The sequence below is a fragment of the Oncorhynchus masou genome, chromosome 32 (genome assembly GCF_036934945.1).
Source record: "Oncorhynchus masou masou isolate Uvic2021 chromosome 32, UVic_Omas_1.1, whole genome shotgun sequence".
Taxonomy (NCBI): Eukaryota; Metazoa; Chordata; class Actinopteri; order Salmoniformes; family Salmonidae; genus Oncorhynchus; species Oncorhynchus masou.
In genome coordinates, this window is record NC_088243.1 from 40,917,859 (window position 1) to 41,179,323 (window position 261,465).

The 261,465-nt window shown below is 42.5% G+C and overlaps 4 protein-coding genes and 2 pseudogenes across 6 annotated transcripts in view; 4 read left to right on the top strand and 2 right to left on the bottom strand.

Moving 5' to 3' along the window:
• Positions 1–7,913, top strand: part of tonsl (tonsoku-like, DNA repair protein) — a 26,702-nt gene extending 18,789 nt beyond the window's left edge. Inside the window, exons 24-28 of the mRNA XM_064954151.1 lie at positions 1,419–1,590; positions 1,856–2,031; positions 7,007–7,080; positions 7,230–7,363; positions 7,453–7,913. Coding sequence (XP_064810223.1) covers positions 1,419–1,590; positions 1,856–2,031; positions 7,007–7,080; positions 7,230–7,363; positions 7,453–7,652 — 756 coding nt within the window. The 3' untranslated portion in view covers positions 7,653–7,913. The remainder of the gene's footprint in view (positions 1–1,418; positions 1,591–1,855; positions 2,032–7,006; positions 7,081–7,229; positions 7,364–7,452) is intronic.
• A 35,145-nt stretch (positions 7,914–43,058) lies between these two features.
• On the top strand, positions 43,059–46,070 carry LOC135526993 (antimicrobial peptide NK-lysin-like). The gene is made up of 5 exons (XM_064955665.1): positions 43,059–44,739; positions 44,909–44,988; positions 45,231–45,314; positions 45,439–45,596; positions 45,778–46,070. Exons 1-5 carry the CDS (start codon positions 44,691–44,693, stop codon positions 45,806–45,808), a joined length of 402 nt encoding a protein of 133 aa, XP_064811737.1. The 5' UTR covers positions 43,059–44,690; the 3' UTR covers positions 45,809–46,070.
• An 8,460-nt stretch (positions 46,071–54,530) lies between these two features.
• LOC135526074 (SH3 and cysteine-rich domain-containing protein-like) lies at positions 54,531–143,082 on the bottom strand (annotated as a pseudogene).
• Positions 142,750–198,769, top strand: LOC135526073 (nuclear receptor coactivator 7-like). Of its 3 annotated transcripts, none has more exons than XM_064954153.1 (16): positions 142,750–142,804; positions 184,268–184,484; positions 185,099–185,283; positions 186,052–186,131; positions 188,872–188,982; positions 190,850–191,029; positions 191,461–191,592; positions 191,703–191,887; positions 192,262–192,668; positions 192,874–193,030; positions 193,265–193,433; positions 193,684–193,800; positions 194,828–194,980; positions 196,554–196,649; positions 197,313–197,386; positions 197,561–198,769. In XM_064954153.1, exons 2-16 carry the CDS (start codon positions 184,420–184,422, stop codon positions 197,694–197,696), a joined length of 2,247 nt encoding a protein of 748 aa, XP_064810225.1. In that variant the 5' UTR covers positions 142,750–142,804; positions 184,268–184,419; the 3' UTR covers positions 197,697–198,769. The 3 variants fall into 3 exon arrangements, with proteins under 3 accessions (XP_064810225.1, XP_064810224.1, XP_064810226.1); XM_064954152.1 differs by lacking the exon at positions 142,750–142,804 and adding an exon at positions 183,077–183,163; XM_064954154.1 differs by lacking the exon at positions 142,750–142,804 and adding an exon at positions 183,077–183,163 and having other exon boundaries at positions 186,052–186,119.
• On the bottom strand, positions 167,928–176,689 carry LOC135527206 (mitochondrial fission regulator 1-like; annotated as a pseudogene).
• An 18,843-nt stretch (positions 198,770–217,612) lies between the features above and the next one.
• Positions 217,613–235,577, top strand: LOC135526075 (zinc finger protein Rlf-like). The gene is made up of 8 exons (XM_064954155.1): positions 217,613–217,833; positions 226,899–227,053; positions 227,298–227,379; positions 227,602–227,737; positions 227,874–228,076; positions 228,335–228,471; positions 228,662–228,803; positions 228,952–235,577. Exons 1-8 carry the CDS (start codon positions 217,654–217,656, stop codon positions 233,560–233,562), a joined length of 5,646 nt encoding a protein of 1,881 aa, XP_064810227.1. The 5' UTR covers positions 217,613–217,653; the 3' UTR covers positions 233,563–235,577.
• Positions 235,578–261,465: the final 25,888 nt, after the last annotated feature.

The window sequence follows — 261,465 nt, forward strand, 5'->3', positions numbered from 1 at the left end:
ACCCCACCGCCACCATGGGGCACTCTGTTCACAACGTTGACATCAGCAAACCGCTCGCCCACACGACATCATACACACTGTCTGCCATCTGCTCGATACAGTTGAAATCGGGATTCATCCGTGAAGAGCACACTTCTTCCTCGTGCCAGTGACCATTGAAGGTGAGCATTTGCCCACTGAAGTCGGTCACGACACGGAACTGCAGTCATGTCCTGGTGGGGACAATGACCCCGCAGATGAGCTTCCCTGAGGCGGTTGCTGACAGTTTGTGCAGACATTCTTCGGTTGTGCAAACCCACAGTTTCATCAGCTGTCTAGGTTGGCTGATCTCAGACGATCCTGGTTTGGTAAGAAGCCGGATGTGAAGGTCCTGGCCTAGCGTGTCCACACGTGGTCTGCGTTTGTGAGGCCGGATGAATGGACTGCCAAATTCTCTAAAACAAAGTTTGATGCAGCTTATGGTAGAGAAATTAACATTAAATTCTCTGGCAATAGCTCTGGTGGACATTCTTGCAGTCAACATGCAAATTGCACGCTCCCTCAACATTGTGTTGACAAAACAGCACATTTTAGTGGCCTTTTATTTTCCCCAGCACAAGGTGCACCTGTGTAATGATCGTGCTGTTTAATCTGCTTCTTTATATGCCACCTGTCTAGTGGATGGATTATCTTGGAAATTGAGAAATGCTCACTAACAGGGATGTGAACACATTTGTGCACTAAATAGAGAAAAGCTTTTTGTGAATATGGAGAATGTCTGGGATCTTTTATTTTAGCTCATGAAACATGGGACCAACACTTTGTTGTTGCGTTTATATTTTTGTTCAATATAAATAGGATTGATTTTGTATTTACTTAGTGTAATTTGTAAGAATAGTTTCTTATTTTCTAGTGAAATACTCTCAGCTGGAAAGCAAGTGAAGCTATGAATGTTAGACGGCCTTTTTTGTTATCCTTGAATGTTTTAGCATCCCAGAATGTTGTTTCAGAAACATATGCACCCCTATGGGACTGACGTATAATACTCACCTGTAAGACTCTCGCTGTCCTGTGCCCTTTTATATGGATGTGTAAGGGTACAGAATCCTGGGCCCCATCTTCAGTGATGGTTTACAGTACACCAGTCTGTGTCATTTTATATTGTTCTATTCTGCACAGAGGTCATGTTATTTAAGAATAGTATATGACTGACCAAACGTTTGAATCAATAATGTAGTATGCATGTGTTCACTATTGTTGCTCACCTATAGGTTCAGCAATGTGTAGATTATTCATATCTAAACTATAAGAACAGGACGACTATGTAAAGGATGGCGTAGTGCGGCTACATCAAGTCCGCCTTGCTACATATGGATGGATGTGTTGATGGCGAGCTAAACAAAATGGTCGTCTCTTCCCTCCCATCTCTCTCTCTCTAGTGTCTGGAGGAATTGGACCTGAGTGTGAACCCGCTGGGTGATGGTCTGTCCCAGGCCCTGTCCTGCCTGCTGTCAGCATGCCCCCTACTGGCCAGCCTCTCCCTGCAGGCCTGCAACCTCACAGCCCGCTGCCTACAGCAACACCGTCTCCTACTGGCCAGAGCCCTGGCAGGTAAACAGGCTCATTAATATACCCTTTTCACACTGATATTCTAAATATTAGCATTAGCCCCTCCAGAGTCCCGGGACCACCCATAGATAAAATGTATTCATGCATGACTGTAAGTCGCTTTGGATACATTGTATTTTATTATTATTATTATTAAATATAATGTATATAAATGGTGAAGGAGACAACTCCAAATGGACACATTGCTATCTGTTTGAGGTAGTTTGAAATGTTCCAGAAGAATCAGTATCATCTCATCATCCTACAGGTACAGGGCACCTGAAGTCTGTGAATCTATCCCATAATGCTCTGGGCTCTACAGGCTTTGAGCTGGTCCTGAAGACTCTGCCTCTCCACTGTCTCACACACCTCCATCTGTCTGCCATCCGCTGTGGACCCACTGACCAACCTGCTTTAGAACACCTGACGTCAGTCCTGTCCCAGGTACACAGCACATGCAAACACACATATGCGCACACACACACACACAAATTCAAAAACCGCATCATTAGAATACTTGACATTAATTAAGCATTGTTTGGCGAAAGAACTGCACAAACTATCATATTCTCTAAGTAGCCTTAAGTGGGTGTAAATTTGTTTGTGAATGTACACGAAAAGAAACTGCTGTGCAATTAAAAGACATAAATCGGTAAATGATAAAAATGCTATTATTGGATATTGGCCAAACAATTGGTTAGTTTCTGGTAACTCTTGTTTCTCTGTAACCAGTAAACCCATACAGGTTACTGCCAAAATAGTGGAAACACTTGAGTAAATGATGGATTTAAAGTGTATATATAATGCAGGTGATTCCACACAGGTGTGGTACCTGAGTTAATTAGTATAAAAATGCCCAGCACTACCGTGTCCCATCTTGGCCTGGATGAGGGCAAGGTTCTTGGCAGTCTGGCGAAGCACACTTCCAAGCAAGGGCTTTGGGATGGAGATGCAATATGGCAGTATTGCCAAAATATCTCATCAGCCACCTGGTGGAAGGGACTTTGTGGATCTGAGGCTCTTTCCCCTGTTGCCTCGATCATCTTACAAATCCCACCACCAGCAGCCACCTCAAAGTGCAAATGGTCCTTGTTTGGACCAATACAAGGGTTGAAAAATTGGTGGCCATTCGGGCAAATTTGAGGCTTTTTGAGCCTGACAACGAGCCATCCGCAACAAGGTTGGAAAGTGACAGTGAAGATGAGGCCTCAGAGTCTGTTCAAGAGGTGGACATTGAGGAGGTCCAGGGAGAATACATGGAAACCTGGGAGGAAGGTAACCAAAGCTTTAGTTTCTAGACTTATCGTTTTACAGATGTATGTTGAAAATGTTTTTGGGAGATGCGATGGATCATTCAATAGTCCCTTTCTTTTGTTGTTCAGTGAAATCATCTCATGTGAAGAGTGAACTCATTTAATTAAAGTTAAATTTGTAACAACATTTTTATTTCTATTGGAAGGATTTAATCGTTTGCAATTATGTCTACTTATGATAAAATAAAAGGTTTCTGTCTCCATATGATATGGTAAATATATCCAATGCAAAAAAACATCTACATTTAAATGGTATTAATATTAATTTGCATATATTCCCATTAATTCCCATGTATTCCTGTTAATTCCCACAGAAACTTTCCACCTCTGAATGTTCCCCATAATGTGCAACCCTATACAGGATTATGAGATCTTATACATTTTCTTCTATGAGATCTCATCAGCTAACATCACTTTTTGTGGATTTTGTAAAAAGCTAACATCTGTGCTAACATGTAAAAAAAATAAAACCCTTCTAGTCGCATGCCTTTGACGTCTAGCTAACAGACTTAGATTTCTTATTAGACGGACCCAAAGTCTCCTCGGGACAACATCGTTTGAGAAACGATAAAATGAGCACCTTCCTGCTGAAGAGCTTTGGTTTGCAGCCTGGAGCAAAACAATATACCATCCTTGTATTTTTGTTTGAGCTGGTAAGCAGAAAGCTAACTAAACCAACTAGCTTTTTGGCGTAATGTAGCATAGACTAGTTTGCGTGGTCGCTGTAGTGATGTGAAAATGTTGCGACTAATGTTGTAGTTCCATTTCTCTGACGGTTAGTGACTCGTTAGCAACTTACTTATTTTGAGCACATAAAGGCTCTCCTAGAACAAAGCGTATAAGATATCCTTAGCCTGTGTTGACCTCAGACCTTATTTTTGGCATATCTCCCTTATACCCCATTTATTTTCCCCATTCACTTCCCCTTTAGGAATTTCCCCTTTAGGTAGAAAATGCAAACTAACTTTTGCTTTTTTTAGGACGACAAGCTGGCGAGTTCTATAGAACACTTATGGAAGATTCTGGAGTGGAGCCTGACATTTTTTTTTTTCGTTTCAAACATGAAACACTTAATGATGGTATTTCTCATGGAAGAAGGGTGTCGCATCCCTCTAATATACTTCCAGGCTCTTGTAGAATCTATGCCACGGTGCATTGAGGCTGTTCTGGCCGGCTCGTAGTGGCCCAACTCCCTTTGTTGGTGTTTCCTTTATTTTGGCAGTTACCTGTACCACAGGTCTGAGGCAGGCGCAGCTGAAAGCGTGTGGAAATAACATTTCACAGGTTGAAAAGGAAGCATGTCATTCACACTTATCTGCTGCACAACGTTGCCGTTTGCTATTCAAGCCAAGAGACGTGCTGATATGTTAAGGAAGACACAATGGTTGTATCTTAAAGTGTATATAGCATTTTACTTAAAGGGGAGTTATGGCAAGATTGTCTTCAATAGAGGAACAAATGTGGTGATGGTTCCCCTGTAAGTAGGATTCATGTCGACTAATGTTTAAAGCTGGAGGCCAAGCTGAGAACTCAACATTGATATATTGGGTGACATAGTACTAAACTGCCTGGTACTAAGCAGACCTGGGTTCAAATACTATTTTACATTTCTCAATTACTTTCACATACTGTACATTTTGAAGTAAGTATTCAGATATTGTTTATTTGAAAAGACAAATAGTTGAATATTTAAGCAATAAGGCCCAAGGAGGTGTGGTATATGGCCAATATACCACGGCTAAGGGCTGTTAGTGCCTGGACACAGACCTTAGCCGTGGCATATTGGCCATATATTGCATTTGGAAAGTATTCAGACCCCTTGACTTTTCCCACATTTTGTTACAGCCTTATTCTAAAATAGATTAAATGGAAATTCCTCAACAATCTACATGAAATAACCCATAATGACGAAGCAATAACATATTTTTAGACATTTGCACATTTATTAAAAAGAACACATTTATTCAGACCCTTTGCTTTGAGACTTGAAATTGAGGTCAGGTGCATCCTGTTTAAATTGATCATCCTTGAGATGTTTCTACAACTTGATTGGAGTCCACCTGTGGTAAATTCAATTGATTGGACACGGTTTGGAAATGCACACACTTGTCTATATAAAGTCCCACAGTTGACTGTATGTCAGAGCAAAAACCAGGAAGGAATTGTCCGTAGAGTTCAGAGACTGGATTTATGTCGAGGCACAGATCTGTGGAAGGGTGCCAAAACATTTCTACAGCATTCAAGGTCCCCAAGAACACAGTGGCCTCCATCATTCTTAAATGGAAGAAGCCACTCCTCAGTAAAAGGCGCGCGCCAGCAAACTTTGAGTTAGCCCAAAGCCACCTAAAGGACTCTCAGACCATGAGAAACCAGATGCTCTGGTTGGATGAAACCAGATTGAACTCTTTGGCCTGAATGCCAAGCATCACGTCTGGAGAAAACCTGGCACCATCCCTACAGTGAAGCATGGTGGTGTTGGTGGATTCTTTTCAGCGGTAGGGACTGGGAGACTAGTCAGGATAGAAGGAAAGATGAACGGAGCAAATTATAGAGATCCTTGATGAAAACCTGCTCCAGAGTGCGCAGGACCTCAGACTGTGGTGAAGGTTCACCTTCCAACAGGACAACGACCCTAAGCATACGGCCAAGACCACGCTGGAGTGGCTTCGGGACAAGTCTCTGAATGTCCTTGAGTGGCCCAGCCAGTACCCAGACTTGAACCCGATCAAACATTTCTGGAGAGACCTGAAAATAGCTGTGCAGAGACGCTACCCTTCCAACCTGACAGAGCTTGAGAGGATCTGCAGAGAAGAATGGGAGAACTTCCCAAATACAGGTTTGGCAAGCTCGTAGTGTCATACCCAAGAAGACTCGAGGCTGTAATCCCTGATTTTTAATTAATGTGCAAAAATTCTAAAAACCTGTATTTGCTTTGTCATAGGGTATTGGGTGTAGATTGATGAGGGGAAATAAACAATTTAATCAATTTTAGAATATGGCTGTAACGTAACAAAATGTGGAAAAAGGCAAGGGGTCTGAATACTTTCCGAATGTACTGTATATCACTTCCCCCTGAGGTGTGTTATTGCTATTATAAAAGTAAATGACAGTTTTGTCTTACCTGTGGTATACCACGTCTGTCAGCCAATCAGCATTCAGGGCTCGAACCACCCAGTTTATAATGAGCCCCGCATGTCTGATAGCTGTGGAATATGAGACCGTATACTACGGGTATGACAAAACATTTATTTTTACTGCTCTAATTCCATTGGTAAACCGTTTATAATGGAAATAAGGCACCTCTGGGGTTTGTGATATATGGCCAATATACCACTGCTAATGATTGGGTCCAAGCGTTGGGCCTTCCTCTGACAGCATTGCCGTGGTATATTGTCCATATACCACACCCCCTCAGGCCTTTTATTACTTAATAAATAATAAAAATTCAATGGCTGTGAAGTTCATTCTTACATGTTCTATTTTTGAGCTGCTTTTGAAGGCAAAAGTTGAATTGAAGACATTGGCCTTGTTTAATTCGATTTTCATAATAGCAAGCCCAGGATGATGGTTTGGTCACAAGGCAACTACTGCAGCTATCTAGCCAGTAAACTTGCTAGCTACTTCAGTGGATGTTGTCACATTTTCTACTGGCAAATTAATACATTTCTTGTGGCAAATATGTTAAATTATAGCCATGGTATGTATAAAAGGGATAATCAACTCAGGGCTCTATGCGTCCTCTGAAAAATAATGCAACTCCGCTAACCTTCCACGTCATGCATTATTTTCCAGAAAACACGTTTTTGGGAATCCACTTGAAGTATTGGCATGTATTTGAAAAAATAATTCACTGACTCAAATACACTCCCATCCATTTAACCAATAGAAGTAGTTGATTCGGGACACATTTATTTGAAAATTCTCACACATAAAATACATGTTCAAATAAATGATCAAATACACACCCAAGTCTGGTACTAAGACGTACTACTAATACATTGTTATAATTGCCTGGTCAAGGGCACACCATGCGATCAGGGATTTGATTGGTCCCTTGCTGAGTCACGTAGGACATGGTTCTGATTGGTTCTTTGTGTGTTCCACAGGATGACTGCTCCCTGACCCATCTAAGCCTGGGGGGAAATGGACTAACGGACAACAGCGTGGCCACCCTCGCCAGGTGTGTGTGCATTTTGTGTTTTCTCTCTATTCATGTCACCCTTGTCTTTTAGTTGAGCTGCCTGTGCCTTTTCCAAGTGTCCGCCCTGTACAGTACCTCTGGTTTATGTGACTGTCCAGTATTGAGATCCGTATGTTCTGTGTGTCCAGATGTCTGCATGTCTGTCCCTCCGTGGTGTCTGTGGACCTGTCAGGGAACCCGGCGGTGACCTCAGCAGGACTCTACAGCCTCCTCTCCGCCCTCCGTGACGCCCAGAGACCTTTGACCCATCTCAACCTCCAAGGTACATTAGGCCTATAGTAGTCTATTGGTTCTCAGATTGTATCTGTCTCTCTCTATGTCCCTCTAATTTGTTCCATCTCTCTTTCTCAGGTTGTCAGGTAGCCGGCCCCTGGGACAGCTGTAGTTTGGACGGCCTGTCAGAACAGGTCCAGGACTTGCGGCTGTGCTCCCAGAGGCTCAACAAACTGGACCGCGAGGTCCTGCAGCAGACCTGGGGCCAGAGGACTCCCGTGGGCCACTTCCTCTCCAGAGATGCCAAGTGCCTGCTCACTGTTGCCCCCTCACTGTGAGGACGCCTCCTTGAGTTCTCACACCGTTAAAGACTAGTGTCACTTGGATTCCAATACATACACTTGAGATGATTTACACCCTTTGGTTGTCGTATTTGTGGCATATTTTGGTGACACAGGCTGCAGAAGGATCTCAGAATGAATGATCTTTTATGCATAATGTAGATATAATTTTCTGTGTTTGTGGGTGCGTTTATATATGTCTATGTATTTGTATGTATTCAATGGAAAACAAAAAAAATAAAGTGAACATGATTGTCATTATTTTTGGGCTGTTTATTTCCATGGTGCTTTTTTCCATGCAACCTCAAAAATTAGCTGATTTTACGGTCAAACTGTTAAATTATTAAATCCCTCGCTTCTGTCTCCTAGTCTCTTTCCTCAGCCGCTGTCTCCGACACAAATCTCAGGGTGGAGCATCATGAGTCTTGCAAACGGGGCTGTTCCCCGCCTACTTGTGAGCTTCTGAAGACACAGTTGCACACTGTGGTTTCCTACCTTGTTAGTTAACCCACTGACGGGTCTTCTCACTGTTGAATAGTTCCACAGAGGATGGTGTTGGGTGGGCTTCAAGCAGAGGTAGGAGGAGCTATAGGAGGTCCGGGCCATTGTAATGTCTAGAATGGAATTAATGGAATGGTATCAAACATGGAAACTACATGTCCTCCTATAGCTCCTCTCACCAGCCTCCACTGGCTTCAAGAACATGTGGGAGAAGTGCCTACTCACACCACACATCTCAGTGTTCCACATTATGACTCAGCGATTGGGCCAAGGTGATTATGGTTAGAACAAATTTCTTTACTAGTTATTGTCATTTCCAATTTATAAAAAAAATCTGTAAATAGTTTCTGATGGTGCTACTGCCACCTTAACTGTTTAAGTAGACCCAAACAGAAGCCATGGATTACAGGCAACATCCGCACGGAGCTAAAGGGTAGAGCTGGCGCTTTCAAGGAGCGGGACTATAACTCGGAAGCCTATAAGAAATCCCCCTTCTGACAAACCATCAAACAGGCAAGCGTCAATACAGGACTAAGATTGAGTCATACTCCATCGGCTCTGACGCTCGTTGGATGTAGCAGGGCTTGCAAGCAATTAGACTACAAAGGGAAGCACAGCCACGAGCTGCCCAGTGACACAAACTTACCAGATGAGCTAAATTACTTCTATGCAAGTAACACTGAATGAGAGCACCAGCCGTTCCGGACGACTGATCACGCTCTCCGTAGCCGATATGAGTAAGACCTTTAAACAGGTCAACAGTCACAAGGCCAGAGAGATTACCAGGACGTGTACTCCGAGCATGCGCTGACCAACTGGCAAGTGTCTTCACTGACATTTCAACCTCTCCCTGACTGAGTCTGTAATACCAACATGTTTTAAGCAGACCACCATAGTCCCTGTGTCCAAGAGATGATTGTGGACAAAAGGAAAAGGAGGACAAAGCACGCCCCCATTCTCATCGTCGGGGCTGTTAGTGGAACAGGTTGAGAGCTTCAAGTTCCTTGGTGTCCACATCACCAATAAACTATCATGGTCCAAACACACTAAGACAATTGTGAAGATGGCACGACAAAGCCTATTCCCCCTCAGGAGACTGAAAAGATTTGGCATGGGTCCTCAGATCCTCAAAAGGTTCTACAGCTGCACCATCGAGAGCATCCTGACTGGTTGCATCACTGCCTGGTATGGAAACTGCTCTGCCTCCGACCGCAAGGCACTACAGAGGGTAGTGTGTACATCCCAGTACATCACAGGGCTAAGCTTCCTGCCATCCAGGACCTCTATACCAGGAGGTCAGAGGAAGGCCCTAAAAATGGTCAAAGACTTCAGCCACCCTATTCATAGACTGTTCTCTCTGCTACTGAATGGCAAGCAGTACTGGAGCGCCAAGTCGAGGCCCAAGATGCTTCATAACAGCTTCTACCCCCAAGCTACAAGACTCCTGAACAGCTAAACAAATGGCTACCCAGACCCCTCTTTTACACTGCTGCTACTCCGTTTATAATCTATGCATAGTCACTTTAACTCTACCTACATGTACATATTACCTCAATTACCTTAACACATTGACTCTCTACCGGTACCCCCTGGATATAGCCTCGCTTGTTATTTTACTGCTGCTTTTAAATGATTTGTTACTTTTATTTTCTATTTAAAACGTTTTCTTAACACTTCTTTTTATTTATTTTTCTTAACTTCTTATAGCATTGTTGTTAAGGGCCTGTAAGTAAGCATTTCACTGTAAGGTCTACCTACACCTGTTGTATTCAGAGCATGTGACAAATAAAATTGATTTGATGTGTAAACTGTTGCTAACTACAGTATTTTGGTTTAGGACAGTGTTGCAAATGTGCAGCAAGTGCATATTTGTGGTCATGTTCTCTTCCCACAGCTGCTGTGCTAACCTTTAAGTGTAAGGCAAGCCAGAGTTAGACATGTCAGATATGAGAAAACTCTGGTTATGGTGCAAATTCACGAAGTATGACTGACAACCAGGTACGTTTCACAATTAACAATACTTTATTTGGGAAAGGTAGGAAGTGTCTCTTAAAAACAAGGGTGTTCTGGGACAAATTCCCCTCTCTCATTTTACAGTTCTGGTGACTGGTGTTACATGGTCCTTTTTTTTAACCAGCTCATGTTTAATAAAAACAGGCAAAAGCACCACTGGAGATAAATCTCACCCGTTTAACTGTGCCTCTGTTGCCTCCCTGGTAGCAGTCTGTCTCTGTCTGCCTGTCACTGTCTTTCTGTCTGTGATTCTCCTTGTGTGCCTCTGTTGTCACTCTGTCTGTCACTGTCACTCCTAAGTGTTAATTGCTATTACATACATGCATAGAGCCAACATATTAACTGTCATTACATCTGTGTGTCTCTCTTCTCCTATATCTACTGTACTCACTTCTGAGCTGTCTCTGCTAAAACTAGTATCCTTTCCCACTGCACTGGTGCCAGAAGAACAGGGGACCACACTGCATGTGCTGGGCCCAGCAACTTCCTACTTATGAATGAATGAACACATTTATTAGATATAGAATAAATATTACTGAATAAATGCCTAATAGATGACCGTTGGCTTATATAATACCTTATAACAGCCAAACTACATATTTCAGATTAGTGCATTTCAGATGTTTCCCCCTGCCCACTTTAGATAAGTGTTTAAGTATTAGGCTACATATGATTCAATACAATAAAACAGAGTGAGAGAAGGAGAGGGAGAGACTGTAGCCAATTGCTACATTAAGGAATTGGCAGTTTCTCTCCCCCTCTCTCTGTTTTCTTCTATTGAATTAAATTTACAACATTCTGTGTTTGTCAAAGAACAATGCCGGGACTAGTTCATGTGAATGCAGATAGATTTCCAGCGTTGTGCTTCATTTGACAGTGTGATAGGCGGGACTTTCCAGCCTCCAGAGTCACTTCTTTTCGACAGCTAATAGCCTCACTTGCTGGGTTGAAGAGACTGAGACTCAGAAGCAAACACACATTGATAAAACAATTAAAATAAGAACAATTCTTATTTACAATGACGGCCTACCCCAGCCAAACCTTAACCCGGACGACGCTAGACCAATTGTGCGCCGCCCTATGGGACTCTCAATCACGGCCTGTTGTGATACAGCCCAGGATCTGTAGTGATGCCTCTAGCACTGATGCAGTGCCTTAGACCGCTGCGCCACTCGGGAGCCCTGAGTGACAAGAGTGTGTAAAGCTGTCATCAAGGCAAAGGGTGGCTACTTTGAAGAATCTCAAATATAAATACATTATGATTTGTTTAACAATTTTTTACTACATGATTCCATAAGTTTCATTTCATAGTTTTGATGTATTCACTATTATTCTACATTGTAGAAAATAGTAAAAATAAAGAAAAACCCTTGAATGAGTAGGTGTTCAAACTTTTGACTGGTACTGTATATATTTAATTCAATTTCATTTTAATTTTTACTTCATCTTTACAATCATTTTTATGATCTTTTGATTGAAACTCTTCAGTTTTTGTTGGAAAGAGAATGGTTAATACTGAAGAGAAAAAAATATCCAATCAGGATTTTCTTTGGTGGTCTCTGGGTAGAAAAATCGAGCTAACTCAGTCAAAAGTGGGACAGAAGGCCCAGATAGCCTAGTTAGGTCATGCTCAGTTCGTACTTTCTCAGGGACTTTGATGAGAAGACCTTTTCAGTTGATATACTGTTGAGAGATTTATCTGAACACATTTGTTCATCGGGGAGGAGGATGTTGTAACTTTAATGGGTTACAGAGTTAATGTTTACAGTTAATTCATTGAGCTGTAGCTTAAGATATTTTATTTTACAGTTATTTACATATGTAAGAGTAATTGTATTAGAATTCATGTGATGGAGATTGAGAGAACTATGTACATATTTATGTTGTATTGGTTACTATTGGATTACGCTATTGACTGCAAGTACCAGAATGCCTTGCAAAAAGAAGGAATAAAAAACGACAACACGCCAGTTATGTACAAGTGACAAGATTATCCTGGCTTTCGCTAGCTACTTTCTTTTACTGTTTTGTAGAATCTAAAGTGGTAAAATGTAATGTGAACAAGTATTATTACTAAAAAGAAGCTTTCATCTCACAACCGAAGTCCCGAGTCATTACTTTGAAGGTAGTTATTCTATAGTTATCAACTTCAAGGTGGATGTTGTTGCTAATAACGAGGTAAAGACAGTTTCAAGTTGGATATTCGACGGATATTCGCGCTTTCAATCCACTTGAGCCACAGACACCAAATAATGGTCATGCTGTTGGAAGAATTGCGCACCAATTTGCACAGGTCTTATTTTCACGATTTGGACATTCATTCAATTTCCAACGCTAATAATCGTGGAAATGTGAGCAGCATTTTGTATTCTTAGTTGAATTAGTTAGGGAGCGTAAACAAAGTACAAACCTTTTTTTACATTAGAATTTCAATAGCGCCTTGGTCATGTGACCTACTTCAAATAAGGTTCAGAATGTCCACTGACTACCCTTCTATATTACACACCCTTTAGGTTGTCAATTTTCATCTCACAAGATTTTACATTAATTTTCCAAAATTTAAAATTGCAATAGCTCCTTGGTCATGTGACTTAATGACTTCAAACAAGGTTCAGAATGTCCACTGACTACCCTCCTATATTGCACACCCTACAGTTTGTCCATTTTCATCTCACATGGTTTTACATAAAAATATTTATATGTATCATTTCAATAGCTCCTTGGTCATGTGACCTAAGGACTTCTAACAAGGTTCAGAATGTCCACTCTGTGGGCCTACACATTGCACATCCTTTAGTTTGTCCATTTTCATCTCACAAGATTTTACATTAATATTTCAAAATGTAGAATTTCAATAGCTCCTTGGTCATGTGACCTACTGACCTCAAACAAGGTTCAGAATGTCCACTGACTATACCTTCATATTGCACATTCTGATGTTTGTCTACTTTCATCTCATGCTATTAGACTTAAATCTGCAAGCTTTGCAGGCCTTCATTTTACATGGGTGTAAAAAAATATTTTTTGAAGTTAACCTCTTACATCTATGGGGGCGCTATTTCATTATTTGATAAAAAAAACGTGCCCGTTTTAAGAGCAATATTTTGTCACAAAAAGATGCTCGACTATGCATGTAATTGACAGCTTTGGAAAGAGAACACTCTGACGTTTCCAAAACTGCAAAGATATTGTCTGTGAGTGCCCCAGAACTGATGCTACAGGCAAAACCAAGATGAAACTTCAAACAGGAAATGAGCAGGATTTTTGAGGCTCTGTTTTTCATTGTCTCCTTATATGGCTGTGAATGCGCAAGGATTGAGCCTGCCCGATCTATCGTTTCCCCAAGGTGTCTGCAGCATTGTGACGTATTTGTAGGCATATCATTGGAAGATTGACCATAAGAGACTACATTTGCCAGGTGTCCGCCCGGTGTCCTCCGTCGAAATTGGTGCGTCATCTTCAACTGCACGTCTTTTTCCAAGCGATTCAGAGGAGGAAGTAGACATCCACGAACGATATATCAATGAAGAGATATGTGAAAAACACCTTGAGGATTGATTCTAAACAGCGTTTGCCGTGTTTCAGTCGATATTATGGAGTTAATTTGGAAAACAGTTCGCCGTTTTGATGACTGAATTTTCGTTTTTTTTGGTACCCAAACGTGATGTACAAAACGGAGCGATTTCTCCTACACAAAGAATCTTTCAGGAAAAACTGAACATTTGCTATGTAACTGAGAGTCTCCTCATTGAAAACATCCGAAGTTCTTCAAAGGTAAATGATTTTATTTGAATCCTTTTCTGGTTTTTGTGCAAATGTTGCCCGCTAAATGCTACGCTAGCTATCAATACTCTTACACAAATGCTTGTTTTGCTATGGTTCAAAAGCATATTTTGAAAATCTGAGATGACAGTGTTGTTAAGAAAAGGCTAAGCTTGAGAGCTAGCACATTCATTTCATTTGCGATTTTCATAAATAGTTAACGTAACGTTATGCTAATGAGCTTGAGGCTATAACTGGATACAGGTTTTTTTCATAGCCAAACGTGAACAAAACGGAGCGATTTGTCCTAAATAATATTTTTTGAAAAACTGAACATTTGCTATCTAACTGAGAGTCTCCTCATTGAAAACATCTGAAGTTCTTCAAAGCTAAATGATTTTATTTGAATGATTTTCTTGTTTTTGTGAAAATGTTGCTGGCTGAATTCTAGGCTTATAGCTATGCTAGCTATCAATACTCTTACACAAATGCTTGTTTAGCTATGGTTGAAAAGCATATTTTGAAAATCTGAGATGACAGTGTTGTTAACAAAAGTCTAAGCTTGAGAGCAAATATATTTATTTCATTACATTTGCGATTTTCATGAATAGTTAACGTTGCGTTATGCTAATGAGCTTGAGGCTATAAATAGGATCCCGGATCCGGGATTGCTCGACGCAAGAAGTTAACAAATGTTCCATACTCGCAATAACTATCTTTCACATGGACACTGTAAAGATCCTCAAATGGTTGTATGTAGTATGGATCAAGGACAAGAGAGGTGTTCGAACAGAGGTGCTTAAAGGAAGGCACACAGGTAGGCCTCATGAAAAACAATGTTTCATATGCGCTTTTTAATCACAGTAATAGGCAGTGGTTTGTCAGTCAGAGTGAGCTTGATAATGTGAAAGAATCTTTTTCATAGCATCACTTTCATATACTGTACATTAAGACAAATCCATCTACGTTGAGTATTAGAACGCAGTTTACATAACCTGATAATGATTTGATATTATTTCAGTGCATTCAAAACAAGCCACCTGCAGACAACTTACAAAATGCAATAATGCATTTGAGGGTTAATTTGTCTGATGAAAATAGTTATTTGATGCATGGCCTACTATTTCTAACTGGAAAAATAAATTCCTGTCTTTTCTGAGTAAAATCCTTTTTCCAAAATTGATTTAGGCACATTTTCGTGAAGAGGTATGAGGGTTGTGATATGGGTCATTTAATAGTAAAATCATTTAAGGGATCAATTCATTCCTATATTGCTTCCCCAGTATCTGCATGAACCATCAGGCCAAGTGTTTTTGGTTGACCCTGCTGGACAGAAAGAGAAGTAGGAATCGGAACACGCTGCATTCAAATTCAGGTCTTAGTTATTCCATTGTACTGGATCTAATACATATTAGCATTTTACATACATTCATAAGTGTAATAAGTTTTTATGACATACTGTGAAAAACTCTCTTGGCTGCTGGCTCTGTCACTTTCAGACATGCGCAGAGCAGACTGAAAGGGGAAGGGTAGCTCTTGACTTGAACCACAGGGGTTCTCTGTATAGAGAGAGTAATCCAAAAGGCACCGACACACCCCTTGACTTTCAATTGGCACCGTTGACCTGTATGTATTCTCTCCTGATTGGCTCTGTGGTGCACAGTCTGGCAGTCTGACAAAAGTGCCAGAGGTATGAGGAGAGACATCCTCCTTTGTATTTATGTGAAAAAATATTTCCTAACTCTTTGGATCCTATTCTTGGACAGTTAGAAGACCCAATGCATCAATGCAAAAAAATAATTATTACTAATTACTGTCCATGAGTAACCTCAACCTTGTGGGTCTGTGTGTGTTTGGGCCAATAAAGTGCAAACTCAATTCTACCAGTGACGAGTCTCTCATGCCCCTATGAACGGGGACACAGGACAATAGTTTTTAATCTAAACCAGACCTTTTTTACTGGAGTGCTCAAACACCTAATTGGGGCTCTTTTCTTGACACACAGTAACAGTTTACCAAATAAGAAGTCAAAAAGATCAAACAGTAGATTGTTGTAAGGGTGTATTACGTCCTGTGCTGGCCCCATTGTCATATCCATTCTGGATTCTGAGTGGTAAAATCATAGCTGAAAAGTGCCTCTGTGTGTGTATACATTTTCCCCCAAGACAGAACTGCCAAAGGGGGTGGAGTTGCAATCTACTGCAGAGTTCTGTCATGCTATCTAGGTCTGTGCCCAAACAGTTTGAGCTTCTACTTTTAAAAATCCACCTTTCTAGAAATAAGTCTCTCACTGTTGCCGCTTGTTACAGTTTGTACTGTTAGGTGACCTAAACTGGGATATGCTTAACACCCCGGCCATCCTACAATCTAAGCTAGATGCCCTCAATCTCACCCAAATTATCATGGAACCTACCAGGTACAACCCCAAATCCGTAAATTTGAGCACCCTCATAGATGTCATCCTGACCAACCTGTCCTCTAAATACACCTCTGCTGTTTTCAAAATACAAAAAAAATACACCTCTGCTGTCTTCCAGGATCTCATTGATCACTGCCTCATTGCCTGCGTCCGTAATGGGTCCCCGGTCAAACGACCACCCCTCATCATCATCAAACGGTCCCTAAAACACTTCAGCGAGCAGGCCCCTATAACCGACCTGTCCCAGGTATCCTGGAAAGATATTGACCTCATTCTGTCAGTAGAGGATGCCTGCTTATTCTTTAAAATTGCTTTCCTCACCATCTTAAATAAGCATGCCCCATTCAAAAAAATGTAGAACAAGGAACAGATATAGCCCTTGGTTCACTCCAGACCTGACTGCCCTTGACCAGCACAAAAACATCCTGTGGCATACTGCATTAGCATCGAATAGCCCCCGCTATTCGATGCTAGGGATGTTAGGAACTTATCATCAGACTCAACAGCCTTTGTTTCTCAAATGACTGCCTCGCCTGGTTCACCAACTACTTCTCAGGTAGAGTTCAGTATGTAAAATCGGAGGGCCTGTTGTCCGGACCTCTGGCAGACTCTATGGGGGTGCCACAGGGTTCAATTCTCGGGTCGACTCTTTTCTCTGTATACATAAATGATGTTGCTCTTGTGGCTGGTGATTCTCTGATCCACTTCTATGCAGACAACACCATTCTGTATACTTCTGGCCCTACTTTGGACACTGTGTTAACTAACCATACAATTATCCTTCTGTGGCCTCCAACTGCTCTAAAAATGCAAGTAAAACTAAATGCATGCTCTTCAACTGAACGCTGCCCACACCTGCCTGCCCGCCTAGCATCACTACTCTGGACGGTTCTGACTTAGAATATGTGGACAATTACAAATACCTAGGTGTCTGGTTAGACTGTAAACTCTCCTTCCAGACTCATATTAAAGCATTTCCAATTCAAAATTAAATCTAGAATTGGCTTCCTGTTTTGCAACAAAGCATCCTTCACTCATGTTGCCAAACATACCCTCGTAAAACTGATTATCCTACCGATCCTTGACTTCGGCGATGCCATTTACAAAATAGCCTCCAACATTCTACTCAGCAAATTGGACGCAGTCTATCACAGTGCCATCTGTTTCGTCACCAACGCCATATATACCACCCACCACTGCAACCTGTATGCTCTCGTTGGCTGGCCCTCGCTTCATATTTGTCGCCAAACCCACTGGCTCCAGGTCATCTATAAGTCTTTGCTAAGTAAAGCCCCGCCTTATCTCAGCTCAGTGGTCACCATAGCAGCACCCACCCGTAGCACTCGCTCCAGCAGGTATAATTCTCTGGTCACCCCCAAAACCAATTCCTCATTTGGCCTTACAGTTCCGTGCTGCAAATTACTGGAACGAAATGCAAAAATCACTTGCCTTACCTCCCTAATCTTACTTCATTTGCAAACACTGTATATAGACTTTTCTATTGTGTTATTGACTGTGCGTTTGTTTATTCCATGTGTAACTCTGTTTTGTTGTTTGTGGACACACTGCTTTGCTTTATTTTGGTCAGGTCGCAGTTGTAAATGAGAACTTGTTCTCAACTTGCTTACCTGGTTGAATAAAGGTGAAATAAAACATTTTAAAAATACTGTATGTGGGAATGTCTTATGTCCGTCCTACATGTAGTGTTGGTACATGGAATATTCCTCAACTGCATATATCATAAATTGCTATTGCAAATAGAAGTATTATGTTCAACAACTGACATTTTCAGATATTATTTTGACAAACACACTTTGGTGCTTACAATTCATTCTCTATTGTCATAGACTTGATGGGCACTGTCATCTGTGATCTTTGTGAGGACTTTCTTTAGGCACGTACTGATGAAACTGTCACTTAATATTTTTTTCTTAAAGTCCACAAACGCTCTACATTTATTCACTCTGTGATAGGATTGGATCCTATATGCTACTTTTATTATTGTCCTGTAAATGGTTCAGTGCCTATAATTTAGGCTGTGTGTGTAGAATGGGGCATAAAGGAAATTACCTCTGCTACTAAATTACTACTAGATTATAGTGATCAGGAAAACAGCATACACATTTGGCTTGTGTTTTCATTTGCCTATAACTAATCAGAATTCCGTTATTGTTACATAAAAAAGAGAGAACTTCAAAATGAGATCCTGCCATGGAAAAGACGACGGACATGAAGTGGAAAGGAGAGGAAATAACTCACACCATGCAGCAGGACACCTTCAGCTGTGTGGTTTTTGTAATGCAGGTTTGATAGTTATATTTTCAATAATGATTGGTGAGCTGTTATGTGACAAGTAGATCCCAAAAATTTTTTGGGTGTAGATGGCCAAGGAAGTTGCACAGAACTTCCCCAACATCCCCTCCCAAATTGATATGGAACCTTCAAAAACACATGCAGCAAGTGCGAAAATAAATGGCTGAGGATATACTAAAAATGTCTGGTTTGTAATGACATTTAATTCAAAGTAAATGTAACTTCTTTATTTTTATGTAGTTGTATCGGACAGCCATATGTTCAGTTCATGCCTATGATTTCAGAGTTCAACAAAGCCAACAACTGCTTCATGTGTGACACTGATAAAGAACCTGGATGTGGCCCAAAGACTGCCTGGGTTAGTAACATGTACATCATCTTTTGACAACAGTGACGGCATGTAAGACAATTTATGATATAACACAATGGGAGGCTAATTCGTCATACTACATTGATATTTGGTATTATTTATAACGTGTTACATTTTGTTTTAGATTGAACGTTTTGCATGCCAACGGTGGTTCCATGTGCTGTAACTAGGAATGAAGACAAAATAGTTAAACAGAGCAAACAACACAAACTGGAAGTGCTGTCTTTGTTGTTGAAAATGTAAGCTATACCCCATCCACACTGAAGAGGCTCTGACATGTAGATCAACCAGGGATAAAGAGAAAGTTAACACTGTGAAATGTTTCATACTTATTTTAAGTTGTATGTTGACCCGTTGGAAAAGATTAGAGGTCTACAATTTCTGTTTAATTTGTCAATATTCCATTTTTATTCATTGATTTACTGGCCACCATTACTGTGGTTACATGTTCAGTATATGTATTGACCAACAAACCCACTGCAGCCTACCTCACTAGCTCACTCTCCATCCCTGCTTTGGACAATTAATAGCATGACTCTCGTACTTTGCCCTTTTCCTTTATGGTTGATATTAACGAAGTAAGGAGATATTCTGCACCATGGGTACATTCTGCACCATGTTTGAAGTCAGTAGATCACATGACCAAGGAGCTATTGAAATTTTACATTTTGAAAAATGAATGTAAAATCTTGTGAGATGAAAATGGACAAACTAGCGGGTGTGCAATATAGAAGGGTAGTCGGTGGATATTCTGAACCTTGTTTGAAGTCTTTAGGTCACATGACCAAGGATCTATTGAAAATTTACATTTTGAAAAATTAATGTAAAATCTTATGAGATGAAAATGGACTAACTAAAGGGTGTGCAATATAGAAGGGTAATCAGTGGACATTCTGAACCTTGTTTGAAGTCACTAGGTCACATGACCAATGAGTAATTGAAATTCAAAAATGTAAATAATTCATTTAAAATAGTGCAAGATGTAAATCGACAAAAAAAAGGTGTGTGCAATGTGTGTATGCCATCGGGTTAGCTAGAACCCGTTTTGAAAGTTTTAGGAGTAATGGTTAAAGAGCTATTGAAAGATTTGTCACTATGTTGACGGTCCCTAACTGCTGTTGGTGGACATAAGGAAAACTACAGGCGAATATCCGTCGAATATCCAACCTGAAACTGTCTTTACCTCGGTGTTGCTAATTTGTTTGCGTCACTGTTATGGTCGCTGGTCTTTCAGCAACCACCAGCCTGTCACCTTTGATGTGGCATGGTTGTTGTTGCTATTGGTGATAGTGTGACAGTGTTGTTAGGGTACCATAGGTTGTGTAAACAGTGTTTTTGTTTTGCTAGTCACATTACTTTATGTGTCACATGTTGTGTCCATGCCGGTTCTGTCTTTGTGAATACGGCAACCCCGAGCGCAGCTAGGCCTGTTTGATTCATTCATAATATCATCAAAAAGCATTGCTCTTCCTTCACTAAAACTAGAAAAGTCTGAGTATAGAAAATATAATGTCTGGCGTATTAAGGGATTTTTGAGTTTGATACAGAAGGCATGGGGTCCCAACGATCCGCCAACTTTCCATGTGATCTCCTGCGGAAACAATGAAAAAGTCCTCCAGGAGGACCCCATCATGATGCTGCACCCAGTGATCCACCTGTCTTGGGACATTTGACTCCCAAGGACACATTGAATGGGCAACCGTGCATGTCTACCAACCATTAGAAAGTGTGGAGTGTACCCAGTCCTGCTGTGGACCGTATTATCGTATGCTTGAAGGATAGCTGGTAGCTGTTCTTCCCAATGTGCCTGCACTTCTTCGCTCAGTGTATTTAACAGAGTCAACAGTGTCTGGTTTATCCTCACAAGTATCCCCATACAATTCACACAGCTGTTTGACCACTGTGGACTCAAGTTGTCCCTCGGTTGCTATGAACACGCTTGGGGTAACCAAAGGTTTTGAAGAGGTGTTTCCATAGCTCTCAAGCTGTGTTGTGGTCCGTCTGGTCCTTTGTGGGCCCAGCCCATGTGTACCTCATCCACCATCATCAGTAAGTGGGAACATGCGTCGGCTAGGCGACCCAGGGGGAGGTAAATCAAATGTTATTTGTCACATGCGCCGAATACAACAGGTGTTGTATGACCATGAAATGCTTACTTACAAGCCCTTAAACCAAAGAAATAGAATTAAAGAATTAAAGGCCTCCCGGGTGGCGCAGTGGTCTAGGGCACTGCATCGCAGTGCTAGCTGTGCCACCAGAGACTCTGGGTTCGTGCCCAGGCTCTGTCGCAGCCGACCGGGAGGTCCATGGGGCGAAGCACAATTGGCCTAGCGTCGTCCGGGTTAGGGAGGGTTTGGCCGGTAGGGCTGGGTTTCCCTTTGTAGTCCGTAATATTTTTCAAGCCCTGCCAATCCGACGAGCGTCAGAGCCAATGTAGTAGGATTCAATCTTAGACCTGTATTGATGGTTCGTCTGAGGGCATGGCGGGATTTCTTATAAGCGTCCGGATTAGTGTCCCGCTCCCTGAAAGTGGAAACCCTAGCCTTTAGCTCGGTGCAGATGTGTCCTGTAATCCATGGCTTCTGGTTGGGATATGTACGTGCGGCCACTGTGGGGGCGACGTCGTTGATGCCACTTATTAGCCAGTGACTGAGGTGGTATACTCCTCAATGCCATTGGATGAATCCTGATACATATTCCAGTTTATGCTAGAAAAACAGTCCTGTAGCGTAGCATCCGCGTCATCTGACCACTTCCGTATTGAGTAAGTCACTGGTACTTCCTGGTTTATTTTTTTTCCCTCTGGATGTGACATGCTGGTAGAAGTTAGGTAAAACTGATTTAAGTTTTCCTACATTAAAGTCCCCGGCAACTAGGAGCGCCGCTTCTGGATGAGCATTTTCTTGTTTGCTTATGGCCTTATACAGCTTGTTGAGTGCAGTCTTAGTGCCAGCATCGGTTTGTGGTGTTAAATAGACACAGCTACTAATAATGTAGATAAGAACGCTCTTGGTAGATAGTGTGGTCTACAGCTTATCATGAAGTATTCGATCTCCTTCCTCTGGAAGCCTAGAGAGGACATCAGCATTTATACTGCGGACTTCTGCATGGTACTTGATGTCAAACTGGTAGTTTGCCAACTGTGCCGCTCAGAGCTGCTCGACTGCCCCGAGGTGAGCTTTATGCAGATGGCCAAGCGGATTATTGTCAGTGTAAACAGTGAAAATGGAGGTAAGGTTTAAATTTCTCTGTTACCACTCATTTCAGTCCCAGCAGTTACAGCTTGACGGAGCTGTGGTTTCGATCAGACTCCGGCTGCCGTAAGCGATGACCCTTTCCAGCTCATTCTGCCCTTGAGACAACAGCCCCCAGCCCTCGGAAGCTTGCATCTACTTAGAGCAGGAAGGGGGAGAGAAAAGTCAGCATATACCAAAAGGTTACTTTTCAAGGTATCAAAAGCAGTTTGACACTCTAGAGACCACTGTACTGGGACACTTTTTTTGTGAGCTGAACCTCTGGCTGCCCAATAGCTTATTGAGAGGTACGGCAATCATGGAGAACTTGGGGATCAATCATATATAATACCCCACATAGCCCAGGAATGATTTTACCTGACTCACTGTGGTAGGGGTAACCCGTTCCTTTACTGCTTCGACCTTACCAGGGTCCGGTGTGGCCCCCTGGGTGCCCACCACATGCCCAAGGTAAGTGACCTGCCTCTGGAACAGGTGACACTTCAGGGGTTACATCGTCAAGGTAGATAACCAATGATTCTCCTACCTGGTTCCGCAGACACCTTTGCATCAGGGGCTGGCAGGTAACACAACCCGAACGGCATCCTTTTAAACTCGAACAGCCCAGCGGGGTGGTGAAGGCATTCTACTCCCGGTCTCGGGGTCCACCTCCACTTGCCAGTAGCCAGTGGCGAGGTCAAGAGTGGAGTACCAGGCATCCTTTTTTCAGGTTAAGGAATACTCGATCCTGGGATGTGGGTTACTGAGTTGCGCTTTCTGTAATCAACACAGAAACGCCATGTACCATTCTTCTTCTTGACCAGGACAATAGGTGCAGCCCAAGGGCTAGCACTCTCACGTACTACTCCTCTGTCCAGCATCTGTTTCAAAAGGCTGTGAATTTCCTGGTAGAGTGATGGGGGATTGAACGGAGCCGTTCTCGGCCTGTGGGGATGTGGTAGAGCACTGAATCTGTATGGCCAAAGTCGTCTTCATAGAGTACAAATTAGTGATGCGTGGGTTGAAATATTGTGTGGATGAAGGACGGGTGTGTGATGGGTTGAAAGAAGAGAAAACAATGCATTTAAAATTCAGAAATGTATCAGTCTTGTGCAATTCATTCTATAGGCTTGCACTGAGGATTTTCATTCAGAATTTTTCTCTGTCGTTAGAACTGTACTCCCTCCAAATACACTGAGTGTACAAAACATTAAGAACACATACTCTTTCCATGACATAGACTGACCAAGTGAATCCAGGTGAAAGTTATGATCCCTTATTGATGTCACTTGTTAAATCCACTTCAATCAGTGTAGATGAAGGGGAGGATACAGGTTAAAGAATTATTTTTAAGCCTCAACACAATTGAGACATGGATTCAGAGGGTGAAAGGGCAAGACAAAATATTTCAGTGCCTTTGAATGGGGTATGGTAGTAGGTTTGTGCACCGGTTTGTGTCAAGAACTGCAAAGCTGTTGGGGTTTTCACGCTCAACAGTTTGCCATGTGTATCAGGAATGGTCCACCACCCAAAGGACATCCAGTGCAACTCAATATTAGGAAGGTGTTCCTAATGTTTGGTATCCTCAGTGTGCATGCCAATTACCAGAAGCCTAATCTTTGTTCAATATTTGGTAAAGTGCTAAAAGAGGATGATAGCAATTGTGTGATGATTGTGACAGTCACAAGACATGACTTCAAAATGGCACGTCAAGGGAACTATAGGCTACTTTTTCTGATTTTTTTTGTTGGATTTTATTAGCATCCTCATTAGCTGTTGCAATAGAATCAGCTACTCTTCCTGGGGTCCACAATGGAATAGTAGCCTGAAATTTGGATACTGACTGTAGGTACAGTCGTGGCCAAAAGTTGTGAGAATGACACAAATATACATTTTCACAGAGTCTGCTGCCTCAGTGTCTTTAGATATTTTTGTCAGATGTTACTATGTAATACTGAAGTATAATTACAAGCATTTCATAAAAGTCAAAGGCTTTTATTGACAATTACATGAAGTTGATGCAAAGAGTCAATATTTGCAGTGTTGACACTTGTTTTTCAAGACCTCTGCAATCTGCCCTGGCATGCTGTCAATTAACTTCTGGGCCACATCCTGACTGATGGCAGCCCATTCTTGCATAATCAATGCTTGGAGTTTGTCTGAATTTTGGGGTTTTGTTTGTTCTCCAGGTACATAACCCAATTTAATTATATTACTCAGTCTGCAAACCAGAATTTGTAAGATCCTGGTCGAATGAAATAGACGGAGGCCCAGCTACAATAGATAGATTTATTCACGGGAACGTCCTAAAGTCAGGAATACAAAACAATTCATTTTATCAAATCAAATATATTTATATAGCCCTTCGTACATCAGCTGATATCTCAAAGTACTGTACAGAAACCCAGCCTAAAACCCCAAACAGCAAGCAATGCAGGTGTAGAAGCACGGTGGCTAGGAAAAACTCCCCAGGAAATGCCAAAACCTAGGAAGAAACCTAGAGAGGAACCAGACTATATGGGGTGGCCAGTCCTCTTCTGACTGTGCCGGGTGGAGATTATAACAGAACATGGCCAAGATGTTCAAATGTTCATAAATGACCAGCATGGTCAAATAATAATAATCACAGGCAGAACAGTTGAAACTGGAGCAGCAGCACGGCCAGGTGGACTGGGGACAGCAAGGAGTCATCATGTCAGGTAGTCCTGAGGCATGGTCCTAGGGCTCAGGTCCTCCGAGAGAGAGAAAGAAAGAGAGAATTAGAGAGAGCATACTTAAATTCACACAGGACACCGGATAGGACAGGAGAAGTACTCCAGATATAACAAACTGACCCTAGCCCCCCGACACATAAACTACTGCAGCATAAATAATGGAGGCTGAGACAGGAGGGGTCAGGAGACAATATGGCCCCATCCGATGACACCCCCGGACAGGGCCAAACAGGAAGGATATAACCCCACCCACTTTGCCAAAGCACAGCCCCCACACCACTAGAGGGATATCTTCAACCACCAATTTACCATCCTGAGACAAGGCCAAGTATGGCCCACAAAGATCTCCGCCACGGCACAACCCAAGGGGGGAGGGGGGGGGCCAACCCAGACAAGAAGATCACATCAGTGACTCAACCCACTCAAGTGACACACCCCTCCTAGGGACGGTATGAAAGAGCCCTAGTAAGCCAGTGACTCAGCCCCTGTAATAGGGTTAGAGGCAGAGAATCCCAGTGGAAAGAGGGGAACCGGCCAGGCAGAGACAGCAAGGGCAGTTCGTTGCTCCAGAGCCTTTCCGTTCACCTTCACACTCCTGGGCCAGACTACACTCAATCATATGACCCACTGAAGAGATGAGTCTTCAGTAAAGACTTAAAGGTTGAGACCGAGTTTGCGTCTCTCACATGGGTAGGCAAACCATTCCATAAAAATTGAGCTCTATAGGAGAAAGCCCTGCCTCCAGCTGTTTGCTTAGAAATTCTAGGGACAATTAGGAGGCCTGCGACTTGTACGTGTAGGTATGTACGACAGTACCAAATCAGAGAGATAGGTAGGAGCAAGCCCATGTAATGCTTTGTAGGTTAGCAGTAAAACCTTTATACTGACTTTCATGCCCACACATTCCCACAACCATACGCACACACACACACGTGCATACAAACAGACGCACACACACACACACACATGCATACAAACACATGTTCTGCTACCCAGCCGCCAGAGATTAGTGAACTTGTCCTTGAGACATACTCTCTGTTCTTCTCCCAAATCTCTAGTCAGGTCGGCACCAAGCTCAGACAGTCTGTGTTTATAATACCATAAAGACATATTGTCTTTACCCTACTTCTGACTAGACTACACATTTATTGATTATGATGTTATGCATTCTAATCACTTCCATAGAATTATATGTTTCAGGGCGGAATATTCTAATCATTCAATTAACCTGATAATTTTCACCTGACAATCCACCCTAAATGACTAAATAATACACACTGATACATCAATTGTATACAAGAATAATCCAAACCAATACATTGCTAATCATATCCTGCTATATGTTACTCCATCTATTGCAAGCCCAACGGTTTCTCCCCTCTCTGGGTGGGGAGAACTCCTTCCCTGCTATCAGATTCACAGTGGTCATAAGCCACAGTTCCTTGTCTGCTTTGATTCAAGCATATTTCCATATGTTTTACAGTGACAGGGTGGAATCCTTTTAATTATTTCCTAAACATTTACTACAAAAAATACACATCTATTTTTATTAATATTGTCAATGTCACTCAAAATCAATCTCACAAAACCAATACGTGTATTTTCATCAATGACAGTTATAGGCCTACATTAGGTATCCTAACACTTCCTGTTTAGTTTTTTTTTTTACAATCTTCATTAAAAAACTTAACCCTCAAAAATAGTCTCATCCAACATTGGCTCCTTGTAGTTAAAAGAAACGGAGGCAACTCCTAGGCCTGTAGGCCCGTATTCGTCATCACACAGGCCGGAGCTCGAAATCCGTTCGTACCTCACCATCTGTTGCGTCATTGACCTCTCCAGAGTCCTGATTAGCAAAACTTTCACACAGGGGACCAAACAACACCCACACAGAACCAAAACATTCATACAGGTGAAGGTTTCCCATAACACAGTGATTTTTACATTTTTCCATTTCCCAAACATACTATCAAACCAATTTGTTAGAGCATTATCTACCCAAGAGTTCTCTGCCAATTCGTGAGCTAATATTGTTAAACCAGCCAGGGCCTTGGTCACTGATCCGTCTGGAGCTGTGTTATCGGAGATTAAAATACAACATTCTAGTTTTCAGCCAGTAACATATCCAATACTATCCTATGTAAATTCTGTTGCCAAAAGATCCTGACTGAGCACTCCTTACTCTTCTACCTGGCCCTAGGTCTTTGTGTCGAATAAGGGTGAAGGGCATGCCTAACTGCACCAGTGTACATATACCGGTCCAATTTGTTGGCAGGTTAGGCCACAGCTTCATACCTCCACAAAACCACCAGACATCCTCTCTGGGGCCTTTTTATCTTACTAAAATCCTCGGAACTCCTTGTCTTGTCGGTTGTAACATTCTCTGTCCTATGGCATGTTCTATGTTCTTACTTCCCCTACATCTTACGGATCCTGGATCCGCCCGTGCACGGTTCTCAGCAGTTCCTTGGAATGACAGAGGCAGGTATTGAGATCCGGCTCGAAGGACCAATTGATAAGAGAATTTTGTTCTCCAGGTACGTAGCTCAATTTAATTATATTACTCAGTCTGCAAACCGGAATTTGTAAGATCCTGGTCGAATGAAACAGACGGCGGCCCAGCTACAATAGATAGTCAAAAAGGTTTATTCGCGGGAACGTCCTAAAGTCAGGAATACAAAACAATTCATTTTATACTGACTTCTCACGCCCACACATTCCCACACATTCCCACACACACACACACACACACACACACACACACACACACACATGCATACAAACAGACGTACACACACACACACACACACACATGCATACAAACAGATGCACACACATGTCCTACTACCCAGCTGCCAGAGATTAGTGACCTTGTCCTTGAGACATACTCCCTGTTCTTCTCCCAAATCTCTTTCGTGAGAAGACCGATTTTCGGGATGTGTAGAAAGACGCACCTAGAATACTAAATCGACTCTACTGGGTTATTTAGTATTCTAGGGCAACAAGTAATTACAGAAAAGCAGCATGTCTCTTTAGACAAGTTGACTAACAGTCTACAAACATATAGGAAATTATAAGCAAAAACATCTTAGAAAATGGTGCTATCTAGAACCTAAAAGTGTTCTTTGGCTGTCCCCAAAGGATAACCCTTTGTAGACCACTTTTGGTTACAGGTAGAACCCTTTTGGATTCCATGTAGAACCATTTCCAGAGAGGGTTCTACTTGGAACATAAAAGGGTGACTACCTGGAACCAAAAAGGATTCTACCTGAAACCAAAAAGGGTTCTCCTATGCAGACAGCCGAAGAACCCTTTTGGAACCCTTTTGAGTGCATCTAAAATAAAATGCTCTGACATCTCTGATTGTACACCGCATTTTCTATATTTTGCGGGTTGATTAATGTTAAGATTGGAATTTCTGGTGGAGACAGTGAGGGAAGGTTTTGTTACGTAATGGTCACATTTAATGGTACCCAATTCTGCCTGTCTTCAATATGTGCACCTAATGTGTTCAACCCCTCCTTTTTTATGGTCTAAAGCTAAAGTTGTAGGATTTCTCAGACTATGTTCTCATCCCGGGAGATGATTTGAATTTACTAGTTGACCACTCTATTGATTCTACCCTGACATCTCCGCATGAAGGGCTTCATTGAACATTTTTGATGTCTGGCGTCTGAGGAACCCAACTACCAAGGACTACACCTTCTATTCCTCTCGCCACCATTCATTTTCTCAAATGTATTATATATATATTTTTTAATGGATTACCCATGCAACTATTAGATTCTCTTGTCAGATCATGCGCCTGCCCTGATTTATTTTGAACACCCTTGGACCTTCTGGGTTTAAGAGGTGGCATTTCAATGTTTCTCTCTCACAGAATAACAACTTCTTTAACCAAATTAAGAAAGGCGGTCAAGATTTTTTTGAGGTTCATTCTCAATCAGATGTCAATTTACACTCCTTATGGAAAGTAACAAAGTGTTTCATAAATGGAGCTTGTACATAATTTTCCTCACATCGGAATAGAGAACCTAACAGTAAGTCATCTTCCCTTGAGAATAAAATATCTCACCTTGAATCTTTACAAAAATCCAACTATACAGATGACAGACAGAGGGAACTGTCAAATCTGAATGCAAGTATCTGTCCTCCATGGCAGAATTTCTCCATTTCTCCAACCTGTCAAAACAACTATGAAAATACAGGCTGAGCAGACTTTTGGAATTGAGACTGAGGCAATCAGACCAATTAGCATCCATTGATATAAAAAAAATGAATATGGTGATTTATGTACCTCTCTAATCAATCAAGCCTTCACTTCCTTCTACTCAAAACTGTATTCATTGGAGGCTTCAAAGGATAACAGCAATTCTTTGGAGCTCCCTACAGCAAGGGAACCATGCAATCAAATGACATGCTTCCATCACCTTGGGTGAATTGAAAGATTATTTAGACTCAATTTTAAAATCAAAATGGCCAGGGCTGGATGGCATACCACCCAAATTATTCACTGTATTATGGGATACTGTTGGTTCTGTTCTTCTGGACTCAATTCATTATTGACTTGAGGTTGGAACTTTTCACAGATATCAGAAAACTGCACTTATTTCCCTTCTTTTAAAAAGTGTAAAAGATTCTGTGGAATGTTCCAGCTACAGGGCCTTGTCAAATTTGAATTGTGATTTCAAGCTGTATGCAAAGGTTCTATCAAGAAGATGGGACACTTGTATTTCATCCCTGGTAAATTTAGATGAGGCAGGATTCATAAAGGGCCGTATGGCTTCGGATAATATCCGTTGTTTACTACGTACAGTTTTATTGATGCTGCCCATGATCAGCAGCAGTCTTGTTCAGTCTTTTCTTTGGATGCAGAGAAGGCCTTTGACGGCTTGGAGTGGGACTATTTATGTCCAGCTTTTTTTTGCATTTTGGCTTCGCACCCTCATTTATCCATATGGTTCGTACCCTCTACCGTGGTCCCACTGCATGCATCAAAATAGGAAACCTGGTACGCCTGAGTTGTATTGCATAGGAGTACAAAACAGGGATGCCTATTTGAACTCTCACTTAAACCTCTAGCGCAGGCTGTAAGGGAACATCAGAATACACTGAGTATACAAAACATTAGGAACACCTTCCTAATATTGAGTTGCACCCTCCTCCTTTTACACTCGGGAACAGCCTCAATTCCTCAGGGCATAAACTCTACAAGGTGTCGAAAAGCATTCCATAGGGATGCTGGCCAATGTTGACTCCAATGCTACCCACAGTTGTTTAAAGTTGGCTGGATGTTCTTTGGGTGGTGGACAATTCTTGATACACACCGGAAACTGCTCAGCATGAAAAACCCAGCAGCATTGCAGTTCTTGACACAAACCAATGCTCCTGGCACCGAGTACCACTTAAATCTTCACCCTCTGAATGGCACACATAAAATTCATGTCTCAAAGCTTAAAAATCCTGATTTAATCCATCTAGCAAAAGGTGGCTACTTTGAAGAATCTCAAATATAAAATATATTTTGATTTGTTTAACACTTTTTTTGATTACTACATGATTCCAAATGTGTTATTTCATAGTCTTCACTATTATTCTACAATGTAGAAAATAGTAAAAATAAAGAAAACCCCTTCAATGAGTAAGTGTGTCCAAACTTTTGACTGGTCCTGTATATCGTGGAGACAGCTCTGACACCTCTGAATTTTCCCCCAACATGGCAAATAAATTTAATGGGAAAACACTGGAAAAGTGTAACCACTGTCAGGTTCATAGGCAGAGCTATGGATGTAAGAGACTGACCATCCATACAGTGTGTGTGTGTGCTTATACAGTGGGTTGCGAATGTATTCACCCCTCTTTGCATTTTTCCTATTTGGAATTAAAATATATATATTTTTTGGGGGGGGTTATCATTTGATTTCCACAACATGCCTACCACTTTGAAGATGCAAAATATTTTTTCTTGTAAAACAAACAAGAAATAAGACAACTGAACATTTGAGCGTTCTTAACTATTCACCCCCCCCCAAAGTCAATACTTTGTAGAGCCACCTTTTTGCAGCAACTACAGCTGCAAGTCTCTTGGGGTATAAGCTTGGCACATCAAGCCACTGGGATTTTTGTCCATTCTTCAAGGCAATACTGCTCCAGCTCCTTCAAGTTGGAAGGGTTCCGCTGGTGTACAGCAATCTTTAAGTCATACCACAGATTCTCAGTTGGATTGAGGTCTGGGCTTTGACTAGGCATTCCAAGACATTTAAATGTTTCCCCTTAAACCACTCAAGTGTTGCTTTAGCAGTATGCTTAGCGTCATTTTCCTGCTGGAAGGTGAACCTCAGTCCCAGTCTCAAATCTCTGGAAGACTGAAACAGGTTTCCCTCAAGAATTTAGCACCATCCATCGTTCCTTCAATTCTGACCAGTTTCCCAGTCCCTGCCAATGAAAAACATCCCCACAGCATGATGTTGCCACCACCATGCTTCACTATGATGGTATTCTCGGGGTGATGGGACGTGTTGGGTTTGCGCCAGGCATAGTGTTTTCCTTGATGGTCAAAAAGCTCAATTTTAGTCTCATCTGACCAGAGTACCTTCTTCCATATGTTTGGGTAGTCTACCACATGCCTTTTGGTGAACACCAAACGTGTTTGCTTATTCTTTTCTTTAAGCAATTGTTCTGGCCGCTCTACGTATAGCCCAGCTCTGTGGAGTAAAGTATGTGGCTTAAAGGGGTCCTATGGACAGATACTCCAATCTCCGCCGTAGAGCTTTGCAGCTCCTTCAGGGTTACCTTTGGTCTCTTTGTTGCCTCTGATTAATGCCCTCCTTGCCTGGTCCGTGAGTTTTGGTGGGCGGCCCTCTCTTGGCAGGTTTGTTGTGGTGCCATATTCTTTCCATTTTTTAATTATGGATTTTATGGTGGGATGCTAAAAGTTTCTGATATTTGTTTTATAACCCAACCCTGATCTGTACTTCTCCATAACTTTGTCCCTGACCTGTTTGGAGAGCTCCTTGGTCTTCATAGTGTTGCTTGCTTGGTGGTGCCCCTTGCTTAGTGGGGTTGCAGACTCTGGGGCCTTTCAGAACAGGTGTATATGTACTGAGATCATGTGACAGATCATGTGACACTTAGGTTGCACACAGGTGGACTTTATTTAACTAATTACGTGACTTCTGAAGGTAATTGGTTGCGCCAGATCCTTTTTAGGGGCTTCATAGCAAAGTGGGTGAATACACATGCACCACTTATTTTTTTATATTTTTTTTAACAAGTTATTTTTTTTATTTCACTTCACCAATTTGGACAATTTTGTGTAGGTCCATTACATGAAATCTGTTTGTATTGTGTCTATGTATTTGTATGTATTCAATGAAAAATAAAATTATTTTTGGACTACAGTATGTTTATTGCCGTGGTGCTTTTTTCCATGCAACCTCCCAAAATTTGCTGACTGACTGAAGTAAAGGTCAAACCCAGACATTTGCCTTTCATTCTGCTATGTCTCCCCTAGTCTCTTCCCACAGCCGATATATCTCCGACAACTCTATGGGTGGAATATCATTAAAACTATTTTACTAGGTGTGAGCTTCTAAAGACACACAGTTGCACACTGTGGTTTCCTTCGTTCTCAGGGTGTTTTCACACATGTAGTGGAAGACTGAGAGAAGGTGATACTCGCGACTTGCGACTGGCTGGTGTGGCAGCAGAGTGTGATGACTTAGTAACGATTTATGACATTGTTTGAGTGAAAGAACAATCTGTGGGTTATCACGGGTCAAACACACCTGATCTGTGGCAATCTCGATGAAGAGACATTCTCACGGAAGCCCTCGGGTCACTGACTAAATGAATGATATTCTGTGAGTTCAATTGTCATGTTTGGATTGTTTGAAGAGTTCATGAAGAGCAATGAATGTTGATATGTTTCACTGTACTGTAAGTGCTATGGATGTATTGTTACAGAGAAACTGTGTTATTCTGTACGGCAGATAGTTCAAAGAGGAGCGACACTTATTATACAGTGTTGAGGTGTGTGAATGCGTGTGAAGTTTCATGCCTTTGTTTCAATGTTTAGGTCCATGCAAAGTGATGTTAATTAGATGATAGGAGATATTGGGAGTTGGTGCTCTTGGAAGAAGCAAAGCTGGGTTTAAACTTAGATCATGAAGTCTTTGGTAAAACGATCTCCTGATGTACGTTTGTATATCATCGTAGGGAATTTTTTATGCTGTTAAGACTTATTTTGTATTCGAGAGTTTCAAGTTCCTTGGTGTTCACCAATAAACTATCATGGTCCAAACACACCAAGATAGTTGTGAAGAAGGCACGACAAGATCCTCAAAAAGTTCTATAGCTGCACCATCGAGAGCATTCTGACTAGTTGCATCACCGCCTGGTATGGCAACTACTCGGCATCTGACCGTAAGGCGCTACAGAGGGTAGTGTGTACAGCCCAGGACATGACTGTGGCAAAGCTTCCTGCCATCCAGGAACTATATACCAGGCGGTGTCAGAGGAAGAACCCAAAAATTGTCAATGACTCCAGTCACCAAATGCAGTTAATTATTATTCAGCCTAATCTTTACACATCGACATAATGGAGACCCCTCATCCTCAGTTGATGGGGGATTTCCACCAACCTACATAATGGTTGGATAATTTCCACCAAACTATAAATGGTGACTCATCCAGTTGATGGGGATTTTCTATATTACACTGCATATATAGTTCTGAGCTATAGTTCATATTAGATTTAGATTATTTGTTTCATTGTAATTTTTTTATTTGGTGCAGGGAGATTTTTCCTACTTTGACATAAGAAAGCATTTCATTTTTTTCCGATCTCGAGTATCATCCTATCCGTCTATCAACTGTCAATTTATAGATATGTTTACGAATACAAGTATGGCCATAACAACCGAACTAGGGCTTTTTTCACACATAGTTTTGAGCTATAATTCAAAACAGAGTTCAATTATTTGTCACATTATATATTTTTTTCCATTTGGTCTGGTTGGTTTCACATTGCCCAATGTCAAACAAACAAAAATTCCTAAACAAAGCCACATGTCCATGCTCAAGTTAAATCCATCAATGGTTATCATGAAGCATTACTTGTCTGTCCCAATCTTAATATTACTTTCACTTTGGTCTTCCAACAACATGCAGGAATAGCACACTCTAACTACAACGTGAATAGGCTATATTCAGTAGCCTATATCCCCGGTATAGCCCTGTCTCCCCTAATCTGCATCAGATAGCCCCGTCTCCCCTAATTTGCATCGGATATGCTCATAAATGCGCTGCTGCTCACAGAATGTTTCAGACATATCATGCTATGATGCTGCGTGCATTTCATCAAATGCTCACAGTCAAACAACCAATAATACTGTGCGACTCTGGTTATTTTCCTGCGTTTAGTCTGGACTGTGTTGTCATCTGAAGCGAACTGCCACGGTGCAAATCGGACTGAGACCACCCTTTACTTACTGTGTTCCCCGAGTGCGAATAGAGTGTTTACAACAGTCCAAAAGAACTGGACTAACAGGGTAAATGGACCAGAGTAAAACAAAAAAAGAAGCTCCAAACCAATTTGGTGTGAAAGCCCCCTTAGGGAACCGAATTTGAACCTGGATTCTTACGGCTGGAGGCCTGTCTGCATTCTCATTGTAATGCATGGCCGACAGGAGAAGTCTGTAAGAGAACATGACAGACATGTAGGTGAACATCACAAGTATGTTTAACATTCAATTGATCAAATCAAATTTTATTGGTCACATACATACGGTTAGCAGATGTTATTGTGAGTGTAGCGAAATGCTTGTGCTTCTAGTTCTGACCGTGCAGCAATATCTAACATGTAGTCTAACAGTTCCACAACGACTACCTAATCCACACAAATCTAAGCAAAGGAATGGATTAAGAATATATTCACTACTGTTCAAAAGTTTGGGGTCACTTAGAAATGTCCTTGTTTAAAAAATAAATAAGAAAGGAAATGTATTTGTCCATTTAAAATAACATCAAATTGATCAGAAATACAGTGTAGACATTGTTAATGTAGTAAATGACTATTGTAGCTGGAAATTGCTGATTTTTTTATGGAATACCTACATACCGTAGGCGTACAGAGACCCATTATCAGCAACCATCACTCCTGTGTTCCAATGGCACGTTATGTTAGCTAATCCAAGTATATCATTTTAAAAGGCTAATTGATCATTAGAAAACCCTTTTGCAATTATGTTATCACAGTTGAAAACTGTTGTCCTGATTAAAGAAGCAATACAACTGGCCTTCTTTACTCGTTGAGTATCTGGAGCATCTGTGTTTGATTATAGGCTCAAAATGGCCAGAGACAAAGAACTTTCTTCTGAAACTCATCAGTCTATTCTTGTTCTGAGAAATGAAAGCTAGTCTATGCGAGAAATTGCCAAGATACTGAAGATTTCGTACAACGATGTGTGCTACTCCCTTCACAGAACAGCGCAAACTGGCACTAACCAGAATAGAAAGAGGAGTGGGAGGCCCCAGTGCACAACTGAGCAAGAGGACATGTACATTTGTGTCTAGTTTGAGAAACAGACCCCTCACAAGTCAACTGGCAGCTTCATTAAATAGTACCCGCAAAACACCAGTCTCAATGTCAACAGTGAAGAGGCGACTCTGGGATGCTGGCCTCCTAGGCAGTATATAGTGTGTATATATATATATATATATATATATATTATACTAATACAGTGTATACATATGAGATGAGTAATGCATATATGTAAACATTATTAAAGTGGCATTGATAAAGTGACTAGTGAGCCATTTATTGAAGTGGAGAATGATTTCAAGTCTGTATGTAGGTAGCAAACTCTCTGTGTTAGTGATAGCTGTTTAACAGTCTGATGGCCTTGAGATATAAGCTGTTTTTCAGTCTCTCGGTCCCAGCTTTGATGCACCTGTACTGACCTCGCCTTCTGGATGGTAGCGGGGTGAACAGGCAGTGGCTCGGGTGGTTGTTGTCCTTGATGATCTTTTTAGCCTTCCAAAAAAATGTATTGCTGTGCCAAGGTACTATATCTAAGGGTCTAGATATAGTACTTTGGCACAGCAATACATTTCAACTATAAAATGTATCAGTAAAACACATTTAGTCATAAATGACCATTACACTGTAGTGACCTTGTATCGTACAGTTCACCACCGCAGATAGTGTCATCATCTGGGTGATAACTGAAGTCATCGCTGGAATAGTCCACTCTTGGCGTTTTCCCTGGAATGCGAGTATGCACTGAGGCTTCAGGTATGCATACCAATGTTGCTGTATCGCAAGACACACGCACATTTTCGCATATACTGGGTGGTTGTAAATGCAGAAAGACAACGCAGATTGTGTAGTGTCTCAGTGGTACTACGAGCTGCATATTTTCATAGTATAGGCCTGTATTCTGTTCGAGATCATCAGAATGTCAAACATGTCAGTGACAACAGTAACATGAGGTTAACATTACATCGGAGTAGGTGGGGCAAGGCAAAAGGAATAGCCAAGTCAACTAGTTAGTTAGCTAATTATTCTGGTTGTCGATCTGCTGTTATGAGCACCATTATTGGGATTAAATGTTTCTAGCTATTTAGGCATCATAAACTCACCATTGCTCCTCCATTGCGTTACACTGGGTATGCTTGTGCTGAGAAATCGCAAACCTGCAGTGGGCCGATCTCTCATGCTACAAACCTGTAAATAGATGTAACTATGACCTCTCACTTTAGTTCTGTTCTGATACCATAACATTACACATTTAGTACAGCTAATGTTAGCTAGATAGCTACTTGCATAAGCATTTCAAGAAAATCATTCCCTACTATGGAAACAGGTAGAAAAGTATCTATATCCACAGTAAAACGAGTCCTATATCGCATAACCTGAAAGGCCGCTCAGCAAGGAAGAGGCCACTGCTCCAAAAACCACCATAAAAAGGCCAGTCTACAGTTTGCAACTGCACATGGGGACAAAAATCGTACTTTTTGGTGTCCTCTGGTCTGATGAAACAAAAATAGAACTGTTTGGCCATAATGACCATTGTTATGTTTGGAGGAAAAAGGGGGAGGCTTGCAAGCCGAAGAACACCATCCCAAACATGATGTACGGGGGTGGCAGCATCATGTTGTGGAGGTGCTTTGCTGCAGGAGGGACTGGTGCACTTCACAAAATAGATGGCATCATGAGGAAAGGAAAATTATGTGGATATATTGAAGCAGCATCTCAAGACATCAGTCAGGAAGTTAAAGCTTGGTTGCAAATGGGTCTTCCAAATGGACAATGACCCCAAGCATACTTCCAAAGTTATTGCAAAATGGTTTAAGTTCAACAAAGTCAAGGTATTGGAGTGGCCATCACAAAGCCCTGACCTCAATCCTATAGAACATTTGTGGGAACTGAAAAAGCATGTGCAAGCAAGGAGGACTACAAACCTGACTCTGTTACACCAGCTCTGTCAGGGGGAATGGGCAAAAATTCACCCAATTTATTTTGGGAAGCTTGTGGAAGGCTACCCGAAACGTTTGACCCAAGTTAAACATTTTAAAGGCAATGCTACCAAATACTAATTGAGTGTATGTAAACTTATAACCCACTGTGAATTTGATGAAAGAAATAAAAGCTTAAATAAATCATTCTCTCTACTAATCTCTCTCTAATCATTCTCTTTTACATTCTTAAAATAAAGTGACTGACCTAAGACAGGGAATTTTTATTGGGATTAAATGTCAGGAATTGTGAAAAACTGAGTTAAAATGTATTTGGCTAAGGTGTATGTAAACTTCCGACTTCAACTGTAGCTTTATATAGCAATAGGAAATGGACGTCGAAAGACTGTTTGGCTCAGTAGGCTGCTTTGCAGGTGTTTCTGATATACTGTACAGACAGTGCCTTTCAAAAGTATTCATGTCCCTTGGACAAATTTTATTGTGCTACAAAGTGTCAACAATCTACACAAAATGCTCTAATGTCAAAGTGGAAGAAAGATGATTATTATTATTTTCTGATTAAGCTAGAAATATCAATTTTTTTGTTGCATGGGCTGCGTCTTATTCTACCTCATCCGCCAATGGCGACCTAACTCATTGACCATCTGTTGTTCCATGTGTTATGAACTTGAGTGAAGACCCAAAAGCGGTTTTAACAGAAAACAGAGTTCTTTAATGAAAATACAGGAATGGCATAAATCCTCTTCCAACGTTGTCAGCGGAACAAAAAGAACGTTAGTATAGTGCAGGATGCTCCTGCCAGGCAGACTCCGACAGGACAGGACAAGGTGGAAGCAAACGAGACGACAGCTTGCTTCTGGCATCAAAAAACACAAACAAGAATCAGACACTGAAAGTAGCAGGAACAGAGAAAGAAATAGAGACCTAATCAGAGGGGGAAGAGAGAACAGGTGTGAAAGAGTGAATGAGCTAGTTAGAGCAGATGTAGAACAGCTGAGGAATGAGAGACAGAGAAGGTAACCTAAAAAGACCAGCAGAGAGAGAGAGTGAAGAGAAAGGACAGGAACAGACATAACAAGACATGACAGTACCCCCCACTCACCGAGCGCCTCCTGGCGCACTCGAGGAGGAAACCTGGCGGCAACGGAGGAAATCATCGATCAGCGAACGGTCCAGCACGTCCCGAGAGGGAACCCAACTCCTCTCCTCAGGACCGTACCCCTCCCAATCCACTAGGTACTGATGACCACGGCCCCGAGGGCGCATGTCCAAAATCTTACGAACCCTGTAGATGGGTGCGCCCTCGACAAGGATGGGGGGGGGGGGACGAGCGGGGGCGCGAAGAACGGGCTTAACACAGGAGACGTGGAAGACCGGGTGAACGCGACGAAGATAGCGCGGGAGAAGAAGTCGCACTGCGACAGGATTAATGACCTGGGAAATACGGAACGGACCAATGAACCGCGGAGCCAACTTGCGAGAAGCTGTCTTAAGGGGAAGGTTCTGAGTGGAGAGCCATACTCTCTGACCGCAACAATATCTAGGACTCTTGGTCCTACGCTTATTAGCGGCCCTCACAGTCTGCGCCCTATTACGGCAAAGTGCCGACCTGACCCCCTTCCAGGTGCGCTCGCAACGCTGGACAAAAGCCTGAGCGGAGGGGACGCAGGACTCGGCGAGCTGAGATGAGAACAGCGGAGGCTGGTACCCGAGGCTACACTGAAAAGGGGATAGACCGGTAGCAGACGAGGGAAGCGAGTTGTGGGCGTACTCTGCCCAGGGGAGCTGTTCTGACCAAGACGCAGGGTTACGAAAAGAAAGACTGCGTAAAATGCGACCAACAGTCTGATTGGCCCGTTCGGCTTGACCGTTAGACTGGGGATGAAAGCCGGACGAGAGACTGACGGAAGCCCCAATCAAACGGCAAAACTCCCTCCAAAATTGAGACGTGAACTGCGGGCCTCTGTCGGAAACAACGTCAGACGGAAGGCCATGAATTCGGAAAACATTCTCGATAATGATCTGAGCCGTCTCCTTAGCAGAAGGGAGCTTATCGAGAGGAATGAAATGAGCCGCCTTAGAGAATCTATCGACAACCGTAAGAATAACTGTCTTCCCCGCTGATGAAGGCAGTCCGGTGATAAAATCTAAAGCGATGTGAGACCACGGTCGAGAGGGAATGGGAAGCGGTCTGAGACGGCCGGCAGGAGGAGAGTTCCCAGATTTAGTCTGCGCGCAGACCGAACAAGCGGCGACAAATCGACGCGCGTCACGTTCCCGAGTGGGCCACCAGAAACGCTGGTGAATGGAAGCGAGCGTACCCCGAACGCCGGGGTGGCCGGCTAACTTGGCAGAGTGGGCCCACTGAAGAACGGCCGGACGAGTAGGAACGGGAACGAACAGAAGGTTCCTAGGACAAGCTCGCGGCGACGGAGTGTGAGCGAGTGCTTGCTTTACCTGCCTCTCAATTCCCCAGACAGTCAACCCGACAACACGCCCCTCAGGGAGAATCCCATCGGGGTCGGTGGAGACTTCAGAAGAACTGAAGAGACGAGATAAAGCATCAGGTTTGGTGTTTTTTGAGCCCGGACGATAAGAAATAACAAACTCGAAACGAGCGAAAAACAGAGCCCAACGAGCCTGACGCGCATTAAGTCGTTTGGCTGAACGGATGTACTCAAGGTTCCTATGGTCAGTCCAAACGACAAAAGGAACGGTCGCCCCTCCAACCACTGTCGCCATTCGCCTAGGGCTAAGCGGATGGCGAGCAGTTCGCGATTACCAACATCATAGTTACGTTCTGACGGCGATAAGCGATGAGAGAAAAACGCGCAAGGATGGACCTTGCCGTCAGAGAGAGAGCGCTGAGAAAGAATGGCTCCCACGCCCACCTCTGACGCGTCAACCTCAACAACAAACTGTCTAGAGATGTCAGGTGTAACAAGAATAGGTGCGGATGTAAAACGATTCTTAAGAAGATCAAAAGCTCCCTGGGCGGAAACGGACCACTTAAAGCACGTCTTAACAGAAGTAAGGGCTGTGAGAGGAGCTGCCACCTGACCGAAATTACGGATGAAACGACGGTAGAAATTAGCGAAGCCCAGAAAGCGCTGCAGCTCGACGCGTGACTTAGGAACGGGCCAATCAATGACAGCCTGGACCTTAGCGGGATCCATCTTAATGCCCTCAGTGGAAATAACGGAACCGAGAAAAGGGACAGAGGCGGCATGAAAAGTGCACTTCTCAGCCTTCACATAAAGACAGTTCTCCAAAAGGCGCTGGAGGACGCGTCGCACGTGCTGAACATGAATCGAGAGAGACGGTGAAAAAATCAGGATATCGTCCATGTAAACGAAAACAAAAATGTTCAGCATGTCTCTCAGGACGTCGTTAACTAGTGCCTGAAAGACAGCTGGAGCGTTAACGAGGCCGAAAGGAAGAACCCGGTATTCAAAGTGCCCTAACGGAGTGTTAAACGCCGTCTTCCACTCGTCCCCCTCCCTGATGCGCACGAGATGGTAGGCGTTACGAAGGTCCAATTTGGTGAAAAACCTGGCTCCCTGCAGGATCTCGAAGGCTGAAGACATAAGAGGAAGCGGATAACGATTCTTAACTGTTATGTCATTCAGCCCTCGATAATCCACGCATGGGCGCAGGGACCCGTCCTTCTTCTGAACAAAAAAAAACCCCGCTCCGGCGGGGGAGGAGGAGGAGACTATGGTACCGGCGTCGAGCGAAACCGACAAATAATCCTCGAGAGCCTTACGTTCGGGAGCCGACAGAGAGTATAATCTACCCCGGGGGAGTAGTTCCCGGAAGGAGATCAATACTACAGTCATACGACCGGTGTGGAGGGAGAGAAGTGGCCTTGGAACGACTGAACACCGTGCGCAGATCGTGATACTCCTCCGGCACCCCTGTCAAATCGCCAGGCTCCTCCTGTGAAGAAGAGACAGAGGAAACAGGAGGGATAGCAGACATTAAACAGGTTACATGACAAGAAACATTCCAGGATAGGATAGTATTACTAGACCAATTAATAGAAGGGTTATGGCGCACTAGCCAGGGATGACCCAAAACAACAGGTGTAAAAGGTGAACGAAAAATTAAAAAAGAAATGGTTTCGCTATGATTACCAGAGACAGTGAGGGTTAAAGGCAGCGTCTCACGCTGAATCTTGGGGAGAGAACTACCATCTAAAGCGAACAAGGCCCTGGGCTCCCCTAACTGTCTGAGAGGAATGTCATGTTCCCGAGCCCAGGTCTCGTCCATAAAACAGCCCTCCGCCCCAGAGTCTATCAAGGCACTGCAGGAAGCAGATGACCCGGGCCAGCGGAGATGGACCGGAAAGGTAGTGCGTGATCCAGAAGGAGAGGCCTGAGTAGTTGCGCTCACCAGTAGCCCTCCTCTTACTGATGAGCTCTGGCTTTTACTGGACATGAGGTGACAAAATGACCAGCGGAGCCGCAGTAGAGACAGAGGCGATTGGTGATTCTCCGTTCCCTCTCCTTGGCCGAGATGCGAATACCCCCAGCTGCATAGGCTCAGCATCCGAGCCGGCGGAGGAGGGTGGCAGTGATGCGGCAGGTGGCAGTGATGTGGAGAGGGGAGCAACGGAGAACGTGAGCTCCTTTCCACGAGCTCGGCGACGAAGATCAAACCGTCGCTCTATGCGAATAGCGAGAGCTATTAAGGAGTCCAGACTGGAAGGAACCTCCCGGGAGAGGATCTCATCCTTAACCTCGACGTGGAGACCCTCCAGAAAACGAGCGAGCAAAGCCGGCTCGTTCCAGTCACTAGAGGCAGCGAGAGTGCGAAACTCAATAGAATAATCCGTTATGGATCTATTCCCCTGACATAGGGAAGACAGGGCCCTGGAAGCCTCCTCGCCAAAAACAGAACGGTCAAAAACCCGTATCATCTCCTCCTTAAAGTCCTGATACTGGTTTATACACTCAGCCCTCGCCTCCCAGACTGCCGTGCCCCACTCACGCGCCCGTCCGGTAAGGAGAGAAATGACGTAGGCGATGCGGGCTGCGCTCCTGGAGTAAGTGTTGGGCTGGAGAGAGAACACCACATCACACTGAGTGAGGAATGAGCGGCACTCAGTGGGCTCCCCAGAGTAACACGGCGGGTTGTTGATCCTGGGCTCCGGAGACTCGGAAACCCTGGAAGTGGGCGGTGGATCGAGGTGGAGTTGGTGAACCTGTCTTGTGAGGTCGGAGACTTGGACGGCCAGGGTCACAACGGCATGTTGAGCAGCAGACAATTCCTCCTCGTGTCTGCCTAGCATCGCTCCCTGGATCTCGACGGCGGAGTGAAAAGGGTCCGGAGCCGCTGGGTCCATTCTTGGTCTGATTCTTCTGTTATGAACTTGAGTGAAGACCCAAAAGCGGTTTTAACAGAAAACAGAGTTCTTTAATGAAAATACAGGAATGGCATAAATCCTCTTCCAACGTTGTCAGCGGAACAAAAAGAACGTTAGTATAGTGCAGGATGCTCCTGCCAGGCAGACTCCGACAGGACAGGACAAGGTGGAAGCAAACGAGACGACAGCTTGCTTCTGGCATCAAAAAACACAAACAAGAATCAGACACTGAAAGTAGCAGGAACAGAGAAAGAAATAGAGACCTAATCAGAGGGGGAAGAGAGAACAGGTGTGAAAGAGTGAATGAGCTAGTTAGAGCAGATGTAGAACAGCTGAGGAATGAGAGACAGAGAAGGTAACCTAAAAAGACCAGCAGAGAGAGAGAGTGAAGAGAAAGGACAGGAACAGACATAACAAGACATGACACCATGTCTGAACCTGTTATTCAATGCTTTTCTATGGGCTAATAGCAGTAAGGCCAAATTCAATGTTTCATCAAAAAAACGTTTTTTATACTTAATGGGGAACTAAAATTCAAAATGAAATAACTAAATGATTCTTGGTATGACCATCTTAAAACATTTTCACATATTAGCTTAGTGGAATAGAATAGATTTTAAAGCAGATTTAAGTCAAAACTGTAACTTGGCCATTCAGGAACATTCAATGTCTTCTTGGTTAGCAACACACATTTAGATTTGGCCCTGTGTTGTAGGTTATTGTCTTGCTGAAAGGGAAATTTCTCTCCCAGTGTCTGGTGTAAAGCAGACTGAACCAGGTTTTCCTCTAGGATTTTGCCTGTGCTTAGCTTCATCACATTTATTTATCCTGAAAAGCTCCACCAGTATTTGACAATGTCAAGCCGACCCATACCATGATGCAGCCACCACTATGCTTGAAAATAATGAGCCAGTTTCTCAGTGATGTGTTGTGTTGTGTTGTGTTGGATTTACCCCAAACATAAGGCTTTGCATTTAGGCCAGAAAGTGCATTTCTTTGCCATGTTTTTTTCTTCAGTATTACTTTAGTGCCTTGTTGTATACAATATGCATGTTTTGGAATATTTTTATTCTGTATATTTGTATTCTTCTTTTCACTCTATCAGTTAAGTAATTATTGTGGAGTCACTACTATGTTGTTGACCCATCCTACGTTTCCTCCCATCACAGCCATTTTAAAGTCACCCCTGAGTAGTTTCATTCCTGTCCTGCAGCTTAGTTCAGAAGGACGACTATATCTTTGATGTGTCCGGGTGGTTTAATACATAATCCACAGCATAACTATTAACAGTGAATGTCTGATTTGTTATTGTTACCCATCTACCAATCGCTACCCTTCTTTGTGAGGCTTTTGAAAAGCTCCCTGGTCTTTGTAGTTGTATCTGTGCTTGAAATTCAATACTTGTCTGAGGGACCTTACAGATGTTGAATGTAAGTGGGACAGAGGAAGGGTTAGTCATTCAAAAATCATGTCAACCTCTACTTTTTCACACAGAGTGTGTCAATGTAACTTATGTGATTTGTTAAGCCATTTCTTTTAAATCCTGAACTAATTTAGGCTTGCCTGAACAAAGGGGCTAAACACTTTTGTAACGACTATATTTTAGTTATCACATTTTGAGTAGATTGTTGAAAAAAATAATAACAATGTAATACCATTTTGTAGCACCATAAAATATGAAGAAATCCAAGGGGTATCTGTAATTGACAAATGAAAATGAGATTAAAGGTCGTCGTGGGTGGGGGTTGTACAGGGGGATGTGGGTAGACAGGCCTCGGTGTATAAAGGAGCTTGTCTGAATCATAAGTCACTTTACCAAACCCCACCACAACTTTACTCTTCACATCTCACCACCACAAATCATGAAGACATCTCTGGTCCTCCTTACCCTCAGCCTACTGGCTTGTTCAGGTGAGCTTTCATTTGTTAACTCAAGTAGTAACTGCTGTAAATGGAGCAGATACATTCGATTGGGTCACGGTGTACGATAATCTGTAAAGGGGGGACCTAAAATCCACTCCAAGTTCACCTTTCGTTTCAGTACAATATAATGGAATGTTGTACCATTTTTACTTCACAGTTTGGGACGTCTGTGGACAATGCCAAGAGGTTAACCTTGATGACCAGGAAGTAGTGGAAGCACTGCCAGAAAAGCACATGGTAACAGTATACTATATGGTCAAAATTGTATGAACTAGCAGTAGACATTTCTGCAACGTTCTATTGGAATAACTTGCTACTGTGTAACAGCACTTAACCAAAGACATGAATGCAACCAAGACATTGATGAAACTCTTGTCCAACCTGACTTTCATTCTTACATTACGTATTCAAATGTACTTAAACCATAATACTGAATACATCACACCATGTACATTATTGTCTGTTTATGCTTTCCAAAGGTGCAACAGTTAAAGGGAACATGCTGGATGTGTATGTGGGCACTGAACAAAGTGAAGAAACACATCTCCTCTTCCTCTAGCGAGGTAACTACCCAATAGCATTACAATTCATGTGTGTTCCTTCAAGAAATTTTACTATTTACTATTTACTGAAATATTTCTCCGAAAATTTCAATTTCAACTGGTGTTGATGATTTCTCTTCAATAGGTGCAGATAAAGCAGAAGCTATTGTCTGTTTGCCATAAATTGGGCCTCCTTAAATCTCTGTGTAAAGGCATGGTGAAAAAGCACTTGTGGGTGTTGGTTGAGGAGCTTAGCACCAGCGATGACGTGAGGACCATCTGCATTAACATTAAGGCCTGCAAGTGAGTCGAAGAAACTGCTCTGGGTACTCTTTAGTGACTGTTCAGATGACCTAATAGTATAGAGATTATCACCTGAGCTTGTTAATTGAAACACCATTGAATAGAATGTATTCATTAATACATAATATGGGGTTATGTCTTTTGATCTTCCACTCATGTCATCTTTTTGTGTATCTTTTAGACCAAAATACATTTTGGATCTGAGCTACTGACCAAGCAGCCAGTATCCAGATTCCAAAGTGAGAAGATGGATGTTCAGGTGTCAAGACAATGCTATGCTACCAGCCTCTTGCCTTTTCTCAAATGCGTCACGACACAAGAATGATATGTTATTGGAATGATTATATGTTCTGAAATAATGTTTTTGGAACATTATTATAATAGTGTATAGTCATTCTTAAATTGCAGAACATTTTTTATAATGTAATTTTTTGTTCACTTTTTGCTATTTTAGTATAAAATATTATTCTCTGATTTTTTTATGTTTGTGTGAATTTTTTGGCCAGCAAAAAATAAACTTAATTTAATAGTCCAACTGCTACCCTTCTTTGACACCAACTTCTCTTCACCAACCTTTGGCATCTGAACCCATTTTTACTCATCCGAAGTAAAAAATTCAATGATAACACAATGATAAAACATTTGATGACAATGTCTAAACTCATGTTGACATTTTTATTTAGAATCTCAGCTTTCTGTAAAGAATCTTGATCGCTTAGTAGGAAATTACATCCAGCAAGGGCTGTCGTCTGAAAAATGTATAGAAATATGAATTATTAAGATTGTGATTAAAAGCTATTTTCACACCTTTCAACTTTTTCACAAAGATTTGAGGAAGCAAATTTCACCACAGACTGCCACCAGCTTCTGTTTGATCTCTTCATGTAGAGTATAAACACGTGACATACATTGCATTCGGAAAGTATTCAGACCCCTTCACTTTTTCCACATTTTGTTACGTTACATCCTTATTCTAAAATGGATTCAATTTTTTCCCCCCTCATCAATCTATACACAATACCCGATATTGACAAAGCAAAAACAGTTTATAATTATTTTTTTTTGCAAATGCATTGGAAAAAAAAAGGGAAATATTACATTTCCATAAGTATTCAGACCCTTTACTCAGTACTTTGTTGGCAGCGATTACAGCCTAGAGTCTTCTTGGATATGATGCTACAAGCTTGGCACACCTATATTTTGGGGAGTTTATCCCTTTCTTCTCTGCAGATCCTCTCAAGCTTTGTCAGATCGGATGGGGAGCGTCGCTTCACAGCAATTTTCGGTCCCTCAGAGACGTATCCCAAAGCCGCGTTGTCTTGGCTGTTTGCTTAGAGTCATTGTCCTGTTGGAAGGTTAACCTTTGCCCCAGACTGAGCAGGTTTTCATCAAATATCTTTCTGTACTTTTCTCAGTTCATCTTTCCCTCAATCCTGACTAGTCCTCCAGTCCCTGCCGCTGAAAAACATCCCCACAGCATGATGCTGCTACCACAATGCTTCACTGTAGGGATGGTGCCAGGTTTCCTCCAGACGTGACGCTTATGGCATTCAGGCCAAGGAGTTCAATCTTGGTTTCATCAGACTAGAGAATGTTGTTTCTCATGGTCCGAGAGTCCTTTAGGTGCCTTTTTATTGAGGAGTGGCTTCCGTCTGGTCACTCTATCATAAAGGCCTGATTGGTGGAGTGCTGCAGAAATGATTGTCCTTCTGGAAGGTTCTCCATCTCCACATAGGAACTCTAGAGCTCTGTGAGAGTGACCATCGGGTTCTTGGTCACCTCCCTGACCAAGGCCCTTCTCCCCCGATTGCTCAGTTTGGCCGGGAGGCCAGCTCCAGGAAGAGTCTTGGTGGTTCCAAACTCCAATGCTCTAGACATTTTTTTGCACCCTTCCCCAGGTCAGTGCCTCGACACAATCCTATTTCTGCACTCTACGGACAATTCCTTCGACCTCATGGCTTGGTTTTTGCTCTGACATGCACTGTCAACTGTGGGGCCTTATATAGACAGGTGTGTGCCTTTCCAAATAATGTCCAATCAATTGAAATTTACCACAGGTGGACTCCAAGTTGTAGAAACATCTCAAGGATGATCAATGGAAACACGAAGCACCTGAGCTCAATTTTGAGTCTCATTGCAAAGGGTCTGAATATATCTGAACATAAGGTATGTTTTTTGAATCGGGTCCACCGAAGAGCGGGGCATGCGGCTTTCATCTGGCCGGGAGATGCGCTGGTGCGTTTGGTGAAGCAAGGCCGTGGATAGTTGGGAAATTCGCTTGGGAGAGCACACTGTGAATGGGCTGTGGAGCTGGCCATCTTGGCGGAGAGGAAATGTTGTGAAAGCTGGTTTGGTCTATGATATGAGAAGAATGAGGGATATAAAGAGCCTGAAGATGGCAATGAAAAAACTAAAGAAAAGTCTATAGCATGAGGTTGAGAGATGAACAAAGTAGAGGTTAGTAGTGATGAGATGATTGCTACCGGAGCTCCGACGCAGTTTTTAAAGCACTATTGATCCGACAATGTACCAATGCTTGTTTCAAAGTAACATTATCATGTGATCAATGACATCCAAAGCTTTGCATGATCATGGGCTACACAATGGGCCTTGGGATCTCTTCACGATATTTCTGTGCATTCAAATTGCCATCGATATCCTTAGCTTATGCCTGTCCATACCATAACCCCACCGCCACCATGGGGCACTCTGTTCACAACGTTGACATCAGCAAACTGCTTGCCCACACAACACCATACACATGGTCTGCGGTTGTGAGGCCAGTTAGATGTACTAGCAAATTCTCTAAAACAATGGTGGAAGTGGCTTATGGTAGAGAAATTAACATTCAAATATCTGGCAACAGCTCTGGTGGACATTCTTGCAGTCAGTATGCCAATTGCCCACTCACTTAAAACTTGAGACCAATGTGCCATTGTGTTGTGTGACAAAACTGCACATTTTAGAGTGGACTTTTATTGTTCACAGCACAAGGTGCACCTGTGTAATGATCATGCTGTTTAATCTGCTTCTGTTATATGCCACACCTGTTAGATGGATTATCTTGGCAAAGGAGAAATGCTCATTAACAGTGATGTAAAGACATTTGTGCACAACATTTTAGAGAAATAAGCTTTTTGTGCGTCTCAAATTTCTGGGATCTTTTATTTCAGCTCATGAAACATGGGACCAACACTTTACATGTTTTAGTATATATACATTTTTCCCACAATATCTGTATTCCCAGTATTCTCAGTCATGTGAAATCCATAGACTAGGGCCTAATTCATTTATTTCAATTGAGGGATTTCCTCATATGAACTGTAACTCAGTAAAATCAATGAAATTGTTGCATGTTGCGTTTATATTTTTGTTCAGTATAGCTACTGAACATGTTGCCCTAAATGAGCAAACTTAAAATGTGTAAATATTTGTATGAATATAACAAGATTCATCGACTGAGACATGAACTGACCAATTTCCACAGACATGTGACTAACAGAAATGGAATAATGTGTCCCTGAACAAAGGGGGGTCAAAAAAGTAACAGTCAGTATCTGGCGTGGCCACCAGCTACATTAAGTACTGCGGTGCATCTCCTCCTCATGGACTGCACCAGATTTGCCAGTTCTTGCTGTGAGATGTTACCCCACTCTGCCACCAAGGCACCTGCACCATCCTGGACATTTCTGGGGGGAATGGCCCTAGCCCTCACCCTCCGATCCAACAGGTCCCAGACTTGCTCAAAGGGATTGAGATCCGGGCTCTTCGCTGGCCATGGCAGAACACTGACATTCCTGTATTGCAGAAAATCAAGCACAGAAAGAGAAGTTTGGCTGGTGGCATTGTCATGCTGGAGGATCATGTCAAGATGAGCTTGCAGGAAGGGTAACACATGAAGGAGGAGGATGTCTTCCCTGCAACGCACAGCGTTGAGATTGCCTGCAATGACAACAAACTCTGTCCGATGATGCTGTGACACACCGCCCCAGACCATGACGAACCCTCCACCTCCAAATCGATCCCGCTCCAGAGTACAGGCCTCAGTGTAACGCTCATTCCTTCGACGATAAACGTGAATCCGACCATCACCCCATGTGAGGCAAAACCACGGGCAGTTGTTGTTGCCATCCTGTACCTGTCCCGCAGGTGTGATGTTCAGATGTACCGATCCTGTGCAGGTGTTGTTACATGTGGTCTACCACTGCGAGGACTATCAGCTGTCAGTCCTGTCTCCATGTAGCGCTGTCTTAGGCGTCTCACAGTACGGACATTGCAATTTATTGCCCTGGCCACATCTGCAGACCTCATGCCTCCTTGCAGCATGCTTAAGGCACGTTCACACAGATGAGCAGGGATCCTGGGCATCTTTCTTTTGGTGTTTTTCCAGAGTCAGTAGAAAGGCCTCTTTATTAGGGTCCTAAGTTTTCATAACAGTGACCTTAATTGCCTACTGTCTGCAAGCTGTTAATGTCTTAACGACCGTTCCACAGGTGCATGTTCATTAATTGTTTATGGTTCATTGAACAGGCATGTGTTTAAACCCTTCACAATGAAGATCTGTGAAGTTATTTGGATTTTTACAAATTATCTTTGAAAGACAGGGTCCTGAAAAAGGGACGTTTCTTTTCTTGCTGAGTTTATTTAGTCAACATGTTTGACTTGGGGTAAGTTGATCCAATGGCCACCATACCCTATACAAATTAATTACAAATTATGATTTTATGCACAATACGCATAGTATCTTTGCAATTTGTCATGCATATGAACTCATTTGTATTATTACAGAGCAGACATCATCAAGCCCTGTATATACAAATGTAAAACAAGCAGGGGTTTAGCTCCCTTTGAGGTTCTAAAGAGAGCAGCCAAGGAAGTGAGAGAATGGAAGGAAATAAATCCATTCGAGCAGCAGAAAGGGATGAAAAAATGTACTGAATGACACTGAAGAGCAGGGTTGGGGAGTAACATGTAATCTGATTTAAAAATAAAACCGAACTGTAATCAGTTACATTACCAGAATAAATATTGTAATCAGAATACAGATACTTTTGAAAAACTAGATTACTTCTTGGATTACTTTTAAATGCAATGACACACAACATGATACATTTCTGTTTTCTCAACGACATTCTCAACGGCATTGAACAAATATGCAAGTTTAAGTTTGTTCCATGTGATCGAGTCTAACCACAAGTCACAGATGGCTCCTTTTTGTCTTTTGCACATATCTGTGCGAAAGAGAGGCTATGAAATAGTAGCAGAGGCACACAAGGTCTGATACCTGTCACATGGAGTCGGAGCTTGCGGACCAGTTTAATGGGCTTAGTTGCCTCAAATGCAGAGAACTTGCCTACGAATTGCTACAACAAAACAAAATCCCAGTCCCAGACAACTGGTCAAGAAATGGAAGGGTAAGTGATATTGAACAGATCTATATCTGAATGTTGGCATACATTAAAGATATACAATATACCACACCCCATTCCATGAATTAAACTTTGACCTACCAGCACCATCACCCACTGTCACAGTACACCATCACCCACGTACCCCAAGGCGGCTCAACTTACGCTGCCCCTATATTCAACTTACCCCATGTCAAGAGACCGCTTTTTTTGGACAAGATATGTTTTCAAAACGTATGTTTACATGAATTCTGATTACTACCAGGGATACACAACATCCAGAAATATATGTAGATATCTTTGTTAGAAATAATACCCTATTTCCCTAGACGTAGTGATACTGAATGTAAAAATTGCTGAACATAGTGGATAGAATGGACGAGGGCATTGTAAGACAAACAGGCATCATGTTGAGCTACAGGAGAATTATGATTGTTTGAGGGGCCAGCTGTTGAAGGGTACCAGCCAGGAGGCCAATGGCAGTTTTCACAACGGGCACTGACACACAGCTCATTGGCATGACAACTGGGAGAGTGTGAGTTATTAACGTCAGCCTCATGTTCATTCAACGACTTAAACGACTCTATGGGGAACCTCAGTTAAGCTACAACCTGCAACTCTTAATATAATCCTCAACACACTTTTGAGGCAACTTCCACTACTCATTTCATAGGTCAGTGATTTATTAATAGTTGTATATAAATCCGGGGGATGAATCAAATGATTGTTTTGACAAACTGTGGCACCTGGCATGCTATATACCTGTGAGGAGTCTTTTGTTGATTAAAGTATTTCTGTAACTTCGGTAGAAGGTCGTGTTGAGATGGCATACCTCAAGCATACCTGAAGCAGCCTCTTTTCTTCTTAGTTTCCCCGGCAATCTCACTGAGTATCACTGAGTATCACTGAGTATTACTGAGTATCACTGAGTATCTGGAGTCCAGGCATTCCTAGCTGAGGCGAAGCAATGAAGCGGCCAAGTGGGTTTTGCTGTGTCACAGCTCATTTTTGCTACAGTTTCCCTTTTGTTTTTCTGTCCGTGGCTTCCTTTTTTTGTTTTAAATTTGCCTTCCAAAATGAGCCACGTGACAAACTACTACCACAGCCTGTCTAATATGGCTTCGAGCTAGACAAAACATTTTTTAGCACCTCTTTCTTTCCCACGACACGCATGCACGTGCGCAAGCACACACACACCCACCGACTCACACCCACCCACACCATTGTGCGACAAAGTGTACATTATGTGATATATGTCAAATAAACACCCGTTGGATTCACCAAGCTGGGTAGCACTTTTGTTCATGCTGCAACACTCTAAATGCTAAATGTTGCCAGTGCAATACAGGCTAATGTCAGGCCAACACCAATGTAGGATGTCATGACAAAGACAGGGAACAGTTGAGCAAGACAAGGGCACGTCTTTAGAACGGTCTCTGCCTCCTGCCAAAATAATAATCCAGCAGTCACAGCCACCACACTTCTGAACAGCTGCTTAATGGGGCAACTGAACCTGAGAGCTGCAGTAACACCATCTCCTAATAATGGACCTCATGGTTTATCCTCTGCTGCAGTCAAGGTCGAGGGGACGGAACATGAGCAGAGTGGTTTCCTAACGTGTGCACCGGATTAGAAAGTGGACCAATCACGATAAGGTTCAGTCAGTAAAGAGTTAATACCACTTCACCCTGAAGTAACATTCGTCAGATTGACTGTCACAGTTATTTTTTTTAATTACTACCACACAGCTCGGACACCCATGCATACCCCACAAGACATGCCATCAGAGGTCTCTTCACAGTCCCCAATTCCAAAACAGACTATGTGAGTACAATACAGTACACAGTACTACATAGAGACATGACTACAGTACATGGAACTCTATTTCACATCAAGTAAATAATGCCAGCAGTAAAATTAGATTAAAAAACAGATAAAAACACACCTTATGGGACTGTGAAGCAACATAAACACATGCATTCCAATTCATGGTAACATACACACTGTACACACGTGTACACATGGATTTTGTGTTATAGATATATGGTAGTAGGGTAGAGTCCTGAGGGCACACCCTTAATATGTTGTGAAATTTGTTATGAATGTATTGTAATGTTTTTAAAACGTATAACTGCCTAAAGTTTGCTGTACCCCAGGACGTGTCACAGATTCCCCCGGTACTGCTGCTCATTCTGTTCACCAACTCTGGAGGTCTACCTCACCGGCCTTCTAGGCGTCACTGAACTTGATTCATTATCACCAACCCCAGACTGTCTTGTCTCATTACGCACACCTGGTTCCCATTTCCCCTGATTAGTATGTCTATATATGTGCCCTCTGTTCCCCATTGTCCTTGTTGATTATTGTTCCATGTCTGTTGGTCTTGTGAGTACCTGTGCTCTGTTTTATCGGCTTGTGTGCACTTGTTATTAGAGGGGCCTCGTCCCTTGTATTTATTAGAGGTACACCTCGCTCTTTGTTTGGGTTATAGCCCTGTGTTATATATACATACACACACACACGTCATGTTGTACGCTATTTTGGGTATTTTTGTATTCCTGCGCCTGTCTCCTATTCATTATACGTGACAGGAAGAGTAGCTGCTGCCTTGGAATCAGCTAATGGGGATCCATAATAAATACAAATACATTTTTTTTTGTATTTTAACTAGGTTAGTCAAGAACAATGTCTTATTTACCATGACGGCCTACCCCGGCCAAACCTAGACGATGCTGGGCTAATTGCGTGCTGCCCTATGGGACTTCCAATCACAGCTGGATGTGATAAAGCCTGGATTTGAACCAGGCTTGGCCGCTTCAAGCATTGAGATACAGTGCCTCAGACCACTGCGCCACTCAGGAGCCCTCCAAATACAGTCCCTGGGATGCTGTGATAGACATTATGAATACTTATAGAATCCTGCTGCATTATGTGTGGGAGCCACAATACAGCGGTTTTCATTAGCATACAAATCATAACAGCTTGATGGGGCGAAGATAATTTAAGTGGTCCAGTTGAGCAAATGATGAGGCAATTAGCATAAGCTAATTCACGTGTGGGTGCAAAAATTGGAGCCCTGGCTATCTGTGTGGGACTTATGAATAATTTGTGACAGATGTATAAAGAGGAATGAAAAACTGTATGAGTCAGTGACTTGGTGACCATATTGCTTATTGATGCTATGTATAATCATGAGAACACAATGTTCACTATGCTGTCTGTAGATGGTGCTCTTCTGCATAAAATGTGTGATCAATCTCGATTGCCATATTGCATGTAGTTAACAGTTCCAATGTGTGAGCTAATGAAATATCAATTATTGCATTACCAGAGATTTCAAAGGGAAATAAAGGGATTCCAATTCCCTCATAAGAAACCAGAAGAATATGGGCATTATGTTGATCTTTCCTGGTAATATTCATGCTCTACCTTTTATATACCATTGGATATACTGTCTTGTTTCTCATGTGGAACATCTGTATGGTGCTCGAGAAGGAGATGAGAGGGATAGCAGCCTCTTTGTCGCAGAGAATTTTCACCTCACTGAGTATACCAAACATTAAGAACACCTTTCTAACACTGGTTTGAGTGCCCTGTTTTCGAGGGGAGAAAGCTATCAAGACCGAGGTAAGGTCAATGTGCTTTGTATATTCTGTGAATACTTTCACAAAAGGCTGATAATAAATTGATCAGAAATAGATGTTTGATTCTGTGCATACAATACAGTGGCCTTTGACATCAAATAAAGCCATGTTTCAGTACAGATTAGATTAGTTTAGAGACAGATTCACTAAAATACCTTTCCTTTAACAGTTCATTTATAACAATATTTTAAAACAGAAAACAAATATGCATGTGGATGAACAAGAAATCTTCAAAGAACATCTCAGCGAAGAGAAAGGAATAGCCCCGGACTGTGATATAGATATAGCCATATCTGAGTGACCATTTAGTGCAATTGGAGTAAGCATACTTGAATGTAAATCAAAGCCAAAGGTCATGTAGCTCATGCTCTGAAGATACTGCATCATTTCTATACTCTAGATGTCCTATACTCCAATTAACTTGAGTTCCACTGAAAGGATTGTGATCAAATACCTTGAAATAACAGGTATGCAGATTTGATGACATACATTCAAATACAATGTATCTAACCACTTATGAAAGGTTGCCCACTTACTATAGTAAATTCCCATCCACTCCTCTCTTATCAAATCCATTATCCTTTACAAATAAAAACAAGAAACTATATATCATGACAAGCTACCTGAAGAGAACATTATCATCAGACTTCAACTAGCAAATTAGGTATTCGTTGTTTTCAAATATTCAAAGAATCTCTTTGACAGGTTTTTAGAAAGGTGTTTTCATGAGTCTGAATTTTTTATGCAAAGCTCTGTTTGTCTTTCGATGGGTAAGCAGCTAGACTAGATACATCACTAGCTAGATTTGTGCAAAAGACTACAGCATTTCTTTGAAAGAAAAAGGACTCCTTTGAATAACACTCCCCTCAGAATCGACACATTTCTACTTTGTCCAATTCTTTTTGTTGTTCCTCTCCAGTGACAAAACCATTGAATTCTTTGTGTCAGAGGGTCTGATAAAATAACTCTGTCTCAGGAGAATGAGCTTTTAATTGTGAGCTAGTGCCTATCAAGGCTCAGTGGAGCCATTGTACAAGCATAGAAGAAAAAGGGATTTATGCTGTTTGTAACCTCAACTGCTTTCATCAAAGTAATGTAAATTATTATCTAGGCCTATAGGCAACTATTTGATATAGAACAAGTGTTTGAACATTTGGGCATAGGATAAACAGGTCATTGAAACATACTGCAGCTGATGCAAAAAAGCAAGCATGAATTCAGTAAATTCATGCATGATGTGTCAGCTGTATTCTCCAATGGGAAGTCACACAAAGAACAAACGATGTACGCAGTTCTTTAAATCGAACAAAATCAAAACCAAAAATCCAAATGAAACCAAATTCAGTGATACAAGGAGGGAGAGTGGGGTCATTATGACTAGAAATTCAGGTTATTTGATCCATCTCAACATGTTCCCATTCAGACTTAAAGGAAATGGGGAAGGTTGGCTTTGACTTCTGACAAAGCCATTCCCTTAATGCCAACAGCAACATTTTGGAGTCCTAGCTCAACAGAGGGCTTCCTCCATAGTCTCAGATGGCCATTTTGTAATTACAATCGTCCTCCTTGCGCCAGGGAGGTTGGCAGCTGATCAAAACTACTGTCAGAGCCATCCCTGTACACCAATGGAGTGTGCGACTGTGCCTCTCCTCCCTCCACTCTCTCCTTCTCTTCCTCTCGTCATCTCTCTCCGGCTCTTTCTATTTCTCTCTCTCTCTCTCTCAGATGTTCTCCAGGACATCACAGGGCACGTAGCCTCTCTTCTTTCCACTGGCCACTCGGATGAAGCCGCTGTGTTCATCCTCACCGCTTACACAAATCTGGTGGAACAGAGACGAATACTCTCGTGATTTGGTTGCTATCGTGTACAAGCAAAATACATTTTAACACATTCAATAAACAATGCACATTGACCCTAAGGGGCAAAGTAGCTTTAGGACCACTGTAATAAATATATAATTTCCCCCACCATATAACAATGACACCTGACTGTAATTGGCCTGATAGTCTTCAATACAGCTGCAGCGAGGTAGTGTGAATGGCTATGTGACTAGAGAGAGCAGATGTTGCTACTCATTGGGGATCGAGGCAGAGGTAGGAGGTCACTGACTCATCTTCAAAGTGTTTGGAATGAATGCATCTCCATTTGGCGTTACTAGCCTCAACTCTCCTCTGAATCCCAAAATGCCCCTGCAAAGCATTGTGGGGAAAGGATTTGAGTCAGCAAAGCCATTTGCCATGCCAAAATGGTAATGCCATGGAAACTGCTGAGAGACAGGTGACTCCCAATTGGCCAGCTCAGGTCAATCCTTTGAAGTGAATGTTCTGGGAGTGAATCTGTGGACTGAGTGCTCAGGATTCCATTTGCCTATGAGAATTGGTGGGAGGAGGAACTATGTCCGATGCCCACTTTTAGCTGGGGCTTGATCATGAACTGCAACAATTAAGGGACTAACAATAAACCTTCTTTAACAATGGATAATAACAATCATGTTTGCTTGTGTATCATTTCAAATGGGCATAAGTGGGTCCTTTTTTGTTGCAAAGTAGTTTGCCATATTGTATTTTTATATAACAGTGGGATCACGTACCTGTCCCTCCTTCAGGGTGATCTGGCCTTGCTCCTTGCAGCCGATGAACGTCCGGTGACACCTGAACACTCTGTCCCCGGCCTTCACCTGGTGAGCAAAGGCTGCTGGGAAGAAACCAATCCTGTCCTCGATTATACCCTGGAACCATCATCCAGATTAAATGTTATACACCATGACAGCTACTACTTATACTATCATGGCAGCAGACTTGTGCGGTGTAGTGGTTTAAGTGTAAGTACTAGGTGCACTGTAAAAATAGGACTCAAAACACCATGATTGTGTAATGAAACCATGAAAAGTAGTGCACCTAACCTAAGATCTGGTGTTTGGAGGGGGTAAACCCAATGTAAGTGCTTTGATACATAGAAAGTGTTTTAAAACATATACACTACCGTTGAAAAGTTTGGGGTCACATAGAAATGTCCTTGTTTTTGAAAGAAAAGCAATTTTTTTGCCCATTAAAATAACATCAAATTGATCAGAAATACAGTATAGACATTGTTGTTGTTGTAAATGACTATTGTACTGGAAACAGGCAGATTTTTTATGGAATATGGAACATAGGCCCATTATCAGCAATCATCACTCATGTGTTCTAATGGCACATTGTGTTAGCTAATCCAAGTTGATCATTTTAAAAGGCTAATTGATCATTAGAAAACCCTTTTGCAATTATGCTAGCACAGCTGAAAACTGTTGTCCTGATTAAAGAAGCAATAAAATTGGCCTTCTTTAGACTAGTTGAGTATCTGGGGCATCAGCATTTGTGGGTTGGATTACAGGCTCAAAAGGGCCAGAAACAAAGAACTCTTCTGAAACTCGTCAGTCTATCCTTGTTCTGAGAAATGAAGGCTATTCCATGCAAGAAATTGGCAAGTAACTGAAGATCTCGTACAACGCTGTTTTCTACTCCCTTCACAGAACAGCGCAAACTGGCTCTAACCAGAATAGAAAGAGGAGTGGGAGGCCCCGGTGCACAACTGAGCAATGGCAATGAGCACAAGAGCAGTTGCTCACTGATTTAACGGGTCCAACGCAGCTCCACCTTCGACACCGCCAAAACATCCGCTATGCGGGTGTCTGCCATCGCCGGTTAACGCTTGATCTGATTGAATTTAAGCCTTCATAAAAATCAATGCCAGTCATTTCTATGATTTGTTCATTTCATTTTACCAAAGAAATTCGGAATAAATCCCACTTTAATATGTTGCTCAAAATGTAAGTATATTTTATGAGGATTACCAAAGATATACAAAATTGCGTGATTGAACTAATTTGTAAGTCTGGATTTAATCTCCTTGCTCTTCCTATCTTGCCACATGGCTCTGTTTTTAGAGGATTGTGAGTCATTCCAAATGTTTGGCTTTATGATTCTTATACACAATGTTGTATGCATGTTTGAAGAAAGAAAAGTATACTTCTATATTAGTATTAATCAGCTTGTTGTGCTATGAGGTGTAATTGGTCATGATGAACAGATATTAAAACAGTCAGGAAAAATTACATTCAATGATGAGACGACCCATTCCCACATTTCCAACTTTTAATTGTAGAGACAAATACAGCATCCTGCAATGTCTGCTGTAAAACCTGTAGTTATTGCTGGTGGATTGAGTACTGTGCTCAACAATGCCTACCATAATGTGTTAAACTGGCAAATGATCAGATTCATAAATCAATGTTAAACATAAAAATACTGTAATAATACTGTCATTCTGCATTAGGCAGGATTTGAAACACCATTATAGTGTTTAGAAGCTATAGAGAGAGGGAACGACACCAAAGGAGAAGGCATCTAAATCTGCACTAATTACAACAAACAGTGTTTTTAACTGTTCCTGTCAAGGTGTTGCACGATACTTGATTAAGGGGTGTTACAACACACCATGTAATGTCTCAATACATCTCGGGATGATGTGTTTCAATACTCCAGCAAAGTTAAGGATTCGTCTCCTTCGTGTTGGTGGCAGCTCAGTTGCCACTAGTGTTCTGGTGTTACAAAGCACTTAATTTAAACACTGTGTCTTCCAAAAGTGACACCCTTTCATACGTACCTTCCACCAATCATCATTGGAGTCGTCCGCCAGTACGATTCTGTCTCCGGGTCTAAATTGGAAATAAATTGCTTATTAAAAATCAATGTCACAGGAACAGCCAAATACATACATTGAATGTACAAAACATTAAGGACACCTGCTCTTTCCATGACATAGACTGACCAGGTGAAAGCTATGATCCCTTATTTATGTCACTTCTTAAATCCAATTCGATCAGTGTCGATGAAGGGGAGTAGACAGGTTAAAGAAGGATTTTTAAGCCTTGAGACAATTGAGACATGGATTGTGTGTGTGCCATTCAGGGAGTGGAAGTGCCTTTGAACAGGGTATGGTAGTAGGTGCCAGGAGCACCGGTTTGTGCCAAGAATTGCAACGCTGCTGGGACTTTTCATGCTCAACAGTTTCCCGTGTGTATGAAGAATGGTCCACCACCCAAAGGATATCCAGCCAACTTGATACAACTGTGGGAAGCATTGGAGTTAACATGGGCCAGCATCCCTGTGGAACGCTTTTTACACCTTGTATAGTCCATGCCCTTGTATAGTCCATGCTGTTCTGAGGGCAAAATGTAGGGGGAGGGTGCAACTCAATATTAGGAAGCTATTCCTAATGTTTGGTATACTCAGTGTATAATCTAAAACATATTGCTGTTATGTCAGTATAAATATTGGAGGACAAAGGACTGTTGGATATTCTGGAGTACAGAATATGGTGATTCAGACACATGCTACTGCTGTTCCCTACAGGGTAGCTGAAGTCAGTGAAAACAGCCACTGCTGCCTCCTCAAACTGTTCAATGACACTCTATTATTGTCAGTTGTCAATGGCCATACAAACGATACCTTAGTTTTCACCTATTGTTTTTTCTTCCTTAGGTGTCATCATTGTTATCCATTCAAAGCCTATGTAAAGCCTTGACAAATATTTTTCAACCAATGAGAAACAACAGTCAGTGTAGTTGTTTCCTGCTTGTCATTCATCTCTTGTTAGAGGACTGGTACTGAAAATGCTCTCTGAGTTACTCAGAGAGAATAGAGCTCTGGTGCTCTAAATTAGATCTCATCTGACAATAAGAAAGACAAACATGAAATAATGTTGTTTCAATTACCACTTGTTGCTTCCTGAAGTCATATGCCTCTTTTAAACATGCTGTCTATTGAATTATGACTAGGGTTGCTTTTCATATAAATTGTCCATATATCCTGGTTAAAAGATTCCTGGAATTATGAGGGAATAAGCAGGAAATCCATGAATCCTCCTACCAGGATTTAGGGAAAACATCGGAATTATAGGAATTTTTGCTACCCTAAACAGGACTGTTTAGTTTGAACATGATACAAATTAATTAATTTTAGACGGTTTCCCTATTGAATTCTATCAATCCTTTTTACCCAAACTAATTGAGCCTCTGCAGTATGTTTAATTATGCCATAGAGACAGAAAAGCTCCCAGACACACTTGAACAGGCACTGATCACAGTTTTGTTAAAACCTGGGAAAGATCCTCTGCTTTGTGGGTTGTATAGACCAATATCTCTATTGAACACTTCATATAAGATTCTTGCGAAACTCATAGTTCTTATACTGGATAAGGTTCTTCTGGACTTGGTTGATATGGACCAATCAAGCTTTGTAAGAAACCGCTCATCTCCTGATAATATCAGAAGATTATTTAATGTTATGCATTATGTAGAGAATGACCATGAATCTGTAGTGGCGGCTTCATTAGATGTGGAAAAAGCTTTTGACCGCATAGAATGGAACTACCTGTTTGAAGTTTTCCAGAGGATGAATATTGAACCTAAGTATGTTGGTCTGATTAGAATACTGTACAAATGTCCGGTAGCTCAGATCCTGACTAATGGAAAATTTTTCTCACAGTTCTCTCTATCACGTGGCACAAGACAGAGATGTCCCGCTAGTCCTCTCTTTTTTTATTTGGCTATAGAGCCACAGGCAGAAGCTTTCAGATCTCAACCATCCATCCATGGTGTTCGTATAGGTGGGCGTGAACATCTGGTCTCGCTATATGCCGATGACATTTTGCCTTACCTCCCTAAACCAGAAATTTCACTCCGAGCATTAGTTGACATCCTGAAAGAACATGGGACCTTTTCAGGATATAAAATAAACCTATCGAAGAGTATAATTATACCTTTTAACAGGGCAGCTATGCAGAATCCAATCTTAGACCAGCCGTTTCCTTGGAAACCACAGAAAATGACATAACTTGGATCGCAAATTCCTTCTGAAATTATTAAGACATATCAACTGAACTATACTCCACTTCTCAAAAAGGTTGGGGAAGAATTGGATAGATGGCGGGATTTACCAATTTCTCTTATATGGGGCGGGTCAATTGTGTAAAGATGTGATATTACCAAAATGTTTTTACATTTTTCAAACCTTGCCCTTTCCTAATCCCAAAGCTGTTTTCAAACAACTTAATAGGAAGGTTTCTTCATTTCTGTGGAAAGGGAAACCCCCCAGAGTGAAACTCACAACTTTATGCAAACCATACTCAGAAGGAGGACTTACTCTACCTGACTTCCAGTTGTATTACTGGCCATCTCAGTTAAAGGCTGTGTGGGTATGGCAAGATACAACAACAAGTTCACACTCTTGGAGACAGATAGAGGAGGAGTGACTGGCCCCTGCTACATTGGCATCTATACCTTATATTAGCCCACCTAAAGCTTTGCTAGGTCTCATAAACAACACTTTCATTAAAAACACTTTAAATATATGGATAGAAGTCTGTGAACAAACAGAAGGGCTTAGATCTATATATGAACAAACACCTTTCTATAATAACCCCATCATACCCAAAGTCCTGAGAGATGGTATTAGATTTCTTGGTTCAACAAAGGAATTAAAACATTTGGTAATCTCTATAGAGAAGGTGAACTACTATCCTTTCAACAACTGGCATCTCATTTTCAGTTACCTAATTACTAATTTCTTCAAGTACCTACAGGTTAGGCATTACATTGCCACTCAGCAGGGAGGTAGGATTCAGCTCATGAGTAAACCTAAAACTGATAAACTGTGGCTGGAGAGGAAAGGGGTAAAATGTTTCATTTCCTACATGTACTCTGGTCTTCAAGCTCTGCTGGGGAATGATGAACCTTGGAAAGCTTGCATGAAGTGGCATGATGACCTTGGTCTCATTGTTGAGGATGAGAAATGGGGAAAGCTCATTTTAGATGCTCAGCGTCTTTCATTTAACACAAGGCACAAGTTGATGCAATTCAATATTTTACATAGGGTCTACTTTACACCAGAGATACTGAATAAGATCAATTCTGAATATTCAAAATTTTGCTCGAGGTGTAAAACAGGAGTGGGCACATTTATGTATATGCTTTTTGTCCTGCCCTGAACTAAGCTATTATTGGAAAGACATTATTCAGATCTTATCACAGGTCACTAATATGACGGTACCACTAGATCCTTCACTTATACTTCTTGGAGATGATTCTGTTCTACCAGTTAATATTTGCAGCAAAACCAGATTCATTACATTTGCAGTCATTGCAGCCAATAAATAAATAGCTATTTATATGGAAGAGTGACACTCCGCCAAGCAAGCAGACATGGCTAAAATAACTATCTTCTTATAGTCCATCTGAAAAAAGAACATACAATTAACGCAATAAACCCTTATTACTTTCTTCATGAATGTATTATTATTATTTGTTTTTGTGTTGAATAATTTATTTTGTAGCATGGAATGTGGAGGTAATTCTGTTTATTTTTTTTGTTGATAATCAGTGAAGCTAATACCGGTAGAGTGGAGAGAGGGGGTGTTCCTGTGTTGGGGGGGAGGGTTTTGCACGATGTGCCCCCATGTAGCATGGTGTTTTGTGTAGGTGGAAGGGGCATTATCTGTGTCATATTTTGATGATTGTTAAATTGTAAAAAAAAATAATTTTAAATGCCAATAAATATATTGTACAAAATTATTATTATTATTATTTTTTAAATACAGTTGATTTTGAACAATTAAGTATATAGCCAATCCGAATATGTTTGGAAAACATACTTTTAGTATTCATAATCACCATCATAATCATGTAGCAATAGGCTAATCAAAAAATGCCAAAGAAAGTTATCACAAGCCAGGTGTAAAAAGTTCACAACATGTAATGTAAAAGAGATTGAAATGTTCCCGCTTTTGATGAGGGTGCCTACATTGTGAACTTTTTGTGTCCGTCTGTTGTATTGATTAAGGTCTGTATTAGAATCCTGAGACCTTGATCATGTCTAGTTTGGCTTTCATTGGAAAACATTTAAAACAACACTTGGAGCAGCGGGCAACTGTACAGCAGCTAATTGTGGGCTAGGAGTCATGCTGTTCTGTGGGTATCAATTAGAGGTCGACCGATTATGATTTTTCAACGCCGATACCGATACCGATTATTGGAGGACCAAAAACCCCGGTACCGATTAAACGGACGATTTAAAACACTTTTTTTTAAATTTACAACAATACTGAGAACACTTATTTTAACTTAATATAATACATCAATAAAATCAATTTAGCCTCAAGTAAATAATGAAACATGTTCAATTTGGTTTAAATAATGCAAAAACAAAGTGTTGGAGAAGAAAGTAAAAGTGCAATATGTGCTATGTAAGAAGGCTAACGTTTCAGTTCCTTGCTCAGAACATGAGAACATATGAAAGCTGGTGGTTCCTTTTAACATGAGTCTTCAATATTCCAAGGTAAGAAGTTTTAGGTTGTAGTTATTATAGGAATTATAGGACTATTTCCCTCTATACCATTTGTATTTCATTAACCTTTGACTATTGGATGTTCTTATAGGCACTTTAGTATTGACAGTGTAACAGTATAGCTTCCGTCCCTCTCCTCGCTCCTCCCTGGGCTCGAACCAGCAACACAACGACAACAGCCACCATCGAAGCATCGTTACCCATGCAGAGCAAGGGGAACAACTACTAGAAGGCTCAGAGCGAGTGACGATTGAAACGATATTAGCGTGCGCTAACTAGCTAGCTATTTCACTTCGGTTACACCAGCCTCATCTCGGGAGTTGATAGGTTTGAAGTCATAAACAGCGCAATGCTTGACGCACAACGAAGAGCTGCTGGCAAAACGCAAGAAAGTGCTGTTTGAATTAATGTTTACACGCCTGCTTCTGCCTACCACCGCTCAGTCAGATACTTAGATGCTTGTATGCTCAGTCAGATTATATGCAACGCAGGACATGGTAGATAAACTAGTAATATCATCAACCATGTGTAGTTAACTAGTGATTATGATCGATTGTTTTTTATAAGATAAGTTCAATGCTAGCTAGCAACTTACCTTGGCTTACTGCATTCGTGTAACAGGCTCCTTGTGGAGTGCAAACAGAGAGAGGCAGGTGGTTATAGCGTTGGACTAGTTAACTGTAAGGTTGCAAGATTGGATCCCCCGAGCTGACAAGGTAAAAATGTGTCGTTCTGCTCTTGAACGAGGCAGTTAACCCACCGTTCCTAGGCCGTCATTGAAAATAAGAGTGTGTTCTTAACTGACTTGCCTAGTTAAATAAAGGTAGAAAAACAACATCGGCAAATCGGTGCCCAAAAATACCGATTTCCGATTGTTATGAAAACATTAAATCGGCCCTAATTAATCGGCCATTCTGATTAATCGGTCAACCTTTAGTGTCAATACATTTCAAATTAAGTGTGGGATGATTGAAATCTTTCTAGGGATCTCACATTGGAGCGTCAAAGAGTAGACTATCAGGATTACTGAGGGAATGATGTAGTAAAATGGATACTAGGGCCAAGGGCTGTTGAGAGAGAAACCCTTATTTTGTAACAGCAAATCAAAAAGTACATTAAAAAAAGGTTTACGTTATGGTAGTCTAGACAATTGTCAGTTTACAAAAGGTTAGAAAATCTCAGAGACACAGAGACATTGTCTCAAAACCATCGTATTGTCATCGGGTCAAATTATATCTTCATAATCTTTTTTCAGTTAATGTTTGGTTTACACTTCGTGAAAAAAAAGGGTACAGTTAGGGAACAATATTGTTCCTTGGGGTACAAAAATATAAATACACATAATGTACCTTCAGAGTAATCTCACATCAAAAGTGCCTTTTCCCAAGAACACTAAGGTAACCTGCCTAAATGACTACCAATCCGTAGCACTCACGTCTGTAGCCATGAAGTGCTTTGAAAGGCTGGTCATGGCTCACATCAACACCATCATCCCGGAAACCCTAGACCCACTCCAATTTGCATACTGCTCCAATAGATCCATAGACAACGCAATCTGAATCACACTCCACACTGCCCATTCCTGCCTGGACAAAAGGAACAACTATGTGAGAATGCTGTTCATTGACTACAGCTCAGCGTTCAACATCATAGTGCCCAAGCTCGTCACTAAGCTAGGGGCCCTGGGACAAAACACCTCCCTCTGAAACTGGATCCTGGACTTCCTGACGGGCCACCCCCAGGTGGTAAGGGTAGGCAACAACACATCTGCCACGCTGATCCTCAACACTGGGGCCCCTCAGGGGTGAGTGCTTAGTCCCCTCCTGTACTCCCGGTTCACCCACGACTGCATGGCAAAACACGATTCCAACACCATCATTAAGTTTGCTGACGACACAACAGTGTCTGATCACCGACAACGATGAGACGGCCTATAGGGAGGAGGTCAGAGACCTGGGAGTGTGGTGCGATGACAATGTAAGCAAGACAAAGGAGCTGATCATGGACTACAGGAAAAAGCGGTCTGTACAGACCCCCATTAACATCGACGGGACTGTAGTGGAGCGGGTCGAGAGTTTCAAGTTCCTTGGTGTCCACATCACCAACGAACTATCATAGTCCAAACACACCAAGACAGTAGTGAAGAGGGCACAACAACACCTTTTCCACCTCAAGAGACTGAAAATATTTGGCTGGGGTCCGCAGAACCTCAAAAATTATACAGCTGCACCATCGAGAGTATCCTGACCGGTTGCAGCACCGCCTGGTATGGCAACTGCTTGGCATCTGACCTTAAGGACCTACATAGGGTGATGCATTCAGCACAGTACATCATTAGGACCAAGTTTCCTGACATCCAGGACGTACAGTTGAAGTCAGAAGTTTACATACACTTAGGTTGGAGTCATTAAAACTCATTTCTCAACCACTCCACAAATTTCTTGTTAACAAACTATAGTTTTTGCTTGTCGGTTAGGACATCTACTTTGTGCACGACACAAGTCATTTTTCCAACAATTGTTTACAGACAGATTATTACACTTATAATTCACTGTATCACAATTCCAGTGGGTCAGAAGTTTACATACAGTAAGTTGACTGTGCCTTTAAACAGCTTGGCATATTCCAAAAAATGGTGTCATGGCTTCAGAAGCTTTTGATAGGCTAATTGACATAACTTGAGTCAATTGGAAGTGTACCTGTGGATGTATTTCAAGGCCTACCTTCAAACCCAGTGCCTATTTGCTTGAGATTAAGGGAAAATCAAAAAAATCAGCCAGGACCTCAGAACAAAATGTGTAGATCTCCACAAGTCTTGTTCATTCTTGGGAGCAATTTCAAAATGCCTGACGGTACCACGTTCATCTGTACAAACAATAGTACAATAGTACGCAAGTATTAACACCATTGTAACGGCGTTCTTCGTTTGTTGAATGAGAGTCGGACCGAAATGCAGCGTGGTGGTTACTCATGTCTTTAATGAAAAAAAAATGGAACGATACATGAAATAACTAATAAATACAAAAACAACAAACGGAACGTGAAACCTATTACAGCCTATCTGGTGAACACTACACAGAGACAGGAACAATCACCCACGAAATACACAGTGAAACCCAGGCTACCTAAATATGGTTCCCTATCAGAGACAACAAGAATCACCTGACTCTGATTGAGAACCGCCTCAGGCAGCCAAACCTAAACTAAACACACCCCTAATCAACCACAATCCCAATGCCTACAAAAACCCCAATACGACAACACAATAACATAAACCCATGTCACACCCTGGCCTGACCAACTAATTAACTAAAACATAAAATACTAAGACCAAGGGGCGACAACCATGGGACCACACAGCCATCATACCGCTCAGGAAGGAGACGCGTTCTGTCTCCTAGAGATGAACATACTTTGGTGCGAAAAGTGCAAATCTATCCAAGAACAACAGCAAAGGACCTTGTGAGGATGCTGGAGGAAACAGGTACAAAAGTATCTACAGTGGGGCAAAAAAATATTTAGTCAGCCACCAATTGTGCAAGTTCTCCTACTTAAAAAGATGAGAGAGGCCTGTAATTTTCATCATAGGTACACTTCAACTATGACAGACAAAATGAGAAAAAAAATCCAGAAAATCACATTGTAGGATTTTTAATGAATTTATTTGCAGATTATGGTGGAAAATAAGTAAGTAAAATAAGTCAATAACAAAAGTTTATCTCAATACTTTGTTATATACCCTTTGTTGGCAATGACAGAGGTCAAATGTTTTCTGTAAGTCTTCACAAGGTTTTCACACACTGTTGCTGGTATTTTGGCCCATTCCTCCATGCAGATCTCCTCTAGAGCAGTGATGTTTTGGGGCGGTTGCTGGGCAACACGGACTTTCAACTCCCTCCAAAGATTTTCTATGGGATTGAGTTCTTTGGATGCAACTCAGCATTCTTTGTCCTCCAAACACGACGAGTTGAGTTTTTACCAAAAAGTTATATTTTGGTTTCATCTGACCATATGACATTCTCCCAATCTTCTTCTGGATCATTCAAATGCTCTCTAGCAAACTTCAGATGGGCCTGGACTTGTACTGGCTTAAGCAGGGGGACACGTCTGGCACTGCAGGATTTGAGTCCCTGGCGGCGTAGTGTGTTATTGATGGTAGGCTTTGTTACTTTGGTCCCAGCTCTCTGCAGGTCATTCACTAGGTCCCCCCGTGTGGTTCTGGGATTTTTGCTCACCGTTCTTGTGATCAATTTGACCCCACGGGGTGAGATCTTGCGTGGAGCCCCAGATCGAGGGAGATTATCAGTGGTCTTGTATTTCTTCCATTTCCTAATAATTGCTCCCACCGTTGATTTCTTCAAACCAAGCTGCTTACCTATTGCAGATTCAGTCTTCCCAGCCTGGTGCAGGTCTACAATTTTGTTTCTGGTGTCCTTTGACAGCTCTTTGGTCTTAACCATAGTGGAGATTGGAGTGTGACTGTTTGAGGTTGTGGACAGGTGTATTTTATACTGATAACAAGTTCAAACAGGTGCAATTAATACAGGTAATGAGTGGAGGACAGAGGAGCCTCTTAAAGAAGAAGTTACAGGTCTGTGAGAGCCAGAAATCTTGCTTGTTTGTAGGTGACCAACTTACTTATTTTCCACCATAATTTGCAAATAAATTCATTAAAAATCCTACAATGTGATTTTCTGGATTTTTTTTTCTCATTTTGTGTGTCATAGTTGAAGTGTACCTATGATGAAAATTACAGGCCTCTCTCATCTTTTTAAGTGGGAGAACTTGCACAATTGGTGGCTGACTAAATACGTTTTTGCCCCACTGTATGCATTAAATACACCTTTAGAATGTTGCATTCAGAACAACTGTTCATTAGCTCGAAGGGGGGTCCCTCAAGGCCCAGGGTTTTAAGTGTTAATGCTGAAACTGCCAAGTCTGTTTGTGATATTATAACAACAAAGAAGCTACTGCAAACAACAAACACTGTTTTTTGCACACTTGATTGAACAGAAGAATATGTACTTCAATTTTTTTTACCACACTGCTCACCTCTGTTTGGACGCACCTCACCTCCATTTAGTCAACATAAACAATAACAAATGTGCCTGGGGAGACCAGTGGCGCTGTTTCAACTTTCGCGGATCTCAGCATTACAGTTTTTCTTATTTGCGTACAAGCAATTTTTGGATCTGTGTTAAAATGAATATATAGCAGAATAGCAATGATCAAATGCTTAAATACATTTACAGAACTTCTGATACTTTTCCTGGCTTTGTACCTGACTTGCATATCTTAGACCACCTTTTGCTAAAATTTAAATTCAAATGACACCAGTGAATACAAAATGCACTGTTAAAGGAGCAATCTTCACTTGCTACATCCATTTTGTTTAACTTAGAAATTAATAATATGTACCCACTGATTCTTGCAGAATATAACTTATAAATGTCTCATGAGCTTAGTTCAGCTGTCTAAGCCCATCAGAACCCAAAATATAAGCTTGTTTTACTCCAATGTTTGTAAACAAAGTAAATGTAAACACATAGTTTTAACCATGTTTTGAGGCTATCATTTTGATATCATAGATGGTCAGCTTTTTACTGAAATAGGGGTGGGGAGATTGCTTTGTTTCAACACCTGATTGCTGTTTAAGTGCTTTGTTCACCGAATATTAACATTATTTTCAACAGAGAGAAGAAATGTGTGCAATTGTTCTTACTTTTTCCGGCAATCGGTAAACACTACTGCACAAAATTCTAAATCACCCCATCAATGTCATATCATGTACAATGTAGGGAAATACTGTATGTAGTCAATGGACTGTCTAATTTGTATTAATTTTTACAATATTGCAGACATGCAGGAGATGAAGAGAATGAAGTTGGGTTACTTCTAAATAAGTTTGGGTTACTCCTAAGTCATTGTCTCTTAACATTGTGACCTTTCATTTTAGAGCTTTGCTTTGGTGTGGATTGAGGCCTATACATTCATACCAGTTGTGATCCTCCATTGTATTCACCCTTCCTTATTTCTATTGTGGATTGTGTTCCTGTGTACCAATGGAAAGTCTACAAAACTATGAGCAAACCAGTCTATCTATTGAATACATGGATTTGGATTGTGATTATACCGAAGAATGAATCCTTTACAAATTGTGCTTTTTGCTTCTTCTTAAAAAAAAAAATCTGTAATAATATTTGATGTGTATGAAATAGTTTGGTGAAATATCCATAAAAGGAGTGTAATTGCCCATAATTCTGCACCTTTGGATAGTTGTACTTCCAATTTTGATCATCATGATTTAGTGACCTCCACGAAAATGTATCTACTTGTATTTTTAACAATCTTTTTATTTTGTCTGCTTGGACTCAAGAGATAAGTACGCTTGCGTTAATCTTTTTGATTGATCTTTTTGCAATTTTGACGGTGTAATATTGTTTTGATGGATGTATTTATGTTTTGAGAAGGCAACTACATTTTGAAAACACATGTACTGTTTCGCAGAAGGCCACAGAGTTCTGTGTCAACAACGTTGTTCCAAAAAATGCTTGTACACGATTGAGAAAAAGTACAAGTACAATTCTATACCTTTTATTTCCTGAGAGTGTATGATTAGGAGACGGTTTAATGGTCGTTTAACTGAGCAGGTATAAACGGAAGATCACACACATATCACAGACAATTCAATTATAATGTGTAACAAAAAATACAATGTTTGTACATGTTGTATTAGAGAAGAACTCTGACAAATATCTATTGAGCAGTGATTAGAGCATGCATTCAGTGATGCCTGCCTGCTTATCTAGGTAAACACAGTATATGTTAGTCATTCAAAAGGAGCATAGGTAATTGTTAACACAATGGGATTACAAAGAGAATGCAGAAAAGGTTCAGGCTAAGTCCAGAGTCCCTTTAGAAACCAATCAAACATCCATCCAGTTCTGACAGTGAGCTGCTAGGAGCTTTTGGCCTCTGCAGATAAGAGACTTTTAACTAAGCAATCCCACGAATTAGTCTAACCATTGATTAGTCTGTTTTTTGTTAGTGTGTGTGTGTGTGTGTGTGTGGATCCCACTGACCTCATCTCCAGGTCTTCACTTTCCTGGGGTGTGAATGTGAACAAAGCCACATAGGTGTTGAGCTGCAGTATGTCCTTCTGCAGCAGTCTCCTCTCCTAAAAAACACATACACACACACACACACACACGCACGCACACGCACGCACGCGTGCGCGCACACACACAGAAGCTGTCAGCACAATCCGCCAAACAGGTTGTCTGAGCATAGACATGCAAAAAACGACAACAGATTTTTGATATTCATTCATCGAATCAAAGAGGAAATACATCATTTATTTACTAGGGATTCACAGCGACATGGTCAAATAACTCAAGCATACATTCGTAACTTTTTTTGTAATTTGGCACACAGAGACTTTGGACACATGGTGTAAAAAATAAAACGATCACTATCTATCACTGGTATTTTAGATACTAATGCTCGGTCATAAGTGACTATCCTTTTTTCTCTCTTTCCTTTCTTGTATGCTAAGCTATTTTGGAACACAAATCAGTAAACTATTTATGTTGAAATTGTACATTGTTTATACAGTACCAGTGAAAAGTTTGGACACACCTACTCATTCAAGGGTTTTTCTTTATTTTTACTATTTTCTAAATTGTAGAATAATAGTGAAGACATCAACACTATGAAATAACACACATGGAATCATGTAGTAACCAAAGAAGTGTTCAACAAATGTAAATATATTTGATATTTGAGATTCTTCAAAGTAGCCACCCTTTCCCTTGATGACAGCTTTGCACACTCTTGGCATTCTCGCAACCAGCTTCACCTGGAATGCTTTTCCAACAGTCTTGAATGAGTTCCCACATATGCTGAGCACTAGTTGACTGCTTTTCCTTCCCTCTGTGGTCCAACTTCTCCCTTCTGATCTGAGGGCCTGACTACACCAGACCAGTAGGCAGCACTATAGATGTCATTGGCACCAGTGGCACCATAGGATAGTGGACTTTGTCTCATGGAAATTAATGTTAGATTTCAATTATGCAGATGAACAATGTGAAATATCGTGACTAGTATATCCTGATTAGTATAATCAAATATTGTTGCCATATTATGTGGTCTGAACGTAGTGAAAAGTGGATATTTATACTGTAAAATGAGAATGAGTCCTGTCGCTAGCGCAGTCAACATATTACTGCTATGAGAGTCCATTTGGGAATGCTAATGTTGAGAGTACCAACTGTAAATCAACATAGTAATGTTTTCAATGATTGCACATAAAGTAAGATAGTTCCTACATGATAGAGTGCTTGCTTTGTTATCTAACAAATCTTGTGTCCTTTCTGCCATCCTGTGAACCCCAATCATTGCTGTTCGGAGCTATGCTTCCTTTTGATTATTCCAAGATTATAATGAGCTGTTGTTCCAATCGAAGGAAGGAGAATTGCTCAAGTCGTTCTGCCACCTGCTACTGTAAAATTTCCACAACATTATCATCAACATGAGTGGGAGGAAGCATTCCCTTGTTTAGTTGTTCTGTTTTCATAAGCGCCCAGGAAATTAAAAGACAACAAAAGCGGGGGCGGAGAGGATGTTGTTAGAGAAGAGCTAACCCAATTATTGCAGACACATTTTGTTAATGTAATTGCACACACCCACACCGAAAGGCATTTTCTACTTTTGTCACAATTAGTCGCGAGTTCACAATGACCTAAAATATTCCTGCAACCAGCCAACAAACTTGTTCTCATTGTAGTTCTCATACAGGAGAAAATACTTTGGCTATATGAATTGAGGGAGAATCATAGCAAAGTAGAGACCGCAATGTACTGTACATTTGCTAAACGGTCTTATTCCATTCCAACAGAAATAACAACATCTCAAGGTCCCTCTCCTCCCAGACCGCAGTTATGGTACTGCATAGCTATGATGTGTCGTGTCTTGGGATGACGTGTTCCAAAATGGTCAGCATGCGTCACCCAGGTGGGCAACTGATATTAGTGATGGATGAGCTGAGTTACTCTCTAGCAATGCTCTGTTGGCTCTGGGTTAAAATGCAGTTTTATTTTTATTTATTTTTATTTCACCTTTATTTAACCAGGTAGGCTAGTTGAGAACAAGTTCTCATTTGCAACTGCGACCTGGCCAAGATAAAGCATAGCAGTGTGAACAGACAACACAGAGTTACACATGGAGTAAACAATTAACAAGTCAATAACACAGTAGAAAAAAAAGAGAGTCTATATACATTGTGTGCAAAAGGCATGAGGAGGTGGGCGAATAATAACAATTTTGCAGATTAACACTGGAGTGATAAATGATCAGATGGTCATGTACAGGTAGAGATATTGGTGTGCAAAAGAGCAGAAAAGTAAATAAATAAAAACAGTATGGGGATGAGGTAGGTAAAAATGGGTGGGCTATTTACCGATAGACTATGTACAGCTGCAGCGATCGGTTAGCTGCTCAGGTAGCAGATGTTTGAAGTTGGTGAGGGAGATAAAAGTCTTCAACTTCAGCGATTTTTGCAATTCGTTCCACTCACAGGCAGCAGAGAACTGGAACGAAAGGCGGCCAAATGAGGTGTTGGCTTTCGGGATGATCAGTGAGATACACCTGCTGGAGCGCGTGCTACGGGTGGGTGTTGCCATAGTGACCAGTGAACTGAGATAAGGCGGAGCTTTACCTAGCATGGACTTGTAGATGACCTGGAGCCAGTGGGTCTTGCGACTAATATGTAGCGAGGGCCAGCCGACTAGAGCATACAGGTCGCAGTGGTGGGTGGTATAAGGTGCTTTAGTGACAAAACAGATGGCACTGTGATAAACTGCATCCAGTTTGCTGAGTAGAGTGTTGGAAGCTATTTTGTAGATGACATCGCTGAAGTCGAGGATCGGTAGGATAGTCAGTTTTACTAGGGTAAGTTTGGCGGCGTGAGTGAAGGAGGCTTTGTTGCGGAATAGAAAGCCGACTCTAGATTTGATTTTCGATTGGAGATGTTTGATATGAGTCTGGAAGGAGAGTTTACAGTCTAGCCAGACACCTAGGTACTTATAGATGTCCACATATTCAAGGTCGGAACCATCCAGGGTGGTAATGCTAGTTAGGCGTGCAGGTGCAGGCAGCGAACGGTTGAAAAGCATGCATTTGGTTTTACTAGCGTTTAAGAGCAGTTGGAGGCCACGGAAGGAGTGTTGTATGGCATTGAAGCTCGTTTGGAGGTTAGATAGCACAGTGTCCAAGGACGGGCCGGAAGTATATAGAATGGTGTCATCTGCGTAGAGGTGGATCAGGGAATCGCCTGCAGCAAGAGCAACATCATTGATATATACAGAGAAAAGAGTCGGCCCGAGAATTGAACCCTGTGGCACCCCCATAGAGACTGCCAGAGGACCGGACAGCATGCCCTCCGATTTGACACACTGAACTCTGTCTGCAAAGTAGTTGGTGAACCAGGCACGGCAGTCATCAGAAAAACCGAGGCTACTGAGTCTGCCGATAAGAATATGGTGATTGACAGAGTCGAAAGCCTTGGCAAGGTCGATGAAGACGGCTGCACAGTACTGTCTTTTATCGATGGCGGTTACGATATTGTTTAGTACCTTGAGCGTGGCTGAGGTGCACCCGTGACCGGCTCGGAAACCAGATTGCACAGCGGAGAAGGTACGGTGGGATACGAGATGGTCAGTGACCTGTTTGTTGACTTGGCTTTCGAAGACCTTAGATAGGCAGGGCAGGATGGATATAGGTCTGTAACAGTTTGGGTCCAGGGTGTCTCCCCCTTTGAAGAGGGGGATGACTGCGACTGCTTTCCAATCCTTGGGGATCTCAGATGATATGAAAGAGAGGTTGAACAAGCTGGTAATAGGGGTTGCGACAATGGCGGCGGATAGTTTCAGAAATAGAGGGTCCAGATTGTCAAGCCCAGCTGATTTGTACGGGTCCAGGTTTTGCAGCTCTTTCAGAACATCTGCTGTCTGGATTTGGGTAAAGGAGAACCTGGAGAGGCTTGGGCGAGTAGGTGCGGGGGGGGGGGGGTGGAGCTGTTGGCCGAGGTTGGAGTAGCCAGGCGGAAGGCATGGCCAGCCGTTGAGGAATGCTTGTTGAAGTTTTCGATAATCATGGATTTATCGGTGGTGACCGTGTTACCTAGCCTCAGTGCAGTGGGCAGCTGGGAGGAGGTGCTCTTGTTCTCCATGGACTTCACAGTGTCCCAGAACTTTTTGGAGTTGGAGCTACAGGATGCAAATTTTTGCCTGAAGAAGCTGGCCTTAGCTTTCCTGACTGACTGCGTGTATTGGTTCCCGACTTCCCTGAACAGTTGCATATCGCGGGGACTATTCGATGCTATTGCAGTCCGCCACAGGATGTTTTTGTGCTGGTCGAGGGCAGTCAGGTCTGGAGTGAACCATGGGCTATATCTGTTCTTAGTTCTGCATTTCTTGAACGGAGCATGCTTATCTAAAATGGTGAGGAAGTTACTTTTAAAGAATGACCAGGCATCCTCAACTGACGGGATGAGGTCAATGTCCTTCCAGGATACCCGGGCCAGGTCGATTAGAAAGGCCTGCTCACAGAAGTGTTTTAGGGAGCGTTTGACAGTGATGAGGGGTGGTCGTTTGACTGCGGCTCCGTAGAGGATACATGCAATGAGGCAGTGATCACTGAGATCCTCGTTGAAGACAGCGGAGGTGTATTTGGAGGGCCAGTTGGTCAGGATGACGTCTATGAGCGTGCCCTTGTTTACAGATTTAGGGTTGTACCTGGTGGGTTCCTTGATGATTTGTGTGAGATTGAGGGCATCTAGCTTAGATTGTAGGACTGCCGGGGTGTTAAGCATATCCCAGTTTAGGTCACCTAACAGAACAAACTCTGAAGCTAGATGGGGGGGGGGGCGATCAATTCATAAATGGTGTCCAGGGCACAGCTCGGAGCTGAGGGGGGTCGGTAGCAGGCGGCAACAGTGAGAGACTTATTTCTGGAGAGAGTCATTTTTAAAATTAGTCGTTCGAACTGTTTGGATATGGACCTGGAAAGTATGACATTACTTTGCAGGCTCTCTCTGCAGTAGACTGCAACTCCTCCCCCTTTGGCAGTTCTATCTTGACGGAAAATGTTATAGTTGGGTATGGACATCTCAGATTTTTGGTGGCCTTCCTGAGCCAGGATTCAGACACGGCAAGGACATCAGGGTTAGCAGAGTGTGCTAAATCAGTGAGTAAAACAAACTTAGGGAGGAGGCTTCTGATGTTGACATGCATGAAACCAAGGCTTTTTCGATCACAGAAGTCAACAAATGAGGGTGCCTGGGGACATGCAGGGCCTGGGTTTACCTCCACATCACCCGCGGAACAGAGGAGGAGTAGTATGAGGGTGCGGCTAAAGGCTATCAAAACTGGTCGCCTGGAGCGTTGGGGACCGAGAATAAAAGGAGCAGATTTCTGGGCATGGTAGAATATATTCAGGGCATAATGTGCAGACAGGGGTATGGTGGGGTGCGGGTACAGCGGAGGTAAGCCCAGGCACTGGGTGATGATTAGAGAGGTTGTATCTCTGGACATGCTGGTTGTAATGGGTGAGGTCACCGCATGTGTGGGAGGTGGGACAAAGGAGGTATCAGGGGTATGAAGAGTGGAACTAGGGGCTCCATTGTAAACTAAAACAATGATAACTAACCTGAACAACAGTATACAAGGCATATTGACATTTGAGAGAGACATACAGCGAGGCATACAGTAATCACAGGTGTTGAATTGGGAGAGCTAGCTAAAACAGTAGGTGAGACAACAACAGCTAATCAGCTAGCACAACAACAGCAGGTAAAATGGCGTTGACTAGGCAGGGAGGGTCGGATTAACTACACACAGAGCCTGAGTGCGGCTGGGGCCGACAGATAAAACATAAACAAGCAGAATGGAGTACCGTGATGAATGGACAGTCCAGCATGCATCAGCTATGTAGCTAAGTGATCAGTGTCCAGGGGGCAGCGGTGGATGGGGCAGGGAAGCTAGACTGGCGAGTATTATCCAGGTTTAAAAAAACTGGCTAGCAGTGGCTAACAATGATTAAATAGCTTGTAGCTAGTTAGCTGGTTAGCTTCTCGAGGTTCCTGAATGTGTTCTAAAAATTAAAAATAATAGCGATTCCATATCACATTGGGTGAGGCAGGTTACCGGAAGGTATAATCGATTTAAAAATCGAAAAGCGATTGAAAGTAAATATGGGTCCAGTGAGTGGTTGGGCTGGCTGGGGACGCGGCGATTCAGACCCTTCAGCAGGCCTGTGCTATCAAGCTAACAGTTAGTAGGCCGGGGCTAAACAAGCTAGCAGTTATCGGACCGGGGCTAAACAAGCTAGCAGTTAGCAGGCCGAATTAGCAGATAGCAAGCAGATAGCAAGGGCTAGAAAGTTAGCCTTTGGGGGACGTCGCGATGGGGTGAGTCTGTTTATGCCTCTTCATGCGGTGACATCGATAGACCGGTCGTGGGTCCGGATGTTGTAGCCCAGGAGTATGCTTGGGTGGTAGCACAGGAGCTCTGGCCGGGCTAGCTTCAAGCTAAGTGGATGGAAACGCTAGCCAGGAGTAATCATCCTGGGTTGCAGTTAGCTAGTTAGCTAGTTGTGAAGATCCAGCTGAAAATGTTCCGTTTGCGGTGGGAATCCGGGGATAAAAATAATAGGTCCATTATGCTCTGGTTAGAGTCGCGTTGTTCGAACTGGCGAGAGCTTTCCGAGCTAAAGGTTAGCTGATGATCGCTAGCAATGGTTTGCTGACTGATAGCTGGTAGTTAGCTGGCTAGCTTCAGTTGAGGGGTTCCGGATCCGAAGTAAATATAAATACTTTAGGAAAAAAAAAGCAGATCCACGCTACATTGGGTGAGGCGGGTTGCAGGAGAGTATTTAGATGTTGAGGTTTAGCAAAATGTTTTAAAAGATATGCGAAGAAAAATATGTTAAAAAAACGACATATACAAGGGACACAACACGACAAGACGTCTGACTGCTACGCCATCTTGGCTGCTACGAGAGGCACAGAAACTTTAGGCGATCCATTATGGCAAACCAACAGCTCTCTGGGGGCCTTTCGACTCTGATGGCTAGCGCAAGGTGATAATATATGTACTGTATGTGTCTGTATGGTGGTCATTACATTGGGAAAGTGGAGATCACGGAAGAAAGACCAATAAGAAATAGTAAAGCATTAGAGGTTATATGAGGAGCAGCATATATAAGTCTACAAGCTCACGTTAGTGTGAGGAGTACAAGCCATTTGATTAGTTCTCAATCGTTCAATACATGGGGACATTACATTTCCAGGGAACAGGTGTGTTCAGAATATGGGAAAATAAATAGGCTGCAAATTTGAAAAGGCCAGCCGGTTGTTTGTGGCTCTTATTTCAGATAGGACAGGAGGCACCATGGGGCAATCTGCTCCTGCAGTGTGTGGTTAATTCAAAGTCAGAGCCTGTGTCTCTGTGCCAGGCTTTTATAGACCTGCCTTCAGACAGACAAATGACCTCCACCCAGCTGTGCTAAGCTCAGCCAGATAAGAGTGGAAAATACCACTTTACATGTTTCAGCGAGCTGGCCAGGAGAGATTGCATAGTGTATGTGTGTGCAGCGTGTGTGTTTCAAGTTTTATTTCAAGATTCAAGTTTTATTAGTCATTTGTAGAGGATACACATGGTAAACACCGTCCAATAAAATGCTTACTTGCAGGTAAGAATACGAACATAAGAATATGAACATAAAGTTATAGGAGTATTGTTAGAGGGTAAAGAAAATTATTTTTATTTGGGTTCCAGGCAGGTATTAACCCTGCCTAAAGGAAAATAGTAGGATAGATAGAGAACCACTACCAGATGCACGCATATCAGAAGAGACTGCCTAGAGGGTAGACTGTTTTCCAGATAGCCAGTGGAGAGAAAGGATAAGACACACCATATAAAACACGCCACAGCACGGCAGTAACCCAAAACAATAATACCTCATAAAAGAATAATGCCAACAATTGACTAGAATAAACCCAGTCATAACCCATAGAGAATTTGCAATATTCTGTATTCTGTATTATCAGTAGAGGAGTGAGGGGGGAATTAATGGGTGTGTAGGGGTGTGTTCATAGACAAAAAAGGCCTTAAAATGTCCAAAATCGTCTCGGCCAAATGTTAATAGTACCACACCAAATCAATACAGTTCAAAGAACAATAAACAAACTTGCACGCAACCTCCCTTTAACTAAAATGTCAACCCAAATGTCAAATAAAATAAAATTGTATTTGTCACATGCACCGAATACAACAGTTGTAGACCTTACCGTGAACTGCTTACTTACAAGCCCTTAACCTCTTGAAACTCTAGGGGCGCTATATCATTTTTGGATAAAAAGACGTGCCCGTTTTAAGCGCAATATTTTGTCACAAAAAGATGCTCGACTATGCATATAATTGGTAGCTTTGGAAAGCAAACACTCTGACGTGTCCAGAACTGCAAATATATTCTTTGTGCGTGCCATAGAACGTGAGCTACAGGCAAAACCAAGATGAGACGGCATCCAGGAAATGAGCAGGATTTTTGAGGCTCCGTTTTCCATTGTCTCCTTATATGGCTGTGAATGCGAGAGGAATGAGTCTGCCCTTTCTGTCGTTTCCCCAAGGTGTCTGCAGCATTGTGACGTATTTGTAGGCATATCATTGGAAGATTGACCATAAGAGACCACATTTACCAGGTGTCCGCCCGGTGTCCTGCGCCGAAATTGGTGCGCAAAACTCAGCTGCAAGTATTTTTCCATGGAATTCAGAGAAGAAAGCATGCTTCCACGAACGATATATCAATGAAGAGATATGTGAAAAAACACCTTGAGGATTGATTCCAAACAACGTTTGCCATGTTTCGGTCGATATTATGGAGTTAATTCGGAAAAAGTTTGACGTTGTTGGTGACTGAATTTTCGGTTCGTTTCGGTAGCCAAATGTGATGTACAAAACGGAGCGATTTCTCCTACACAAAGATGCTTTCAGGAAAAACTGGACATTTGCTATGTAACTGAGAGTCTCCTCATTGAAAACATCTGAAGCTCTTCAAAGGTAAATGATTTTATTTATTTGGTTATCTGGTTTTTGTGAAAATGTTGCGTGCTAAATGCTACTCAAAATGCTAAGCTAGCTTAGCATACTCTTACACAAATTAGTGAATTGCTATAGTTCAAAAGCATATTTTGAAAATCTGAGATGACAGTGTTGTTAAGAAAAGGCTAAGCTTGAGAGTACATTATTTTCATTTTATTTGCGATTTTCAGAAATCGTTAACATTGCGTTATGCTAATGAGCCTGAGGCTTTATTCACGATCCCGGATCCGGGATGGGGAGTTTCAAGATTAACCAACAAGCAAAAAAAGTTACACAATGAAATAACAATAATGAGGCTATATACTGCCTCTGCCATTGCTCTAATTCTGTGAAGGGAGGTCTTTACCAGATACAGGACTCCAGACCAAATTCCCTCTGACCAAGGTCCGCAGTTCATCTCAGAATTTACAAAGAGCTCTGTACCTATTTGGGTGTAGTTGCCAAGCTGACCACGGCCTACCTGACCGAGAGGGTACACCTGAAGGGGATGATTGCTTCATTTGTGGGGGATCAGCATCTTCCTGAATTTCGCTTTACACTGAACTCTGCGGTCCAGGAGTCTTCTGGGGTCACTCCCTCCGAACTCCACCTGGGAAGGCCACTAAAGGGTCCGATGGACAGAGTCTTGCAAAGTTCCAACGTTTCACCTGACTGCTCAGCGTTTGATGCAGTCCAACACCACCATACCTTGCTAGCCAGAGCGGTGGCCAGCAGAATCATAGCCAACACAACGACAGCTCAGAAACTATGACAAACATGGACGAGACATGTGTTTCCCAAACCAGTCTTGTGTCTGGATCCGTTCTAATCATCTGTCAAAGGCGCCCAAGCAGTTCACTGCAAAGCTAGCTTCGAGATTGAAAAGGTCCCTACTGTGTGATGCAGCAGTTGGGGTCGGTGAACTACCTGGTCTGTTTGGAAGACACTGGGAAGATGTCAGGATGGTGCATGTTGTTGACCTAAAGCCTTGCTACCCTACGGCAGAAGAGCTGGATCGCAGGCAAAAGCAACATCTGCAAGAACTCTTCTTGGAGGACTCAGATGATGAGAACGTCCCTGATTTTGTGTAGTGGGAACATGAACCTGCCAAAGCCTGAATCCTCTCTGTTTCTGGGGGGAGGAGAGTGTGACAAAATCCTGCACGTCGACTTCACTGTGCGCTGCCACTTTAAGAGTGCATCAGCAGTCAGGAAGGAGAAAGATAGCTCTTCCGGCTCTGTGTGGGAGCTCTCGGTTGGCGTGGCAGTTTGTTACTGTGTGCAACTCTGCAGAAGTCTATTTTGAGCGTGCTTAGTTTGTAAAGTGTTTAAGTCGATCGGCAGTGTTACCGCTCTAGGTCGTAGTTGTAATCTTTCGGGACCGCTCCTGTTATTGATCGCATGGATTAGTAGCAACATTGTTGTAGAACTTTAACATGCAAACCAACAAACCAGACCGACAGACAGCTAAGACCCCCCCTCTCTCTCTTAGTTTAATTTTCTCTCTATCATTCCAGTGCTTTATACTGCAGCAGACTTTCTTTTTTTCAATATGCTCCCTTTGATGTTCAGTGTCGCTGGAGTATTATTGCCATTCCAGATGTATGTGGGTTGACATTCTAGTTAAGGGAGCTTGTGTGCGAGTTGATTGTTTATTGTTGTTTGAACTGTATTGATTTCGTGTGTTACTACTGACATTTTCCCGAGAAGATTTTGGACATTTTAAGGCCTTTGTTTTGTCTGTGAACACACCCCCACACACCCATTCATTCCCCCCTCCTCCTCTGGGAGGTAATACAGAATATTGCAAATACTGGTACCGAGTCAATGTCAATGTATGGGGGTACAGGTTAGTCAAGGTAATTTGTACATGTAGGTAGGGGTAAAGTGACTATGCATAGATAAAAAACAGTAAGTAGCAGCAATGTAAAAACAATTGGGGGGTGTCATTGCAAATAGACCAGGTGGCCGTTTGATTAATTGTGGCTTGGAGGCAGAAGCTGCTAAGGAGCCTTTTGGACCTAGATATGGCGCTCTGGTCCGCTTGCCTTGTGGTAGCAGAGAGAAGAGTCTATGACTTGGGTGACTGGAGTCTTTGACAATTTTTAGGGCCTTCCTCTGACACCGCCTAGCATATAGTTCCTGGATGGCAGGAAGCTTGGCCCCAGTGATGTACTAGGCCATACGCACTACTCTCTGTAGTGCCTTATGGTTGGATGCCGAGCAGTTGCCATACCAGGCGGTGATGCAACCGGTCAGGATGCTCTCGATGGTGCAGCCGTATAACTTTTTGAGGATCTGGGGACCCATAACAAATCTTTGTCTCCTGAGGGGGGAAAGGTATTGTCATGTCCTCTTCACGACTGTCTTGGTGTGTTTGGACCATGATAGTTCGTTGGTGATGTGGACGGAAAGGAACTTGAAACTCTCGACGCGCTCCGCTCCAGCCCCGTCGATGCGAATGGGGGTGTGTTCGGCCCTACTTTTCCTGTAGTCCACGATCGTCTCCTTTGTCTTGCTCACGTCGAGGGAGAGGTTGTTGACCTGGTACCACACTGCCAGGTCTCTGACCTCCCTATAGGCTGTCTCATCGTTGTTGGTAATCAGGCCTACTACAATTGAGTCGTCAGCAAACTTAATGATGGTGTTGGAATCGTGCTTGGCCACGGAATTGTGGGTGATCAGGGAGTACAGGAGGGGACTCAACACACACCTCTGAGGAACCCCCGTGTTGAGTATCAGCGTGGCAGATGAGTTGTTGCCTACCCTTACCACCTTGGGCGGCCCGTCAGGAAGGCCAGGATCCAGATCCTTAGTGATGAGCTTTGTGGACACTATGCTGTTGAACGCTGAACTTTAGTCAATGAACAGCATTCTCATATAGGTCTTCCTTTTGTCCAGGTGGGAAAGGGCAGTGTGAAGTGCGATTGAGATTGCATCACCTGTGGATCTGTTGGGGCGGTATGCAAATTGGAGTGGGTCTAGGGTTTCTGGGATGATGGTGTTGATGTGCGCCATGACCAGCATTTCTAAGCACTACATGGCTACCAATGTGAGTGCTACAGGGCGGTAGTAATTTAGTCAGGTTAACTTCGCTATCTTGAGCACTTTTCTTTCTTTTCTTGAAACATGTAGGTATTACAGACTCGGTTAGGGAGAGGTTGAAAATGGTTGTGAATTTTGACCTTTTTAAAGGTCTTGCTCACATCGGTTATGGAGAGCGTGATCACACAGTCATCCGGAACAGCTGGTGCTCTTATGCACGCTTCAGTGTTACTTGCCTAGAAGCAAGCATAAAAGGCATTTGGCCTTTATCTGGTAGGCTTGCGTCACTGGGCAGCTCGCGGCTGGGCTTTCCTTTGTAGTCCGTATGGATTACCAGGACATGTACTCAGAGCATACACGGACTGATTGGCAAGTTTACTGACATTTTCAACCTTGTGAATTTTGACCTTTTTAAAGGTCTTGCTCACATCGGTTATGGAGAGCGTGATCACACAGTCATCCGGAACAGCTGGTGCTCTTATGCACGCTTCAGTGTTACTTGCCTAGAAGCAAGCATAAAAGGCATTTGGCCTTTATCTGGTAGGCTTGCGTCACTGGGCAGCTCGCGGCTGGGCTTTCCTTTGTAGTCCGTATAGTTTGCAAGCCCTCCCACATCCGACGAGCATTAGAGCCAGTGTAGTAGGATGCAATTTTAGTCCTGTATTGATGCTTTGCCTGTTTGAAGATTCATCTGAGGGCATAGCGGGATTTCTTATAAGCATCCGGATTTCTGTCCCGCTCCTTGAAAGCTGCAGCTCTAGCCTTTAGCTCCTGGGCTCCCAAGTGGCACAGTGGTCTAAGACACTGCATCTTAGTGCAAGAGGTGTCACTGCAATACCTGGTTTGTATCCAGGCTGAATCACATCCTGCCGTGATTTGGAGCCCAATAGGGCGGCGTACAATTGGCCCAGCGTCGTCCTGGTTTGGCCGGGGAAGGCCATCATTGTAAATAAGAATTTGTTCTTAACTGACTTGCCTAGTTAAATAAAGGTTATATAATTTAAAAAAAAATGTGTAATCGATGGCTTCTGGTTGGGATATGTACATACGGTCACTGTGGGGACGACGTTGTCGATGCACTTATTCATGAAGTCGGTGACTGAGGTGGTATACTCTCAATGCCATTGGAAGAATTCCGGAACATTTTTCAGTCTGTGCTAGCAAAACAGTCCTGTAGCGTAGCTTCCACGTCATCTGACCACTTCCGTATTGAGCGAGTCACTGGTACTTCCTGCTTTAGTTTTTGCTTGTAAGCAGGAATCAGGAGGATAAAATTATGGTCAGATTTTCCAAATAGAGGGAGAGCTTTGTACACATCTCTGTGTGTGGAGCAAAGGTGGTCTAGAGTTGTTTTTCCTTTGGTTGCACATGTGACATGCTGGTAGAAATGAGGTAAAACGGATTTAAGTTTGCCTGCAATAAAGTCCCCAGCCACTAGGAGCGCCGCTTTTGAATGAGCACTTTCTTGTTTGTTTATGGCCTTATACAGCTTGTTGAGTGCAGTCTTAGTACCAGCGTCGGTTTGTGGTGGTAAATAGTCGGCTACAAAAATATAGATGAAAACTCCCTTGGTAGATAGTGTGGTCTACAGCTTATCATCAGCTTATCATCTCCCTCAGGCGAGCAATACCTCGAGACTACCTTAATATTAGACACCGCGCTCCCGCTGTTATTGACAAATAGATACACACCCCCAATCCTCGTCTTACCGGACATACATGTTCTGTCATGCCGAATCACGGAAAACCCAGCCAACTGTATATTATCCGTATCATCGTTCAGCCACGACTCTGTGAAACATAAGATATTAAAGGTTTTAATGTCCCAAACGGAGCTCATCCAGTTTATTCTCCAGTGATTGCATGTTGGCTAATAGAACAGATGGTACAGGCGGTTTACCCGACAAATTCTCACAAGCCCCTAGTATTTCCTTCTTTTCTTCATGCGAATGACAGGGATTTGGGCCTTGTCTGGGAGCAACATTATATCCGTTGTATCTGACTCATTAAAGAAAAAATCTTCATCCAGTTCGAGGTGAGTATTCGCTGTTCTGATATCCAGAAGCTCTTTTCAGTCACAAAAGATGGTAGCACCAACATTATGTACAAAATAAGTCACAAACAATGTGGAAAAAACACACAAAATAGCACAATTGGTTAGATGCCCGTGAAACGGCAGCCATCCCCTGCATCTGTCAGGGCAATAATAGTTCAGTGGCACTAAACATCAAAGAGAGCACATTGAAAAAAGGAAAGTCTGCTGCAGTGTAAAACACTGGAACGATAGAGGGAAAATGAGAGTAAAAGAGAGAGGGGGTCTTAGCTGTTGACGTCAGGCTTGCAGTAGCATTGTCTGTCCATCTGATGGTTTGTTGGTTTGTATGCTTCGCAATAATGTTGCTACTAATCCATGCGATCAGTAACAGGAGCGGTCCTGAAGGATTACAACCACGACCTAAAGCAGTAACACCGCCGATCGACTTAAACACTTTACAAACTAAGCACGCTGAAAATAGACTTCTGCAGAGATGCACACACTATCAAACTGCCGCGACAACTGAGAGCTCCCACACAGAGCCGTAAGAGCTATCTTTATTTTCTCATTCCTGACTGCTGATGCGCTTTTAAAGTGTCAGCGCCCGGTAAAGGCTTCGTGCAGGATTTTGCCACAATGTAAATGGCTCAGTAGAATAGAATAAACACTTGCTGTGTTGCAGTGTGTGTGTGTGTGTGTGTGTGTGTGTGTGTGTGTGTGTGTGTGTGTGTGTGTGTGTGTGTGTGTGTGTGTGTGTGTGTGTGTGTGTGTGTGTGCGTGCGTGCGTGCGTGCGTGCATGTGTGTGTGTGAAAAAAAGCTGTGTGTTTGGAGTGCATGTTTAATTGTATATCTTTGTGTTTATCTGATATTTTCCAAAGCTGACATTAAGGATGAACATGTCAAATATTTATAAATAGAGACTGGATAGAAATATTACAAATATGAACATTCTGATACTACAACTTTGTCATTCTACCATCGTTGAAGCCAGAGAGGGTAAAATAAATATGTCTAAGATTTGCCCATAAAATGTTTAATATTATAGTGGGCAATATGGAGTTTACACAGGTTTGCCAACTTTCACTGAGACAAAACTATGAATTCTGTAACATGTCAGCTGCACGCAGAAAATAAATATTGCACAGACCAGAGCTGGGTCAGAGCCTATTCACATCTGTGCATGCCAGTGGCCAAGGCAGGAATACCATTTGTCTGTAAGGGAGATAGGTTTGTCTCCCAACTCCTGGGAAATTCAGAAGAAATGGGAGTCTGGCCAAGAGTCGCACACTGATGGACACACACACAGCAAGAACTGGCTCAGGATCAGTTCTCAGGCTAAAGAGTAGAGTACAGCCCGCCAGCAAGCACAGTACAGACACATTTCTCAGAGGCTTTCAATAGCATACTGTTCTTAGCTCCAGAGCAGTTCGTGCTATACTTAGAATTCTATGATGTTAATGTGTTAGTCCGAAGGAGAAATGGGCACTGGACTAAGGATAGCTGTGGGCAAAAAATCCTGCAGCATGCACAAACAATAGGGGCTGAGAAAAAAATCTGTCACAGGGCTCCATTTTCTATTTCCAGACCAGAAGTTATTATGATTTGTCATGATCATCTCTCGCAGAATTTATTTATACCTGTGTTCAATGTGCCAGCAATGTTTTTCAATGCGTTTGTGCTTGGTCATAAAATAGCGCAGCACCCAAGACAAAAGAGCTGTCGATGAGGCAGGCGTCTCGCGAGAGACGTTATTTGTGACCTCATAAAACAGTATGAAAATCAAAAGAATCCTTATTTCTGTTTGTGTGTTCTACTCTGTTCCACTAGAATAAGACAGACAGGCCGCTTCACACACCCACATGTGCCACACTGTACCATTTCCTCAACCATTTTCTAGTGTTACGTCCATTTTCTCTTTCTACTGGCCCTGGTTAAAGTATCTGGGTGTTAAGTGGCCTCCTGGATGAGTAAAAAGCACAATCAAACAATTTTTTAAAAACTATAGCATTCCAAATATATACAGTGAATTCGGAAAGTATTCAGACCCCTTGACTTTTTCCACATTTTGATACGTTACAGCCTTATTCTAAAATGGATTTAAAAAATATATATCCTCATCAATGTACAGACAATACCCCATTATGACAAAGCGAAAACAGGCTTTTAGAAACTTTTGCAAATTAATGGAAAGTAAAAAACAGAAATACCTTATTTACGTAACCAATTCAGACCCTTTGCTATGAGACTCGAAATTGAGCTCAGGTGCTTCCTGTTTCCATTGATCATCCTTGAGATGTTTCTACAACTTGATTCTACTCCACCTGTGGTAAATGCAATTGATAGAACAGGATTTGGAAAGGCACACACCTGTCTATATAAGATCCCACAGTTGACAGTGCATGACAGAGCAAAAACCAACACATGAGGTCAAAGGAATTGTCCGTAGAGCTCCGAGACTGGATTGTGTCGAGGCACTGATCTGGCTCCATCATTCTTAAACAGAGAAGTTTGGAACCACCAAGACTCTTCCTCGAGCTGGCCGTCCGGGCAAACTGAGCAATCGGGGGAGAGGGGCCTTGGTCACGGAGGTGACCAAGAACCCGATGGTCACTCTGACAGAGCTCCAGAGTTCCTCTGTGGAGATGGGAGAACCTTCCAGAAAGACAACCATCTCTGCAGCATTCCATCAATCAGGCCTTTATGGTAGAGTGGAAAGACGGAAGCCACTCCTCAGTAAAAGGCCCATGACAGCCTGCTTGGAGTTTGCCAAAAGGCACCTAAAGGACTCTCAGACTCTTAAAAAAACAAGATTCTCTGGTCTGATGAAACCAAGATGGAACTCTTTGGCCTGAATACCAAGCGTCACGTCTGCAGGAAACCTGGCACCATCCCTACGGTGAAGCATGGTCATTGCAGCATCATTCTGTAGGGATGTTTTTCAGCGCCAGGACTGGGAGACTAGTCAGGATTGAGGGAAAGATGAACGGAGTGGGCCAACCAGAGCCCAGACTTTAACCCGATCAAACATCTCTGGAGAGACCTGAAAATAGCTGTGCAGTGACATTCCCCATCCAACCTGATAGAGCTTTAGAAGATCTGCAGAGAAGAATGGGAGAAACTCCCCAAATACAGGTGTGCCAAGCTTGTAGCGTCTTATGTAAATATGAAATTTCATTTCTAATTTTTTATACATTTGCAAAAAATTCTAAAAACCTGTTTTTGCTTCGTCACGGGACACCTGTCGACAACACCCGGTGAAATTGGAGGGTGCGCAATTCAAATAAATAATCGTAATATTAAACATTCATGAGCATACAAGTATCTTATATCATTTAAAAGCTTTACATTCTTGTTAATCTAATTGCGTTGTCCGATTTACAATAGGCTTTACAGCGAAAGCAGACCATGCGATCGTCTGAGGCGCCCCACATCAACACATTTTTCAACCAGCACAGGCTACACAAAATACAAACAGCGACTAAATAAATCACTTACTTTTGAAAATCTTCCTCTGTTTGCAATCCCAAGGGTTCCAGCTACACCATGAATGGTTGTTTTGTTAGATAAAATCCTTCTTTATATCCCAAAAGGTCTGTTTAGTTGGTGCCATTGATTTCAGTAATCCACTCGTTCAACATGCAAACAAATGAATCCAAAAAGCTACCACTAAACTTCGTACATACAAGTCAAAGACGTTTCTATTTAATCCTCAGGTACCCCAAAATGTAAATAAACTATAATATTTCAATAGGAAAGTAAAATTTGTAAGCACGTGCCCTCTTCCTCGCGTGCACAAAAACTGATATTGTTCCGGTGGTCTCGTCACAAAAACTCAAAGTTCTTGCTAGTTTTTGAAGAAACAAGCCTGAAATCTTGAATAAAGACTTTTGACATCTAGTGGAATCCATAGGAATTGCAATCTGGGAGCTGGAATTACGTAGGAACAATAGCTTTCCATTATAAGAGCCTGGGACCTCAACAAAAAAAATATTCTTGTTGGTCTTTCTTTGGATTTTCGCCTGCCATATCAATTCTGTTATAATCCCAGACATTATTTTAAGATTTCTAGAAACGTCAATGTGATTTCTATCCAATGCTACCAATTATATGCATATCCTGAATTCTGGGCCTGAGTAACAGGCAGTTTACTTTGGGCACGTCAGTCAGGCAGAAATTCAGGAAAATAGACCCTAGCTCTAATTAAGGGGTATTGTGTACAGACTGATGAGGGGAAAGCATTTTTAATCAATTTTTAGAATAAGTCTGTAAAGTAACAACATGAAGAACAAGTCAAGGGGTCTGAATACTTTCCGAATGCATGGTACTTTGGCAGGAATTAAAGGGAAATTCCGCCAATTTTCAACATCATATTCATCATCTCCAGCATCCTACATACAGTGCTTTGAAAAAGTATTTGCCCCCTTTCCAATTCTCTCTACTTTGGCATATTTATGATACTGAATGTTATCAGATCTTCAACTAAAACTTAATAGTAGATAAAGGGAACCTGAGTGAACAAGTAACACAACAATTGCATACTTATTTCTTTTATTTCATAAACAAAGTTATGCCACACCCACTGCCCCTGTGTGAAAAAGTAATTGCCCCCTTACACTCAATAACTGGTTGTGCCACCTTTAGCTGAAATGACTCCAACCAAATAATTCCTGTAGTTGTTGTTCAGTCTCTCATGTCGCTGTGGAGGAATTTTGGACCACTCTTCCATGCATTACTGCTTTAACTCAGCAACATTTGTGGGTTTTCAAGCATGAACTGCTCATTTCAAGTCCTGCCATCTCAATTGGGATTAGGTCTGGACTTCGACTAGGTCATTCCAAAACTTTACATTTGTAGCTTTTTAGCCATTTCCATGTAGACTTGATGGATGGCCTGACATTCTCCTGTAGAATTCTCTGATACAGAGCAGAATTCATGGTTCATTGTATTAAGGTACGTCGTCCAGGTCCTGAGGCAGCAAAGCATCCCCAAACCATCAGACAACCAGCACCATGCTTGACTGGTTGTATAAGGTTCTAACTGTGGAATAAAGTGTTTGGGTTTTCACCAGGCATAATTGAACCCATACTGTACAAAAAGTTATACTTTTGACTCATCTGTCCATAGAACATTCTTTCAAAAGTCATCCAGGTTCTTTTTGGCAAACTTGAGTCAACTTTTTGGACAAGATGGGTCCCATTGGGTGTTGCATAACTTTGGAATTGGGTGTAGCATAACTTTGTTAATTAAATAAATGAAATAAGCTTCCTTTTTTTGTTATTTGTAAACTCAGATTCCCGTTATCTAATATTAGGTTTTGGTTGAAGCTCTGATAACATACTGTCACGCCCTGACCTTAGTTATCTTTGTTTTCTTTGTTATTTTGGTTAGGTCAGGGTGTGACGAGGGTGGTTTGTGTAGTTTTTATATTGTCTAGGGTTTTTTGTATGTCTAGGGGTTGTTGTATATCTAGGTGGTTATATGTCTATGGTTGCCTGGATTGGTTCCCAATCAGAGGCAGCTGTTTATCGTTGTCTCTGATTGGGGACCATATTTAGGTAGCCATATTCCTTGGGTATTTCATGGGTCATTGTCTATGTGTAGTTGCCTGTCAGCACTCGGTTTATATAGCTTCACGGTCGTTTTGTTAGTTTGTTTAGTGTTCTTCGTTTAATAAAGAAGAATGTATTCATATCACACTGCACCTTGGTATCCTCGTTATGACGAACGTGACACCTTCAGTATCAAAAATGGCCCAAAATAGAGAAAATTAGAAAGGGGGCAAATACTTTTTCACGGCACTGTATGTGAAAATGGCAAGTTTATATCTTTATTATTTGGTGCCCCTGCACATTGACTACCGGTATCCCCTGTATATAGCCTCGCTACTGTTATTTTATTGTTGCTCCTTAATTATTTATTTTTCTTTTTCTTTTATTTACTTATTTTTTACTTCAGTTTATTTAAGTAAATACTTTCTTAACACTTATTTTTCTTTAAACTACATTGTTGTTAAGGGATTTTAAGTAAGCATTTCACTGTAAGGCCTGTTGTATTTGGCGCATGTGACAAATATAATTTGATTTGATGTTAGGCCCTGTTCTGACTATGCCATATGGCTGTGGGCTACACTAGTTTATTTAGCAGACAAAATTTGCTGAATAAAATAGAAAGGATATTTTCTCCAAATGATTTTAGGGAGTGTGCACATGCGGCTATTCTGTGTTGAGCGGTTAACAAAGAAACAGGTATGCTTAGTTTAGAGTTATTTATGTAACTTTGGTTGTAACACAAATGTTGGGCTATATGTTTTGATTTTTTATACATTCTAAGGCTGCATGATGCGACTCTAATGATGATTTGAACAAAGCCGCATGAAAGGTATGAGCTCTGCTTAGTTTTTGCGCAGGCTGTACACACTTCATCAGTATATCATTCACAATTTGACATGCACTCGATAATGCCTTGAATTTCCCGGCTGCATCCCCTTTGTGTGGCTGTAATGCCCCCTAAAAAAATCCATGCCTTTTGCGTCCAGTGGCCGTTGTGCCCTTGAGTTGTGTGCCTCTCACTCACATGGCTCTCAGTCAGGTGATCGGGTCTATCTCAAAGGCTACAAGTGAAGACAGACACATCGGGGACACAACTTTACACGTCCGTATCCAATTCCGAGGCACATATTGAATATATTGGAAGAACTGTCCACATTTACTTTCATCAGCCAACAAGATGAGTAGGCCTAACGAACAGCAAAAGCACTAGCATATGTCAATCTACTATCCCCCATAGTACAAAAGTTGACCTATTCTGTGTGAGAAATAAATATTCAAAACATTGTCCGGGACAGTTGTGGGATGCGATAGATCCCAAATGAATACAACCACTAGCATCAAAAAACATGTTTTAAGCAATGAGCCTAATGCAACAGATGAGAATGTTTAGCTTAAAATGTTGATAAACTATTAGGCTATTTCTTCACATTATAAGCGCAGCAATGCGCACACGGCAGCAGGCTATAAGCGTGAATGTTCCATAAGTTGGAAAACACCATGTTATGGTGAAAATTATCTTTCCCAAATTTGAAACTCACACGCAACTTATGTATGCCAGTTAGGCTATATATCCCTTGTAAAGCGGATGAATGCTTACTTTTAAGAAGGTATTTGCCAACTTTAGTTGTGATCAAAATATATAGGCCTATGGGCTAGGCTACAGGTGTGTGACTATGATTTGAAAAAGTCGCAAAAAAAGCTGGGCATCATTCACAAGTTCATTTTCATACCAGTGAGGTAGACTATACTGTTTTGAAGAGAAGGAATGTGCTTAATGTTAGGAAAGTTGAGAAATAAATATAGTAGGCTATAGAAAGGTAATGGGATCCTCCTCTTTTTAATAGAGGCCATCACTCTGTTTTCTCACGCAATTGCAAAGAATATAGAAATGTTGCACAACATGAGCTCATGGTTCTGTTATGAAGTGTTTGATTTACATTTGCATTGACGTCAGAGTGATTAAAGGGAGTACCAGGCAGTTAGCAAGTTTGGTAGGCTACTAATGACCATCAGCAGCATCAGAACTTGGAGAATCCTAATTACCGTAACTAAACGGTCACCTGGAATTTGAATGCCGTCATGACTCATGACCGCCGGTGTGGCAGTAATACGGTCACCGTAACAGCCCTACCCCACACTCTTGTCATTGTAATGTTGAAAATTGGGTCGGAATTACAGAAAGGGCCCAGGGCAGATTAGTTAAAGTCAAAGCCGATATTGAGGTAATTAACTGCCAATCTGATGTTCAAAAGTTCTTGTCGGTTGTAAGAAATGATAGTGGATACATTTCATGAAAACTAAAAATAAACTACAAAATCACAAAATAGCAAAGTTGCGTCGAAAGCTTGCAAAACGGCAGCCATCCAGTACGGCGCCATCGCCATCTTCATACTATACTGTATATTAAGTGCTTGGGCTTCTTACCGGTGAATCATCAGGTTTCCTCTCAACCACATGGCAATAGGGAATGGGCTCCGTCCCGTTCTCAAGTGATGTGAACACTGGAACACAAAACATTCAATAAATCACCACATATCAATGACAAATACTTAAATTATCAAAGCTATAGAAGACAGAGAAGCTTGGTTGAATCTCTACAGCAGTGGGATTTTATCTACTGAATGTCCTGGAATAAACCTAAGCATTCATTTTACAAGCTTTGGTAGAGAAGCTATTTCATGAATAAATACATATTTCAGAAAGCCACAGGGTATTCGGATGGGACTATGAACGGGGCAGATTCTCATACTTTAAGTTTGGGTCATTTTTTCCCTACTGAGCCCTGTCCAGATATTCAAATATGGTTGAGTAGAAATTCCAGTCTCTACATGTGGCAAGCAGAGATGAATACAGCACAATGTTTCTATTTATCTATCCTTATGGGACAGATGATATTCTTTGTGTGGAGCTTCAAATGGCATTTTGAATAGTGTGCTTTCTTTGACTTCATTGTTCTGGGTGAATGCTACTGTAAGCAAAAGGTCAGGCTCATTGGCTTATTTCTTCTATAATTAAATGTGTCTTTGAGATCTTACTCTGAGTACTGTACCCATACATAGAACTAAGATGCAAGTAGGGGAGAGTGGGGTAAGTTGAGCGGTTCTTTAATTCCACATCACTCTGTCAAGGGAAATATAGTATTTTATCTTTTAATAATTTAAAGCATATTTTAACTCAGGCTTAACACCTAACAAACACTTTGTACTTGTTACCTCATATCCCAGCAATAATGCCTTACAATTTGCTCGACTTGCCATTGGCTCAACCACTGGCTCAACTTACCCCAAGGCAAACATTTTGACTATATTAGCCGACACAGCTACATGGATGCACTTTCATGCTAGGTTTAGGACATACTTAAGCTTATAGAGAATCCAACTGATATATAGAACAATCTTAAAATTATCTACTTTGGTTTAGATACAAGCATCCTGAAACTTCTAATAAGGAAGAAACCATGTGGTTTATTCCTTCACAGACTCCATGAAATGATTACCTTTTTTTTAACCAAAAATATAGGACTCATTGGATTTTTTTTTTTTTTTTTGCATTGTAATTTCAGAAAATGTCTGTAATACACTGAGTATACCAAACTTTAGGAACACCTTTCTGATATGTAGTTGCCTTCAGAACAGCCTCAATTTGTCAGGGCATGGACTCTACAATGTGTTGAAAGCATTCCACAGGGATGCTGGCACATGTTGACTCCAATGCTTCCCACAATTGTGTCAAATTGGATGGATGTCCTTTGGATGGTGGACCATTCTTGATACACATGGGAAACTGGTGAGCGTGAAAAACCCAGCAGCATTGCAGTTCTTCAGACAAACCGGTGCGTCTGGCACCTACTACCATATCTCGTTCAAAGGCACTGAAATATTTTGTCTTGCCCTTTCATCCTCTGAATGGCACACATACACAATCCATATCTCAATTGATTCATGGCTTAAAAATCCTTCTTTAACTCCCGTTCATCTACACTGATTGAGGTGGATTTAACAAGTGACATCAATAAGGGATCATAGCTTTCGCCTGAATTCACCTGGCCAGTCTATGTAATGGAAAGAGCAGGTGTTCCTAATCTTTGTACACTCAATGTATGTAACATACATGTTTGGTGTATTGGTCAATTGTTTTGCAAGGCCTTCTACGGATTCTACGGAAAAGCTGTCAATGTCACCTCCCGGGTTCCGTAAGATTCATTCATACATTGATATAATTGATTTTCTGAAATACTGTATGTTATACAATCATGATAAACTTCACTACAGTCCAATACCTATTCTGGCAATACTTTCACTTTGAAGTTCTATAATTTTCTTAATGTTTTGTATACTCAGTGTATATCTGCAGTAATAGCGGAATGATAGTGTTTCACAGTATTACTTACTCGCCAGTGTTGTAATTGGCTGTGATATTCGGCTAATGATTTTTCCGGCCGGAGTGGCATCTGTTGTTAAAATGGGACAGCTGTTTTGACTTTGTGGCTGTTATCTAGTGGAAATCGGGTCAAGTGGCCAATGTAGAAATCGCACTGTTATTTCCTGGATGCTAAAAATCGCTCAATTTCCATTTACATGAGAAAACAAGCACTGAAAAGTGTAGAGAATCATTATACCATCTAAATTGCTATGAAATATATTTTCAATAACAAAAATTGTTTTTTTTTACAGCCCTTTGAAGCTGGTGGACTAAAGCCTAAAGTAAAAGGCTCATGTGCGACCCTCCGCCATGTAGAAGAAATAGGATGCATGAGATGGGGAGATTTGTTTTGAATGCAGCCTAGTACTGTTGCAATTCACCTAGCTTCCACTTTAGGGGTGACATTCTGAGAAATTCTAGGTATAGCATTTTTAGGATTATGGAGATATCATTAAGTAGTCAGTAATGTTTCATTCATAATGTCTATGCATAACAGAAGTGTAGCGGTTTTCTATATGCGATAGAGAGTCAGACCAAAATGCGGCGTGGCTATTGAGATTCATGTTTAATGAAAAACAAAGGAAACACGAATCAATACAAAACAATAAACGTAACGTGAAAACCTAAACAGCCTAAACTGGTGCAGACTAACACAAGACAGGAACAAGGACAATCACCCACAAAACACTCAAAGAATATGGCTGCCTAAATATGGTTCCCAATCAGAGACAACGATAAACACCTGCCTCTGATTGAGAACCACTTCAGACAGCCATAGACTAACCTAGAAAACCCCACTAAGCTACAATCCCAATCCCTGTGAAAAAAAACCAAGACAAAACACACCGCATACAAAAACCCATGTCACACCCTGGCCTGACCAAATAGATAAAGAAAACACAAAATACTAAGACCAGGGCGTGACAGAACCTCCCCCCCCAAGGTGCGGACTCCCGGCCGCACACCAAAACCCATAGGGGAGGGTCCGGGTGGGCGTCTGTCCACGGTGGCGGCTCCGGCGCGGGACCCCACTCTAACAAAGTCTTAGTCCATCTTCCTCGCGTCCTTAGATAGGCGACCCTCGCCGCCGACCTTGGCCTAGTAGTCCTCACCAAGGACCCCACTGGACTGAGGAAGCTCGGCACTGAGAGGAAGCTCGGCACTGAGAGGAAGCTCGGCACTGAGAGGAAGCTCGGCACTGAGAGGAAGCTCAGGCAGGTAATTGGCGGTTCTGGCAGACTGGCGGATCTGGAAGATCCTGGCTGACTGGCGAATCTGGAAGATCCTGGCTGACTGGCGAATCTGGAAGAGTCTGGCTGACTGGCGGATCCCGGCTGACTGGCGGATCTGGCTGCTCCATGCAGACTGGCAGCTCCTTGCAGACTGGCAGCTCCTTGCAGACTGGCAGCTCTGGCTGCTCCATGCAGACTGGCAGCTCTGGCTGCTCCATGCAGACTGGCAGCTCTGGCTGCTCCATGCAGACTGGCAGCTCTGGCTGCGCTGAACAGGCAGGAGACTCCAGCAGCGCTGTTGAGGAGGAAGGCTCTGGCAGCGCTAAACAGGCGGGAGACTCCGGCAGCGCTGGAGAGGAGGAAGGCTCTGGCAGCGCTGAACAGGCGGGAGACTCCGGCAGCGCTGGAGAGGAGGAAGGCTCTGGGAGCGCTAAACAGGCGGGAGACTCCGGCAGCGCTGGAGAGGAGGAAGGCTCTGGGAGCGCTAAACAGGCGGGAGACTCCGGCAGCGCTGGAGAGGAGGAAGGCTCTGGCAGCGCTGGACAGGCGAAGCGCACTGAAGGCCTGGTGCGTGGTGCTGGCACTAGTGGTACTGGGCCGAGGACACGCTCAGGAAGCCTGGTGCGGGGAGCTGCCACCGGAGGGCTGGTGTGTGGAGGTGGCACAGGATGGGCTGGACCGTGAAGGCGTACTGGAGATTTTGAGAGCAGGGCTGGCACAGGACATGCAAGGCTAGGGAGGTGCACAGGAGGCCTGGTGCGTGAGGCTGGCACAATCTTCACCAGCCGACTAACACACACCTCAGGACGAGTATGGAGCGCTGACCCAAGTGCCATTAAATCCCTGACACGCTCCTTCGGGTGAATTCCATGCCTAAAGCACCAACACAGCAACTCCCTCATAACTCTCTCCTCCAATTTCCCCATTAACTCCTTCACAGTCTCTGCTTCGCTCATCTCCAACACCGGCTCTGGTTCTGGTCTCCTCACAATAAACAAGGGGAGTTGGCTCAGGTCTGACTCCTGACTCTGCCACACTCTCCCTGTGCCACCCCCCAAGAAATTTTTGGGGCTGACTCTCGGGCTTCCATCCGCGCCGCCGTGCTTGTTTCTCCAACTCCATTATCCTGTAACCCTCTTCGCACTGCTCCAGCGAATTCCAGGCGGGCTCCGGCACTCTCCCTGGGTCGACCGCCCACCTGTCTATTTCCTCCCAAGTCGTATACTCCAGACTTCGTAGCTCCTGCTGCCGCTGCCTGTCATCACGCCGCTTGGTCCTGTTGTGATGGGTGATTCTGTAACGGTTTTCTATATGCGATAGAGAGTCGGACCAAAATGCGGCGTGGCTATTGAGATTCATGTTTAATGAAAAACAAAGGAAACACGAATCAATACAAAACAATAAACGTAACGTGAAAACCAAAACAGCCTAAACTGGTGCAAACTAACACAAGACATAAACAAGGACAATCACCCACAAAACACTCAAAGAATATGGCTGCCTAAATATGGTTCCCAATCAGAGACAATGATAAACACTTGCCTCTGATTGAGAACCACTTCAGACAGCCATAGACTAACCTAGAAAACCCCACTAAGCTACAATCCTAATACCTGTGAAAAAAAACCCATGACAAAACACACCACATACAAAAACCCATGTCACACCCTGGCCTGGCCAAATAGATAAAGAAAACACAAAATACTAAGACCAGGGCGTGACAAGAAGTGTATTTCCCAGTGTCACTAATGGCTGCCTCTTGGTACACCCAGTGGTGGAAAAAGTCAAAGTGAAAGTCACCCAGTAAAATACTACTTGAGTAAAAGTCTAAAAGTATTTTGTTTTAAATATACAGTACTTAAATATCAAAAGTAAATGTAATTTCTAAAATATACTTCAGGATCAAAAGTAAAAGTATAAATAATTTCAAATTTCTTATATTAAGCAAACCAGATGGCACCATTTTCTTCTTTTTTTTACAGATAGCCAGGAGCACACTCCAACACTCAGACATAATTTACAAACAAAGCATTTGTGTTTAGTGAGTCTGCCATCAGAGGCAATAGGAATGACCATGGATGTTCTCGTGATAAGTGCGTGAATTGGACTATTTTCCTGTCAAATCAAATCAGATTTTATTGGTCACATACACATGGTTAGCAGATGTTAATGCGAGTGTAGCGAAATGCTTGTGCTGTTAGTTCCGAGCCTGGCAAGCATTCAAAATGTAACGAGTACTTTTGGATGCCAGGGACAATGTATGGAGTAAAAGGCACATTATTTTCTTTAGGAATGTAGTGAAGTAAAAAAAAATATATATAAATAGTAAAGTAAAGTACAAATAACCCCAAAAACTTAAGTAGTACTTTACAGTATTTTTACTTAGGTACTTTACTCCACCGAGTACACTGTGTACAGTACTCACCATTATCACTATGCTTCCTGGTGAGTTCATGTTGACTGCTGTGAGCGACGGCCTCTTCTGGAACCTGGGCCAAGTCACTGGTCTGTGGGAGCAGATAGAAGCTATTACATCTAACTGACAGATTGATACCAGTCATTCAGATCACCCGTCATACAGTAGAAAGGTACCCAGAACATGCACACACTGAGAAACACTGCTTTCTACAACATCCTAATGTTTGCCACACTTCTGAGAATCGTAGAGGGTGGTCTAGATGTTGGACCACTTTCAGGACCACCATAAAAGCTTTGATGTCATCTTGAATTTACAAAAGCTGCTCAATGGAGCACCAAAACATTGACTAATATTATGACTGGGCTACAGTTGAAGGAATCATAACAACACTGATGATCCAATCAACTGAATGTGGAAGTAAAGTAATATGGGCTGAAAATCTGCAGTTGGTCATTATTATTGTATGTAGTGGTAAGCAAAAGGGGTGGGTGAGCTGAGTTTACTTGAGTTTGCCCTCTACTATCATTGATGGTAACCCTTGCTGTGATCACATTGTCCCAGTGTCTAAACACATAGTATTTTAGACCGATCAATAGCAGTTGCCGTTGACAGGACTGCCCTGGTTGCTTTGAGACATCCTTGTAGAAAGGGCTGATTCAAGTCGCAGTACAGTTAATGTGAGATTTACACAGATAAACTGCGGGAGATGAAAGGTGTAATTTTTATGCTTTGAGTCTTCGAGTCCTCCTCTCTGTCTTAAAGCTCTGTAATCTGAGCGTTTTTCATGAGCAGATATCTCTCCTGGAGTTGTCATTCCAATCCCCCCTAGATTTCCTTTATTGGTCATATTTACTCCTTATTGGCTGTAATTGATTACACGATCAACTGTGGTGTAAAGTACTTAAGTAAAAATACTTTAAAGTACTACTGTACTTAAGTTGTTTTTTGTACTTTACTATTTCTATTTTTGACAACTTTTACTTTTACTCCACTACATTCCTAAAGAAAATAATGTACTTTTTACTCCATACATTTTCTCTGACACCCAAAAGTACTCGTTACATTTTGAATGCTTAACAGGACAGGAAAATGGTACAATTCACGCACTAATCAAGAGAACATCCATGCTCATCCCCACTGCCTCTGATTTGGTGGACTCACTAAACACAAATGCTTCATTTGTAAATTATGTCTGATTGTTGGAGTGTGCCCCTGACTATCCGTAAATTAAAAAAAACACGACAATCGTGCCATCTGGTTTGCCATATTTAAGGAATTTGAAATTACTTATACTTTTACTTTTGATACTGAAGTATATTTTGAAATATTTACTTTTTATACTTAATTTTAGACTTTTACTCAAGTAGTATTTTACTGGGTGACTTTCACTTTTACTTGAGACATTTTCTGTTAAGGTATCTTTACTTTTACTCAAGTATGACAATTAGGTACTTTTTCAACCACTGACGATCAGATATTAAAGAACTGGAGTAAACATACAACAAGGACACCTGTATTGAAGCTGCTGTACTGTACTGTACTGTACTGTTCTTTGTTTCAATTGTACAATCATTGCATTCCAATCATTGCTGTAAGAAACAGAGCACGCTAGTTTTGGCACATACTTCAATGTGTGTCTCTCATCTGTACCATTAATCCAGCTGAATATAACAGAATATATAAAGTACATAATGTATTAACTTGACCCGTCAACCATGCTGCCAGGCTAAAATGCGTGATCAAACTCTTAATCAATTAAGCCAGTGTAGCAGCAGCCACGCAACTGTGCCGGAGCACAGATACACCACCATGTTTCCTAGGTGCCAGTATCTGTCCTAATGTACTGAGTCCCTACACTTATTCTCTGACTCAGAGGAGTTAAATGCGGAAGACACATTTCAGTTGAATGCATTCAGTTGTGCAAATGACTAGGTATCCCCTCTCCCTTTGCCTTCCCTTATTCACTCACAGGAGGTAAAGATTAATGCTGAGCGATCAGTCCAAAATGTCCAGTTATTTTTCGTTTTTTAAACAACTAATTGCTTAAATTATTTGAATACCATTGTGTTATGTTTTTTTTCTGTAGAGATAAATCAGATCAAGCCTGAACTGTGCAATGTAGCAGAGAGTTGTAGTTTCAAACCATCCAATATTCGAGGCGTCCTCTTTAGCATATGCATCAGATGTATATCAACCCGCAAAGTGCGCAAACATGCTTGATAAATAAATGCTTGATAAACTATAAACTATTGTAAAATATTAATTCAATAAATAAATATGCGTGGAAATATATAAAATATATAAATGTTTAGATAGAGTCAAAGAAGTGTTTTGTATAATTCTACAAAGTCCTAGAAAAAACATAGGCCTATAGCCTATTTTAATTTCCCTTGCAATTAAAACATTAAACTTTATTTGTATAATGATTAGTAATAGAGTTATAGTAATTAATCATGTCCAGTTACAGCTTGTTTAGACAAAGAAACTAAAATTATATAATAATTGTCCAGGTGTCGCCTATCTTCCCCATTATCCCCAGTGTATTTATACCTGTGTTTTCTGTTTGTCTGTCGCCAGTTTGTTTTGTTCATCAAGCCTACCAGCGGTTTCCCCTTGCAGCTGTCTTTTTTCTAGTTCCTGTTTTCTACTTTTCCTGTTTTTTTACCATTTCTGCCTGCCCTGAGTCTGCCTGCTGTTCTGTACCTTGTCACACCACACTGGATTATTGACCTCTGCCTGCTCTGACCCCGAGACTGCCTGCTGTACTTTATGGACTCAGATCTGGATTTACTGACCTCTGCCTGCCCTTGGCCTGTGGTTTTGCCTGCCCCCTGTTCTAGTAATAAACGTTGTTACTTCAACACTGTCTGCATCTGGGTCTTCTCCTGAAACGTAATAAATAATAATAATACAAACAGCCAGCTGCGCAGGTGAAATAATTTTCTGTATTCCTAAACAAAACCACCAGTGCATGAACAATTGCAAAGGATTAATTGCATGAATAAATATTTGTGGAAATATATTCATGACAAGATATAAAAACAGTCATTTGTTGATCGTATCAGACACTGTATTATGCCCTTCTACCCGTGCCTTTACACATGAATCAATCGCGTCTTCTCTTTATGCTTCGTGTCCACAGTCAGCACACAGCTTCGGGGCTTTGTGTGAACAAATGTGCCTCATTCCGCGTGCACCTACTTGACATTGTCTTCTTTTTCCCGAGTGGGAACTGTGGTGCTTGGGGAAGAGGGAGAGCAGGACCTGCTGCCTTGGCAGCCTGCTTGACGGCTGTAGCTTCTTTCTTGGCGTTCATGTGGTTCTCACAATGCTCACATGCCAGATCCATGATGAAATCTCTCCTGCTGACTGTCTTATCAAGGCATTGCTTGTACAACACGTACGCGTTGATAGCACCCATGTCGAGCACGTTGTAAAACACCACAACAGGAGAGCTGCGAGTACCTCCTTTTACAGAGCACAGTCTTGCCATCTGGTCGAGTGCACCCACACTAAACTATTACATAAAATAGAATAGGTTAGAATTATATAGAATAATAATACTAATAGTAATAATATGAATGTAATATAATAAAAGGGGACCATATTTGGTGTTTGGCAGGTGGAAAGGCTATCTGTATATGGCAGAGATATATACCATTGTGCGATTGCAGTCTGTCACCGTCTCCGGTTTCTTCTTCTGGTCACTGCCGATGGCAACAGTGGGATTGCATGGTGCTGAGGATGCAAACACTTATTTATTTTACATCTGTACAGCATGAGTGTTGCTTTGCCACAGCTCCACTGGTATGTTGTTTTGCGCAGAGGGGGGCAGCTCCCGCCTTTGTTTGTTCACTGTTCCAAGCAGGCTAGTCTTATTTGCAATCAACTTGTCTACCAGGGAAATTGATGTGAATAAGTTGTCCATGGTCACATTTCTGTCTTTGCCCATGGAAGGCTCCACGAGTCTCAAACCCACAGTCTCAGAAAATCGCTCACCCGCTGGCCTGGTTTCATCTTTCTCCAGATATGGAAAGCCATTGAGCAAGTACTTGGCTTTGACATCTAACCAAAACTGAACTAAAGTGACATGCACCATTATCAGTTTCTATCGCCTATTCATCCACTGACTTCGGGAAACAGTAAAGGGAGCACCCCCTATCCCCTATCCACATCGACATCTTCAGCTAACCAAAACTGAACTAAAGTTACATGCACCATTATCAATTTCTATCTGGTTTCTATCGCCCATTCATCCATTGACTTCAGGAAACAGCAGAGGGAGCAATGGGAGCACCCCCCTATCCACATCGACGGGACAACAGTGGAGAAGGTGGAACGCTTCAAGTTCCTCGGCGTGCACCTTTTCAATCTCAGGAGGCTAAAGAAATTTGACAAACCCTCACAAACTTTTACAGATGTACAATTGACACCATCCTGTCGGGCTGTATCACTGCCTGGTACGCCAATTGCACCGCCCACAACAGCAGGGCTCTCCAGAGGGTTGTGCTGTCTGCCCAATGCATCAACCTACCTGCCCCCCAGGACACCTACAGCACTTGAAGGCCAAAACAGGAAGGTCAAAAAGATAATCAAGGACAGCAACCACCCAAGCCACTGCCTGTTCACCCTGCTATCATCCAGAAGGCGAGGTCAGTAAAGGTGCATCAAAGCTGGGAGCGAGAGACTGAAAAACAGCTTCTATCTCAAGGCCATCAGTATGTTAAATAGCCATCACTAGCACATTAGAGGCTGCTGCCCTATACACACAGACTTTAAACCACTGGCCACTTTAATAATGGAACACTAGTCACTTTAATAGTGCTTACATATTTTGCCTTACTCATCTCATATGTACACTACCATTCAAAAGTTTGGGGTCACTTAGAAATGTCCTTGTTTTTGAAAGAAATGCACATTTCTGGTCCATTAAAATAACATCAAATTTATCTGAAATACAGTGTAGACATAGTTAATGTTGGAAATGGCTATTGTAGCTGGAAACAGCAGATTTGTTTTTATGGAACATCTACATACAGTAGGCGTACAGAGGCCCATTAATTGATCAGAAATACAGTGTAGACATATTTAATGTTGTAAATGACTATTGTAGCTGGAAACAACAGATTTCTAATGGAATATCTACATAGGCGTACAGAGGACCATTATCAACAACCATCACTCCTGTGTTCCAATGGAACGTTGTGTTAGCTAATCCAAGTTTATCATTTTAAAAGGCTAATTGATCATTAGAAAACCCTTTTGCAATTATGTTAGCACAGCTGAAAACTGTTAAGATCTCGTACAATGCTGTGTCCTACTCCCTTCACAGAACAGCGCAAATTGGCTCTAACCAGAATAGAAAGAGGAGTGGGAGGTCCCTGTGCACAACTGAGCAAGAGGACAAGCACATTTGAGTGTCTAGTTTGAGAAACAGACTCCTCACAAGTCCTCAACTGGCAGCTTTATTAAATAGTACCAGCAAAACACCAGTCTCAACATTAACAGTGAAGAGGTGACTCCAGGATGCTGGTCTTCTAGGCAGTGTTCCTCTGTCCAGTGTCTGTGTTCTTTTGCCCATCTTAAACTTGTATTTTTATTGGCCAGTCTGAGATATGAAGCTGCCAGTTGAGGACTTGTGAGGTGTTCTGTGAAGGAAGTAGTACACAGCGTTGTACGGGATCTGCCTTAATCGACAGCCATATCTTTGGCACCCCGGGAACAGTGGGTTAACTGCCTTGCTCAAGGGCAGAATGACAGATTTTTCACCTTGTCAGCTCAGGGTTTCGATCCAGCAACGTTTCGTTTACTGGCCCAACAGTCTAACCACTAGGGGCCTGCTGCACAGCCAGAGCAAGGACATTCTTGGAAAAGATTAGATTTGGAAATAGAGCTGCACCTCTTGAATTTTGAGAGTTATTTGAAAAAGGTAAGTGTCATAGAAATGAAAATATTTTACCTGCATGTGACCCTTAAGGAGGATTTGATAAAGCGATGCTCCTTTTCCTGCATCTGTCAATTACAAAATGCGCCCATCTCTTCATGTACAATTTGACAATTTATAGGCTTAATATTATCACTCATCAGATTATTGTACATTTAATCTTGTCTATTGGCTAACTCTTATTATGTGTGAAATTAGTTTTGGTATAGTTTAGGTGTAGTTTCGATGGGCCTGCTGTGCCGGCTGACTGGCATCGTTTGTTTTCCGCTCATCAACTTGGATAGAGTCAAGGATATGTTTTGCATTATTCTAAAGACCTACTGCAACATATAGCATGTTTTCATTTACCTTACAATACATTTTATTAGTAATAGAGTTACAGTATATAAAACAGTCCTTCAATAGCTTATTTTTACAAAGTAAAACGTAAAAGAGAATGGTATCAACCTGCAAGGTACGTGGTCAAATTATTAACTGAGCGCCAACGCTGATAAATAGGCATAACACAAACTCATCATTACACTATTGTCTTTCTAAATTAAATCAACCTCTTCACCTTCCTAATCATGCACCCTCCTTATCATTCAGTTAGGCCCTAATTTAAATTCAATTGTGAAGGTGCATAATTATTGCCCATTCATCCATTTGTCGTTCATTCAGTGAGGAAAGAGAGTCGCATTAGCGCCTGGCTGGGTACCAACGACCTACAGCACATTGTCTTGGGGGATTAAGTTGGGAATAGGTGTGACAAAAATGGGTAAGAAGGCTCTAAATACTTTTAGGTTTGTGATTTTAAAATTCTGACAAACGAGCAGTGTAAAATAAAAACATTTAGGGAAAGTCAGGAAAGGGGCAGGACATAGTTTTTTGGTGGGGAGCAGATTTTTTTATTTACAAAATCAAATGCCAGTGGCCGTTCGGCTATGGCGGTTCTAGCGTTAAACTTGTCCGGTCTGTGAGGAGCAGACATGGAGACTGAGAGAAGAGAGAACCCACGATCTAGAGGGATGGAAAGCAGTTGCTTCGCGAGCCTGAAAATACATGATCTAAATGATTGATAGTTGGTATTCAGCAGCCATAAAAGTATGCCTTAATTACTTTGAAAAACTCCTAAAACAGTGATTTTGTCAGACAGCATAGGCTCATAGTCATAAAATAAAACAAATATTTGATTTAATGTAAAGGAAATGTAATATATGATGGTTAATAAGTGATGAGCAGTAATGGGCAGTCACTAACATCATGGGACTTGTATTCATTATTTTATTCAGTGTTACAGCATTCAACCCCCATAATGCATCGAAACCCGTGATCATTTTTTAAATAATCAATCCGAACCGACCTCAAAAAGCACTAATCGCTCGGCATTAAAGATGAAAGAGAAGCACCAAAGCACAGACCTTCATGACATAAACACATTAAAATCACCTGCTTAATGATTGTTATGTTAGTAGCCTAACCACTGGTTTGACATACTGTAGCTATTAGTTAACTAGTTATGAATCACTATGTGTTGCTGATGGGCAGTGGATTCAAAGGGAAGCCAGGCGTCCCCAAATATTTAACCAATAAAAATTATAAAATAATTTATCTTTCGTCTCTCTGTGTTTTCATACATTTCCATGAATTAGCAAGTGGCTGAATCTCAGTATGTGTAGCCCATGTATCTGATGCTGTCTGGACCAAAAGAGTATAACATGTTGGCGCAGTAGCATTTGATTGATTGAGACCTGTAAGCATTTGGCCATTTGGTATTTGGCCTAAAATAATTAGCCAATCATCGTTGAGCTGAGCTGAACTGTGGGTTGTCTTGGTGCAGCAAAATGCCCGACCAAGGGAAGCCAGTTTGGATTTGGCTTCAGAGCAATCAAAACACTTCCTAAGCAAAACATAATTTTCAAACTTGTCGGTTTCTGATCTGCTGTGTTGATGTCCTGCAGTAGCTAGCTTGCTAAATCGGGCCTTTCCTAAGCCATGGATGGAGATGGGGATTTGGACTTGTGTTTTTGGCTTAATTCTCTGTACAGGCCAATGATTATGATGGCAATTCTGATCTAACAATAAATTCATATTTTGTGCCACTGGCCTGAGATGATTGAAGTTCAATATGTAGCCTCGATGTATCCTAGTAGGCTCACGTTAGCTAGCTAGCTAACTTAGCTGGTTCATTTTTGCCCATACGAGGAACTGAAGCTAGCAAACATTTTAGCTAGGTAGCCTATGACAACAAAAATAAAAGTGTACTGTATGACTGAGCCATAAACCATTTTGCCAACATGAAAGAGAGGAGGATGGCATTGGCGTTCAACTAGTCTACAAGTAGGGCGAGTCAACATTTTTTGTTTTACTTGTATGAGCATGGACGCACGCACGCACGCACACACAGATAAATCAGTACCATGGACAGCCACATGATATTTAGCCACATTGATTGGACTAAATTGTTTTTGGTATCTTTAAATTTGTTTTCAGTGTATTAAACTAAGCATATATAGCCTTGTTGATTTGATGATGTTTAAACGTTTACGTTGAAATAGTGCTTGAATAGCGGAGGCAGTGCTCCTGTTGTCTTTGTGGTGACTTGCGGTAACTCCGTGGTTCAAAATCAGTAGTTGTTTAGTAAACTGTCGAAAGGATGAACCTATTGACTATGCTGCAGGTGAACGTATAACGTATAACAGGTATAACGTATTACATGCAATATATGCTTTGTGAACTTCAACGTTTTTTTTACTGGCTTGGCTTGGCTTCCTCAGTGATTTTACCCACACACTGCTACTGTTGATGAAGTAGTTTCCGAAATGACTGTCAGCTGTTGAGTTGCTGATGAGGTTGTTTCATTAATACATTGTGTTGTTGTTGTTGTTCTTACAGAGTTTCTGTGGGGGGACTCAAAGCCACTGGCCCTCTTGTTCTTCTGTGCCAGAGACGTCCCGAACCGGAGAGCTTCATACACAGGGTCCACTTTACTGCCACAAGCTGGGAGGAGACATTGAGAAAACCTATTTTCAGTCAAAGCAATCACACATCAAGAACCCCTACATGGCTGTGTATCAATGTAACCTACTGTTCATGTTGTCCTTTTGAAAGGATTATAAAGTCCTTTACATTTACATTTAAGTCATTTAGCAGACGCTCTTATCCAGAGCGACTTACAAATTGGTGAATTCACCTTCTGACATCCAGTAAATGATGAAGGCATTTGCCAAAACGTGTTGGTTTCAACAACAAAATATACTTTTCTTAATAATTAAGGAAACTTACCAATAATAGCTGAGTATCTTCTGTTCATGCACATTGGTTTGTAGTGACATCTCTAGAGTATTGTCAAGGCAAAGGGAAAGAGAGTGTGCTTACCAATGGGCATGACTTCTTTGATGTAGCCAAACTGCTCCGTTATCAGCAGTGGGGAGCTGTAGTACCGTCGAAAGCCCTTTGGCTGTGGAGGGGGGAGGGAGAGGTTAAGAGAGGGCAGGAACATCATAGTGAGTGATGGATCGATACGTCAACAGACAGCACAGCACACCACCAGCAAAATACATTAGAGCCACTGCATAACCTAATTTCTCTGTTAAGTTTCCACATGCACTGTATTAATCAAATCAAATTGTATTTGTCTATACTGTACTTTAGTCTGGGTTTCAGAGTGTTTCTGCATTCAACCACACAACATCATTCTTTGTCTTGACAATGTGTTGGCCAAAGCAGAGGAGCCATTTTAGACATATCCCAGGCGAGAAAAACTGGTTAAAACCTACCACTTCAGACCACTGTGACATGTCCTTCTTATTTCCCCCCCTAAACCACCTGCTGATCACTCTCCCTACATCAACCATGCTAAACAATATTACCTAATGTTAAGTTTAAATTTCTTAATGAGGGTTGATTGAAGAAGTGCATCTGGACCAGAAGCAGATTAGTCCAGCATCAATTCTGTTACTTTAAGTAGCTTGTGTATAGTTTGAACAACTAAAGCTGGCAGAGTGCCATACAGCAGATTTCATAGCCCGTATTCACAGAGTTTCAGAGTAGCAATGCTGATCACGGATCAGTTAAGCCTTTTAGAGCATAATCAATAAGATTCTATGGACAGGAGGGGGACCTGATCCTAAATCAGCACTCCTACTCTGAAACCCTTTTTGAATACAGCCCCAAAGTCATTAAGAAGATGTATACCAGTCTCTTTGCTGTTAAGTCCCGTCCCATTCCCCACATACCAAGTTCTTACAAGGACACTCCCCCAGACTATCATTTATCTAACCATGACATTTCTGTGTTTACTGCTTCCCATACAATCAATATTTCCCATCAGAGATGTGTCCCTCGTATATCCAGAAAAATGACAGTAGACAGCCTCAATTTTCTGAATCAGTATCTCACCCAAGAAAGAGTAATCTGAGGTAAGGATGGTAATGTCAGTGAAATACATGCTTGTATAAGACAAGTAGGTGGAATAACTTACCTTTTACTGCAGTTGGCTAAATCAGGCTCACACAGTGTTTCTTGTTTAGTCTTTTTAAAATATATATATATATTTTACCCATTTTCTCCCCAATTTTGTGGTATCCAATTTGTAGTTACAGTCTTGTCCCATCGCTGCAACTCCCGTACAGACTCGGGAGAGGCGAAGGTCTAGAGCCGCGCGTCTTCCAAAACACGCACTGCTTCTTGACACAATGCCTGCTTAAACCAGAAGACAGGCGCACCAATGTGTTGGAGGAAACACCGTACACCTTGTCAACATGCATGTGCCCAGCCCGCCACAGGAGACGCCAGATCACGATGGGACAAGGACATCCCGACCGGCCAAACCCTTCCCTAACACAGATGACGCTGGGTCAAATGAGCACCGCCTCAAGGGTCTCCCAGTTGCAGCTGGCTGCGACACAGCCTGGAATCGAACCAGGATCTGTAGTGACACAGCTAGCACTGCGGTGCCTTAGACTGCTGCACCACTCGGAGGCCTTTTTTCTTGGTAGTCTAAAACAAATCTACTTTGAAACAAAAGTATACACCTCACACATGGTTATGGGCTTAAAATAAGAAGACACCTGTACCATGTCAGATATAGAGTTGAAATGTATTAAGTTTTGAGTTTGCATCCCAATATTACACTTTATATACATCACAGACGACTGAAATATAACAAAACCGCTTTACATAGAAGCACAGGATTTTCAGCAGGTTTTTAAAATAATGTTTATCATGGAATTATGAAAATATAAATATCATTCCATCCATGCGGCCACTAGGTCATTTGACTGCAAGAAAGGGCTACATCAGGTGTTTATCAATAACTACATTTATCAAAACAAGGAGATTCAACTCAGCATAATATACAGTGAAAGGTAATTTCCTTACTGGGATAATGATCTGACAATGAAATCTACTTGTATTGTGTTTCGGGTTTTTGGCAGCTACACAGACGATGCATTAGTCCTACAATTAGCACAATCATTCTGCCTCCACTCCACAAAGGAGGAGAGGCCTCCTTTTGTTTGTTTACATTTTGCATGATCAACCGTGTGTTCAAGCAATCTGCATAAGTAATCTGCCTTGATTGATTCTCAATGTGCCATGGCTGATAACGAGAAGCTGAAATAAGCAACTCTCGAACTCTATAAGCACCTCTCAAGTGCAGCCCAATAGTCACAGTTTCACTGTTATATTTTTTATCTTCAACTCAAACATCGCATCATGATATATATTTGGTTTCAAGATAGCCCCAAGCAGCAATGTATTCTCTTTTTACTCTGACCAAATGTTGTTGCCAAGAGAAATAAGCAGGGTTGTAGAAATACAACCTGCCAAGTTTAGAGAAACCTTAATTTAGAGGCGAGCCCCACTGGGAGTATATTCTCTTTTTATGCTTGACCCTTCAACCTCATTTTCCACTCCTGAAAGCTGATCCCTATCTCCACAAGGCTCATCCTCAAGGCATTGGGCAGCTCATGGAAGAAGAAAAAAGGAGGGCAAAGGGAACACGTGTCTCCCTGTATCCAATATATTCTCATGGTTCACAAGGTTCACTGAACCTCAGTTCAATCCTGATCATTTTCATTTAATCCTACCCATTACTGGTCAGTACTCCATTTAAACTCAGTAATGTCCAGTTATTCCCAATAATTCCCTGTCAATTCCAGTGAACTCCCTCCCATGCAGGCCAGGGACAACCTGGACTCTGGAGGAGTTAGTCACTGGAGAGCCAAGGCAATCACACATGACAGAAACGCACAAGCTGTATATTTTCTGCGTGGGACGTGTGATTCGATATGAATGACTTAAAAGCCCCTGTGTAGTCGTGACTGCCAGTTCCCTTGAGTACAGTGGACGACGGCGAAATGACGGATGGGTGTTCGTATTCTCTGCAACTACCCCCCCCCCTTCTCACAGACTGTATCCTTGATCATCCTGTTGCTGAATTCTTTTTACGAGCTGCCTATTGACGCAATATGGCAGCTGCAGTGGACTTTGAGGTCCACCATGATTATTCAATACTGTATTTGCAGTGCCACATTACTAATCTATCTTTTCTGTCTTTGTGATGAGTACATTAACCTCTGTGGAGTTGTGCCTCGCTGCACAATATGTTCCACACCATCTTTAATCTGGTATTCTGTTGGGACTTTTGAGACGAATATATGAACATGTGAATAATACTAAGCAATAGGCATCGATCCCGATGGTGTACTTCTAACAGAATGGCATGTACTGTAGGGCGTCAATGAATGACATGTAATGAAAAGATGCCTCGAGGGTAGACCTATTGACTTTGGATTAATGCTTTATGCAGGGAGACATACTGTACTGTAGGCATGAAGAGAGGTTGATGGTGCTGATGATGACGTTAATACAATATTTTCAATATGTTCTTTGGCTAGCTGGAGAGAACGCTGATGATTACTCTGATGATGTGTGATAGAACATAGTGTATGTATCTCTATGGATGATGACAGTGGTGTAATTGATGATGACATTGATGATGACAATAATGACGACACTGGTGATGATGTCCATAGAGATACAGTATATACCATAGAGATACAGTACATACAGTATTATACTAGTATAGTACTAAATTTAGTTCTATACTGAACAAAAGTATAAATGCAACATGCAACAATTTAAAACGTGGAAAAAGTAAAGGGTTTTGAATACTTTCTGAAGACACTTAATAGAAACAAATACACTGAACAAAAATATAAATGTAACTTGCAACAATTTTGAAAATCTACTGAGTTACAGTTCATATAAGGAAATCAGTCTATTGAAATTAATTCATTAGGCCCTAATCTATGGATTTCACATGACTGGGAATACAGATATGCATCTGTTAGTCACAGACACCTTAAAAAAAGGTAGGAGCGTGGATCAGAAAACCAGTCTGTATCTGGTATTTGCCTCATGCAAGCGCGACACATCTCCTTTGCAAAGAGCTGATCAGGCTGTTGATTGTGGCTTGTGGAATGTTGTACCACTCCTCTGTGCGAATTTGCTGGATATTGGTGGGAACTGGAACACGCTGTCGCACACGTCAATCCAGAGCATTCCCAACATGCTCAATGGGTGACATGTCTGGTGAGTATGCAGGCCATGGAAGAATTGGGACATTTTCAGCTTACAAGAATTATGTAAAGATACTTGCGACATGGGGCTGTACATTATCATGCTGAAACACAAGGTGATGCGGGTGGCAGATGAATGGCACGACAATGGGACTCAGGATCTCGTCATGGTACATATGTGCATTAAAATTGCCAGCGATAAAATGTAATTGTGTTCATAGTCCGTAGCTTATGCCTGTCCATACCATAACCCCACCGCCACCATGGGGTACTCTGTTCACAACGTTGATATCAGCAAACTGCTCGCCCACACTGTGCCATACAGGTGGTTTGTGGTTGACGTACTGACAAATTCTCTAAAATGACCTTCGGGGAGGCTTATGGTAGAGAAATTAACAGTCTGGCAACAGCTCTGGTGGACATTACTGCAGTCAGCATACCAATTGCACACTCCCTCAAAACATGAGACATCTGTGGCATTGTGTTGTGTGACAACAGCACATTTTAGCGTGGCCTTATTGTCCCCAGCACAAGATGCACCTGTGTAATGATCATGCTGTTTAATCAGCTTCTTGATATGCCACGCCTGTCAGGTAAATGGATTATTTTGGCAAAGAAGAAATGCTCACTAAAAGGGATGTAAAACAATGTGTGCACAAAATTTGAGAGAAATAAGCTTGGGATATATTATATCAGCTCATGAAACATGGGACCAACATTTATTTACATGTTGCGTTTATATTTTTGTTCAGTGTATATTTAATTTTGTGACGATGTTAAGGCTCTTACCAGCTTGCCTTGGCAGCGTTGCGATCCCACTCCTTTCTCACACTTGTGGTGGATGCTCATCTTGCAGGCTTTGCAGCGAAGGCCATGCTTGGCTGTGTTGCCTGCCAGCATCACCACATGCTTGGAGGTGGTGCCTGTTGAAAACATTCATCTTTAATCTTTTTGTGATGTATTCAGAAATTATTTGGCTGAATTATCTACATTTTCCATTACACAGTTCATTTGGCAATTCCCATGGCAGAATAAAATTCCAAAACACAATTCATTCCGCATTTCCCATGACACAACACAATTTCATGACTCAATTCACTCAGCATGTTTTGTGACAGAAGTAAGGGGATTCAATCACAAATACAGTACCATGCCATGTCAAATCAAACTTTATTTATCACATGCGCTGAATACAACAAATGTAGACCTTACCGTGAAATACTTACTTACAAACTCTTAACCAACAGTGCAGTTCAAGAGGACTTAAGAAAATATTTACCAAATAAACTAAAGTGTTTAAAAAATAATAATATAAAGTAACACAATAACATAACTATAACGAGGCTATATACAGGGGGTACTGGTTCCGAGTCAGTGTGCGGGGAAACAGGTTAATTTGTACATGTAGGAACGGGTGAAGTGACTGCATAGATAATAAACAGCAAGTAGCAGCACAAAACAAATGGAGGGGGGCGGGGGGTCAATATAAATAGTCTGGTGGCCATCTGATTAATTGTTCAGCAGTCTTATGGCTTGGGGTAGAAGCTGTTAAGGGGCCTTTTGGTCCTAGACTTAGCTCTCCGGTACCGCTTGCCATGCAGTAGCAGAGAAAACAGTCTATGACTTGGGTCACTGGAGTCTCTGACAATTTTATGGTCATGATTACTTTTACCAGCCTTCATGCAGAGGAATTCAGGACAGGTTAGTTAACTATCATTCTGTTGTAATCAGTCATTGCTACTAAGTACTACTAAGACATTGCCCATTTGCAGTGCTGTCAATCTCAGCCACAGCAGAGTTCACCTTGAGAGTGCAGTGGACCAGACTTATCTAGACTTGTCCGTCTTGCTAAGGTAAATAAATCAAGTCTTCAATAAACAAAGGGAACAAATATGACCTCCCCCAAGCCCAAACCATTTACCCCAACCTTCCTTTCTTAAACTTTGATTAAATTGGACCCAACTTAATCTAATACTCTTCTCCTCAGTGTCTAGATGCGCTTCCATTCACATTCAAAATCGTTCCCCTAATCTGGCTACAAAAAAAAAATCCCCATGTGGAATTATACCTCCTGCCTCTGTGTCTAAACTGCAGCGTTTCATTGATGTTTGAGTCACAGACGTTGGCATAAATGAAGATTAATTAGGCTTAGTTGCGTTCGGGAGTTATGAAACAGACAGTGTGACTTTCTGTAAGCGAGAGAGAGAATTGTTTGGGTGAAGGAGACCTGGTGATGATAGCAGATGCTTGGCACCATCTTTCTGACTCGCTTCCAATTTTTTATGAATGGTATATTTTGGGTCGGGAATCAGCAGCACGCTTTGGCTGTCTGTAAATAAAGTTTTCTCCTAAAGACATTTGCCACTGAGAACCTTATCACAGGGTTCTCATTTTCGACCTTTGACCCTTGGAATGTCAGAGCAGATGTCATGCCCTGACCTTAGAGAGCCTTTTTATGTCTCTATTTGGTTTGGTCAGGGGGTGATCTGGGTGGGCAGTCGATGTTATGTTTTCTATGTTTTTGTATTTCTATGTTTTGGCCGGGTATGGTTCTCAATCAGGGACAACTGTCTATCGTTGTCTCTGATTGGGAATCATACTTAGGCAGCCTTTTCACCTTTTGTCATTGTGGGAAGCTATCTTTGTTAGGGGCACTATAGCCCTTGTAAGTTTCACGGTCGTTTCCTTGTTTTGTTGTTTTGTTGGTGACATTTTACAAAATAAAATAAAATGTACGCTCAACACGCTGCACATTGGTCTCATTCTGACGATGGCCGTGACAGCAGAGGGTTGTTTCATCCTCACTGGGGTCAGTTAAACGTTCACGCTTTATCTTTAGATTTAACATAGAGGGTTAGTACTTTTGAATGAAGATATAGATTAAATCCTTGCCACATATACCATTCCAATGACATGTGGCATGTGGCTGGCCTGAAAAACTGCAGTTAACTACCACTGATTAAACTAAATGTCCTCAATATTTATTTATTTTATTTTTTCATTTCACCTTTATTTAACGAGGTAGGCTAGTTGAGAACAAGTTCTAATTTGCAACTGCGACCTGGACAAGATAAAGCATAGCAATTCGACAAATAAAACAACACAGTTACGCATGGAATAAACAAAACATAGTCAATAATATCAAATCAAATCAAATTTTATTTGTCACATACACATGGTTAGCAGATGTTAATGCGAGCGTAGCGAAATGCTTGTGCTTCTAGTTCCGACAATGCAGTAATAACCAACGAGTAATCTAACTAACAATTCCAAAACTACTACCTTATACACACAAGTGTAGAGGGATAAAGAATATGTACATAAAGATATATGAATGAGTGATGGTACAGAGCGGCATAGGCAAGATGCAGTAGATGGTATCGAGTATAGTATATACATATGAGATGAGTATGTAAACAAAGTGGCATAGTTCAAAGTGGCTAGTGATACATGTATTACATAAAGATGCAGTAGATGATATAGAGTACAGTATATATGTAGACATATGAGATGAATAATGTAGGGTATGTAAACATTATATTAAGTAGCATTGTTTAAAGTGGCTAGTGATATATTTTACATCAATTCCCATTATTAAAGTGGCTGGAGTTGAGTCAGTGTGTTGGCAGCAGCCACTCAATGTTAGTGGTGGCTGTTTAACAGTCTGATGGCCTTGAGATAGAAGCTGTTTTTCAGTCTCTCGGTCCCAGCTTTGATGCACCTGTACTGACCTCGCCTTCTGGATGATAGCGGGGTGAACAGGCAGTGGCTCAGGTGGTTGTTGTCCTTGATGATCTTTATGGCCTTTCTGTGACATCGGGTGGTGTAGGTGTCCTGGAGGGCAGGTAGTTTGCCCCCGGTGATGCGTTGTGCAGACCTCACAAACCTCTGGAGAGCCTTACGGTTGTGGGCGGAGCAGTTGCCGTACCAGGCGGTGATACAGTTGTTGTTGGTAATCAAGCCTACCACTGTTGTGTCGTCCGCAAACTTGATGATTGAGTTGGAGGCGTGCGTGGCCACGCAGTCGTGGGTGAACAGGGAGTACAGGTGAGGGCTCAGAACGCACCCTTGTGGGGCCCCAGTGTTGCGGATCAGAGGGGTGGAGATGTTGTTACCTAGCCTCACCACCTGGGGGCGGCCCGTCAGGAAGTCCAGTACCCAGTTGCACAGGGCGGGGTCGAGACCCAGGGTCTCGAGCTTGATGACGAGTTTGGAGGGTACTATGGTGTTAAATGCTGAGCTGTAGTTGATGAACAGCATTCTCACATAGGTATTCCTCTTCTCCAGATGGGTTAGGGCAGTGTGCAGTGTGGTTGAGATTGCATCGTCTGTGGACCTATTTGGGCGGTAAGCAAATTGGAGTGGGTCTAGGGTGTCAGGTAGGGTGGAGGTGATATGGTCCTTGACTAGTCTCTCAAAGCACTTCATGTTTACAGAAGTGAGTGCTACGGGGCGGTAGTCATTTAGCTTAGTTACCTTAGCTTTCTTGGGAACAGGAACAATGGTGGCCCTCTTGAAGCATGTGGGAATAGCAGACTGGGATAGGGATTGATTGAATATGTCCATAAACACACCAGCCAGCTGGTCTGCGCATGCTCTGAAGGTGCGGCTGGGGATGCCGTCTGGGCTTGCAGCCTTGCGAGGGTTAACACATTTAAATGTTTTCCTCACCTCGGCTGCAGTGAAGGAGAGTCCGCATGTTTTGGTTGCGGGCCATGTCAGTGGCACTGTATTGTCCTCAAAGAGGGCAAAAAAGTTATTTAGTCTGCCTGGGAGCAAGACATCCTGGTCCGTGACTGGGCTGGTTTTCTTTATTGTAATCCGTGATTGACTGTAGACCCTGCCACATACCTCTTGTGTCTGAGCCGTTGAATTGCGATTCTACTTTGTCTCTATATTGACGCTTAGCTTGTTTGACTGCCTTGCGGAGGGAATAGCTACACTGTTTGTATTCGGTCATGTTTCCGGTCACCTTGCCCTGATTAAAAGCAGTTCGTGCTTTAAGTTTCATGCGAATGCTGCCATCTGGTTTGGGAATGTTTTAATCGTTGCTATGGTAACAACATCTTCAACGCACGTTCTTATGAACTCGCTCACCGAATCAGCGTATTCGTTAATGTTGTTGTTTGACGCAATACAAAACATATTCCAGTCCACATGATGGAAGCAGTCTTGGAGTGTGGAATCAGATTGGTCGGACCAGCGTTGAATCCGGGGATATGGAGAGAAATAGGTCCGTTATGCTCTGGTTTGAGTCACGTTGTTCGAACTGGCGAGAGCTTTCTGAGCTGAAGGTTAGCTGATGACCGCTAGGAATGGTTTGCTAACTGATAGCTGGTAGGTATCTGGCTAGCTTCAGTTGAGGGATTCCAGTTCCGAAGTATTTATTAATTTTACCTTTATTTTACTAGGCATGTCAGTTAAGAACAAATTCTTATTTTCAATGACGGCCTAGGAACAGTAGGTTAACTGCCTGTTCAGGGGCAGAATGACACATTTTGTACCTTGTCAGCTCAGGGATTTGAACTTGCAACCTTGAGGTTACTAGTCCAATGCTCTAACCACTAGGCTACACTGCCGCCCCAGTAAATAGAAATACTTTAGAAAAAAGCAGATCCAAGCCATATTGGGTGAGGCGGATTGCAGGAGAGTATTTAGAATTTGAGTTTTAGGAATTAAAAAAAAAAGATATGCAAAGAATAAAATAAAAAAAGATATATACAAGGGACACGACAGGACAAAAGACAAAGACGTCTGAATGCTACGCCATCTTGGAATACTGGATTTTATTATCTGTTATCTGTGTATATATTTCCGTATCAACCCCTTTTCCTCCCTTTTCTGCCCATGTTATTGATTGGCTTTGTAGAGTAGACTTCACAATAGCGTGTTCCTATGAAACCTAACTGATCATTAATTCCATCGACAATGGTGATCACGTAATAATACGCAAAAATTCTGTAAAAATACCTGTGTTATTTGATATTAATGGTTAACAATTAACATTGAACTAATAGAAAGACATTTATGTCCTGTTAGTGTCTCCACTCTAGTTCCCTGGAGCTTATCTGGGCGTATGGTCACCAGAGATGGCTTGAGCTGACAAATTAGTTGAAGACTGCATTACATAAACAAGATGTGGTGGGTGTAACCGAGATAGAGATAGCCAGGAGGAGTTTAGAACAATTCCTAATTTTCTCTAAATCATCCTTGCATCTGGGAAACTAAGCCAGGGTGGGGTTAAGACAACAACCGACGTGCAGATAACGACAGGATGAACCCAGTGGCTTATGATGCTCCTTGGTCTGCATGAGGGGGGTTGAACCAACCAGGAATGAGCATTGTTAGTGTCAGCTATACATAGTACTGTGCATTTGTGTAAATGTTTGGTTACTCGGTCCAACACTCAAGGGTGGGGGTCGACCTGCCTCATTATTGCAATAAATAATCAATATTAAATAAAGATGATTGTTTGAAGAAATGACCAAATCTCTTTCAGTACTTTCCACGACAAGCCCCACTGCCATTTGCCATTTGTCTGGCAAAACTATTTGCTTCCAGTAATGGATTAATCAATGAGCACGTGCCCATGCAGCCCAGACACTGTGTGTGTGTGTGAATATGTGAACACACAAAAGCCTGATCGATTCCTTCACATCGCACCGAGGCAGAGTGAGCCCCGGTTTGTTTGAGTTCTGTTAGTGTCCATGTTGACTTACTGCACAGCCATCATTCATAATTTACAGTGGAATCTGGATTAGCGGTGAGATGTCATACAGGCCCAAATTACAGCAGTAAAACCTGATCCATAGGATGAGAGCTGAATATACAGCTGATGTTTGGAGAGGCCCTGTCCAGGCTAGACTGATGAGACTGTCTGTGTCTCTGCCCCCTGTCAAACTGAAATTATCCTTAATTAATGACTTGTTGACGTGACTCTCAACGCATCAGTGCTTGAATTGAGCTGGTGCACACCGGTATGGACTACATTGGCGTACCAGCACCACACAGTAAAAGCAGTAATTTCATACAAAGTTGTAAAGTACTGTCTATGAGCACCGACCTATAAAAAAGGTTAATGATGACGCAATTATCATCATAATTTACTTTTTTTCTTAACAGGTCATGAATGACTGAGCACACCTTCATATCCCCTATCCGTCCAAAACAACTTTAACCAGAGGGAAAAGATAGGTTCTTATCCTGCAGTCTGTTCTGTGTTGTTTGACTAAGCCTCGTTAATAGACAACAACAGGAGTTGTTAGTGATACTGAGATGGAAACCAGAGGAATAGGATCCTTGTCAGATCACAATCAACAACAAGGCAACAAACAAACCAACAGCAACTGTAAACCAGAGGGGAACATGAGCCCTATAAACCTACACCTGTAGAGATTTTGTTCAAGCAAAGTCAGGTTATTGATAGTCTTGTACACTACAGTAGACTTCATAGGCCTGGTGACAAGGTTAGGTTACTGCTAATGTTAAATGTCAAGGTTACAACAAAGTGAACTCATACTAGTATGACTTGGAAGGCATGGATTACTGTTTCTACTGCATTTACTGTGTACCCTTTATGACTGTTTTTAATAGGAACTATGATTGGCCTATATTGTGATCACTGCAATCTGGATATCTGGATAGCTAAGAGTGCCTGATTGACAGCATAGCAAACCTGTGTAGCCACTTGGAGACAATGAAACAGTAATTATTCACGTCTCTTCCTGTTGAACACAGAACGAGGGAGAGCTTGGTTTGTTGTTTTTGAAAGTTTGTTGTTTTAAAAGTGTATTGAAAAGTTTCTCAGTAGCTAGCTATCTTTTGAGTTTGGATCCCGCAACCCGGTTGGCATTAGTTGCTGGGACTGCTACTCTCTGTCCAGCACATGAGGTTAGTGGCACCTTAATTGGGGAGAACGGGCTCCATTCGTTCCATTCCAGCCATTATTATGAGCCGACCTCCCCTCAGCAGACTCCACTGCTGTCCAGTGATCTTGCCGACCAAGGCCGTATCTGAGGAGCTGTTTGGTGTAGCTGCTAGCTAGCTGTTAGCTAGCTGCCTATCAAGCTAGCAGGGTTTTCATGAGGGGTTGAACGCAGCCCACGACGCGGTTAGCCATTGTGGCTGGGACCACGGATTGTCCCGGGTTTGTGGCTATGTAGATCCCTGCTGTTTATTGTTTTCAATCTTCCCTGCGACCTGACCTGTCTGGAACTGTGAGAAGTAACAGCGCAACCTACTTTGCTACCATGACAAAGACCAAAGCCGGCAGGAGTACCATTGAGGACAGTGGTGTCTCTCTATCACAGGTGAAGGATCTTTTAACCTCTTGAAACTCTGGGGGCGCTATTTCATTTTTGGATGAAAAACGTTCCCGTTTTAAACAAGATATTTTGTCACAAAAGGATGCTCGACTATGCATATAATTGATAGCTTTGGAAAGAAAACACTCTGAATTTTCCAGAACTGCAAAGATATTGTCTGTGGGTGCCCTAGAACGGGAGCTACAGGCAAAACCAAGATGAAACGGCAACCAGGAAACCAGCAGGATTTTTTAGGCTCCGTTTTCCATTGTCTCCTTATATGGCTGTGAATGCGAGAGGAATGAGCCTGCCCTTTCTGTCGTTTCCCCAAGGTGTCTGCAGCATTGTGATGTATTTGTAGGCATATCATTGGAAGATTCACCATAAGAGACTACATTTTCCAGGTGTCCGCCCGGTGTCCTCCGTCGAAATTGGTGCGTCTTTTTCAGCTGCTGGTATTTTTCCATGCGATTCTGAGGGGAAAGCAGGCTTCCACGAACTGCATATCAATGAAGAGATATGTGAAAAAACACCTTGAGGATTGATTCTAAACAACGTTTGCCATGTTTCGGTCGATATTATGGAGTTAATTTGGAAAAAGTTTGACTTTTGGTGACTGAATTTTCGGTTCGTTTCGGTAGCCAAATGTGATGTACAAAACGGAGCGATTTCTCTTACACAAAGATTCTTTCAGGAAAAACTGAACATTTGCTATGTAACTGAGATTCTCCTCATTGAAAACATCCAAAGCTCTTCAAAGGTAAATGATTTTATTTATTTGGTTATCTGGTTTTTGTGAAAATGTTGCGTGCTAAATGCTACTCAAAATGCTAAGATAGCTTGCAATACTCTTACACAAATTAGTGATTTGCTATGGTTCAAAAGCATATTTTGAAAATCTGAGATAACAATGTTGTTAAGAAAAGGCTAAGCTTGAGAGCAGGCGCATTATTTTCTTTTTATTTGCGATTTTCAGAAATCGTTAACGTTGCGTTATGCTAATGAGCCTGAGGCTTTATTCACGATCCCGGATCCGGGATGGGAAGTATCAAGAGGTTTTAAACAATCAAAAATAGTTATACAAGCAGTTGTTACAACAACAAGAAAATAGCTTCAAGTGTTTTGTCCAAATACTGGTGGAGTCACCTAATAAAATAATGCACAACCTGACCAGAGAGGTCCAGGACCTGAAGAAATGTTTGCAGTTCTCCTAAGATGACAGCAATCTGTAAGCCATTGAGAGAGGACATCAGTTCTGTATGTGAATCCATGATAACAATGACAGAGAAATCAGATTATCTCGAGGTACAATCAAGGCGACACAACATGGTTGTGGACAGAATTGCAGAATCTCCACACGAGACCTGGATGGAGTCTGAGGACAAAGTGAGGGAAATTATCTCAGAGAAACTGAAGATGGACCACAGGAAGATTGAGGTAGAGCGCACCCACAGAACTGGAAAACCCACCACCGGCCCAGGTGACAGGTCCAGGCCGATAAGTGGTCAAGTTCCTGAGGTTCAAGGACAAGGTAGCTATTCTGGAAAGAGCCAAGAACATGAGAGGAACATACATCTTCCTCAATGATGACTATCCTAAAGCTGTGCACCAGAAGAGAAAATAACTTATCCCAGCCATGAAAGCTGCCATAGTGTGTGGGGTCATTGCTTGAATCCGCTATGACAGGCTCATTGCACACCCTCCCTCCCAAAAGACTGGAAGGGATGATAGAGCCAAGCTTATGGGTTCGTAGCTTCAACCCGCAGCACACACACACCAACTGATTAATGGAATGTATATTTTGTTTTCTTGCTTTGTTTTCTCTTTTCTATGTTATTTTTTTCTCTGATAAGCTACACAGGAAAGGGCTGAAAATAGCCCATATTAATATATGTAGCCTTAGAAATAAGGCTACATGTATAGCATTCATATAATAGCCATTTCTGAGACTCACTTAGATAATTCATTTGATGATACAGCAGTAGCAATACAAGAATATAACATCTATAGAAGAGACAGACATGCTTATGGGGGAGGTGTTGCTGTATATATTCACAGCCATATCCCTGCAATGCTTAGAGAATATCTTAGTCAAGGGTGTTGTGGTTACAGGTTCACTTTGCACATCTAAAGCCTTTTCTTTTGGGATATTGCTTTAGGCCACCAAGTGCTTACAGTCAGTATCTAAATAATGTGTGTGAAATGCTTGATAGTGTGTATGTGATGTAAACAGAGAGGTCTACTTTCTTGGGGAACTGAATATTGACTGGTCTTCATCAAGCTGTCTGCTCAAGAGGAAGCTTCTCAATGTAACCAGTGCCTATAATCTGGTTAATCAACTACCAAGGTGTTTACAAACACTACAGGAACAAGATCATTCACATGTATCAATCGCAGTTTTACTAATACTGTAGAACTTTGTTCTAAAGCTGTATCCATACTCATTGGATGCAGTGGCTATATCCAGGAAAGCCAAAGTTCCAATAGCTGGGCCTAAAATAGTGCTGTGACTCTTATGTGGATGATGTTAAAGATATTTGTTGGTCTGATGTGATTAATAAGGAGCATCCAGGTGCTGCACTTGATGAATTTATGAAATTTCCTCTTCCAATTATTGATAAACATGCACCTATTAAGAAACTGACTGTTAGAACTGTTCAGGCACCATGGATTGATGAGGAGTTGAACAACTGTACGGTTGAAAGAGATGGGGCAAAAGGAGTGGCTAATAAGTCTAGCTGTACAAATAACTGGCTGATTTACTGCAAATTGAAAAATTATATGAGTAAACTCAACAAAAAGAAGAGGAAACTGTATTATGAAGCCAAGATCAATGATATAAAGAATGATGGAAAAAACGTTGGTGTAGTTTAAATGAAATTATGGGCAGAAAGATAGCTAATGAAGCCACTGAATCCTTAACAAAGAGCTGCAGTCTGTGGCCAGTAAAAAAAATGGTCCCGAACATCTGTAAAACTAAGAGCATTGTATTTGGAACAAATCATTCCCTAAATTAGACCTCAGCTCAATCAGGTAATGAATGGTGTCGCTGTTGAACAAGTTGATTATCTTGATTATTGTCCAGTCGTGTGGTCGAGTGCTGCAAGGAAAGACCTAGTTAAGTTGCAGCTGGCCCAGAACAAAGAAGCATGTATTGCTCGTCATTGAAATCAGAGGGCTAAAATAAATACTATATGCATGCCAGTCTCTCTTGGCTAAGAGTTGAGGAGAGACTGACCGCATCATTTCATTTTTTTATGAGAAACATTAATGTGTTGAAAATACCAATTTGTTTGCATATTCAACTTACCCACAGCTCTGACACACACACTTATCCCATCAGACATGACACTATGGGGTCTTTTCACAGTCCCCAAATCCAGAGAAATTGGAAGAAAGCGTACAGTATTTTATAGAGCCATTATTGCATGGAACTCTGTTCCATCTCATATTGCACTAATGAACAGCAAACCTGGTTTCAAAAGACAGATAAAGCGACACCTCACGGCACAACGCCTATCCCCTATTTAACCTAGATATTTTATGTGTATGTATTGATATGTTGTCTACGTGCGTCTTTTTAAAATTGATGTAGTTCTTTCCTTGAGCTGTTCTTGTCTATTAATGTTCTGTATTATGTAATGTTTCATGTGGACCCCAGCAAGAGTAGCTGCGGCTTTTGCAACAGCTAATGGGGATCCTTACAAAATACCAAATAATACCAAAGGTCAAATTAAACCCTTGTCACACAGTTGTTGAATGGGGGTGCTTTCACTGACTCATTGTGATAACATGGAAGAATGATGAGAACCCCTCACGCTGAATGAGATAAGTGCAGCTATAGAATGAGCCATGGTGCACAAGTGCCTAGACACTTCCATCTGACAAAAGCCATCCCCACTGCCCTTTCAGCTGGGTAATGACATACTGTGGTGAATGGTGGCTGGTGGGGTGAGTTGGCAAGAAGCTTCAGATTATAACAGGAGAAGTGATGGCACCATGGCAATAGTTTGGACATGTGACAGACCTGAACCCTTTATTGTCACTTTCTGAACTTTTTTGGCATTTTGTTGAGTGACAAAGTGGAATTGAAATAGATTTGAGCCCTAGGACCATGCCTCAGGACTTCCTGGCATGTGGACTCCTTGCTGTCCCCAGTCCACCTGGCCGTGCTGCTGCTCCAGTTTCAACTGTTTTGCCTGCGGCTATGGAACACTGACCTGTTCACCGGATGGGCTACCTGTCCCAGACCCGCTGTTTTCAACTCTCTAGAGACAGCAGGAGTGGTAGAGATACTCTTACTGATCGGCTATGAAAAGCCAACTGAAATTTACTCCTGAGGTGCTGACCTGTTGCACCCTCGACAACTACTGTGATTATTATTATTTGACCATGCTGGTCATTTATGAACATTTGAACATCTTGGCCATGTTCTGTTATAATCTCCACCCGGCACAACCAGAAGAGGACTAGCCACCCCTCATAGCCTGGTTCCTCTCTAGGTTTCTTCCTAGATTTTGTCCTTTCTAGTGAGTTTTTCCTCGCCACTATGCTTCTACACCTGCATTGCTTGCTGTTTGTGGTTTTAGGCTGGGTTTCTGTACAGCACTTTGATGTAAGGAGGGCTATATAAATACATTTGATTTGATTTAATTGTACTTTCTTGTCATTGATCTACATACAAATAATATTTCATGTTTTTTAAATAGAATGTTCTTTTCACTTTGACATTATATAACATTATATAAAATAATATATAATAATATAATATAACAAAATAATATATAATGTCAAAGTGAAAAGAACATTCTATTAAAAAAAATCTTTATAATATATATACAGTGCCTTGCGAAAGTATTCGGCCCCCTTGAACTTTGCAACCTTTTGCCACATTTCAGGCTTCAAACATAAAGATATAAAACTGTATTTCTTTGTGAAGAATCAACAAGTGGGACACAATCATGAAGTGGAACGATATTTATTGGATATTTCAAACTTTTTTAACAAATCAAAAACTGAAAAATTGGCTGTGCAAAATTATTCAGCCCCTTTACTTTCAGTGCAGCAAACTCTCTCCAGAAGTTCAGTGAGGATCTCTGAATGATCCAATGTTGACCTAAATGACTAATGATGATAAATACAATCCACCTGTGTGTAATCAAGTCTCCGTATAAATGCACCTGCACTGTGATAGTCTCAGAGGTCCTTTAAAAGCGCAGAGAGCATCATGCAGAACAAGGAACACACCAGGCAGGTCCGAGATACTGTTGTGAAGAAGTTTAAAGCCGGATTTGGATACAAAAAGATTTCCCAAGCTTTAAACATCCCAAGGAGCACTGTGCAAGCGCTAATATTGAAATGGAAGGAGTATCAGACCACTGCAAATCTACCAAGACCTGGCCGTCCCTCTAAACTTTCAGCTCATACAAGGAGAAGACTGATCAGAGATGCAGCCAAGAGGCCCATGATCACTATGGATGAACTGCAGAGATCTACAGCTGAGGTGGGACACTCTGTCCATAGGACAACAATCAGTCGTATATTGCACAAATCTGCCCTTTATGGAAGAGTGGCAAGAAGAAAGCCATTTCTTAAAGATATCCATAAAAAGTGTTGTTTAAAGTTTGCCACAAGCCACCTGGGAGACACACCAAACATGTGGAAGAAGGTGCTCTGGTCAGATGAAACCAAAATTGAAAGTTTTGGCAACAATGCAAAACGTTATGTTTGGCGTAAAAGCAACACAGCTCATCACCCTGAACACACCATCGTCACTGTCAAACATGGTGGTGGCAGCATCATGGTTTGGGCCTGCTTTTCTTCAGCAGGGACAGGGAAGATGGTTAAAATTGATGGGAAGATGGATGGAGCCAAATACAGGACCATTCTGGAAGAAAACCTGATGGAGTCTGCAAAAGACCTGAGACTGGGACGGAGATTTGTCTTCCAACAAGACAATGATCCAAAACATAAAGCAAAATCTACAATGGAATGGTTAAAAAATAAACATATCCAGGTGTTAGAATGGCCAAGTCAAAGTCCAGACCTGAATCCAATCGAGAATCTGTGGAAAGAACTGAAAACTGCTGTTCACAAATGCTCTCCATCCAACCTCACTGAGCTCGAGCTGTTTTGCAAGGAGGAATGGGAAAAAATTTCAGTCTCTCGATGTGCAAAACTGATAGAGACATACCCCAAGCGACTTACAGCTGTAATCGCAGCAAAAGGTGGCGCTATAAAGTATTAACTTAAGGGGGCTGAATAATTTTGCACGCCCAATTTTTCAGTTTTTGATTTGTTAAAAAAGTTTGAAATATCCAATAAATGTCGTTCCACTTCATGATTGTGTCCCACTTGTTGTTGATTCTTCACAAAAAAATACAGTTTTATATCTTTATGTTTGAAGCCTGAAATGTGGCAAAAGGTCGCAAAGTTCAAGGGGGCCGAATACTTTCGCAAGGCACTGTATATATACATTTTTTAATAGAATGTTCTTTTCTCTTTGACATTATATATTATTTTGTATATATATATATATATATATATATATATATATATATATATATATATATATATATATATACAGTACCAGTCAAAAGTTTGGACACACCTACTCATTCAAGGGGATTTCTTCATTTACTATTTTTCTACATTGTAGAATAATAGTGAAGACATCAAAACTATGAAATAACACATATGGAATCATGTAGTAACCAAATCTAAATATATTTGATATTTCATATTCTTCAAAGTAGCCACCCTTTACCTTGATGACAGCTTTGCACACACCTGGCATAGAACATTCGGGAGAAGCTTAGTAATGTTATTTACTCGAGCTCCGGGATAGGACAGTGTTTTTGCACCAGGAACAGTGCCATTTCTTACCATGGAGCTGCCCAAAATCACGGCTGGCGAGAAGGACGAGGAAATCTGCCCACTTCCATGCTTCACAGGATTCGGAGAACCCTTTAAGGACGGGTGAGAGGCAGGCTAACTTGAGCCCATAGCTCCCAACGCTTGGTGCAGGCCTCTGACAGATGGAGAAGCTCCGCTCGATCCAGAGCAAGGACGGAAGGTGGCCTCCGTTGACTTGGATATTGTAGAGGAAGGAATAGGCACAGCGTTCGCAGACACAGGTACCCTTAGCGACGAAGGAGTAAGAAGATCAGGCTCCAGGGCAGTGAAACTATTCATTGTTTGTATCCGCTCCGGGCCTCTCGTTGGGAGTGTAGACTACTTTGCGTGAGGACGCTGTCTTCGGATTCCACAGCTCGTGACACGCAACCATAGTTAATTGGCATGCTCCTCTTGCTGTGCTCCTTGACTCCACTATCACATGGGGGAGGAGAGGCAGGAGATGGCTCCCCTGGCATTGAACTCCGGGCAACACCGGCCTGTTGGACAATGACAAATGGCAAGGCAGAGATGCAGCCAACAAGCTTGAGCTCCTTCCAGCTACCGGTGTAGCTATAAAAGGTAAACATTCCACTCTGGGTTTTCCCCAGTTTCTTACGTGGACTGGCGACCTGCTTGATCAAGGAAGCCACTTCAATCGTCGGCAAGCAGACAATTGCTGCATTGGAACTTAGAGTGATCCAGCTTGTCCCAAAATAAAGCGTAATAGATACAGCTCCTACAGCACTGGAACCGTTCATTTACTTCTCCAGACAAAGAGGGCTCACTTACACAACACATCTGGGACTAACTTCTTTAGCTTGATGGCTAGCTAAGGTTAGCGGCAGGCTTCAACCTGCCTGTTAAGTGATATTCCGGAACAAAAAAATAGCGTTTCTAACTGTTAAAAGCTAAACGTATCGCAGAATCTATGCAAAAACATGTTTAGCATTTATATCTAACGAAGATTGGTTACCTTTAGTCAAAAACAACAAACCGAGAGTTTCGAGCATAGTGTTCAGCTGCGCACTGGGGTGGTTTTCAGGATAAAAATAAATGGGACGGAGCTAAGCACAGGCAAAATCCTATATGAAAACCTGCTTCAGTCTGCTTTACACAAGACACTGGAAGTGGAACCAAGAAGTGAATGTTTCTGAGTGGCTAAGTTTTGACATAAATCTGCTTGAAAATCTATGGCAAGATTTGAAAATGACCTTCTAGCCATGATCCTCAACACCATGACAGAGCTTGAAGAATTTTGAAAAGAATAATAGGCAAATATTGCACAATACAAGTGTGCAAAGCTCTTACGAAACATACCCAAGAAAACTCACACCTGTAATTGCTGCCAAAGGTGTTTCTACCATGTATTGAATCAGGCGGTGAATACTTATCTAATCAAGGTTTATTAGTGTTTTATTTTTCATTAACCTTTAAAAACATTTTTCTTCCAATTTGATATTACAGAGTATTTTATGTAGATCGTTGACGAAAAAATGACAATTCAATCCATTTTAATCCCACTTTGTAACACAATAAAATATGAAGAAATCCAAGGAGGGTGTAGACTTACAGTAGGTGGCCAATAACCCAATGACCACTCTCACAGCTAGCTAACATTAGGCTCTAACTAGCAAAGCAAATGGTTCTGGGATACGAATAATAACATCATACATGTAACATTAGCTAGGCAGCCAGCCAGCTAAAGTTAGCTAGCTAGCTAACAGTACATTTTAGCGTGAAATGAAACCACTTACCGACAAAATTAGAAAAGTGCAATATCTGAAAATATAGCTAGCTAGACTATCTTACCTGTCCCTATACATCATCATGCATGATGGACGCGTCCCCCTGTCACGGATGCCATGCCATGGTTGCCCTTAGTTTGAAGATGTAATCCGGAGACCGGTGTTTTCTCCATCTCTTTAGCTATCAAACTCTAATTCCATTGATATTGAAACTCGATCCTCCAGAAAGTGGAGAGCAACACTTATGCAGCTCCACTACACAATACATTTTTTTTAAAGCAGCATTCGACAGGATTACCAGCACAGACAGACCAGCTCAAATAGACAGAAGTGTTTACAGATGGTATACAAGTTTGTTATTAAGGCACATGAAAGTTCACATGTTCCAGAAGGCAATTTTGCCAAAAAACACATTTTGATACAAAAAAAACACTTTTATTTTTTTTTTAATGGCTCTCCTGTGAAGTTGTGACTTGCGACATACGCCTAGTTTCCTGAAATGGGTCACAGAAGTGTTCAACAAATCAAAATATATTTTAGATTTTAGATTCTTCAAAGTAGCCACCCTTTGCCTTGATGACAGCTTTGCACACGTTTGGCATTCTCTCAACCAGCTTCACCTGGAATGCTTTTCCAACAGTCTTGAAGGAGTTCCCACAGATGCTGAGCACTTGTTGGCTGTTTTTCCTTCACTCTGCAGTCCAACTCATCCTAAACCATCTCAACTGGGTTGAGGTCAGGTGATTGTGGAGGCCAGGTCATCTGATGGAGCACTCCATCACTCTCCTTCTTGGTCAAATAACCCTTACACAGCCTGAAGGTGTGTTGGGTCATTGTCCTGTTGAAAAACAAAATATAGTCCCACCAGCAAAGTACCCCCACACCATCACACCACCTTCTCCATGCTTCACAGTGGGAACTACACATGGGGAGATCATCCATTCATATACTCTGTCTCACAAAGACGAGTCCGTTGGAACCAAAAATCTCAAATTTGGACTCCAGGCTAAAGGACAGATTTCCACCGGTCTAATGTCCATTGCTCGTGTTTCTGGGCCCAAGCAAGTGTCGTCTTATTATTGGTGTCCTTTAGTAGTGGTTTCTTTGTAGAAATTAGACCATGGAGGTCTGATTCACGCAGTCTCCTCTGAACAGTTGATGTTGAGATGTGTGTTACTTGAACTCTGTGAAGGATTTATTTGGGCAGCAATTTCTGAGGCTGGTAACTCTAATGAACTTATCCTCTGCAGCAGAGGTAACTCTAAGTCTTCATTTCCTGTGGCGGTCCTCATTACAGCCAGTTTGATCATAGCGCTTGATGGTTTTTGCGACTGCACTTGAAGAAACTTTCAAAGTTCTTGAAATTTTCCAGATTGACTGACATAATTTTAAAAAAGTAATGATGGACTGTTGTTTCTCTTTTCTTATTTGAGCTGTTCTTGCCATAATATGGACTTGGTTTTTACCAAATAGGGCTATCTTCTGTATAACACCCCTACCTGAACTGATTGGCTCAAACGCATTAAGAAGGAAAGAAATTCCACAAATTAACTTTTAACAAGGCACGCCTGTTAATTGAAATGCATTCCAGGTGACTACCTCATTTAGCTGGTTGAGAGAATGCCAAGAGTGTGCAAAGCTGTCATCAAGGCAAAGGGTGGCTACTTTGAAGAATATCAAATATAAAATATATTTAGATTTGTTGAACACTTTTTTTGTGTTATTTCATAGTTTTGATGTCTTCACTATTATTCTATAATGTAGAAAATAGTAAAAATAAAGAAAAACCTTTGAATGAGTAGGTGTGTTCAAAGTTTTGACTGGTACTGTATTTATCACCCCAGAATGGCCGTTATTCCAGAAGCTCAATATTTTTTTCATGATGCATTTGGTGATGATCAATTAATTCGCACAAAGCGTATAAACAAAAGCACTCACTGTGAAAGTTGATACATGTAGGCCCTTCATATGTGCAGCACATTAAATGTATTGAATTCTATAAAACAAGACTTGTGACTGTCGAAGTTGTATAGAGCCTCACAATCATCACACACAACATAACACTGCTATCATCCTCTTTTACCACTTCACCAAATCTTTTCCAAATCTTACTTTTATAGCTCTCCTTTCTCTTTATTTTCAACTCTCCTGCAGCTTTTGCAGCTTTTGTTTTATTGAATTTTTAAACTTCGATAATGTCCTTTTTGCATCCGTGGATTGACGTTAACTTTTTCTGCCCTTCCTAAAAGCATTATTTGGCAATTGGCTGTCTAGGCAATTTGGCGGAAATACAGTTAAACCCTCAAGTTTAGGCTTATGCTGTAATACCAGATAGCCTAAAGTAATGAAAGAAAAACCTCAATGTAGCCTATGTAAATTGCACAATAATTATACTTTTTAAAATGTTTTTAAGGTATTGTTTCTCTTTATTCAACCCGTCTGCCACACACCCGCCCTTTAGCCCCACAATATTTATTGACCCTAAACCCGTCTGCCCAGCAACTGCAGGTTATGAGGCAACTCGCACATAATTGGCCTCCGTACATGCCTTATAAGCTGTATAAAGTATATTTGTTCAATACTCATAAACACACGCATACACACATAGCACATACACACATACACAATTATTCATATCGAGGCATTCAGTAAAAGCTGGACGATTATTTATCACCTCTTTTCAACTGTAAATTACTTTCCACCCTCTGTCACCCCCCTATAACTCTCCTATTCACTCCCCAGTAACAAGGTAGACGTTTATTTAATAGGTAATTTGCAGCAAGGCCCTTTAATCAATAATCGAGGAATGTGCGGTGCTCAATCAGAGGCAACTAATCTGCTGTGGAGTTCCCATCACGTTCAATAAGAGAGACTTTTATGGCCAAGGCCTACATCCGCGGAACGCAAGGAGCCTTCTAGTCAATTAAATGGCTTTTTGAAAAGCCGACTGAAGCTTATTTCCACCAAAATTTGAGGGAGCAACGCACAAGACATCTTTCAAGGGCTTGGGGCCAGTCAGAAAAATAATATCACCTTTAGAGAGAGAGAGGTGGAGTGAGAGGGATAGATAGTATAGCATGGACTTTTCTGAAATATTTTATGCGGCAAAAGCAAAAAGTGCAAACAGGGTGTTGTTGACTCCTGGCAGAGAATTCTCAACAAGTTTTCTAATAAGGCTTACTTCCAACTATCTACAGTCTAGATAGGATTTAGAGATGCATTGATCGCTGAGGAATGTTCATCAGGCCCCTTAATTGATGCATAGCATCAACAGTGAAGAGGTGACTCCGGGATGCTGACCTTCTAGGCAGAGTTCCTCTGTCCAGTGTCTGTGTTCTTTTTCCCATCTTAATCTTTTCTTTTTATTGGCCAGTCTGAGAGATGGCTTTTTCTTTGCAACTCTGCCTAGAAGGCCAGCATCCCGGAGTCGCCTCTTCACTGTTGATGTTGAGACTTGTATTTTGCGGGTACTATTTAATGAAGCTTCCAGTTGAGGACTTGTGAGACGTTCTCAAACTAGAAACTCTAATGTACTTGTCCTCTTGCTCAGTTGTGCACCAGGGCCTCCCACTCTTCTTTCTATTCTGGTTAGTGCCAGTTTGCGCTGTTCTGTGAAGGGAGTAGTACACAGTGTTGTACGAGATCTTCAGTTTTATGGCAATTTATCGCATGGAATAGCCTTCATTTCTCAGAACAAGAATAGACTGACGTGTTTCAGAAAAAAGTCTTTGTTTCTGGCCATTTTTAGCCTGTAATCGAACCCACAAATACTGATGCTCCAGATACTCAACTAGTCTAAAGAAGGCCAGTTTTAGTGCTTTTTTAATCAGTACAACTGTTTCAGCTATGCTAACATAATTGCAAAAGGGTTTTCTAATGATCAATAAGCCTTTAAAAATGATAAACTTGGATTAGTTAACACAAGGTGCCATTGGAACACAGGAGTGATGGTTGCTGATAATGGGCCTCTGTACGCCTATGTAGATATTCTATTACAATCTTCCGTTTCCAGCTACAATAGTCATTTACAACATTAACAATGTCTACACTGTATTTCTGATCAATTTTATGTTATTTTAATGGACAAAAAAATGTGCTTTTCTTTCAAAAACAAGGACATTTATAAATGACCCAAAAATTTTGAACGGCAGTGTACGTAATAACAAAGCACTTTTTACATAATAATAAAGCACTATTGTTCCTCAAACTCAGAGAGGAAACAAATGATCCATTCTCCTGGTACTCCCATCTCCCCAACACATCAAACAACACCAAAAGCACGTGGTCCCTACCTACCGTCTGTTTTGTTTTATTGGCTATCAAACACTGGCTTAGCAGATGGTCTGAAGCGACCCTCATTACTACCTTGTTACATAAGCTCCCGGTGGTCCCTGCCTGCATGGTGCCTAACAAGGGGGCAAGGAAGGTGGAGCATCTGTTTGGGGACCGCCATATGGAACTGTGCTGCCTGTCAGACACTGAGAGAGACCGACTGACCTCTTTCACTAAGCACCCAGTTCAAACTGCAGCTCCTGGACAGCTCTGACACATTTCCGCTGTCGGGCTGTTCCTACGGGAATGAAGCTAGTGGTTAAGTATGACTCTATGACACTTGTGACCGCCTGACACATTTTGATGGATAGAACTACATCTCACCGAGAAAGGGGTGGTTTCATAACAATGCTTTCTCTTAATCATTGAAATACCATATGCAGTAATTACAGAGGAACATTTCAAAACATCAACGAGAGTCACTGGATAAGTGGCACCTTCCAGATCATCTGCATTTAGTTTTTTTTCTGCAATACAATGCGGTGCAAATGTTTATTTGGGTTGGAAGGGTGACCATTACCTACGATCATGTGGTTGCAGACGTCGCAGAAGGTGGGCTTCTTAAAGATGTGCTCCATGAAGCCGTGTCCGGTTGGGTCGATGGCGAGGGGATGGCGCCCTGGGGAGTAGACCAAGGAAGGGGGGGCACATGGGATGGCCGGGGGCGCATTAGAGATCACCAGGTTGGAGGTTGAGCGAGGGGGCATGGTGGACAGGGTGGACGGGATTGGCCACCGTAACCCCGATGATGCTCATTTGGCCTGTGATGCTGCTGTTGTCCGAGAGCAGCTCTGTCGACAGCTTGGCGTCACTGTTGTTGCGCTGGAAGAAATTGTCTGCGCTCTTGCTGCGCATTCTCTTGGTTTTGAAGGAAAAGGAGCGCTTCAGCTTCTGCATCTGGAGAGAGAGAGAGAGAGAGAGAGAAGCTTGAGAAGAAATTGACTATAGTCCCATCATAATATATTAAAGCATGTTTATTACATACTGTACAGTATGTATCAAATTCAGTCAATCTTGCTCATGACTGTAGTATGTATGGGTATCTTTGCTCCTGAAATTTCCATCACTATACGCATTACATCTGTACAAGGTTCCGTAAAGTCCTGTTCTGCACTATTACTCCATATGACTTCTCATTGGGCTGTTCCAAGAAAACTCACATTTAGTCTTGCCTCAACTGAAAGAGACAACCATTCATAAATTTTCTTTCTTTTGCAGCTTTCTCATGCTCAATATTGCCCACTTACATTGCCAGGGCAACCTGATTTTGTTGTTGTTGTGAAAACTCTGTATACAGTAGGTCCGGTCCCCCATCTCGAAAGGAAATGCAATTTCCTGGGTTAGGCTATGCATTAGGGAGGTAGCTTATCATTTCTACCATGCCGGGCGGCAATTCCGTGCCAAAACCTGAATCAATTTCATTACTGCTTCTCTTTTTTAAACTATAATTTATAGAGCAACCCTGGAGACAGGAAACAGCTCCTCTACAACCTCTAGAAAATGTATTTCCTCATCTTGAAGGACTTATCGTTTACTACGCTCCCACTTGGGTAGTGACAAAGTCTTAACCGAATGATTCTCCAACAAACGATCATTTCATTGCTTCCGTATCTGTCCAGTCAGTGCCTGCAGCGTCACATTGTAAATAATAATTTGTTCTTAACTGACTTGCCTATTTCAATAAAGGTTCAATCAAATGTAAAAAATAAACATTGAAGAACACTTCTTTATAAATGATGGTGAATGACGGTCATAGAATGGTCTCATAAAAACATGATGTTCAATTACACAGGACAGGGCTGGCTCTGTAATGGGGACCCAACACCAGGGTGCATTGAGTGCCTATTTTCTGCTTGCTATTTAGGTGCATTTGTCCCTGCTGTTCAATCGAGTACAGGCTTAACTGAACAAACAACAAAGACGGAATGCAATATGACATTTTATTAAATAGTTTGGGGAATGACCTCGTTTCCGATGATGTGATGGCAGGTAGCCCTATGCAGGGCTGCTGGCAACGAAGCCCCCCGCCCGCTGGGGTAAAGGAGTTCCAGTGACAGGCCCTAAGATTATTCTAGCTGCTGGTGGTGGGGAAGTGGATGGTTGTTGTAAGTAGGTGAATGACATTCCGCACATGGCTAATAGGAAAGAGGAGAAGAAAGAAGACGCTCTTTTGATGATGATACATTTGTATTCATTCCCAATATGCCGGTGGAATAGGAAACAAAAGTGAATTATGTTGTGCTTCAGACCAGCCTTCATGATTGAACTTTCGTTATTTACATTTGATCTGGTTTTATTAGATTGGCCTCAACAATGATTTCTAGGTTACATGTCTGGAAAGTGTTGAGGTTAACACACATAAGCCTATACAGTCAGATGATCATTAATGTTTTGTTAAGTTGAAATCACCTGGGGTGATCAATGATTGTATAACAGTTCAAATCAACTGAGTGGAGTTGTGGCAGCAAGTGTATGATCAGGACCTATTGATTACTCAGGTCAATCTGGAAACAATCAATCCAGCCCTCTACCACCTACACATCACGGTACTCTGGGAATTCACTGAAGCTTTGATGTAGCCTAGCCTTCACTCTAGGAGATTAGGAAAGAAAATACCTATCAATAATGTTCAGAAACACACAACGTTCTCACTGAGAAACGCTACCTTTTCTGTTTGTTTACCTTCTTAGTAATGAGATGGAAATGAAACTACGGTCGAGATAAAAAATGTTGGCATACGTTGTGGCATCTTGAAAGTCAAATTGTAACGTTATCTCTCTTTCCATTTCGATTCAAGTCTAATTGAATTAAACAGGTAAGGTGGGGTAAGACATGAGCTGATAACTTATCTAAGGAATACCTGTTCTCCATTTCAATAGGGCCTGGCTGAGAAGTAGAATTATAAAAGCAATGTCTGACATTGTCTGGCTACAGGAGCATTATCATTGTTGAATTTTGCACTTTTTTCTCTACTAAGACCAGAGAGCGACATAATACACTAGACATCAGTACTTTATGAGCATACAGTGCATGTGTGTTACCCAAGAAAATAACATTTTTTGTCCATTAAAATAACATCAAATTGATCGGAAATACAGTGGAGACATTGTTAATGTTGTAAATGACTACTGTAGTTGGAAATGGCTGATTTTATATGGAATATATACATAGGCGTACAGAGGCCCATTATCAGAAACCAGCATCCCGGAGTCGCCTCTTCACTGTTGACGTTGAGACTGGTGTTTTGCGGGTACTATTTAATGAAGCTGCTGGTGGAGAACTTGTGAGGTGTCCGTTTCTCAAACTAGACACTCTAATGTACTTGTCCTCTTGCTCAGTTGTGCACTGGGGCATCCCACTCCTCTTTCTATTCTGGTTAGATCCAGTTTCTTCTCACACGGAATAGCCTTCATTTCTCAGAACAAGAATAGACTGACGAGTTTCAGAAGAAAGTTCTTTGTTTCTATCCATTTTGAGCCTGTAATCGAACCCACAAATGCTGATGCTTCAGATACTGAACTAGTCTAAAGAAGGCCAGTTTTATTGCTTCTTTAATCAGATCAACAGTTTGCAGTTGTGCTAACATAATTGCAAAAGGGTTTTCTAATGATCAATTAGCCTTTTAAATGGATAAACTTGGATTAGTTAACACACCATGCCATTGGAACACAGGAGTGATGGTTGCTGATAATGGGCCTCTGTACGCCTATGTAGATATTCCCGTTTCCAGCTACAATAGTCATTTTGTCACACCCTGACCTTAGTATTCTTTGTTTTCCTTGTTATTTTGTGACAGAATCACCCACTAACCAAGGACCAAGCAGCGTGGTAACAGGCAGCAGCAGGAGAGGCAGCAGCAGAAGCAGCAACAGCAGCAGGAGAGGCAGCACTGTAGAGACATGGGAGGAGATCCTAGACGGGAAAGGACCCTGGGCACAGCCAGGAGAATATCGCCGCCGCAAAGAAGAGCTGGAGGCAGCGAAGGCGGAGAGGCGCTGGTATGAGGAGGCAGCACGGCGGCGCGGATGGAAGCCCGAGAGTCAGCCTAAAAAATGTCTTGGGGGGGCACACAGGGAGTGTGGCGAAGCCAGGAGGAGACCTGTGCCAACTTCCTGTGCTTACCGGAGGGTGAGAGAGACCGGGCAGGCACCGTGTTATGCTGTGGAGCGCACGGTGTCCCCAGTGCGGGTGCATATACCGGTGCGGTACATACCAGCTCCTCGTATCGGCCGGGCTAGAGTGGACATCGAGCCAGGTGCCATGAAGCCGGCTTTACGCATCTGGTCTCCAGTGCGTCTCCTTGGGCCGGCGTACATGGCACCAGCCTTATGTATGGTGTCCCTGTTTGCCTGCACAGCCCAGTGCAGGCTATTCCACCTCGCCACACTGGCAGTGCGACCGGGAGCATTCAACCAGGTAAGGTTGGGCAGGCTCGGTGCTCAAGAGCTCCAGTGTGCCTGCACGGTCCAGTCTATCCAGTGCCACCTCCATGCACCAGCCCTCCGGTGGCAGCCCCCCGCACCAGGCTGTCTCTCTGTCTCAGCCCTACAGTTGCTCCCGCCTGTCCAGAGCTGCTAGAGTCTCCCACCTGTCCAGAGCTGCTAGAGTCTCCCGCCTGTCCAGCGCTGCTAGAGTCTCCCGCCTGTCCAGAGCCGCCAGTCAGCCAGGAGCCGCCAGTCAGCCAGGAGCCGCCAGAGCCGCCAGTCAGCCAGGAGCCGCCAGTCCGCCGCCAGAGCCGCCAGTCAGCCAGGATCCGCCATTCAGCCAGGATCTGCCAGAGCCGCCATTCAGCGAGGATCCGCCAGAGCCGCCAGTCTGCCAGGATCCGCCAGAGCCACCAGTCTGCCAGGATCCGCCAGAGCCGCCAGTCAGCCAGGAGCCGCCAGTCAGCCAGGAGCCGCCAGAGCCGCCAGTCAGCCAGGAGCCGCCAGTCAGCCGCCAGAGCCGCCAGTCAGCCATGATCCGCTATTCAGCCAGGATCTGCCAGAGCCGCCATTCAGCGAGGATCCGCCAGAGCCGCCAGTCTGCCAGGATCCGCCAGAGCCACCAGTCTGCCAGGATCCGCCAGAGCCGCCTGTCTGCCAGGATCCTGGACAGGCGGGAGACTCTAGCAGCTCTGGACAGGCGGGAGACTCAAGCAGCTCTGGACAGGCGGGAGACTCTAGCAGCTGTCTATCATTGTCTCTGATTGGGAACCATATTTAGGCAGCCATATTCTTTGGGTACTTTGTGGGTGATTGTTTCCGTGTCTGTGTTTGTTTCACCACACGGTACTGTTTCGGTTATTGTTTTGTAGTGTTTCGGTTTATTAATTAAAAACAACTATGGAGACTTACCACGCTGCATTTTGGTCTGATCCCTGCTACACCTCCTCTTCAGACGAAGAGGAGGAAATCAGCCGTGACACATTTACAACATTAGCAATGTCTACATGTAACGGCTTTCTTCTGTTGAAGGAGGAGCGGACCAAAATGCAGCGTGGTACTTTTGAGACATATTTATTGAAGAACGAAAAAACACAAACAATACAAAAACAACAAAACGGAAACGTGAAAACCTAAACAGTCCTATCTGGTGAAGACACAGAGACAGGAACAATCACCCACGAAAACACTCAAAGAATATGGCTACCTAAATATGGTTCCCAATCAGAGACAACGATAATCACCTGACTCTGATTGAGAACCGCCTCAGGCAGCCATAGACTATGCTATACACCCCACACAACCCCAAGACGAAACACACCACAAATAAACCCGTCACACCCTGGCCTGACCCAATAAATGAAGATAAACATAATAAATATAGACCAGGGCGTGACACTACACTGTATTTCTGATCCATTTGATGTTATTTTAATGGACAAAACTGTGCTTTTCTTTCAAAAACAAGGACATTTCTAAGTGACCCCAAACTTTGAACGGTAGTGTATAAAAAAATATATTGTCCACTCGCTCCCCCCCTCAGTAAGGGGATGATCTGTCTGTGTTATCTTTAAGTTACAGAGCTACTATGGAATTAAACAGAACATTTACTGTACCTCAATTCTAAAATTATTTGACATGCATTATATTGTATAGAAAACATTTGCAGCTATATATTGCTTTCCAACAATGAAAAATAAAACAAACTACTTTCTGGATGAAGAGCTTTCAGCTATTTCTAATTCTAAACAATGAAGGCTCAAGGATGCAATGTTCTCTTTCTCAAGACTGGAAACTAACATAAAGGTTGTCAGCATAATAAGAAAATAAATGCATCAAGCAACACCAGACTGTGGGTGCACCATTGGGAAATAGCTGGCTGTTGATACGGGATCTATCACAAGAGCAATAGCCACATGGACAAGCTTAAAAGGAGCCATGAGTAGGGGGGGGTGGTTTCAAGCTAAAACCTAATTTACCAAAAACACCTCAGGGAATATGATGAATTATGATTTTCCCAAGGAAGCTTAAATAGTGTTTGTCATTAAGACTATACAAAATTTGAGTTTTAGCAAAGATACTGATGCAAGTTTTGATAGGGCACTTAACTTTTCTTACTTTATGAAACCCAACTTTTCCTTAAAAGGAAAAACCATAAAAGTCACATTGAAATGATTGAAAGAGTCCCTATATGGTGTCTTCAAAGAAGTAGCCTGGCTTCTTTCTCTGCGACTTCATGAACATGTATTACAAATGGTTTATTATGCATTTTGAGTGAAATCAACAGATTGTGCCATGTGCATTGTTGAATCACCCATGTGAGGTATGGTTCCATGCACTACTCTGACCTTCTAGAATGCCCTAGAACCCTCAAACTCAACTCTGGCTGTCAAAGCCAGTTCCACAGTGTTTATTTTATTGTTCCCCTCTAATCAGGGACTGATTTAGACTTGGGACACCAGGTGGGTACAATTAATTATCAGGTAGAAAAGAAAACCAGCAGGCTCTGGACCTCGTAGGGTAAGAGTTGAATAACCCTGCCCTAGAGTATCAAGGGAATTCTGGGAGCAGGCCAGTAACCGAAAGGTTGCTGGATCAAATCTCTGAGCTGACAAGTTAAAAATCTGTTGTTCTGAGCAAGGCAGTTAATCCACTGTTCCCCGGGCGCCAATGTCGATTAAGGCAGCCCTCTCTGATTCAGAGGGTTTGGGTTAAATGCTTTTCCCTTTTTAAGATATTATTTCTGATTATCAAAGAGTATAATGACACCTGGCTAAATAGCTCATTATCCATTTAGAAAGCAATCAACATTCTCAAAGTCATGCACCTCTCTCCAAGGAACCCAACCATAGCATCCCAACTGAGACACCTGGAAGCAAGTAGTACAGTTGCTTGCCAACAGCTGCTAACTATGCCAGGATACCTGCCACGAATCCCTTCTAATCGCACAGTCTAGTGACCACATTTACTGATGTGTAGGGATAGGGAGTGCTACAGTAATGTAACAATGAAAGGGAAAGAGTTTTCATTTTGCCATCGCCGGAGCAACTGGCTGCCATGGAGAGGAAATGGAAAAACTGAAATGAAAACAGGTCAGTGATGAAAGAAACTCAGAAGCGTGTCTAAAGTGTCCTGCTTAAGCCCGAGAGCTTTGGGACAGGAAGGGAGCGTAATTGGTTTAAAATCTACAACTGTAGTGATAGTGATTGGTCCAGTATTTTACATCTAATTGAAGTACTTACACAGGGTTACAGGTGACCCAGATAAATGGGTGTGGACTACAAAACTACAGATATGGGATATTAATTTGATCCATCTATTGTTGCTGAGAATATTCCTGCAGAGCAGGAAATGCAAACGTATAGTTATGAGTATAGTGTAAAAGGCTTCTAAAGTTTGTAAATTCCACTTTGAAATTTCAGACTTGATTTGCCCTAATGGAAAATGTATCAACCCCTATAAAAATTTCCTGCAACTGCAGTTTCGTGTTTTTGTTGAAAGAAGTGGAACTCTGTAAGGTTGTCGGCTGCCATACCCCCTTCATATCAAGGTATTGATGAGCTGTGCATTCTTTTATGGGTCATTTCCTGTTGCTGTAGGGTTATTTCCCTTCTGTTCATGATTATTTTTCTGCTGTAGCAAACTGGCTCAAATTAAGAGTTTACATCTGTAGACAAAATGCCAATAGCAGAGCTGGAACAATCCTATAGTTCCCACATGTTGCAACCCCCATAACTTTTAGGATCCATCTGTCTGTCCTATTCATACATATTAAGCTGTTTATGATACTGTACTTTCATTGGCAAGGTTGAATGTCATAAATGAATATTATTGGCTGAAAACAATAAGTGCAAAAACTAAATTCAGACTAAATGAACTCAGGAACAAACAATGTTGTTATGAAAGGATATTAAGCTATAACGCAAAATAGTTGCCTAGCATAGCATTTCAGAGTACAGGCTTAATTTTTCAATCATATAACTCTACTTCAATAATGCCTATTATGGGACAGATACGTTTTAATTAACATTTTTGGAATACATAACTGAATACATTAAATATGTATGAATGGATGGAATATACAGTGTGAATATATTTTTGTTTCCACCATAGTGCATAAGTGAAGTATGACCATGTCCAATATATGAGCCATCAAAAATATACAACATATGTCAAATACATGTCAAAGCTTTGGCTGTTCCAGACTGAGAGGCTGCATATTTAAAATATATAATTAATTGAACAGGCTAAATTTGTAAAACACATGTCTAAGCTTTGGCTGTTCTAGATTGAGAGGGAGTCATGCAGCCTCTTTATCTATTTCATACCCTTTCACGATCTATTGATTAATGGAATGGTCGCATCACCTAAAAACGACCTTCTTTGGGTACACTACCTTTGTCTCCTGTTGACGAGCACAGGGCGCTGGTGACTGAGGTGTCTCGTGCTGATCGCGCTCGTTCTTGCCCAAACTCTCGTCCTGCATGATGTTGGCCGGTGGAATCATTTTCTCTCCTCTTGAACAACAAAAAAAACTAAAAGAGCAGCTTCGTGTTGCGTTGAGGAAGTTTTCACACTCTTAAATATCCCGGTTGGCTACACATTTCAGTGTTTTCCTGTCTTCGTCGTGACTTCTTCAACTGTCGTTTGTGAAGAGAAGTCTGTCTGATGCCGGCGGTTCTGGAATACCGTAGATGATGCCTGGAATTCCGTCGAAAGGGAAAGGTAGGCTACATAATTGACTCTGATGAAAATAAAACAATTTGGTGTGTAGGATACGGGTTTAAAATTACATTTAGGTATGTGGACACACACTTGTAAGCCAAATGTGTTATAATTCGCCCACTATCGACTCTGTTCAGTACTTTCCACCACTCTTGTGCTGCGTAATGTTGCCAACAACACATCCGTGTCCATGCGCGCTGCCTCTGGTCTCGAGCTGTTCTTGCCCTTGCTGTCCTGTCAGTGATCAGCTGGATTCTGCTGTCGTCTTGTTCATCCGTGGATAGCTGAGCTAGAGATCTGTATATAATGACGAGATGATAATGCCTCCGCCCTAACAATGGGAGTCCTTGTCCCGAGGACGGGAAGGCAGGCAACAAGTTGAGGTGCAAAATAAATGGAAACGCATTGGGCTTATTTTGGACAGATTTGGGCTAAACTAAAACCTCTCGCTTACTCTCTGTTTGAGCGCTTTCCTCATGGTGGATGTGGGGGGATGGGGTCTTTCTTGTCAATGTAGTTTGGTAAGGCAGTCCCAGACATCCTTCTATTTTAGTCATCATAAATGTCAGAAAGAATATTACATGAATTTGGTTATTATTCTTGGGTCAGATTGAAGCAGGCAGCAAGCAGGCGATCATATTTAATATACAGTGAGTTTACAAAACATTAAAAACACCTTGCTAAGTTTGAGTTGCACGCCCTTTTGCCATCACAACAGCCTCAATTTGGTGTTGAAAGTGTTCCACGGAGATGCTGGCCCATGTTCACTTCAATGCTTCCCACAGTTGTCAAGTTGGCTGGATGTCCTTTGGATGGTGGACCATTCTTGATGTTTTTCCAAATCTCTATTCAGTGTTTTCATTCCTTAGCCCACTGCAACCTCAGTTTTGTGTTTTTGTTGAAAGAAGTGGAACTCTGTAAGGTCGTTGGCTGCCATACCCCCTTCGTGTCAAGGTATGATGAGTTGTGCATTCTTTTATGGATCTTTGGGCAACAATGCTGTACTGGACAGTCAGTTGACTAACTGTAGCCCGTCTGTTGCTCTGTACAATTCGTGTCAGCCTCCTTTGTCCTCTTTCATCAATGCTTGTCGTTGGCTGGATGTCCTTTGGGTGGTGGACCATTCTTGATACACACAGGAAACTGTTGAGACTTTTTTTTAAACAGCAGCATTACAGTTGTTGATACACTGAAACCAGTGCACCTGGCACCTACTATACTACCATATCCCGTTCAAAGGCACTTAAATCTTTTGTCTTGCCCTTTCACCCTCTAAATGGCACACATACACAATCCATGTCTCAATTGTCTCAAGGCTTAAAAATCCTTCTTTAACCTGTCTCCTTCCATTCATCTACATGGATTGAAGTGGATTTAACAGGTGACATCAATAAGGGATCATAGCTTTCACCTGGATTCACCTGGTCAGTCTATGTCATGGAAAGAGCCGGTGTTCCTAATGTTTTGTACACTCAATGTATACTGTATATTATAAACTGGATGGTTCAAGCCCTGAATGCTGATTGGCTGAAAGCCATGGTATATCAGACCACGTACCACGGGTATGAAAAAACAGTGTATAAAGGCAATAAGACACCTCGAGAGTTTGTGGTACATTGCCATATACCACACCCCCTCTGGCCTTATTGCTTAAATATACGTGTTTGGTATGTTGGGCAATTTGTTTGCAGGGCCCTTGGATTCTATGGAAAATCTCAGTCAATGTCACCTCCCGGGTTTTGTAAGATTCATTCATACATTTATATAATTTATTTTACGAAGTACTGTATGTTATACAATCATGATAAACTTTTCACTACAGTCTAATTCATATTCTGGCAATACTTTCACTTTGAAGTTCTATAATTTTCCTGTCACTCTCTACAGATCTAGCATATCTAGTTTAAATTAGAAGACTTGATGAAACTCTTTCAAGCATAATTAATTTGTGTTTCTCCATACCTTCAACATTACTTCTACAGTAGAGCAGAAACAGAATTCTGTGCGAGACAGTCAATACAATTAGACAGACATGCGCCTTTATTGCCAATCAGTTTGGTATTATTCTCCAATATGTTGTAGCCACAAACAAATTATGCATATATTTGAGATTTTTTTCTCGTGTGTTGTCATTATGTTTAAAATTTACTTGGTTTGTAGTGCATGACTATAATGAAAAGCAAATTTACTCACAAATGAATCCCTGTCTTGTGATCCTAGTAGTGACAGATCACTCTGCCTCCCCCAAGGCTCCTCTGTGAGGTGATGTCCTTGAAATAATAGCAGAGTGAGCTAGACTGCAGCCTCTCTGTGACTTGAATACAAACACCACAACAGAGCAGGGTATGAAATACAGATATTATGCTACTGATCTTATATCAGGATGCATTAATCCAAAAATAGTAACAGTCAGAAATAACAATAATCTTAACACCATAGCATTGTCTATATTTTTTTATTTGTTATTTTTATTTAACTAGGCAAGTCAGTTAAGAACAAATTCTTATTTACAATGACGGCCTACCCCGGCCAAACCGGATGACACTGGGCCAATTGTGCCCATGAGATCTCCAATCACGGCCGGATGTGATACAGCCTGGATCCGAACCAGGGACTGTAGTGACGCCTCTTGCACTGAGATGCAGTGCCTTAGACTGCTGCGCACTCGGGAGCCCATATGTCTGAAATCAATTCTGATATATAGTTTACTCTACAATTCTTGGTATTGTCTCCTGCAGGCCTAGTGCTGCTTGAAATTAATGAAGACAGCAAGCCCTAAATAACATGGCAGTTGTGTATATTCAAGGATGCCAAGGGAAGTTAGGCTTCCCAAAAACATTTACCACCAAAAAAATTAAAAAGTGTAAAATAATGTATCTTTCATCTCTCTGCGTTTCATAATTTTCCTTAAATTCGCAAGAGGCTGAATTTATCTCACAGGAGAATGCGTCCGAGAGAACAAAACAGCGCCCCTCTGTCTCTCTATGTGTAGGCCATCTATCTGATGCTGTCTGGTCCAAACGAGTATGACATTGTTGCCGCCCGCCCGTTGCATTGAAGGCAAGGGAAGCCAGCAAGCCTCTATCCTCCCTTGACAAAAAAAAGTATACAAAATTTGCCAATCAACATTGAGCTAAACTGAGCAAGCTCAACTGTGAATGGTCCTGGCGCAGCAAAAAAAAAGTGTCAAGGGAAGCCATCTTGGATTTGCCGTGACTTCTATCAAATCCAATTGAAAGCATTAATTACTTAATTTACAGAAAAACTTGAATTGTTGAATCTCGTTGTGTTGTTGTCCTCCAGTGCCTAGTTAGCCAGCTAGCTAAAATTGGCCCTTTCCTAAATTAGCCATGGATGGAGATAGGGATTTGGACTTGTGGTTTTACTTAATTCTCCGTACTCGCCAATGATAATGCCAGTGATTCTGATCCAACCACAAATTCATACATTGTTGTGCCCCTGGCCTGTGAGGATGGAAGTTAATTTTGGCCACAAAGTCTTTATTTCATCAGCATAATGACTCAACTGTGTCATATCAACAGGTTCACGACACTTCATTATCCCTAATGAAATCAGTCACAAGTGAGTGAGAAGAACTCACACAAGTGAGTGAGCGTGACTCAACCAAGATGGTCGGTTACTGAGAACCAACTCATCAGCGATTAAGACGAAAATGCATCACCATTTGCAGACAGGAAGTGGGGAAGTGAAGGAGAAGAAACACTATAATTTCTACTCTCAGCTGCTGGTCATGACTAAGAGCCAAAGGGCTAGGAGAGATGCAGGGTTAATTATATCAAATTAAGGGTCTAGGCTGAGGCACTGTGACGAGCTGACTTGTGTAATTTCATGGCTGACAGACTGATTATCACAGATTATTTCTTTTCTATCAGTTCTTTCTTTTCTTTTTTTCTTTCTTTCCTTAAACACCAAGACTCTGCTTAAAGAAAACAAAGGCTACAGCTTCACCTCTGCCGTTGGGAAAATGTTAGTCCAATTTACCCCATTGTTCTCTCAGGCAAGAGTTCAGATATGACAGTTTGAAGACTTCCAGGGTTGGAAACTAGATTTATTTCACATTATAACTCCAAAATGCAGTTGCGGTTTTAGTCCAGGGGGTTTACAGTTTTTGCCAGTCTCTGGAAATCCAGTGAGATTGTTTGCATGTTATGGAACTTCACAATATAATGTACATCCTATCAGGACAGGATCTACAAAGACATTTTGTAACACTTCTCCTTGATTTAGCAAACAACACTATTGAAGTGCTAATCTTCAATGACCTTGTCAGTGAATGTTCACACTCTATTCTTGGTACCAGAATCATAGTGCCAGGCAGCCACTTTATGGAATTATATTTGCTAGGTGGAATGAGGGATGATAAATACATGAATTAACTTGAAATGACCTTTTAAGCATTGCATGACTGAAAGTCTTGAATAATGAGAGGTCGTGATCATTAACTTCTCAACTGGATATAAATGTGTGCCAGCTTTATTTTTCACATTGGGGGAATTCCAAAGCGCAGAAGAAACACTTAAAAATGACAAATATCCACTTGAAATAGTGTTGACATTCACAAGTTGACTGTTTGAGAGCCCAGTGCATGTGGTTCCCCTGGCAACATTTCAGCAACTTGCAAATTCAGGAGCTATTCCCCCATATTCAATCACATTCCCCACTGCCCTTTCCCACCTGGTCAAAAGGAACAGCTATGTGAGAATGCTGTTCATTGACTACAGCTCAGCGTTCAGCACCATAGAGCCCCCAAAGCTCATTACTAAGCTAAGGACCCTGGGACTAAACACCTCCCTCTGCAACTGGATCCTGGACTTCCTGGAAGTAAGGGTAGGCAACAACACATCTGCCATGCTGATCCTCAACACGGGGGCCCCTCAGAGGTGCGTGCTTAGTCTCCTCCTGTGCTCCCTGTTCACCTCACGACTGTGTGGCCAAGCACGACTCAAACACCATCATTAAGTCTGCTGACGACACAACATTGTTTGGCCTCATCACCGACAACGATGAGACAACTTATAGACAACCTAATATTTGATTTGATTTGAGTTAATGCAGAGTTAAAGATAAAAAATGAAATAGAAATAGTGACACGAGGAATAAACACACATTGAATAATGAATAACAATAGCAAGTAAAAATAACATAGCTATATACAGGTAGTACCATTACGAAGTCGATGTGCATGGGTACGATGTAATTGAGGTAGCTTGTACATATAGGTACTGTAGGGGTAAAGTGACTAAGCAACAGGATAGATAATAGACAGTAGCAGCAGCGTATGTGGTGAGTGTGAAAGTGCGTGTGTGTGTGTGTGTGTGGCGTCATTATGCATGTGTGCACATGTTATGTGTGTGTGTGGGCGTATGTTGTGTGTGTGTGTGTGTGTGTGTGTAATGCCCGGGGTGTAGTGGAGGAAGAAGTCAGGCGCAGGAAACAGAGTTCAGGGTAGCGATACTTTTAATTCACCACACCGGTGAAAATGACGCCAATGCAAACAAATCCCCCAAAACACGGGGAACTAAACAGTCGGTGACGACAACCGCCGAGCCAGTGATGACGACCGCCGAGTGCCACCCGAACAGGTGGGTCGAGAGCCAGACCCTGTCCCCCGGTACAAACACGGGAGCCTCACTGCGGTGGCGGTCAGCACTCCCCTTCTGCCGTCCACTGGCTTGTTTGAGAGATTCCTGGACAGCCATCCAGGTCTCCTTTGAGCGCTGCACCCACTCCTCCACCGCAGGAGCCTCGGTCTGACTCGGATGCCAAGGTGCCAGGACCGGCTGGTAGCCCAACACACACTGGAACGGAGATAGGTTTGTCGAGGAGTGACGGAGTGAGTTTTGGACCAATTCCGCCCATGGGACGTACCTAGACCATTCGCTGGGCCGGTCCTGGCAATACGACAACAGAAACATACCCACCTCCTGGTTCACTCTCCACCTGCATTCCATGAACGCCCTCCATACCCGGGACGTGAACTGGGACCCCGATCAGAGACAATGTCGGAAGACGTGGGTGAATAACGCCTCCGCAGTCTGTAGGGCTGTAGGGAGACCGGGCAATGGGAGGAGACGGCAGGACTGTTCCCCTGAGACGGGGGGAGATCGGTCACTGATAAGTGAGACCATGGCCATTATGGAACGGGGAGGGGGTGTAACTTGCCTCTAGGAAGGTGCCTAGGAGCCTTACTCTGGGCGCACACCAAACAATATAAACCCTAAAGTCCCTAGCCAAGGTGGGCCACCACTACTTCCCCCAGAGGCCCCGCACTGTCCTCGCCACCCCAGGATGACCCGAGGAGGGTAGGGTGTGAGCCCACCAAATCAGTTGATCCCAAACACCAAGTGGCACGTACTTACGCCCAGCCGGACACTGAGGAGGCGCAGGCTCCGCCTGTAACACCCACTCGATGTCTGAGTCCACCTCCCATACCACTGGTGCCATCAGCCTCAAGGCTGGAAGGATGGGAGTAGGCTCGGTGGACTGATACTCCGTGTCATAAAGACGGGACAGCGCGTCAGCCTTTACGTTCAGGGAGCCTGGTCTATACAACAGAGTAAACCTGAATCGGGTGAAGAACATGGCCCACCTTGCCTGACGTGGATTCAGTCTCCTAGCTGCCCGAATATACTCCAGAATCTGGTGGTCAGTCCAGATGAGAAAGGGGTGCTTAGCCCCCTCAAGCCAGTGTCTCCACACCCTCAGGGCCTTGACCACTGCTAACAACTCCCGGTCCCCCACATCATAGGTACGCTCCGCCGGACTGAGCTTCCTCAAAAAGAAAGCGCAGGGGCGGAGTTTTGGTGGCGTACCCGAGCGCTGTGATAGCACAGCACCCGCCTCTGCCGACCACTGCAAACGCACCGGTCCCCCCTTCAGCAGTGAGGTAATGGGGGCCGCTACCTGGCCAAAACCCCGGATAAACCTCCGGTAGTAATTGGCAAACCCCAAAAACCGCTGCACCTCCTTCACCGTGGTAGGAGTCGGCCAATTACGCACAGCCTTAATGCGGTCGCACTCCATCACCACCACCGAGGTGGAAACCCAGGAAGGAGACGGCTCGTTTGGAGAACACACACTTCTCAGCCTTGACGTATAGGTCATGCTCCAGCAGTCTACCAAGCACCTTGAGTACCAGAGACACATGCGCGGCGCGGGTGGCGGAATAGATCAGAATATCATCGGTATAAACAACCATGCCCTGCCCGTGCAGGTCCCTGAGGATCTCGTCTACAAATAATTGAAAGACGGCTGGAGCATTCTTTAACCCATACGGCATGACGAGGTACTCATAGTGGCCCGATGTGGTACTAAGCACGGTTTTCCACTCGTCTCCATCCCGAATACGCATCAGACTATACGCGCTCATGAGATCCAGTTTTGTGAAAAACTGTGCTCCGTGAAATGATTCCACCGCCGTAGCGATGAGAGGTAGTGGGTAACTAAACCCCACTGTGATGGCATTTAGACCTCTATAATCAATGCACGGACGCAGACCTCCTTTTTCTTCACAAAAAAGAAACTTGAGGAGATGGGTGAGATGGCGGGACGAATGTACCCCTGTCCCAGAGATTCCGTGACCATAGCCAACGTCTCCTCCTGGGACAATGGGTACACGTCACTCTTGGGAAGTGCAGCTTTTACCTGGAGATTTACCGCACAATCCCCTCCCGGTCGATGAGGTGCTAATTTAGTCGCTCTCTTCTCACTGAAAGCGATTGCCAAATCAGCATATTCCGGGGGGATGCGCACCATGGAACCCTGGTCTGGACTCTCCGCCGACATGGCACCGATGGAAACTCCCAGACACCTTCCAGAACTCTCCTCTGACCACCCCTGGAGAACCCCCTGTCTCCACAAAATCTTAGGATTGTGACTAGCCAGCCAGGGAATCCCCAGCACCGCTGGAAACACAGGCAAATCGATAGTGAAGAGACTAATTCGCTCCCTATGATTCCCCTGCGTCACCATGTCCAGTGGAACCGTGGCCTCCCTGACCAACCCTGACCCTAATGGCAGGCTATCTAGGGAGTGCACGGGGAAGGGAGAATCTATCGGCACGAGCGGAACACCCAGCTTGATGGCGAGTCCGCGATCCATAAAGTTCCCAGCTGCACCTGAATCGACTAGCGCCTTATGCTGGGAAGAGGGAGGGGGAAAAAATCAAGAAACAAAATCAAGATAAACATGTGACCAACAGGTGGTTCTGGGTGGGTTTGATGCTGACTCACCTGGGGTGACCGAGAAGCGTTCCGCCTGCCATCACGACTCCCAGACGGGCCCCCCCAGCACCGATCGGCCATGTGTCTTCTCCGACCACAGCTGGTGTAGGGGGAGCCCCCCCCCCCCAACTCCATAGGAATGGGAGCGGGGGCGCTGGGTGGTGGAACGCACACGACCCACTCCGAATGCCCGCGGGCAGCCAGCAGATTGTCCAGCCGGATAGACATGTTGAAAAGTTCATCTAGGGATAGAGCGGTGTCCCGGCACGCTAGCTCCTTGCGGACGTCCTCCCGGAGACTACTCCGGTAGTGGTCTATCAGGGCCCTGTCGTTCCACCCAGACCCAGCGGCCAAAGTCCGGAACTCCAAGGAGTAATCCTGGGCGCTCCTCTTCTCCTGCCTAAAGTGGAACAGTCGCTCTCCCACCGCTCGGCCCTCTGGAGGGTGGTCAAACACGGCATGAAAGCGGCAGGTGAATTCCGGGTAGTGCTCCTTCGCCGAGTCTGGGCCATTCCAGACCGCGTTTGCCCACTCCAGAGCACGACCCGTCAGGCAGGAGACGAGGACACTCACCCTCTCCGTTCCTGAGGGAGTGGGCCTCACGGTCGCCAGGTACAGTTCCAGTTGGAAACCCGGACACCCCCCCGCCGCTCCATCATAATCCCTCAGGAGCGCAATACGGAGAGCGCTGGAGCCGGGGGATGGGGAGAGAGGAGAAGGGGGATCCAGAGCTAGGGGATCCGAAGGTAGAGAGAGGAGACCACTCCTCTCCCATCGGTCCATTCTCTCCATCATCTGGTCCATCGCGGATCCGATCCGATGGATGACGGTGGTGTGGTGAAAGACACGTTCCTCCATTGATGGGAAGGGCTTGGCAGCTGCTCCAGCTGACTCCATTCTTAGAGGTGCGGGATTCTGTAATGCCCGGGGTGTAGTGGAGGAAGAAGTCAGGCGCAGGAAACAGGGAGTTCAGGGTAGCGATACTTTTAATTCACCACACCGGTGAAAACGACGCCAACCCAAACAAAAGCCCCAAAACACGGGGAACTAAACAGCCCACAAAAACACACATACACGGGCAACCATGACTTACAGTCGTGCACAATCGTACACAGAAAATAATCCCTCACACCCAGCAGGTGGGCCGGCTGGATAATAAAGCCCAACCATTTAACCTAACTTAACACAGGTGTAACTAATAAACAGGGGGGAAAAAGGATCAGTGGCAGCTAGTAGGCCAGTGACGACGACCGCCGAGCGCCACCCGAACAGGAAGTGGAGCCACCTCCGGTAGGAGTCGTGGCAGTGTGTGTGTGTGTGTGTGTGTGTGTGTGTGTGTGTGTGTGTGTGTGTGTGTGTGTGTGTGTGTGTGTGTGTGTGTGTGTGTGTGTGTGTGGGTGTCATTGTAAGTATGTGTGTGTGGTCAGTGCAGGAGAGTTAGTGCAAAATAAATAGTGCAAAATAAATAAATACATGTAAATTAAATGTTTACGTTGACAGCTTCTGTACAGCCGGTGGATAAGATTGATTGGAAAGTGTAAAAGGTAAGAGTTCTTTGTGTAATCTATTCTGGGAGAGGACTGTTTGGCACAAGCCCATCTATTAGCACTCAACTGAATTCTAAATTGGAGAAAATGGAAATCAAATAAAGAATACCCCAATCGCAGCCCTTTCATTATCAACCTAATGTACAGTACCGACACCAATATCAACCATCCTTTGATTTGATTTCAGATGAAGAAATATAGAAACTCAGGCTTTTGGTGGCCATTCAAAGGATTGTATTTGCTATATGGATGTTGTGTGATACACAGAGAATAGTGAAACAATCGGTTTTGCTGTGATGGATGCGCCTTTTGCGATAACGGTCAATGCCTTGGGAGTACCTTTCATGATTTAGTCCTTGTACGTTGCAGTCCTATCTACAGAATCAGTGCTGTGCTGTCAGACCCACTGCCTCCAGAGAACACACACACACACCACACACACATAACATCCATTAGAGCCCACAGATGCTACTCATTAAGGGGAGGTCATTTCAAGTCTCTCAGCGGTATCATCACCTACTGTGTGTGGCTACAGTCTAGTATAAAAACACATTCAATATTCTTGAATGCATTCAAAAGCCTGCTTTTTACCATTATGACATTACATTTATAGTCATCACAAAGGAACAAGAGAACTGGTGTGTTAATAATAATAATAATAATAATACAAGTAATAATCATATGTGTTCAATTGAGAGCGCTTTTCTCAGCGTTTTCTCAGCTCTCAATATACAAACATCTACAGAGTCTGGTCCAAGAGCACAGCCTTTCCACCAGTCCCTATGATCCCAGAACCATTCTGTGGCTCACACCATTCTGTAGGCCTATGAAAAGCCTGAGCACCTCCCATTAGATATGACTAATCTCTTAAAGGCTGTGGTCCTGATGGGAGCCTCTTTCCTGGGTTAAGCCACCCAGTCCTGAATGCTGTCCTCTACTGCGTCCATTATCCACGCATTAGCCTCTGGGAAAGGGGCTAGCTACCAAGAGACCTGTTTTTATTTATTTTGAGTGTTTTTTGTCAGTATTGTTCTTCCACAAGCATTTGGCATTTAGCAGCTTATTGGTAATGTTGACTCTCCCAAACCACATGTTACACGTTACACATGTACACATTGTAATGATGTCATTGTCGCTGCCAAACCACACCCAATTCAAACACGGTATGATAATTGGGAGCCAAATGGAGATGTTGGCTACAGAATCAAGGTTTTGTCTATGAGCCATCTGCATCTGTGATTACCATGCTAATCCTTATATAGCAGATGATGATATAGGCTACTAGGTTTCAGAAGCACTAAATATACAGAAGCCTCAACATTCTCAGTACCTTCACCAGATTTTCAGATCTTCTGGGTTTATTTAGGATTCTGTCAAGTTAAGCATGTGTGAATAATGTACTGGGGTGCTCACTAGCTGTTTGCAGGTTGGCATCAAAGAGCTGAGAATACTACACTGAACAAAAATATAAAGGCAACATGTAAAGTGTTGGTACCATGTTTCATGAGCTGAAATAAAAGATCCCAGAAATGTTCCATACACAACATTTGGCCACAAATTTGTTTAAATCCCTGTTAGTGAGCATTTCTTCTTTGCCAAAATAATCCATCCACATGACAGGTGTGACATATAAAGAATATGGTTAAACAGCATGATCTTTACACAGGTGCACCTTGTGCTGGGGACAATAAAAGGCCACTCTAAAATGTGCAGTTTTGTCACACAACACAATGCCACAGATGTCTCAAGTTTTGAGGGAGCGTGCAATTGGAATGCTGACTGCAGGAATGTCCACCAGAGCTGTTGCCAGAGCATTTAATGTTAATTTCTCTACCATAAGCCTCCTCCAACTTCGTTTTAGATAATTTGGCAGTATGTCCAACCGGACCACGTATATCGCATTGTGTTGGCGAGCGATTTTCTGATGTCAACGTTGTGAACAGAGTGCCCAATGGTGGCGGTGGGGTTATGGTATGTGCATGCATAAGCTAAGGACAACGAACATAATTGCATTTTATCAATGGCAATTTGAATGCACAAAACACTGTGACGAGATCCTGAGGCCCATTGTGAGGCCCATTTGTTTTTTAAGATATCTGCTACCAACAGATGCATATCTGTATTCCCAGTCATGTGAAATCCATAGATTAGGGGTAATTAATTTATTTCAATAGACTGATTTTGTCATATGAACTGTAACTCAGTAAAATCAATGCAATTGTTGCATGTTGCATTTATATTTTTGTTCAGTATAGATATCCACAGTTCCAATTCCACACGGAATATTTCATGATTTCACACAAAAATGTGCTATATTGAAATAATATGATACAGCTGCTTGGTTCCCTCCCTATAATGCTCTACAATTGACCTAGAGTTTGCCACTAGTACTGACATAGCATATGCAGAAAGGCTTTTTATGGCTATTTGTTTGACTTTTGTTCAAGATTATTTTGCGTTACAGTAGAACACATCTCCCTATGCCGGCTGCTAAATTCTCATTCCACACCAAAAACAGTGCCAGAATGAGGTAAGATGATGAATATAACTGTAGATTGGAAAGGGACTCTCTGTCTCTCTCTGCTTCATGAATTGCATTTGCCTTGGTGCTGATTAGAATGTCAGGGTACCATTTCTTTCTTAATGCATCAGAAGCTTTGTCACCCTTGTCTGCCAAAATCTCAACCTCCCTCTTTTTGGTTCTCAGCTCCCCTGAGAGACTAAACATGTCAGCCAGTTATTCTTAGAATGTAGTTTCCTTCATCCACACATGGTGTTAACTGTTTTGATGCCAACAGAAAAATGATAAAGGTAGCAATTTACATTACAGGCGAGAATGTACTGTACTGTACTGTACTGTACTTAAAAATATTTATGTTGTAATACTTCTATTTTTAAATAACCACTATATCAACAAGTTCTTACGTAAGATGTTCTTTGGATGTTACCCTGATGTGATACCACGGTAATGTAATGTATCAGGCCATCGGCAAAAATGTAACAACAAATCATTGTTTTGAGTGAGGAGGAAAATAATTTAACAATGTCTAAATCATGCTGACACCACCCTGTAAAAAACTTCCTCGTAAATATCCTGCAAAATTGACCTTTAAAGGTGAAGCGCTGCAAATGTATCTGTATTTTTGTGAAATTTCAAAGTTATGGATGAAAGATGGCTAATTCTTTGGCATAATCGCCTTTCTTTGGCATGAATTCTCGCTGATGGCCACATTAACTATTACAGGCTGTGGGAATGTCAGCACTGCAGTTATTCTAATGGGATTTTGATCAGGACGCAAACAAGCTTTGACTCTCACACGGACAGAGAAGACCTCAACCTAAGGATGTTGAAAACAAAAATGTGACCTGAAATATACTGTGACCCCACCCCACATGACCTGACACACACCTCCCATACTGTCTGTACTGACTGGAGTATGGCGGAAAGAGGCACAGCGTGTGTTTGAAGTAATGGGTAAATGGATTCCCTAAGAAGCTGTGCACTGGCACCGGGCTAATTAACCCAACTCATAATGAGGAATCCAAGGAATGGTCTCAGCAGGGAGGTAGACTGATAAGAGATAAAAGACAGAAACTATTATTGTAAGTGAATGTTGCTTTTAAGATAAAAATTATAATCGATGGCAGTGCACAGTATCACTTTTTTAAACAGAATAATATTGATACCATGGTCAGGGTGCTGTAGTGCCTGTGGAGCACCAAATTGCACTTCCATATCACCATTTGATATCAATTATGATTATGCCTGATGTGAGAGCGGATGTGTGTTATATCACAAAAACTCAATAGGTGTTACTCAATATCACAAAAACTCAATAGGTGTTACTCAATATCACAAAAACTCAATAGGTGTTACTCAATATCACAAAAACTCAATAGGTGTTATTCAATATCACAAAAACTCAATTTATTGAAAATGTAAAATGCACTGCCTAAATTCTTAGAATTGAGAAAATATAGTTTTCCCTTTTCATTGTCTTGGCCAAGTGTCACGTTTTTAACTTTTCGTCCTGTGTATTTCATCCGGTGACGCAAACAACTGAACCCCTAAGACCACGATGCTGGTCTCCAGCTGGTCACTCTGTCTCTGTGTTCACCAGCCAGCGTTAATGAGGCTGCAGACTTGGGCTGAAAACAGCACGCAACAGTAACAGCAGCCCCCTGCCTCACTGAAAGCATCTCTCTCCTAGAGTGGCACTGTGGTAAAGGCTGCCTAACCCCAGGGAGAGATGCAACACACATTGAGGGCTCACACAGTGAAGATGGTCTGGTTGTATTTTACCCCTCTACAAATGTTCTAGTGCGTATTCCTCTCATTCCCTCAATACACACATGTCTCATTCCTAGCTGAGTTGATACCTCTATATGAGTAATAGTTGTCAGAAGGTATTATGAGTGTAGCAAAATAACACCTGTCACCTGTCAGTAGGCACATACAAAAATGATGCCGTTTCTACAACATATGCCGCTGTGCTGATCAACGTTTTCACCTAAAAGCAACACACTCACCTAACATACCTAAGAGAAAATAGCACAACACGTTAGAGGAAGCTGTCCGTTGTTTAACTTTCATGAAAGGTTTTTCTCACTGTACTGTACAGGAGGTCTACAATTGAGTGGCTCAGTCGTGTATGTCTGAACCTGACATGTTGGAATATGGCTTTAAATAGCACAATGTGTGGCCCCAGGTTTTTGGCGAACTCTGGGGCGGTGTGCTTTAAAGTGAATGCCAGGGGGAACGCGCTCATATCTCACCCATAACCTCTACCTAGCTAATGTGGTTATTAGTTAGCATAGTGTTGCGCACAAGGTCTTATCGCCAGCGCTCAAGACGTATGTCATACATGCTGAATGTATATGAAAAGGCTGAAAAGCGTTGCTATATTATGCTACTATCTGTCATACCTTTCCTCAGTTGTTTACTGTGATGGTAAACCATTCTCTTTTTGATATTCTCATAAATGTTAAGATATTGTGTTATGGCAGCCGATAACTCAGTTTCAACTCAGTTCTGTTTGCTTCATATATCTTTCAAGAAAGCCATCACATGCAAAAAGCATTGCTTTTATATTTGAACAATTTGAATTTCCCTTTGATCTATATGGGGAGAGCTTAGATAAGATGTTTCATATATAAACAGAGATGTATCATTTGACATGAAAAAGGGCAGTAACACTTTATGATAAAGTTGTTTATAAATATGTGAATAACTAGCTTACTAACATTTACAATATGTGGGACCTATGATTAATAAATGGTAAGCAAACTCTTTGCAAATGACTTATAAATGGTTTATTACTGAACATTATTATAACGTGTAACCAAAAGGGCATTGGCATACAGCATCAGTATTAAGAGGATGTTTTATGAAACCATGTTATATCACATGTACATTTTCATTCATTTTTAACATTATTTACAGTACTGTATATTCTGATTGTGTCATTCGGGTCATGAACACTTTCAGTGTGAGACACCCGTATTTATTTGTGGATAAGTAGGTTAGCCACCATTGCTAAATCAAGCACATTGTTTTTGTGAGGCACAAATACTAATGGAGTGGGCAACATCACAAAAGCATGAATCATTTCTGACTGAAAATGAATTATTTGTGTTCTGATGCAAGACATTTCCAATTGCTCACCAGTAGTTATTACACTATATATACAAAAGTATGTGGACACCCCTTCTAATTAATGGATTTGGCTATTTCAGCCACACCCGCTGCTGACAGGTGTATAAAATCGAGCACACAGCCATGCAATCTCCGTAGACAAACATTGTCAGTAGAATGGCGTGTACAGAAGAGCTTAGTGACTTTCAATGTGGCACCATCATAGGATGCCACCTTTCCAACAAGTCAGTTTGTTAAATTTCTGCCCTGGTAGAGCTGCCCCAGTCAACTGTAGGTGCTGTTATTGTGAAGTGGAAACGTCTAGGAGCAACAACGGCTCAGCCATGAAGTGGTAGGCCGCACAAGCCCACAGAACGGGATCGACGAGTGCTGAAGCGCATAGCACTCACTGCCGAGTTCCAAACTACCTCTGGAAGCAACGTCAACGCAATACAGTAACTGTTCGTCTGGAGCTTCATGAAATAGCTTTCCATGGCCGAGCAGCCATGCACAAGCCTTAGATCACTGTGCACAATGCCAAGCAACAGCTGGAGTGGTGTAAAGCTCGCCACTATTGGACTCTAGAGCATTGGAAACGCATTCTCTGGAGAGATGAATCACTCCACTAATCTGGGTTTGGGGGATGATGGGAGAACACTACCTTCCCGGATGTATAGTGCCAACTGTAAAGTTTGGTGGAGGGGGAACAATGGTCTGTGGCTATTTTTCATGGTTCGGGCTAGGCCCCTTAGTTCAAGGAAATCTTCAAGGAAAGGAAATCTTAACACTACAGCATACAATGACATTCTAGACGATTCTGTGCTCCAACTTTGTGGCAACAGTTTGGGGAAGGCCCTTTCCTGTTTCAGCTTGACAAAGCCCTCGTCTACAAAGCGAGGTCCATACGGAAATGGTTTGTCGAGATCGGTGTGGAAGAACTTGACTGGCTTGCACAGAGCCCTGACCTCAACCTCATCAAACACCTTTGGGATGAATTGGAACGTCGATTGCGAGCCAGGCCTAATCGCCCAACATCAGTGCCCGTCCTCACCAATGCTCCTGTGGCTGAATGGAAGCAAGTCCCCGCAGCAATGTTCCAACATCTAGTGGAAAGCCTTCCCAAAAGAGTGGAGGCTGTTATAGAGGCAAAGGGGACCAACTTCATATTAATGCCCATGATTTTGGAATGAGATGTTCGACGAGCGCGTGTTCACATACTTTCGTTAATTTAGTGCATTTAAATTAGACTAAATGGGTTTATTTGTTCGTATGACTCCAGAAGCTATGATGGAATCAACAGGCACTCTGCTACATGTACTGAATAATCAACATTTGTTAGGTTGCTGAAGAAAGCAGCACAAATAATTAAAATGTTCTCCTGTAATTGTTATTTCATTAGCTCACTTTACTCTCATCTGTGGAAGACATCTGTGGAAGACAACTGCCTCGCCTCAGTTTCTAATCAAAACGTGACCCTGAGCTGAGGATGAGGGGAAAAAGACTGCACAATTACTCCCCTTCTCCCCCCCCCCCTCTCTCTCTCTCCTTCGCTCTGATTCTCTCTCTTTCTCCATCTCTTCTCCCTTTTATCAGCTATTGGAGGCAGCTGGCGGTGGAGGCAGGCTGGGAGTAGGCTAGCCAGGATGAAAGAACTGTGCCCCAAATCATACCCTTTGTTACAAAGGTGTCATATTAACTCCAAACCCCCCACACAAGAAGACGGCTGCCTCGAACAGAACCATGGTGATGGCTTTCTCCAATTAACGGTTAGCTGATGATTTTGAGCATCCCAAAAACATCTGGGTTTGTATTGTTTTCAAACAGGACTGATCTTCAGCTTCTCTCACTCTGTTTGACAATCCCTAATCCATACAAAAACCAAATTAAGCGTCATGAATACATTTGTGAATCTAACTTTATGCCGTTGGGGTCAATTTCATCTCAATCTAATTCATTTTAGGAATGTAATCACACTTGTGGATGCCATTCTGGATGCCATGTCCAGAATAACTTGGAATGATTTCTCACCTGTACAAAAAATACAATAAATTTGGAATACATGTTCAAAATACTTTCAAATGAGCAAAGCCATAAATCTATGTAGTGAAGAAAACACTGTTAATTTCTGATAATTCAGCACAATTAACATGTCATGAGATTAGTGGAGCTCTTAAGAAAAAACAGTGAGTTAGTGAGGCAGCTTTCAGCCAAGACTGATTCACAATAGGTAGTTTGAAGGTCAACAACATTAGTGTTAAACTACAAAGCTATATTGCGTGATAGTTCCCTAGTGTGAGTCCTCCTTCATTTCCCGAGTGCTATCTGAGTACCATTAAGGACACACTTTATTTTCCATTACAAAGCATCAAGAGGAGAGGCCAAACATATTTTCAAAAGCAGGAGAAATCAGAATGCTGAAAATAGATCCAAATGAATATACAGTACATCCGATAAGGAGACCCTCTTTGTTGTTGAGACTTTCTTGTCTTGGCTGTGAATCATAAGCATTTGGTGTATTTGAGGTGACTGAGGTGGGTGGTGGGGGTGTTCCCCAAGACTCTTGTCCTCCATTTAGTTTAACAACACCTAATTGGCTGTTGCTACGATACCTCCCAATGCGTTATGTCAGGAGGCAAGAAATGACTCCCCAAGTACACGCAAAAAGGATTTCCAACTTTTTATACTCATCCTGGGAAACATTTATTGCACTGCAACAGACCTTAATCACGGCCAGCTTTGACTAAGTCATACACTCTTAGAAATAAGGTTTCCAAATGGGTTCGTCGGCTGTCCCTGTGGGAGAACCCTTTGAAGAACCATTTTCTGTTCCAGGTAGAACCATTTCAGATTCCAGGCAGAACCCTCTGTTGAAAGGATTCTACATTGAACCCAAAAGGGTTCTACATGGAACCAAAAGGGGTTCTTCAAAGTGTTCTCCTATGGGGACAGCCGAATAACCCTTTTTTCTAAGAGTGTATTCGTTTGAAGTAAATGCGAGAGTGATCAAGATTCAACCCAGTGTCCATAGTGTATATTCTTGACATTATAACAATCTAAAAGTTGTCAGAACCCCTTTGAAAGATGGCACAGTTTTAGTTGTAGTTCTGGTAGTTTAGATATTGTTAAGTGATTGATTACTTCATAAAACCTATGAATGATAGCACTGTATATTCCTGCGCCTGCATCTAACCATTTAGTAGACAGTTGGGCCTCATAAAGCAATCATAATAAGACAGAGGGCAGGAGCAAGGTGCTGTCAGAGAATTTAATTAATATGAAATACTGGCGTAGGGTGTGTTCCTAAAGGTAATGTTCTCCTGCTAATATGTTGCTATGGGTATGGTTGAGACAGGCACTGAGTTCAGGCACTGTAATGCTCATTAAGCTGTCAGCTGTGTGCTCTCAGCTTCTGCTATTTTCAAATTGGCAAGTCATTCATACTCATCTGGACAATGGCATCATTACAGGAGCTTTGGATCCTATGGCAACAGATACACTACATTCCCAAAAGTATGTGGACACCTGCTCATTGAACATCTCAATCCAAAATCAAAGGCATTAATATGGAGTTCTTCCCTCCTTTTCTGTTATAACAGCCTCCACTCTTCTCGGAAAGCTTTCCACTAGATGCAAAACATTGCTGTGTGGACTTGCTTCCATTCAGCCACAAGAGCATTAGTGAGGACGGGCACTGATGTTGTGCAATTAGGCCTGGCTCGTAGTCAGCGTTCCAATTCAGCCCAAAGGTGTTCGATGGGGTTGAGGTCAGGCCTTTGTGCAAGTCGAGTTCTTCCACACCAATCTCGACAAACCATTTCTGTATGGACCTCGCTTTGTACACGGGGGCATTGTCATGCTGTAACAGGAAAGGGCCAAACTTTTGCCACAAAGTTGGAAGCACAGAATTGTCTAGAATGTCATTGTATGCTGTAGCTTTAAGAATTCCCTTCACTGGAACTAAGGGGCCTAGCCCGAACCATGAAAAATAGCCACAGACCATTATTCCTCATCCACCAAACTTTACAGTTGGCACTATGCATTGGGGCAGGTAGCATTCTCCTGTCATCTGCCAAACCCAGATTCGTCCATCGGACTGCCAGATGGTGAAGCGTGATTCATGTCTCCAGAGAAAGCGTTTCCACTGCTCCAGAGTCCAATGGCGGCGAGCTTTACACCACTCCAGCCAGCACTCGTCATTGCGCATGGTGATCTTAAGCTAGTGTGCGGCTGCTCTGCCATGGAAACCCATTTCATGAAGCTCTCGATGAACAGTTATTGTGCTGACGATGCTTCCAGAGGCAGTTTGGAACTCAGTAGTGAGTGTTGCAACTAAGGACAGACAATTTTTACGGGCTTCAAGACTCGGCGGTCCCGTTGTGTGAGCTTGTGCGGCCTACCACTTTGCGGCTGAGCTGTTGTTACTCTTAGACATTTCCACTTCACAATTACAGTATTTACAGTTGACCTGGGCAGCTCTAGCAGGGCGGATATTTGACAAACTGACTTGTTGGAAAGGTGGCATCCTATGACAGTGCCACGTGGAAAGTCACAGAGGTCTTCAGTAAGGCGTTCTACAGCCAATGTTTGTCTATGTATATATCATGGCTATGTTCACGATTTTATACACCTATCAGAAATAGCCGAATCCACTAATTTGAAGGGGTGTCCACATACTTTTGTATATATAGTGTATTGTGATTGTCTTGAGATTATGGGGGATTTTTCAAATGAGAATTCTGTCATACCCAATTGAATATTAGCCAATTTAAGTATAACTCACACCTTTTAGTTTGATATGACATTGTGATAAAATACAATACAATATTATTTTAAAAATATTGTATAATAAAATGTCATTTTTCTTTTTTTTCAACAAAAATAATTCTCCACGCCATATAGAAACGTATAGATGCACATAAACAATGACTCATACCTGGGGCGGCAGGGTAGCCTAGTGGTTAGAGTGTTGGACTAGTAATTGGAAGGTTGCGAGTTCAAACCCCCGAGCTGACAAGGTACAAATCTGTCATTCTGCCCCTGAACAGGCAGTTAACCCACTGTTCCTAGGCTCACATTGAAAATAAGAATTTGTTCTTAACTGACTTGCCTAGTTAAATAAAGGTAATACAATACAACTTTCATTTACACAGAGATAGTGTACATTAATACAAACGTTGTGCACAGTTATTTTCCGCTTATTTCCATAGAATAGGTATGAACCATGGATGAGGATGTTCCACTGTGCTGAAGTGACATCCCCGACAGTCAAAAGAGGGTGTAAATCTGCCTAAATGACACCCACTTTCACACATTCCCTGTGACACCTGCCCTGCAGCTTTCAGTTTAATGAGACTGATGTCTGTTATGTCATCAATCTCTCTTCCACTGGTTGGAGCTGAGACGTCGGGCAAATCACTCTTCACCTCAACCAAGCCTAGCCAGGCCTCAGAATTACCTCTCTGCTCAGTCTCATACACACTCTTAGAATGTGTGATCTAGAACCTTAAAGGATTCTTCAGCTGTCCCCATAGGAGAAGTATGTGAAGAATCCTATTTGATTCCAGGTAGAACCCTCTGGTTCCCTATACACAGAGGGTTCTACATGGAACCCAAAATAATTCTACCTGGAACCAAAAAGGGTTCTCTTATGGGGACAGCTGAATAACCCTTTTGGATCTTGTTTTTCTATGAGTGCAGTGCCTGACACATTTGTCAGAAATATTAATTGTGGCTAGTTACCACATTTTGCCCAAAGCAAAACTTCATCACTTTGCTGACGAAGTGTCTTGTTCCTGGGTCACTTTGAAGACTGACAACTAAACAGCAACACTAACAATCCTAGTCTGTGGCTGGAACAAATTGAAAAGTTATAAATGGTGATGGCAATGTCTGGGAAGTGAAGAGAACTTGGGAAAGCATTGGGAAAGTTTCTGTGCTTAATGACTTGTCTGTTTATAAAGAGTTTCCGGCAAACAAAAGAGGAATTGATGAAAAGTTGAAAAACCCTGTTGGCCAAGCCCATATGACAGATAGGAGCACTCTATTCATGAAACCACTACCATTTGCGGAAGCTAGCAGCCTAGTTGAAATGGCAAAGGGAGTGTAGGAACTCTAATTATTTATCAAAGCCTGCGGTTACCTAAACATTTTTGCCAAAATTACTTTGGATCCCATATATAACATGGTGTCAGAAGTGGGATCTACAGTCATTTTGACAAAATTGTTATATATGGATGAGGCTGAGAGACATGAGTCAAATTAAGATGTTTAGGACCTGAACACGGATTATCTGAGAGGATAATATGGCAACAATACAGATTATGCATCCACATATCTTGAGCAATAGCAAATTAACCCTTCACAGGACAAGTTGTGGCAGTAAGGGAGAATTCAAAAGGGCCAAAACTCCATGTCACATTATTGCATCCATTTACTGTGGAAATGTTACTTAGACCAAGAGAAAGAAAATAAGTTTACTATTGCAGACACAATCTCTCATGGGGATTCTCATGTGGGCGGCAGGGTAGCCTAGTGGTTAGAGCGTTGGACTAGTAACCGAAAGGTTGCAAGTTCGAATCCCTGAGCTGACAAGGTACAAATCTGCCGTTCTGCCCCTGAACAGGCAGTTAACCCACTGTTCCTAGGCCGTCATTGAAAATAAGAATTTGTTCTTAACTGACTTGCCTAGTAAAATAAAGGTAAAATATAAAAAACAAAATAAAAAATGTCATGGTCCTCTTATTTGCTCTGTTTTGAGGAGCTTTACTTATATCTTGGATGACAAAACAGTCTCAATGTCACCCTAATGTCTATATTAACAGTTAACAATGCCACGTCGTTACACTGACCTCTATTTGATGAACTCTCCACAGACATCTCCCAGCATCTAAAATAGGCAGGAAGCTCTTGGTGGAAGTGAGAGACAAAGTATGCCAAGGACTCACATGGAAAAACAGAAATGGCCTGGATCATCTTGGGCCTTCGAGAAAGAGAGTAGAAAGGAGAGAAAAAAATGAGGTTAACTAGAATCTTCAAAGTTATTAGCCTCCCAAGAGAATGAAGGAGAGAGAGGAGCTTTTAAAGATTTTGAAATAACTGAAGGTATCATGGAGGATAGGGCCAGGGCAGGTGACGCCATCTTAACAAAAGGGCAACGAGATCTGAGAAAATGACACTGGCTTATTATGATTTATTTTTAGATTAATTTTTTTGTGCTTCTCCTCTCGTGTGCTCCTGTAGCGTGAACAGAAACCACATGATACATTTTTGCTTGGGGCCCTGCCATTTCAGAATAAGTCTGAAGGATGTTTTTATAGAATGGTACTACTGTCACTATTTTGAAATGAAGCATTGTGTATAACAATATAAAATGCCTACACACCCAAGAGACGAGAAAGGGGTTGCACATTATAATACAAAGAATGTGCTCTACCACTTGGTTACATATGCAAAAAATGTAAATCAATTTAATGATTTAATTCTTGATAAAGTATAACAATTCAGTCAATAGTGAATCTACACTGCAACCCAGTGGTGATCTAGTGTCACTTTTTGGGAATGCACAACTACCTAATGGTGGTAATTCTGGCCTGTTCTGTGTTTACAATCAAAATATAGCCAATCATACCATCAACTGTTGACACTATTTACAGCAATGACAACTTGTAAGGATTTAAATTACAGCATTGTGAAAATCAGTAAGACTTTTAAAAGAATGGTCTGTTATCAAGCAGGATTTATAAAGAATGAGTCTGGAGTTTAACATGTCAGCCTATCTTTATTTAAGTTTAAACACAAAATAAACAAACACAGCTCTTTCTTCCATTTGGCAGCATACAGACACATGGCAGGTATTTAATCAGAGACCATTAGATGGCATGGTCACTAGTTAGCCAAAACAAAAATGGTGACAAAGTAGAATACAAACACAAAGCTGGTGACTGAAATGTCAATAAAGATCCCTTTTTATCAATGAGAATGTGGTGCACCAAGAATAATGATAACTGCACTGATTCCGTTCCCATAAACTCTTGACGAGAAATGAGCAATGCCAAACCTTAAAAAAAAATAATTCTTAAACGTACTTCTTTGTGAAATGCTCTGCTCAAAGCTTAGCATTGTTGTCTCGATTTTGCACTCAAAAAATGCCTATTTGATGAGCCAGACACTGAAAATAACTCAGTAACAGAGCGGGGCAAATCCTTATCCACCTGATATATATACAATATATACGAAAGTATATGGACACCCCTTCAAATTAGTGGATTCGGCTATTTCAGCCACACCCGTTGCTGACAGGTGTATAAAATCGAGCAAACAGCCATGCAATCTCCATAGACAAACATTGGCCTTACTGAAGAGCCCAGTGACTTTCAACGTGCCACCGTCATAGGATGCCATCTTTTGAGAAAATCAGTTCATAAAATTCTGGCCCTGCTAGAGCTGCCCCAGTCAACTGTAAGTTCTGTTATTGTGAAGTGGAAAGGTCTAGGAGCAACAATGACTCTACCTCAAAGTGGTAGGCCACACAAGTTCACAGAACGTGACCGCCGAGTACTGAAGCGCGTAGCGTCTACAAATCACCTGTCCTCAGTTGCAACACTCACTACCAAGTTCCAAACTTCCTCTAGAAGCAACATCAGCACAATAACATTGAGCTTCATTAAAATGGGTTTTCATGAGCAAGCAGCCAAGCACAAGCCTAAGATCACCATGTGCAATGCCAAGCGTCAGCTAGTGGTGGACTCTGGAGCAGTGGAAACGCGCTCTCTGGAGTGATGAATCACGTTTCACCATCTGGCAGTCCGATGAAGGAATCTGGGTTTGGCAGATGCCAGGAGAAAACGAGCTTGCTTGAATGCATAGTGCCAACTGTAAAGTTTGGTGGATAATAATATGATTTTCATGGTTCGTACTAGTACCCTTAGCATGACATTGCCCCTATGCACAAAGCGAGGTCCATACAGAAATGGTTTGTTGAGATCGGTGTGGAAGAACTTGACTGGACTGCACAGAGCCCTGACCTCAACCCCATCGAACACCTTTGGAATGAATTGGAATGCCGACTGCGGCGAGCCAGGCCACATCAGTGCCCGACCTCACTAATGCTCGTGGCTGAATGGAAGCAATTCCCCTCAGCAATATTCCAACATCTAGTGGAAAGCCTTCCCAGAAGAGTGGAGGCTGTTATAGCAGTAAAGTGGGGTCAAACTCCATATTAATGCACATGATTTTGGAATGAGATGTTCGATGAGCAGGTGTCCACATACTTTTGGAAAGTGTACCTTTGTGGGACTTCCCTTTCACTGCAAACTAAACTAGAGTTCCCCTTCCTAGACACAAGTTGCTATTCTAACATCTCAAAGAGTACAGTAATAGAATGATCAAAAATCCTATCCAGATATAAGAGCTTAAAATAAGTGGGGAGCAGGATTTCTTCTGTGAAGGGGTAGGAGTTTCGTGACAAAGATTAAGAAATTACACCTGATTGGCTCCTGAAGCAGTCAGTCACTTGATTTATGCAAACGTCATCAAAAGTGTGGTGGATGCATACAAGTTTATGGGGCTACAGAGGATGTAAATGGAAGAAAAAGCCAAAACAGTGGAAAGACAAATGGGGATGGGCTGATAAAAAAAGCACACTAACCAATGAATAAAAGGGAAAACTGTCATATTGATAGAGGCAATAGGTTTTGTAGTAAGGCGTGCACAGGATAATTTATTTTCAAAAGCCACACAAGTGACACTCATACTCATATCTTTAGTATATTGTGACAGCACACATGCACATTGTCTCCTACACCTAAGAGCCACAGATTCTGTAATAAAAAAAACGGCAGTTTATCGGTGGTGTCTTAACAGGCAGATATAGCACAACAGCACACAAGGAAGGAGAACACTTAAATTCAAATTTTACAGTAGACTAACAAGTCTTCCAAGCTGTCCTTGTATCAGAAAAGTTCAAAGACCACACATATCATTATTATTTAGTCATGGCCGTCGACCGATTTCAAATTGAGATTTATTTCTCTGTATCATGTTGCACAGCGTCCATCAATCAAGCTAAATTCTGAGAGTTGCTACCCTAAGGACAGCGATAACATTTTCTCGTACTGGTACAATGGGGTTATGAGTAGGTTAAGAGCTATGTGAAGAAGATTGTTTATTTGCAAACTTACGCTGTACACATTGACCATGACTAACAAACTTGAACAGATGTTTTGCTGTAAATGAACAAAGAATTGTGTAGGTATTGCAGTACTCTGTTACTTTCTGCAGTCTTATTTGTATATACAACTTCAAGGACTATACAGAAATGAAAAGATAAAAAAATAACTATTCCACTCCAACAAATGCGTTCATCTACAACTCTTCTGTTGAAACTTGTCGGGGACAAAAAGGGGGAATGGTTTCTCAGTTGTACAGCACCCACAAAATGAAGTTGCTATGACATTGCTTTTGAACCAATGGGATAAGGAATCCTCCTTTTGGGGAGGTGTGTGGGCCCAGATAGTGAGCGTACGGGGGAGTGTTGATTGAATAACAGGAGATGTCGTGCCTTGACATTGGGGTATGGTTTCAATTAGGTTTGGTTCAGACCGAATTGGCCTGCTGGGAGGTGGTTGCTTGTTTTTCCTGACGTGTTGTTTAGCCATTGCCATGGTTGATGAGGTGCATCCGGGTCTCCATGGGGACTGGGTCCTTAGGCACAGGCCTGGCAACAGAAGGGAGAGACACGGAAACAATGAAACACAATCCTCTGCAGACCGAGAGTAAAATCCTGGCATGCAACACACATAGGAGTGTCCACTGGCAATTGACATTTTAAAAGTAAAGCTTGATAGATAAATGTTTATTTATGTTTCCGTCTAATCTTGCGAGCCGTATTGTGTATGAATGTCTGTCGACATGGACTACTTTCTATGTGGCCTGACTTACGTGGGTAGGTGGAGTTGGGTGGTTGAGGACTACGTAGCCTCTACATGAGTTTCTTCATCCCCACAATGTCTTTATCCTTCAGGATAAAGTTCTTCCTCAGGGCCTCTGAGATCAGCGAGGCAGTGTCTGACTCCCCCCATTAGGGAGGTACAGCATCTGTTATACCTGCATGGACACACACGTTAAAAGCATGGTCTGGTACAAAGACATAATCTTGAAACGTATTACCTAATAATTGTTTCCTCTCTTGTTTCCTCTCGATTTTTTACCTGTGGAAAACAGGATGACAGTCAGCTGCCAATGCATTATCACACACCTTCTGCTAACATGACATTCAGACAGTGTGTGTGTGTGTGCTAATGGAGAGGGAGGCATTTTCCTCAGTGTCCTGACTCACCCTTTAAACCTACCTGTCCCTGCTCATCTTCATGCGGTTCATGTCCTTCAGGATGTCCCTGACGTCGGCGAAGCTGGTGAAAGCAACACAATGTCCTCCTCCGCCTCCCGGAAGTCCATGCTGGGACGGTCGAGGTCAAAGGTCGTCATGAAGGCCGACATGTTCGCAAGTGGCAGGGGGCCTGGCATCAGCTCCGATACAATGGACACCACGTCCTCCTCATCACGTCGCTGATGACGAAGGAGGCAGAGGCGGCGGGCTGGTAGGGCGCCATCTTGAAGGCCGCCATTGAAAAGCTCATACTGGTGTCGTCGTGGGAGAGGGGTTCAGGTGTCAAGGGGTTTGAGCTTGAGTGGTGAAAACAGAGCAGAGCAGTGACAGGCAAGTTATTGAACTTGTCAGAGTTAATTTAGATAACATAATTTTCCCATTAAAAAACCTCAGAATTGTGACAGACGGAGCCTTAAAAAAGGGACACAGATTGGCAATCAACTCGTCTCCTGCACTGTTGTCACATGCAATGTTCCCTCTAAGCTGCTCGCGGGCACGCAGTAGCCACGAGACTGCCGCGCAGCTCCCCCAGGACTGCCAAGCAGAAGAAATATCAGCCCACTGAGAGAAGCATGAGATTGAACTTCACTTTCTAGAGTTTTCCTTGCGGGTTATTAGCCCAGTTATAGTTAATTTGTAGTCTGATTGCTTCCTACAAGAGCATAAAACGTGTACTTTTCTACTACACATCTTTGAAAAGTGAATCAGGTAAAGAGCTTTTTTGGCTTAAAATAGGCAGTGTTGTATTTTGATGCAGGCTTGAATAAGCTAAGTAGCCAATAGGTAGAGGTGTAGGCTCATTTGTCTGATTCTCTGTAATAATGGTTTGGAAATAATAACGCATTTTATTTTGTAAAGTAGTTTCTTGCATCAAACGAAAACATTTGCAGTCACCTCCTTGTCTGAAGGACAAGTGGATAAACAGGTTCATTTCAAACACTGCATTTGTATTTATTTTGTGTCATGGAATGTAGGCCAACATTGAACACCACACATTGGCTGCTACTGTAGACTGAATAATAGAACATGTTAAAATGTTATGGGATACATTTTCTTTTTTTGATGGTAGGCCACACTGGTAGGCCTACATTATTATTATTTAGATTTTTTTATTTTTTTTATTTTACCTTAATTTAACTAGGCAAGTGAGTTAAGAACACATTTTTATTTACAATGATGGCCTACCCCAGACGACGCTGGGCCAATTGTGCGCCGCCCTATGGGACTCCCAATCACGGCCGGATGTGATACAGCCTGGATTTGAACCTCTTGCACTGAGATGAAGTGCCTCAAACTGCTGCGCCACTCGGGAGCCCAAATTATGATCAAATGTTAAACTGTAACTTAAAGTGGGTACAGCCTCAGCGTTCAGAGTAAACACACTGGAAGTTGCACAGAATTTTCACAACATTCAAGCAGACCTGAAATTTGTTCAGTGGCAAATTTTGTTTTTGGTAACATTGGTCACATAGTCAGTCTATTTTTAATACAATTTCCTTGATGAGTTTATGAGGCATGGGGGGTCAGTGTTTTTTCAGTTTCAATGCCAAAGCCCATCACTTTTTTTTTTGGTGTAATTTTACCCCTTTTTCTCCCCAATTTCGTGGTATCCAATTGTTGTAGTTGCTACTATCTTGTCTCATCGCTACAACTCCCATACGGGCTCGGGAGAGACGAAGGTTGAAAGTCATACGTCCTCCGATACACAACCCAACCTAGCCGCACTGCTTCTTAACACAGCGCACATCCAACCCGGAAGCCAGCCGCACCAATGCGTCGGAGAAAACACTGTGCACCTGGCAACCTTGATTAGCACGCACTGCGTCCAGCCCGCCACAGGAGTCGCTGGTGCGCGATGAGACAAGGACATAGCAACTGCTTGTCTAGGAAAAGCGCATTTGCTAGAGCATGTGAAACAGGTCATCATAATTTCTGCAACAATGACATGACTTTATGCCACAGAGTTCCTGTGCATATCCATGCAGAAAGACATACAATCGTAATGACCAATAGACAAGCCTACAAAGAAATATACACACAGTAACAAATAAAACAAAATGTTATTGATCACATGCGCCAAATACAATATATGATCACCTTACCGTGAAATTCTTACTTACAAGCCCTTAACCAACAATGCAGTTCAATAAATAGAGTTAAGAAAACAATTACAAAATAAATAAAAATAACAATAAAAGAACAATAACGATACTATATACAGGGGGTACCGGTACTTAGTCAATGTGTGGCGGTACAGGTTAGTCGAGGTCATTTGTACATGTAGGTAGGGGTAAAGTGACTATGCATATATAATAAACAGCAAGTGTAAAAACAAAGGGGGGGGTCAATGTAAATAGTATGGGTGGCCATTTGATTCATTGTTCAGTCTTATAGCTTGGGGGTAGAAGCTGTTAGGTAGCCTTTTGGACCTAGACTTGGTACTCCGGGACCGCTTGCCCTGTGGTAGCATAGAGAACCGTCTATGACTTGGGTGACTGGAGTCTTTGCCATTTTTTGGGGCCTTCCTCTGACACCGCCTAGTATATAGGTCCTGGATGGCAGGAAGCTTGGTCCCAGTGATGTACTGGGCTGTACGCACAATTTTCTGTAGCTCCTTACAGTCGGATGCCGAGCAGTTGCTATACCAGGCGGTCAGGATGCTCTCGATGGTGCAGCTGTAGAACTTTGAGGATCTGGGTACCCATGCGAAATCTTTTCAGTCTCCTGAGGGGGAAAAGGTGTTGTTGTGCCTTCTTCACAACTGTCTTGGTGTGTTTGGACCATGATAGTTTGTTGTTGATGTGGACACCAAGGAACTTGAAACTCTCGACCCGCTCCACTACAGCTCCGTCGATATGAATTGGGGCGTGTACGTCCCTACTTTTCCTGTCATCCACGATTAGCTCCTTTGTCTTGCTCATGTTGAGGGAGAGGTTGTTGTCCTGGCACCACACTGCCAGGTCTCTGACATCCTCCCTAAAGGCTGTCTCATCGTTGTCGTTTTTTTTTTACACCTTTATTTAATTTTATTTAACTAGGCAAGTCAGTTAAGAACACATTCTTATTTTCAATGACGGCCTAGGAACGGTGGGTTAACTGCCTCGTTCAGGGGCAGAATGACAGATTTTTGCCTTGTCAGCTCGGGGTATCCAATCTTGCAACCTTACAGTTAACTAGTCCAACGCTATAGCCACCTGCCTCTCGTTGCACTCCACAAGGAGACTGCCTGTTACGCGAATGCAGTAAGCCAAGGTAAATTGCTAGCTAGCATTAAACTTATCTTATAAAAAACAATCAATCAATCATAATCACTAGTTAACTACACATGGCTGATGATATTACTAGTTTATTTAGCGTGTCTTGCGTTGCATATAATCTGACTGAGCATACAAGCATACAAGTATCTGACTGAGCGGTGGTAGGCAGCAGCAGGCTCGTAAGCATTCATTCAAACAGCACTTTCGTGCATTTTGCAAGCAGCTCTTCGTTGTGGGTCAAGTATTGCGCTGTTTATGACTTCAAGTCTATCAACTCCCAAGATGAGGCTGGTGTAACCGATGTGAAATGGCTAGCTAGTTAGCGGGTGCGCGCTAATAGCGTTTCAAACGTCACTCGCTCTGAGACTTGGAGTGGTTGTTCCCCATGGGTAACGTTGCTTCGAGGGTGGCTGTTCTCATTGTGTTCCTGGTTCAAGCCCAGGGAGCAGCGAGGAGAGGGACGGAAGCTATACTGTTACTCTGGCAATACTAAAGTGCTTATAAGAACATCCAATAGTCAAAGGTTAATGAAATACAAATGGTATAGGGGGAAATAGTCCTATAATTCCTATAATAACTACAATCTAAAACTTCTTACCTGGGAATATTGATCTGAGCAAGGAACTTAAATGTTAGCTTTCTTACATGGCACATATTGCACTTTTACTTTCTTCTCCAACAATTTGTTTTTGCATTATTTAAACCAAATTGAACATGTTTCGTTATTTATTTTAGGCTAAATTTATTTTATTGATGTATTATCTTAAGTTAAAATAAGTGTTCATTCAGCATTGTTGTAATTGTCATTATTACAAATAAAATAAAAATCGGCTGATTAATCGGTATCGGCTTTTTTGGGGTCCTCCAATAATCGGTATCGGCGTTGAAAAATCATAATCGGTCGACCTCTATTATCAATTGCCTTGCATTTGTATTCAAAATAATCTACTAATAGCATCATGCAGCTACACTGCATAAACCCCACAAGATGCCATGCCTTCATTTAAACTAGCTAACTTTAACTAGCTAAAGCTAGATATGCAAATTGCTGACATAACGTTAGTGTGTTTGGTTTGTAGATGATAATGCTACCTAGCTAGGTGGTCAAACACCATTCTCAATGTCAAGAGTGAAGAGGCGACTCCGGGATGCTGGCCTTCTAGGCAGAGTTGCAAAGAAAAAGCCATATTTCAGACTGGCCAATAAAAATAAAAGATTAAGATAGATAAAAGAACACAGACACTGGACAGAGGAACTCTGCCTAGAAGGCCAGCATCCCTGAGTCACCTCTTCACTGTGGATGTTGAGACTGGTGTTTTGCGGGCACTATTTAATGAAGCTGCCAGTGGAGGATTTGTGAGGCACCTGTTTCTCAAACTAGACATTCTAATGTACTTGTCCTCTTGCTCAGTTGTGCACCGGGGACTCCCACTCCTCTTTCTATTCTGGTTAGAGCCAGTTTGCGCTGTTCTGTGAAGGGAGTAGAAAACAGTGTTGTACGAGATCTTCAGTTTCTTGGCAATTTCTCACACGGAATAGCCTTCATTTCTCAGAACAAGAATAGACTGACGAGTTTCAGAAGAAAGTCTTTGTTTCTGGCCATTTTGAGCCTCTAATCGATCCCACAAATGCTGATGCTCCAGATACTCAACTAATCTAAAGAAGGCCAGTTGTATTGCTTCTTTAATCAGTACAACAGTTTACAGATGTGCTAACATAATTGCAAAAGGGTTTTCTAATGATCAATTAGCCTTTTATAATGATAAACTTGGATTAGCTAACACAACATGCCATTAGAACACAGGAGCAATAGTTGCTTATAATGGGCCTCTGTACGCCTATGTAGATATTCCATTAAAAGAAAATCTGCCGTTTCCAGCTACAATAGTCATTTACAACATTAACAATGTCTACAATGTATTTCTCATCAATTCGATGTTATTTTAAATGGACAAAAAAGTTACTTTTCTTTCAAAAACAAGGAAATGTCTTACGTGTCCCCAAACTTTTGAACGGCAGTGTACATGTACAAATTACCTCAACTGACCTGTACCCCTTTATTTAGTAAACATTTTCTTAACTCTTTCTTGAACTGCATTGTTGGTTATGGGCTTGTAAGTAAGCAATTCACGGTAAGGTCTAGGTCTAAACCTGTTGTATTCGGCGCATGTGACAAATAAAATTTGATGTCTCCAGATTGACTCTAGAAGCAGTATAACATTAGCTAGATAGCTAGGATTGAGGGAGACCACCGGTTTTGAGTTAGTTAACATTAGTAGCTATTTTGGACAAACTTTGCTAGCTAATGACAGCATTGTCATCTGTCTAAAGCAAATATGATGACATGATAATGGAAAAGCTGATTCCTACTAAATAGTTGCCTATTTTAGCAATGCCATCATATTTCCAGATCACTACTGTGTATTTTAGACTAAACAGTCATTAGCCCCCTTTCAGAATACTGTGATTCACAGGACGTTTGGGCAACAATATGGCCACGGCGTCTGTAGAATATTCATAATAATGGCAACTACGTGACAGAGGTGCAACCCATGAATAGGCCTAATATAGCTAACTTGGCCAGAGAAAGAGCCACTTTCACTGGGGAATTGAACTTAATGAAAACAATTCCTTTACAAATTCCCGACCAGACTCTGTGGCAACGGAGAGAGTGGAGTCTCCTCAGCTTGTCCTGCTGGGAGCTGGTGTGGTTCATAGCCGTCACCGCAGGTTTCATCAGCGTCTCCACCTTCTTGACGTAACGGCGGAAGTAGGGCACAGAGGAGTTCCATTGCATAACCAGGAAAGACACATGGGCTGCCACTCGCGGGCGTGAGTCACTTCTGAGAAAACACAATGGACCGTAAGAAAACACTCTTGCATTAACAGAACAGGAAGCTTATTGACAGACACAAACACAGTGGAATCTTCCAAATTTGGAAGAGTCCCTTGCCACCACGAATGTTGACATAACCAATATTGTTGTGGCTGCTTCGCATGATGTATTGTTGTTTCTACCTTCTTGCCCTTTGTGCTGTTGTCTGTGCCCAATAATGTTTGTACCATGTTTTGTGCTGCTACCGTGTTGTTGTCATGTGATGCTACCATGCTGTGTTGTCATGTTTTGCTGCCATGATATGTTGTCTCTTAGGTCTCTCTTTATGTAGTGTTGTGGTGTCTCGTCGTGATGTGTGTTTTGTCCTATATTTTTAATCCCAGCCCCCGTCCCCGCAGGAGGCCTTTTGGTAGGCCGTCATTGTAAATAAGATTTTTTTTCTTAACCGACTTGCCTAGTTAAATAAAGGTTTAACAAAAAACATTCACAAGCCAATCATTTAGACCTCAACGATAGCTGCCGACAATTTTTGCTGCCCCACTAAAGGACTATCCTCAAGATTAGCAGACCGTTATTCTGCACTGTGGGTGAGAGAAGCACGTTCTTACCTCACTCTGGCATAGGTCTCAGACTCCTCATCTGCTGCGATCCAGGCAATGTCTGCCATTACGGGCACCATGGGGCCATCCATGGGCTGCAGCGGAGGGAGGCCTAGAAGTTCCTGGTAAACAGATGCAAGTGCTCTTGATTAGCACCTTTAATGGAATTTGGCAACTAAGTCTGCCTTCTGACAAAGTCAATGTCTGTACTATGTGTACTATTATGGCATGTGTTGAATTTGGAAAATACCATATTTACCTGGAAACATGCCCTGAGATGGGGTTTCATGGGCACAAGGGAGCCTATTCTCCTCACCACACATCGAGTCGATCCATGAGGCTTGTTCTGCCAAATAGGAATAACCTCCTGAATAGTGGTAACGTGATGTTACTTTTTCAAACATCCACAAACTTAGCATGGTCCCAGATCTGTTTGTGTTCTTGCCAGCTTTGCTGTTATTGTCAAGCCACACATGACAATTCCGTCAGGAGTTGGCAGGAGAGTAGAAAACAACTGGCTCCCAGGGCCCAGGCCACCACAAACTCTTGTTAGTAACCTTACTCTGCAGAATGCATGCTTTTAATCTTTAGAAATAGCTAGCTAATAGCTACAGTGTATATATAAAAGTGTGTGGATTCGGCTATTTCAGCCACACCTGTTGCTGACAGGTGTATAAAATTGAGCACACAGCCATGCAATCTCCATAGACAAACATTGGCAGTAGAATGGCCTTACTGAAGAGCTCAGTGACTCAACATGGCACCGTCATAGAATGCCACCTTTCCAATAAGTCAGTGTGACAAATTTCTGCTGGAGCTGCTGAACTGGCAATGAGTCTTTCACATCGTTGTGGAGGAATTTTGGCCCACTCTTCTTTTCAGCCACATTGGAGGATTTGAGCATGAACCGCCTTTTTAAGGTCACACCACATCTCAATCGGATTCAAGTCCGGACTTTGACTAGGCCACTCCAAAAAATGATTTTTTTTTTAAGCCATTCAGGAGGTGGACTTGCTGGTGTGTTTTGGATCATTGTCCTGCTCCAGAATCCAAGTGCACTTCAGCTTGAGGTCACGAACTGATGGCCGGACATTCTCCTTCAGGATTCTTTGGTAGAGAGCAGAATTCATGATTCCATCAATCACAGCAAGTCGTCCAGGTCCTTAAGCAACAAAGCAGCCCCAGACCATCACACCACCACCACCATATTTGATTGTTGGTATGATGTTCTTTTTCTGAAATGCTGTGTTACTTTTACGCCAGATGTAACGGGACGCACACCTTCCAAAAAGTTAAACTTTTGTCTCGTCAGTCCACAGAATACTTTCCCAAAAGTCAAGATGTATTTTGCCAAAAGTGAGACGAGCCTTTGTTATTTTTGGTCAGCATTGGTTTTCGCCTTGGAACTCTGCCATGGATGCCATTTTTTCCCAGTATTTCTTATGGTCGAGTCATGAACACTGACCTTAACTGAGGCAAGTGAGGCCTGCAGTTCTTTAGATGTTGTGGGGTTTTTTGTGACCTCTTGGATGAGTCGTTGCTGCACTCTTGGGGTAATTTTGGTAGGCCGGCCACTCCTGGGAAGGCACACCACTGTTCCAAATTTTCTCCATTTGTGAATAATGGCTCTCACCGTGGTTCGCTAGAGTCCCAAAGCTTTAGAACTGGCTTTGTAAAGTCCAGACTGATAATGTCAATTACTTTGTTTCTCATCTGTTCCTGAATTTCTTTGGATCGCGACATTATGTCTTGCTTTTGAGATATTTTGGCCTACTTCACTTTGTCAGACAGGTTCTATTTAAGTGGTTTCTTGATTCAACAGGTCTGGCAGTAATCGGGCCTGGGTGTGGCTAGTGAAATTGAACTCAGCTTTCCAAAAAATGTGATTAACAACAGTAAATTCATGATTTAACAAGGGGGGCAATTACTTTGTCACATAGGGCCATGAAGGTTCGGAGAGCTTTTTTTCCCCTTAATAAATAAAATGATCACCAAAACACTGCATTTTGTGTTTACTTGGGTTGTCTTTGTGTAATATTAAAATTTGAAACATTTAAGTGTAACAAATGTGCAAAAAAATAAGAGCACTATATTTTGGGGGCTTGCATGTTATTTTGGCATTAATACATGCAACATATCAATTTGCATTTGGTACCTTGGGTCGTTTCTTGACCCTGTAAATTGGAGCCATGTCTTTGCAGATGTACAGTTGTAGTTGGAAGTTTACATGCACCTTAGCTAAATAAATTTAAACTCAGTTTTTCACAGTTCCTGACATTTAAACCTAGTAAAAAGTCCCTGTCTTAGGTCAGTTGGGATCACCACTTTATTTTAAGAATGTGAAATAATAGTAGAGAGAATTATTTATTTAAACTTTTATTTCTTTCACCACATTCCCTGTGGGTCAAAAGTTTACGTACACTAAATTAGTATTTGGTAGCATTGCCTTAAAGTTGTTTAACTTGGGTCAAACGTTTCGGGTAGCCTTCCACAAGCTTCCCACAATAAGTTGGGTGAATTTTGTCCCATTCCTCCTGACAGAGCTGGTGTAACTGAGTCAGGTTTGTAGGCCTCCTTGCTCGCACACACTTTTTCAGTTCAGTTCTGCCCGCAAATGTTCTATAGGATTGAGGTCAGAGCTTTGTGATGGCCACCCAAACACCTTGACTTTGTTGTCCTTAAGCCATTTTACCACAACTTTGGAAGTATGCTTGGGATCATTGTCCATTTGGAAGACCCATTTGGCGACCAAGTTTTAACTTCTTGACTTATGTCTTGAGATGTTGCTTCAATATAGCCACATAATTTTCCTGCCTCGTGATGCCATCTATTATGTGAAGTGCACCAAGCCCTCTTGCAGCAAAGAACAGTTGGGATGGTGTTCTTTGGCTTGCAAACCTCCCCCTTTTCCTCCAAACATAACTATGGTCAAACAGTTATATTTTTGTTTCATCAGACCAGAGGACATTTCTCCAAAAAGTACGATCTTTGTCCCCATGTGCAGTTGCAAACCGTAGTTTGGCTTTTTTATGGCCGTTTTGAAGCAGTAGCTTCTTCCTTGCTGAGCGGCCTTTCAGGTTAGGTTGATATAGGACTTGTTTTTACTGTGGATATAGATACTTTTGTACCCGTTTCCTCCAGCATCTTCACAATGTCCTTTGCTGTTGTTCTGGGATTGATTTGCACTTTTCACACCAAAGTACGCTCATCTCTACGAGACAGAATGCGTATCCTTCCTGAGCGGTATGATGGCTGCGTGGTCCCATGGTGTTTATACTTGCATACTATTGTTTGTACTGATGAACGTGGTACCTTCAGGCATTTGGAAATTGCTCCCAAGGATTGACCAGACTTGTGGAGGTCTACAATATTTTTTGAGGTCTTGGCTGATTTCTTTGATTTTCCCATGATGTCAAGCAAAGAGGCACTGGGTTTGAAGGTAGGCCTTGAAATACATTCACAGGTACACCTCCAATTGACTCAAATGATGTCAATTGGCCTATCAGAAGCTTCTAAAGCCATGACATTTTCTGGAATTTTCCAAGCTGTTTAAAGGCACAGTCAACTTAGTGTATGTAAACTTCTGACCCACTGGAATTGTGATACAGTGATATAATCTGTCTGTAAACAATTGTTGGAAAAATTACTTGTCATGCACAAAGTAGATGTCCTAACCAACTTGCCAAAACTAATAGTTAGTTCACATGAAATGTGTGGAGTGTGGAGTTTTAATGACGTGTATGTAAACTTCCGACTTCAACTGTAAGTTGTAACGGCAGCTGTTATCTCCTTCCATCTTTGTGATCCTTTGTTATATGGTGTTCCACGGGCAAAAGCCTCTTGCAACGTCTGAGTCGGGGGTTTGATTTGAGCACTCAACTTTACTTTTTTGGGTCTCATCCGTAGACTCTCTCCATACTGTCTCACATGATTCTTGCGTAGGTGGTAAAAAGTTAGTGTTTGAGCCTGTTGTTGGGTCCGGCCTGCGGCATATTTTGCTGAGGACGGTTTTCTGGTCCGTATCAAGACTTTTCATACCCAAACCACGTCCATGCGACCGAAGAAGACTCTTTTTTTTAGGTACGAGCTCCGTGTCTCCATGCTCTGTCAAGTTCACGCTCCATGTTTGTTTGTGTTGCAAAATTCCTTCCACACGCAAACCGTCGTCCAATTTACAAAACATATTGCCCAAAGGAGTGTGATTTGCGACACAACGGAATAAACGATAGCGCGTAATATGAAACAATGGATGATTTTCTATCGTCACACGATATATATCGTCATATCGCCCACTCTACAGACTTATCGGTCCTCTAATATAGTACTAGTAAAGGTCCAGTGCACTACTTTTGTGCACTTTTATTTTATAGGGTTGCTGCAGCACCCCTACTTCCTGCAGCTATGGTTAGGTTACTAGTTGGTAGCGAGCCCAATGCAATGCTCCCTAAAAAGGAAGGTGATCGTATGGTCACATTGACTGGCTTTTAAATTGAGATCCTTCTAATTCTAACTTTTACAGCCTTTTGTTTTGAGGAAAAATTCCAGTTTGGATTTGATAGAGGGCATGCAGTCTATCAAATGTGTATTTCTATCAAATTAACTGGAATTTCTACTCAAAGTAAAGGTTGTAAAGGTATACTACACATTAATAGAATAAATCATACCTAGTTTGATTCTGTCATAATCAGTGAAAACGTTGATTTACATAGCTTTAAATGGCCTTTTATAGATGTGTATTTCTATCAAGTCAACTGGATTTAAAAAAAAATCCAAAACAAAAGCTGTAAAAGTATGCTTGACATTTATAGAATAAATCATATCTAGTTTGATTGTGAAAAACTGTGAATTGGTTATTGATTTGTACAGCTTTAAATAGCATTTTAAAGATTATCTATTTCCATCAAATTAAAACTGGATTTTGTATTCAAAACAAAGGTTATAAAAGTATGCTAAACATTTATAGAACAAACCAAATCTATTTTTATGTTTCTATGACAATGAATTAGTTATTGCTTTTTACAAATTTAAATGGCTTTTGGCGAATGTCTGTAAAATGTCTGAATGTGTGCCTATAAAACAAACTGTACCTTGGTTAGCTTCGCTGGATGGAGGCACCCATAGCGCTATGGATTAAAACTGCAACATTAAGTATTTTTTTATTTGAAGAATTATTTCTCGTTGATGAAAGATAAGGACCATATGTTTCGAAAGCGATGATTACTGACGTTTCTAAACGTTAACCAGGGCGTAGGGGATTCGAGTTCACATGAGGTAGTCCTGGGCGAAGCTATGGCTATGAACTGTATGGAGAATGCAGAATGCCGCCTAGAGTTTGAGAAAGCTAAAGCACGGCTAGCTGTTAGTTGTGTTTAACGTTAGTTGCGCTCTACTGTTAGCTGACGACGCTTGCCAGTTAACGTTAACTCGCCCTTCAACAGGTCTTCCTGGCTTTATTGACCCTCAGTTTAGACATCGAATGATACTATGTATTGTAGCTAATGTCAGTTTAGACATCGAATGATACTATGTATTGTAGCTAATGTCGGTTATCTTAACACAAAATAAAGAATGGCGTTGCTTTTCCTAGTAGGTTAGAGTAGTTTAGCTAACCCTTTCCTAACCTGCTGCCTAAATTCACCCTTAAAGGAGCTCCATGGGCAATCCGATGTCTGCATTGGCTGTGCAGCATTTACGATGATACAGCCTCAGCAGGAGTCAGGGCATTCATACTACTTGCAGAGTTGTCAAGGAAGTGCGTTTGTGTTTATACAGGACCTCCCGCCTTCACCTACCGTCATCAATCATGTCAATGCGTAGCTATATGGAGCCGTCCATATTGTTACAACGTTTGAGAGGCTAATGGCGATGCGGTACTGAGTTCATTTTCGCCTCTACTGTAACGTTACATGCCTCTGTATGATCCGCTACTGAGTCACACCATCCACATGGCACCGCCGACCACATTTCGGATCAAGCATAAATTGTCTCTTAAATGCACCGCATGTTCAATCTGAGGTCTGCAATGGCCTTGCAGCATTTACATGATATTGCCTCTGCAGAAGTCAGGGAGTGCATTCATGCTTCGCAGAGCTATATGGGAGGTCCAGTAAAACAAACTCACTTCATTGACAATTTATTTTACAACTACTCTGCTCGGCGAAGCGGAAGAAATATGAATGCCCTGACTTCTGCAGAGGCCGTATCAGCTGCACGACCAATGCTGATGGCAGATTGACCATGGAGCGCCTTTAACCTGCTACGAAAAAGTTACGTTTGGTTTTAGCTGTTCCCACGAGTCAGAACCGTGTTTTTCTCCAGAATTTGAGCATCAACGAGCGAAGCGACGCAATGAAAGCGCTTCGAGTGGCAGAAGGCATGTGCTAGGCCTTTTTTTGGAATTTATTTATAAACTATATATATTTCCCAAAGGTATAAGCCACTCCAGTTTTCTATTCTAAGAAAGGCCATGTTATTTTCTGCGAAAGTTATGTATAGGCTTTTTCTATCTGCAATTAATTAGTGCAACAAACCAAAGTCATTTTGAAAAGTTACCATTGTAATCTATGCTATTTTAAGGCGTTTGTATGGGGAATTTAAAAACATGGGGGTTGGATTGATTATTACAGTGAGTTAACCGTTATTCCAGCCTTGCAATGATTCTGCTCAACCACGGGCCCTTTAAAAAGGATGGAGGATGAGGGAAATAGGCGGAGCATACATGCTCAACGTGTTGCTGTTGGCGCTGCAGTATTGAGCTCTACTCTGCAGTGCTATCACAGTCTACAGTAACACCGCAATATGAAGTCTGCCGAAGTCACCCGCTCTCCATCAACATTCCGGGCAGTCTTTGTGACAGGTCAGTCACCAAATTCTTGTAATATGTTGCTGAATTCAGGGTACCCCACCACTACGTTTTATTGCCGCATCCCCGGATTTTCGATATGGAAGTGGGATCGTTCATGTGTAGAAAGACTACAGTAATTGCAATCTTCTCCACGGCATAATGATTTGTCGACATGCTTCATACAGTATTGCACGTAGAACCCCTTATTCACTATGAACTTGAGCTAAGTGGAGAAACCGATCTATTCTGACTGAATGTGCTAGAAGAAAAAGGAAAATAGATTACATTGAATGCACCAAAATGCACGACATGACCAAAAGTATGTGGACACCGGCTCATCGAACATCTCATTACACAATTACGGGCATTAATATCGAGTTGGTCCCCTCCCCCCTTTCTGCTATAATAGCCTCCATTCTTCTGGGAAGGCTTTCCACTAGATGTTGGAACATTGCTGCTTCCATTCAGCCACAAGAGCATTAGTGAGGTTGGGCACTGATTTTGGACGATTAGGCCTGGCTCGCAGTCAGCGTTCCAATTCATCCCAAAGCTGTTCGATGGGGTTGAGGTTAGGGCTCTGTGCAGGCCAGTCAAGTTCTTCCACACCGATCTCGACAAATCATGGACCTCGCTTTGTGGACGGGCGCATTGTCATGCTGAAACAGGAAAGGGCCTGTTGCAACAAAGTTGGAAGCACAGAATCGTCTAGAATGTCATTGTATGCTGTAGCAAAAAGATTTCCCTTCACTGGAACTTTTTGTGCTGACATTGCTTTCAGAGGCAGTTTGGAACTCTGTAGCCATGTTGAAAGTCACCGAGGTCTTCAGTAAGGCCATTCTACTGCCAATGTTTGTCTTTGGAGATTGCATGGCTGTGTGCTTGATTTTTATACACCTGTCAGCAATGGTGTGGCTGAAATAGCCGAATCCATTCCTTTTTTATTTCTTATTTGACCTTTTTTGTGACCATTTTTTCAGCGCAAGGTTATATGCCTGCTAAAATGCTCAGATTGCATCATTGATTCTCCTGAAAGACCTGACTACATTACTTGGAGTATATGCACTGTCTCACTCTCTCATTCTTTTTTTATATGTGCGAACTTACACTCTCCTGTAGGTATGATTACGGGTGCCTAATAAGCATGGGGACCCAACATAGTAGGACGGATGCCAGCTGAGCCCCTCAACTCACCAGACCATCGCTGGGATATTGACAACAGAATTCTCAGCTAGGCCCCTGAGAAGGCCTTCTTGCAAACCCTTGGAGCCATGGAACACAAAATACAACAGAGGGACAAAAACAGGCCCAGCTACTTTGGCAACGTCAAGACCAGGTCAGGCCTGTGATTAACTGATTATTGGCAAAAAATGAGGAAAAGCACTGCTTAGAATTGTGACGCGTTTAGTTAATCCCAGAATGCGTCCTATCCTTTTTGGTGTTGCTCTCCCTACATGTTGTGTTCTCCCTACATGTTGTGCTCTCCCTACATGTTGTGTTCTCCCTACATGTTGTGTTCTCCCTACATGTTGCGATGAATGGAGCACAACAGCTCAAAGTAGAACTTCAACACCTTCTTTGATATAGTCACTCTTTTGAATTTACTTATTGTTTGAATAAAGGAACACAAACAGTCATGGGCATTACGTGGGCAAGAGGAGTGCAGGTGCTTGCCAGAAACAGTAACAACCCATATCCCTAACACCCACTATCCTATGAATCACAAATGTGATTGCCAATATAGAGCCGTCTTTTTTTTAATGTCAAGACAAAATTATAAAGAATCATAGCTGATTGCCTCGGCTGGGTTATCAACCATTTTTACCCTTACGTGCTCATATACTGTAGATGGGGTCAGAAGGCTTTAATGACCATAATAAATGGTGAACTAATAAACATCCCAGTAGTTTTCCCTACCACCAGCATCCCTTTGTTCTTTCTCCCCTCCAGACTGGGATCCAAGCTCCCTGTTGGGGACACCCAGTCCCCCAGGTTCATTTCCGGACCCTTGGAGACAGGGCCTCAGACCGACCCAACCAAGGAGGCCAGCGGTCAGTGCCACCGTGCCGTGGGGCGTCCCCTTGACCACGTCCCCCACATCCGGAACCCCCGACTGCGACAGTATTATCTCCAAGGTGAGGTATCTCTCAACAAGGTTATAGCGATATCTCTGGTTTGTTTGCTTTAGCAGGGGCTTGGTAGCTGCAGTAGATCCATAGCCAATTATTCATATGGCATTTATAAATGTTGTGTATTTTTGTAGCAAACCATTCTAGAGCCTGACAGAACACACACAAAGGAAGGCTGTTAAGGAGAACACCTCTCTAGATGTAGCGTTATTTAACTTTTAAGGAATTGCAACACTGCAGCAAGGAAGGCTTGAACATCTGACAGAAAAATGACCTGTTGGCTCTAACACAACAAAATGTGGAGTAAGTCAAGGGGTATGAATATTTCTGAAAGCACTGTACCCAGAACCACAGATCTGCCCCTGTTAATGTTGACATTTTTATAGAAGGACTTATTGGATCAACATGATCACACCTCCCGCGGGCTTTCAATTTGATCTAGTTTGCTGACACATGCCATTGAGCCAGAGATCTGACATTTCTATGTCGGTGTGTCAAGGCCAACAGTGCTGCCTTGTTGCACACCTGAGGCTCTCAAAGAGAAACCTCAGTACCTTAATTAACCTCTGACATGTATGTAATTTCTTGCATGTACACCAGGAGAGATACACAAAGGAGCCCACACACAGGGCCAGAGAGAGTGGGGGGTTGTTTTGCATGAATTAAACTATATACAGTACCACAAACAAGTTGTAAGTCAGCAGCAGAAAGCAGAGTACTGGTGGAAAGAGTTATCGCTTCTCAACATCATGTTTTTACATCTTGCCTTCTTAGAGCCTAGATGGGGAATGGAGGGAACCATGGCCAAGTCCATGGGCAGAGATCACCTGTCAGATGACAAGGTAGACACTATTGTGAGTCACAATCTCATGTAGACCTAATCCTATGCCAATGATCTTAAAGACCTGCTGCACCCTCACATTTGATAACCAATACAGTGCATAATATATGATATAGATAGATTCGGATAATGAGGGTTCAAAGGTCAGACCAGCTGTATTTCAGTGAAACAGTGGTCACAGATCTTCCTTATGTCAATGGGTAATCACGGGTATATTCGGAGGCTTTACATCAGTTATAATGGAAGGGCATTGTATTGCAAGATAGGTGTTGAAAATAAATGTTCGTAATTATATCGCGTACAGATGAAGCTTCTATTACTGCAGCTTTCGAACGTTATCAGATTCCATAAAGGGGAAATAGATAGAGTTGAAGTCGGAAGTTTACATACACTTAGGTTGGAGACTTTAAAATAAAAATTTCAACCACTCCACAAATTTCTTGTTAACAATCTATAGTTTTGGCAAGTCGGTTAGGACATCTACTTTGTGCATGACACAAGTAATTTTTCCAACAATTGTTTGCAGAAAGATTATTTTACTTATAATTCACTGTATCACAATTCCAGTGGGTCAGAAGTTTAAGTACACTAAGTTGACAGTGCCTTTAAACAGCTTGGAAAATTCCAGAAAATGATGTCATGGCTTTAGAAGCTTCTGATAGGCTAATTGATATCATTTGAGTCAATTGGAGGTGTACCTGTAAATGTATTTCAAGGCCTACCTTCAAACTCAGTGCCTCTTCGCTTGACATCATGGGAAAATCAAAAGAAATCAGCCAAGACCTCAGAAAAACAATTGTAGACCTTCACACGTCTGTTTCATCCTTGGGAGCAATTTTCAAACGCCTAAAGGTACCATGTTCATCTGTACAAACAATAGTACACAAGTATAAACACCATGGGACCACATAGCCGTCATACCGCTCAGGAAGGAGACACGTTCTGACTCCTACAGATGAGCGTACTTTGGTGCGAGAAGTGCAAATCAATCCCTGAACAACAGCAAAGGACCTTGTGAAGATGCTGGAGGAAACAGGTACAAAAGGTTCTATATCCACAGTAAAACAAGTCCTATATCGACATAACCTGAAAGGCTGCTCAGCAAGGAAGAAGCCACTCCTCCAAAACCGCCATAAAAAAGCCAGACTATGGTTTGCAACTGCACATGGGGACAAAGATCGTACTTTTTGGAGAAATGTCCTCTGGTCTGATGAAACAAAAATAGAACTGTTTGTCCATAATGACCATTGTTATGTTTGGAGGAAAAAGGGGGAGGCTTGCAAGCCAAAGAACACCATCCCAACTGTGAATCACGGGGGTGGCAGCATCATGTTGTGGGGGTTCTTTTCTGCAGGAGGGCCTGGTGCACTTCACAAAATAGATGGCATCATGAGGCAGGACAATTATGTGCATATATTGAAGCAACATCTCAAGACATCAGTCAGGAAGTTAAAGCTTAGTCACAAATGGGTCGTCCAAATGGACAACGACCCCAAGCATACTTCCAAAGTTGTGGCAAAATGGCTTAAGGACAACAAAGTCAAGGTATTGGAGTGGCCATCGCAAAGCCCTGACCTCAATCCTATAGAAAATTTGCGGGCAGAACTGAAAAAGCATGTGAGCAAGGAGGCCTACAAACCTGACTCCGTTACACCAGCTCTGTCAGGAGGAATGGGCCACAATTCACCCAACTTATTGTGGGCAGCTTGTGGAAGGCTACCCAAAACATTTGACGAAGTTAAACATTTTAAAGGGAATGTTACCAAATACTAATTGAGTGCATGTAAACTTCTGACCCACTGGGAATGTGAAGAAAGTAAGAAATGCTGAAATAAGTCACCCTCTACTATTATTCTGACATTTCACGTTCTAAAAATAAAGTGGTGATCCTAACTGACCTAAAACAGGGAATTTCTACCAGGATTAAATGTCAGGAATTGTGAAAAACTGAGTTTAAATGTATTTGGCTAAGGTGTATGTCAATTTCCGACTTCAACTGTATGTGGAACTACTGTAACTCTTACTGTAGCCTAAACAACTTAATCAAGGCAAAAACATGTATTCAATAACTTAGTTTTTTTCGGTCTAGAAAATCCCTTTGCAATGCCTTTCTGTCTAGAAAATATACATTGAAAAGATCTATAGCATATCAAGATGCTTTCAAGGACCAACATTGCTTTGAGTCTGGTATAGGGGGATAGGGGTGACGTGTTTGTATATTGATTTATGCAACATATGGTGTACTCAGAATGTATGTCTGTTTTATACTCTTTTTATTCTTTGCAGTTAATACTTGGTCTATAAACTTCTGTGTTATGAAAATATCAATGAGTTCCATGTATGAAGTCAATGAGTTCCATGTATGATTCTCTAAACCAGTATTCAAATAATGCCGAACTGGTAGCCTGTATCACTGTCTTGTTTAAAAATATTTTACACACACAAAAAGCATACAAGCAATTTAGCATGTTCCTACACACTCTCTCATACCCACACACATACAGTAGCGGAGTGCGAATAATGTCCGCAGACATGGAGTCTCAAGCGTCGGGAACGTAATTTAGGTCAATGGACCATCTGTCAATAGCTAAATCCTGTGTTGTGTAGGAGCGGATGGAGGGTTCACATGATATTGGACTTGTCAGAGGACTGTGGAGCCTCAAATGAAGGGAACAGATTTGCATTTATTTGGTCTGATTTCTTAAAATATTGGAGTACTACCTAAAATGGATTTCTGCACTGTGTACACACAGGCTCACCATGAAGATACGTTTTTCAGTGTCACCTCCAAGTGCAGTAGCCTGGCAGATCAGACTAAGCTGAACAGGCAGCTCTCCATCTCTTCCTCCCTCATCTCCCGGCAGGTAAGAGTCACCATGGTTCCCACCCTTTATCAGATGCTACATCCTGTACACATACATACATACAGTATATTCCAGAGCCTAGATTTACACATTATACTGTATATACAGTGCCTTGCGAAAGTATTCGGCCCCCTTGAACTTTGCGACCTTTTGCCACATTTCAGGCTTCAAACATAAAGATATAAAACTGTCACGGGGGGGGAAAAACATTAATTACAGGCCTATGGGTACGAACAACCTCATCATTTGAGCAGACACTGACAAGATGTACATTATCTTTTATATCTGCATATGTTTTTCCCAGTATGAAGTTTCAGGGTAGTGACATAATACACTACATGACCAAAAGTATGTGAACACTTGCTCGTCGACCATCTCATTCCAAAATCATGGGCATTAATATGTAGTTGTTCTCCCCTTTGCTGCTATAACAGTCTCCACTCTCCTGGGAAGGCTTTCCACTAGATGTTGGAACATTGCTGTGGGGACTTGCTTCCATTCAGCCACGAGCAGTAGTGAGGTCGGGCACTGATGGGCGAGTTAGGCCTGGCTCGCAGTCAGCATTCCAATTTATCCCAAAGGTGTTCGTTGGGATTGTGTTAAGTTCTTCCACACCGATCTCAACAAAGCATTTCTGTATGGACCTCGCTTTGTGCATGGGGGCATTGTCATGCTGAAACAGGAAAGGGCCTTCCCCAAACTGTTGCCACAAAGTTAGAAACACAGAATATTCTAGAATGTCATTGTATGCTCTAGCATTAAGATTTCCCTTCACTGGGACTAAGGGGCCTAGCCCGAACTATGAAAAACATCCCTTCTCCACCAAACTTTACAGTTGGCACTATGCATTTGGGTAGGTAGCTGTGATCCGGTAAACCCAGATTTGTCTGTCGGACTGCCAGATATTGAAGCGTGATTCGTCACTCTAGAGAACACGTTTCCACTGCTCCAGAGTCCAATGGCGGCGAGCTTTACACCACTCAAGTTGACGCTTGGCTTTGCGCATATTGATCTTAGGCTTGTGTGCAGCTCCACCATTTCAGGAAGCTCCGGACGAACAGTTCTTGTGCTGACGCTGCTTCCAGAGACTGTTTGGTACATAGTGAAGGTTGCAACTGATTTTTACGTGCTTCAGCACTCAGTGGTCCCGTTCTGTGATTTTTGTGCGGCCTACCACTTCGCGGCTGAGCCTTTGTTGCTCCTAGACATTTCCACTTCACAATAACAGCACAGTTGACTTGTGGGAAAGGTGGCATCCTATGACGGTGCCACATTGAAAGTCACTGAGTTCTTTGGTAAGGCCATTCTACCTTTGAATATATTCTACAATTGTCTGTAACTATTGGAGGGATGTAACACAATTTTTCCACAAGACATTCCATAATTTGGTGTTTAGTTAATGGTGGTTGAAAATGCTGTCTCAGGCGCCACTCAAATCTTCCCATAAGTGTTCAGTTGGGTTGTCTGGTGACTGACACTCTCCCCCTATGCTCCTTTGAGACCACTCTTTCAAAGTCACAGATCTCCTCTAGCCATGTTAGCCAAAATAATGGGCAACTCTGCATTTTTATACATGACCCTAAGCATGATTATGTTAATTGCTTAACTCTGGGACCGCACCTGCTTTCAATATACTTTGTATCCCTCATTTACTTGTTTCCTTAATTTTGGCAGTTACCTGTATTTGCATGGTTACCAAATCAAGCATCCTCCACTCCAGTAGGCTACAGATAAGACGACAGTAAAGCAGATTTAAAGTTCACAGTACAATGGAAAGAGGAAGTGGGTGGTCTTAGGCTGGGCAGAGTTGTATTTACAGCAGTGTACGACTTTGTGTTGTGATGTTACCCTGTGCTTTCATTTGAAGAACCTCCGCGTTCCCAAGAGTAAAGGCTCTGGCCAAGGCTCATCTCCCGCAGTGATGCACCTTGACCCCAACATCAGGCTGGAGCCAAAGTTGGACACTAACCCAGGGCTTGGGCTTTTTCCAGCCCCATCTGCCAGCCCTCACTCCCCGTCACCAGATGCAGAGTATGACAAACTATTGGTAAGGATGATGTGAATTACTTTATTCCACAAATCATACAGAAGAGGAAGTACATTTGACAATGTTTTTAAATTATTTAACCATGATTATCTGGCTCTATTATCAGGCCTTTAATGGAGTGTGTTCTTGGTTTTCCGATGGTAGAATTGAATGTTCTTTTCAGGAGAGGCTAACAGTTTTTAAATTAAGCTGAAATTGTTCAATAGAATAAGAGCCAAATGCAGGACTGGAAAAACTTGGCTAACTGGCTAATGGCAATGATTGATTTCTGTGAGAACTGTTCTTTTAAAACCAGCTAAGTCAGCTCTGTGTATATAAAGCACTGTCTAACGAGTGGCTAATGCCTGCTTTAGACACTAAGTCAAGCGGAGAAGTGCATATTACTGAGCTACGGTTGTGTTTTTGCTCCGTGCTTGTTTTGATTCTCCCAGGATGTGGAGGCGGTGCCAATGCCTGACGGACAGCTCTGCCTACTGGCCCTCCCTCCCGAGTGCTCCCAAAGGGAAGGGCAAGCCGCCATGCCATATCTCAAATTGTTCTGCCGCTACATCACTGACCGCAAGGTGGGTGGAGCCTAGCGCCATTCTCACTCAACTCTCACGTACCTCGCTCTCACAATTCTTGCTCACCCCTCTCACCACCCACTTACTTTCTTACCTCTCTCTCTCACCAGGGTGTGGTTTCTGGTATCTTGCTAGTGACGTCCAATAAGATCTTCTTTGACCCGTGTAAGACCCACCCGTTGGTGATGGAGCACGGCTGTGAGGAGTACCTGCTGTCCTGCTCAGTGGACAGCCTGGACTCTGTCTCGTTCTACTCGGACATTTCCCACGTGCACTTCAACACCTCCACACACAGGTCAGCATTAAATGACTATGTGCATGATTGAGACACACATTCGGTGCAGCTCTTCACAGATCAACATACTGTGTCTTCACATTGCCTGGAAAGGCGTTTTTAATTGAGGAGGTCACTAAAATAATCCTATATACCGGGCAGACCTGTCAAATCGGTAGATCGCAAATACGCACTATGACTGGATCAGTGTGGGTGAGTCTCTTCATAGGTCGCAACAGTGACCTTAATATTCTGTATGTTCTCTGATATCTAGCAGTGCAAATGGAGTATAGCCAATGATATTGGTCCATTGAATTCTATGGTATCAAGGAGCGCTTGCTGGGTCACATTGCAGAACATGCAACATACATGGGTGGTTGTTTTTCTGTTACTAGGTGGAAAGGAACTAAAAAGACCCAGAAAACGGTCTCCAAAACTGGCAAAACGCTCCAGCAGGGTGGGAGGCGAAGCAGCAGTAGCCCACAGCACAAGGGGGAGACTGTCCCAGTGCTGGTCTCTGCTGCTACGTCGGAGCTGAGGTCTGCCCTGGCTCTCAGCCTGGTCCAAGGGTTCGCTAAGGAGGAGAGTAGCCGTGACATGACTCAGGCAGAGAAGCAGCTGGAGGGAAAGGGAAGCCCACTGGAAGAGATGGTTGTGCAGTCATCCGGGGCTGAGCTGAGCAGTGCTGCCACCTTTTGTTGTGGAGGACAAGTGGCAGCAGGGACGAGAAATCTAGTGAGAATGGAACAGGTGGACAGAGAGGGGACGGAGAAGGAGCAGTCTGTGAGGAATCGGACGTCAGGTAAGGAAAGGAATCAAGTCAATAGTTTTATGTCATTGTTTTATCCCAAGCAGCAGTTGAAGTCTGCTTGATAAGTTTGTAGGAAGATGGTATCATAACAAATGGTTCCCACTAATTTTCTTTGTTTTGCTAGACCCTCACTTTCTCTCTCCTCTCCCTTTTTCTCTCGCTCCCCCCCCCCCCCCTTACTTCTCTCCTTCTCCAGGCCTCTCTAGACCTTCAGGGACTTTTGGGTGTCTCATGTTTGTCAGGCTGCGGCTCCAGGGGTCCGCTGGGAAGAAGGGTGTGGCTGCAGGCTTGCAGCTGGGGACAACAAAAACCTTACCCCGGAGGGATGCCTGGTTCGCCTTTTCCCAGGAGAGGTAACAGTCTGGAGCCACAGAAAGACTGTTTTAGTTTAGCATTAACACTCTACTTACATTCTGTGAACATTAGCACCTGACACTGTCTAACATTTACATAATGGTTTACATGTCTTTTTCAGCAATTTCATTGCCCTCCCCTGCTGAGGAATATAGAGAATTTTACAATTCTCACTAGAAGTAAGTCAAAGGTCTTTAACACTAAATCTTTTTTCTCTCATGTCTTGTCTGTAGCTCAGACGAGCTCTACGCCTATCTGAGCCACTGGAGGCCTGACCTATGCGTACTGGAGGGAGGGTCGGAGGAGGGGGAGGGCGACAAAGACGAGTTTGTACTGGTTGACAACGGGGAGGAGGAGGAAGAAGTGTCCAAGAACCACGGACGGACTGGGGAGGACTGGGAGGTAAGTCTGTGTATATTAAAGTCATCGAGGAAAGTCCTGAAGTCTGTAGTGGCTGACAACAAAAATGGCTATTTCCATTAACTTTGACTAGAGCGTCAGTGGTGATGATGCATCTTTTGCACATCTTGCCCTGGGGAAGTTTGAGCAGTGTTTTAGGTGGAGTGGGGTCCGGAGTTGTTTGAGTGTGACGTGTCAAGTTTGAGTACGAGATTAATGGGCTTGTAACTAGGTTGTGTCTCTTGTCTTGCAGATGGTGTCAGTGGAGGATGGTGGCGGGAGACTACCTCTGGTCATGGACAAAGATCCAGAGGGACTGTGTGAGATCGTGGAGCAGAGTCGCATCTTGGACGCAAAGCTTGTCAGAGAGGTACGCACCCAACCATAGACATGTATGTCGGAGCTTCACAAAACTCTGTCTGATCTAATCGCACATGCACAAATTCACAATGGAAGATTATGCTCATCCATTATTGGATAAGGAAGAGATAATGACCTCCTTAATCGCCAAGGGGAATTTAAATTAAAGCTTCTCATGACATGTCACTGGTCAGCACCACACATATAGAAGAAATTGCACACATTCCTCTTCTTGCCTCTAGTTCCACAAATGCATTATAAGTTCAGCATTCCCAGACTGGTCTGGGGTTAAAGATAAATCCAGAGTCTGAGACAAAAATCGGACTTTTCTGCATCGGTCTCCCTCAAGCAGCATTGGCCTTCAGTCATACATACAGAGCCATTCATGACTGAACCTTTGTGCTGAGTAGAGTACTGAAAATACTCAACCCCTACTGTGGTCATGTCTCACAAAAGGGGTTATGTATGAGGTAGAATGCTGGTAGCGAACTCCTGTGTAGAGATTTAAGCAGAGCAGTGCTGTGAGCACTTTGAGCCAATACATTAGCTATGGCATCTGCAGGTCGGATCTTCAAATGTCTCATGTCCAGGCTCATTCACTTGTTGGATAGATGATTAGCTCAACAGAGGAAAAGCTTAGCTAAAGAAAAGGCTAATATAATTTGATATCAATTATTACCGTTTTCTCCCTTTTTCTTTAGCTCAATTGTTAATCTTAATCTTGTAATAAGGGTCTATTCGCCCATTTTTTTAAATTTTATTTAACTAGGCAAGTCGGTCAAGAACAAATTCTTATTTACAATGAGGGCCTACACCGGCTAAACCCGGACGACGCCAATTGTGCGCCGCCCTATGGGACTCCCAATCACGGCCGGTTGTGATACAGCCTGGATTCAAACCAGGGTGTCCGTAGTGACGTCTCTAGCACTGAGATGCAGTGCCTTAGACTGCTGCGCCACTCGGGAGCCGACTTGTGCCCATGCTCTCCAACCCTCTCACACAAATCTATCTCCTTCTCAATCCTTCCCTCTCTCCAGCTCTCAGCCGAGTTGCCTCCCAGGACAGTGGGCCACATGTGGCATCTGGCCTACAGCACTTCTCTTCACGGTTCCAGCCTCAAGTCCCTCTACCGGAAGCTGAACGGCAGCGACTCGCCTGTACTCATGGTCATCAAGGACTCGCTCAATCAGGTGACCTTTTTTATGTTCTCAGATTTTAAATGTAATAGTCAAACTCTCCTATGTTTATCTATCCGGTTTAGAGATTCTACACAAACACGTACCATAGAGCACTTGCTTTTCATGGCATTTGCACTATTGACTTCAGACACTCACAACTGCTCCAGAAACTATGGTGGGGTTGGTTTGAACAGGTTTCTTTACAGGAAACCTACTGATCGTAATAGTTTGCTGAGGGCTGATAGTTGTCACCCACTTCCCTTGAAAAACAGTTTGCCTTACAGCCAATTCTGTCGAATCAAAAGAATTTGCAAAAAACAGTCTGATTTCGACAGAAATATGGCTGAGACGCAAAGAAAGTTCAAGGAGAGGGGCTACAAGAATGATCAGATTAATATTGCCATTGAGAAAATTCAAAACAAAACGAGACATGACCTTTTTCAAGGTAAATCTCGCAAAAAGACGCATTCTTGCATTCTAACTACCCGTTATTCAAAGTGCTCTGAACAAATTAAGGGAATTGTTCACAAACATTGGCACATCCTAAAATCCGATGATAGTCTTGGTAATGTGTTTTCGGACCTTCCCTTGGTCGTATTCTCGCAGGGCAGAAATCTCAGAGACCAATTGGTAAACTCTGATTTACCACCCCAAGATATTCATGAGCAACGTCTATTTGCGCCCCTACTGGATGGAAATTACAAATGTAATGGCTGTGCTCAATGCAATGGCACTTATAAATGTAGATCCTTCAAACACCCACAAACAGGGAAATCGATCCCAATAAAAGGTGTTATTACGTGCTCCACTAAGGCAGTTATTTATCTTATAACTTGTCCTTGTGGTAAAAATTATGTAGGTAAAACAAAGCGCGAATTAAATACGTATCTCAGAGCACCGTAGCACCATTAGGTGTAAAAACTTGACTTATCCAGTTGCGGCCCACTTCTTGGAGGCAGGCCACTCGATTTCGTCACTGCGTTATATTGGCATCGAACATGTCACCCTCCCTAGGAGAGGGGGTGACCTTGATAATTTATTGTTAAAACGAGAGGCTGCCTGGATCTTTAATTTAAAGACCCTTGCGCCCTCCGGTCTCAACGTAGACTTTGATCTGAAGCCATTCTTGTGATTATTGTGATTTTGCCATTGTAATTGTGTGTAAACTTGTATAGTCAAATTAATCTATGATCGTATGCTATCCATTTGTTTGTATGCTGTTCTTTGTATGACATTTTAATATTTGATTATTAACCAATGATATTAGGCCACTCCTGGCCATGATTACAGACACCTGTGTCCTTTGACACTATATAAACGAGTCATCCCGCAGTGTTTGTGATTATACCCTGATGAAGACAGCTTGGCTGTCGAAACGTTGGTATTAAATTTTTGCATCTGAGTGTGCGGCTCTCTTTTATTTTTATTTTCGGGGTTGGTTTGAACAACATATGATTTGCCAGGAGTCACAAGAGTTCATTGGACTTGTGGTCACCTATGAAGACCTCCATTGTATGAGCTCGGTCTTGTTTGGTTACCAGAGGTTTGTGTTTTTGTTAATGGTAGGTATGTTTCTGTGCCCCAGGTGTTTGGGAGCTTTCTCTCTCACCCACTGAGGCCGAGCGAGACTTTCTATGGCACAGGAGAGACATTCCTCTTCATGCTGCATCCTCGATTCAAGGTCAGACAAGACACACACGCACACACTATGATGCATACACAACCATTGCCAAACAATTCTCTCACATTTTCTAATCCGAAATGTGTCTTAAGGTATTGCTGCAGGATTGTTTTGTCAACCTAAGTGAAGACAATACTGTTTGTTGCAAATCTTGCTGATGTAATATTGCAGGAGATTCCACAGCAGCCAAATTACTATTCACGTCAAGGTCTCTACCAACGTCACATGATCAATTTAATGCATGACTGGATTATGAAAGGTCACGTTTTGCCTTTTTAAGCACAAACAACTTTTAAGAAGTTAGGAACTCATTGCTATCAATCACGAGGTCGGTGGCACCTTAATTGGGGAAGACGTGCTCGTGATAATGGCTGGAGAGGAATAGGGGGAATGGTACCAAGCACACGGTTTCCATGTTGATGCCATTCCATTAGCTCCGTTCCAGCCATTATTATGAGCCGTCCTCCCCTCAGCAGCCTCCTGTGCTATAAATAGTGTACTGTATATGCAGAGCATTACAAAGGCCAAGTTCATTGATCTGCAATTCACCTGGTCTGCAATGCGGAAAGGGCTGTCGGAGAAGTAAAGCATTAATCAGATAGGGTCCTAAGGTACTCTTGTGTTGGTGTCCCTGACTGACTCTGCCCTTGTCACCTGCCATAGTGTTTCAGATGGACAAGAGAGAACTCCTTCTTCATAAAGGGAGACCTGGACTCTTTTGCTATCGGAGGAGGAAGGTAGAGCCACTCCCAGCTATAGAAATGTGTTACATTATGGTTTTCTTGATGCTGTTTCTATTTCCGTGACACTTACTGTCCATTGCTTTGTGTTACAGTATGTGCCAATATGTTTAAGAGAACACATTACTTTACTCTAAAACAATGAACTGCATTTCTTTCTCTCTTCCGCAGTGGTCACTTTGGCCTGTGGCTGGATGAGACGCTGTACCTGGGCAGGAGTAGCCCCTGTTACACCTTCAACAACTGCTGCCTCTCAGAAAGAGACGACTTCCACGTCATAGAGCTGGAGGTGTGGACATTCTGGTGAAGGCCTGCCCTCTTCGACTTGTCTAGCAACACCCACTCATGATGTCTGGCTGTCCAATGACTGCTTTAAACAAGACTCTAGAACAATGATTTGGATGTTCCCCACTATTTTGACTTAATTCTGCGAACTGAACTGTGATTATTCTGAACCCTATCTCTGAATGTGGACCAAACCACTAGGTGGAGGAGGGGTGTTGGTGGTCTGGGGCTGAGGTTGTAGCCTCACTGCATTGAACCCCCCCCCCCCCCCACACACACACACACTCTTTTGCAGGTTGGTATGGTCATCTGACTCTGCCTTGTGGATACTGTAGTTCAGTGGTGGAATTCACATCTTCTAGCAATGGATCTCCATCTGAAGGCCTACCTGCATGTGTAAGCCTGCATTACCACCCCAGCACAATTGGCACTGTTATTCTGGCACTTTTTTTTTACACATATTTTTGCTGCCTGTGAATTGCTAACCTGAAGGTTACTGTCTCTTTTGTAAAATGGAGGAACTGAAATTCAAAGAACTAGGGGCTCACTATGCCCCATTTTGCATATAGAAAAATTATATGAATTGATGTACACATTTAGTCAAAGTGAACAAAAAAAGGACTTGGGGGAACATGGTCTAACCTAAATATCTTTAGAATTTTTTTATGTTACCGAATCAAACAATACATGAAAGTTGCTGTCACTGATCAGAAGTTAGATCTATGTTCCCACAATATAACAAGTAGACAAAATGTGAAAAATGGGGCTAATGTTATTATAACATGTCTTTATCTGATACTTTTTGAGAAACATCGATTTCATCCAGTGGTCATTGCAAGCTTACGGACTGAAAATAACAATCTATTTTTATTTTGTTTGCACAAAATTAGGCACAAATAGTCGAAGGTTATTTCAAGGGGTTAACTACCTTTGCAATGCTAACACGTGCCTACATTGCAGTGCTTAAAAAGGAAAGATTAAACCATTTTGAATGTTTTATCGTATTTGTGCATCTCTGAGCGATGTTCTATCAATTCCTAGGGTCCTTTCATGTTTATCTGAGCTATTTGCTGTTCAAGCAAGCAAAAAAAAATACAGCCTGCTTGAACAGCGAATAGCTCAGATACACATGAAAGGACCCTAGGAATTGATAGAACAGTGATGCACATACGATATAACATTCAAAATGGATGAATCTTTCCTTTTGGAGGATGGAGAAATAACATTTTGTTAAGATATTACCTGTTTCAAGTGTCAATGTACACGTGGTAGAACCCGAAGAATATCACTAAGTCCATTTCATCTTGCTCTTCATAACTGTTAATTGTGTTAGATAATCTTTGGTGTAGTCACACTTTAAATTCTGATCTCATGGGTAAGGTGTTTAATTAACCTGTAGTTCCATAACATGAGATCTACATCAACAATGTTTTTGCTTCATAGGAAAGCAATTACATTACAATTGTGCCAGCATCCAACTATTTGTGTTTCCATGACAGCTGTTGGGTGACCTCGGGAACAGAGCAGGGGTGTTGCCTGCAGAGGTTTTAGCAATGACATCAGGCCTTGGCCAGCCAACTTTGGACTTTCAGACAGGCCCTCACAAACTGCTAAAACTCCAGAGGGAACAACTTGACCTGTTCTGCCACTCCCAACAATGACTGACAAAGTATTACAGAAATCTATGGTTCTTTACATATTGCAAAACAGTGCTTATTAAGAAAACACTAATTAGTACAATGCATTATGGTGTGTCTGCGTTTTTAAGTGAGTAAAACAAATTTGAACTCACAACAATTAAATATGAATTAGTCAATAGTATCAAAGACCAAAGCGACGTTTTAAAAGCGGGCTATTTTTCTGACTGATGAAGTATGTCTACTTGAACGTCTAGCTATTGAGTTTAGTCTAAAGCCTATGTCTTCAGAAGGGCTCAACTGGTATAGCTGCCACGGTCATTTGAAGAGGTTCTTGTAATACTGATCATGTTGGATGCTAATGAATCAACCTGAAAAGTTGCCAGCGCCGAAGGAATCGGATCCCTACACAGAAGTTAGACGTTTAGCGTTTCATTTGATCATTATCCTCCAGAGGAATTACCCTAATTTACAAACACAAAATTGACTGCTGTCAGCCTTTACTGTGCTAGGTATTCCTTCGCTTTCTCCAGCCCCTCTTTGAGAAAATTGCTGTACGTCGCAGTGGAAGGGTCCTCGAACCCCTCCAGAGAAGCTAAATGTGGCTTCTTCCTCAGGCTTCATGGACGTCTCGTCCAGGACGTAATTAGCATCGATGTGGTGGACCTAGAGTCATTAGGGGGAAAATTAATTCATCTTCACACAACCTTATTGGCGTTTTTTTTTTTTTTTTTTTTTTTTTTTTTTTACTTGGGTCTGGCACAGGATCCAATTACATTCCCTTAAAGTGATGGTTCAGTTTTATTTTGAAGTGTTGGCTTATTTTCGACTTCCCTAGGCTGTTGTCGTTTCCTCCAAACCAGTTAAATTTGTTAAGTATCCAAATCAAAGTTTATTGGTCGCACACAGATTTGCAGGCAGGGTTGGGTATGTCACTTTCTAATTGTAAATCGTTAGTCAAGTTTAATCTGATTCCTTTGTTACATTTAGAATAATTTACCCTTGAGGCATTACACACATGAATTACAAATTGAATGACATCTACTGCAGGATACATCCATGTTAGTTTACATAGCTGGTCATAAATGGATGTTGCATTGTACTTTGGGTTGGTTTTGTAGGCTTCTTCTATCCCATTGCTTTCTACTACAGATAATAATACAATTTAGATTATCTTTACATTAAAAACCAACGTCTGTCAGATTTCCAGTCATTCCAATTCATTTAATACCCCTTGATCTTCAAGAATATGACTTGGAAATATGGAAGTATAGATTAGCCAAATCGTTACACCTGAGCATAACCCCAAAATGAAGGACTTATTAGCCAGCCCTACTCTGTTGTTTATGATTTTGTTTTCATGGAGGACTGATTGGGCTCATTGCTTCGAGTTGAAAAATAAATGCTGCTCTCATGGAATGGAATGCTTTGAGCACTACCGAAAAATGTATACCATATTCTGCATTTGCTATAGGCATGTTTAAATTTTTGTTGGTGACACTTTGATATCTTGATCATTTGCAGCTGTTTTAAAGGGCGAATCCACAGTTGAAACAATAACAAAGCTGCGTCTTTTGGTTAAAAAGCTGAGGGATGGGCCTGGAGAAAGGTATCCACTCTCAGATTAAGACCGCTATGGATGCAAGGACTGACCATCCACGATATCACAATTATTGTTTTAACCATATTCTGTGAGGCTATACAGTGTTTGTTTACATTTATGTTTTCAAACATTAGAGAAAAACAAGCTTATATTTTGGGTTCTCATGGGGTGTGATAGTTGAACTAAGCTCATGAGGCATTTATAGGTTTTATTCTTCAATAGGTATATATCATTAATTTACAAGTAACAAAAATGGATTGAGTGGCACAGTGGTCTAAAGCACTAGAGGTGTCATTACAGATCCAGGTTTGATCCAGAGGCGGTGTACAATTGGCACAGGGTCGTCCGAGTTAGGGGAAGGTTTGGCTGGCTGGGATGTCCTTGTCCAATCGCGCTCTAGCGACTCCTTGTGACGGCCGGGCACATGCACGCTGACTTCGGTTGCCAGCTGTACTGCGTTTCCACCAACACATTCGTGTGGCTGGCTTCCAGGTTGAGCGAGCAGTGTGTCAAGAAGCAGAGCGGCTTGGCGGGGTTGTGTTTTGGAGGATACATGTCCCTCGACCTGCGTCTCTCCCTAGTCCCTATGGGAGTTGCAGCGATGGGACAAGACTAACTACCAATTGGATATCACGAAAATGTTGGTAAGTACAAAAAAAATCTAAAATATGGATCTACCAACTACAAATTTCCCCTTTGTGTCTATCAAAACTGCTCGAGTTTGAGCATGTGTCCATTAGGCCTATGGATCACTTTTTTTTGTTGGCACAAATTAGATTTAATATTAAAAGCCCCACTCGTGTTCTTAAATTAAACTAGTTTTTGACCGTATGGAGCACATTATTACCACAGAGGAGTTTAGAAGGTAAGAACTCAAACCTTTATTCCATAGGCTGGGATCTGCAGCTGTTACAGGGGTAATAACATGGAAACGAGTTGTGAACTCACTGGACAAGGCTTGATGAGGAATCCCAGAGTTTCCTCACCTGAAGACTATGTCCAGATAGAAGTTTCTGGCGGCTCGAATGCACGCCACGGAGCGGCGAAGCGGGACTTGAAAGGCCGTGGGTGGAACATACTCAGCAGGGAGTGAATGAGAACCTGTGGGGAAACAAACACAGTCACTGCTATGATCATGTATTTCATTCAAACAAGTTATAGGACATTTGATACAATTTGCTGCTGATAACACGAGACAGACTATGCTGAGGTAATAATAATGTAGACGTATCAGAGTCAAAGTAACACTTAGTCTTTGCCAAGGGTTTATGTGAGGATTATTTCTTTAAAACAAAAATCAAACTGAATGTGAAAGATCAGATACAGTCACTTCCAGAGACGGTACCTTTTTTCCCCGTGGTGCAGAAGGGTGGTAGCGATTGTTTGGCAGGTACCCAGTGAATATGTTGAGCTCACTCTGAATGACCAACCAGGTGTATCCGAGCTCCCCTGTGTTTTTGGGGGGGCAGGAAGTCCCTGTACTGGCTGGCAGAGAAGGATGTGGAGGTCACAGCAGAATGCTGCCAGGATCTCAGCCCACTCAGGGAACTATGGGTAACCTGGTGAGACTTAGACTTAATTGTGAAATCTGGATCACGTTATAGGGAAGACCCAGATGCAGACAGTGTCAAAGTAGCAAAAGTTTATTACTAGAACAGGGGGCAGGCAAAACGACAGGTCAAGGGCAGGCAGAGGTCATTATCCAGGGCAGGCAAAATGGTCAAAAACAGGAACTAGAAACAGACAGGCGCAAAGGGGGAAAACGGTGGTAGGCTTGACAAACAAAACAAACTGGCAACAGACAGAGAACACGGAGAGATGGGAGACACCTGGTGGCGGGTGGAGACAAGCACAGAGACAGGTGAAACCATGTAATTGTCTCATTCTGTAGGTTATTGACTATCTTTGCTTTGTCATCAACTTCAATTCATCTGGGGACATGGAATATTCTCTTTCTAGTCTGTTGTAGATTGATACAGTTTATTAAATAGCATAGGCTACAGTAACAAGTAAAACAAGTCACCAGATCATCGTTCAGTCATATGTATAGCCTACATGGAGGGGTTTTTACGCACATCTAAAATACTGTACAATCACATACGTAGATAAAAAAAGGTGATGCTCCCAACTTGATCTTTTAATAAAGCTTTGGTGATTAAGATTTATTTCAAAGCGGTCTAAGGAGCCAAACCCTTTGACAGTCTTAACTACTTGGCAAATGCATTGAGCAGGACCAAAAAAAACAGCCTACAAGGAAATGGCTCAAAAAGCACAGAAATTCTAATAAATTCAATGGATTTATTAGCATGGGAAACATATTTTAACTTTAACCAAAGCAAGTGAAGTAGACAAAACAAAAAGTAAAAAAAGTAAAATAAACAATACAAATGAACAGTAAACATTACACTCAAAGTTCCAAAAGAAAAGACATTTCAAATGTCATTATATAGATATATATATATATAGATATATATACACACACATATACACACACAGTGTTGTAACGATGTGTAAAAAGTTAAAAGTACAAAAGGGAAAATAAATAAACATATGTAAATACAAATATGGGTTGTATTTATAAAAGGTGATTGTTCTTCACTGGTTGCCCTTTTCTTGTGGCAACAGGTCACAAATCTTGCTGCCGTGATGGCGCACTGGTATGTATTGGAGTTTATCGAAATTAGGTTTGTTTTCTAATTCTTTGTGTAATGTGATATGTGTCCCTTATATGGTCATACATTTGGCAGGAGTTTAGGAAGTGCAGCTCAGTTTCCACCTCATTTTGTGAGCAGTGTGTACATATCCTATCTTCTCTTGAGAGCCAGGTCTGCCTACTGTGGCCTTTCCCAATAGCAAGGCTATGCTCACTGAGTCTGTACATAGTCAAAGTGTTCCTTAAGTTTAGGTCAGTCACAGTGGTCAGGTATTCTGCCACTGTGTATTCTCTGTTTAGGGCCAAATAGCATTCTAGTTTGCTGTTTTTTTTGTTAATTCTTTTCAAGGTGTCAAGTAATTATCTTTTTGTTTTCTCATGATTTCTTGGGTATAATTGTGTTGCTGTCCTGGGCTCTGTGGGGTGTTTGTGTTTGTAGAATGCCCCAGGACCAGCTTACTTAAGGGACTCTTCTCCAGGTTCATCTCTCTGTAGGTGATGGCTTTGTTATGGAAGGTTTGGGAATCACTTCCTTTTAGGTGGTTGTAAAATTGAACTGCTCTTTTCTGGATTTTGATAATTAGAGGGTATTGGCCTAATTCTGTTCTGCATGCATTATTTGGTGTTTGTCCCATTTTGTTAATTCTTGGTTGTTGAGCGGACCCCAGACCTCACAACCATAAAGGGCAATGGGTTCTATAACTGAGTCAAGTATTTTTTGCCAGATCCTAATCGGTATGTCAAATTTTATGTTCCTTTTGATGGCATAGAAGGCTCTTCTTGCCTTGTCTCTCAGCTCGTTCACAGCTTTGTGGAGGTTACCTGTGGCACTGATGTTTTTTTATTTTATTTCACCTTTATTTAACCAGGTAGGCTAGTTGAGAACAACTTCTCATTTACAACTGCGACCTGGCCAAGATAAAGTATAGCAGTGTGAACAGACAATAACACAGAGTTACACATGGAGTAAACAATAAACAAGTCAATAACACAGTAGAAAAAAAGAGAGTCTATATACATTGTGTGCAAAAGTCATGAGGATGTAGGCAAATAATTACAATTTAGCAGATTAACACTGGAGTGATAAAAGATCAGATGGTCATGTGCAGGTAGAGATACTGGTGTGCAAAAGAGCAGAAAAGTAAATAAATAAATAACTGTATGGGGATGAGGTAGGTAGATTGGGTGGGCTATTTACCGATGGACTATGTACAGTTGGTGAGGGAGATAAAAGTCTCCAACCTCAGCGATTTTTTTTTTTTTTTTGTAATTCGTTCCAGTCACAGGCAGCACAGAACTGGAAGGAAAGGCGGCCAAATGAGGTGTTGGCCTGATGATCAGTGAGATACACCTGCTGGAGCACGTGCTACGGGTGGATGTTACCATTGTGACCAGTGAACTGAGATAAGGCGGAGCTTTACCTAGCATGAACTTGTAGCTTACCTGGAGCCAGTGGGTCTGGCGACGAATATGTAGCGAGGGCCAGCCAACTAGAGCATACAGGTCGCAGTGGTGGGTGGTATAAGGTGCTTTAGTAACAAAACGGATGGCACTGTGATAAACTGCATCCAGGTTGCTGAGTAGAGTATTGGAAGCTATTTTGTAGATGACATTGCCGAAGTCAAGGATCGGTAGGATAGTCAGTTTTACGAGGGTAAGTTTGGCGGCGTGAGTGAAGGAGGCTTTGTTGCGAAATAGAAAGCCGACTCTCGATTTGATTTTAGATTGGAGATGTTTGATATGAGTCTGGAACGAGAGTTTACAGTCTAGCCAGACACCTAGGTACTTATAAATGTCCACATATTCTAGGTCGGAACCATCCAGGGTGGTGATGCTCGTCGGGCGTGCGGGTGCAAGCAGCGAACGGTTGAAAAGCATGCATTTGGTTTTACTAGCGTTTAAGAGCAGTTGGAGGCCACGGAATGAGTGTTGTATGGCATTGAAGTTCGTTTGGAGGTTAGATAGCACAGTGTCCAAGGAAGGGCCAGAAGTATACAGCATGGTGTCGTCTGCGTAGAGGTGGATCAGGGAATTGCCCGCAGCAAGAGCAACATTAATATATACAGAGAAAAGAGTCGGCCCGAGAATTGAACCCTGTGGCACCCCCATGAGACAGCCAGAGGACCGGACAACATGCCCTCCGATTTGACACACTGAACTCTGTCTGCAAAGTAGTTGGTGAACCAGGCAAGGCAGTCATTAGAAAAACCGAGGCTACTGAGTCTGCCGATAAGAATATGGTGATTGACAGAGTCGAAAGCCTTGGCCAGGTCGATGAAGACGGCTGCACAGTACTGTCTTTTATCAATGGCGGTTATATCGTTTAGTACCTTGAGCGTGGCTGAGGTGCACCCGTGACCGGCTCAGAAACCAGATTGCACAGCGGAGAAGGTACGGTGTGATTTGAAATGGTCAGTGATCTGTTTGTTGACTTGGCTTTCGAAGACCTTAGATAGGCAGGGCAGGATGGATATAGGTCTGTAACAGTTTGGGTCCAGGGTGTCTCCCCCTTTAAAGAGGGGGATGACCGCGGCAGCTTTCCGATCCTTGGGGATCTCAGACGATATGAAAGAACAGGCTGGTAATAGGGGTTGCGACAATGGCAGCGGATCGTTTCAGAAATAGAGGGTCCAGATTGTCAAGCCCAGCTGATTTGTACAGCTCCAGGTTTTGCAGTTCTTTCAGAACATCTGCTATCTGGATTTGGGTAAAGGAGAAGCTGGGGGGGCTTGGGCGAGTCGGGGTGGAGCTGTTGGCCGAGGTTGGATTAGCCAGGAGGAAGTTTTCGATTATCATGGATTTAAATCGGTGGTGACCGTGTTACCTAGCCTCAGTGCAGTGGGCAGCTGGGAGGAGGTGCTCTTGTTCTCCATGGACTTTACAGTTTCCCAGAACTTTTTGGAGTTAGAGCTACAGGATGCAAATTTCTGCTTGAAAAAGCTGGCCTTTGCTTTCCTGACTGACTGCGTGTATTGGTTCCTAACTTCCCTGAACAGTTGCATATCGCGGGGACTATTCGATGCTATTGCAGTCCGCCACAGGATGTTTTTGTGCTGGTCGAGGGCAGTCAGGTCTGGAGTGAACCAAGGGCTATATCTGTTCTTAGTTCTGCATTTTTTTGCACGGAGCATGCTTATCTAAGATGGTGAGGAAGTTACTTTTAAAGAATGACCAGGCATCCTCAACTGACGGGATGAGGTCAATATCCTTCCAGGATACCCGGGCCAGGTCGATTAGAAAGGCCTGCTCACAGAAGTGTTTTAGGGAGCGTTTGACAGTGATGAGGTGTGGTCGTTTGACCGCGGACCCGTAGCGGATACAGGAAATGAGGCAGTGATCGCTGAGATCCTGATTGAAGACAGCGGAGGTGTATTTGGAGGGCCAGTTGGTCAGGATAACATCTATGAGGGTGCCCTTGTTTACAGATTTAGGGATGAACCTGGTGGGTTCATTGATGATTTGTGTGAGATTGAGGGCATCTGGCTTAGATTGTTGGACTGCCGGGGTGTCAAGCATATCCCAGTTTAGGTCACCAAACAGAACAAACTCTGAAGCTAGATGAGGGGCGATCGATCAATTCACAAATGGTGTCCAGGGCACAGCTGGGAGCTGAGGGGGGTCGGTAGCAGGCGGCAACAGTGAGAGACTTATTTCTGGAGAGATTCATTTTTAAAATTAGAAGTTCGAACTATTTGGGTATGGACCTGGAAAGTATGAAATTACTTTGCAGGCTAACTCCTCCCCCTTTGGCAGTTCTATCTTGATGGAAAATGTTATAGTTGGGTATGGAAATCTCAGAATTTTTGGTGGCCTTCCAGGGTTGGCGGAGGGTGCTAAAGCAGTGAGCAAAACAAACTTAGGGAGGAGGCTTCTGATGTTGACATGCATGAAACCAAGGCTTTTTCGATCACAGAAGTCAACAAATGAGGGTGCCTGGGGACATGCAGGGCCTGGGTTTACCTCCACATCACCCGCGGAACAGAGGAGGAGTAGTATGAGGGTGTGGCTAAAGGCTATCAAAACTGGTCGCCGAGAGCGTTGGGGACAAAGAATAAAAGGAGCAGATATCTGGGCGTGGTTGAATAGATTCAGGGCATAATGCGCAGACAGGGGTATGGTGGGGTGCGGGTACAGTGGAGGTAAGCCCAGGCACTGGGTGATGATTAGAGAGGTTGTATCTCTGGACATGCTGGTTGTAATGGGTGAGGTCACCGCATGTGTGGGAGGTGGGACAAAGGAGGTATCAGAGGTATGAAGAGTGGAACTAGGAGCTCCATTGTAAACTAAAACAATGATAACTGACCTGAACAACAGTATACAAGGCATATTGACATTTGAGAGAGAGACATACAGCGAGGCATAAAGTAAACACAGGTGTTGATTGGGAAAGCTAGCTAAAACAACAGGTGAGACAACAACAGCTAATCAGCTAACACAACAACAGCAGGTAAAATGGCGATGACTCGGCAGAGAGGGTCAGATTAACTACACACAGAGCCTGAGTTCGCGGCTGGGGCCGACAGATTTTATTTCTTTTTTATTTTACTAGGCAAGTCAGTTAAGAACAAATTCTTATTTTCAATGACGGCCTAGGACCAGTGGGTTAACTGCCTGTTCAGGGGCAGAACGGCAGATTTGAGGATTCAGACTTGCAACCTTTCGGTTACTAGTCCAACGCTCTAACAACTAGGCTACCCTGCCGCCCCTGGAGTACCGTGATTAATGGACAGTCCAGCAGGCATCAGCTATGTAGCCAAGTGATCATAGTTTTGGCCGAGGTATGTATAGTTCTTTGTGCGCTCAAGGGCAACAGAGTCTAGATGGAATTTGTATTTGTGGTCCTGGCGACTGGACATTTTTTGGAACACCATTATTTTTGTCTTACTGAGATTTACTGTCAGGGACCAGGTCTGGCAGAATCTGTGCAGACGATCTAGGTGCTGCTGTCTTGTTCCATGTGCATAGGGGCACTGTGCGTCACAGCTGGATAGGCTGTGCTTCCATTGTCAAAATCCATGCCATAACCAACTGCTTTAGCACTAAGACCAGCTTTGGTTTGGTCTTAAATAACCCCAACAGCGCTGCCTGAAATTAGCACATTAAAGAACACACCTCGGCTACTTGCACCCCTCTCACTTCAGCGCAAGCAAGCTCATAAAGCCAATCCTGAAGCTAGAGTTTGAAAACAGAAGAGCGCTGGCTTTAACAGGTCGAAATTGCAACCGAGCGTGCTTTTGGCAATTGCGCTTTTGCTTAATGGCAGCCGACAATATAGCCCTTTGAGTTTGAAAAAAAATCTATTTTGATTATTGAACCACAGTAAGTGAAGGGGATTAACACCTGACAACAGAATGACGGTAACATAATTAAATCCAAATAAGATCTTCATTGTAAAGGGTTTAAACACTGTTTCCCATGCTTGTTCAATGAACCATAAACAATTCATGAACATGCACCTGTGGAACGGTCGTTAAAACACTAACAGTTTACAGATGGTAGGCAATTAAGGTCACAATTATGAAAACTTGGGACACTAAAGAGGCCTTTCTACTGATTCTGAAAAACACCAAAAGAAAGATGCCTAGGGTCCCTGCTCATCTGTGTGAATGTGCCTTACGACTGCAGATGTGGCCAGGGCAATAAATTGCAATGTCGGTACTGAGAAAACTAAGACAGCAGCGCTACAGGGAGACAGGACCAACAGCTGATCGTCCTCTCAGTGGCAGACCACGTGTAACACCTGCACAGGATCGGAACGTCTGAACATCACACCTGTGTGACAGGTACAGGATTGCAACAACTGCCCGAGTTACACCAGGAACGCACAATCCCTCCATCAGTGCTCAGACTGTCCGCAATAGGCTGAGAGAGGCTGGACTGAGGGCTTGTAGGCCTGTTGTAAGGCAGGTCCTCACCAGACATCACTGGCAACAACGTCGCCTACGGGCACAAACTCACCGTCACTGGACCAGACAGGACTGGCAAAAAGTGTTCGCCGGTTGTCTCACCGGGTGTGATGGTCGGATTCGCGTTTATCGTCAAAGGAATGAGCGTTACACCGAGGCCTGTACTCTGGAGCGCGATCAATTTGGAGGTGGAGGGTACGTCATGGTCTGGGACGGTGTGTCACAGCATCATCGGACTGAGCTTGTCATTGCAGGCAATCTCAACACTGTGTGTTACAAGGAATACATCCTCTTCCCTCATGTGGTACCCTTCCTGCAGGCTCATCCTGATATGACCCTCCAGCATGACAATGCCACCAGCCATACTACTCGTTCTGTGTGCGATTTCCTGCAAGACAGGAATGTCATTGTTCAACAATGGCAAGCAAACAGCCCGGATCTCAATCCCATTGAGCATGTCTGGGACCTGTTGGATCGGAGGGTGAGGGCTAGGGCCATTCCCACCAGAAATGACCCAGAACTTGCAGGTGCCTTGGTGGAAGAGTGGGGTAACATCTCACAGCAAGAACTGGCAAATCTGGTGCAGTCCATGGTGGCCACACCAGATACTGACTTACTTTTGATTTTGACCCCCCCCTTTATTCAAGGACACATTATTCAATTTCTGTTAGTCACATGTCTGTAGAACTTGTTCAGTTTATGTCACAGTTGTTGAATCTTATGTTCATACAAATATTTACACATGTTAAGTTTGCTGAAAATAAACGCAGTTGACAGGACGTTTATTTTTTTGCTGAATTTGTTGCACACGCTTTTGTTTGTCCATTTTCATCTCACACGATTTTACATGAATTTTTCCAAATTTCAATAGCTCCTTGATCATGTGACCTACGGACTTCAAGCAAGGTTCAGAATGTCCACTCCGTGGGCCTACACATTGCACACACTTTAGTTTGTCCATATTCATTTCACGCAATTTTACATTAAATGTTCAATATTTGTCAATGTTTCTAATTTCAATAGCTCCTTGGTCATGTGACGTACTGACCTCAAACTACTTTCAGAATCTCCACGGACTGGCGGAGACGGGCGCCGCGAGGCATCCACTGTGGTAAAGTGACCGATCCCGGAGAAGCTGGCGAGAGCCCCAGGGAGAGCTCTCTTTTCTTTGTGAAGGGCAGGGTGCCCTGGAATGGGTTCACCCCAAGAGAGGGGCCCAAGCCCTGGAAAGTGTTGCGGCGAAGTCCAGTGAGCTCTCCCTGGCCCTTCAAAAATCCGGGGGAAAGGGTGGAAATCTCACACCAGGCTATACTCATATCCGCAGCAGGTCTCCAAGATGAACAGCTTCTGGCATGTTATAATAATGTAGGTAAGGGAAGTTGGCATTCTGAACCTTGTTTGAGGTCAGTAGGTCACATAACCAAGGCGCTATTCAAGTAAAATTGTGTGAGATGAAAGGGGACAAAATAAAGGGTGTGCAATGTGTAGGCCCACTGAGTGTACCTTCTGAACCTTGTTTGAGGTCAGTAGGTCACATGACCAAGGAGACATAACGAGGAATACAAAAATCTGCTCACATTTCCACATGTTTATAAGCTTTGCAAAGCGTATTAATGTCCAAATCATGAAAATAAGACCTGTGCAATGTCGTGCGCAAATTTTTCAAAATCATGAAACTTATTTGGAGTCTGTGGCTCAAGTGGTTTGAAAGCACAAATATCCTACCTGAAACTGTCTTTACCTCGGTCAGGCAGCGGCAGGGACAACTGATTTAGTATGAATAGTGTAGCAATATTGTGGAAAAACTATCACTTCTCTACGGTTTGCAAAAGTGCAGAGACAAGCAAGAGAAACAGAGTCCTGGCAATGGAAAATGCGTAAGCTGACTAAGAAGGGTGAGGATGTTCTGTACATCACACTAGGGCCAAAGTCAGAGAGCATCTACGTGGTGCAGGAGAAAACCACAGACCCCAAGGCAGCTCTCTTTGCAACCATGCAGGTCAACAAAATGTCAGACTTCAGCTTGATTGTGGTGCTAGTTGTAATGTTATCCCTACAAGCCTCATAAAAGCCAGTCACATAGAGCCCTGCAGTCAGGTATTGGTGATGTATAAACAAGAGCACTCTGACGCCACTGGGGAAGTGCACACTTAAAAGTGATCAATCCACGCAATAAGAACCTACCGAGTTGAGCTCATCGTAGTCAACAAGAATGTGCACAGGCCCATTCTAGGCAGTAAGACTATCCAGGCAATGGAGTTGATTACTGTGCAGCATCACAACATCCTGGCCATTGAGAAAACAACAGGATCCTGGACTAAAGAGCAAATTAAACAGGAGTACTCTGATGTATTCAAGGGAGATGGATGCTTACCCGGCAAAATGAAGCTGGAAGTGGATGAGCGAGTGGAGCCCGTCCAACTGCCAAAGAGAAGAGTGCTAGTAGCGCTATATAAACCACTCAAAGAGGAGCTCAGTGGTCTAGAGAAAAGAAGGATAATAAAAGCAGTTGAAAAAAAGCACAAATTGGATTAGCAGCCTGATCGTAGTGAAGAAACCGCCTGGAAAGCTAAGAGTGTGTATTGATCCGAAACCTCTCAAGAGGAGCCATTACTCACTTCCCTCTATGGAAGACGTGCTGCCAGATCTGAACAGAGCATGCGTGTTCTGTTTGTGATGTAAAAAAACGGATTTTGGCATGTAGAACTGGAGGAGGAATCCAGCTATCTCACCACGTTCTCTACTCCCATGGGATGCTACAGGTGGCAGCGCATGCCAATGGAAATCAGTCCAGGCCCCAGAGATATTTCAGAGGAAGTAGAACCAGACAATGGAAGGTCTTCCAGGAGTCAAAATCATTGCAGATGACATCCTCGTTGTGGAAGGAGGAGACATGAAGCGGCGACTCTGGACCATGACAAAAACCTGAAAATGCTCCTGGACAGATGCAGGAAGCTCAATATCAAGCTGAATCCGGAGAAGCTGCAGCTCATGAAGTGCCCTACATTGGCCACCTGCTAACATCAGCGGGGTTGAAAGTGGACCCAGGAAAAGTGACAGCCATCAAACAGATGCCTAGGCCTACAGATGTGCAGGGGGTACAGCACTTCCTCCGATATGTTCCGGGAAAACATGTGGTGCTGGCCGACACCCTGAGCAGGGCGTACCTCACAAAACAAGACAACAGAGGCCTTATGGAGGTCGAAGTGGAATCAATCAATATGATACACTACCTGCCTGTGTCAAGCGAGAGACTAAAGCACATCCAGAGAACCACTGAGCTGGACAAGGAGCTCCAGACACTGAAAAATGTGATCCTGCAGGGGTGGCCTGAAGTGAAAGGACATGCACCCTTGGAAGTAGCCATGTATTTTCACAACAGAGGTGAGCGAGTCGTTGTGCCTACTGCCCTCAAGTCAGAGATAATGCAGAGAATCCATTCCTCACACATAGGAACAGAGGGATGTCTGAGAAGAGCTTGTGAGTGTGTCTACTGGCCAGGCATGAATGCACAGCTGAGAACATGCATGGCACAATGTAGCACCTGCACTGCATGGGGTACGAAGCAGCAGAAAGAAATGTTGAGGCCACACGAAGCACCAAAGCGTCCCTGGGAAAAAAATAGGGACTGACCTGTTCCAGTTCAACGACAGAGACTACATGGTCACAGTTGATTATCTCTTCAACTTCTGGGAAGTGGACCATTTGGAGAACACACAGTCAAAAACAGTCATTCGAAAACTGAAGACACACTTTGCACATCATGGGATACCGGACATCCTTTACTCAGACAATGACCCCAGTGCTCTTCAGACGAGTTCCAACGTTTCAGCAAGGCTTGGGACTTTACACACAAAACATTGTCTCCAGGATACTCGCAAAGTAATGGGAAAGTGGAATCGGCAGTGAAAACAGCCAAAAGACTGATGGCAAAAGTGAAGAGAGCAGGTGCTGACCCATACCCGGCCCTGCTAGATCACAGAAATACTCCGTCACAAGGAACAGACAGCAGCTCTGCAATTGTGCTCATGGGAAGACGTACAAAGACACTATTTACAATGAGTTCAAATCTTCTGAGACCGGGGATGGCAAACTGTCAGCTGGAGAAGTTAAAAGAAAGACAACAAACAGGCAAAGTCTTACGACACCTCCGCTCAGGATCTCACAGAGCTGCAACGAGATGACAGGGTGAGAGTTCAGCCACTCACAGGACAGAAACAGTGGTGGCAGAGGGCCACAGTAGTCAGACCTGTGGAGCAAAGGTCCTACGAGGTGAAGACAGAACAGGGCCACAGAACTGAAGACACACTTATATATATATATATATATCTTTGTCTGTCGTGACTACAACACAAAGCATATTAAAACAAATAGCTTGCTAAAAGTTTGCCTGCATTGATTACATTTCGGCTAAAGGACCTTCCTCTGTGAAAAATTGAATGACATGCTGTCGCCCTTTCTTTTCTTTCTCCTGTCTTTCCGTTTTTGGAAGCCAGATTTATCTTTAGGAAGCTGAGACATGATGCTCTACAGGCACTCCTCACTAGCAATTCACTGCTAGCAAGTACAGTTCGTGCCTGGTTTGGGGGCAGGACTGAACCATTTCTTGGAAATAGAGGGGGGAAGGTTGGGCAATACAGAGGCTCTCTGGATGTGTACTTTTTTTTGTTGCCAAAAACGAGAAAAGAAAAAGAAACCGTTAGTTTTATTAATACATTGTAAATAAAATATTATATTAATGATGATAGGTTAATAATTTAATATTGAATTTTTTTTAACCTAAATGTCATTTTTTTAGGGCCCATTTTTAGGGTCACAGGCCCTTAGAATCACCCTAACCCTCGACTGTACTGTTTAAACTTGTAAAAAATAGGATGTCTGAATTTCAACATCCATTGACGTTCGCAGTCGGTCAGTGCTTTCGTTCAAGATTCTGCACAGATTTTTAGAGCCACTGAAAATCTCCACAGACCTGCGATGACCTATGCATGCTATCTTGAACATGCACGCTTAATATCATTACATAAAAAGACATTTATATTAACGGTAACCTCAAAATGTGGACTATTACTCATTTTAAGGTTGAATGTTACATTAGTTTGTAAGCTAGCCTTTAGGCTATTTACTATATTACAAAATTAATATTGAATTGTTTAGTTGACAATGCAAGGAGATGTACAGTGCCTTTGGAAAGAATTCAGACCCCTTGACTTTTTCCACATTTTGTTACGTTACAGCCATGTTCTAAAATGGATTAAATCATTTCCCTCCCCCTCAAATCTACACACAATACCCCAATAACGACAAAACAAATGCATTCAAAATAAATAAACTGAAATACCTTATGTAAATACGTATTCAGACCCTTCGCTATGAGACTCGAAATTGAGCTTGGGTGAATCCTGTTTCCATTGATCATCCTTGAAGATCTTTCCACAACTTGGAGTGCACCTGTGGTAAATTAAATTGATTGGACATGATTTGGAAAGGCACACAGGTCTACATAAGGTCCCACAGTTGACAGTGCATGTCAGAGCAAAAACCAACCAATAAGGTTGAAGTAAATGTCCGTAGAGCTCTGAGACAGGATTGTGTCGAGCCACAGATCTGGGGAAGGGTACAAAAACATTTATTCAGCATTGAAGGTCCCCAAGAACACAGAGGTCTCCCTCATTCTTAAATGGAAGAAGTTTGGAACCATCAAGACTCTTCCTAGAGCTGGCTGCCAGGCCAAACTAAGCAATCGGAGAGAATGGCCTTGGTCAGGTAGGTGACCAAGAACACAATGTTCACTGACAGAGCGCCAGAGTTCTGTGGGGATGGGAGAACCTTCCAGAAGGAAAACCATCTCTGCAGCACTCCACCAATCAGGCCTTTATTGAAGAGTGGTCAGACTGAAGCCATTCCTCAGTAAAAGGCACATGACAGCCTGCTTGGAGTTAGCCAAAAGGGACCTAAAGGACTCTCAGACCATAAGAAACAAGATTCTCTAGTCCGGTGAAACCAAGATTGAACTCTTTGGCCAGAATGCCAATCACCACGTCTGGAGGAAACCTGGCACCATTCCTACAGTGAAGCATGGTGGTGGCAGCATCATGCAGTAGGGATGTTTCAGCTGTAAAAACTGGGAGACTTGTCAGGATCAAGGGAAAGATTAACGGAGCAAAGAACATAGAGATCCTTGATGAAGACCTCCGACTGAGGTGAAGGTTCACCTTCCAACAGGACAATGACCCTAAGCACACAGTCAAGACAATGCAGGAGTGGGTTCGGGGCAAGTCTCAACGTCCTTGACTGGCCCAACCAGAGCCCGGGCTTGAAACCTAACATCTCTGGAGACTTAAAAATAGGTGTGCAGCGACACTCCCCATCCAACTTGATGAGCTTGAGAGGATCTGCAGAAAATAATGGGAGAAACTCCCCAAATACAGGTGTTGCCAAGCTTGTAGCGTCATAACCAAGAAGACTCAAGGCTGTAATCGCTGCCTTTAGGTTCTTCAACAAAGTACTGAGTATTTATATAAATGTAATATTTCAGTTTATTTTTTCTACATTTGCAAAATTAATGAGGGGGAAACACTATTTAATCCCTTTTACAATAAGGCTGTAATATTTCATAGGAAATGGGTGATGGACATCCAAAAATTAATAAATACCATACGGAAGGTAGCATACCATACTAAATGTCATGTTTCGGATTTACATACAGAATAATACTAAATGCTCTGAGACCAGGTTGGGGAGAGAGGAACATGAATTTGTGAGCCAAACAAATAATGGTTTAAGTTGGGGGTTGAGAGCTTGCTACCAGCTGTGGTAGACATCCAACCCACTAATAAAACGACAGGGGTAAAAAAAAAAAAAAAAAACAATACGTGGTATTTGTTTCAACTGTTCAATTTATAATATCTTAGTAAAAAAAATGTAAAAAAAAATGTCCATTTATTTTAAATACAGCTAAAAACATTTAACATGTTAGAAAAATAACAATTGTGTTTTTCAGATAAAAGACATGTTGAATTTACATTACGTATTAGACAAACGCAGACATGCACTCTACTAGACAATTGGTGCAAAATATTTATGGGAAATATAGCCACAAATTACGTTTAAAATGTACTCTGTATAAATATTCATTATGTAGCGACAAGTCCGCACCGTCCCTGTTGCTGCAAGCGTATCAACATTGCTTTCTCATTTTCCAGATCCAATCCATTCCCCAAAGGATTGCGAGCCAGTCTTAACGGGCCAGTGTGCTATTTTGTAATTCGCTGAAATATCTGCTTCGTTCATAATATGTTAGATTTGCCAGGGTACATTGGATTTACTTTCCCAAAATATATGTGGCTTATTGCTGCTACACATACAGTACATCCATTTCTGACATTGCTGCCAAGGACTATACAAATCAAATCACATTTTATTAGCCACATACACCGAATACAACAGGCCTTAGTGAAATGCTTACTTATGAGCCCCTAACCAAAAATGCAGTTAAAAAAAATACAGATAAGAATAAGAAATAAAAGTAACACGTAATTAAAGAGCAGCAGTGAAAAAAACAATAGTGAGACTATATACAGGGGTGTACCAGTACAGAGTCAATGTGCCGTGGGCCTACACAATACAACTGCTCAATAAATTAAATGCTACATGACAACACAAAAACATTGAGTACGGTTACATGCACACAATAATGCGATCATTGCAGATAGATTCATATATAATAGTGTGATTAAAATGTTTACAAACGATTAAAACCAGGCTGTATCACAGTCTTATAAGGCGACGCACAATTGGCCCAGCGTCTTCTGAGTTTGGCTGTCATTATAAATAAGAATTCTTATTGTTCTTAACTGGCTTGCCTACTTAAATAAGGGTTGAAATATATATTTATGTTATCTACCTGTAGTACAGCAGGCTTTGACACTAATATACTCTAACTGTGTAGAATTGTAGCGTCTCTGGGAGTGGACTATTTGGGGGTATTTTTTTCCAGCAGTATGTGACTGAATAGAATATATAGTCGTTTACAATAAATTAAATTCCTATGCAAAAAAATATGGTGGAACAACAGATGAAAGGTATTGTTACCATAACCAAATGTCATTACCTAGAGCAGTGGTGAGTGCACGCCGATCACATGACAGGCTGCATACGCGCGGTGGCGGGGAGTGAGGATGGCGGATAGTGATGTTGAACCAGCACCCGACTGGAGTAATCGGCTGTCTAATACTGCCGAGGACACTTTCGTCGCCATGGAAGGCTTGCTGACTACCTTGAGAGCGCTGGAAGCAACGCTCTGGCAACAAGACATTTCGGAAATATCTTCCACCGAATATTGCGACAACTTCTGCCAGGTAACTAGCGTGCACGCAAAACTGAAAGGAAAAGGAACGATGTTGGCTGTATGCGCCAATATGGCCTTTAGTTGCTAACTAGGTAGAACATTTACCAGGATAAGCGAACAATCTACATTAATGCACGACTATAAGCAACGCAAAGTATAACAGCTGTATTACATGCCTCCAATGTGCAAAAGACAACATGCAATCGTCAGTGATTCTAACTCTAGCCAGCTAGTTAACACGTTAGCAATGTTGACATGGTTGTTCTACAAGCTTGAGGTACAGTAGCCCAGTGTTGGACGAAAGGAGCCTATAACGTTACACCTTAGTCCAAGGACCTTATGTTCTGGAAGCCAAAACAACCAAATAATGCTCCATCTAAACATGAAACGGTTATCAATTGCAGTAACGTTACAGTTCATAAACATACATCCCTCTACATTCATATCACATCAAAACTATTTCACAAAGGCAAAAGACACTTACTGTACACTGTTTTGACACAGTTGCAGCCTACAGTATTTTTCTGTCATCCGTTTACATACATACCTGTGTTAATTAACTATCTTAAGTTTGTTTTCGGAAACAAGCGCTATTACATTGAAATATGGCCATTTGGGAACCCTAACCCGATAAAGGTCTATCAATTTAACCTTTTGCTTACAAAAAAAATACGCGCCAATATGACATAAGGTCCTTAATGTTTCCAAAACCATACGGCAAGCGATGCGTGTTGATGTTCAGGCAGAGCGTCGCGCTCTGAATAATGACTTACACGGAACCGCGCGTGCGCCATGGTGCATAAATGTATTTTGTCCCCCTACACCAAAAGCGATCACGACACGCAGGTTACAATATCTAAACAAACTCTGAACCAATTACATTAATTTGTGGACAGGTCGAAAAGGGTTAAACATGTATGGCTAATTTGTCCTATTTAGGTAGCTTGCTGTTGCTAGCTAATTTGTCCTGGGATATAAACATTAGGTTGTTATTTTACCTGAAATGCACAAGGTTCTCTACTCCAACAATTTATCCGCACATGAAAACAGTCAACCGAATCGTTTCTAATCATCTCTCCTCCTTCCAGGCTTTTTCATCTTTAACTTATATGGTGATTGGCATCTACACTTTCATAGTATTACCACGGCAACAGGTTGTCTTTCAATCACCCACGTGGGTATAACCAATGAGGAGATGGCACCTGGGTACCTGCTTCTATAAACCAATGAGGAGATGGGAGAGGCAGGACTTGCATCGCGATCTGCGTCAGAAATAGGAATGACTTCTATTTCAGCCCGTGGCAACACAGACGCTCGTTGGTGCAATTATTGAATAACATAGATTTCTAAAATTATTTTGCAACGCTCGCACGCGCGATGCGAGCGATGTGGTCAGCCTATTATGTGTAATGCATTGGAACTGAGTCCTGATCAAGGGCTAGTCAGAGAGGGAGACGGCCAGTGCTCCAGGATGACAATAAGGCTTGCAAAAATATTTTTGATGCTAAATCCAGTACATACAAACAAGTAGCTAGTTTATCTTGTTGCTCTTTGCAACGTTTTAAATGTTTACAGTAAAAGCTGAACTGGGCTGGATGGCATCACGTTTTGTTTATCAGGGCTATCTGGAAATCAGGCACTTGCAGGCATGCATGTGAATAGGCCTGCAGGGTTGTCACTAGTTAATACAACAGTCAGTCAAAAGTGTCTATTGTAAAAATTCATGAAAACAATTTGATTGTTGGTCTTAGCTTAAGGTTATTGGTGTGGTTCGGTTTAACATCAGATTTGAGAAGATAAATGGTAGAAATAGGCAGGGTTTAGCATAATTATGACCGGCCTTCAGGGCAAGAGTTCTTCATTACTTATCAATTAGCCTTGTCTGACGACTCACCCTGAATGTAATTCTGCTGCTCTATCGATCGCTACATACATTGTTTGAAAATGCCACCATACAGTAGTATTGCATGGTATACTGAAACTTTGGTACTTTTTCAATTCATATGTTTTACTTTTGGTACTTCTTTCAAATGTCTCACGTCGTCTACTGGTTGAGAGAGGATCAAGTCTCTCTCAGCGAAGCCGATGTCCCCTTATAGCACAAGAGCCTGCTCCACTTACTCATTGCTAGCTCTAGCCTATTCTGAGAAACCACTGCAATCACTGAGAGTCTGGGCTGCGTCATCACTTATGCAGTACAGAAGTTAACACACTTGAATAATGCAACGCGGCATGTAGAAATGTTGAAACTGTTAATTAGTGTTCGCAAAACAATGTCCTATACAGACTAGAACACTTTGTACAAAGCAAAAAGATACCAGTAGCTTCCTGCTTTGTGGGTTAAATTTCCTTGCTAGTTTACAGCTAACATCAATTCACTACCCTATTACATTGTTTATGTAAAACGTAACGCAAAATATTGGTGATTTCAAAGCTGATTGTCACCAAAAGCTTTATTAATTGACTTCATCTCCCCCACCTCACGTCTCTCCCAGTCAAGATCATATTTGCTCCATCCTGTACTGAATGTGTGTGTGAATTATATCATTAGTCTTACAGAAACAGCACACTTTTATAAAAGAGGAGATTGCTTCTTCTATGCAATAGTGTTAATCAGTACAATAAAATAAGTCCCAAAATGGAAGGGAAACTTTTTTTAAAAATCTGTAGCCCTATGAAATCAGCCTAAACAAGCTCAAACTCAATCCATGCACACACTGCATTTACCTATTGTGAATAGGCCTAGGCAACATTTTGATTTACCCAATTTATCAGTAGATGAGAGATTTACCATTTGAATAAAGGATTACCATTATGATATGTGGTTAAATAATCAGTCAAATTGATTGTATGGTTGTATAATAATAAAAGATCTTGACTTTGGCTAATATGCCTTTTTTTTTTTTTGCTGGAGGTATCGAGTATTGTGATACTAAACCTCATATCGGTATCAAAGTCAACAATTTGGTATTGTGACAACGCTACCCTAGATGTTGTTTGTGTGACTTCAAAATAAGAGGCGTTGTACAAAACAAATGAATCGGCAATTGACTAGTCTTTAACCAATCAGAGTATCAAAATTGATAACGATATCTTGTAGGCCGGCTCTGGCCCAAGCCATCAGTTTCTCTGACCAATCAGAATGTGTTCACATTCGAGAAAACGTTGGAGGGAGGCAAATCCAGACTCATTGTGGAGAAGAAACGTCAGTTGGCCAGAGCGATGTGGACTAGTAGCCAGGAAATAAATAGCTTTCCTAGCTAGTGCATTTATTGTTTATTTTTACATTTTTAAAGTATATTTTAAAGATCTTTTCAGACTTTATTGAACAGATAGAGAGCGGGGATGACAGTGGAGAAAGATAGAGGTTGTGTCAAAGGGGCAGGCAGTAGGTCGGATTTGATCCTATTCCTACACCACATGTAAGTGTGCCGGAGACCAGTTGTTCTCAACTGGTTTTGCCTTGGGACCCAAACTGAACCAGGTTGTCCCAGTAGCGACCCAATATTCACATTGCGAAAAATAATTGCCAAAATACAATCTGGAAAACAATTTTTAATGATATATTGAGAGTAACTGTAGCACTAAATTGGTCATCCAATTAGAGCTGATCTTCATCTGTCACAACAACAGACAAACCCAGTCTGCTTAAACTAATAACACACAAATTAATGTATTTTTCTTTTCTATATTGAATACATAATTTAAACATTCACAGTGTAGGTTGGAAAAAGTATTTGAACCCCTAGGCTAATGACTCCTTCAAAAGATAAGAAATGGTTGACTTGCATAAAGCTGGAAAGAATCTCTAAAAGCCTTGATATTCATCAGTCCACGGTAAGACAAATAGTCTATAAATGGATAAAAGTTCAGCACTTTTGCTACTCTCCCTAGGAGTGGCCGTCCTGCAAAGATGACTGTAAGAGCACAGCGCAGAATGCTCAAGAAGAATCCTAGTGTCAGCTAAAGACTTACAGAAATCTCTGGAACATGCTAACATCTCTGTTGACGAGTCTACTATACGTAAAACACGAAACAAGAATAGTGTTCATGGGAGGACACCACGGAAGAAGCCACTGCTGTCCAAAGTTCGCAAAAGAGCATCTGCATGTTCCACAGAGCTACTGGCAAAATATTCCTTGGGCAAATTAAACTACATTTGAGATGTTTGGAAGGAACACACAACACTGTGTGGAGGAAAAAAAAAGGCACAACACACCAACATCAAAACCTCCTCCCAACTGTAAAGTATGGTGGAGGGAGCATCTCCTGACTGTTGTATAGGTCTGATCCGCAACTACAGAAAACGTTTGGTTGAGGTTATTGCTGCCAAAGTAGGGTCAACCAGTTATTAAAACAAGGGTTCACATACTTTTTCCACCCTGCACTGTGAATGTTTACACAGTGTTCAATATGAATATGAATATGAATATGAAAACATATAATTTTTTTGTGTGATATTAATTTAAGCAGACTGTATTTGTCTATTGTTGTGACTTAGATGAAGATCAGATCAAGTTTTATGACCAATTTATGCAGAAGTCCAGGTAATTCCAAAGGGTTCATACTTTTTCTTGCCACTGTATATGACAAGGGAACAACCTTCCCACCTCATTCATTGTCAATAATAAAATGTTGCCCATGTTCTTGATGAAGAATGTTCAACTCACTAGCTTGAAACTACAAAATCCACCAAAAATAATGCTGGCAGATTTATTCACTGTAATTTTCAACCTCTCCTTGTCCCAGTCTGTAATCCTCACATGTTTTAAGCTAACCACATGCATTCCTGTTCCCAAAAACTCTGACTTCATGCCACAATGACTACCGCCCTGTAGCATGTAGTGCTTTGAGAGGCTGGTTATGGCACACATGAACTCCATCGTCACAGATGGATATAGGTGGTGATGGTAGGCAACAACTGTCTGACCTCCAACCTCAACACGGGGCCCCACAGGGGTGTGTATTTAGTCCGCTCATGTGACTCCTTGTTTACCCACGACTCCGTGGCCACGCACGCCATCATCAAGTTTGCTGACGACACGCCGGTGGTAGGCTTGATCACCGGTGACGATGAGACAACCTGCAGGGAGGAGGTCAGTGACTTGAGAGTGTGGGGCCTGAACAACAACCTCTCCCTCAACATCAGTAAGACCAAGGAGCTGATTGTAAACTACAGGAAAGGGGGAGTGATCACACCCCCATCCACATCAATGGGGCTGCAGTGGAGCGGGTCGAGAGCTTCAAGTTCCTCGGTGTCCAAATCACTAAGAACTTAAAATGCTCCACAGTTGTAAAGAAGGCACGACAGCACCTTTTCTCTCTCAGGAGGTTGAAAAGGTTTGGCATAAGCCCTCAAATCCTCAGTTCTACAGCTGCACCATTGAGAGCATATTGACTGGTTGCATCACTGCTCGGTATGGCAATAGCACCGCCCTCAATCGCATGGCGCTAGAGAGGGTGGTGCGCACAGCCCAATACATCACTGCTGCCGAGCTCCCTGCCATCCAGGACCTATCATGTGGTGTGAAAGAAAGGCCCGGAAAATTGTTAGATTCTAACCACCCAAGCCATAGACTTCTTTCTGCTTCCACACAGCAAGCGCTACCGGTGCATCAAGTCTGACACCAACAGGCTCCTGAACAGCTTCTAACCCCATGCCATAGGACTGCTAAATAACTAATGAAATGCCTAAACAGACTGAGTTGGCCTCTGTATTTTATTCTTATTTTTGCAATGTCTCTATACATACACAGTGCCCTACACACTATGCACCACAGGAGGTTGGTGGTACCTTAATTGGGGAGGACGGGCTCGTGGTAATGGCTGGAGTGGAACTCTGATACTCCAACACGCATACTAACACTCACTCCATCATCTGCTCACACAATAATATGCACATACACTACCGGTCAATAGTTTTAGAACACCTACTCAAGTGTTTCTTTATTTTTACTATTTTCTCCATAGAATAATAGTGAAGACATCAAAACTATGAAATAACTCATGGAGTCATGTCGTAACCAAAAAGTGAAACAAATCAAAATATATTTGAGATTCTTCAAATAGCCACCCTTTGCCTTGATGACAGCTTTGCACACTCTCGGCATTCTCTCAACCAGCTTCACCTGGAATGATTTTCCAACAGTCTTGAGAGTTCCCACATATGCTGAGCACTTGTTGGCTGCTTTTCCTTCACTCTGCGGTCTGACTCATCCCAAACCATCTCAATTTGGTTGAGGTTTGGAGATTGTGGAGGCCAGGATTTCACTCCTCCAACGGTGTTTGCGCTCACAGGATTCTGTGGGAACGTGCATCCCCGGAGAAAGACACAGATAAGGTGGGTTTGACCCCTGTGATAGCCCACAGATGGTCAGCCATCCAAACAATGTCATAAATCGTGATTCACGCTGTGCCTCGGCGCCTGCAAGTCACCAGTCGCCAGTATCACCTTCTCTCATTCTTCCACTACAGCTGTGAAAACGACCCAACGTGGGTTTCTCGATGTGCAAAACTGATAGAGACATACCCCAAGCGACTTACAGCTGTAATCGCAGCAAAAGGTGGCGCTACAAAGTATTAACTTAAGGGGGCTGAATAATTTTGCACGGCCAATTTTTCAGTTTTTGATTTGTTAAAAAAGTTTGAAATATCCAATAAATGTCGTTCCACTTCATGATTGTGTCCCACTTGTTGTTGATTCTTCACAAAAAAATACAGTTTTATATCTTTATGTTTGAAGCCTGAAATGTGGCAAAAGGTCGCAAAGTTCGAGGGGGCCGAATACTTTCGCAAGGCACTGTATCTGCGCATGCGTCAAAGAACTCCACTCCTGTTCCCAAGTCAAAATGTAGCTTACATTTGGTATATCATTTTACTGCAAGAAATGCTAAATTCTGCAGTAGTTAATGTGAAGGCTATGTGAGAGGTTATTGACTTACAGTCACTGTTCAGTTTCCATTAAACCCATCTGAACAGTTCCCTTGACGTGCCATAGGCTTATTTGAATTCCCCATCTTGTGACAATCACAATCATCACACACAACATAGCCGACACTGGTACTTTTATGTCCTTCCCTTCTCTTTATTTTTATCTCTCTATTTCGCAGCTTTTTGACTCTGAAGATTGACAAACCTTTTCTGCCCGCTACCAAAAGCATTTGCTGTTTTTTTCTCTCATAAATCTACACACAATAACCCATAATGACAAAGCAAAAATAGTTTTTGGGGAATTTTTAGCTAATTTATATAAAAAAAACTGATATCACATTAGAATTCAGACACTATACTCAGTACTTTCTTGATGCACCTTTGGCAGTGATTACAGTTTCGTAGTGTTCCCAAGAAGACCCCAGATTGGCACACCTGTATTTGGGGAGTTTCTCCCATTCTTCTTTGCAGATCCTCTCAAGCGTTGCTGCAGAGCTTTTTTTTAGTCTCTCCATAGATGTTAAATCGGGTTCAAGTCCGGGCTCTGACTGGGCCACTCAAGGACATTCAGAGACTTGTCCCGGAGCCACTCCTGCATTGTCTTGGCTGTGTGCTTAGGGTCTTTGTCCTGTTGGAAGGTGCTCTTGAGCAGGTTTTATCAAGGATCTCTTTGATCTTTGCTCCGTTCATCTTTCCCTCAATCCTGACTGGTCTCCCAGTACCTGCCGCTGAAAAACATCCCCACAGCATATTGCTGCCACCATCATGCTTCATTTTGTGATTGATTGTCCAAGTGATAAGCGGTGTCTGGTTTCCTCCAGACGTGATGCTTGGCATTCAGGCCAAATACTTCAATCTTGGTTTCATCAGACCAGAGAATTTTGTTTCCCATGGTCTGAGAGTCCTTTAGGAGCCTTTTGGCAAACTCCAAGCAGGCTGTCATGGGCCTTTAACTGAGGAGTGGTTTCTGTCTGGCCACTCTACTCTACCATGGTTGTCTGTCTGGAAGGTTCTCCCATCTCCACAGAGGAACTCTGACACTCTGTCAGTGAACATTGTGTTCTTGGTCACTTCCCTGACCAAGGCCCTTCTCCCACGATTGCTTAGTTTGGCCGGGAAGCCAGCTCTTGGTGGTTCCAAACTTCTTCCATTTAAGAATGAGAGAGGCCACTGTGTTCTTGGGGACCTTCAATGCTGTAGAAATGTTTTGGTACCCTTCCCCAGATTTGTGCCTCGACACAGTCCTGTCTCGGAGCTCTACGGACAATTACTTCAACCTTATTGTTTGGTTTTTGCTCTGACATATGCACTGTCAACTGTGGGACCTTACATAGACAGGTGTGTGCCTTTTCAAATCATGTCCAATCAATTGAATTTAACACAGGTGGACTCTAAGTTTTAGAAACATCTCAATGGAAACAGGATGCACCTGAGCTCAATTTCGAGTCTCATAGCAAAGAGTCTGAATAGTTATGTAAATAAGGTATTTCTGTTTTTTATTTTTAACAAAGTTTCAAAAAATTCTAAACTTGTTTTCGCTTTGTCATTATGGGGTATTGTGTGTTGATTTATAAGGGTAAAAAAAACTATTGAAGCGATTTTAGAATAAGGCTGTAACGTAACAAAATCTGAAAAAAGTGAAGGGATCTGAATACTTTTTTTGAATGCACTGTATATCGGTACATTTCTAACAACCTAAATATTACAAAATAAGCCTCACTTAGCAAAATAGCAATTACATTTTTTGTGGACCAAATTTGACACTCATAGACGTTCCATACAAAAAAATGTCTGCTTATCGCTGTATTGTTGCGATTTTGGTTAATCCTCTTGCTTCGCCTCTTCCTTTCTGACATAATTCGGAAATTAGGACTGTTTTTTTTTTGTTTTCTACAGAAATTGTAGTATCATAGTTTGCTATGCTTTTTCCTCTATTTTGGCAAGATTGTGAGACTATTGTAACAATAAAGATAACCCTAAACTGGGTTCAGTATGGCTGCTGAACCATTAATTGGAAAGTAATTGGGTGTTAAGCTAAGTCGTTATGTTTATTTAAAAAAAATAAAAAAAAAATTTATAACTAACTTGTCATTGGAAGTGTTGTTTTGTTTTTTTTACCTCTTTCCTCCATGGCTGTCTTTGCAGGCACTGATGCACTATGCTGGGAGCAGGAATTCTGTGGAGCATGGTCTTCCCCTTCTGAAGGTCTACTGCCTGTCCATCAACTGCTTCGCTGCTGCAAGGCCACACCTCACCGCAGACTCTGATAATGTGGCCCTCGTGTTAAAGAGACTAGCATTGTGAGTCAACTCAAAGAGTAATAATGTGTTTGAAACTGTTATGGTTGTACTAACATATAAAAAAAATTAAACCTGAGCAGTATCACACTTTCTGCTGTGTTCTGCAATACATAGTCTTCTTCTTTTTTTTTGACGTGTCTTCATTTTTTTGGTGCTGCATGTTAGAAATAGATAACATTGTGTCATGAAGTTTCACAAGTTATCACTTGTCCCTCATTGTGTCCTTTTGTTATTTTGCTTTCAGGAGCTGTTTTGAACTGTTGCTGTCTGTGCCTGAAAATGAAATCCCTTATGAGGCCTGGGTTCAATTTTACCGTTCTGTTCAGGTAAAGGATGGGGTCTGTTTGATTAAAAAGTAAATGTGTTGAGAGCGCATGAGAGCACATTAGCCGGGGAATTGAGAGAGGTTGAGGAAGTGATTTTATATCCAATCCAATTCTTGATGTGAGGGCTGTCCTACATGAACAACTTTACCACGCCCTCTCTTACCTTAAGGGACATTTGTGGCCCGACCCCTTTCTTTGTGTGTGTTCTCACGGGTTTTGCAGGAGGCCCATGATGCCTTGTTGGAGTATGGGAGCACAGACCTGCAAGCCTTGCTCCAGATCACAGGAGAGGGGGGAGCGTGGAGTAACCCTGTCCTAGGCGCCCTTCTCACCGGTCACCCCACAAACATAGAGGAAGGTCAGTATCACCACCTTATTGCATTGACATGGTAATGCTGCACAAAGAAGCAGCAGCGACTAATAAGGCTAATCTTGTGATTTTGAAGTATTGGTATTAGTCATCCAGCTACTGCTGCTCTGTCATTCTCCTTCAGTTGAGGCGTACATCGCCTTGGAGGGGGAGGGCTTCATGGAGATGCGTGTCAAACACCTGGAGAAAGTGGGGGAGGTGGCGAAGGCTGTTGTGCTTGCTAAGTCCTGTGCCGAATGCCATCTTGTCTCCAACCAAACCACCTTCCGGCAGACCTACGTCTCTCTCCTCTGCCACCTGCTGCCCGGTGAGGAGGCCATCATGGAGGTCTGTCAGTGTGTTGTTGTGAGAACAGCATCATTTGTCTTTTAGCTCAGCTCAGTTATGTTATTTATACTGCTATTTAAATAGCGTTCAGAGAAAGCTGTTACGAAAGAAAATGTGATGGCATAGTGAATCTGACAGTTGTGTGTTGGGCAATCTTCACAAGTAGAGTATGAACTCATTCGCCCTTGAGATGTAAGTGATATGGTCCACAAAACTGTAGTTCTATACATGATTTGGCCTTTATTATTTATCCCACAGATATCCAGACTGGACTGTAAGGATGTGCTGGATATTACATGCAGTTTGGAGATTGAGGGGGAGGAAAACACGGCCTTCATCCTGTGTACCACCTTCCTAACTCAACAGCTGCAGCAGCAAAGCCTGTACTGCTCCTGGTGTGTTTTTAGTAGTCAATGTCAAATCTTGGGAAGCATATGGATAAATTGAAGTGAATGCATGTTAGGTGCAAAAAATTATCATATTTGTAGAGGGACCCTGAATAATCTTAGCCCAATCTTAGTTCTGGGCTGGTGTGTAGCTTTGGAGCTTTCTAATGTATATTTCTCTGTGCGGCTTCATTTCTAGGGAGCTCACACTGCTGTGGAGTAAGCTTCAGAGAAGGATTGACCCATCTTTGGAATCACTGCTGGAGCGTTGCCTGCAGCTAGGCGCCATTGCTAAGACCGTTTACCATCTACTCTTCCTTGTGCACGTCATTCGTTCAGAGGTAGAAAAATACAGCTTTTTCTCCCTCTCATTTTGAATGTCATTGCAATAAATTGTTAAGCGGTTTTGAATTGTTATTTTAGTGAGATATTTGTTTTGAAAATAAATTTACATTTGTAGGCCACTGATTTCCCCCATTTCTTCTACAGGCAGAGGTGCTTGGTCTGGCTTCGTCTGTGGAGTTATGTGTTAAAGCACTACAGCTCCCAGACCAAGAGGACACAGAGACGAGGATTTCTGTGTGCAAGACTGTAGCCTGCCTCCTACCAGACGATCTTGAGGTGTTGCGTGCTTGCCAGCTGACAGAGTTTCTTTTAGGCCTCTCTCATGTGGCCTTCAGCTCCCTTGAAGAGCTCTCTCTGCAGACCGATCAGAAGTATGACCAGGAAAATTGCATCATCCCCAACTCTCTGCGGTGTGAACTACTCCTGGCACTTAAAGCCCACTGGCCTTTCGACCCTGAATTCTGGGACTGGAAAACACTCAAGCATCAGTGCATCAGGCTACTGGGGCTTGAGCCTGAGCCAGATGAGGATGAGGCGGGACAGGAGATTAGTCTTGGGCAGGATGTAAAGGAGGAGGTGGAGAGGGGGTTTGTTGATATGCCAAGAGAATACTTAAATCGGACAATTGTTGGCATTGATGGTCATACTAAAGATGAGGAAAATGAGTGGGACAGTAAACCACCTTTGAAGCAAGATGTTGAGCAGGGCTCACTTCAGAAGAAATACAAGTTCCTCTGCAAGATTTGTAAGAAAAGTGTTACTGAAACGCGAATCCTTCTTCACTCTAAGAGGCATGAAAACAACGGTGTTTTCACCTGCCCTGTCTGCCTGAAGAAGTTTAAGAGCAGAAAAGATTTTATCCCACATACTAAACTACACCTTCGAATGCCACCCAGAAGCACTCAGCAAAAGGGAAAGGACAAAAAGAGGATTGATTGGGATAAGGAAATGGAGGAGGACGACTTGGAGACTGTTGAGATTGCTCTTGATCCATCCTTAATGCTGTACTACCAGTCCACACATGATCCTGATGTTTTGGAGCACATTCTAGAACAAGCTTCATCTGCCCCCAGGTACCCTGGACTTGAAGATAACGTCACATTTGATTACATTAACTTTCATTTTGAATTGCAGAATCATGACATATATACATGCCCTGCCACTCACTGTACAAAGACTTTTAAGCATTCCAAGTACTTGGGTGTGCATTTAAAATCCGAATACCACGTTGGGGACCAGAACGTGAAACATTATTTTGAAATGAAAGACCGTAGGGAAAAGTGCACTTACTGCCGGCGCCACTTCATGTCTGCCTATCACCACCGAAGACATCAGCGTTTGCACTACGGTGACCTGCCTTACATTTGTATGGTCACAGGTTGTGGTGCTCGTTTCAGCACCTCCAATAAGCTTGTTGCACATAAGCATAGTCATGGCTATCAAGTTAGCTACCAGTGTGAGCTCAAAGGATGTTGTCTTTCTTTCTCTGACTTGGGGCAGGTATACCACCATGAAGCACAGCACTTTCGTGATGCTGCATACAGCTGCACAATCCTTGAATGCAAAAAGTTCTACTTTTCTAAAAAGGAATTCAGCAGGCATTTAGCCACACACGGCATTACCTTCTCTGAGGAAGACTTTGAGGCACAGAGGAAGGCCAAAATAAAACATCTTGATTCCATAACTGAGGACATAGACATACCCAAAAATTATTGTAAAAGAAAGACTGTACTGGAGGAGGTAGTCAGTGGGGGAAACCATTCTACTTCCTATACATGCAGTGCGTCCTCGTCACATGTGTCAAGCTGCAAGGAACCCAAAGGCACAATGACCTCGGTTGCTGTGTGCTTTGATGGAAAAAAGTTCACTTGTGGTTTTGAGAGGTGTGGATTGACCTTCTCCAAAGCCAGAGATGTTCACAAGCACCTGAGGTGTATTCATCCAGAGCACTTCAAGGCAGAGAATAAGGAACTCAATCTTGACAAAGAAGTGGGCTTGAAATCTAAAGGTCTAAAGGTCAAAACAGAGCAGGACAATGATGACCAGAACAAACATGAACATGCAGCTTGTCTGCTAATGAAGGGATCAAGCCAGGGAAATGCTTGCCCTTCCCTTACCAAGAACACCACAACATCTCCATCATGCCTTGCCAATGATAATGACCATTTGAGAGAGATTTTGATTGGGCTTAGCCAGCTTAGTCTGACTCCATCAAACTCTACAAATGGATACACTGAGCCCTCCCACCCAATGTCAGGGTCCACCACATCAAATATATCCTGCCGTCAGGGTGTTGGCACCAGGTCCCCAATTGTATTATTGCAAAAGAGAGCTCCACCCGCTGTTGGTGAGAGGAGGAAATTGACATCAAACATTGAACCATCTGTTGCCCACAGTCTACCCTCAGAGCAACACTTAGAGTCAGACCTGATCAGCCCTTATGTTTTGCAAGCTTCTACTAAACCATACTTATGTGAGCTTAATGGCTGCAATTTTAGATGTGTGATTAGCACTACCCTAAGGCGCCACTACATGAACAAGCATCATTTCTCAGAGGAGAAGGTGAAAGGAATGAAGATCCTCAAGTCACTGACATTTAAGTGCCACCTCTGCTTCAAATGCCATAGAGAGAAGACCGACTTGATGGTTCATTATCTTCAGACTCATAGACTTAGCGAGGCAGTTGTGGAGAAAATGAGCTGGTCTAAAAAGTGGGTTCAGGGTAAACCCCCAGAACCCACCAAGCCCACAGTCTCGTTTATACAAAATTCTCAGACCCTCACCTGGCAACACCCCTCCTGGCAGCAGAAGTACCTAAAAAAGAAAATAATGTGGAGGCGACAAAACGTTGTACAATTTGCTAAGTCTGGAGACAAGAGTACGAAATGGAGTCACGCGCCATCTTCTGTGCAGAATCACTTTGAGGAGGAAAGTGAGAATGGCGATATGCAAAGGGGCAGGGGCAGCATTTATATGTGCAAGCACAAGGACTGTGGGATGCTTTTCTGTCACACCTACAGTCTTTATCGCCACAAGAAGAAGCATCATTCACAGGTGATGGGACGTCCTTCCATGCTTTCAGAAGACCCAGTTTTACAGAAGTTTAGGTGCAGCTACGCCAACTGTAATGCCTCTTACCTCCTGAACAGTAGCCTGGTGCGTCACTTGGAGAGTGAGCATCCTTACCAGGTGAACCGTAGCCTAAAGCATCACAGAAAGAGTTATCCTTACCTGGCGACCATGTACTGCAAGTATGAGGGCTGTACACAAGTGTTCACCCAAAGCAGTAGTCTGAAAAAACATGTACTCTCTCGCCACCTCAATTACTATGATTCACTTGTATTGTGTCTCCAGAATACTCACAACGACACTTCAGTCACTGGTTGCCAAAAAAAGTTTATCTTCACATCCTCTACGCCACAAAAAGATGCAACCAAACAACCTCTCGGGCAATCTCTGAGACACTGCCCAAAGTCTCCCGAAGATGTTAAGGCTGAAGAAACTAGTGAAGAGCATGATGAAGATGATGGTGAAATTTTGAATGTTGACCAAAGTATTGTAGAGTCCAAATCAAAACACAAGTTTGAAGATATGGTCTTCCGTTCCCATGAGGAGGCCTTGCAGATGTGCCTAGATCGCTGTCAACGTGAAGCGTACCCATGCATGGTGCAGGGTTGTGATTCTGTAGTCAAATTTATACGTAGTATGCGACGTCACTATTTGAATTGTCACAAATTAACCAATCGGGCTTTCAAATTGAATGAGGATAAGCTTGTGTTTAGAGCAGAGCAACTGGAGGAGCTGATACAGAGGAATACTGTATTGTCTGTGTGGCCTGATATGACGAGGGCACATAACGGAGTTCTGAAGATGGAATATCAAGCAGAGCCAGAGAACCCTGGTGGTCCATCTGTGCCTATGAGTCTACACTCCATCAAAGCAGAAACACTGGATGACTATGACCCACTGGGGTTCAAAGAGGAGCCAACTGCTGAGAGGAATGTTTTGGTCGGTGCAGATGACTTGCTTTATGGAGAACCTTGTGGGCACACGGAGGACCCTGCTACTCAGAACAGCCAAGAGGCGAGGCTAAGGCGAAGATCCTCAAACCCACCGGCTCTTGATCTCTCTCCCCCATCCTCCCTCAGATTCTGTGTTGATGAGAACTTCTTGGACAGTTTAGGCAAAGATGGTGGCAAACCAACAAACATTTCTGTGCCCTTGCCCTCCCCTCAAGCCCGCCAGCCACTTAAACGTAAGAACGAGCTCCCTGAGCACCCTCCCATTTCAAAGGACCCCCAGCCTCAAAGCCCCACCCCTCGCACATTTGACCTGGCTACTTACAGACCTATTGGATTCGAGTCATCTTTCCTGAAGTTCATACAGGAGAACTCCAAGGATAAGGATGCTGAGAGGCCCCAGGCTTCACACTGCAACAACCCCCGGCCTGATCCACCTGTGGTGTCAGCTCGGCGGCGGGATTCCTACAGACGTAGCTGTTTTGTAAAGGAGAACAGCCAGGTGGGACTCACTACTACCTGTAGCAGGCTGGCTCATTCTTCCCCACTTAAGCCTCTTCCCAGGACAGGGGAATACACATCAGTCCAGAACATACACGTCATCTTAGAAAAGGCTCTTACAGATTGTAGTGACCTAGCCATTAAACAGCTGCAGCACCAAAGGCCTGTAGTGGTTCTTGAGAGACCAAGGTTTTTCACTTCCTTGCTTGACCTCTTCCCCCACAAAAACGAATGATAAGCTACTTCTCAAAGGTTTGTAGAACTGAGCACTTTTGTGTCCAATATGAAGACTCTGTGTTTTTTTCTAATGTTATTACTACTCTGATATTATCAGTATCTTTTAAGTTGCCAAACTGAGCAGCTCAAGTTCCTTAATTCTCCTACGTTTCAACCTGTGAAAAATGGCCCCCTGATTTAAAAAAAAAAAAAAAACAACCTCTTCAGTCTTTATTACATTTCTGTCAGATGATGAACATTTCAATGTAGATACACAGTGGCAAGAAAAGTATGTGAACCCTTTGGAATTACTTGGATTTAAACTCTCTTAAAATAATAACACACATTATTGTATTTTTCTTGTCTATATTGAATACTTCATTTAAACATTCACAGCGTAGGTTGGAAAAAGTATGTGAACCTCTAGTGACTCCCAAACCTGCTATGTGAACCCCTAGGCTAATGACTTCTCCAAAAGCTAATTGGAGTCAGGAGTTAGCTCACCTGGAGTCCAATCAATGAGACAAGGTTGTACATTTTGGTTAGAGCTGCCTTGCCCTATAAAAAACACTCACAAAATTTGAGTTTGCTATTCACAAGAAGCATTTCCTGATGTGAACCATGCCTTGAACAAAAGAGATCTCAGATGACCTAAGATTAAGAATTGTTCACTTACATAAAGCTTGAAAGGGTTACCAAAGTATCTCTAAAAGCCTTGATGTTCATCAGTCCATGGTAAGACAAATTGTCTATAAATGGAAAAAGTTCAGCACTGTTGCTATTCTCCCTTAGGAGTGGCCGTCCTGCAAAGATGACTGCAAGAGCACAGCACAGAATGCTCAATGAGGTTAAGACGAATACTAGAGTGTCAGCTAAAGACTTACAGAAATCTCTGGAACATGCTAACATCTCTGTTGATGAGTCTAAGATATGTAAAACACTAAACAAGGGAGGACACCACGAAAAGAGCCATTGCTGTTTTGTTTTTTTTAAACATTGCTGCACGTCTGAAGTTTGCAAAAGTGCACCTGGATGTTCCACAGCTCTACTGGCAAAATATTCTGTGGACAGATGAAACTGCAGTCGAGTTATTTGGAAGGAACACACAACACTGTGTGGAGAAAAAAAGGCACAGAACACAAACATCAAAACCTTATTCCAACCGTAAAGTATGGTGGAGGGAGCATCATGGATTGGGGCTTCTTTGCTGCCTCAGGGCCTGGACAGCTTGTTATCATTGACGGAAAAATGAATTCCCAAGTTTATCAAGACATTTTGCAGGAGAATGTTAGGCTATCGGTCCGCCAATTGAAGCTAAACAGAAGTTGGGTGACGCAACAGGACAATGACCCAAAATCAACAACAGAATGGCTTAAACAGAAGAAAATACGCCTTCTGGAGTGGCCCAGTCAGAGTCCTGACCTCAACCCGATTGAGATTCTGTGGCATGATCTCAAGAGAGCATGTTCACACCAGACATCCCAAGAATGGGATGGTCCAAAATTCCTCCTGATTGTTTTGTAGGTCTGATCCGCAACTACAGAAGACATTTGGTTGAGGTTATTGCTGCCAAAGGAGGATCAACCAGTTATTAAATCCAAGGGTTCACATACTTTTTCCCCCCTGCACTGAATGTTTACATGGTGTGTTCAATAAAGACATGACAACGTATAATTGTTTGTGTTATTAGTTTAAGCAGACTGTTTGTCTATTGTTGTGACCTAGCTGAAGATCAGATCAACTTTTATGACCAATTTATGCAGAAGTCCAGGTATGTATCTTCTCACTACATAATTAACTTCTATAAAACACTTTCAGAAGAACATTGTAGCTCATTTGCCCATTCTAATGCTATGAATTTGTCTGAATATAGCTTTCATGGGACAGAATCATCTTATTTGCCATTTTTGTCCCCTCTGAGTATCAAGACACCATTTCTTCAGTACAGTAGGCAGACATGTAATGCTTTCTAAGAATAATAAATGTTTGAATTGACCCTTTCAAAAATATGAAACTGCATTGTGTATATTTTCCTTATTATTCCTAACATTGATTAGCCTGTAAACTCTTCAGGAAACTAATCTGTATTTCTTATGAAAGGGACATAGATGGTGAAAATAGAGCCATTTTACTTTAGCTCTTGTTTGCTCCACCCCCCAGGATGTCAGAATGTCATGTTCCCATTTTCTAAATGTCCATAAAACCTCACATTCAGAATTAGTTGCTTGCAGTGTGCACTACAGTAACACAGTATTGCCATTGTATACAGGAAGATGCCAGTCAAATATCAACGATGATTCTTATTTAAAAGTATTACCTATTTATTTAGCCTGCTATCACTTTACATTGAGATTATCTAAAAAATGTTTTATAGAGGCATAAATACTATATAAACTGTTAATTATTCAAATAGTTTGAGCTTTATGCAACGGCAATAACGTTAGTGCAGTCATACTTTCTTGCCAAATGATATCACATTTTCCAACAATGTCTAACTGTTTATTTCAGATTTATACATTTGAAACTTCTAAATTGCTTAATATAAGGAGTAAGACCGGTGTATAAACAAATATTGATAAGTTACATTCTTCAAAAGAAAGGGATACATTTTATTAGTTGATTATACGGAAAGTCATAGACTGGTTTCACTAGGGTTGGGGAACATGTCAGATTTGCAAAATGGGGAAGATGGAACATGGTGGTTGTACTAGTCAGACAGTCAACCCAAAGACACTGACAATACAGTACATGGTTTGTTCTCCAATCTCACCATACAGCTTCCTGGTAGAAAAACAGAAACACAGATGGTAATAGCTCACATTCTACAACTTCTGAAAAAAATGTTGCCAGCCTCTGCTGTTAGCATTGTAGATAGTGACACGGTCTCTGTAAAACATTATTATATTGCTTACCGTCCATAGTGTTCCAGAAAAAAGCGCTTCCATTGCCATGTTGTTGTTTTTAATATACACAACATAACGAGGGGTTACCTATATATTTTAAGTTTTTTTTTCCAGTTTGGGTAGTTGGTTCTGACTTGTCTACTCCACACTGGATGTACATGAATTAATTTGATTTTATTGATAGGCACTGCTTCCAATAGTTGTCGTCACAGTCTAAGCATTATTTGATTTAACACCGACATGTCAATCACCACCAATTACAAATATATTTTGTCATTGATTGTAGTGATATCACCAGTTGCCCAAATAGTAACATTTTATGAGTGTAGTAATATCATCAATGACAAAATGCAGTCTGAAAAAAGAGAGAAGGGGGTGAAGTGACTGACCAAAATGGCATGTTTATGCCTGGTTTTATTATTTCCATCTATTGAGGACAGCGGATCTTGACCCGCTAAAATAACAGACATTAGTAACGTCACAGCAACATTGGAGCTAATGTAGCGTGTAAAAATTGAATGATGCATTCACCATGCAGCTGACGGAGAAAAAGCATGATTGTTTCCGCAAGATAATTTGATGTAGGATTTGTTATTTTAACCTACCTACTCAGAGATTGAAATTTGCCCATACTGGTAGAGAAAGATCAGCTTACCTTGTTACTAGCTAGATATATTGCTGGCTGTCGTGAGATAAACTAATCTAACTAACGTAAATGTAGCTAGCATAGTCCAATGTTTGACGGCTACATACAGTGCCTTCGGAAAGTATTCAGACCCATTGATTTTTTTCCCCACATTTTGTTACGTTACATCTCTATTCTAAAAAAAAAACATTTAAATTAGAAATAATAGTCACATTTATATAAATATTCAGACCTTTTACTCAGTACTTTGTTGAAGCACCTTTGGCAGTGATTACAGCATCGAGTCTTCTTGAGTATGACGCTACAAGCTTGGCACACCTGTATTTGGTGAGTTTCTCCCATTCTTCTTTGCAGATCCTCTCAAACTCTGTCAGTTTGGATGGAGAGCGTTGCTGCACAGCTATTTTCAGGTGTCTCCAGAGATGTTCGATCTGGTTCAAGTCCGGTTTCTGGCTGGGCTACTCAAGGACATTCAGAGACTTGTCCCAAAGCCACTACCGCGTTGTCTTGGCTGTTTGCTTAGGGTTGGTGTCCTGTTGGAAGGTTAACCTTTGCCCCAGTCTGAGGTACAGAGCACTCTGGAGCAGGTTTTCATCAAGGATCTCTCTGTACTTTGCTCCGTTCATCTTTGCCTCAATCCTGACTAGTCTCCCTGCCACTGAAAAACATCCCCACAGCATGATGCTGCCACCACCATGCTTCATCGTAGGGATGGTGCCAGGTTTCCTCCAGACGTGATGCTTGGCATTCAGGGCAAAGAGTCTTGGTTTCATCAGACTAGAGAATCCTGTTCCTCGTGGTCTGAGCCTTTTGGCAAACTCCAAGAGGGCTGTCATGTGCCTTTTACTAAGGAGTGGCTTCTGCCTGTCCACTCTACCATAAAGGCCGGATTGGTGGAGTGCTGCAGAGATGGTTGTCCTTCTAGAAGGTTCTCCCATATCCACAGAGGAACTCTAGAGCTCTGTGAGAGGTTCCTAGTCATCTCCCTGACCAAGGCCCTTCTCCCCCGATTGCTCAGTTTGGCTGGGCGGCCAGCTCAAGGAAGAGTCTTGGTGGTTCCAAATATCTTCCATTTAAGAATGATGGAGGCAACTGGGACCTTCAATGCTGCAGAATTGTTTTGGTACACTTCCCCATGTCTGTGCCTTGACACAATCCTGTCTCGGAGCTCTACTAACAATTCCTTCAACCTCATGGCTTTTTTTTGCTCTGATATCCAATTCGTAGTTTGTCTTGTCCCATTGTTGCAACTCCCCTACGGACCCGGGAGAGGCGTTGGTTGAGAGCCATGCGGCCTTTGAAACACGACCCTGACAAGCCGCATTGCTTCTTGAAGCAGCTGGCGACCGAAGTCAGCTTGCAGGCGCCCGGCCCGCCACAAGGAGTCACTAGAGCCCAATGGAACAAGGAAATCACGGCCGGCCAAAACCTACCCTAACCCGGATGACTCTGGGTCGACTGTGCACCGCCTCATGGGTTTCCCGGTCACGGCCGGCTGGGACACAGCCTGGAATCGAACCCAGGATTTGTTTTATTCGTTTCAGAGTAAGGCTGTAACGTAACAAAATGTGGAAAAAGTCAAGGGGTCCGAATACTTTCTGAAGGCTCTGTACATTAAAAGTTACACCGTCATAGGATGCCAACTTTCCAGTCACTTCATAAAATGTCTGCTTTGCTTCTCTGGTCAACTGTAAGTGCTGTTATTGTGAAGTGGAAACATATCGGAGCAACAACAGCTCAGCTGCGATGTGGTAGGTCACACAAGCTCACAAAACTGGGCCGCTGAAGCGTGTAGCGCGTAAAAATCGTCTATCCTCAGGTGCAACACTTACTACCGAGTTCCAAACTGCCTCTGAAAGCAACGTCAGCACAAGAACTGTTCGTCAGGAGCTTCATGAAATGGGTTTCATTGGCCGAGCAGCCGCACACAAGCCTAAGATCACCATGCACAACGCCAAGCGTTGCCTGCAGTGGTGTAAAGCTCGCCGCCATTGGACTCTGGAGCAGTGGAAACGCGTTCTCTGGAATGATGAAATGCGCTTCACCATCTGGCAGTCTGATGGACGAATCTGGATTTGGCGAATGCCAGTAGCACGATACCTGCCCAAATGCAGGCTGTAGTGCCAACTGTGAAGTTTAGTGGAGAAGGAATAAATGGTCTGGGGCTGTTTTTCATGGTTCGGGCTAGATTTCACTTAACTATTGGTCACAGATACCTTAAAAAGGTAGGGGTGTGTATCAGAAAACCAGTCAGTATCTGGTGTGACCACCATTTGCCTCATGCAGCGTGACACATCTCCTTCAAATAGATTTGATCAGGCTGTTGATTGTGGCCTGTGGAATGTCGTCCCACTCTTCAATGGCTGTGCAAAGTTGATGGTTATTGGCGAGAACTGGAACATGCTGTCGTACATGTTGATCCAGAGCATCCCGAACATGCTCAATGAGTAACATGTCTGGTGGGTATGCAGACCATGGAAGAACTGGGACATTTTCAGCTTCCAGGAATTGTGTACAGATCCACTCTGTTCACAACGTTGTAATCAGCAAACCACTCGACCACGTGACGCCATACAAGCTGTCTGCCATCTGACCGGTACACTTCAAATCGGGATTCATCTATGAAGAGCACACTTCTCCAGCGTGTCAGTGGTCATCGAAGGTGAGCATTTTCCCACTAAAGTTGGTTTACGATGCCGAACTGCAGTCAGGTCAAGACTCTGGTGAGGACGAAGAGCAGATGACTGACTAGGTTTCTGACAGTTTGTGTAGAAATTATTCGGTTGTGCAAACCCACAGTTTCATCAACTGTCCGTGTGACTGGTCTCAGATGATCCCAGTTTCAACTGTACCGGGCAGATGTCATTGTGTGTTTGAGCGGTTTGCTGATGTGAACAGATTGCCCCATGCTGGCGGTGGGGTTATGGTATTGGCAGGCATAAGCTACGGACAATGAACACAAATGCTCATACGTACTGGTGGTGTTGTCCTTGACCTTGTCCCCGGTGTTCCCCACCCTTTTTTGTAAAAACAAAACTCACTGTTGGTAGAGGAGCCAGAGGTATCGCTGTCTGTTGATAGTTGGTCTGACAGAGGGACTCTGCGTCTGTCAACGGTGTCATGACGTTGGCCTGTTGGGGGAGGTTGATGACCCCCATAAATACCTTTCCCCTTTTCCCTTTCTCTACCGATGTGACTATTGAAAATCCCTTTGTTAACATAGAGAGTCTGGTAACATCAAAAGTGGGAAACTGAACCATATTTCGGGAATCCAACCAGTTGAAAATTTGCGTTGGTACTTAATGAATATGATGTCAGATCAGTTGGAGTCTGAGACATTACTACACATTATAGTTATCAGATTCTCACATGGAATTGTTGTGAAATTTAAATGTTTAAATATGAAACTGTTTGTGAAAAGATTAAATGTAATTTTAGCTTGTTAAATGAGTGAACGGTTTGTCATAGAGAAACTCTGCTCACTCAGAGGCCCCGCCCAAGTGAACAGACACTGGTTGTAAACTATGAAACACGCCCTTCTTTCACCACTATATAAACCCGTTGACGAAAATTCAACTTCCTGTTCCGAGGACTTCAGGACGACCGAACGAAATTAGCATTGTGTTCAATGTGAAGGTGACTATCGACACAGCGAAAGGATGAATTTCGACTATACCAGCCAGAATATAGCACAAGCTTAAAAGTATGGCAACTTGTTATGAACTTTTAACTCTTATTCACTCCAGAAGTGATACCTCCTAGCCATTGAATTAGCAGTAGCCACTGTAAACGTGGGCTAGGAAAGGACGGACGACGTACCCAGTCTAACACACACAACGATACTAAAACGTATCCAGTTTACCACCAGAGACATTCTTCAGAGGACAAGAGATCCCTGCTGGGCAACCCGGCCTTTCATCTATGATCAATCTATTGAAGCGCAGCTCAGAGTAAATATTTATTGCATTTTCCTTTTTCCAAATGGGCGGTTATTTAGAATGCATAGGATTCTGTATTTACGATAGCATAGCTCCTCCCGTTGTTTCTCTGTCTTCCCGCTCTTTCGTTCAAAACCCAACCCCCTTTCTTCGTGTAACCAGTCATCACATCTGTTCCGTCCGCTAGGGACGTTTTCCTTTGACATAATTTGTAATCAATGTATGATCCATTCTGTGTAGATGTTATTCCGTGTGATTATTTAGTAAATAAATAATTAAACCAAATTTTGTATTGCTGATTCAACTTGTTAGCCAGGGTTCGTGAAGATAACCAAGAAGTTACAACTTTCAGATGAGACTGAATAAGGCGACGATTAAATATTGACTGCTATTGAGGTAAAAGATTACCAGGTTTTTAAGAGTTTATTCGAAAGATAACATTCTTTCGTGGTGCCCCAACTTTCTAGTTAATTGCAGAGAAAGGATTTTATAGAATAGCATGTCTTATCACTTAATCTGGCATTGCCAAAGACACGACAACGACTTGTCTCTTCCTGTTTTGGGGTTTCTTGTGCTCAGGATCTCGCCAGAGATATATTAGTTTGTTGTTTTTTTTCTTCCAAATCGTGTTTATACTTAATTTTCCTCTCCTTCAGTTCAGTCGTAATCTTGGTCTGAAGGTCAGTGTTACTCTTAATGAGATCATCCAGTTTGATAGGATCATTAAGCTTGTATCGCAGAGCTTGCTGTGAATTGCCAATGAAGGTTTCAATCTTTGTATTTATTATGGATCCCCTAGGCAGCAGCTACTCTTCCCGGGATCCAGCAAAATTAAGGCAGCTATACAATTTTAAAAACATTACAATACATACACAGATTTCACATCACATTGTCTGGCCTCAGGCCCCAACTCCACATATCTGCAATACTAAATCCATGTGCACGTACGTGTATGTTATTGTGTGTGTGTGTGTGTATGTCTGTAATATCCTTTTTGAGTTGTTCAATGATCAAAGTCATCAGGTCCAGTGAACATTTAAGTATAGCACACCATTGTCCCCTCCTCTCTTCTCCAGACCATTTCCGGAGACCTTCTCCCTTACCTCACCTCGCTCATCAACTCATCCCTGACCGCTGGCTACGTCCCTTCCGTCTTCAAGAGAGCGAGAGTTGCACCCTTCTGAAAAAACCTACACTCGATCCCTCCGATGTCAACAACTACAGACCAGTATCCCTTCTTTCTTTTCTCTCCAAAACTCTTGAACGTGCCGTCCTTGGCCAGCTCTCCCGCTATCTCTCTCAGAATGACCTTCTTGATCCAAATCAGTCAGGTTTCAAGACTAGCCATTCAACTGAGACTGCTCTTCTCTGTATCACGGAGGCCCCACTGCTAAAGCTAACTCTCTCTCCCTCTGCTCTCATCCTTCTAGACCTATTGGCTGCCTTCGATACTGTGAACCATCAGATCCTCCTCTCCATCCCGATGGGCATCTCCGGCGCGGCCCACGCTTGGATTGCGTCTACCTGACAGGTCGCTCCTACCAGGTGGCGTGGCGAGAATCTGTCTCCTCGCCACGCGCTCTCACCACTGGTGTCCCCCAGGGCTCTGTTCTAGGCCCTCTCCTATTCTCGCTATACACCAAGTCACTTGGCTCTGTCATAACCTCACATGGTCTCTCCTATCATTGCTATGCAGACGACACACAATTCATCTTCTCCTTTCCCCCTTCTGATGACCAGGTGGCGAATGTCTCTGCATGTCTGGCAGACATATCAGTGTGGATGACATCAAGCTGAACAAGACGGAACTGCTCTTCCTCCCGGGGAAGGACTGCCCGTTCCATGATCTCGAACGGTTGACAACTCCATTGTGTCCTCCTCCCAGAGCGCTAAGAACCTTGGCGTGATCCTGGACAACACCCTGTCGTTCTCAACTAACATCAAGGCGGTGGCCCGTTCCTGTAGGTTCATGCTCTACAACATCCGCAGAGTACGACCCTGCCTCACACAGGAAGCGGCGCAGGTCCTAATCCAGGCACTTGTCATCTCCCGTCTGGATTACTGCAACTCGCTGTTGGCTGGGCTCCCTGCCTGTGCCATTAAACCCCTACAACTCATCCAGAACGCCGCAGTCCGTCTGGTGTTCAACCTTCCCAAGTTCTCCCACGTCACCCCGCTCCTCCGCTCTCTCCACTGGCTTCCAGTTGAAATCCGCTACAAGACCATGGTGCTTGCATTGAGGGGAACGGCACCGCAGTACCTCCAGGCTCTGATCAGGCCCTACACCCAAACAAGGGCACTGCGTTCATCCACCTCTGGCCTGCTCGCCTCCCTACCACTGAGGAAGTACAGTTCCCGCTCAGCCCAGTCAAAACTGTTCGCTGCTCTGGCCCCCAATGGTGGAACAAACTCCCTCACGACGCCAGGACAGCGGAGTCAATCACCACCTTCCGGAGACACCTGGAAACCCCACCTCTTTAAGGAATACCTAGGATAGGATAAAGTAATCCTTCTCACCCCCCTTAAATGATTTAGATGCACTATTGTAAAGTGGCTGTTCCACTAGATGTCATAAGGTGAATTCACCAATTTGTAAGTCGCTCTGGATAAGAGCGTCTGCCAAATGACTTAAATGTAAATGTAAAATGTAATGTTTACAAAACTGTTTAGTGCGTTGTCCAAGTGGAGGCTCTTTTTGCCAACGTAGTCCGCATGAAATAACTCCATTTCGAACATGCTGACTTAGTGACGATGTGCAGGTGTGTTGTCGTTCATTGACGAACAGTCTTAGAATTCTTTTTTTTTTAATTCCCAGGTGCCTTCTGGCCGATGAAATAAAGACAATTTCGGTGAGAGACTAGACGAACAGGGGAAATGCATGAACTAATAGTACTGGTAGATAGCAATAAAAACAGTACTAAAGAGATACAAAACAAGTTAGAGGAAAAACACATAAGAACTGGAGGAACTTATTCAAGAACAATCCAATGTAATCTATTACAAAAAGAAAGCAAACTGGGTGGAATATGGAGAAAAATGCATCAATTTTTTCCTGAATCTCCAACAGGAACGCTACCAAAAATAATTTGCAGAATCTGTTAACTATAGACGGAGTCATCTATGATTCTCCAAATTCTATTTTAAAAGAGGAAGCTAAATATTTTAAGCAGATGTTTTCTTTCCCGTCTCATCCTCTGAATGACGATTACTGTGAGGAATTCTCTCCAAATATATATATTTTTTTAAGTTAACAAAATGTACAACAAGATCAGTTGTGATGGCCAAATTACAGAGAGAACATTTTGATACTATTAAATCCTTTCAGTCTGGAAAAACCCAAGGGCTTGATGACATACCGGTAGAGGAATATCCTTTTTTATATACTCAAAGCTCCATTATTAGCTTGTTTTAACTACTCTGATAAAATTGTATTCTGTCAGGTACTCAGCAGGGAGGTCTGATTTGAACTATTATTAAAATAAGACCCAGATGGCAAATATAAAGATCCAGTCCATCTAAAAAACTGGAGGCCTCGTACACTTCAATGTTGTGTTGCAAAAACACTACCGAAATGCATAGCACTCAGAATTAAAAAGGTTTTACCAGGTATTGTTCATCCTGATCAGACAGGTTTTTTGCATGGACGATACATTGGAGATAATATATGACAACTTCTAGAAATAATAGAACGGCATGAAACATCTAAGAAGCCAGGCCTGGTATTTATAGCGGATTTTGAAAAGACCTTTTGATAAAGTAAAACTGGATTTTATTTATAAATGCCTGGAGTTTTTCTATTTCGGGGAGTCTCTTTATAAAATGGATAAAAATAATGTATAGCAACACCAGGTGTAAAATAGTAAATAGCGGCTACTTCTCAGAGACTTTTGAATTACCAGGAGGAGTTAATCAAGGATGTCCGCTGTCACTATATCTATTTGTTATGGCCATCGAAATGCTAGATATTAAAATCAGATCAAATAAGATTAGAAGATTAGAAATCCAAGGCTTAAAAACAGTGTCCGATGTATGCCGATGATTCAAGTTTTATATTAAGACCGCAAGCTAGATCCCTGCAATGTCTCATTGAAGATCGAGATAACTTTTCTGGTCTCTGCACTAAAACCTAATTATGTTAAGTGTACACTATTACGTATTGGCTCTGAAGAAAATAATTTTACATTACACAGAGCTCGTGCTGCTAGGTGACCAAAAGTGGGACATGCTTAACACCCAAGCCATCCTACAATCTAAGTTTGATGCCCTCAATCTCACACAAATTATCGATGAATCTACCAGGTACAACGCCAAATCCGTAAACACGGGCACCCTCATAGATATCATTCAAACCAACTTGCCCTCCAAATACACCTCTGCTGTTTTCAAGATCTCAGCGATCACTGCTTCATTGCCTGAATCCTTAATGTGTCTGCGGTCAAACGAACACCCCTCATCACAGTCAAACACTCCCTAAAACACTTCAGCGAGCAGGCCTTTCTAATCGACATGGCCTGGGTATCCTGGAAGGATTTTGACCTCATCCCGTCAGTAGAGGATGCCTGGTTATTCTTTAAAAGTGCCTTCCTCACCATTTTAAGCTTGTCCCGTACAAAAAAATGTAGAACCAGGAACAGATATAGCCCTTGGTTCACTCCAGACCTGACTGCACTTGACCAGCACAAAAACATCCTGTGGTGTACTGCATTAGCATCGAATAGCCCCCGTGATGTGCAACTTTTCAGGGAAGTTAGGAACAAATATACACAGGCAGTTAGGATAGTTAAGGCCAACTTTTTCAAGCAGAAATTTGCATCCTGTAGCACAAACTCAAAAAAGTTCTGGGACACTGTAAAGTCCATGGAGAATAAGAGCACCTCCTCCCAGCTGCCAACTGCACTAAGGCTAGGAAACACTGTCACCACCAATAAATCCACTATAATTGAGAATTTCAATAAGCATTTTTCTACGGCTGACCATGCTTTCAACCTGGCCTACCTGCACCCCACTCAACTTCCCTGCACCCCCCACAGCAACCCGCCCAAGCCTCCCCATTTCTCCTTCACCAAAATCCAGATAGCTGATATTCTGAAAGGGCTGCAAAATCTGGACCCCTACAAATCAGCCGGGCTAGACAATCTGGACCCTCTCTTTCTAAAATGATCTGCCAAAATGGTTGCAACCCATATTACTAGCCTGTTCATCTACAAAATAGCCTCCAACACTTTACTCAACAAATTGGATGCAGTCTATCACAGTGCCATCCGTTTTGTCACCAAAGCCCCATATACTACCCACCACTGCGACCTGTACGCTCTCAATGGCTGGCCCTTGCATCATACTTGTTGCCAAACCCACTGGCTCCAGGTCATCTACAAGTCTTTGCTAGGTAAAGCCCTGCCTTATCTCATCTCACTGGTCACCATGGCAGCACCCACCCTTTGCATGCGCTCCAGCAGGTATATCTTACTGGTCACCCCCAAAGCCAATTCCTCCTTTGGCTGCCTTTCCTTCCAGTTCTCTGCTGCCAATGACTGGAACGAACTGCAAAAATCACTGGAGACTCATATCTCGCTCACTAGCTTTCAGCACCAGCTGTCAGAGCAGCTCACAGATTACTGCATCTGTACATAGCCCATCTGTAAATAGCCCATCGAACTACCTCATCCCCATACTGTATTTATTTATCTTGCTCCTTTGCACCCCAGTATCTCTACTTGCACATTCATCTTCTGCACATCTATCACTACAGTGTTAAATTGGTGTATTGTATTTACTTCGCCACCATGGCCTATTTATTGCCTTACCTCCCTTATCTCACCTCATTTGCACACACTGATATACATTTTCTACTGTATTATTGACTGTATGTTTTGTTTATTCCATGTGTAACTCTGTGTTGTTGTATGTGTCGAACTGCTTTGCTTTATCTTGGCCAGGTCGCAGTTGTAAATGAGAACTTGTTCTCAACTAGCCCACCTGGTTAAATAAAGGTCAAATAAAATACCCTGCAGTTTACCTATAACTTGGGCTGATTGTGAAGAGGACATACTTGGTATTTATATCACAAAATATATAAATGAGCTCTCCATAATGAATTTCAATAGACAACTAGTAAATATAGACAAGATCCTGCAAACATGGAGAGGTAAATGCCTGTCGATTAATGGAAAAATTATACTGATTAACTCCTTAGTCATATCTCAGTTTACTCACTTACTTATGGTGCTGCCTACACCTTACTCCTCCTCGCATTATCTGGGATGCTAAATCAGACAAGACAAATCGTTCCTATCTACAGTACCAGTCAAAAGATTGGACACACCTACTCATTAAAGGTAGTTTCTTTATTTTTACTATTTTCTACATTGTAGAATAAGAGTGAAGACATCAACTATGAAATAACACATATGGAATCATGTAGTAACCAAAAAAGTGTTTAACAAATTGCCACTCTTCGCACCAAAGTACAGTCATCTCTAAGAGACAGAATGCGTCTCCTTCCTGAGCAGTATGATGGCTATGTGGTCCCATGGTGTTTATACTTGAGTACTATTGTTTGTACAGATGAACGTGGTACCTTCAGGCGTTTGGAAATTGCTCCCAAGGATGAACCAGACTTGTGGAGGTCTTGGCTGATTTCTTTTGATTTTCCCATGACGTCAAGCAAAGAAGCACTGAGTTTGAAGGTAGGCAATGAAATGCATCCATAGGTACACCTTCAATTGACTCAAATTATAGCAATTAGCCTATCAGAAGCTTCTAAAGCCGTGACATAATTTTCTGGAATTTTCCAAGCTGTTTAAAGGCACAGTCAACTTAGTGTATGTAAACTTCTGACACACTGGAATTGTGATAGTGAATTATAGGTGACATAATCAGTCTGTAAACAATTGTTGCAAAAATGTTTCATGCACAAAGTAGATGTCCTAACTGACTTTCCAAAACTATAGTTTGTTAACAAGAAATTTGAGGAGTGTATGTAAACTTCTGACTTCAACTGTATGTCTATATATTTTTTTTCAACATTTTTTTTATTTCACACTTTCAAGCAATACATTTATATTTTCCAACGGGGCTGTCACGTCTGCTCCTGCTCCTTCCCTATGGCATACGACATCGCCAGAGTTCTAACCATGGGTCCTGGGATTCATCATTACGCACACCTGGCAATCATCATTACGCGCACCTGACGTTTTGGACACTACAGTGAAAATGGTTAACTTTGTTAAATAAAGGCCCCTGAACTCTCGTGTATTTTCTGCATTATGCAATGATATGGGCAGCGACCATGTAACGCTTTTACAACATACAGAAGTGCACTGGTTATCAAGGGGCAAAGTATTGACATGTTTTTTTGAATTAAGAGACAAGCTTATAGTTTTTTTTACTGACCATAATTTTCACTTCTGACCGCTTGCATGATGACGAGTTTCTCACATGACTGGCCTATCTGGGTGATGTTTTTCTCACCTCAATGATCGGAATCTAGGATTACAGGGACTCTCCGCAACTATATTAAATGTGCGGAACAAAATTGAGGCTATGAATAAGAATTTGGAGCTGTTTTCTGTCTGCATTAACAAGGACAACACACAGGACTTTCTATCATTGTATGATTTTTTGTGTGCAAATTAACTCAAGCTTACGAACAATGTCAAATACGATATAGTGAAGCACCTGAGTGAGCTGGGTGCGCAATTACGCAGGAACTTTCCCGAAACGGACGACACAAACAACTGGATTCGTTGTCTCTTTAATGCCCTGCCTCCAGTCCACTTACCGATATCTGAACAAGAGAGCCACATCGAAATTGCAACAAGCGGTTCTGTGGTAGGGCTGCGTTCAGAGATTCTTGCCTTGGCAAATCGCGCTATTAAGACACTGATGCCCTTTGTAACCAAGTACCTATGTGAGAGTGGATTCTTGGCCCTTACTAAATACAGGCACAGACTGTGTGTGGAAAATGATTTAAGCCTGAGACTCTCTCCAATACAACCCAACATTGCAGACTTATGTGCATCCTTTCAAGCACACCTTTCTCATTAACCTGTGGTGAGTTATTCACATTTGTTGATGAACAGATAAGGTTGTATATGTAAGATGGCTAAATAAAGAGCTATATTATTGATTATGATGACATTATTATTTGTGCCCGGGTCCTATAAGAGCTCTTTGTCACTTCCCACGAGCCTGGTTGTGACGACAACTCACACTCATTCTTATGTTTATCAAATGTATTGTATAGTGTGTGTGTGGCAGGCTTACAATGATGGCAAAAAAAACTAATTTGAGAGTGCGCTGATCCTAGTGCTAGAGGGGGTACGCAGCTGGAGGTTGAATGTTTGAAGGGGTACGGGACTATAAAAAGTTTGGGAACCACTGCTTTAGGTCATGTAACTGTTTGTTAAATGCAATATGTTTTGTGGACTTCACCGGACAGAGGTTGCTCTCCGGTTTTGTGATGAAGCAAAGGTTTGGTTGAATCTATTCTGTCACTACGTCTTCTTATTGTCTTTGCCTTTAGGCCTATATATCACCGTCGCAAGACATTTGAACTAACAGGTTATAGAGCAAACAACGCAATTATCACAACACAGGTTGTAATATGGCTTATCTTTCTGGCTTCCCCAGTGATTTTTACCCACGCACCGCTGCTGGGCCCAGGCCAAAGTTTTTGAACACAAAAATTATTATACCTGGGCAACAACAACACGGTGCAATTAGAAATGTATCATTGTTATTAAATGAGTACACAATTATTGTCCATAGGCTGTAAACTGCAGTGATGTCGGCATCCTGTTTAGTTTCCTGACAAAATAACTGGCCTACAGCCTAGGTATGATTATGCAACCATTTGGATCAGTTTGGGTCTATTCTCCAAAGGTTAGATCCAGAAAGGTACTAAATTAGCGGGCCTCTTTAGTCTAGGCTGTAAACTGCAATGTATATGTCCTTTTAGTAATTATTCATTAATTATTAATTATGATCATGCGCGGACAAAGTTGTATCCATAGTTTCTGCGTTTGGCTTCTGTGTTTTAAAAGCATTCGAAAATGCGGTGGATAGTTGGAATGTTGTCGGAAAAGCCACCTAATTTTAGGTCTTGTCATAACTATCTGCATTGTTTGTGACATCCATGTAGAACGATTAGAATCTAAATCACAATTTAGATTCTAGAATGTTGACCAATTTGTGGGAAATTGTGGCAGACACATTTTAGCAGCGCATTACATCCATATAACCAATTAAAATATATACGAAAACATTGGTTGAAATGGATTGGATTCCAGGAGCTGAACCCCAATCCGAATGGGCAAGAATGCGATCTGCATTATTGACTGGTTTTAAAGGCAGCAACAGCGGCTTTACTGGCAGCAACAGAGTCAGACATGCAACTTTCAATACAGTTGTCCCTTCGCCACAGACTGTCTTTGAAGGATGGAAATGCTTCACAGCTTTATTTATGGCTGCTCTCGCTTACCTGTGCTACATCTACTGGGACAGAATAGAGCTTGCTTCACAAGTTAGTTTGGTCCTAATTCCTGTCTTTTCTATCATCACCACAATCACAATCAGAGTGGCAGAAGACTAGGCAGCTTGTTGCCTGCCACGTTTAATTTAAAACAAAACCATTAGTGAATGATAGCTATCAAATGATCATGAAGAGGCCATAAACCCATTTTCTATAACCAAATATCTTTGCTTCAGCCTCCATAATTGCATGTCCCTGTTTTGACCATTGATTCTGTTCATTAAAAATGTAGTAATTAGCCGTTTATATACAATCTCTTTTTCATTAAGGCTGCCTGGAGTTGGGTGACCAAATGTCCAGCCAGTTGGACAAACTTAACAGAGAAAGTGGAGTGGCGAAGGTCCAGAAAAAGGCGGCTAAGCCCTCTGCTGGTCAAAGTCGAGCAGCTGGAATTGAAACTGACTGCTATGAAGAGAGCCTTGGAGAATCATGGTTCACATCGAGCTGCCCCATCTTGTTCCTCCCCACACTGCTCTCAGCACGTTCTCCAGACCAAGGGCAGCAGCTACTCTGGAAGAATAGACTGGGAGAGTGCTGCATAGGGAATAGTCTTAGAAAATTAAATGGACTGCACTCCAATGGAGACATTTAAATGATTTATTTATTGACCCTGTTGTTTAGACTGTCGATCACCTATGTTGATACTGAATTTCATTGGCATGAGAAAACACTTGTTGTCTAAATATATTTTCTTTCAATAATATCTCTGGTGTCTGTCTTTAATTATTGGAATAACACAATGATAGGAACCACTTAAAAGGGCTAAGTAAACAGTCATACAGCCATATGTAATACATCTGCTAAATCTCACAATGCTTTCCCCACATAGTCTATGAGACAGGAGGATTGGTCAGGCTCACCTGGGGTGATGATGATTCATTGTGATTTTCTTTTAGGTCTATGTCCCTAGAGTTGGAAAATGTATGATAGCAGTGCAGCAATGGTATGTTTCTCTGTGTTATCACTTATTTTCATCCCTCCATTCCAATTCATTTTTCACATGCGGATTTTACCCTACGACAAACAATGTCAGTATACAACAAGTTATTGCTCACGTATACCCTTTTATCATGTATGACTGGAAAGTGTAGATTCACAGCTATCCATCAGACACATTTTCGGGAATGTTCAGGTCAACATAACTCTGACCTTTGACCTTTAGGGTACATATCAGGAGGATCTTTATAAATAGTTTTTAAAAGGAAACTACTTTTAAATCAATTTATACTCACATTCATGGTATTTTAATGAATCACAACGCATACGTATATCTAGCTTCAGGGCCAATATCAGGGAAAAATAGAGCTTGCCAGCGTGTAGTCCTAAAAAATTTAAATGAGTTACCTCTGGTTCGTTCATCAACTCCTATTGGCGAAATGATGAATGGAGAAAGAATAGGGGTTTTGGGATAAATGCTGAAAATATGGTCTGAGATTAACACAGGTTTAGGTGATCTTATACTTTTTGTTCTAAGAGATATCAGTTAGTTAACATGGCCTTTATTAATTATGAAGCCTTTATGTGCTTTTTTGATGACATAAATGCTTCAAAATTCACAAAAAGTGACATTAGCTGATGAAGATGATCTTATAGAACAAAACGTTGTGAAAAACACTCAAAACGCGTCTCCTCTGACACCGAATGACCGGAAGCTGCCGGAGTATGGGCATGTGAAAAGGAGTGGGCATTTCGAAAGCAAGCAGGTAATTGGTCAGATATTACTCCTTCTGCCTAACCCTCTCTGCAAGCTCAGACTCAGAAATGATACTCTGTCCGAAGTAGTGTAGGCTACTGAAGTACAGGCTACTGAATCCCTTTTCTAAGAGTTATATGTTCATTCATCACTGCACAATTAAACAGACACAAAAAGATCCCACCATGTCGAACGAACTACTGACTTTACAAGGCACCTGCAGCGGGACATTTGGAACCAGCCCTTCCCTCCCCGACCAGCCTGGACCCCGTGACCAGCCCTTCACACCACGGGACCAGCTCTTCCCGCCACGGGACCAGTCCTTCACGCCACGGGACCAGTCCTTCACGACATGGGACCAGCCCTTCATATCACGGGACCAGCCATTAATGTCAAGGGACCTTTGGGACCAGCTCTTCCCACCGGCACCCCCAGAACCAGCCCTACCTGCCACCAGAACCCCAGAACCAGCTCTTCCCACCGGGACCCCCAGAACCAGCCCTACCTGCCACCAGAACCCCAGAATCAGCTCTTCCCGTCATGGGACCTTGGAATCAGCCCCTCCTGCCACGGCACCAGCCCTTCCTGCCACAGAATCACTTGGATCAGCCCGTCCCGCCACGCAACCCCCGGGACTAGCTCATTCAACAGTGGCACCTCTAGGCAAGCCAAATGTCCTAAATGCAGTTCATGGCTAAACAAAAATGATCTACATACACATAACTTGAAAAAGCATTCACCTGTTGTGAAGAACATCACAGCACAATCCAATCTGAAGAGTCAATGCATAGACCAGCAAAAAGGGATTTCTGCAGCTTCTTTCCAGGGGACATGTGTCCCAATACATGTGATAAAAAATAATGAGGGTCAAACACAAAAGATTGCATGTGAATTGGATGTTTAAGAAGTGGGTTTAAGTTGAATCAATGTCCCCATACATGCTCAATTGATTACGGCACATTTATTTTATTTATTTATTTTTTATTAATTTTTTCACCTTTATTTAACCAGGTAGGCAAGTTGAGAACAAGATCTCATTTACAATTGCGACCTGGCCAAGATAAAGCAAAGCAGTTCAACACATACAACAACACAGAGTTACACATGGAGAAAAACAAACATACAGTCAAAAATACAGTACAAAAGTAAGTCTATATACAATGTGAGCAAATGAGGTGAGATAAGGGAGATAAGGCAAAAAAAAGGCCATGGTGGCAAAGTAAATACAATATAGCAAGTAAAACACTGGAATGGTAGATTTGCAGTGGAAGAATGTGCACGGTAGAGATAGAAATAATAGGGTGCAAAGGAGCAAAATAAATAAATAAATACAGTAGGGGGAGAAGTAATTGTTTGGGCTAAATTATAGATGGGCTATGTACAGTTGCAGTAATCTGTGAGCTGCTCTGACAGCTGGTGCTTAAAGCTAGTGAGGGAGATAAGTGTTTCCAGTTTCAGAGATTTTTGTAGTTCGTTCCAGTCATTGGCAGCAGAGAACTTGAAGGAGAGGCGGCCAAAGTAAGAATTGGTTTTGGGGGTGACCAGAGAGGTATACCTGCTGGGGCGCGTGCTACTGGTGGGTGCTGCCATGGTGACCAGCGAGCTGAGATAAGGGGGGACTTTACCTAACAGGGTCTTGTAGATGACCTGGAGCCAGTGGGTTTGGCGACGAGTATGAAGCGAGGGCCAGCCAACGAGAGCGTACAGGTTGCAGTGGTGGGTATTATATGGGGCTTTTGTGACAAGACAGATGGCACTGTCATAGACTGCATCCAATTTATTGAGTAGGGTATTGGAGGCTATTTTGTAAATGACATCGCCAAAGTCGAGGATCGGTAGTATGGTCAGTTTTACAAGGGTATGTTTGGCAGCATGAGTGAAGGCTGCTTTGTTACGAAATAGGAAGCCAATTATAGATTTAACTTTGGATTGGAGATGTTTGATGTGAGTCTGGAAGGTGAGTTTACAGTCTAACCAGACACCTAGGTATTTGTAGTTGTCCACATATTCTCATAGTTAGAACCGTCCGGAATAGTGATGTTGGACGGGCGGGCAGGTGCAGGCAGCAATCGGTTGAAGAGCATGCATTTACTTTTACTTGTATTTAAGAGCAATTGGAGGCCACGGAAGGAGAGATGTACGGCATTGAAGCTCGTCTGGAGGGTTGTTAACACAGTGTCCAAAGAAGGGCCAGAAGTGTACAGAATGGTGTCATCTGCGTAGAGGTGGATCGGTAATCTGTTTCTGTTTATAATCTGTTTTTAATCATCCATTTTTCATCTGTTTTTAATCATCTCTGAAGTAAACGTGTCTTATAACAGCTGACTCGGCAAAGTAATGGTGGTTTAATTCAAAGGAAAACACGTGGCACTGCCCTTGCTCCAAGGCCAGAGTTTCCTGTGTCTATAAATGCATTGGAAAATAGTATCTATTCCAAATGAATAGAGGCGTCTTTCACACAGTGACCAGCACTGAGAATGTTAAACAGCACTTGCCATGTGATGTATGTCCAGAAAACATTTGCGAAGACAATCTTGAACAAACAACCACTGAACACACACCCAGGAATGAAGGTCTGACAAGCACTATATTTATGAACATAGGAAATTACCATCCATCTGTGCTGTCAGAAGATGCTTTGGACCATCTTAGGGAAATAGAAGTCCCCAAAGAACTAGTGCCAGAGGAGATCTTTGCAGAGAATGCTTGGGTATGTGTCACTTGGTTAACCATTGCTGATCACTGCCAACACAAAGGTTCCTAGATTGACAGAAAATAACTACAATGCAAATGACTAATGTAATCATAGTTAGATCCTTGTTGAAACCATTTATGAAGTATATTTATATTGAACATTTACAAACTGTATCTCCCAGCACATTACCAGTCAAAAGTTTGGACACACCTACTCAGTCAAGGGTTTTTCTTTATTTTGACTTATTTCTACATTGGGGGGGAAATGAGGCGTCTTACATCTTTAAAAAAGAGGGAAACGAGGCGGTCTTCTGGTCAGACTCCGGAGACGGGCACACCGTGCACCACTCCCTAGCATTCTTCTTGCCAATGTCCAGTCTCTTGACAACAAGGTTGATGAAATCCGAGAAGGGTACATTCAGAGGGACATCCGAGACTGTAACGTTCTGTGCTTCACGGAAACATGGCTCACTGGAGAGACGCTATCCGAAGCGGTGCAGCCAACGGGTTTCTCCACGCATCGCGCCGACAGAAACAAACACCTTTCTGGTAAGAAGAGGGGTGGGGGCGTATGCCTTATGGCTAACGAGGCATGGTGCGATGAAAGAAACATACAGGAACTCAAATCCTTCTGTTCACCTGATTTAGAATTCCTCACAATCAAATGTAGACCGCATTATCTACCAAGAGAATTCTCTTCGATTATAATCACAGCCGTATATATCCCCCCCAAGCAGACACATCGATGGCTCTGAACGAACTTTATTTAACTGGAAACCATTTATCCGGAGGCTGCATTCATTGTTGCTGGGGATTTTAACAAGGCTAATCTGAAAACAAGACTCCCTAAATTTTATCAGCATATCGATTGCGCAACCAGGGGTGGAAAAACCTTGGATCACTGTTACTCTAACTTCCGCGACGCATATAAGGCCCTGCCCCGCCCCCTTTCGGAAAAGCTGACCACGACTCCATTTTGCTGATACCTGCCTACAGACAAAAACTAAAACAAGAAGCTCCCACGCTGAGGTCTGTCCAACGCTGGTCCGACCAAGCTAACCCACACTCCAAGACTGCTTCCATCATGTGGACTGGGACATGTTTCGTATTGCGTCAGATAACAACATTGACGAATACGCTGATTTGGTGTGCGAGTTCATTAGAACGTGCGTTGAAGATATCGTTCCCATAGCAACGATTAAAACATTCCCTAACCAGAAACCGTGGATTGATGGCAGCATTCGCGTGAAACTGAAAGCGCGAACCACTGCTTTTAATCAGGGCAAGGTGTCTGGTAACATGACCGAATACAAACAGTGCAGCTATTCCCTCCGTAAGGCTATCAAACAAGCTAAGCGTCAGTACAGAGACAAAGTAGAATCTCAATTCAACGGCTCAGACACAAGAGGCATGTGGCAGGGTCTACAGTCAATCACGGACTACAGGAAGAAATCCAGCCCAGTCACGGACCAGGATGTCTTGCTCCCAGGCAGACTAAATAACTTTTTTGCCCGCTTTGAGGACAATACAGTGCCACTGACACGGCCTGCAATGGAGACATGCGGTCTCTCCTTCACTGCAGCCGAGGTGAGTACAACATTTAAACGTGTTAACCCTCGCAAGGCTGCAGGCCCAGACGGCATCCCCAGCCACGCCCTCAGAGCATGCGCAGACCAGCTGGCTGGTGTGTTTACGGACATATTCAATCAATCCCTATACCAGTCTGCTGTTCCCACATGCTTCAAGAGGGCCACCATTGTTCCTGTTCCCAAGAAAGCTAAGGTAACTGAGCTAAACGACTACCGCCCCGTAGCACTCACTTCCATCATCATGAAGTGCTTTGAGAGACTAGTCAAGGACCATATCACCTCCACCCTACCTGACACCCTAGACCCACTCCAATTTGCTTACCGTCCAAATAGGTCCACAGACGATGCAATCTCAACCACACTGCACACTGCCCTAACCCATCTGGACAAGAGGAATACCTACGTGAGAATGCTGTTCATCGACTACAGCTCGGCATTCAACACCATAGTACCCTCCAAGCTCGTCATCAAGCTCGAGACCCTGGGTCTCGACCCCGCCCTGTGCAACTGGGTACTGGACTTCGTGACGGACCGCCCCTGGTGGTGAGGGTAGGTAACAACATCTCCTCCCCGCTGATCCTCAACACTGGGGCCCCACAAGGGTGCGTTCTGAACCCTCTCCTGTACTCCCTGTTCACCCACGACTGCGTGGCCACGCACGCCTCCAACACAATCATCAAGTTTGCGGACGACACAACAGTGGTAGGCTTGATTACCAACAACGACGAGACGGCCTACAGGGAGGAGGTGAGGGCCCTCGGAGTGTGGTGTCAGGAAAATAACCTCACACTCAACGTCAACAAAACTAAGGAGATGATTGTGGACTTCAGGAAACAGCAGAGGGAACACCCCCCTATCCACATCGATGGAACAGTAGTGGAGAGAGTAGCAAGTTTTAAGTTCCTCGGCATACACATCACAGACAAACTGAATTGGTCCACTCACACAGACAGCATCGTGAAGAAGGCGCAGCAGCGCCTCTTCAACCTCAGGAGGCTGAAGAAATTTGGCTTGTCACCAAAAGCACTAACAAACTTCTACAGATGCACAATCGAGAGCATCCTGGCGGGCTGTATCACCGCCTGGTACGGCAACTGTTCCCCCCTCAACCGTAAGGCTCTCCAAAGGGTAGTGAGGTGTGCACAACGCATCACCAGGGGCAAACTACCTGCCCTCCAGGACACCTACACCACCCGATGTTACAGGAAGGCCATAAAGATCATCAAGGACATCAATCACTCGAGCCACTGCCTGTTCACCCCGCTATCATCCAGAAGGCGAGGTCAGTACAGGTGCATCAAAGCTGGGACCGAGAGACTGAAAAACAACTTCTATCTCAAGGCCATCAGACTGTTAAACAGCAACCACTAACATTGAGTGGCTGCTGCCAACACACTGACACTGACTCAACTCCAGCCACTTTAATAATAATGTAAATAATATCACTAGCCACTTTAAACAATGCTACCTTATATAATGTTACTTACCCTACATTATTCATCTCATATGCATACGTATATACTGTACTCTATATCATCGACTGCATCCTTATGTAATACATGTATCACTAGCCACTTTAACTATGCCACTTTGTTTACATACTCATCTCATATGTATATACTGTACTCGATACCATCTGCTGTATCTTGTCTATGCTGCTCTGCACCATCACTCATTCATATCTTTATGTACATATTCTTTATCCCCTTACACCAGGGGTGTCAAAGTCAAATGGACGGAGGGCCAAATAAAAAATTTAGCTACAAGCCGAGGCCGGACTGTTCGAATGTTCATTGAAAAATTTTTAAATGACGCATATAGTCTAGTGAACCTAATTGAACCTACTGAAAACCTAACAAATATATTCCAATATGATCAGATAAATAAAGCAATATTTTCTTATGGCTCTGTCAGTAATCTTTAATTTTCAACAGACACAAAGACAAATTTCCTTTATATAAAAATCCCCATAACATGAACATTAAATGAAAGAAACCGGTATTCAAGGCACCATCAGTAGCCTATATTTTCTATTTTAGCAAAAGTGGGCTAAATTTACTTCAAAGAAAAAAACAATAATAGCAATTTTCTATCATCCACTCAACTGAAATATTTTTAAAATATAATTGGATTGAAATACAATAAAATAAAGTGCAAAAATCTATTAATCAAAAACAACACTTTGTTTAAGGAGAAGTAACATGCAGTGAAAACAAATATTAAACTTTAACTTTTAAACTTGAACTGAGTAAAAACTCTAAATATGTGATTGCACAGTAATGTTCACTTGTTTGAGGTTGAGGGTGATACTTGGTGGTGTCCCATCTTTTCCACAAGTTCATCAATGTTCGGGGTAAGGCTCTGAGCTGAGGAAATCCTCAGAATTGAGTGGAGGTGTTCAGCAGTAAGTCGACTTCTGTGTGATGTTTTGTTCAGGTTCATCAAAGAAAAAGTTGTTCACACAGGTATGTGCTGCCAAACATAGACAACGTTTGAGCAGCCTGGATGCGCAGCTGGGGCATTGTGTCGGGGAGGAAACGGGCGAACTCCGCAGCACCCACTGCCGCATATTTTGCCCTCAGTGCATCATTGCATTGGAGGTCAATCAACTCCATTTGGAGGTTTGGTGGTGAGCTTTCCACGTCAACAGCAAATGGGTTACCGAGCAGTTCCAACCTGCTTTTTTGTGCTTCAAAGTCAGCAAATCGGCGTCGAAAGTCAGCGGCAAGCATACCTATTTTATCAGCCAACTGTGCGCTCGGGAACGCACTGGTAGAGAGCTTCTCTTTCATGGTCTGGCAGCTGGGAAAGTGGCTCAAATTTTCTTTCCGCATCTGCGTCTCCCACAGAGTCAGTTTGGTTTTAAATGCCTTCACTGTACTGTACATATCAGAGATGACATGATCCCGACCCTGCAGCTGCAAGTTCATTTGCATTCAGATGACTCGTAATGTCACACAGAAAAGCCATTTCACACAGAAACATTTTGTCTCGGAGTTGTGTTGTGTCTTTCCCTTTGCTGTCCAAGAACAGACAAATCTCCTCACGAAGCTCGAAACATCTTTGAAGCACCTTTCCCTGGCTTAGCCATCGCACCTCTGTGTGATAAGGCAAATCACCATGCTCCGTTTCTAACTCCGTCAGAAATGCCTTGAACTGGCGGTGATTCAAACCTTTGGCTCTGATAAAGTTAACTGTGCGCGTGATGATGCTCATTACATGCTCCATTTTCAAGGCTTTACCGCACAACGCTTCCTGGTGTATGATACAATGATAAGCTGTCAGCTCACCTGTCGCGTTTTCCTCTTGCATCTTTTCCCGTATCTTCGCCACCAGTCCGCTCCTGTGTCCACACATCGCAGGTGCTCCGTCGGTTGTCAAACCCACGAGTTTTTCCCAAGGCAGCTCCATCTCATTTACACATCTTGACACCTCTTCATACAAATCATGCCCCGTAGTTGTGCCATGCATGGGACGTAAAGCCAAAAACTCCTCTGTCACGCTTAGGCTGGAGTCCACTCCGCGGATGAAAATTGACAACTGGGCAATGTCAGAAATGTCGGTGCTCTCATCCACAGCCAAGGAATATGCAATGAAATCTTTTCCCTTTTTCACAAGCTGCTCTTTTAGATTGATGGACAACTGGTCTACTCTCTCGGCAATGGTGTTTCTGCTCAGACTCACATTTAAAAAGAGTTGCCTTTTTCTGGGCAAACTTCGTCACAAACTTTAATCATGCAGTTTTTGATGAAATCCCCCTCCGTAAATGGCCGGGCTGATTTAGCGATCTCTTCTGGCAAAATAAAACTGGCCTTGACAGCAGCCTGGCCTTGTGATTTGGCTTTTTTGAACAGAGCCTGTCGAGATTTGAGGCCTCGTTTTAATTCCTCTGCCTTTTGTAGCCTTTGTTCCATGTCCATATTCTTGTTTTTGTCCGCGTGTTTCGTTTCATAATGTCGTCTCAGATTATACTCTTTCAGTACCGCCACACTTTCTCCACACAGAAGACACACAGGTTTTCCAGCTACCTCCGTGAACATATACTCCGACTCCCACCTTGTTTGAAACCCCGGTTCTCAGTGTCCACCTTCCGTTTTGCCATTTTTGATGGGTATCTGAAAGTTAATTTTACTGTGATGCTGACGACTGCTGTGCCAATAAATATTGAAATGAAGCAGCCTACTGCTCGGTGCGTCACCGTTGCATTGTGGGAAATGTAGTATTGGTGCGTGTAAAAGATCTGCGGGCTGCCGGCTTGCTGCGGTCTGCGGGCCGGTTCTAATAATAAATCAAGATCATCCCAGGGGCCGTAAAAAACCTTCTCGCGGGCGGATGTGGCCATGAGCCTTGACTCTGACATATGTGCCTTACACTGTGTATAAGATATTAGTTTTGGAATTGTTAGTTAGATTACTTGTTGGATATTACTGCATTGTCGGAACTAGAAGCACAAGCATTTCGCTACACTCGCATTAACATCTGCTAACCATGTGTATGTGACAAATAAAATTTCATTTGATTTGATTTGATTTAGAATAATAGTGAAGACTTCAAAACTATGAAATAACACATATGGAATCATGTAGTAACCAAAAAAGTGTTATACCCCAGATCTCTATGTCCCTCCGACATGACTAGCACCCACCAACCAGTTTCCTCTTAGCAGCTTCACGGTAAGCTAAACTTTCTGGTAAAACACATACATGGCCACCTTTTAAAACGTGACAGTCAATTTATTGTGCATTACCTCCCTTGTGTTACGAACGCTCACATGAAAGACACCTTGTGGACCCATGGGCACTTTCTGATGTGTAAATTGAGACCTTTTGTGCCAATGTTTATTACTAGCCATCATTATTTGGATGGATTTGGATTGATTAAAGCCCAGTTGTAGATCCAATAACAGCATGGGATGGGCAATTGATGT

Coding starts and splice junctions, on each gene's coding strand:
- LOC135526993 (XM_064955665.1), top strand. CDS start 44,691: ATGAAGACATCTCTGGTCCTCCTTACCCTCAGCCTACTGGCTTGTTCA. Junction 44,989..45,230: donor CACTGCCAGAAAAGCACATG/GTAACAGTATAC, acceptor TGCTTTCCAAAG/GTGCAACAGTTAAAGGGAAC. Junction 45,597..45,777: donor ATTAACATTAAGGCCTGCAA/GTGAGTCGAAGA, acceptor TGTATCTTTTAG/ACCAAAATACATTTTGGATC.
- LOC135526073 (XM_064954153.1), top strand. CDS start 184,420: ATGGAACACAAAATACAACAGAGGGACAAAAACAGGCCCAGCTACTTT. Junction 184,485..185,098: donor TTTGGCAACGTCAAGACCAG/GTCAGGCCTGTG, acceptor TCTCCCCTCCAG/ACTGGGATCCAAGCTCCCTG. Junction 194,981..196,553: donor TCAAGGACTCGCTCAATCAG/GTGACCTTTTTT, acceptor TCTGTGCCCCAG/GTGTTTGGGAGCTTTCTCTC.
- LOC135526075 (XM_064954155.1), top strand. CDS start 217,654: ATGGCGGATAGTGATGTTGAACCAGCACCCGACTGGAGTAATCGGCTG. Junction 217,834..226,898: donor ATTGCGACAACTTCTGCCAG/GTAACTAGCGTG, acceptor CTGTCTTTGCAG/GCACTGATGCACTATGCTGG. Junction 227,738..227,873: donor CCCCACAAACATAGAGGAAG/GTCAGTATCACC, acceptor ATTCTCCTTCAG/TTGAGGCGTACATCGCCTTG.